This window comes from Pinus tabuliformis, chromosome 2_2 (assembly GCF_031772625.1).
Source record: "Pinus tabuliformis cultivar Carrire ecotype Pingquan chromosome 2_2, CPIR1, whole genome shotgun sequence".
Taxonomy (NCBI): Eukaryota; Viridiplantae; Streptophyta; class Pinopsida; order Pinales; family Pinaceae; genus Pinus; species Pinus tabuliformis.
In genome coordinates, this window is record NC_142300.1 from 581,510,898 (window position 1) to 581,799,255 (window position 288,358).

At 38.7% G+C, this 288,358-nt stretch overlaps 3 protein-coding genes across 4 annotated transcripts; 1 reads left to right on the top strand and 2 right to left on the bottom strand.

Moving 5' to 3' along the window:
* Positions 1 to 5,483: 5,483 nt before the first annotated feature.
* On the bottom strand, positions 5,484 to 235,144 carry LOC149194006 (WD repeat-containing protein 55-like). 2 transcript variants are annotated; one of them, XM_089404994.1, is made up of 15 exons: positions 234,962 to 235,144; positions 234,793 to 234,828; positions 234,335 to 234,399; positions 234,125 to 234,212; positions 191,993 to 192,065; positions 151,447 to 151,553; positions 75,646 to 75,688; positions 75,482 to 75,538; positions 10,351 to 10,427; positions 10,208 to 10,253; positions 9,985 to 10,031; positions 9,682 to 9,755; positions 9,536 to 9,591; positions 8,988 to 9,105; positions 5,484 to 5,846 (listed from the first exon to the last, which is right to left on the bottom strand). In XM_089404994.1, the coding sequence occupies exons 1-15, from the start codon at positions 235,054 to 235,056 to the stop codon at positions 5,767 to 5,769; spliced, it is 1,062 nt and encodes a 353-aa protein (XP_089261120.1). In that variant the 5' UTR covers positions 235,057 to 235,144; the 3' UTR covers positions 5,484 to 5,766. The 2 variants fall into 2 exon arrangements, with proteins under 2 accessions (XP_089261120.1, XP_089261119.1); XM_089404993.1 differs by having other exon boundaries at positions 5,484 to 5,852.
* On the bottom strand, positions 151,713 to 168,369 carry LOC149194007 (uncharacterized). The gene is made up of 3 exons (XM_089406176.1): positions 167,607 to 168,369; positions 167,094 to 167,446; positions 151,713 to 151,793 (listed from the first exon to the last, which is right to left on the bottom strand). The coding sequence occupies exons 1-3, from the start codon at positions 168,346 to 168,348 to the stop codon at positions 151,713 to 151,715; spliced, it is 1,176 nt and encodes a 391-aa protein (XP_089262302.1). The 5' UTR covers positions 168,349 to 168,369.
* Positions 235,145 to 252,078: 16,934 nt separating the features above from the next.
* LOC149194008 (uncharacterized) lies at positions 252,079 to 252,868 on the top strand. Its single transcript, XM_089407504.1, has 2 exons — positions 252,079 to 252,090; positions 252,179 to 252,868. Exons 1-2 carry the CDS (start codon positions 252,079 to 252,081, stop codon positions 252,866 to 252,868), a joined length of 702 nt encoding a protein of 233 aa, XP_089263630.1.
* The last annotated feature ends 35,490 nt before the right edge of the window (positions 252,869 to 288,358 follow it).

The following is a 288,358-nucleotide window of genomic DNA, read 5'->3' on the forward strand; positions in this document are numbered from 1 at the left end:
GGGTTAGGTTTGTGCCCTTGTCCCCTAGACCCCTTTTGGATATCAACATTCCATTCTAGTCCTGCGGGTTCTCTTTTACTGACCATTTGGCTTTAGAGATGGTATTTCATTGGAAACCCTGATTTTGGTTGCGTGGTCCCACTCCCTTATCTACTTATATTACCCCCTTTCCACTCATTATTACCCCATTCATCATCTCTCCCACCTGGGTCCACATAGAGTTAGCTCGCCCCTTCTCCTTACCCACAACTTGGGTCATGGCCTAGAATGATGCTCGAAGGTTGATGCAGCGAAAAAGAAAGATAAAAGCATATTTTGCCACATTTAACAGGGAAATGTACCACAAAATGCAAAATATGGTCGGAACAAACACATTTGGCATGTGGGAAAAATCCAATACATGAGCTCCACCCCATCACCATGGCGATCACCATGTTTCCTACAGGTTTTATGAACCTTCTTCATCATAAAGGAACCCATGATTGTCCCAACCCTTGTAGGCAATGAACCACCCTACCTTAAAAGGGGGTATTCACTGCTATATCTTATCCATCATGCTCTTACCTCTTGAGACCCAAGCAGTTAATCAAAGAAAATCATAAAAAGACAAAAGGCATATACAGAAGGGTGGAAAAATCAAAGCCAAGGTACCTCATGTGCCACGATTTCTCACTCCTATATATTATAAACCCAAGTGTGGGCCTCCCTTTTATTAGCTACCCTTCTATCCCAACATGTGGCCCAAAGCTACCCCTTCTCATCCCCTACTTCATTCACCTATCCGTCACATGCCACCACCTTTTGAAGGATGTACCTTGAATATATGATCTCCTTTAGAAATAGAAACCACCTAATAGGATTCTTGGTTAACCACATTTGGAGTTTAAGAGACATTAGCACATCCCGAAGCCAATTATGGAAGGGCAAACCATTATAAAGTCCCCCCTGTGATCCATGATTGGTAAGCTCATTTACTCGATTTCTCTAATGACTTCTTGTACTAGAAGGCTAGGGGACACATTGCATCTTATGCAAGATTGCAGATGGTCTCCATCTTGGGTTTGGTCTCCCTATACAGGGACTTATTGGATCAATTCAACACCTTTAAGTGAAAGAAATTATTTGATCCTCTCCCCACATTGTCTAGGGTAAGAAGATCATTTGTTTCCAACTCTTTCCTCCTACCCTAGACTGGGTCCACTTGGACTCGTCTGGTCCCATCCCCTTCAAAAGACAATTCTTCAATAACCATCCAGGATACCAATTTCAATAAGGATTTTAGGGATTGGGAAACTCCTTCACAAGTCATAATCCATAAACCTAACCCTCAAATCTTCCCTTCCTTTCCTTAGAAGACATTGTACCTTGCTTAGCAGGAAAGAAAATTCCATCCTTCAAGCTCTTTTAGGAAGGGGATTATTTGGGTCACTCTTATCCGTTCAATGAGTTATCTTTCATCGATGATTCCATAATATACTGGGTCTCCTCCCATCAATATAAGTTTGTAAATAGAACGAAGCTTTAGCTGAGGTGACAGTGGGTCAAGTCTCCATTTGCTGCCTTGGACCTAGCATTTTCCCTTTAGGGATCCCCTTTAGGTCCCTTGCTAGAGCGGTAACATAAACAAATCTTTGAAGTACAAATGAGCGTACCTTTGATGCCATATCTCACAAAGTTTAGTAATGTTGTGTATAAGGGCTTGGATTGATCAACCAAGGAGACAATATAGTCCTCCAATTCGTACACCAATGACTTTAGCATATTCAAAAGAGGCATCCTTCTTCCATATTAAGACTTGTCTGTCAACTAAAGTAATTATATGTCCTTTGTTTTCAAGAGATGATATGGACAACAAGTTCTTAAAACTAGGAAAATATAAAATATTGTTAATAGATACACTACCTTCAGATTCTAGTTCAAAGGATGACATATTGATGCCCTTGACTTCATATTTGCCATTACATGCAAGCTCAACCCTTCAAATAGTCTTCTTTTCAGTCAATTCAGTGAGATGTTCATGATTTACAATCATGTGCCCAAAGGCACCACTGTCTACTAACCATATTTCATCATGTCATTCAATGGAACCTATAAGAGCAGAATAAAATGAGTATTCAGTATCAAAATCATGTTTCCTATGCCTCCTCTTTGAATATGGCTCATTTAGATCAGCAACAAAAGCATGATGCCCCCCTCCTCTTTTGATCACTATTCCTTTCATAGTCATCTCTTCAATTCTTTTGAGGTCAATGAGCATAATCATGGCCATATGCTTGACAACGAAAACATTGCACATTTGTTAGATCATTTCTAACTCTTCTATCTCGAGGGGGAGGAGGTCTTCTTTGTGAAGTGGATTCCTTTCTTGGGGTAGATCTAGAACCTTGCCTTCTACCAAAACTTCTTTGAAACTTTCCATGTAGGTTTATTCTTATTACCATTAGCATGAGCTGCAAAGGCTTCCTCATTTGGATCTTCAACGGGATATCTAAAATGGATTCTTGATTCCTCTTGAGTGCAGGGAGTGCATAGTTTGTCAAAGGATGGCGCATTTTCCCTTGCACTAATACTTGATGCAAAAAAACTCCAAGACCTAAGAAAACCACCCAAGGCAATAGCTACAAATTCTTTGTTGAAGATTTCTTCATCAATGGCCTTGATTTGATCTCTTATTCAAGTAATCCTAACGAAATATGGTGCCATCGTATCATAATTTGTCATCTTGATATTGTGAAGTTGACCCCTTAAATTGATGGATTAGTTGACATTGTTGCCCCTAGCCTTCCATGCCCTATAGTTAGTAGCTCCTTCAAGCTTGCTTTCAGTGTTCATGTAGGAATTCATGATGAAGATGACCAACCAAAACCAAAAAGATGACGAATCCCAAAAACCCTTTAAGATGCTCTCAAAGTGATCTCTCGGCTCTTTCTTTTCACCAAATCTCTGACTCCATGTTGATTTTCTATTACAGACAAGACTAGAGTAGTTTTTCACAATTGATAACTACTACTAATGATATAACCAATCCTTTCTTTACACTTCAATCATCAAGTAGCTATACATGAAAATTTTCAACCATTCAATTCATCAATAGAGCAATATAGAGATCACAATAGACAGTAAACAATAGACAAGAGACACCAAGAATTACGTTCACAGCCAGGGCAAAACCCACAAGGGGAAAACCCAACCAAATTCTTTCCTTATGAGAGAGAAATTGTGTCCATCAATAGTACATCAAGAATATTCCAAATCCAAACCTAACCTTAATAATGTCGCAGTAAAAAATCAATCAACAAGAGAGAGAAGAATCAACTTTTGGTCAACGATATAAGTTTGCACAGTGACGCTGAATTTTGGTCCTGAGGTGGCTAAACAAACAAGCTAAAATCCGGCCCTGAGGTGGCTAAACAGACAAGCTGAAATCCGGCCCTGAGGTGGCTGAACAGACAGGCCGAAATTTGATCCTGAGGTAGCCATAGAAAGTCAACGCACCAATCAAGAAACCTTGATCAAATCAATCATCACATCATGCGGTCAACATTGTTCAATGTGTCAATGTAGGAGCGAAATCACAATCAACAAGAGTCAACAAACTTTTAAAGTATTCTGCCATCCAAGATGGTCTAAACAAAAGTCAAACATATGCCAAGATGCCCAAGTCAAACACAGTGAACACAGCGATAAGAAGAGAGTCAACAAAGATCAAAAGAAGCCTTTCTGTTCTTTGCACATGTGGTGTCTCTCTAAAATTGCAGATCGAACTTGCTTGAGTTGATGATCCAAATGAGTCCAATCAACGCCCTATATATGTGTGTGTGTGTGTGTGAGGGCTAATTAGCCCAAGTGGAGTCAACTTATAGGATATGAGGGTTGACTTCTTCAAACAATAGTTTTGAATTCTCTCGATGGTTTTCCAATGAAAAATACCAACCGCGGCGATTTAAATTTCCGACACGTTGAGGGCAATATGGTGTGTGTGTGTATATACTTAATTTTTTTTAACATTATTTTAAAAGAAGATAAGAATGACTTGTTAATTTGAAGGTAGGTTTATAAACAAATTAGAGGTTGATGTTTGGAAAGGTGACCCCCTCCCCCAAGAAAAAGGTATGTTGAGAACAATATGGTGTGTGTGTATAGTTCTCTTTTTTCTTTTTTTCTTTTATATAACACAATATTTTAAAAGAAAATAAGAATGACAAGTTACTTTGTTGCGAAAATCGTCATTTTAGCGCCCCCTCCCCCACCGCCAAGAAAAACATACGTTAACGGCAATATGTTAACTGTATAGTTCTCTTTTTTCTTTTTTCTAACACAACATAGGCGTTGGAAAAGGAAGTGTGGGATGAAAGGGTATGCATTTTTTGTTCTTCCGGAAAAGTGGAAACAGAAAAACATCTCATTTTAGAATGTGAGGCCTTCAAAGACAACAGGGAAAGTTATGCAGGTACGCTAGCAGCTAGCTCTTGGGATAATCTATTTAGCGAGAGGTTTGTCGAGACGTTGGGAGCATTTATTGTGAAGCTTCATAGAAAAAGGGCCAAATACATGCAGATGAAAAAGCAATCTGTCCCATAGGTATCTTTAGCCATTAAAATAATTTCTTTCTTTCTTTCTTTCTTTTTTTGAAAAGAAAATAAAAATGACAAGCTAATTTGTAGGGAAGTTTATAAACAAATTAGAAGTTAATTTGTCTTCATTTCCACATATTAGGGATTTTAAACATTTTTTTCCCTAAAAAGATTGAATCCGCTATTTTTTCATGACCATTTTTTCATTTTGAAAAAATCGTGATCATAATTTTTTATTTTTTTATTTTTTAATGTTTTCGTAATTTTTAATTTTACCATTTTTATTTTTTTCCCTTCCAATTTTTACGATTTTTTATTTTCCGGCCCCTCGCCGATTTAATCGCGATCACTGCAACATTTAATTTTTCAAGTCATTCTATGAATCCCGCATCCTTTATGGGCACTTCAGTGGGCCCAGAGAACTTACAAAAACACCTGAAAAGCCAGATTTCATGCCAAAACACCCCCGGAACATCATACAGTATCACTAAGGGTGCTTCCACATTTTGGCAAGTTTCTGGTACTGGTACATAAAAACTACTATTAATCTTTTTTAGAACATTCCAGGAAAAAAGCGTGAGGTTGCCTAATTCATTCACATTAAACAATCCTAGGTGTAGGGATGGAGTTTCTGTTACTGGCCCAGTTCCTAAATCTTTACCCGAGTATTGTTTTCGTACCAGTAATGTGTATATGTGCTATTAAAATGAAGTTGTCCACTATTGGGTATTACAAAGTGCATTTACATCATCCTTTACAAAATTTTGGAATTTCATCTTTTCTTGCTAGGACAATTTTAGGGGCCATAATTACAGGTAGCATCAAGGGGATAGAGATACACTCCAAAAAAGAACATATGCTACTCATTCAAAATATACAATTACTTAAAAGATTAGTTACGGACATTCATAGCCTCTTAAGAAAAAGCGGTTCATTAAAAAGTATATGGTGGAAAAAATACATACATTTAGAATCGATGGATCAAAAGGGCATTTGCAAAGGCATTTCGCCCCTGTATATATAAAGGAATACCCACTCTCACTATTGCAAAATTGGGAGGAAGATATCGTTAAAATATTACATATTACAAACATATAATTGAAAACATGGGATCAATGTTTTAGAAACCAGGTCACCCGTGAGAATAAAAAATTTAAATAATAGGAATACATAAGCTTGGACACTGTCAATGTTATATATCCGCAAAAAAATCAGATGCTTGCTTTTGAGATGAAGTTTGGCCCTTCTCTGCTCTCTTCTTTCGTTTGGATCCTGCAACTACAAAAAATAGGTAAAACTGTCACTGGCGTTAAATATAAATACAAATGAACTACCATTAAAAACATCTTTTTCATATGGTATACTGACAGAAGGCCATCAAAGATTCATTCAACTTTTGGACTGCTGATAGTGCAAATTATTCCAAATAAAGAAATTTGGACTAAAATTCAAACCAAATAACTAAGCAAATTATAACAGTGAACGCATTGACAAGTTTTCTTTTTTGACAAAGGGCCCAATTGAAAAAGTCAGTTACCGATGCCACCACAAGCCATTCCAAATACGGGGAGGGGAAAAAAAATCTTATACTATGTAAACAAAATATTTAGAATTTGGGCAATTCAAGTTAAGTCAAACGTGAAACACACATTATAAGCCTCATGGTTGGGAGGAAAATGGAAAAGAAAAAAGCTTAAAACTACCAAGTTTTAGAGATTGGAAGACCAGAACTAAGGATCGATGAAAAAGATAAAACAGCGGCATGATACTAGTCACTAGAGAGCTAAGTTACTTATTAAACTCATTTGTTACATACCCCGATGAATTGTATCCGACAACTTTTGCATCAATTAAATAGGATAATTCCATAAGAGGATTTACGAATGATTGGTACCTCCAAAAGGTAGAGGTTGCTGCCTACTCGCTAGACGAATATTGAAGGAACCATTTTATACCAAAAAAATTGAAGGCAAAATATTGGAGGAAACATGAAGAAACTGGGCAACCAAATTCAGGAGTTGAGGTGCAGTTGGTAGAAGAGCAGAACAGGAAGAATAATACTTTGAAGATGCTGACATCTTTTGAGGATCTTATGCTCGACAGACAACATTGAACAAATGGGATTTTGTCTGTCAGTGGCTTCTACAATATCATCTATAAAAGCTCCATAACCATTTTCTTTAGCAACCATTTCTTTAGGAGACAATCCATCAAATTTCCATTCTTTACAATAGGAACTCTGATGCTTGCCTCTTCCCAATGTTCCACACGGGCACAACCCCCATGCTTCCCATGCTCTGGGGGTGGAGGGACAGGGAAGCCTGGGGAAATGATCCCCCACATCCCCCTTTGGTGGAAACTTGAGGAAATGCATGGAGAAACGTTTCCCTAGTGTGAGGGATATATTTCCAGAACGGGGGGCATTTGAGCACCACACCCTCTCCTAGAAGGGGAACAATTGGGTGACCCCCTTGACTTTTTGTCTAACAACTCTTTAAGATAAAACAAAGATAGGTGATAGATAAGATAAGATAAGATAATTTAATTATATTTATGTCCAACTAATGACCACAAAGTAGGTCAAAGGGACTGTTGAGTACAATGATGTCCATGAAACGTGGGAGAACTAAAAGGTCTCCTTTAAAAAATCCAATGCATGAATATAAAAAGTACAATTAAGGAACATAAAAGCTACAATGTATGGAATGCCCTGACGAAGAGAATCAGACTCATCTCTCCTAACATCCGAGGCTGATTGAAGAGCACTGAAAAAAATTCCACAAAGTTCGCTGGCCTGATGAAGGGTCAATGGGAGGTGCAGACTGTCCACCAACTCGTTGTCTGGGGAAGTTTGTGCACCGCTGAGGTCTGGAGGACCTAGTCCGTCTCCCAGGGACAGATCTGAGACGGTTTAGCTATTGAGGTCTCGTGTGGTGGGGTGAGGTCCCACGGATCCTCACTAGTCTAGAGTCTGGATATGAAACGGCATCAATCGTTCTCTTTGTGCCCCTCTCTGAAAGTAGTACCTGAAAAATGTTGTGATCCTTTGTGTGGGGTTTGGTCTGATCGGAGGTTGAAGAATATGCACTCGGAACCTGAGAGCCTCTTGCATATATAGGGCCAAACATCTCTGATCAGAATACCTGAAAAAGTCTACGAGGCTCTGAGAGTCTCTGAACAAGCAATGGAACCTTCCTCTGATCTCGTAGTAGATAGGGCATCCAAAAATGAAAGGCACCTCGGTCTCTACTTCCTCTAAATGACATGCCTGACAGATACTCTTTGGTCTATCAATCTAGTGGTTCGTCTCTACCCAAAAGTCTATAAGAACCTACTCTGAATTGGCCTAGAGGAATGCGAAGAGTATGCATCCAGTGGTGAAACGTATATTGGGGTCGAATAATGAGCCCATCTCTCAACTCCAAGAAGTGCTCAGCGTAGAAGGCCATCTTTGGGTGCAACCCTTCTGGCCAAGTGACCTGGACAACCTACCTGTAGATGTCCTCCCTGATGATCTTGTTCAACTCTTGTCATCGGGAGGATCCAAGGAATATCGGAAAGGAGGGAGACAATCCAACTGAATGCCCACTGATTCTAAGAGATCTGAATCTCTTGTAAGCCAACATCTAGCCCAGCCCGAGGGTGTAGAACGAGCAATAGTCTCAGAAGATACTAATGGTAATTACTGGTAATATTAAATTCTTAAAGTGAAAGGATACTTCAATTTTTAACATTATCATTAATTTTTTTAAGATGTTTGAGAGTGGTTTCAATCTCATTGGACTTCTTATGGAGAAAGTAGAATTTCATATCCCATTCAGAATTCAGCAATCTCAACAGTTTTCAAGATTCTAGGATTGGCAGGATTATAGTGTTTCCACTGGACTGCATAATGATGAATTTGCATGAGATGAATTGTTATTGTTTGGATTTTATCATTATTATTATTATTATTTTAATTTTAGAGACAGGGACCCTGATATCCCCATCCCCCCTGAATTTCCCTAAAATTTGGGGGTGCTTCCACCCCTTTGTGCCTCTCCCTACTCTCACATTGCCCAGTCCCCAAAACGTGGTGGAAAATAGCCTCTTCCTCTCAGTCTGGTGCCATTTTCCACTCCAGCATATCTTGTGTTTATTCTAATCTGTATGTGCACTTATGAAATCCTACGAAAATCACTTCAAAAACACTAGCACACACAAAGAAAGAGTGAACAGCTCCAGGGTAATAACCATATTGTAAAGTTCAGAAGACTAATGTACGCAATTAAGTAAACAATCAAGAGTTAAACTATTTAGAACATAAACATATGAAACCTGTCTGTAATGCCATCTAAATACAATGTTTTGATACACGTTCAATACTACCACATTATGAGAGTTAAGTTCTTGGGGACTGCTTGTTTTTCATACCTCTTGATCTTTTTTCAGTATCAACATCCAAATCCATGTCTACATTTTCGTCATTCACAGCTTCTTGCTTGTTAGTTTCAGGCTCATCATCTTCATGAAGATAATGTATGTCCCAGAGCTATATCAGACAAAAAACGCATACCATAAGTTCTTAAATTACAGAAGTTCAAACAACTCATATGCTAGAGATTTTATGGAAGAAGTACTGCCCAGAATAATGGTAATCAGGAACCAGGTCTCCCGAGGATGGGAAGAAAGGAAAGAAAAATGAACCAAGATGACAGACATAATCTAACCCAGTAGCATATCAAGAAAATAACAAAGAGATTTCATATCATAAATGTGAATAAGCTAGCCAAAGGCAGTAGATGTGAGAATAAGAACGTCTGGCAGGTGATTGGTAATCCTCCAATTGATAAAAATAATAGAAGGCTCATCTACATTAGTTTTCAATAGGCAGTGCCTAAAGCCAGAAAAAGGTAAAACGACACTCTCTAGATAAAAGCAAAGGGTTGAGTTTAACATTTATATTAATCTTTTCCACCAACCTTTAGGATCTGATCATGTGAAGCACTGCCAAGAACATTCCGATCATGTGAAAATGCTGCCATTGTCTCAAAAAATAGAAACAAATCAGGCCATTTTGCCAATTTGAATTCACCAAAATAAGAATGAAAAAGTTCATAGATCATACCAAGGCGCTCAATAGGATAACTGCTGTGCTCTCCTATAACACCAATCATTTTGTTGGGAAGAATGGAGACAACCCTGCTAAGAAAAACCTTCTTAGTATTGCAAAGAAAAGAATACTACAGGAGGCAGTTAACACAATTCTTGTTCCACTGAAAATTATTATATCCAAGGCAAAATAAGTTTCTGAAAGACACTATGTACTACCAGAAACGCTAGAATAGGCAGTCCAAAACAGTAGTGAAGATGAAAACAGAACGTGAAGTGGAAAAACCATAAGATGCTACTACCCTCAAACGTGACAAACCTGATGATTCCATCACTTGATCCAGTTAACACTGTGTCTTCATCTAACTGCCAAATAAAGGCATTCAAAAGGTTATTTGATGGTTTCATAAACAAGAAAAGCCGTAGCAGACAGTTAATGTGAGAAGGAACTGGGTAACATGTTTAGCAATGCGATAACGAAAGAATTGCATATTAAATTTGACATACGCTAACGTCAATTTCATCTTCCAGAAGAATCTCACCTTTAGCAAAGCATCAACTGAGTGTGGATGTCCAACAAAGCGGTCACTGCACACCACAGACAAGTATCATCACATGTCAATAATAAGAAAACTCGTGAAAGTTAATACAATTCATAAATGGAATATCTAATTTCTGAACTGACCTGCAGTCCTTAAAATAACCCCATGAATAAAGCAACAGAACTCCTTCCTGTGAACCACATACTACCTTCTTCCCATTCTGCAATTCAGGATGATTATGTATCATTGGAATGAGGGAAATAAAATTTAGAAATGTACTAGTAAGAATGAAAATGTACTGTATCTTTATCTTTAACATATCATATGCATCACGAGTAGAACATGCACAACAATTATAAGGAATTTTAAATTTCTCTCCTAATCTTTCAAGATGATCTAAAATAGGTCATCAAGTCCATGACAAACAAACTATCAGTGCTTCTCATTAACAGTCAAAAAAACATTCGTTAATCACATATAAATGTGTGTTAATGCATTCTTCTTCCCTGACAAGCTATGTCCTTTTGGCTTCTGTAACAATGCAAAGTAACCCTAAAAATACATGTAACATAGCTTATAAGGTAATCTAAAGTTCTAGTTTCCAAAAACTAGAGGATAATGTTTAAGCCATAACTATGAAGCTCCAGAGAACTTTCACTGAAACAATACTCTCAATTTGTATGTATGTTTGAAAAGTCCATACAACTGTTGTAAGTTTCTCTTATCAATCCTTGTTAATCATGATCGAAACCACATTTTTCTAAAGCACTTCCACCAAAATTCTATTCCATGTTCATTTTGTCCGCATGCACTTATACAATAAGGACCTGACATGCAATGGGCAATCATAATCTGTTAAATGATTGATTCCACAATTCAAGAAGTGGCCACCTCTGACTCTGTGTAATCTCAATCAGGATCCATATCTCATTATAATATTCTTCACAGAAATTCTGCAGTGCTTCTAGCTGAGATGGTGGGTGTGCATAAGCATCCACCCACTTCATTAGGTATTCAGTCATACCTATAATATATTGATGTCATCCTTTTCTGTTCAACTACTTAAAGAGGCCAACAAAATCCATAACTCGTTGCTCAATAACTCTGTAGCAATATTGGGAGTAGTGAGTTAAAGTCCTTTTTATTGGGTTTTCCCATTTGCTGACACCTATCACAAGTGTATGAACAATCTCTTATATCCTTAAAAGAGCCTTGGCCAGCATAGTCCTACCAACAATACTCTTATGGCCATCCCTTCAAGCCTTAGGTAAACTCCTACTAGTCTGACCGTCATGGACTTCTTTCAGCATTCTTTGCATCTTAAGACACAATGCGGCCTAATTCTACAGAGCATTCCTTCAATTTTCCAAAAATTCCCTTGTGGATGTTGATTTTTCAAGTGCAATATAAACAAGCACAGATTCCTGAAACTGATAATTACTTCTAATGATATTGATATTGTCTTCAGCACTTCCAGTTTATCATCAAGCAATTATACTTTAGAAATTCAACCATAAAAAACAGTAGGACAATAGAGATCACAATGGAACAATGATGCACAAAGACACAACAAGATTTACCCTGGGAAAAACCCAGGAGCCCTTTACTTAGATGAGATACTTCAATTCAACAAGAGATACATCCGATGTACCCAGTCAAAATAAAAATCGAACTGACCAGCAACAAAGCCCTGGTCAATCTACCGTTAAGCCAAGCCAAACTGCAGCCCAAAAGAATTCGGTCAACTCTGTTCCACTTGGACGAAATTCGGCCCTGTTCTGCCTCAGAATTTCGGCCTGCTGCCAACGAAACTGCCCCAGAAGATATAACAAAGAACCAACAATGAAAAAAAAAACTGGCCTCTTTCCACACACGAGGTCAAATAGAGAAAGATAAAGAGCTCGGTCAAATGCTGGAAGGTTTTGGTCAACTTTGGCCCTCTTGCCTTGTGTCTTCTTCACATAGATGAGCAGATGATCTTCTTCTTGTGTGATCCGAATTGTCTTCAGGAGGAGGACGAGTGGGCTATATATATAGGCATTTCAAAAAGCTCGAATGGGTCTCTCTCATTACTAGGCCGACTTGATAAAAATGAGGAGCCGGCTTAACATTTTTGGGGCAAAATTTGAAAATTTGAAATTTGGATTTTCCCTCTTTTAGAGCTGACTTGGATCCCACATTTATATTTATCATTTCTCATATAGTTGGAGGGATAAAAATTTAATTATGAAGACTGACCATAGTTATAGAATTTAACACTCCCTCTTAGCTAGGGAGGTATTCATAATAACTTCTTCATATATTCTCTTGTTGAAAAATCTCTCTAAGAAAAGGGTTGAAACAACTGAGCATTCAGCATTAGAATCATTATAAGCATCATCTAGTCACCATAATTCTGGTCAGAACCTCTGAACCATGGTATATAGACTAGTCCTGGTTCACCATAATCCTGGTCAGCACCTCTAACCCATGGTGAAACCCTAGGAACACACTCAACCAATCTGGGGAGTAATCTAGGCCAGATGCTAAAGCCTCCCACTCAACCCTACTAGGGAGTAATTTTGGGTCTAATACTAAAAGCACTCACTCAACCCTACTAGGTATTAATTTTGGGCTTAATGCTAGAGCCACCCACTCAACCCTACTGGGGAGTAATTTTGGGCCTCAATCCTTTCTGGACCATTCTCCCTAACCACATTACATGGCAACCTAATCACACATGCAACCTAGGGAGAAAGCCTATCCCTAATGCTACAACATCAACACTCCCTCACTGAGGGAGGCATTCTCAACTATTCCAAGCTTGTCCCTGAAGTATACAAACTTCACTCTAGACCATAGTTTTAAAAACCGGAACCGGTGACTGAACCGGTCCACCTCATAAACCGGGTTTCAAACTGGAACCGGTCAAACTGGGATTAGTTAGATCTCAAAGGTTTTAAAAAAACACATGAAATAATTATATTTTAATGAAAAAAACTATTTTTAAGATTTTAAAATCATGATTCCAAACCAATAGACACAAAATATGCAAAGTTTGCTCATATATATACCATGTAAAGTTGAATATATCAAAATGGCACCAAGTGCAATACATATCAGCAATAAAATATATAATCAATGAGGCTCTAAATGGCCTCTAGAGTGCAAAAACAAAGCCTACAAACTACGGGGCCACTAGCCTACTACAAGTCTACATATCTGATATTAGTGATCAGCATTATCACTTGAAACTTCTCATGAGTCATCATGATCAAACTCAGTTGGTTGAGTCTCGACTCCCAAACTTTGCAACTGCTTGAGTCACAAACTTCTCTATTGGTTCAGTGACTTGAGTTTCAAACTTTTGAAGGTATTCTGTGCTAATATGCCCTATTACTTCATTTGGTGCTCCACATGGCTTTACATGGCCTCCTATCCCAGCCAAGTGTTGCTTGACCCTATTAATACCCCCTCCTTCAATAGATTTTTGGCAATATTTGCAAATCATTTTTCCATCAATCATATCACAATGAATCCATGCAGAGTATCCTTGGCTTTTGGAGGCACGATGACTACTACTTAGCTCAAACTCTTTGTTGTTCCACTACTCTAGCAAAACCTCAACACTCTCCAAGCTCCCAATCAAACTCACAAAAACTCCAAATCAGATGTATGAGGCAAATGAGGGGGGTGAGCTCCTTTTAAAGGCTTGGAGAGAGTGCTTTTGGAGGGAAACAACCATTATTTTCCCTCCAAAACACCCTGGAACCTTCCTAAACTGTGTTTTGTGGGTCCTCTGCAGCCTTGGTAGTGAACTGGCCTGTTTAGGCCGAAACTGGCCAGTTTGACCATAAACTAGCTGGTACCGTCCTAAACCGGTTGGTTAGCACCGGTTTATGTGATTTTTGGGCGAAGAGGTGGGTTAAACCGGTTTTTCTACTAGTTTGACCCGATTGGCTAATGAACCAGATGGTTTGACCAATTTCCGGTTCAAACCGGGTGGTTTTTAAAACACTGCTCTAAACAGAGGTTGTGTGAGAATGTCAGCAATCTACTCATCTATAAATATAACCTGGAGCCTTACTGCTCCCTTCTATAATGTAATATTCCTAATGGAAGAATTAGTAGTGCATACCAAAACAGTAGCTTGGAACAACAAAATATACAAAACCACGACCACAAATCAGAACACAATTTACACTAGCAAAACAAATGAATCGGCTGGTTTGACCAGTTTCCAGTTCAAACCGGGTGGTTTTTAAAACATTGCTCTAGACAAAGGTTGCGTTAGAATGTCAGCAATCTACTCATCTATAAATATTTACTAGAGCCTTACTGCTCCCTTCTATAATGTAATATTCCTAATGGAAGAATTAGCAGTGCATACAGTAGCTTGGAACAACAAAATATATAAAACCACAGCCACAAATCAGAACACAATTTACACTAGCAAAATATTATGAGCCATTATATTAATAATTTGGAACTGGGTACAAGAGTGAGATGAAATGATAGAACCTGGGCTTGCTAAGCAAGCTAAGCAAAACCTAGAAATATGTCATTGACTCAAGTGAGAAAAAGCCTCGAAAGAGAAATGCGCACAACTACTCAATGAAGGATTTGTTGTTGCCTTCCAACTAACATGACGATTTATGCTTTGAATACTCCTCGGATCAGCGTAAAAATCCACCCTTAGCCTCTTCTCCCAAAACCCACAAAAACCTGAAAAGGATTTGGCTCAAATCAAAGCAGTGAGGAAGCCCTCCAACAAGTGTGTATAGCCCAACTGGCCAACTGTTTGTACCCTTGCAAGAAATTTGTCTGCTAGAAATAACCCCCAATGCCAACTATGAGAAATCCTTCCCAAACCAGAAAATTAGCCTCCAAAAGGTCCAACTCCTTGGCACCTCAAGCTTCCCAACAATTTTACTCCAAGGCCTACACAAGCTTTTCCTATAGTGATCCACGTACTGCCAGAAAAGGGAGAATTTGGCCCTCAAAATAGCCCCAAACTATCCCTACAAAAAGCCACCAAAATCCCAGCTCGAAGATGGGAGTCACTCCTGCAAATTTGGTTCTCCAAATCACTGAAGTTGGCCCGGAACTGCCAAGTCGAATTGATTTTACGCCCAGAAAGTGTGCACAACTAGTACTATCTGCTACAAATATCACCTGTAAAAGCCCGAAATGTACTTCCAAAATTCCGAACTAGGGAGACACTTGAAGTTCTCTAAAACTGGTGTGGATTTCGCTTAAAATCCTTGTGCTCTACAACACTCTTACCCTTGTGTTGAACAACTCCAAGAGAGGTATAATTTCTGAATTGTAATAACCAATGGATGGTGTGGAAATGCCTCCCTTTTGCCTTATATACTCTTGGCCCATGTGTACCCCTTGGTGGCCCCCACTTCCCACTAATTTGCACTCTCTCTCTAAGGGGTGTGTATTGCCTCCTTTTTTAGTGTGGGGCCTATTGACCCTTGAAGATCACTTGAAGACTCCATGCCTGAGGATATGTCAGAGGCTTCATGTACCATCAGAGTTCATATATCATCATAGTTTTCTAACTCTATCTTCTTCTTCTCATCTTCTTCTACATTGTACTCAGATTTCACAAGCCTTATGGGGATGTTGTAAAATGATGCTAGTGTGATGAATTTAGTCATGTAACAGGCCTAGGTAACTTGGGACATTGTCATCAAGTTAGTTTGTTCTAGGAGGCTTTTTTCACTTAGTTAATTATCAGGTACTTTTGAGCACTTAATAATTAATTGAGTTTTCTCCTCAAAGTATAACCCCAAATTCAGAGTGAAGCTTGATGGCAAGGCCTTGAGTGAGTCCTAGTGTCTGGAGTCATTGTATATTACCATACTAGATCACTCATAAAATTTCACAGAATTTGATTGGGTCTAAGGGTCAGTTTTTTAATTTTTAAAATTCCTTGCTGGACGGAATTTTTAATATATTCTGATTATAAAATGTAATAAGTGATGTCTAAAGAAATTGTATGGGGTATGTGTGCTCAAAATTACACCTCTTTCTCTCTCAACTATGTACTAAGACACACTCTAAGAGGTAAAAAATAAGTTCTAGACCCTAAAACCCCACTTTTCCTAAGTTTAGTGGAAAATGTGGCAATAAATTAGCCCAACAATTAAATAAATGGAGAAAAATAAATATCCACACATGCTAAAATGATGTGGAAACGAGGGAGAAAATCATCTAAAAGTCAAATTTGAATTACCAAGTGACGTAGACTCCACATAAGCCACAATTCATGCAAATTGAACTTCTCAAGGAGTTGACCACGAGTTTCAGTGACATATCCCACAATTTGTGGAAGCTAGCTAGAGTTTCAAGCACAACTCTTGAGTTTGGTTGGAGTTTTGATAGAGTTCACTTGAGTGAGGTGGAGAGTGGTCTCCTACCCAATGTTGCACGAAGCGGGGACGTTTTTTGAACGCGGGGACGCAGAGGCGTCATTTTCCAAAAATCTAAGAATCAAAGCATCTACTATATATATATATATATATATTTGCATTTATATTAAAAAAACATCCAAAATACCAAATTAGTTGTAGAAGACATGAAAACATGCATATTTTTACATAAATCAAGATCTTATGGCATCCATTGTATATCAATGATTAATTATTCCATCATCAACCATCTACAATCTAGATTCCTCTTCTCTTGTCTAGCCTTTGCCTCTACTTCAATTCTATAGGGATTTTAGTCAACATTTCCTAGTTTCGATCAAACAGTTTAATCCAAGCCTTATAATATGGTAGAGAAAGCTTAACATGCCTGATCAATGATTTTGACTTGAGTGAAAGGTACATAATTGCTAAGGCCATGACAAAGGAGTTCAACAATCAATAACACCAATACTGGGGTACATATAGGGCTTGTTGCTCTTGATTAAATGCAATCACATGCCCTCATACATGATATAATCCAATGAAACGCCACAATCCCATTGATCCTGAAAATTCTTAAGTCTATTGAATTTTGAAAGGGATATGAAATTATATTTTCTCCATATGAATTCTAATGAGGTTGGAACCACTCTCAATCATCCTCGGTCATTTCATAGTAATGTTAAAAATTTAAGTAAAATGATGGAAATGAAAGATAAAGGAGACTGTCACTTTTACTTTAAGAATTTAACATTACCATTAGTAAGCATCTAGGAAACATCTAGGGAGCATCAAGGGGCACCTTGGGAGTATTCGGAAAGTGTAGTTCCTCACAGAACAGTTCGGAATTTCCAAAAACAAAAAAGCCTTCTCTCGAATCCGCTCACAATCCGCGGTTGATACATGCCCGAACCTTCACAAATCCATACCCGATCCTTTTCGGATCCACGGACTGGAAATTAAGAACCACGAATCGAGCTCCCACGAATCCAATTTTGTAAGAACCACCAAAAAAAGGAGGAATCGCGGATCCAATTTTCCGATCCGCGATTCCGCCGAAGGATCGGTGGTGGATCCGTATGGGGCGCGGATCTGCCTTTAAATTCTTTGGGGGGGGGGGGGGGGGGGGGGGAGATGGTTCCTGCAACACTGCTCCTACCACTCCCCTTTACTCTCTCACGTGTCCACAATCCTCTTCAACGTGAGCCTCTTCAAGGAATGCGTACTCCTCATTGGGGAAATTCGACTTACCACTTGTGGGATTCGATTTGCATAGTTTGGCATTGGGATTGTCACCCAGTTACCTTGGGATTCTCTCCATTTGCCTTGCAATTAGCTCCCACAGTGTTATGTATATGAGGCCTCTTACTTTGTAACCATGACACGAGTTAAGAAGACTCTGATGGATTGTACACAATTGCTTCCAATTAATAAAAAAAGACTTTGGGCTTATATTTGAGGTGTTATTCTCATCTTGTATAGTAATATCTTGATCTCTTGCTTTTTTTTCTATTTATTTCATTGTGCAATTATTTTTATTATGCTCTCAAAGTTGTGTTAATTTATAGCTATCTTACAATAACATGAGGTTGATTTACTTGCTCTAAATAGCGAATGTTTTAGTTGATGTCCAATATATCTCTAATTTTTTCTTATCATTACATGCGATTTAACGCATATGGACCTAATGTGTCTATGTGAAGTTGTGTAGAAAAAATTTATTTGGATCAAACTTCAAGCATGATGGGAAGTTCTTGGAGGAAACAACCCACTCTTAATATAATTGAAGGAGAACCCACATTTGTCGATTCTCAAAGCCTCATTCTTCGAATTCTCTTGCAGAGGATTTTTTTGGGCTTTGGGCTCATATTTCAAGCATAATCCATTTAATAATTATCTCTCAAGATGTTGTGCTCCATTGCTATAATTTCGTTATCGTAGAGCCAAGTTATTGCTAGGAAAATAGGAGAGTTACTCATACTCTTTAGCGTAGCCTTTGTAAACAATATTGTGCATACACATTTGCAATTTTCTTGATTAATTTCATAGCTAACACTTGGTTTCTCTTGCAACCCTCTCTAACTTGTTCTTGTGGCAGCTTGAAGGATTTATTATTCAAAACATTTAACAAGTTGTTTGCAGGGCTTTGGGCACTCTTTTCAAGGCTAGTTTTCAAGAGAGCCCGTGGGAATTTGAAGTTCTATTTCAACAAGCCCGAGTTCTCTTTGAGGGTTGCACCTTTCACTCTAGTACAAATTCTCTAAGGAGGCTTAGCCTCTCTTGCCTTGTGCAAATTTCTCTTCTCTTCAAATCTGATTTTTGTATGTAAAGCGAGCCTCCAAATTTTCAAATTTCAAGGCTTTTCTTTGGCCTCTTTTGTACGAAGTAACTCATCAAGGAAAGTCTATTGTTTAAGGCTTTCATTGTAAAGATTTTCCTTGAGCTTAGTTGAGGCCTTTAGGGGCTCTCATCTCTTGTAACTAAACTAATAAAAGGTTGATTTCTTTTTGTGGGAGCTTGGGAACTTTTCCCATGGTATCCCTTCTCTCCATTTAGAGAAAGAAATTTTGAGTGTGGATTGACTAGTTTCTTAATTAGTTGCTCTAATCTCGCTTGCTAATTTCATTTCATGCGTGATTGACATAGAACTCATAATCTTTTTATTTTAGCACATGCTCAAGACTAGTTTATAGTTTGTCATTTCCATTTATTCAATACTTGTGCAATCCATTTACAACATATGCAAGTTTTTCTTATTTGAGCAAAGCAAGTATTTCATTTTTTAGCAAATTTAAACTATCTTACTTTACAAGTTCATGAGAATATTGTTTCAATACTTGCATCATTCCATGTTCATATGGAATTTTAGTCATTTATGGTTATTTCTTGAAATGTCTCTTGTGCCATTTCATACGTAACAAATTTACTTTATTGCAAGCAACATATTTTGGCACTTGTGGTTTTACATCAAGCTAATCTTTTTACATTTCATTTCTATGGAATTTTATTGGTGATATTTACTTGAAGAATTTATTTCATTACACTTTCTTTGGAAACACTAATGTTCACATGCATCTCATTTAGGCATCCTTAAAGTTAATTTGCATTTTTAATTAATGTACTTCCAAGCATAAGCTTGGTTGAAAGACTTTCGAGGACCCTCTCTCTCACCCAACTTGAAGAGCATAGACCCTCTCTTATGGTTAACACAATGACCTTGTAGCCATCAGAGCCACAGTGTCTGTAGCCCCGGAGGCATTCCAGGGGAGGTATCAGTAATACAGCCTCAGTTGTCTTTTCATGGATATCTCTCCACAACTCACACTAGAGATTTGTTTCAAAATAGTTGAGAGAAAAGTTACATCTAGATAGGCATTTAACTTAAAATTTACCAAGATAATTGCAATCCACATTAGATAGGTTGCATATCATTTTAATTTACTCACCTTAGAGCACTTTAAATTTACTTGTGTTGATTTTGGGTAGCATCGGATGTGCTCACGCAATAGAATTTCGTGTTAGAAATTTTCACACGGTATCAGAGCAGAGATCGGGCAACAAGATTAGAGAATCTGCAATGAGTCGGGAGCATGATGCTGAGGCAGCAACTCAAAAGGACTCACGCAATTCTCCCGAGAAAGAGGAAAGCACGAAGAATATGGATCACGACTATTCTATGTTAGCTTCCACACTGGAAGAAGAAATCCCTTGTTTAGCAATTTCTACCTTATCTGAGGTTTGGTATATTGACAGTGGAGTCTCTGCGCACGTGATAGGAATACGAGAATGTTTTTCGAGCTATCAGGAAGAACAGATGAACTTCTAAATCACCATGGGAAATAAGTCAAAATGTACCCCCATAGGGAGAGGTACTATAGTCTTTCAAACAAAAGCAGGGTATTAGCTTCGAGCGACCAATATGCTGCATGTGCTAGGATTGGGGTTGAACTTACTCTCTGTATCTCAATTACAAAACAAGGGCTATGATGTTTTCTTCATTGGGAAGAAAGTATATGTCAAACGTCCGAGTTGGAAAAAGAAGGCCCAAATTGGAGTCAAAAGTAACAGATGTATAAGTTACAGCTAGAATCTCCAATGGCACTGATAGGCAGTAGTGGGGAAAAAGATTTGAATGAACTATGGCACAGGAGGATGGGACACTTACACCATGGGGCTCTAAGAATTCTCGGAAGAACCGTCACAGGAGTTCCAGAGTTGAGTACCAAACAAGACGATGTATGCAGAGGGTGTGCACTAGGCAAGTACGCCAAAGCAGCTTATTCCAGAAGTAACAGTAGGGATAAGAGTGTTCTGGGATTGATACACTCAGATATTTGCGGACCCATGTCCACAAAAGCTCTTAGTGGTGTCGAATACTTCGTCACCTTCATTGATGACCATTCCAGGAAGACTTGGATCTACTTTCTAAAAACCAGGGATGAGGTTTTTGATCGATTCAAAGAGTTTAAGGCTCTGGTTGAGAATCTAATAGGAAAGAGGACAAAAGTGTTGTGCTCAGACAATGGCGGAGAATATGTTGATAAAGACTTCACTAATTTATGCACAAGGGAAGGCATCAGAAGAGAATGGACAGCTCCTTATAATTCGGAGCATAATGGAGTAACAGAAAGAAAGAACACGACTATTGTTGAAGCAGCAAGGTCAATGTTGTATGATCAGGGTATGCCCAAATTTCTATGGGCAGAAGCATGCAGCACAGCAGTGTATGTCCAGAACAGGACTCCTTACAGGGGCATTAAGTAAGATTTATCTAGAAAGTGTCTTCACCTGTAAGAAGCCTGAGGTGAGACATTTCAGAATATTTGGGAGTTTGGCATACCTCCATATACCCGAAGAAAAGAGGAAGAAATTGGATCAATATGTAGAAAAAAGGATATCTTGTGGGATATAGCGAGAATGTTAAGGCATATAGAGTCTATCTTCCGAGAAATAGGAAGATCGTAGTTCGACGGGATGTAAAGTTCATGGAGGACAGAGCTTTCAGGAAATCCCTAGAAATGCCTTCCGAAGAACAGTCAAAAGATGATCCATTGGTCCAGCCACTTCGACCAACAGAAACCAGCACTAATATTTCTCCTAAAGACAAAATTCCAGAGGTATCACAACAGGTGGAGTCTCAGGAAGAGGAGGAACGAATAGATCTACCCACTACCAGTGAAAGAACGAGTCGGGAACTTCGACAGATACTATGGGATGCAGAGGATTTTGTTGGAGCTCCTAGGAACGAGAAAAGGGAGCATAGACAACGAGATAGGTACCAAGTCTTGGTGGCTCAGGTTGGAGAACCCTCTAGTTTTCAAGAGGTTGTTCAGCATCAAATATGGGTAGATGCTTTGGTGGAGGAATACAATTCCATAATGGTCAATGATGTCTGGGAAGTGGTAGGTTGTCGATTCAAGATGGATCTACAACGTCAAATATGCTGCAGATGGCAATGTGGAAAAATACAAAGCCTGGTTCGTGGCTAAGGGGTATGCTCAAAAGGAAGGGATAGAGTACGAAGAAACCTTCGCCCCAGTAGCCATGTATACTTCTATTAGATCCGTGATATCCCTTGCAGCACAGATGGGGTGGGAGATTCACCAGATGGACGTCAAGACTACGTTCTTGAACGGGGTGATAGAAGAAGAAGTATAAATTGAACAACCAGAGGGTTTTGAGACACATGAGAAGAAATATCATGTATGCAGGTTGAAGAAAGCCTTGTATGGACTTACACAAGTGCCTAGAGCATGGTACGGTCGAATTGATGGTTACTTGCAGAAGATAGGATTCGTCCAGAGTGACGCAGATCCAAACCTCTATTATCTTATTGTAGGGAATGAGCCTCTAATGCTAGTGTTATATGTGGATGATCATTTTCTAGTAGGTTCATCCAAGCTCATCAAAGATTGCAAGGAAAACCTAGCTGCAAAATTTGACATGAAGGATTTGGGGCAGATGCATTATTTTTTGAGGTTGGAAGTTTGGCAACAAAAGGATGGAATTTTCCTTGGGCAAGGGAGATATGCTACAAAAATTCTGAAAAGGTTCAGAATGCAGGATTGTAGACCTATGGCTACTCCAATGATTACCAACTAGAAGAAGATTGATGCATCTGAAGATAAAGAAGTCGATCCCACCTTGTACACGCAGCTCATAGGATCCCTAATGTATCTAGTCAATACCAAGCCAAACATTTGTTATGTTGTCAACACCCTCAGTCAGTTCATGGTGGAACCAAAGAGGGCGCACTGGGCAGTAGCCAAGCATGTTCTCCGATATATACGACGAACAGTCGAGCATGGACTAATGTACACCTGAGGCAATGACCTCAGGTTGAGTGGGTTCACTGACGCGGATTGGGCTGGGAGTTCAGTAGATCGAAAAAGTACCACTGGGAACTGTTTCAACATTGGATCAGGAATTACCTCCTGATGTAGAAGGAAACAGAAATCTGTAGCTCTGAGCTCAGGTGAAGCTGAATATATGGCAACTAGTACAGCATCGTGTGAAGCCATATGGCTTAGGAAGTTGCTTGTGAATCTATTCAGGAGAAGGATGGAAGCGACCAATATTTTGTGTGATAATTAGATTTTCATCAAGTTCCCTGAGAATCCAATTTTTCATGATCGGTCGAAGCACATTGACATCAGGTGTCACTTTATCAGACACTGCGTCCAATGAGGGGTAGTACAGTTACGACACACCCCAACAGAAGAACAGGTGAAAGACATTCTCACTAAGGCTCTAGGAAGAACAAAGTTTGTTTATTTTAGGGAGAAGATGGGGATGATTGAGAATTTGTTTCAGCAGCAAAAGCGGATAGTACAAGGAGTTGCAGTGCAGCAGTTAGCAGTAGTAGTGTTATTGTTAGCATGATGTAACATATTCAGAGGGAGTTGCAGTACAGATGTAGCAGTAACAGTGGCAGTGTCATGGGCAGCAATACAGGTTGTAGCAACGCAGTAGATGAGGGGCAGCAAGCTGAGCATCAGCAGCGCAGAGGACCGATGTCATGGATCAGTGTGATACTTCTGTTGGGAAGTATTGCTAGAGCATATACCTCGCTAAGAGGGAGTGTTGATTTTGGATAGCATCAAATGTGCTCTAGATCTGAAATTTTGTGGAGGGGCTAGAACACATGAGATTTCCAAGACCCAGAAATCATTTGGAGAAATTCCACCCGGATTGTATTTTATTAAAATAATTAATATTTTTAATGGGGTTCCTAAGTCTAAACTTAGGAAAATAAAAATATTAATGAGTATTAATGAAAGTATGGGTGAGAAGCTTCTAAGAGACTAGGATCAAGTCTAATTTAATCTTAGTCATTGATTAGGGACTTAATCTCGATTGTTGATTCATCAACAGGAAAAGTATAAGAGAAGACTTGAGAGTCATTAGGAGACACACCAGGCAAATATTCAGTAACCCGAGGGAAATCGATTCTCAAGGAGAAGGAGTTCGATTTCAGAGGGAGATTCGTAGGGCGAAGGAAGAGGAGGGCATCAGCATCAATCAGACACTGAGGAGGAGGTGACGCAGAGCATCAGAGGGATAGCACAAAAGGAAGATCAAAGAGAGCGCAGCAAGGGACGCAGTCCTCACGCAGAAGTGACGCAGGGGTGACACAGTGAAGGCCGAAGGGTCTCTGGGGTATCAAAATTTCTCCAAAGCAAGGGGAAAAATTGTCTCAGGTGTTTCTCTCAGAGGTGTCTCTATATTCTGTAAAATCATTCCTTGTAAAGAGATTGTTGTTGAAGAATAATAAATAAACTCTCATTTGTTGCATCGGTTTTCCCGCATTAGGTTTTTCCGAGGACAATTGTCCAAAAATCACTGTGTTGATGTGATTGATTCATGTGCTTGTATATCACTATTATTTTCCCTATGCTATTATGTGAAAACTGCAGTAAAATTTATTTTGATATTTACTTAAGGGTTTTGTAAATAACTTATTTAAGTAGGAGAAATAAATCAATTACTGCAGTAGAATTTCGTGTTAGAAATTTTCACAATTTGCAACTTTATTGGTTTCATGTACTTGTCATGATGGATGGTCTCCTTATTTCTCGATGTAATTATCTCCTGTTATTGAGTACTTCCTTTAGAAAGTGCAACATCTATCTACATTTTGCAAGTAATACCTTTTTGAATCTATTAAATCTCATTTACAAGCATTTTCTATCTTTCAAATAGTACTATCCTTATTTTGCAAGTAGTATGGATCTTTCATTTGTAATCTTTACTTTACTTGTTAAGTTGCTATCTCATGTACTTGATGTTTAGCTCATGATTATGGGATGATATTGTCTTTACTTGAGCATCTCTTCATAAGTACACTATTTCCATCTTGCAAGTGATATTTCATTTATTGCTCTAACATTTTTTCTTTTGCAGGATTGCTTGTCATCATATTTACATTTGAGCAAATACTTTTTATTTACTTTGAGCAAATCATTTGTTTAAGCATCGTGTATGCTATTTATCTTTGGAATGAATTATTTGATATTGCTCATATATATTCACTTGCTTGTTCATATCTTGGAATCAATCTACCTTTGATAAGCATTCCTCTAACCTTAATCTCCTAGAAACTCACATTTTCTTTAATCAACTTTCTTAGGGACCACCCCCCTTAGCTTTAACTAAGAGAGAGCTTTAACAGAGAGAGTTGTGAATAGGTGATAGCCCCTTCTCTTAGTTTGCCACCAAGTCACACCTTGTGGGGTTGAGGATTTTTCCCACTAACCTAGGTGTGCAAGGCAGCAACATTTTTTGGTGTCGTTGTTGGGGACAAGTCCTCTTATACCTGGAAATCGACTAACTTTTGGTTTTTGCTTATTGGGCTTTTAGAGTTAGATTCATGCTCAAGTGTCGACTCCACTTGGTTCAAACTCTGCAAGAGTTTCTACTAGGAGCAATCAAAGTGTCTACATAGCCTCGTTCTTGAGCCTGAAAGGGTTTTTAGAGTGAGATTAATAAGCTCTTTCATAGTAGACTTCTTGCTAATTTGGGAAAGAGGTTATTTCTAATAACCATTTGCTTTTTCAAGGACAAGTACAACAATACATCATGAATAATCTTTTTAGTGCTTGTAACTTTACTAACATTAATGGATATCCACACAATATCCCTAACAAGGCTATTGAGAAGTTGCCTTCTTTTCAACATGTTAAGAACTTCAATGTTTGCATTACTAAGTGGTGTAACACTGCTAACCATGAGGATGTAAAGATGAGACTCTTTGTCCTCTCCTTAGAAGAGGATGCTCTTGATTGGTTCATTGAGCGTCCTCCTAACTCTTATGACTCATCACAAGTTATCATTAGTGCCTTTATGGATAAGTATGGAGAGAAGAAAGAAGATAGGCACTTGATCAATGCCATTAGCCATATCAAGAAGAATGAGAATGAAACTGTGGAGGAGTTTAACAAGAGATTTAATGACTTGGTAAAAAGTATGCCTCAAGATGTTAAGCCTCTTGAAAAGTTCTTATTGTGCTCTTATTTGGATGTTTTTGGTGTTGACACATCCTATGAGCTGAGAAGAAAGAAGCCTGGAAATCTAAATGCAACTCAAACTGAAGCCTTAAACATGGAGAAGGCTAGAAATGAATCAGGAAAGTCAGAAATTCCTGGTTTTAGTAGAGGGCCATCGAAGTCTCATGACTCCAAAGGGAAGGCCAAGGAAGAAAGTACCCATGATCCTATGAAAGAGTTAACCCAACTCATCAAAACCATGGAAATTAATCACACTAATCAAATGAATGCCATCCAAAATAGGTTGGTGGCCATGGAAAGGAATCAAGTTGGGAGATTTCAAAATAGAGGAAATGAGAAATGGCAAAAGAGAGGACCTCCCAATGAACATAGGCCACCAAATCCACTTGAGTCTACTTATTCAATGATTCAATTCCTTATTGTAGACCTTGTGAAGAGATGCATAATGAAGCTTCTTGTCCTTATGTGAAAAGGATTATAGGAGGAATGGTTGGGACAAGTGAGCAAATAAATTTGGTTAGCAAGGAGCATCATTTGTCCATGGAGAATTGGATGGAAGTGGTGGAGAGTGGCGTGTCACCGCTCAAACTAGCAGTGGATCCCTAAAGGGTAAATGCTACACCAAGGGCAACAAATGGAGACTTAGCCCACTATTATCTCAGCTAAGACTCCCTTCTATTTACGGACTTTCACTGATGGGAGGAGACCTAGTATATTATGGAGTCACTGATGAAGAATAAATCAATGAATGGATGTGGAGTGACCCAAATAATCCCTTTCCAAAAGAGGTTGAATGATAGAGCTAGATTGATTTCTAAGCAAGGCACAGTGTCTTCTAGGAGAAGGAAGGGAGGATTTGAGGGTTAGATTTATGAGATATGACTTATAAAGGAGCTTCCCATTCCCTAAAATCCCTGTTGAAATTGGTATCCCAGATGATTCTTGAAGAATTTTCCTTCCGAAGGAACAGGACCACACGGGACCAAGTGGACCCAATCTAAGTTAGGAGGAAAGAATTTAGCAACCAAAGATGTCCTTAGCCTAGATAAGGTATGGGAAAGGATATTCACTTAAAGGTGATGAATTGATCCAATAAGGTACTAGCCTTGGGGATGCTAGGGCAAACCTTGATCTCGAAGCTAAGGCTTGGCTTTTCTCACAAATCCACCGTCGAAATCGCCTCAAATTTGGAGGTGGTCTTGAGGAAACACTAGCACAGTAGGGGCTAGGAGATCGAACATTTTGGAGGGCTAGTTCACCGAGAAAATGATGCCCTAGGTGACCCAACTTGGCTAGACATGGGAAAAGGTGAAAGAAGTTGGTTTTAAGGTGACCAACTTTTGGTAGATCAGTGCCTTAGTCTTGGGAGAATGGAAGCTATGATGAATATGAATGAGGACCTTTGGTTCTTGGTCAAGGAGGCCTCAAGAATACTTTGCTAGTCTTTTAGGTCAAAGAGATGCAATCTCGCAACTTCTATACTTCGATGTGCAAAAGGTGATGGCTTATCAAGATAAATTCGTTGATAGAATTGCCCCTAGGAGATTTCATTCCCATTACATGGCCCATACATTGAGAGATGCTATAATAGAGACAAAATTCCACAATTTAAGCAATAAATGCATGCAGCAATTAGCCCTAAAAATAGCGAAAATCCCAGTCCAATGTATATAACAAAGTAAAACAAGAATAACATTAAAAACATGTACTTACATGTAATAGAATATATCCAACCATCCATAATTTGACAAGAGAGAAGCTCCAAGATAAGATAGACCAAATCCACACATCAAAATTCATCCATAAAGCTCCAATTCATCCTCTAAGAAAAAATGTGAAATTCTCAAGAGAGAGAAAAGATCCAATCCAAAGTGATGATGAGAGAATGAACTCATCTCACTTGTATTTATACACTAATGAGGAGTTCAAATTAGCCTCCTTGGCCTACATCAATGTTATCAGAACTAAACCGATGATCGAACCGAAAAAACTTGTGGACTAGGAACCAGTCGGAACTGGACCAAAACCGGTAAAATTTTAAATAAAAACATATATATTCATGTGCATCCATATGAATCCAAACCATTTATACACAAATATGCAAAAGTTCTCATTTACATAGCATGTAAGGATGCACATAACCAAACTATCATAGAGTGCAATCCATCTCTGAACTAAAAATAAATCAACAAATAGGTTCCAGATGGCCTTTAGCATGAAAAAAAAAATCATGCTACAACAAATGCTTACATATCATCAAAATCATTGCCTATATTGGGGTCTTCATCATCAATATAACCATTTAGACATTAAAATAAGATAGAAAAAATGTTGCATGTCATGTCAAGATTTTGTTTGAATGATGGGTACATTTTTAGTAGAGTCATGATAGAGGAGTTTGACAACCAATGCCACTAACATCAAAGTACATAGAGGGCTTGGTGATCTTTATTAAATATTAGTTTCATACCCTTGTACATGATAAAATCCAATGGAAACATTGCACTCCCCCCAATTCTGAAATCCTGAAAAACTTTAAGTCTGCTGGCTTTTGAGTGAAACCTAAAATTCTACATTCTCTATATGCAATCTAATAAGGTTGGAACCAATGTTGCACGAAGCGGGAGCGAAGCGGAAGCGCAGAGCGCGGAAGCGTCATTTTCCAAAAATCTAGGAAGCGAAGCGTCCGCGGAAGCGTCTGCTATATATATATATATTTTTATATTTTTTTGCATTTATACTCAAAACAAACATCCCAAATACCAAATTAATTGTAGAAGACATGAAAACATGCATATTTTTGCATAAATCAAGATAGATATGGCATCCATGATTCCATTGTAGTTACTAGTATGTACAACAATCATCTATATTCTAACTATTACAAACATACATCAAATTTTTAAGCATATTATAAAACATAAAACATTTAAGCATATTATAAAACATAAAACATAGAGCATATTATGATTTATCTAGCAAGTGAGCAACTGTCAACATTTGTCATGTCCAAAATTCAAATAATAATGTTTACAAAATATGTCACTTGGTCACCGCCAAGCCAAAAAGGTTCAAAATTCAAATTCACAAGTCTACAAGTCTAATGAGTAATCTATGACAAAAAGAAGTAGATTGTGAATATATCTACTAATCTCTCCTCCTTCCACCACGAATAGAACGTGATGGCGGGCCTCCACGTGGTGGCAATGAAGAAGATGGTCCCTGTGTAAGTCGTGGCACTGGAACTGATGAAGAAGAACCCCCTGCCGTTGGTGTTGAACCATGGAACCTAGAAACCAAGGGACCAGATGGGGGTGGGGGTGGTGGCATATCAAGACCCGTGTCATCATCCTAGAATCGCTCAAAAAATTCATGCAAAAAAAAAAAACACTAGTTAACAAAAAAATTAAAAACATGAATTAGAGAAATGCTTTATAAGGGAAAATTGGAAAATTCATACCACAATGGACATACCTGGATAAGAGCCTCCTCTATTTGCTCTAGTCGCAACACTCCATCCTCCAAATTGGTCTCCTCTGGATTCTTGTCCCAAGTCAACAAGTCTTTATTAGACTTTGCATCTTCACAGTAATGGGACAACAATCGCAAGTTGTAATGAACATAAACCAAGCTCTCTGCCCGGTCTAAATTCAACCTGTTCCTTTTAACACTGTGGATGAAAGAATAAGAGCTCCAACACCTCTCTGCAGAAGAAGTGTTTACCACCTGTGATAGCACCCGCAATGCCAAACTCTGTAGAAGTGGAGTAGGCCCTCCATGCATGTTCCACCACTCAAGAGCAGAAAAATGCTCTCGATCTTGAATTGCATGCATGCTCCCAAATGGACCAGTGTTGCTCGTATAGTTGCTCACCTGTCTCCGTACCAATGCAGCCTCCTCATTATCAGGGATTAATCTACTCAATGCAGCCATATATTTTTCGTGAACCTCTCTATCTTGGTGTGGTTTTTTCCTGCTTCCCCCCCCAGGTGCTGGTGTTGAAAGCCATGATGGATGATAGTATTTAGGTGTCAAAACATATGCTAATGCATGCAATGGAACATTTAGCATTTCCCATCGGTTTTCCACCTCTGCACGAATATAATTGTACAAGGTGGTATCTCTAGGCTCAACAATGTCTTTAATCTGCCCCAACATGCTATCCATTTGCTCATACACCTCCCCAATTACTGGTCGATCTGAATCTGCAAACTTGATCATGTAATAAATTGGTTTGGTGAATTGCAAAACATATTTAACCTGTGACCAAAAGTAACTGTCAAGAACAGTGTCCTTGACTTCATTAGCACCATCTGTGTCAGTGTTAATTTCATCCCATGTTTCAGCACACACCAGATTAGTTAAAGCTTGTCTCACCCTCACTAGCCGCCTAAAGGTGAGGTAATAACTAGCAAATCTTGTCTTTGCAATTTTAAGCAATTGCAACTTGGAGTAAGTGCCATAGAAGTAGTTTACCCTTGTATGCCCTGTGATGAATTTAATGCGCTGCTTCCCTTTCCTGTAAACCTCAGCAATCCACCCACAATCTTTGTGTTTCACAATATCATGCATCAAAAGGTTCAATGTGTGAACCAGGCACCCAGACCAAAAGATGTGTGGATGAGTACGCTCAATAATTTTTCCTGCTGCCTTACAATTCGCTGCATTATCTGTGATCACTTGAACCACATTATTCGGACCAACATCTTTGATTGATGTCAAGAGGAGATCTGCAATGTTTTGTGCAGTTGCACTGATGGAGGAGGAGTCATGACATGCAATAAATACTGCACCACTAGAAGAAACACCAAGAACATTTATCAAATGTTGGTTTCTAATATTTGTCCACCCATCTGATACAATGGATACCCCAGAATCCACCCACTCATGTGTAAAACGTGTCAAAGCTCTTTGAACCTTAGCTTTTTCTCTTTCTAATAACACTGTTCTAGCTTTCTCATAGTTGGGGGCCTTGTATCCTTTTGGGGCTTCAATGATGGCCTTTACCATGTCATGCCAATAGGGAGAGCGAAGCACATTGAATGGTACACCGCAAGCACAAAGAAAACGGACTATCTTTCCATCCACATCATCCCTCCCAGCAACATTAAGGAAATCCCCTATTGTTCTTCTACCTCCAGAGGTTGCAGAAGTACCATGAGGAGATGGGCAACTACCAAATTTAGAGGTTGAACTTGATTCAGAATGAGTTTTTTGTTTCTTGTTTTTTTGTTGTGCAGCCATCTCTATTTGGATGTATTTTGTTCTTTGTTCAGCTGAAATTTTTGGGCAAATTTGTACCCCCACAGAACCCTTTTTTTCATCACTGTCCAGCACCCCACAAAGATGCCTCCTCAGACGGGTATATGAACCACAATATGGTCTTCCTCCATGACAATCATGAGGGCACATCCATTTGTAAGATCCACCACCCTTTCCCCCATCAAGTTTGGTCACATAGTTCCACAAGGGTGTTGATGTACCTTTCCCATCTTGTGCTTCAGTGTCCCCTTCAAGTTCATCCCCTTCCTCTTCAAACCCTTCCTCCTCATCATACATTGGGTCACCAAGTTCATCCCCTTCCTCTTCCCCTCTATTCCTCACCTTTGCCATCATTAAAACCAAGAGTGGAATGATACATAGAAGCCAAAAGAACACCATCTTGGAATATGGATATAGGTGGTGGACAACCTGTAAATAAAGGAGCAAGTAGAAACAATGGGAAAGAGTAGGAGAGGGAGGAGAAAAATACAATTTTTTTTTCAAAAAAACAAGGGAGTTTGGGGTTTGAACTTACCTCTTTAGCTCTTGTAGATGAAGTCCTCCAAGCTCTTGCTCCAAGCTCCTCCTCCTTCTCCTAGCTCCTCCTTCTTCACTCCTCCAAGCTCTCCTCTCTTCTCCTCTCCTTTCCTCTCTTCTCTTCTCCTCTCCTCTCTTCTCTTCTCCAACTCTCATAAACTCAAAGTGAGAAAATGAGAAGAGAATGGGGGCTTTATTCTTTTCTAAACTCACCCTAAACTAACCCTAACCTCACCCTAACCCACCCCCTCATGCTAACTTAAGTGAACTTTTTAAAAAAATTAAAAAAAAAAACCGAGTTATATGCTGCCCGCGCGGAGTTTACTGGAAGCGCGCTTCCGGGCCTCGTGAAGCGTGCGCTTCCGGGCCTGAAGCGTTGCGCTTCCGGAGGCCCGAAGCGCCCTCCGAAGCGCGGATCCGGGCCAACGCTTCATGAATTCCAGGAATCGTTTTTAAAAAAAGGAATCGCGCTTCAGAAATTTGGAATCGCGCTTCGGGGAGAGGTTCCGGAACGCTTCCGTACGGGACGCGATTCCGGCCTCGGATCCGAAGGGGGGGGGGGGGGCGATTCCTGCAACACTGGTTGGAACCACTCTCAAATATCTCCTTTATCTTTCATTTTCATCATTTTAGTGACATTCTCCTTTATCTTTCATTTTCATCCTTTTACTTTAAGAATTTAACATTACCAGGGATTGCATATCAACACTAGGCCCATAGCCTTGATTATTAGGCTGAGAGCTATAGGCTTGAATATTAGGCTAGCCTCGGGGAGAATTAGAGGTGAGTCAAACAACTGAACAAAAAATAAATAAAAATAAAAAATAAAAAAAGACATTTTTTATGTTGCCCTGCATAGGTACATGGAACTAGTCTTGAACCGGCCGAATCGGTGAAATAGGCCGGTTCGGACCGATTTTGGGCCAAAAACGGCCAGACCGACCAGTGGTTTCACTCTGGTTCTGATAACACTGGCCTACATAAGCCCTAAAAATAAAAGAGAAGCAATCTCGCAGCTTTTATACTTCGATGTGCAAAAAATGGCAGCTTATCAAGTTAAATTCATTGATAGAATTACCCACAGGAGATTTCATTCACATTACATGGTCCATACATTGAGAGATGCTATAATAGAGACAAAATTCCACAATTTAAGCAATAAATGCATGCAACAATTAGCCCTAAAAATAGTGAAAATCTCAGTCCAATGTATATGACAAAGTAAAACAAGAATAACATTAAAAGCATGTACTTACATGTAATAGAATATATCCAACCATCCACAATTTGACAAAAGAGAAACTCCCAGATAAGATAGACCAAATCCACACATCAAAATTCATCCATAAAGCTCTAATTAATTAATTCTCTAAGAAAAAGTGTGAAATTTTCAAGAGAAAGAAAAGATCCAATCCAAAGTGATGATGAGAGAATGAATTCATCTCACTTGTATTTATACACTAATGAGGAGTTCGAATTAGCCTCCTTGACCTACATAAGCCTTAAAAATAAAATAATGTTCTAATAATCTAACTTTTGGTGACAAGCCCACCAAACTAAGAGACCTAATGAGGTCCATGGGTACCGTAATGAAGAGTAGGACTCTCAAAAGGTGATGGACAAGGGGTTGGCCCATTGTTCTCCAAACAATAAACATGTGGTGCTCCTGATGGGTGTGGGGCACAACAATAACCGAATGGGTTTCCAAATGAGTTGAAGATGTATGTAGATCGTCTGCAAGGGTTTTAATGGTGGCGTAGGGGATGCCACATCATCCTACAAGTCTTGGGTCAACTATCAAGTGCATGATACATTTGTGGAGCTAATTGGGCAAAGATGAACTAGATGTATCTTCCTCGTCCAATGAGAGTATCTCGAGCATCTCTGACTATCCTCGGGGATCCATGGAGTGTTGTCTACTGCTGTGGAGGCCCATGGCTCTCAACACACATCCTACATGTGCCAATGTAGCGCTCTAGAGGATTAGGACCCCATATAGGGAGACCAAACCAAAGATAGAGACCATCTACAATCCTGCATAAGATCAAATGCATCCCCTAGCCTTCCAGTACAAGTCATTAGAGAAATAGAGTAAATGAGCTTACCAATCATGGACCACAGGTGGGGACTTCATAATGGTCTACCCTTCCATAATGAGCTTCGGGGTGTGCTAATGTCTCGTAACTCCTAATGGGGTTAATCAAGTATCCTATTAGGTGGTTTCTATTTCTAAAGAGGATAATATGTTCAAGGTACATCCTTCAAAAGGTGGTGGCATGTGACAGATAGGTGAATGAAGTGGGGGTGAGAAGGGGCAACCATGGGCCACATGTTGGGGTACAAGGGTAGCTACTAAAAGGGAAGCCCACATTTGGATTTATAATGTATAGGAGGGAGCAATCGTGGTACATGAGGTGCCCTGACCTTGATTTTTCCACCCTTCTTTATATGTCTTTTGTCTTTTTATGATTTTCTTTGATTAACTGCTCGGGGCTCAACGGGTAAGAGCATGGTGTATAAGATATAGCAGTGAATACCCCCTTTTAAAGTAGGGTGGTTCATTGCCCACCAAGGGTTGAGACAATCATGGGTTCCTATATGATGAAGAAGGCTCATAGAACATGTAGGAACTAGGGTGATGGCCATGATGATGGGATAGAGCTCATGTATTGGTTTTTCCTCACATGCTAAATGTGTTTGTCTCGACAATCTTTTTCATTTTGTGGTACATTTTCCTATTGAATGTGGCCAAACATGTTTTTATCCATTGTTTTAAGCTCCGACCAAAAAAAAATTCAACTCGGCAGAAGATTCAGTTCGGTCGGCCGAGTTATGACTGACCCAGCCGAGTTATAGCATGACTCGGCCAAGTCAGTGATAACTCGGCCGACTCGGCTGGATACGTAACTACTCAGCTGGGTCAGTTCATGCGGCTAGTAAACCCCAAAAATAGCATTTTTTATATATTTTTTTTAATTTTTAAGATTTCGCTGAGTGTTGGGGACTCCAAGTTGTTTTAAAAATTGGTTAAGTGCTATTTGGGGTCCATTCCCCTCTCCCAAACCCTATTTAACCCACTCAAATGCTCTCATTCTCTCACAGCCATCTCATGCATTTGAGTGAGAACTTCAGTGAGAGTTTGTGAGTAGTTGTTGCGTTTGTTTTTGAAGCAGCAGTGAGGAGTCTTGGGCAAGCATTGTAGTTGGAGTGAGGAGCTTCTTGGGCAGCCATTTGGAGCAACATTGAGGAGTTGATTTCTTAGAGCAAACTTGAGGAGGCAGTTTGTCCCTGGAGGTATTTTTTTTCACTTGTACAACTCTGTTTTTGCTTATTAAATTTTAGGTGCATATCTAAAAATCCTAAAGGGTATTTTTTGTGAAAGAAATGAACATTGAATCAATGTTTTTTTTTTTCCATTTTCAGATTGTTTGCTTTCATTTCCTAGTCAAAAAATGGCACCTAGAGTGAAAGATGTTACTTGGGCATATGTTGAAATGGTTGATAGTCAAATGCATTGCAAATTTTGCCAAAAGAAAATTAAGGAAGGTCCTGGGGGCATTAATAGGCTGAAACAACACTTGGCGGGGATTAGAGGCCAAATTACTCCATGTACCTCACCAGAAATTAGGGAGATTAGGAAGGAATTGTTAGCCAGCTTTGAGGGCTAGGCAAAAAGAGTTAGAGGCTGAAATTGGTAGAAAGAGGGAGATACAAAAAATGATGGCTACCAACCCCCATTATGATTTTGAGGGTTCTTCCTCTATCCCTCATACTGATGCATCCAACCCTTTCCAATATGTTCCTCCCTCTTTTGGTTTTGTTCAAGATAAGGGAAAGGGTAGAATGTAAAAGGGTGATATGACTATAAAAAGTTATTTCACTCCCTCCTCTCCATCAGATGCACATGGTCCTCAAGCTAGTAAAAGTCAAATGCAGCCCACTTTAGATGACCATTGGAAGAAAGAATTGAGGGAGACTGCTTGTGATTACATAGCTAGATGGTGGTATGATGCTGATATCCCCTTCAATGCTTCCCGTTCACCATATTATGAGCCTATGTTTGATGCCATACATGTTGCTGGAAAAGGCTTCAAAAGCCCTACTATGCATGAGCTAAGGGGGTATCATTTGCAGAAAGAAATTGCCTCCATTAATGAGTATTTGAAAGATTTCAAGGACTCATGGGCAAAAACAGGATGTACCATCATGTAAGATGGATGGACTGATTAAAGAAATCGTACCATCATAAACTATCTTATCTTCTGCCCACGGGGAACCATGTTTTTAAAATCAGTTGATGCATCTGATAAGGTAAAAGATGGGCAATTGTTGTTTCAACTATTGAATCAGGTTGTTGAGGAGGTGGGGGTGGCTAATGTTGTTCAAGTCATCACAGATAATGCCTCTAACTATGTTCTTGCTGGTAAACTGTTAGAGGAAAAACACAAGACCATCTTTTGGACCCCATGTGCTGCACATTGCATTGACCTCATGCTTGAGGATATTGGAAAATTAGATTGGGTCAAAAACACTGTAGATCATGCCAAAAGCATAACAAAATTTATCTACAATCATTCATGGATTTTGAGCCTCATGAGGAAACACACTAGGGGCAGGGATATTATTAGGCCTGCCATCACTAGATTTGTTGCTCATTTTTTGACATTGCAATCTATGCTTTTCCAAAATAGAAACTTGCAAAAGATGTTTTCCAGTGATGAATGGAATCAAAGCAATTGGTCTCACAAACTGGAAGGCAAAGAATTGAAAAAGAAAGTTCATGAAGAAACTTTTTGGAGAAAGGCAGCAGAGATTGTGAAGCTTGCTGAGCCACTGGTTAAGGTGTTGCAGTTGGTGGATGGGGAAAGATTGGCTATGGGCTTCACTTATGAGGCTATGGATCAAGCAAAGGAGCAAATAAAGGGAGCATACAAGGATAGAGTGGCTAAGTATGGGCCCATTTGGGCAATCATTGATGAAAGATGGAACTGGGTATTTTTCGAACCCACGATATCATTATAAAGTTGAGTCAGGAGCTTTGAGGGGGGAGGTCAGAGATGGACTGATTGACTGCATTGATCGCATGATCCCATTGGAGTCTGATCAGCTGGAGATACACCGACAGGTCACGACCTTCAACAATACCTCGGATACCTTTGGGAAGAACCTAGCAAAGATTGCAATAGAAGCAAATGAGCCAGGTAAACAAAAATTTCAATTTTCAAATTCTTAATAATTTTACCTTTTTTTAAATTTTGTTAAATCATTTATAATTTGAAAGTTAGATATAATTTGTAATTTTGTTGAGCTAACTCATTACACTCCTATGTTTTTTGCAGCACAATGGTGGGAGGCTTTTGGTGGCCATCGTCCTGAATTGCAGAAGTTTGCAATTCGTATTTTGAGTCAAACTTGCAATGCTACTGGGTGTGAGCACAATTGGTCTGTCTTTGAAAGGATTCACACAAAGAAGAGAAACCGTTTGGATCAAAAACGGTTAAATGATCTAGTCTATGTCTAATACAACCTCCGGCTCAAACGAAACCAATTGCTGAACAAAAGACCTGATTCAAATCCCATTGTGTTGGAAGACATTTATCCAACATCAGAGTAGGTAGTGGAGAGTCATCCAGCAGAGTTTGATCATGATGAGGATCTTGATTTAGATTTAAATAAGGAGGCATCACTCGGACATGATGTTCAGATGAATGCAAATCCCGATCCACCTGTACTGCCAGCCTCAGCTTCACAGCCAGCAAGGACTCCAGTTGCAAGTGCTTCCTCTGCTCAGCCACGACAGAAGCGTAGCCGCATATCTTCTCTATCTCAGCTTGCATCTATTGCACAGCCTGCTAGTGCTACCACTTCTACAGTTGCAGTTGGAGATGATGATGAGGAGGAGGAGCCATGGGGACCCTGTCTGACTCTAATGATGATCCAGAGATTGATCCACATGATCTTCGCTCCTCTGGCAGTAGCTACTAGCCAGTGGTACTGGAGTCTAGTCACAGTTTACTTTTGTTGTAGAGGCCATTTCTAGCCTCCTTGGTTATGTGTTTTTTGTTTTGAATCTTTCATCATGTATGTATTGCCATTGGACAGTGCACTAGGTGCCATTTCGATATAATGGATATATTCATGAACCTACTTTGATCATATGTTGTCTTCCATCTATATTATAATGTTGTGTGTTTGGAAACATGAATGAAAATCTTTAAAATTATGTTTTTTTATAAAAAAAATAAATAAATATTTAATGTATTTTTTACAACGACCGAGTCATTGAAATCGAGCCGGCCGAGTCGAAGTCCGAGTCAAGTTTTAAAACATTGCTTTTATCTTTATCTTTCTTTTTAGCTGCATCAACCTCTAGGGCATCATTTCAGGGCTGCCCCAAGGTGTGGGCAAGGGGAAGGGGCGAGCTAAACATATGTGGACCCAATGGAGGAATGTGGACCCAGGTGGGAAAATTGATGGATGGGGTACTCATGAGTGGAAAGGGGGTAATATAAGCGGATAAGGGAAGAAAATCGGGTTTTCTTGTGAAATACCATCCCTAAAGCCAAATGGTTAGTAAAAGAGATCCCACGGGACTAGAATCCAAGGTTAATATCCAAAAGGGGTCTAGGGGACCAAAGCACAAGCCTAACCCATTCTTTCCGTTGAATCCCTTCATTAATCCATGCCCATAAGTGTCCATGATAAGCAAACTACAATACTCAATTACCAAATGACAAGGCATACCTTTATTTTCGGGAGGCCCACCTTCAAACATACGATCATGGAAGATGGGCAAGGGACCACATGGTTGGCTCAGGTGGCGGAGAAATGGAACAATGAGCTAGCTGGTGGCTGCAAGGGGTTGTTGATTGTCGATTGAGGACCATCTTGGAGAAAAAAATCTCGTAAGGATATCTCCCACCAAATGGTGGGTAGCATAGCCAAAAGGTAAATAGGAAGTCTTCATCTTCCAATAGTGTGAATAACTTTGGTGAAATGGATAGGATCACGGAATTATATGGAGAGAAACCTTCATCAAATCAGATCTTAGAGATAGCCAAAGATAGAGGTTTGACTTACCAAAGAAAGGGCAAGGAACAAGAGAAAAATCAAAATGCCCCTAAGACTTTCACTCCACGTACATCTGGGTTAAATATTGACTTGGGAGGTTGGATAAATAATGCAAAGATTTTAGTACCTGCGACTGAAATCCTAAAGATTCCCTCCCAAAAGTCTAAGTTGTCAAAAGCCATTGACGCACCTCATAGAAAGGAAATGTCAAATTTGTCTCCGGATGGATTTGAAGATGCTCCCATTATTTTGCAAAGTAGTGATATGTGTAGAGGTAACAAGGACCATCAACCTTTCTTTATTACATTATTGGTCAATGGCTTACTTTCGCATAATTATATGTTTGATTATGAGGCATCATCTTGTGCCATGACCAAGAAGATTATGCATCAATTAAACTTGAGGATTTCTAGACCTTACCACAACATTTGTCCCATGGATTCTTAGATTATTGAAGTTTTTGGTTTGATAAAGGATCTTCAAGTCCACTTGGCAGTGCACCCTAATATTATGATCACCATGGATATTGTGGCAATTAATGTGCCTGATGCTTGGGGTATGTTTTTGTCTAGAAAGTGGGGAGCTGATATAGTGGGTAGTTTGCAAATGGATCTAAGTTATGGTACCGTCCCTAATAGTGAAGGCATCATGGTTAGATTGGATAGGGAGTTGGAGAGAGTATAATGCGGAGAATCCCAAGAAGCCTTATAATGAGATTGTGTATGAATTTGATGATTTGGGAAATTATGCTATCTTGGTTAACTCTATTGTTCCTTTGGAGAAGGAAGTGGAGAATATGAAGGATTGGATTTGGCACATGAATTTTGATGGTGCCCATTCAAAATTTGGTAAGGGTATGGGAATTGTCCTTACCTCACCCCTTGGTCATATATTCAACTTTGCCTATAGATTGGAATTTGATGCAATTAACAATGTAGAAAAATATGAAGCCTTGTTGTTAGGTCTTGAATTGGCAAAGAACTTTAAAAATAAATTGCTTAGTATTGAGAGGGGCTCTTATTTAATCATTCTTCAAGTAAAGAATCAATTTGCTTGTAAGTATGATAGATTAAAGAAGTATCGCAATGTTGTTTAGGACAATATGGAGTATTTTGATGCATTCGCTCTTCAAGCGATTCCAAGGGAGGGAAATAAACAAGCTGATGAGCTGGCAATCGCTACATCCACTTTACAGCTTGTGCAAAACTTGATGGATGATAAGGTGAAGATGGAAGTAATTTTTAGACCATCAGTTCCTAACAATATTGAGCATTGGCAAATATTTAATGATGAAAGCCAAGTAATTCGATTTTTGAATAATATGGAGGAATTCTCAGATTTCAAGGTTGGCTACAAAGAGGAAGGTTGTAACTATACAGAGTGCAAAGAAGTATCAAATCCCACTCCTAGGGATCGTGTAGCCATGGAGAAGATGTTTGATAGGCATGATGCTATGAAGAGGAAAGAGGAAAAGAAAATTGACCGAGGGGAATTCATTGAAGTAAACATTGGTACCCCTCAAGACCCAAAGATTATTAAGATAGGAAAGGGTACCACTAAGGAAGAAAGGAAAAAAATTGGTAAATTTACTTCAAGAATATAGGGATGTTTTGGCCTTCTCCTATGATGAGTTGAAAGGATATAGGGAAGATGTTATGGAACATACTATCCCTCTTAAGGATGAGAAAGCCAAGCCCTTTAGGCAAAAACTTGGGCAAATAGATCCTAAGTTAGCCCCCTTGGTGCAAAAGGAGTTGCAAAAGATGCTTCAAGCTGAAATCATAGCTCACACTAGGCACTCCACATGGTGCTCAAACTTGGTTATTGTGAGAAAGAAGAATGGATCAATCAGGCTATTTGTAGACTTTCAAAATCTCAATTTAGCTTGTGAAAAGGACAATTACCCTTTGCCTAACATGGAAATTTTATTGCAAAGGGTAATAAGATCAGTAATGATGTTCTTGTTGGATGGATTTTCATGATACAACCAAGTTATGGTGAAAAAGGAGGATAGACATAAAACTACATTCACCACACCATGGGGTACTTTTGAATATTTAAGGATGCCTTTTGGGCTAACTAATGTTGGAGCAACTTTTCAAAGGGCTATGGACTATGCTTTCAAGGGCCTAATTGGGAAATTTATTAAGATTTATCAAAATGACCTAATGGTTTTTTCTAAAGATGGAGTTTCTCATGTGGGTCATCTAAGGCAAATTTTTAATAGGTGTAGAGAATATGGAATCTCCCTAAATCCTGCTAAGTCTGTTTTTGGAGTGACTAAAGGGAAGTTGCTTGGTCACATCATCTCCAAGGATGGGATCAAGATTGATCTTGAGAGAGTTGATGCAATTCAAAAGATCCCTTTGCCTCACAACATTAAGACCCTTCAATCCTTTCTAGGAAAGATCAAATTTCTTAGAAGGTTCATTCCAAAGTATGTTGAAATAGCTAAACCTATCCAGTCCCTCTTAAAGAATGATGCTAAGTTTATTTGGGGAAATGAGGGTAGAAATGCTTTTTTGGATGTTAAGGATTCCATTGCTAAAGAACATGTTCTTGTTAGCCCTAATTATTCCAAGGAGTTTTTTATTTTCTCTTTTGCATCCGAGGATACTATTGCAAATGTGTTGCTTCATAAGAAATAAGAGGGATACGAGTAGCCTATTGCTTTTATGAGTAGATCCCTCCAAGGGTCTAAGCTAAAATATAGCACCATGGAGAAGCAGTCTTATGCCTTGGTCAAGTCCCTTAAGCAATTCAGAACATATGTGGGGTATTCTAGAGTGATTGCTTTTGTCCCCCACTCTATTGTAAAAGATATTTTAACCCAAATTGATTGCTTAGGAACGAGGGCTAGGTGGGTCTCTAATATTCAAGAATATGATTTAGACATTAGACCTGCCACGTTGGTGAAGGGCCAAGGGTTGGCCCAAATCTTGACTGAGGGGAATGAGAGGGTGTTAGGATTGATTTGTCAAAATGATTTGAACTCAACTTCATCAGAACTTCAAAAGTTAAGTCAACTAGAATGGTATAGTGACATTATTTACTATTTGCAAAATTTGTCATGTCCTAGCCATTTAGTTGGCCATAAAAGAAGAGCATTGAGATTGAAGGCAACTAAGTATTGCATTATGAAGGATGATCTAGGTTGGAGAAATCCAGAAGGGGTGATACTTAGATGAGTTGACGAAGTTGAGTCCAAAAAGCTTCTTACTAAGTTTCACTCAGGAATTTGTGGACAGCATTACATTGTGAAAACCAATGTTTTAAAACTCTGACTCAGCCGAGGGTCGACTCCGACTCCGACTCGGTATTGACTTGGTCAGCTCGATTTAAATGACTCGGTCGTTGTAAAAAAATACATTAAATATTTATTTTTTATAAAAACACATAAATTTAAAGATTTTCATTCATGTTTCCAAACACACAGCATTAGAATATAGATAGAAGACAACATATGATCAAAGTAGGCTCATGAATATATCCATTATATTAAAATGGCACCCAGTGGACTGTCTAATACATACACGATGATGATATAGAGGTCAAAACAAAACACATAACCAAGGAGGCTAGAAATGGCCTCTACAACAAAAGTTTGTGACCAGTACTATTGGCTACTGCTAGAGTTGCCAACATCATCTGGCTCAGTGTTACTTGGGAGCGGGAGCGAAAGCGGGGAGCAGGAGCGAGAGCGACATTTTCGGAAGCTCCCGGTTTGGGAGCGAATCCCGAAGGAGTTCGACAACCAATGTCACTAACATCAAGGTACATAGAGGGATTGGTGCTCTTGATTAAATACGAATTCCATACCCTAATACATGACAAAATTCAATGGAAACATTGCAATCCCCCAATCCTGAAATCCTGAAAAAGCGATAAGTCTGTTGGATTTTGAATGAAATCTAAAATTCTACTTTCTCCATATGAAATCCAATGAGCTCGGAACCACTCTCAAACATCCTGAGTCATTTCATGGTAATGTTAGCCGGACGGATCTTAAAACAATGGCGAAAACTACCACCCATAAAATCTTGAGAGTTGGTTATTACTGTCCTAAGTGGCCTTCCATCTTTTCTGATGTGCACAAGTATGTGATAGGGTGTCAAGCGTGCCAGCTATTCACTGGGAAGCAAAACTTAGCTTCTTTGCCCCTACAGCGATTGGTCATGGAGGCTCCCTTTCAACATTGGGGGCTTGATTTTATAGGAAAGTTCAATGAAAATTCAAGTAATGGCTACTCATTGATTATAACCACCAGCGATTATTTTACCAAATGGGTAGAAGTCATCCCTACAAAACACGCCACCAACAAAGTAGTGATGGACTTTCTTGAAGACAAAATTATCACTCGTTTTGGTGTCCCAGCCAAGATCACAATTGACAATGTCAAAGCTTTTAGCTCTTCCCAATTCTCAAAGTACGGTATCGCCTTATCCCAATCATCAAACTACTATCCTCGGGGTAATGGTTTAGTCGAATCTAGCAACAAAAATTTGATCACCATCATCAAGAAGATAGTAGCAGATAACAAAAGGGCTTAGGATAGAAAGATTAAATATGTGTTGTGGGCTGATGGGATCACAAAGAAGAGTTCAACTTGAAGAAGTACCTTTAAGTTAGTTTATGGCTTGGATGTCACCCTTCCTGTGCACTTAAGGCTCCCATCTTACTAGCTTCTACAAAATTTTACATCTGAGAAAGATGTTGTGCAGAATAGAATTAACCAAATTGTAGAATTAGATGAAACCAGAAGGAAAACCTTTCAACATAGTTGCAAAAATCAATCGAAGGTTAAAAGAAGTTTTGACAAATCATCTAGAAATAGGAGTTTTTCTAACGGTGATATGGCTTTATTGTGGGACCCCAGGAATGAAAATTCAGGCAATCATGATAAGTTTGATAGTTTAGGTCTTAGGCCATATATCAACAAAGAAGCAGATGGATAGAATTCCTACCATCTGAGCAGCTTGGACAAAGAACCACTTGAGCTACCTGTCAACGGCCAAATGCTCAAAATGTTCTACAAAGAAAATATCTAATGCCATGGGGCATCTTTGTACTGTATTTCTAACTTTATTCTTTGTCATTTTGTTGTTGTTAAGTTGTTTCATTTCTTGAATAAATTTACATTTTATGTTATTAAGTAGCTTTTAGCATTTGATTTTATATGATGATATTTTGGATGGATGTTGTTGATATATGCTTTTGTTTGTGGATGCAAATTCTAGGTCTTGCATGCTATCACTTCCTATCTAGAACGCATCCCCATGTGGAGTCAAATGTTGACCCTTGAAGATCACTTGAAGACTCCAGGCTTGAGGATATGTCAAAAGCTTCATATACCATCAGATTTTTTTAACTCTATCTTCTTCTTCTCATCTTCTTTTATATTATACTAAGATTCTACAAGATGTTGTAAAGTGACGCTAGTTTGATGAATTGAGTCATGTACCAAGCCTAGGTAACTTCGGACATTATCATCAAGTGAGTTTACTGGGAGGTTTTTTTTCACTTGGTTAATTATTAGGTACTTTCGAGCATTTAATAATTAACTGAGTTTTTCCTCCAAGCATAACTCCAAAGTCGAATTGTGGTTTGTGGCAAGGCCTTGGGTGAGTCCTAATGTCTATAGAATCATTCTATATTACCATACTAGATCACTCGTAAAATTTCGCAAAATTTGATCAAGTCTAAGGGTTAGTTTTTAATTTTTAAAATTTCTCGCTATACGGAAATTTTAATAAATTCTGATTATAAAATATAATAAGTGATGCCTAGAAAAGTTGTATGGGGTATGTGTGCTCAAAATTACACCTCTCACCATCAACTTTCTATTAAGTCACACTTTGAGGGGTAAAAAATAAGTTCTAAACCCTCAAAACCCACTTTTCCTAAGTTTAGTGGAAAATGTGGCAATAACTTAGCCCAACAATTAAATAAACGGAGAAAAATAAATATCCACACATGCAAAAATGAGGTGTAAATGAGGTGGAAATGAGGTGGAAATTCATCTAAAGAACAAAGTTGAGTTACCAAATCATGTGGAATCCACATAAGCCACAAATCAAGCAAGTTGAACTTCTCAAGGAGTTGGCCACGAGTTTCAGTGACATATACAATGATTTGTGTTAGCTAGCTCGCGTTCCAAGCTCAAGTCTTGAGTTTGGCTAGAGTTTTGATAGAGTTCACTTGAGTGAGGCGGAGAGTGGTCTCCTACCACTCCACTTTACTCTCCCACATGTCCACAATCCTCTTCTACGTGAGCCTATTCAAGGAATGCATACTCCTCATTGTGGAAATTCGACTTGCCACTTGTGGGATTCAATTTGCATGGATTGGCATTGGGATCGTCACCCATTTTCCTTTAGCTTAGCTCCCACACTCTGATTTATATGAGCTTTGGGCTCTTACTTTGTAATCTTGAGACGAGCTAAGGAGACTTTGCTGGATTGTACACAATTGTTTCCAATTAATAAAAAAAAGACTTTGGGGTTATATTTGAGGTGTTATTCTCATCTTGTATGGTAATATCTTGATCTCTTGCTTTCATTTTTCTACTTATTTCATTGTGCAATTATTTCCATTATGCTCTCCAAGTTGTGTTAATGTATAGCTATCTTACATTAGCATGAGGTTGATTAATTTGTTCTGAATATAGAATGTTTTAGTTGATGTCCAATATATCTCTAAATTTTTCTCATCATTACATGTGATTTAACCCATATGGATCTAATGTGTCTATGTGAAGTTGTGTAGAAAAATTTTATTTGGATCAAGCTTCAAGCATGAGGGAAAGTTCTCGGAGGAACCAACCCACTCTTGAAATACTTGAAGGAGAACCCACATTTGTCGATTCCCAAAGCCTCATCTTTCGAATTATCTTGCGGGGATTTTTTTGGGCTTTGGGCTCATATTTCAAGCATAATCAATTTAATATTTATCTCTCAAAATATTGTGTTCCATTGTATAATTTTGTTATCTTAGAGCCAGGTTATTGCTAAGCAAAGAAGAGAGTTTACTCATAATCTTTAGCTTAGGCTTTGTAAACAATATTATACATTTATATTTGCAATTTTCTTCATTAATTTCATAGTTGACACTTGGTTTCTCTTGCAGCCCTCTTTAACGTGTTCTTGTGGAAGCTTGCGGCATTTATTATTCAAAACATTTAACAAGTTGTTTGCTAGACCTTGGGCACTCTTTTCAAGACTAGTTTTCAAGGAATGCCATAAGCATTTGAAGCTCTACTTCAACAAGGCCAAGTAATCTCTGAGGGTCATACCTTTCCCTCTAGGTCGAGTTCTCCAAAGAGACTTAACCTCTCTTGCCTTGTGCAAATTTCTCCTTTTCAAATCTAATTTTAGTATGTAAAGCAAGCCTCCAAATTTTCGGATTTCAAGGCCTTTCTTTGGCCTCTTTTGTACCAAGTAACTCATCAAGGAAAATTTTATTGTTTAAGGCTTTCATTGTGGAGATTTTCCTTGAGCTTAGTTGAAACCTTTATGGGCTCTCTATTAGAATATTTCTATTTCTATTTAATGCTCATTCTTTTAGCTGTTGCTATTTTTATTCTTTTAGCAGTTTCTTAGATGAAACTGATTGTTTCCTTAGTCTACATAGAAACCTGATGTTTCTATTATTGTAAATATCTCTGTATTATCATTGAGCTGTTTGCTCATTCCAAATTAATTCATTCAATATTCTTTTATGGTATCAAAGCACAGGGATTTTTTTTTCGAAATAATTTTTCATAGTTTGAAAAATTCAGTAGTTCATTTCGAAACTGTTCTCAGGGTCTGTAGATTTCTTGATCAGCGATCCTCTTCGTATCCTAATCTCTTGAGTTCCTTCATTCCTTTCTAAGGTCGAGCCCTCTGTAAGCCAGGTAGCCTTCACTGAGTCTTAGCCTCGGCTTTGCTCACTGTGATAAAAGCTTACAGTCGTCAATCTCGATACAGAAAGGGATTCTTCTCCTGCATTATCATTTTATGAGGAATTAACTTTGTGGCGGTGCTCGGAATCGTGAAATTGCCTTGAAATTAGAATCCGGCATTTCGAATCTGGGGGCAGCAATCTATTTGTCGGCTGAACAGTTTATTTGTTTGAAGCCGTGTTTATTTCGTGGCCCTTGAACAGTTCATTTCATATCAGTGTTCGCTGCGAGGAGTGGCCTGGCTTGGTTCCTCGTTTTCACGGTGAATTCTCATTTATCGTCTCAGCTGAGGGTTCCGAAACATATCAAGTTACAGTCATATCAATCTATTGATTGTCTCCTCCACCAGATTGAGAGCCTGAATCAGAACCGGAAGCGATAGTGGAATCCAAAGCCGAAGCTAAAGTTAAATTGTTTTTTTTGCTCACGTATTTTGGCTCAGTATCGGAATCCCGTCGCTGGTATCGGAATCCTGTCGCTGGTTCCATTCCAGGCATTACAGTTAGACCTCGCATTTCTGTTCTTCCTGTTCGAATTCCGTCCGGCCCCGCTTGCACCACGTGACGGTATTTTTCAGATTATAGTGACGGCATTTTCACGTGACGGTGATTCATTATGATCGATACACAGTAAAACTTGTTCAGGCTTCCGCAAGGGTCATTCTGAGCTCCGTTTTGGCTGTGTTTGCTTAGCGAATACACATTGAAGAACGACTACAGACCTGCATACGACACCTCAATATCTTCGACCTGTGCTTAAAAGTGCAGAGATTCTGTTGGTATTCTTTTCAGAACGGCTACAAACAATTCGGTTGTCTGAAGACTTAATCTTGTGGATTTTTATGACTCAACTTTGTGGAGGACTCGATTTAGAGCAATCCGTGCAGACTTATAACCATTGCAAGCAGTTGGAGATCTATATTACGGTCCTGTAGAATCTCATTGAAGACTGACCTGACTCAAGATTTGGTACAGATCTGAGTTATTTTCTTGTGCAAGTCTATTTCTTTCAAAACAGAATTTGTTAAGGTTTGGTACAGTCATCTTGAAAGAGGAATTTTTAGCAGGCAGCTACATTTTTTTGTGTCAGACTTCTGTATTGTCTTTGGGAAAATGGCCACGCTCACCAATCTGATGTTAGAAGGAAATCAACGCTTTAATGGCAGCAACTATAACATTTGGAAACAAAGAATGCTGACCATTTTTGAATACAGGCGTCTTGATCAGCTCATTTTGGGCAAAGAGCCTCGTCCCGGTACAGCTGGTACCGATCAAGATAAATTTGATGATCGAAATCGAGAGGCTGTTATGCTTCTCAAGCTCTCTGTCGCTGATGATCAGTTACCACAGATTCCTTCTGGCAAGACCGCTGCCGAAATCTGGCAACAGTTGAAAGAACTGCACGAGACATCTGACAAAAGCAGAGCATTTTTTCTCAAAAATCAGTTGTTCTCCATCATGATGGATGAACATATGTCTTTACAGGAACATCTCAACAAAATTAAAGACATTCGAGATCAGCTCGAAGCCATTGGTCGGACCATGGAGGAAGAAGATATGGTAGTCATTACTCTGAAAAGTCTACCGAAATCTTATGAACACTTCATAGAAACTCTCAACATTACGACCACAAATGTTGATCTGAAGTTTCCAGATTTATGTACCAAACTTCTGCAGCAGGATCGGTGGAAACAGCAGTTTGGTAGTGGTGCTTCATCAGTGCCCTCGGAAAATGCATTTGCTGCAAAATACCAGTCCTCTCAGTCCTTTCAGCAGAAAGGCTATTCTCAGCCTTTTGATCCTGCTAGGAAGAAAAGTGTGCAGTGTAATTACTGTCACAGGTTCGGCCACATGAAGAAAGATTGCCGACAGAGTATTGCTTCTGAACAGAAGAAACAGGGAGGGCCACATCAGACAGCAAATGTTGCAGAACATTCAGAGCAGACAGATTCTGCCTTTTACGCCTTTATGGCTAAAAGGTCTTCAGAACATGTTCCTTCCTCTGCATGGTACATTGATTCTGGTGCATCACGCCACTTCTCTCATAGGCGTGACTGGTTTATTGACTTTTCACCTTTCAGTGATTCCGTGGTATTTGGTGGAGGTGAAAAGTACACTGTAGCTGGCAGGGGTACAGTTCAAATTCAGTCTGGTGGCCACACACTCATATTTCTGAATGTATACTATGTTCCCGGTATGGAGATTAATCTGCTATCTGTCAGCCAGATTATGAGGAATTCTCCTCAGCTTGATGTTGTGTTCAGTGCACACAAGTGCTCCATCATTGACAGGGAGACCAGTCTAACAGTTGCTGTTGGCCTAGAGGACCATGGTCTATACAGGCTACTTGACACCGGTGACTCTCCAGAAGTGGCTCTAGCAGCACGTGTCTCTCCCATCAGCACTCTATGGCATCAGCGATATGGGCATCTAAATATGCAGTATCTCTCTCAGCTCTCTCGGGAGGGACTTGTGTCAAGATTACCTGATATTCAGACTCAGCAGTTGGGGGTATGCAGCGCCTGTCAAGCGGGAAAGCAACATCGGTCTTCATTCAAAAATGGAGAATCTTGGCGCGCATCTAAGGTACTTCAGTTACTTCATGCTGATATTTGTGGTCCTATGAATACAGCTTCTATCACTGCTTGCAAATATTTTTTACTTATTGTAGATGACTTCAGTAGAAAGATGTGGGTGTATTTTTTAAAAAATAAATCTGATGCTCTCAGTACCTTTCAGAAGTTTAAAACCTTAGTTGAAAAAGAATCTGGTTGTAATATCATGACCCTTAGGACCGACAATGGGGGGGAATTTTGTTCCTCAGCTTTTGCCAACTTCTGTGATATTCATGGCATCAAACGTCAATTAACCACCCCTTACACTCCCCAGCAGAACAGTGTTGTCGAGCGTCGCAACCGCACGGTTGTTGAAATGGCTCGTTCCATGTTACAACACAGGAGTGTCCCAAACAAATTCTGGGCTGAAGCAGTATTTACTGCTGTTTACCTTCTTAACCGATCACCTACTCAAGCTGTTAAAGGGAAAACTCCTGAAGAAGTTTGGTCTGGTCGTAAGCCTAAGATCAGTCACCTCAAAGTATTTGGCTCAGTTGCATATGTTTGGATTCCACCTGCTAAGCGCTCTAAGTTGGATTCCAAAAGCCAGAAACTCATGATGACAGGTTACAGTGATCATCACAAGGCCTATAGGCTGATAGATATAGCCACTGGTCGTCTTAGCTTCAGTCGAGATGTAGTATTTGATGAAGACAGAGGATTCTTTCAGTTTTCTTCTTCTGAGCAGCGTTCTGAGGATCAGCCTCACAGTGTTCTTCTTCCGGTCGGTCCACCTGATGGGAGGGATGATGTCGCATCCGTATTTGATAATACTCTATCTGAGCTTCCTCCAGCAACTAACCCTCCTCTTGCTGCCCCTATTGCTCTTGAGTCTTCTCCACCTCCTCCTGATATTGGTTCCTCTACTCCTGATATTGGTTCTTCTACTCTTCGGCCTAAATGGTGGGCTAAAACCATTGGTGATCTCCGGGATGATGAGCTCCTTGAAGGTAGAACTTCTAGACATAAGAACAGACAACAGTCTACAATCAATTTTGCTCTTATGGCTAACCTACACAGTATTTTTGAGCCTCAAACCTATTCAGAGGCTAAGGGTACATCTGAGTGGGAACAGGCTATGGAAGCCGAATACCAGAGTCTTCAGAAGAATCACACCTGGACACTTTCTGATCTTCCTGCCGAAAAAAAGCCCATAGGCTGCAAATGGGTGTATAAAGTGAAATACAAAGCTGATGGAACCATAGACAAGTATAGAGCTCGTCTTGTGGCTCGAGGGTTCTCACAGAAGGAAGGCATCGACTATGAGGAGACTTTTGCTCCTACAACCAAAATGAGTACCATAAGGCTTGTCCTTGCCCTAGCAGCTCAGTTCAATTGGAAAGTTCATCAGATGGATGTAAAGAGTGCTTTCCTAAATGGTGATCTCCAAGAAGAAGTCTACATGACGCAGCCTCCAGGATTCAAGGTTGCTGGTCAAGAACAGAAAGTGTGTCGGTTAGCTAAAGCAATCTATGGATTGAAACAAGCTCCTCGGGCTTGGTACATGAAAATTGATCAGTATCTGACAGATCAGGGTTTTCAGCGGAGCCCATCTGATGCAAATCTGTATATCAAGCATACTGGTGATGATATCTTGTTTGTGGTTGTCTATGTGGATGACCTTATCATTACTGGCAGCTCTGCACATTTGATCCATGGGATCAAACAAGATCTATGCAGCACTTTTGAGATGACAGACTTGGGACTTCTTCACTATTGTCTGGGGGTTGAAGTTTGGCAGACTGAAAATCAGATCTTTCTCTCTCAGTCCAAGTATGCCAAAAATCTTGTGGAAAGGTTCAGAATGCAAGATTGCAAACCGGCCACGACTCCTATGGAACCAGGGCTCAAACTTTCAGCACAGTCACCCTTTCCCCTTGTGGATGAAACTTTATTCAGGCAATTAGTGGGCAGTCTCATCTATCTTACTGCTACCAGACCCGACATCAGTTTTGCAGTAAGCTACATTTCCCGCTTCATGTCAGCTCCTAAAGCCGATCATTGGATAGCAGCAAAGCGGGTGCTACGATATGTGCGTGGTACTTCTGATTATGGTCTCTTATATACTCGCAGTTCCAATCCTATTCTCAGTGGCTACACTGACTCTGACTGGGCAGGTTCGGTTGATGACCGTAAATCTACAGCTGGGTATGTGTTTAGTCTAGGATCTGGTGCTGTTACTTGGACTAGTAAGAAGCAACAGGCAGTGGCTCTCTCCTCAACAGAAGCAGAGTATCGGGGAGCAGTTAAGGCATCCTGTGAGGCAGTTTGGCTTCGACGTATGCTTGCAGATATGCATGTTTTCCAGACCGGGCCTACTTCTTTATTTTGTGATAATCAGGGAGTGCTCAAACTTGCCAAGAATCCAGTCTTTCATGAACGAACAAAGCATGTGGAAACTCATTGCCACTACATTCGCCAGCTGGTTGAAGACGGCTCAGTTCAGTTGCAATATGTTCCCACAACAGAGCAGCCCACTGACATTTTCACCAAGCCTCTTGGTCCTCATAAATTTGTAAAATTCCGAGGGTCTATTGGTGTTGTAAATAGATTGAGCATTAAGGGAGTGTATTAGAATATTTCTATTTCTATTTAATGCTCATTCTTTTAGCTGTAGCTATTTTTATTCTTTTAGCAGTTTCTTAGATGAAACTGATTGTTTCCTTAGTCTACATAGAAACCTGATGTTTCTATTATTGTAAATATCTTTGTATTATCATTGAGCTGTTTGCTCATTCCAAATTAATTCATTCAATATTCTTTTACTCTCATCTCTTGTAACTAAACTAATAAAAGGTTGATTTCTTTTTGTGGGCGCTTGGAAACTATTCCCATGGTATTCCTTCTCTCCATTTAGAGGAACAAACTTTGAGTGTGGATTGACTAGTTTCTTAGTTGCTCTAATCTCACTTGCTAATTTCATTTCATGCGTGATTGACATAGCACTCGTAATCTTCTTATTTCAGCGCATGCTCAAGACTAGTTTATAGTTTTTCATTTCCATTTTATTCAATACATGTGTGCAATCCATTTACAATATATGAAAGTCTTTCTTATCTGAGCAAGCATCTCATTTTTGGGCAAATCTAAACCATCTTCCTTTACAAGTTCATGAAAATATTGCTTCATTACTTGTATCAATCCATGTTCTTATGGCATTTTAGCCATTGACGGTTATTTCTTGAAATATCACTTATGCAATTTCATTTGGAGCAAATTTACTTTATTGCAAGCAACATATTTTGGAACTTATGGTTTTACATCAAGCCAATCGTTTCACATTTCATTTCCATGGAAAGCTATTAGTGATGTTTACTTGAAGATTTTCTCTTATTACATTTTCTTTGAAAACACTAATGTTCACATGCATCTCATTTAGGCATCCTTAGTGTTAATTTGCATTTTTAAATAATGTACCTCCAAGCATAAGCTTGGTTTAAATACTTTTTAGGACCCTCTCTCACTCAACTTGAGGAACATAGACCCTCTTTTGTGTTGGCATTATGATACATATGTTGTACTTGATGGCAACCCACTCATCTCAGATAATAAATTATAGTGTAGAGAAAAGTTCACGCACTTTTATGCAGAGAAAAGTTTATTTCATGTAGAGAAAAAGTTCACGCACTTTCATGCAAGGAAAAGCGCGTATATGTTGGAGAACTTACCTTTGGTCCATGGTAGTTAGTCCTTGGTATTTGAACCTATGAGAAAAAGCGCGTATATGTTGGAGAACTTACCTTTGGTCCATGGTAGTTAGTCCTTGGTATTTGAACCTATGAGGAAAAGCGCGTATATGTTGGAGAACTTACCTTTGGTCCATGGTAGTTAGTCCTTGGTATTTGAACCTATGAGGAAAAGCGCGTATATGTTGGAGAACTTACCTTTGGTCCATGGTAGTTAGTCCTTGGTATTTGAACCTATGGTTTTTGATACTTCGTCAAAAGTGTTGATCTCACGTACTTTCATGGTTGGTTCATGGTATTAGTCCAACAGTTTTTTGATCCTATGGTTTTGGCCCGTGGTATTGTGAAAGGCCTAAGCCTATATAAAACAAAGGAGATCACTTGGCTAATTCATCCTTGCAATTGAATATCTTAAGATCTGAAATATTGGGTTATTGTTTTGAAAGTTTGATCTATGAAAGTGAAGTTGAAAGCAAATCTGTGAAGGGTGATCTCTCGAGCGCTGCAGCGCCACAAAAGGCGCAGTGCGGAGGCGCCACAGAAGGCACAGTGCGGAGACGCCACAGAAGGCACAGTGCGGAGACGCCACAGAGGCGCCACAGAAGGCGCAGTGCAGAGACGCCACAGAAGGCGCAGTGCGGAGGCGCCACAGAAGGCGCAGTGCGGAGGCGCCAGAAGGCGCAGTGCACAGAAGGCACAGTGCGGAGGCGCCACAGAAGGCGCAGTGCAGAGGCGCCACAGAAGGCGCAGTGCGGAGACGCCACAGAGGCGCCATAGAAAGCGCAGTGCGGAGGCGCCACAGAAGGCGCAGGTGCGCGGCGCCACAGTGCGGTGGTCGGCGCCACAGAAGGCGCAGGTGCGGAGGTAGTACAGATATCCGCAGATCTATACCAGTGAAGTTGCGATCCCTGCTTAAAATTTGTTTTAACTGCCTTTGACTATTCTGCAGGGTTTTGGGTGCATAACTGATGTTTGCTTACTGGTATTGAGTTCAGATAACAGCATGATTAATGACTTATCTTTATGTACTAGATCTGGTTGATAACTCTCATAATATCATTGTATATGTATGGATCTGGTGATTGGGTGATTCAGAAGGTTGTTTGATTATGAGCTTCAATGTTGTTGTTGGGTCCAGTATGAAAATTGGATGAAAAGTGGCCTTTCAGATTATGTGTTGTGCTTCAGTGTATCCAGTCTGAAAATTGATGAAACGTGGTACCTGGAGGAGAGAAGATTGTAGGCCAGCGCCTATGTACTAGTATCTAAGCTAGTACAAAAGCTAAGGGAGATCTTTGGAGCATTGTAGCAGGTAGCAGCCTGCGTACTAGTAAATGGATCGGCTAGTACAAGAGCAAAGGGGGTTGTAGCTCCCGTACTGGTATAAGACTGCACCAGTACAAATATTGTAAAAAGATTTTCTTATTAAGAAGAAGATTGAGATGACCTACAGCAGGTGGTTTTTCTCCCGCATTGGGTTTCCACCTTATATCATGGTGTTCATGTGTGTGCCTTATGTGTGATGATCTATTCTCTATTACGGCATCTGTTATCTGATAATATGGTTGATAATGTTCTAATGCACTCATTGAAGATCAATTAACTTAATCATAAGAAGTTGTGGAAGTAGCATATATGAATCTGATTATGGAAATGAAAAAGTTTTATTAATGTGATAATACTGATTCACGCCCCTCTCAGTATTATTTCCAACATTTTGTGGTTAACACAATGACCTTGCAGTCATCAGAGCTACAGTCTCTGCAGCACTGAAGGCATCGAATGGTTGGATATTTCAGAGGAGGTATCGTTAATATAGCCTCAACTATTTTTTCCAAGGTGTCCCTCCACTACTCACACTAGAAACTTGTTTCAAAATGGTTGAGAGAAAGATTACATCTAGATAGGCATTTAACTTAAAATTTACCAAAATAATTGCATTTTACATTAGATAGGTTGCATATCATTCTAATTTACTCACCTTAGAGCACTTTGAATTGACTTGCAACTTTATTTGTTTCATGTACTTGTCATGATGGATGGCCTCATTATTTCTTGATGTAATTATCTCTTATTATTGAGTATTTCCTTTAGCAAATGCAACATCTATCTACATTTTGCAAGTAATACCTTTTTGGATCTATTAAATCTCATTTGCAAGCATTTTCTATCTTTCAAATAGAACTATCCTTATTTTGCAAGTAGTGTGGATCTTTCATTTGCAATCTTTACTTTACTTGCTAAGTTGCATTTTCATGTACTTTATGTTTAGCTCATGATTATGGGATGATATTGTCTTTACTTGAGCATCTCTTCATAAGTACACTATTTTCATCTTGCAAGTGATATTTCATTTATTGCTCTAACAATTTTTCTTTTGCGGGATTGCCTGTTATCATATTTCCATTTGAGCATATACTTTTAATTTACTTTGAGCAAATCATTTGTTTATGCATCAGTCTATGTTATTTATCTTTGGAATGAATAATTGGATATTGCTCATGTATATTCACTTGCTTGTACATATCTTAGAATCAATCTACCTTTGATAAGCTTTCCTCTAACCTTAATCTCCTAGAAACTCACATTTCCTTTGATCAACCTTCTTAGCAACCACCCCCCTTAGCTTTGACTAGCAGAGAGCTTTAACAAAGAGAGTTGAAAATAGGTGACAGCCCCTTCTCTTAGGTTGCCACCAAGTCATACCTTGTGGGGTTGAGGATTTTTCCCACACTAACCTAGATGTGATATCAAGGCGGCAACAGGACCCATTTACCCACATCACCTAAGTCCAAAATTGCCAAAAGTTACCTCCAACGCCAACATTACAAAAATTTGCGACACTTATGGAATTAGGGATATCACATATACCATGTCACGGATCTAATGGCACTTGAACTCAATGTGCTTTGACCTATCAAGGAAAAATGGATTTTTAGAAAGCTCTACCTAGCTTTGATTATCACATGTATCATAGTCAATACTTCCACCTAATCAAACAATCCAACAAGTAGTTTTTGAAGCCATACTGCTTCACAATTCGCCAAACAAGTTGCAATGTACTCAACCTCTGCATTACTGAGTGCGACAGATGTTTGCAACCTGCTCATCCAAGAAATCATAGTGCAACTTGTTACCACTTAAACCAACAGGGGACCTAAAAGGGGGGCTCCTAAGAGGGCAACTACTAGGTCAAGGGAAATGGTGGAGGCTTAGCCCATTGTCACCTCAGCTAAGTCTCCCTGCTCTTTACGGAATTTCACCGACGGGAGGAGTCTCGGTAGTGTATGGATCACTTTGTAAGATATATATCAATGGATAGGTGAGGAGTGATCCTTAAAACCCTTTCCCAAGGATGGAGTCAAAAATGGATCTTACTTGCTCTTTAAGCAAGGGACTTGATCCACCAGGGGTAAGGGGGGAGGATTGGAGAGTTGAGAAAGAAAAAATAGGCTTAAAAAGTTCCCAAATCCCGATAATCCTTAGAACCTTGGATTCCCAAGTGGTCTTTGACAAATAGTCTTTATTGAGAAGCAGGATCACACGAGGCCAAGTGGACCCAGCCCAGGTTTGGGGATGGAATATAGAAACCAATGATGTTCCTAGCCTACAAAAGGTGAGGGGAAAGGACCAAACAAGAATATTCACTTTAAAAGGTTGAATTCCTACTAAGGTCTAGCCTTGGGGATACCTAGGAAAAATTTGGTCCTAAAGCTAGGGCTTGGGATTCCCAAAGGTTCCACCGTTAGAATGGCCTCAAATTTGGAGGAGAGGGAGGGGACCCACCAGTGCAGTAGCCTAAGGAAGATCGAAATTTTTCCTTGGCCCACTTGTCAAGAAATTGATGCCCTAGGTGACCTAATGGTGCTAGACTTAAGAAAAGGGGAAAAGTGGTAAAATGATTGTTGAGATGATCACCTTTTCATGTAACCAATGCCTAATCCACTTGGGGATATGGAGTCAAGGATGTTAATGAGTAAGGACTTGGATTCTTGATCAAGGAGGCCTAGAAAGTGAACTTCATCCAATGTAGATAGTAAGAAAAGAAAAGCGACATTCAAGCATTTAAACTTTAAATCAAATAATGCAAGCTTCTCGAGATTAAATAATCTCTAGTACATTCCATTCATATAACATTGGCCCATACATTTGATAACTAAAACATAGCTCAATTCCACATTACAATAATGCAGCAACTAGCCCTAATTTTAGCCGTATACGACAACAAGAATAACGATAAAAAGCACTTACAACGTTATAGAGTATATCCATCTCCGGCAAATATCCTCAAAGGAAAAAGTGAAAAAATTCTCTAAGGCTAGAGAAATCCCAAATGAATGTATCTAACATCAATATATAGCCTCCTAATGAATTCGAATTAGCCTATTGGTTCCCTAAAGATAAAATAATGTGCAAATAATAACTCCTAATGGTGACAAGCCCACCATACTAGCTCATAATGTAAAAATAAGCCTCATAAGGGGCCAAATAGTGATGTATGCATGTCATAGGGCCCTCCAGAGGCTCAATAATATCTTGAAGTGCCATATTGAGGAATAATTCTTCGGAATATGATAGACAAGGGGGTGGCCCCTTATTCTCTAAGTAGTAGACCTGTGGTGCTCCTAGTGGGTCTGGGGGCATATCAATGACCACATGGGTCTCCATATGAATCAGAGATGTCTGTAGATCCCCTGCAATGGTCCAGGTGGTGAAATGAATCTTTCCATGACATCGTACAAGTGTTGGGACACCAGCCAAGAATGTGGGGCTACTGTGGGGGCCTGCTGGGCATAGTGTAACAATCATGTCACCATCATCCAAAAGTGGATCGCTATTAATCTCTGAACATCCATGAAGATTTGACGAGTGTTGCCTGTTGTTGTGGAGGCCCATGTCTCTCTATGCACACCCTAATGTGCACCTATGGGGATCAGGATCCCATATAGGGAAGCCAAACCTAAATGGAAACCACCTGCAATCCTGCATAAGATCCAATGCGTTCCTAGGCTTCCAGTTCAATCAATCATTAGAATAATCAGGTAAAGGAGCTTATAAACCATGGATAACAGCATGGGCACTTCTTAATGTCATGCCCTTCCGTAGTGGTCTTTGGCATGTACTAGTGTCTCCAAACTCCAAAGGGGGTTAGCCAACAACTTTATTAGGTGGTTTCAACCCTTAGAGGGGATAGTATGTCCAAGGTTGTACCTTCTAATAGGGGTGGCAAGTGATAAATAGGTGAAATGGAATAGGGAATGTGGGGGGAAGCCGTGGGCCACATAATGGGACATAGGGGTAGCTAGATAAGGGGAAGCCCACACCTGAATATAAACAAGACAACCAAAGATCCTCAAATGCTCGACCTCTGGTTTCTCACCTATGAACAGTTCTTCAAGAGTCTTATCCCCCAATATTCAATGTGGACTTCTATTTTGAACATAAATTGATGTCATAGATGCTTCTCCCCATAAGAACATAGGTAAATATTGGTCATGAATCATCCCCTTAGAAGCTTCCACGATGGATCTGTTCTTTCTTTCAGCAACCCCATTTTGTTGGGGATTGCAAGGGACTTTCAACTCCCTCTTAAATCCAGCTTCCTTGCAGAAGACAATGAGTTCCTTGGAAGTGTACTCTCCTCCATTATCTGACCTCAAATTGTTGATCTTATTTCCTGTCAATTTTTCTACCTGAGCCTTGAATTATTGAAACTTGTTGAAGACCTCGTCCTTAGTCTTCATGAAATAAATCAATTTCTTTCGGAAGAAGTCATCAATAAAGATCACATAGTATAAGAAGCCACCCGAAGATGGTTTTGTCATAGGTCCAGGTACATTTGAATGTATTAGATCCAAGCCTCCCTTTGACCTACTACCACTACTTGAAAAGGGTCCCTTGACATTCTTGCCAAGTGCACAACCTACGCATATTCCTTCATGTTCTATCTGAAGTTCTTGAACACCTATAACCATCCTCTTTAATGTTGGAAAGGCTTTGTAATATATGTGAGAAACTTCTATGCCACAATTCACACAAATCAATGTGATGATGCACTAATGCTTGAGCTGGTCATCCCAAGAGTCTATACAAGCCTCCTCTAACGCCAATCACTCTAGCGGAATCTATACTTGATCCCTTGTGTCATATAAGGACTTGACCATCAACGAAAGTAACTCCATGTCCTGTATCTTCTAGAGATGAGGTAGAAATCAAATTCCTTTTCAAACCAGGCACATACAATACATCATTTAAATGAATATTTTCACTAAATTCCAATTGGAAGGAAGTTGACCCAACGCATTTGACTGCGTATGTGTTGTTATCTCCAAGTTCCACTCTTTGTGTTGATTTCTTCTCTCCCAGATTTGTGAAACTATCACGATCTCCAGCCATATGTCTGGATGCACCGCTATCTACCAACCATATGTCAATATTATCTGCATCAAAACCTGGAAGGGCGGAAAAAAAGAAATAATTTGTCTTTCCTGGACCTTCATTCTTGGGTTTCTTCGGATGTTCATCATCACTAGTGTCTGTTGTTGAAGCATGTTGCTTTCTTTTTCTCTTTTTATCATTTATTTTGGCATGACATTAGTTTTCATCAGTGAAGCATGACCTGTATTAGACTTGCGAGTACCCGCGGGTCTTGGCGGGTTCTATACCGAGTCGGGTCACTCACATAGTACCCGCATTTAAGACTCGGACTTGACAGGTATCTTATAGAACCCGTCTACCCATATAAGACCCGCAAGTATTGTATAAGACACTAATCGGACCCCTATAGAACCCATCGAACCTCAAAAGGCACATTTTGTTCAATTTTTTTTTATTTTTTCTTTTTTCTTTTTTCGAAATGAGGTGGAGGGAAAGGGAAATTGGAGGGAAGAAAATGCTTTATAAGCACCTCTCTCCCTTCCATTTGTTATTCACTTGTCATTTGAGTGTTTGGCTAATTTGTATGAGTGTTGAGTGACTCCATTGCACTGTGAAGGAGCTCTTGGAGGAGGCTAAAGGAGGCTTCAATGGATCAAACTCAGCTTCAAGTAGGCTTCATGAACCTTGTTTGAATGTTTTCCATGTAATTTTTTTGTATTCAATTTAGTCTTTTTTTTTGTTTTGAAAATTTTTTTATGTTTCCAATTTTTTTTTTATGTTTGGGCCTGTGGTTGAGTTTCTCAGCCACACAGGGCCATTGTGTGGCTGAGAAACTCAGCCACAAGGCCAGTGCACTAAGGAGGCAATCCTGCGGGCTGAGGAGGACTGCCTCCTCAATCCGCAAGCCCTGTGGCACTACCTCCTCAGCCCGTAGGCCCTATGGCTGAGTTTCTCAGCCACATAGCAGCCCTGTGTGGTTGAGTTTCTCAGCCACACAGCGGCCTTGTGTGGCTGAGAAACTCAACCACAAGGCCAAAAACATTTGCAAATTAAAAGAAACAAAAAAAAAAAAATCAAAACCAAAACCAAAAAAAAATATTAATAAAAAAAATTCTCCCAGATTTTGTCACCATGCCACCAAAGGGTTCTAGAAAGTCTTGTGATCTGGCATGGGCACATGGTCAACGAATCATTGTCGGTAACGACCACCATGTCAAGTGCAATTATTGCAATGCCACACATGTAGTAGGCATAAACAGGCTAAAATACCACCTAGCCAGAATTCCTGGGAATGGTGTGGGATGTTGTTAAAATTGCCCTAATGAAATCACTACTGAAATGGCAGTTGTTTTAGAATCCATTAAAGAAGAAATTTCTAAGAGCGCAAAAAGGAAGGATGAGATTGTTGGGATAGGTAGATCTTCATCTCAGAGTGAAACACATATTCAAAGTCCAGGTATTGGTAACTCATCTTCAAGTGTTGTGGCAAACAAGAGTATAACCTCTTCTTTCTTTAGTTCTCATACAACTCCAAGATCTCAAACAACCATGGATAGTTTTAATGAAAATAAGAGGAAGGAGGCAGTTATGGCAATGAGGAGGTTTTGGTACCATCGCAGTCTTTCATTCAACTATGCAAAGTCTTATTTTTATCAGCCCATGCTGGATGCCATTGCAAGTGTTGGCCCTAGATACAAAGCCCCATCTTATAATGCACTTCGGGGGAAAGAGCTAGATGAGGAGCTTGAGTGTGTCAAGGAACAATTGGAAAGCATTAAGAGCTCATGCAAATTTACAGGTTGTACAATTATGTTTGATGGGTGGACAGATCAGAGGGGTAGAACAATAATAAATTTTGTTGTAACTTGCCCTTCCTAAAATCCATTGATGCATCTGCAAATGTAAAAGATGCACATTTGATTTTTTCATTGTTGGTTGAAATGGTGGAGGAATTTGGGGTTACAAATGTTGTCCAAGTAATCACGGACAATGCAGCAAATTATGTGGCAGTTGGAAGGTTTCTTTGTGCCAAATATCTCACCATTTTTTGGACTCCTTGCGCTGCCCATCGCATAGACTTGATGCTAGAGGAGATTGGGAAGTTGGAGTGGGTGCAAGATGTTGTGCAAGAATACAAGAAAATTGCAAAGTATATTTATAATCATTTGGGTGTTGAACCTTATGAGAGAATTCACACAGGGTGAGCTTAGTCGCCCAGCTATCACATGGTTTGCTACAACCTTTCTTTCCCTCCAAAGCCTTTTGTATGAGTACCAAGCATTGAGAAGAATGTTTTGTAGCTAGCAATGGGTATTTTGGAAAGATAGCACAAAACCAAATGCATTGTCTGTGACAGCATCTGTCATTGGTGATAGTTTGTGGGACAAAGTCACCGAGATTGTCAACTTCACTGAGCCCCTTGTGAAAGTCTTGAGATTGATGGATGGAGAGAAACATGCAATGGGATATATTTGTAAGGGCATGGATAGGGCCAAAGAGGCCATCAAGACTTTCTATAAGGGAAATGAATCTAAATATCTCCCTATATGGCAAATTATTGATTCCAGGTGGGACGGGCAACTACATTCACCATTGCATGCAGCAGGAGCATATCTCAATCCAAGCTTATTCTATAATGAGGGGTCTAGCATTCAAAGAGATCTTGAGGTGATGAGACGTGTCGTGATACACCTTGACAAGATGTTCCTGAATCAAGATATTCAGGACAAAATCAACATCTAACGAGATATGTACAAGGAAGCATCTGGCATGTTTGGATTCAGCTCAAGCCAACGTCTCAAGGACAAGAGAATGCCTTGTAAGTGCAAATTGTTAGCACTTAGCTTGTAATTTTGCTAGTTCTCTTTTATATCTTTGGCATTGCAAACTGATAATATTTGTTGTTATTTTTTATAGCTCATTGGTGGATAGATTGTGGCACTGAGGCACCACAATTGCAAGAATTCACCATCAGAGTTATGAGTCAACCCTGCAGTGCTTCTTCTTGTGAGTGCAATTGGTTAGTGTTTGAGCACATCGACAGCAAAAAGAGAAACAAATTGGAGCATGAGAGGTTGGAGAAGTTGGTTTTCATCTACTACAACCTTCGAATGCTCACAAAACAAGTGCAACCAAAGGATACAGATCCAATTTTATTGGATACTATTGATTTAGATTCTGATTGGGTTGTGGAGGAGGAGTCCCCTTATTTGAGTTGGCTTGATGAAGAGACTGGGGATCTCTCTAGTTTGTCATCTCAAATGTAGACACCAAATACACCTGCCTCATAGTTGCTTCAGCCTTCCAATGTTAGCACTAGTTCCACGAGGGCTTATTGTAGGCATTGTCGTCCATGAGTGATGAGACTCAAGATTGTTATGAACTTATGAGACAATCATTTATCATTTATGACATGTATTTGAATTTTGAACTTGCTAACATTTTTTATTTTAATTGTGGAATCACGAGTCCTTTTCTTATTTAGTATCTAAATGTTTTGCTTACAAAAATCAAATATGTTATGTTGTACTTTTATAGATATGAGATGATGTTATGAATTATTGCATATATTGTGGTTTTTATAACTTATAAGGATTGGAATTGTCATTAATTTCTTTTTTGTGCTTAAAATTTAAAATATTTTAAAGTTTTTTTGTATTTTGACGAGTCTTATACAAGTCTTATAAGGGTCGTTCCCAAGTCTTATACCAGTCGACGAGTCAATATTGTGACGAGTCTTATACGAGTACAAGTCATGCAACATTGGTTTTTATAATGGCCAAACTTGTGACAACGATAGCATTGAATCTTAGACATATTTTTCTTTTCTTAGGGAACAAGTCTTCTACCTGTACTTCTTCTTTGGAAACCAAACTTCTTTTTTCCCTCCATTCTTGGACTGAGCTGCAAATGCTTGTGAGTCATTATCTTGAGATCTTCGAATCTTTCCCTTCAATATAAGTCTAGATTCTTCTTGAGTACAAGAGGTCCATAGTTCCTCAAAACATGGAATATTGTTTTTGCCACAAGTACTAGATGTAAATGAGTCCTATGATTCAGGAAACCCATTAATTGTTGTAGTCACTAATTATGTTCCAGAGATATTTTCCCCTATAGATTGGAGTTGATCTCTTAAATGAGTTATCCTCATGAACTAGGAAGCCACAACGTCTGTTCTAATTCTTTCAATGTCACAAAGCTGATACCATAAGGACATTTTCTGACTAATGTCGTTGATAGTATATAACCCTACTAGGGCATGGTACACTTGCTTTGAAGTTTCTAACTTTGAAACAAATGGAATTAAGTGATTTTTTACGGAATCAATAAGAATCATCCTTGCCTTGACTTCAGCCTTTATGTGCTTAGCTTTTCCTTCATCGTCTTGAGGTTCAACAACTTTGCCTTTTATATAATTCTCGTCTTCCATGCCTTGAAGTTTGTTACACCATCCAGCCTTGTTTCCTTCCTTACAGGAGGGAGCCATTTGCTCAATGTTCTTGGACATAGATAATACTTCAGAAAAGTCAGTCTTCTACTTTGGAAAGAGAGAGTCTTCAAGGAGTGATCTCAATATCTTGTCTTCACCAAAGCTCTGAAACCATGTTGATATTTCAAGTGCAATATAAACAAGCATAGATTCCTAAAACTGATAATTGCTTCTAATGATATTGATATTATCTTCAGCATTTCCATTTTATCATTCAGCAATTATACTTCAAAAATTCAACCATAGCAAACAATAGCACAATAGAGATCACAATGGAGCACAAAGACACAACAAGATTTACCCTAGGAAAACCCTCTTTTAGGGAAAAACCCAACAACCCTTTTCTTAGATGATATAATTCAATTCAACAAGAGACACATCTGATGTTTCCAATCAAAATCAAAATCAAACTGATCAACAACAAAGCCTTAGTCAAACCTAGTCAATCTGTCTTCAAGCCAAGCCAAATTGTTGCCCAAAAGAATTTGGTCAACTCTAATCCACTAGGACAAAATGAAGTCTTTTATATTGCCTTGGAATTTCAGTTTGCTGCCATCGAAACTGCCCCAAGAAAAAAAATGGTCTCTTTCCACATGTACGAGGTCAAACAAAGAAAGATAAAGAGCTCAGTCAAATACTGGAAGGTTCTAGTCAACTTCAGCCTTCTTGTCTTGTGTCTTCTTCACATAGATGAGCATATGATCTTCTTGCGTGATCTGAATTGTCTTGAGGAGAAGGATGAGTGGGCTATACATATAGGCATTTCAAGAGCCTGAATGGGTGTCTCCCATTACTAGGCTGACTTGATCTAAGGAGGAGCCAACTTAACATTTTTGGAGGCAATTTTTTGAAATTTAAAAATTTAGATTTTCCCTCTTTTAGAGCCGACTTGGATACCACATTTATATTTATCATTTCTCATATATTTGGAGGGCTAAAAATTCAATTATGAAGACCAACCATAGCTAAACAAATTTAACACTCCCTCTTAGCTAGGGAGGTATTCACAATAACTTCTTCAAATGTTCTCTTGTTGAAAAATCTCTCTAAGAAAATGGTTGAAACAACTCAGCATCCAGCATCAGCATCATCATAGTCACCATAATTATGGTTAGCACTTCTAACCCATGGTGTATAGAGTAGCCCTAGTTCAACATAATTCTGGTCAACACCTCTGATCCCTAGTGAAACCCTCGGCACACATTCAACCCATTTGTGGAGTAATCTAGGCTAGACGCTAAAGGCTCCCACAGCCCTACGGAGGAGTAATTTTGAGCTTAATGTTAAAAGCACACACTCAACCCTACGGGGGATTAATTTTGGGCCTAATTCTAGAGGCACCCACTCAACCCTACTAGGGAGTAATTTTGGCCTCAATCATTTCCAAACCATTCTCCCTAACCACATTACATGGTAACTTGATCACATCTGTGACCCGGGGAGAATGTTTGTCGTCGATGCTGCAACATCAACACTCTCTCATTGCAGGAGGCATTCTCAACTACTCCAAGCTTGTCCCTGAAGTATACAAACTTCGCTCTGGATAAAGGTTGCGTGAGAATGTCAAAAATTTGCTCATTTGTAAAGATGTACTAGAGCCTTGTTGCTTCCATTTCGTACCATGTCACGAATGTAATGGTACTTGATCTCAATGTGCTTCGACCTGTCATGGAAAACTGGATTTTCAGAAAGCTTCACACAGCTTTGATTATCACAAGGTATCACAGTCAATACTTGCACTTGATCAAACAATCCAACGAGTACTTTTTGAAGCCATACTACTTCACAACTCGCCAAATAAGCTACAATGTACTCTGCCTTTGCGGTATTGAGTGTGATAGATGTTTGCTTCCTGATCATCCAAGAAATCATAGTGGAGCCCATACTGAAGCAACATCCTGATGTACTCATGTCTTTTGCACTCCCAGCCCAATTGGAGTCTGTATATCCCTGCGATTGTACTTTACCATTTGAGACATATCTCAAACCATAACTAGTAGTGCCATGCAAATATCTCATCGCATGCTTTGCTGCAATCCACTTCTCATGTTTTGGTTCAACCTGGGACTAGCTCAAAGTGTTCACTTTGAAGCAAATGTCTGGCCTAGTATTAATCAATCACATCAAGAAACCAATCAACCATCGATACATGGATGGATCCACTAGATCTGACTCAGAATCTCTTAACTTCTTTAGGTTAGTCACCGTGGGAGTGGCCATGGACTTGCAGTCCATCATCCCAAATCATTGAAGGATTGTAACAATATACTTCCCTTGACTATGGAAGATTTCTAAAGGATTGTAACAATATACTTCCCAAACATCATTCTTCATGATGGATTGATATTCCTCCATCATTGCATCTTTCCAAACTTGTTGGTTCATAATTGGATGACTTAGAGTCCATAAGGTGGCTCATTAGAGTTGCATATCTAGAATACTTCTTAGGTCTCTTGCTTTCCCTGAAAATCCCACGGGGAGTTGCATGTCCCTCAACTTCCTGCAATGTATTTCGAAGCCAATTTGGCCTCTTCTTAGTTTATGGAATAATAACTCGGTCCATTGGGCCCTTCTGGTTCTTCTTACTGGTCTATGGGATGATCGATAGGTACAGAAGGACCCACATCCTTGGAAGCTTCATGTTCCTCATTATCATCAGAATCACTATGAGCTTCTTAGGACTTTCGGTAAGCTACATTTTCATCAAAGGTAACGTACTGGTTGACTTCCGCCTGTCAATGTCCTCGAACATAGATTCTATAGGCCTTTGATGACTCACTCCTCCATATTTGTCCTCTTCTACTTGGGAACATGAATATAAACAAGACAAACAAATATCCTCAAATGCCCGACCTCTAGTTTCTCACGTGTGAACGCTTCTTTAGTCTTATCCCCCAATATTTAGTGAGGACTTCTATTTTGACCATAAACTATTGTCATAGATGCTTCTCCCCATAAGAACATAGGTAAATCTTGGTCATGAATCATCACATTAGAAGCTCCCAGGACAGATCTGTTCTTTCTTTCAGCAACCCCATTTTGTTGGGGATTGTAAGGGACTATCAACTCCCTCATAAATCCAGCTTCCTTGTAGAAGACAATCAATTCCTTAGAAGTGTACTCTCCTCCGTTATATGACCTCATAATCTTGATCTTCTATCCTGTCAAGTTTTCTACCTAAGCCTTGAATTCTTGAAACTTGTTGAAGATCTCATCCTTGGTGTTCATGAAATAAAATTGTCACCATCAATAAAGATGACATAGTATAAGAAGCCACCTAGAAATGGTGTTGTCGTAGGTCCACATACATCACAGTGTATTAGATCCAAGATTCCCTTGGACCTACTGTCACTACTTGGAAAGGTTCCCTTCACATTCTTGCCAAGTGCACAACTTTTGCATATTCCTTCATGTTCTATCTAAAGTTATGGAATACCTATAACCATCTTCCTTAACGTTGGCAAGGCTTTGTAATGTATGTGAGCAAAACTTCTATGCCATGATTCACACAAATCAATGTCATTATGCACTAATGCTTGAGTCAGTCGTCCCAAGGGTCTATTTTAGCAGAATCTATAATTGAGCCCTTGTGTCATACAAGGACTTGGCCATCAATAAAAGAAACTCTATATCCCTTAACTTCTAGAGATGACGTAGAAATCAAATTGCTTTTCAAACCAGGCACATACAATACATCACTTAAATGAATATTTTCAACAGATTCCAATTGGAAGGAAGTTGACCCAACGCCTTTGACTGCATATTTGTTGTTATCTCCAAGTTCCACTCTTTGTGTTATTTTCTTCACCAACTTTGTGAAACGGTCACAATCTCCAATCATATGTCTGGAGGCCCCACTATCTACCAACATGTCATTGTTATCTACAACATAACCTACAAGGGCAGAGAAAAAGAAATAATATGTGTTTCCTAAACCTTCATTCTTGGGTTTCTTTGTATGTTCATCATCACTAGTGTTTGTTGTTGAAGCATGCTACTTTCCTTTTCTCTTATTATCATTTATTCTTTCATGACATTGGTTTCTATAATGGCCAAACTTGTGGCAACCATAGCATTGAATCTTGGACATATCTTTCTTTTCTTAACGAGTAAGTCTTCTACCTGTACTTCTTCTTTGGAAACCAAACTTATTTGTTCCCTCCACCATGCTTGGATTGAGTTGCAAATGCTTGGGAGTCATTATCTTGAGATCATTGAATATTTCCCTTTGGTATATAAGTCTAGACTCCTCTTGAGTATAAGAGGTCCACAGTTCTTCAAAACTTGGAAAATCCTTTCTGCCACAAATACTAGATGCAAATGACTCCCATAATTGAGGAAGCCCATTAATAGCTATAGTCACTAATTTTGTTCGAGAGATAATTTCCCCAATGGATTGGAGTTGATCTCTTAAATGAGCTATCCTCATGAAGTAGGAAGCCACAGTGTGTGTTCTTGTTCTAGTCATTGAATTGTCACGAAGCCCTTAAGGACATGTTTTGACCGATGTTGTCAATAGTATATAACCTTACTAGGGAATCATACACTTTCTTTTAATTTTCTAACTCTAAAACAAATGGAATTAAGTTATCTTTGATGAAATCAATAAGAATCCTCTTTGCCTTGACTTCGGCATTTTTGTGCTTAGCTTTTCTTTCATCATTTTGAGGTTCAACAGCTTTTCCTTTTACATATTGTAAGGCATGATTCTCTTCAAGAATGAGATCAATTCTCGTCTTCCATGGCTTGAAGTTTGTTGCACCATCCAGCTTGTTTCCTTCCTTACAAGAGGGAAACATTTGCTCAAAGTTTTTGGACATTGATAATACTTGAGAAAAGTAATCCTTCTACTTCAGAGAGTGAGAGTCTTTAGGGGGTGATCGCAGTGTCCTATCTTCACCAAAGCTCTAAAACCATGTTGATTTTTCAAGTGCAATATAAACAAGCACAAATTCCTGAAACTGACAATTACTTCTAATGATATCGATATTATCTTCAGCACTTCCAGTTTATCATTAAGCAATTGTACTTCATAAATTCAACCATAGAAAACAGTAGGACAGTAGAGATCGCAATGGAACAATGTTGCACAAAGACACGACAAGATTTACCCTAGGAAACCCATCTTCTAGGGAAAAACCTAGCAACCCTTTTCTTGGATGAGATAATTCAATTCAACAAGAGATACATCTGATGTTTCCAGTCAAAATAAAAATCAAACTGACTAGCGACAAAGCCCTGGTCAAGCTTGCTCAATCTGCTGTCAAGCCAAGCCAAATTGTTGCCCAAAAGAATTCAGTCAACTCTGATCCACTAGGACGAAATTCAGCCTTTCATTCTACCTTAGAATTTCGGCGTTTTATTCTGCCTCAAAATTTCAGCCTTCTGTTCTTCCTCAGAATCTAGGCCTGCTACCAACAAAACTGCCCCAAAAAATTAGAAAGAAATAATAATAAATAAATAAAATAAAGTTAAAAATTGGCTTCTTTCCACACATGTGAGGTCAGACAGATAATGGTAAAGAGCTCGGTCAAATGCTGGAAGGTTCTGGCCAGCTCCGACCTTCTTGTCTTGTGTCTTCTTCACATAGACGAACAGATGATCTTCTTCTTCTGTGATTTGAATTGTGTCTTTAGGAGGAGGATGAGTGGCCTATATATATAGGCATTTCAAGAGCCCGAATGGGTGTCTCTCATCACTGGGCCAACTTGATCTAAGGAATCGACTTAACATTTTTGGAGGCAAAATTTTGAAATTTAGAAATTTGGATTTTCCCTCTTTTAGAGCCGACTTGGATCCCACATATTTATCATTTCTCATATAGTTGGAGGGCTAAAAATTTAATTATAAAGACTGACCATACCTACAAAAATTCAACAGTTACAAAAATTCAACAGTGGAGAGATACTTCACAATCCCTTTATACAACTCTGCTACTACTGACTATTAAATTTCTAATATCATCCCAAATTTATTTTCTGTCACCAATTATTTATTCCCAGATATTTATTTTATTACCCAAATAATTTTTGAATTGCTAACAAATAAAATCACTAGGAGTTTTAAATTCCGGAAATTAATATGCAGCGGAAAAATAAAATAGAGAGATCAATTACATTACAACAAATGTACACCCATAACAATTCTCCTCCATTCAATAATCTCAGGAAAACATGGGTTTTGACCCACAAAGAAAATACATAGATGGAACATGTAACTTGACCCCATTAGGAATAATTTGGCCCAAGGAATTTCAGCCCTAAAGAAATCAACCCCTAAAGAAATTTGGCCTGGAGAATCCATCCTACATCTCACCAGCAATTCAGCCCTAGATAAATCGGCCTCTCCAATTCGCAGTCCCCTTCACGCTTCAGCAATTTGGCCTCCCTCGATCTCCAAATCTCGGCATTCTAGAAATATTCCCAAATCACCTTGCAATCTTCCTCTTTCTCCACAATCCACAATCTAGATGATCCTCTCACTCTGGAGAAAATTGCTCTCTCCCTCTTTGAGAAAATTGCTTTCTCAAAATGCAGTAACTGCATCTTGTCTTGTGTCTTCACCTCTCCCTTAGGCTTCTCTTTACAATCTTCATCAAGCCAAATCACTAACCCTAATCTTTAAGTGATTGACAATAGAGATTAGATCTCACCTCACTTGAAATCAACGATTGAGATCATATCTAAGTCACTTAAATAATTAAATTATTATTCTTAGTACTTTGGTTGAATAGTCCACAATAATTAGTTGACTTGAATTATTTTACTTTTCCTAAGACTTAGGAAAGAAGTCATAAAACACTTACTCCACCATACAAGCACCTAAAAAGATAATTAACCATCTCCTACATGCTAAGACAGCAAGCCCGCATAGAAGACCTTCCAAAGCTACCACAAGCTTCAACACTAACACCCTGAAGAGATTGGCATTTGGAAGCTCATCATGTACATCATTTTGTAATGCCTATATTTCTATTTTGAAAGGTCTTTAACCACCACACACTATCATCATGATTTAATAACCATGCAGAAACCGAACTCCTGCAACAATAAGTGACACTAGCAGACCCTATATACAAAACTATTCATTTATTAAACAAAATAATGCCTTGATGCCTATATAAAAAGTATTGGATATCAAAACATGTAGAAATACCACAGACAATGCCCAAGCCTTCACCCAATCTTATACTATAATTTTGGTGTCCTGCTCACATAGTATATTGTGTGGTCTGATTAGATTGGGCCCTCCTGCATGAGTGTGCAACATGCACCCAATTGCAAACAATTTTTCTCCAATCTGAAAATGTCTTCAATAGCTTGTTATTTTTCTTCTTCTTATTAAATGAAACATCTTTCTTTGTCAATACATTCAAGGGGTGTCTAATCCTAGCATAAGTTCTTACCAAATTATTTGTTGAATCCTACTTTCCCTGAAAGGCTTTGGCATCATTCATGTTCTCAAAAGGGTGCTATATTGAAAACAACCCTAATTCTTGTCAAAGATTGGCCTATCCCATGGAGCTCATCGCATGCCTGGAACATGTCCTCCACGAGGCCAACAATTTTTGCAATAATTTGACATGGCCATGATTTTACTAGTCATGCTCCATGATTTCCTAGTTTCACTAGACATGGCCATGATTTCCTAGTTTCACTAGACATGGCCATGATTTTACAAGTCATGCTCCTTGTGCTCACAAATTTTTCAAGGCACACATTTCAAATATTGGATATCCCGAGAGAGCACATCCTTTTAATCTTTGAAGAAACTTATTTGATGACTATGTCAAATCTAGGGTCAATTACTCCTAGTGTAAAGTTCATAAACTCACTCTATATCCCCAAAATTGACATTAGACTGTATTAGTGCCTTGTATTTGGAAATTTATATGTTGGTGATTATTTCAAGATAGATTCCTCTTCCCAGATTTCTATAATATTAAGTCAGAAACTGCATCCCTTTGTCCTATATTCATTTGAAGTTTGTATGTTGTTGCTTTCCTCCATATTTTCAGATGCCCTGTTACCACTTTTCTCTTCCTGAACTCCTTCACTTTGGCAAGTTTTCATCTCTTTTTGAATTGTGTAAACGTCTTTGTATCCAGTTAGTCTACCATCACCAACTACACTCTGCACGATGAATTCCCCATAGACCATCCTTGACTGAGGTCATTTCTCCTATTAATGACTAGTGATTTAATCTGGTAGCAAAGAGTCTAACCAAGCTCCTCTTTTGCTAAAAAATGTATCCCTTAAATAATGGCCTCAAATGTTTCATATTCAAATGTCAATACAAGCCTTCCTATGTGCATATAGGCCATGCTCATCACCTCAATGGATTGATTTTAACATCTTGATGTAATCGTAGGTCATCATATGAATGTTGTTTTCTTCATAATTTCTTCATTCATATTGTTTGCAAATATCCTCATAGGTGGTCCACTATAATTCCTTATCCACATTTTCCCAACAAGACATCTCATCAAGTTGTCCTCCTCCCGGTTGTCCTAATCAAGTTGTGTTTATCTTCCAGGTAAGATGCTTTGCCAATCCACCCTCACCCCTTTCATCATTTGTTCACCCTCTTCCTTGAAAGACATCCTAGCATGATATCCATCACTTGCACAAGTCATCCATGTAGTAAATTCTTCATTGTTCTCATCCTAGGGTGTCTTTACAACTTTCTCCTCATCCAAAGAGGACGCTTCTATATTCCCTGAATGATCATTCTAGCCATCACCTGATTTTTTAAATATTATCATATACTGGAAAACTATGTTGGCACAAACATCTCGTATTATTATATTTTCCAATATAGAAGAACACTTTCTGACTTTGCCTCATCTTTGGAGAATTTATGACTTAAATATACCCCATCCATTGCACTGGAAAGGTCTTTCATGGTTTTCAACTTGGCTTCATCAATCTTATTTGGATCTTTTATACTTATGATTGGTGAAGCTATTCCTTCATTAATCATGTGTTTGCTCAACCAACTGATAGAAATTTGCTATCTTGCATTGATGGAGGGGTGTTCCCTACTGGTTAGGTGTAAGTTGTCCTAAGACCTTAGATAACAACTCCACATGGGCCTCTCTACTGAGGGTTGCGTAGCCTCCCAAGATTTGACAAATCTAGGGGCTAGAATTGTGCTGCTCTTAGCAAGCTTTTTGGTGCCCCATTCCACTAGAAGCAATTAGAAGAACGATGTAATCTTTTGAGTGGTTTCTAGTTGAATGGGGGCTTGGAGGATGTGAGATCCACGCCTGAGTACCTATTCCAAGTATAATGCCAAACACTGCTAGTCTAGATATCAAAAAAAGTGGAAAGGGAGTTATGACACTGCCTAAATAGGAAGTGGGACTAACCACGTATCTCATAGTATCCAAGGAATTTGTACAAAGAACTCCTCTATCCATGTCTCTTGTTGTGGCAACAATCCACCCTTCCATGGAATATGATGCTCGACTTCCACCCAAAGTTAACGAGAGCTTACACTAAACTAGCCTAAGGGGATCTTGAGTCCATGCATCCAATGTCAAAGTGTGCAAGGGGACCGCACTATGAGGTCATCTCTAATCTATAGGAAGTGCTTGGCATAAAAGGGTATCTTGGGTCTTAAGCCCTCAAAGGGTGCCCTCTAAGTGTGTCCTGAAGTATTTCCTATAAATATCCTCCCTAGTAATCCCATTCATCTTTTGCTTGTTAGGGAGGAGGTGGCGAGAGCATCCAAACTTCAAAGACCCCCTGAACGGGAGAAGGCTAGCTATTGATATGCCAATTGATTAAATTAAGAATACAATCCACTATTAATTTGTGATATATGTTGAACTTCAAGGATGAAGCACTTCCCCGACCATTAGGGGAAATTTGAAGTCTAAAATGGGCCTCCTACTGAAAATAATAAAATAAAGATTAACGAATTTTTAAGGGGAAGGAAAGAAAGATACTTTTTTTACTCGTATTTTTGACTTATCTACTCATAGGTTTACTCAAACGTCAAGTGTCAGCGCTAATTCCGCATCCAACAAGTCCCTGCACCTGACATTTGAGTAACCTTATAAGGAGATAAGTCGAAAATACGATTAAAAAAATAGTTTTCTTCTTTTTCCTCCCAAAATATTTACCCCTAGTATTGACATGATCATCTTGAATCCTATTGGTTATTTACAATTGATTTTGACAGTACATTTTTTGTTTTAAGGTCCATTTTTACCTCAAAATTCCCCTAATTCAGGAGTATGTAATGAATCATATTAAACATGAATATGCATGTATGTCAAATTCTTTACATTCTTTACATTCCATGTCCATGTCCATTAGCATAAGTTGAATTCTTTACATTCCATAAATATGATAGTCTTTGACTGCATATCATATCATATTTTAATTTTAATTATTTTGTCCTTTGAACATTATATTTATTGTCTTTTTGTCTTGTTTTATTTGGATGCTCCTGTAATGAACCATGTGGTTCAATACAAATTTTGACACCATGCAACATTACGGTGCACATACATATTTACACAATCAATAGTGGAGAGAGAGAATAAATACAAAGGTTTTAAAATGAATGTTGCAACTATACATTTATCTCATAAATCACAATAGGTAACATATTTATCTCAAACGTAGTTGGTTAGGTGGTTTTAACCGTCTGACCCCTAATTACAACACCTAAAATTACATTGAGCTGTATATTCTTTGCTCTTTGGTTAAGATTGAGACACAAACTAAACCCTCTGGAGTCTACACACAGCTGCACTTTAAAGGATGTTTACATGAAAACTACCAATAAGTCTATGATACAAACCACTAGAGAGCCTTGTATTTCAAAAAAATTGCAAAAAATTTGAGTGAATGAAAGCTGATAGCTTTCTTACAGTGCCAACACATTTACAGAACAGGTTTTTGGACTCTGTATATAAGAAACAAGGAAATGGCAAGCTGGATCTCCCAACTGAAGTGGTAGAATAGAATTCAGACTCCATCAAGACTTACGTACAATAGATCATCTTGCAATTTTCATAATCAGGAACCAATAAACTTTAAAGGAAAATGGCATTTTTTGCAGTCAGATTCTAGCAGATTGGCAAATTTAATCCAAAAGGCTCCATCTGCGCATAGTAATCAAATTCTTCTGTACTTATATGGTTTATCACATTGTTCCCCTTTTCAATTGTATTAACTATTGATTTTAATGTCAAGATGATCCCGCGCACGGGGCTTTGGATTGACGGTGAATGGGTGTACTGTTAAGACACTCCTTGCGATAGGTCACTGGTTCAAATCCCCGTGGGTGCTTAGGTAGTATTATATAGAAAAAAAAATGTCAAGATGATCCCAAATGTAACTCCAAAATTAAAAATCAAGGTTCAAGAACTACCTTCATCAAGGCCACTGAAAGCAGTTCATCTTCTGAAAATTCAGATCGGGCATGGACCTAGGGTACAAAGAATTTAATTAAATGGTATCACTACAAAAATGAACATGAATTCTTACCAATTAAAGGCATTAAACTGGATACAATCTTTCTAGTCTATCACATACCTTATTTTTACGAAGATTGCAAACAGAAAGGGTCCCATCACCACTGCCAGCCCCATAGACGAAGTAAGCAAATGGAGTAAACAAAAGTAAAAATAACCTTGTACAATAACCAACATGTTTCTATATCTCATCTTCAGCAAGAGAAAACATGTGTGAGTTAAGTGTGATTCATCAGTATACTAATACCAAAAATGATAATATCTTAAAATCAATATTTGCATCAATATTTCTGAATTCTAAATAACAGAATTAAATACATCAGAAGTGTGTGAAACACTCATGGAAAATTGGGGTTCAGTTTGTAAATTGACTACTGTAATTATTTCACTGAAAAATACATTAAGACTTGACAAGACAAATGAGATAAGCACATGAGGTCACAGCAGTCTTGCAACTTCATCAGACGTGCCAGCCAATACTGCAACATTCACCAGACAAAATGTAGAGCAGTTCCCTGGCCCCAAATCTTTGTTATTAATATTCATGTATAATAGACTATTTAATCTTGTTAGATATCAATGAAATATAATTACTCTCCATTAATTCATACTTGTTCAGAAAGCCATAACATGCTGGGTACTTCCCAGAAACATATTGTTCATATCCAACTTCATTGCAGCTACATATTTACATTTGCATTCTTCCCTGTCAACTTTTGGTGTAGTTCATCTCCCGCTTCCATGATATAAATTGTGTGACCTTGGTTTGAGTTTGTTGATATTTAGTTTCTTATTCCATATGAGAGTTCTGTTTAGAAATTAAAGTCGTGAAAAAGTTTAGTTATCGACATATCTGTCATCACCCCCTTTCCAATGACTGTTTAAGACTCACATCCTACGAAGTTTTAGGTATTTTGTAATTCAGGCATTTTTAATGCTTTAACATCTCTACTTGTACGTAGGCATTCTTCATGTGATCAGTCATTTTACATTCTTAAGCCTAAAGATTGTTTTAGGTCAAAGGCTTCCTTCTAGATACAAGTGGATCTTAGCATAAAGAAGTCCACCTCCCAGTTCAGATATCTTCAATGTGGCTTGCTAATTTCCTCTAGGTAGTTCAATGTTCATCATTTCTATAAAAAAGGGGACGTGTGCCTTGATTTATATATGCAAAACTCTTATTATTCCTCAATGTGTGATGCCATCCTTTTAGGTTACTTTAATGCAAATTTGGCAACCTGACAACATCAATTCATGAACTCACTAAGGATGAGCTTTGCCTCCATGAATTATAATTAGAGAATTTTGGGTTGCAGAGAAGTTCAGAGGACAGGCAATTTCCTGTTACAGAATATGGCAGATACCTCATCCAACTAGGTGAGTTCCAGTTTTCTTATACTCAATAAAACTCCATGCTTTGAAAACATCAACAAGTACACTACGCTTTCCAAACACCCAACAAGTCCACTTACTTCCCTTGCTATAGGGGAGCCAGCATGGTTGATTGTGTCCTAGATATAACGATCTTGATAATACAGGTGTTCCACATCTCTCACCCCCTCCTTCACTTCCTCCAAGTACTTCTACTTCCATCATTCATACAAATGGGGACCTGTACCTTGATTTATAATTGGAGAACTCTTATTATTCCTCATTGGGTGTTAGCATCCTTTTTAACGACTTCAATGCCCATATGGGTAGCCACCAAATACCAATTCATCACCTCACTAAGGATGAGCTTTGCATCCATGAGCAATAATTATAGGATTTTGGGATTTTGTATTGCAAAGATATTCAAAGGATGGGTAGTTTCCAATTACAACATCTAGAAGACACCTCATCCAATTGGGAGAGTCCCGTGATCTTCTTATACTTGATGGAATCCCACACTTCCCAAACTTTAGCAAGTACTATTGGTTCCCCCAAAATGAGGGAGCTAGCATGGTTGATTATGTCTTGCTCATCAGGACATCGACTATTCATATTTGGATGTTCTACATATCTCAAACTGCTATGAATAAACTGTATATAAATAACATAAATATAAATAATGATAATAATTGTAATAATGATTAGTTAATTACTAATTAATACTGAAGAGGCATGTCTAAATGAGACATGACCTAGTATATAAGCAGGCCCCTCACTCTCATTTGTATCATTATTCTTATTCATACGTTTTAATATATTTTCTCGTATCCTCGGAGATCTACATATTCCAAGTCTTCTGGAGTATTTAACCTGAAAAACGAACTTTGTTCGTTCCATTTGGTATCAAAGCAGTTTGATCCTCTGGTTGCTCAACCGCTACACAGATTTGTGTTCTCCATCCAAGCCTTTGGCCATCAACCTCCCATCAACCTTGTTGTTGTGTAATTGAAGCGTTTCGCTCAGAGTTTGGAATTTCTCTCTTTCGCCAATTTCGTCATCCAGGGCTTTGGCCATTAAACAAAAAATAAAAATAAAGAAAAAAAGAAGATAGTCAAAGAAAAAAAAAATATACATATAAAGATTAAAAAAATTAAAGAAAAATATCATATAAAAATATGCTATTAAATAAAAAGATATATATATATAGTCCTGTGTAAATTTTGAAGGAGAACATTCATATATATAAAAAGGTTCTACATCATTGACAAAAAGTGCATGATAAAGTTAAAAGGGAATCTTTCCAAATATCTAACTATACGTAAAAGAAGGAAGAGTAGATAATATTATCTTGATTCTTCATTAAGTGGTTTACAAGCTCGTGGTTTTAGCAACCCATGGTAATTACACATGGTATTTTCAAGGTAAAAGAAAAACAAAAGGAATACAAAATCTTTTTATGTGAATGGTAAGTTTTACTTTTTACGTGGAGAAAATTAGCTGAGTGAAAAACACATAAGTGAACATATATTTTATATTATACCCCAAAGAGGTGAGGTGAATAGCCACGTTTCACTAGGGTCGTAACTTTTCAAAAAAAAAAAATATATATATATATATATAAAGATAAGTATTATATTATAAAGGGGTATTTTAAAGAAAAGTTCAAGTCATAAAATTATTGAAAATATATATAAGTACAAAGCGGGTATTATTATAAAAGGTTACTTGAAAGATCCATATATTAAAGTTTATAAAGGGTTAAATCTAGAACTATAAAGAGACATAACAATAACAAGTTATAACACAGGAAGAGTACTTTCTAAAAGCATTATAATAAATATAAGGTGTAGTTTATTTAAATAGTGGAGCTATGTTAACTTTTTCTAAAGTGGGAAAAAAATATATAATTCAGAAAAATAAAAGTTAAAGGGGTTACTTTTAAAAACCCTAGGCTCATCCGAAGAAGAAAAGATGGAGTCTAATTCGAAAACAAAAGAAGGAATATTCTCCTATAAAGGTATTCCAATCGTAGATTTTAGATTAATTATATTAAAAGGGTGTATCCAAAGGAAAGAGATTAGTATCGTTCTTAATCCAAATATCAAGGATAATTACATTAATATTAATTTGGCAAATCAACTATTAATTCTAAAGCCAAATATAGGCAAAGGAGGTGGTCTTTATGGCAGAAAAGAATATGAAATTAATGATGTACAAGTGACAATTGATCATTATGAGTACATATGTGAATTTTGTGTCATAACTATGCTTAACAAAGAGGTTGACATAATTCTCAGTCGACCTTGTTTCAACGAATTAGGTACGTTCATTCTAAACACAGAAAACAAATTCTTGATGTTCCCTTACAAGAATAAGATGGTCGTGTTCCAAGACATGACAACGAAATCAGAACTGATAATGCCTTCATCAAAAGATCTTAAGTATATTGTGAAACTAATGTTTCAAGAGAATCCAGAAATAGTATCAAAGAAGCAAAAAGAGCTTGAAGAAGTCATATCCAACAAAAATAAGGAAAATTCATGTTTGAAGGAGCATAATCAGAAACTCCTTACACAAGTGAGGAAATGTAAAGCTAAGAAACACTAGTTAGAACAAAAAAAGGAAATTTTTGAAAAGAAACTCAACAAATGTCTATCAGGGAAAGAAGAGGAAAGTTTATGCTTAAAGAACCTCAACCAAAGGTTATTAGAACAAATCAAGTGTTTAAAAGAAGAGAAACTTGAAGACCAAAATAAAGTTGATTCAGAAAATGAGGAACTCTTATGTCTCAGAAGCCATAATGAAAGTCTACTCACTCAGATTCAGAAACTTAAAGATGATAAGAAATCATTGAAAAACAAATTAGAAGAACTTATCACGAAAAAAATGTCGAAGTCTTCAGCCCAAGTGCAAGAAATAGGAACAAATACCGATCCATTCAATATCACAACTCAAGAAGAGGACAAACTAGTTGAAGTAAAGATGTACTCAGAAATTGCAGTTCCAGCAACAAAAGATTCAAGTGAAGATCCAGAAGTCAACCATCAACTTTCATAACTAAAGGAAATCAAGCACTTCAAATAAATCAAAAAAACGACACAAACAAAATGAGAGAAAATCAAATCACTAGAATTCCTTATCGACACCTGAATCACGAAAGTAGACAACTCACTCAAGTTACGTATTTAGAACAAAGACACCAAATTGATGTTCTGAAGAATACTAATGTCAGTGCAATCCACTCAAGTGATAACAGTGCATCACAAATTTCCAATAATAGAAAGATTTCACAAAAGATTAATTTAGGATGGTGAAATCCTTCCTCCGTGCGACAATTTTATATATCACTCCAAGGATCATATCAATTTGTATCGACGAAGATGACAATCTCGAGATGTGAAAACATCTGTAATAGTAAAAGAGATCAAGCCCTTTCATCAACAAGCTTTGAGGACAAAGCTTTTTGAAGAGGAAGGCAATGTTATGAATAAAATGTATATAGATAACATATATATCTATATATATATATATATATATATAATGGCAATAATTGTAATAATGATTTGTTAATTACTAATTAGTACTGAAGAGGCATGTCTAAATGAGACATGACCTTCCACGAAAAGGCACCTGACTAGTATATAAGCAGGCCCCTCACTCTCATTTGTATCATCATTCTTATTCATACATTTTAATATATATTATTGTATCCTCAATGAAGATCTACATATTCCAAGTCTTCTGGAGTATTTAACCTGAAGAACGAACTTTGTTCGTTCCACAAACCCTCCCTGTTTTCCTCCACTTATTTTGATTTTCATCATTTATACAATTGAGGAGTGTGGCTTGAATAATATATGGAGATCTCTTAATATTCCTCACTAGGGGATGTCGTCCTTCTATTTGACTTTAATACCGATATGGGGACAAGCAATAACCATGAGTTGCATGATATGGGGAAACTAGTATGCGTTTCCAAAAAGGAAACACACTAGAAACATGACCCCCAAAAATTTTGAAATAGGGAAACGTTATATAAACATGGAAATAAATCATTATGAATAAATGGGTAAGAACATTTAAATGACGAGCAATGTTCCACGATCACTTACATTGAGATCCACATAATTAGTATCACCATTTGCCTCTACCTCAATCCTCCAGAGACATTAATCAACACCACCCAATTTTGTTGAAACCACCTCATGCCAAACTTTAAAATATGTTACAAAAAGCTTAACATGCCTAATCAATGATTTTGGATTGAGTAAACAGTACATTTTGTTGAATTTTCTACAAGAGCACAATAGAATACTATTTTCTACTAGATAATTACTACCTCATGATTCTTCACACAGTATTATTATGCCATTGATATAATTGAGCAATTACTCTTCAGAAAATATCAACAATAAATGCAGTGGAAACAGTAAAGATCAAAGAAAGACAGCAATGCACAAAGAGACAACAAATTTACCCTGGGAAACCCAACATTAGGAGAAAACCCAGCAACTTTTCCTCTAGGAGAAATCATTCTTCTGCAAGGTTTACAAATCCAATTTGTTTGGAAATCTATGAAAAAATCCAAGTCAAAATTCTAGTCAAACCTTGTTAAATTCCAGCAAGTCAATGCTGGGCAAACCAGACAAAATACACAGAAGTCAATGCTGGTAAAATAGTCAAACTTCGGCCCTGCGGTCAACTCTGGTCAACGTTCAAACTGATTACTCAATCAAACTATCGTCAACTCGGCCTCTTTATGCCACACATGCGGCTGCTCTAGAAGAGAGAAGACGTTCAATGATTGATGATGAAAATGAAGTGTCACATCATGTATATATACTAGTCAAATGGGGGTGCATTAGCCCAAGGGACACCCTTTCATGTGGTTGGGCCGACTTGATGCCCCTAAAATAAATTTATTTTGATTTTTCTTCAACACTGACTTAGGCATGTAAGAAAACCTCCCGCTACTACAAAAAATCAACAAGTTTTTGCAAAGGCCACCATAGAGGAGTGCAACAATCAAAATCACAAACACCAAGGTAGATAAAGGGCTTGGTTCTCTTGATTAACTACCAATTCCATATCCTCATACATGATAGAATCTAATGAAAATGCTACAATCCTAACAATCTTGAAATCTTGAACACTATTCGGACTGCTGAATTTTGAAGGGGATATGTAATTATACATTCTCCATATGAAGTTCAATGTCGTTGGAACCACTCTCAAAAATCTCGAAGCAATTAATGGTAATGTTAAAAATTTATGTGAAATTTACTTTAAGAATTTAACATTACCATTAATTGACAACATTTTGGTGCAAACTGAGTGAAACCCTCTTTTGAAGAAAAAATTATTTACTTAGATCAGTCCTAAGCATCCTTCAAATCTGCCTCTCCTAGCAGCTCATTAGTCCTTCAATGACTGCACTTAGGGCTCCCAAGATCATCTACTTGCTGCCCTCCAAACAACCTTAAGATGACCTTCAACTTCTGTCCTAAACTAGGACAACCATCCACAAGAAAAACACGTCAATTCAAGAGGATAACATACCTTGTTCTACAACCTTTTGTTGCTCCTCTTGACCTTGGCACCTATGCAACTTCTGATGATGAATTTGTTGTTTGGATGTTCCAACCATTGTCCAATACTTCGACCCAATCATGCACCCTTTCTTCCTAGAAGATGTTCTGCACTAGCCCTCCAAACACTACAAATCAGTCTTGCAATTTCCTGAGGTATGCGGCTTTGCGTAGGGCATCATTATACCTGCAATATACAATAGAAAAACCCACAAAAAGGAACCTTCCTCGTGTGCAAATGTCACAAGGAAATTCGGCCTTATTTTGGGAGGCCTACTAGGTAACTCGACCCCCAAAACTGTTTGTTGATTTGGGGTAGCATCGGATGTGCTCTAGCCATGAAATTTGGTGGAGAGGTTGGGGCACGTAAGATCTCCAATACCCAGAAAGGGTTTGGGCAGATTCTAAACAGTTCAGGAGATATTAAAATAATTAATATTTTTAATGGAGACCCTAAGTCTAAACTTAGGGAAAATAAAATATTAATGCGTATTACTATGAAACTGTGTTAGAATGGTCCAAAAGACATGGATCAAGCCAGATCTAATCTTAATCGTTGATTAGGGACTTAATCTCAGTAGTTGATTTGTCAATGAGGAAAGTATAAGAGGAGGCTTGAGGGTCACTTGCAGGATACACTGAGGGAGACTAGTCAGTTCAATTTCTGGAGCGGGGTTTGCTGAGAAATTGAACCAGTGGTCTGGAGAGCAGTTAGGAAGCAGCGAGTACAAAACAAAGAGATGGGAGATCATCGCAGAGGCAGACGTAGAGCCAGAGGAAGCCACGCAGAGGCAGCAGAGGCTGCGTAGAGCCAAAAGGGCATGCGTCATCCACGCATAGGCTGCAGGAGTGACGCAAAAGGTCAGAGAGGCGGCACAGAGCCTCAATAGGCTGACAGAGAGGGTTTCAGGCTGATGCAAAGGTCAGTAGGACCTACACTGGGTTAAAAAGAAGTGCTGGAAATTTGTCTATCTGTGGGTAAGCCAGTTTGGCACCGTGTTGTACTAGAAAATTGCTAAATATTAAAATCCAACCTTGCTGCACCGGTTTTCCCACATTGGGTTTTTCCAGGGACATTAGTCCAAAATAATTGTGTCAATGTGTGCATATGTTTGTTTCTATATTACGGTGCGATATTTGCAGCAATATTTATTTTAATGTTTGTTGAAGTAATTTCGTGAATAACTTATGATGAAATAAGTAGGAAAAGTAAATCAGTTGCTATAGTGATAGAATTTTCACATGGTATCAGAGGAAGTAATCAGAGACAGAAAGGGAAAATCAGTTATGGGTCGAGACCACGATGTAGAGGCATCCACCTTAGGGGACTCACGCAGAGTTTCAGAAGATTGCACAAGAGAGAGAGATTTCGATTTCTCTCTGTCGGCTTCCAGGTTGGAGAAGAAGTGGCATGCATGACAAGTGTTGCATCATCAGAAGTATAGTATATAGATAGTGGAGCCTCATGGCATATGACGAGAATCAGGGAGTGTTTCTCAGAATATCGAGAAGAGAAGATGAACTTTCAGATCACCATGGTGAACAAGGAAAAGTGTACTCCAGTAGGAAAGGGTAGCATAATTTTTCAGACAGAATCGGGAGAGCGGTTTCGTGCCACAAATGTGTTGCATGTACCAGGATTGGGGATGAACTTACTTTCCATGTCACAACTACAAGGCAAGGGCTATGACGTCTATTTCATCAAGGAAAGGTATACGTCAAACACCTAAGCTGGAAAAAGAAAGTGCAAATCGAGATCAAAAGTAATCGGTTGTATAAATTACAACTAGAATCTTCGATGGCACTAATAGGCAGTCATGGGGACAAAGACTTGAACGAACTATGGCACAGAAGGATGGGTCACTTGCACCATGGATCTCTGAGAATTCTCAAGAGCACTGTAACAGGAGTTTCGAATCTGAGTACGGAATGAGATGATGTATGCAGGGGATGCACTCTAGGAAAGTATACCAAGGCGGCATTTCCTAGGAGCAACCACAGGGCCAATAGTGTACTAGGATTGATACACTCAGATATCTGCAGACCTATGTCCGTCAAAGCTCTCAGCAGTGTCAAGTATTTCCTTACCTTCATTCATGACCACTCGAGGAAAACTTGGATTTATTTTCTGAAAACCAAGGATGAGGTTTTCTGTCGATTCAAGGAGTTCAAGGCTCTAGTGGAGAATCTCACTAATAAGAAAATAAAAGTCTTGCGCTCAAATAATGGTGGAGAGTATGCCGATAAGGACTTCATTGATTATTGCGCTAAGGAGGGCATTAGAAGAGAGTGGACAACTCCCTACAATCCGGAGCAAAATGGGGTGGCAGAAAGGAAAAACAAGACTATTGTAGAAGCAGCTAGGGCCATGCTGTAAGATTAGGATATGCCAAAATTCCTGTGGGCAGAAGCATGCAACACAGCTGTCTACATTCAAAACAGGACTCCTCATCGGGCATTGGGCAAGATTACTCCAAAGAAAGTCTTCACTAGGAAGACACCTGAAGTCAGTCATTTCAGGATATTTGGGAGTTTAGCATATTATCGCATACCCGAAGAAACGAGGAAGAAGCTGGATCAGACTGCAGAAAAGGGGTATCTGGTGGGATATAGCGAGAACGCTAAGGCATACAGAATCTATCTTCCAGGGAGCAGGAAGGTATTAGTATGACGAGATGTAAAGTTCATGGAGGACAAAGCTTTCAGAACATCTCATGAAATGCCTTCCGAGAAGCAGTCGAAAGAGGATCCATTGGTCATGCCTCTTCAACCAACGGAAGTGAAGAATTCTTCCTCAGGTCAAGAAGATTCTCAAGATGAGGAGGAGGAGCGAACAGAAGCACCTGTTGGCAGAGGAAGAACCAACAAGGAACTTCGTCAGATTCTGCGTGATGCAAAGAACTTCATCGGAGAGCCAAGGAACAGTAAGAGGGAGCGAAAACAGCCAGACAGGTATCAAGCGTTAGTAGCTCAGGATGGGGAGCCTGCCAGTTTCAAGGAGGCAGCTCAGCATCAGGTTTGGCTAGATGCGATGGTGGAGGAGTGTAACTCCATAATGGTAAAAGATGTCTGGGAGGTGGTGTCAAGGCCTCAAGACAGATATTTGGTAGGTTCAAGATGGATCTACAAGATCAAATATGTTGCAGACGACAATGTTGAAAAATACAAGGCCAGGTTTGTGGCTAAGGGGTATGCTCAAAAGGAAGGGATTGACTATGAGTAAACCTTCGCCCTGGTAGCCAAGTATACATCTATTAGGACTGTGACATCTCTTGCAGCCCAGATGGGATAGGAGATCCATCAAATGGACGTCAAGATGGCATTTCTGAATGGGGTAATAGAAGAAGAGGCATACATTGAACAACCAGAAGGCTTTGAAACTCATGAGAAGAAGTCTCATGTAGGCAGACTGAAGAAAGCCTTGTATGGGCTGAAACAGGCACCAAGAGCGTGGTATGGTCGAATAGATGGCTACTTGCAGAAGATGGGGTTTGTCAAGAGTGACGCGGATCCAAATCTCTACTATCTAGTCGTACAAAACACGCCACTTATCTTAGTATTATATATGGATGATCTCTTCCTGACAAGATCATCTAGACTCATTGAGGATTGCAAGAAGAATCTAGCCACAGAGTTTGATATGAAGGATCTGGGACGAATGTATTATTTCCTAGGGTTGGAAGTTTGGCCGCAGAAAGGCGAAATCTTCCTTGGGCAAGGGAGGTATGCTACAGAGATCCTGAAATGGTTCGGTATGGGAGACTCTAGACCTATGGCTACGCCAATGGTCACCAACTGGAAGAAGATTGATGCATCAAAAAACAAGGATGTCGATCCCACCCTATACCGACAACTCATAGGGTCCCTGATGTATTTGGTCAATACCAGGCCAAATATTTGCTACGTTGTCAACACCCTCAGTCAGTACATGGTGGAACCAAGGAGGGCACACTGGGCAGTGGTCAAACACGTTCTCAGGTATTTACAGGGAACAGTTGATTATGGGCTCTTATACACCAAGGGGAAGGATATCAGGTTGAGTGGATTTACTGATGCAGACTGGGCAGGTAGTTCAATGGATCGAAAAAGTGCCTCTGGGTACTATTTCAACATTGGATCAGGAATGACCTGCTGGTGCAGTAGGAAACAAAAGTTTGTGGCTCTAAGCTCGTCTGAGGTTGAATATATGGCAGCAAGCACAGCTTCGTGTGAGGCCATATGGCTTAGAAAACTGCTGGTAAACCTATTCAGAAGAAATATGGAGGTGACCAGGATCATGTGTGATAATCAGAGTTGCATCAAACTCTCTGAAAATCCAGTATTCCATGATAGGTCAAAGCATATTGATATCCGATGTCACTTTGTCAGAGACTGTGCCCAACAAGGAGCTGTACAGTTGAGCTACACTCATACAGGAGAACAAATGGCAAATATCCTCACCAAGGCCTTTGGAAAGTCAAAATTTGACTACTACAGGGAAAAGATGGGGATGGTAAAGAACCCCTTTCAAAAGTAGTGTGTTAGCAGCACGAATGAAGAGGGAGTTGCAGTGCGGATGCAGTGTTGGGAGAAAGGACTAGCAGCAGCACAAATGTAGAGGGAGTTGCAGTGCGGATGCAGTGTTGGGAGAAAGGACCAATAGTAGCACGGATGCAGAGGGAGCTGTCGTACAGATGTAGCAGTGGCAGTAGCAGAGTCATAGGCAGCAGAACAGGATGCAGCAGTGCAAAGGATGTTGGGCAAGGAGGCTTAACATCAGCATAGGGACCGATGTCGGATGATCAAGGTGATACTCAGTGAGGAGTATTACTAGAGCACAGTGCTCGCTAAGAGGGAGTGTTGATTTGGGGTAGCATCAGATGTGTTCTAGCCATGAAATTTGGTGGAGAGGTTGGGGCACATGAGATCTCCAATACCCAGAAAGGGTTTGGGCAGATTCTAAACAGTTCAGGAGAAATTAAAATAATTGATATTTTTAATGGAGAGGGAAAATAAAATATTAATGTGTATTAATATGAAACTGTGTTAGAATGGTCAAAAAGACATGGATCAAGCCAGATCTAATCTTAGTCGTTGATTAGGGACTTAATCTTAGTCGTTGATTAGGGACTTAATCTCAGTCGTTGATTTGTCAACAAGGAAAGTGTAAGAGAATGCTTGAGGGTCACTTGGAGGATACACTGAGGGAGACCAATCAGTTCAATTTCTGGAGCAAGGTTTGCTGAGAAATTGAACCAGTGGTCTGGAGAGCAGTCAGGAGGCAGCAAGTATGGAACAGAGAGACGAGAGATCAGCGCAGAGGCAGAAGAGGCAGACACAGAGCCAAAGGAAGCCACGCAGAGCCAGAAGGGCCTGCGTCATCCACGCAGAGGCTGCAAGAGTGACGTAGAAGGTCATAGAGACTGCGCAGAGCCTCAGTAGACTGACGCAAAGGGTTTTAGGATGACGCAGAGGGTTTTAGGCTGACGCAGAGGGTTTCAAGCTGACGTAGAGGGTTTCAGGCTGACGCAAAGGTCAGTAGGGCCTACACTGGGTTCAGAAGAAGTGCTGGAAATTTGTCTATCTGTGGGTAAGCCAATTTGGCACCCTGTTGTACTAGAAAATGTTGAATAATAAAATCCTCCCTTGCTGCACCGGTTTTCCCAAATTAGGTTTTTCCGAGGACATTAGTCCAAAATAATTGTGTCAATGTGTGCATATGTTTGTTTCCATATTACTGTGTGATATCTACAGCAGTATTTATTTTAATGTTTATTGAAGTAATTTCATGAATAACTTATGATGAAATACGTAGGAAAAGTAAATCAGTTGCTGCAATGATAGAATTTTCACACCAGCCTGCACTTTACACAGAAAAATTGCGAACCTTACTGTGAGAATCCTCCTTTTCTAGCTCAAAACCAGCCTCTTGTACCTCGGCCTAATGTCTTATGCTCCTATCCTATATCTATTTCCTCTTCACTACCCTGTCCCTACTCAACCTTGGCCCAAACTATTGGAAAAAGAAACTATGTTAGGTCTTCAATAATGTACTTGAGTCATTATGTAATGTACTTGTCAAAAGAATAAAGAAAAGAACTATTATTATTATTATTATTATTATTATTATTGTGACTTAATAAAACATGGGTTTCATGCTTGGGTCACCATGTTTTAGGTCAAAGTCCCCATTGAGGACTTCTAGGATTTATTCTGAGTCTATACAATTATTGTACATTTGAAGAGACCCTTCTTGGGCTTTTGAATCATGTAAAAAGGTTAAGTATTGAGTCAAATATGAATTATGTAACCTCCACACCATGTTGGCCTAAGAGAATATCAGGTCAGCCTAAGGACACATTCAACCCCTCAAGAAGCATGTAAAAGGAAGCACACTGAATTCATTTAGAGAATCATTCTCTCATTAAGTTCGAACTCTCTTGCTACTGGGCAGAAGTGCAAAGTTCTCTTGTAGCTGGGAAAAGGTGGAAAGTCTGTTGTCAGGAAGCCGAAGTAGATGCAAGTTTGGGCGAGTCTAAGGAGACAAAGCAAATCGAAATTTCGGTGCTGGTCTCTCTTTGTTTCATGCTCTGGATTGGGAGATCAAAGTCTTCCAAGTTGGACTACTGCCGGAAGCTGTTAGTTGTCGAGAGTTGCTACCCTAGTCGAAGTTGTTGGAAAGAGGTCGAAATTTTGGGAGGCTGACTTGGTGTGGAGGGAAAGCTTAGTCAAGGTCTAGGGTGAAGAGCCTCAAAAAATACAAAAGAAGAATTATCTTGACTAGGTTTTCCCCTCGAGGGGGGCTTTTCCCTGGCATGTGCCTACATCTTGTGTCTATTGTTTTATGTACTACTGCTTTTGGTAATTGCTTGATGAACTAAAGAAGGAAGATATAAAGAATCGTAATAATAAGAAATATCACAAGTAATTATCAAGATCAAGAAAATCTCCACTGTCTTTCTAATTTTCTAACATGGTATCAAAGGTTTGGTGAAGAAAGAAGAAAAAGGCAAATCCATTCTTAGGCACTATCTCAGGGAAGGAGTTTATTATATTCAAGGAAGATGTCTAACTCAATCAAGGGTGAGAACAAACTTGAAGGAGCATAAAACATCAGATCCTGGAAGAAGAGGATTGGCCTAATCCTCGAGAAGAACAAGGTGTTGGATTTGGTAAAAAGGAAATGTAAAGAAGCCTACAGAAGAAGCCAATGATGTCGACAAAGCGAAATTCAGGGATTTAAAATTAGTGGCTATAATTCTAATGGTAGAAGGGATAAAATACAATCTTGTCCCATTCATACCTAACATCGATCATGCTCAGGGGATGTATGAAGCCTAGTCGAAGATGTTCACAATTAAGAACATTGGTTAAGTAGCAAGTTTGAAGAATAAGTTGAGGACTACAAAGATGACTAAAGAAGATACTATGGCAACCTTCTTTGTGAAGATAGTTAGACTCAAGGATGATCTCCTGGCCATCAATGAAATTGTTCCAGACAACGAACTGGTGATCACTGCTCTATTAGGATTTACACCACCTTGGGTGCATTTGTTGCAGGTCTCAACAGTTTGAAGTTTTTAGGTTTCCCTCAAGCTTTGGAGGGAGCTCCCAACTACTCCCAAAGATAAGTATCTCATGTATTTCCAGTTTTGGGTTCATGTATTCGTTTAGTTTTGATTATATTGAATACTAATCACTTTTCTCTCTCTGTTGTCTTGATTAGGAAAACATCTACAAGGAGGATCTCTCAAGACAAGGTTAGTCAAGAAACAAAGGTATGCTTTGAATACATTAATTGAAAGGATTATTCATTTGATGATCTATTACTGACTCTATTATGACTAGCGGTATTGAATCTTAGTGATTCTTGTTTGGGTGATTCATCTCTTGATAAATCTACCCACCCCACTCTTATTTGTTCTTGTAGAACCCTAGACAGGTTCTAGAAAGCCCTAACCGAAGGGTATGCTAGTGTGAATGTCTGAAACCCTAAGCTGATTAGGGCTATTGTGAAATGTTAGTTGAAATCTTTATTGATGATGTCATGTTGGGATTTTGGTATGATCGGAAAATCCTAACTTGTTAGGATGGAATGATAAGGTCTAAAATCCAAGAACCTTTGAGGTTTTGGTAATGTAGGGTTTGTTGTGTTCTACACTGGAACCCTAGCTCATTAGGGTGTGGTGGAATGTGTGAACAAGAACTTTACATTGTCTTAGAAATGTTTTCTTGGTATGTGTGTGTTTGTTGGATCAAACCCTAGTATAATCGAAATGATTGTGTCTAACTCTTATTTCATATTGTTGTGAAGTTGGGTTTGAGTAACACATGATATGAAATGTATGTTTCATGGTGATAAAATCTAGGCACATACACAGATATATCCTTTTGGTGGAAGTCCTAGGTTGGTCTAGGTAAAAAGTACTTATGTTATTGGACATATGATATGCTTATTTATGGTTATGAATTCCTAGATATGTGTGCTGACCTAGTCATTGATGGTCATGAGTCTTAGGATTTAATGGAAGTCCCTGTCTGAGATTCTAGGATAATGATATCTAGAAATCTAGGGTGTTGTAGCTAAACCCTAGTGAAGTTTAAATTATCTAGTATGTGTGATATAACAATCTGAAATATGTTTAGATGATTGTTGGAAAATAAAAATCTAGGGTTTTGCAATTAAATCCTAGTAGTGACATTGTTGATTCTGAAATATAACAATCTGAGATCTATGTATTTCTAGGGTTTTGGAGTTAAACCTTAGTCAAAGTAAAATCTCTGAAATATGATGATTTGAGATTTGTATAACATTGTTGAATTTGTGAAAATGGAATTCTAGGGTTTTGGAGTTGAACCTTAGTTGAAGTAAAAATCTCTGATGAATGTTGACTATATGATAATTTGAGATTTGTGAAGAAATTGTTGAAATTTAAATTTTTGGTTGAGTATGATGATTGCTTGGAAATCTAGGGTTTGCAACTAACCTTAGTAGTAGTTGGTCATGTTAGTGATTGATTGATGGTTGATTGAAAGAATAAGGGTTGTAACTAACCCTAGTGGAAGTTGGTCAGGTTAATAACTAAGTTGTGATTGAATTTGATTGATTCTTTGAAATCTAGGATTTGTATCAATCCCTAGTGAGAATTCCAACATATGTATTTTGAAAGGTTGTTAGATACTTTGTAGATCTATATTAGTGTAAATTGTTTCTAGGGTTTGCTATATGTTGTAAGTAAGGTATGTCATACCTTTGGAAGACATATTGAAACCCTAGATGGAATGAATGTTGTTATGAAGTAGTCTAGGGTATATGATAAAGTCCCTAGCGAGATGTTAAAGAGTATGTCTCTTGTTTGTAATTAAGTTTGGGTATCTGGTATGTATAAAGTTGAAATGCTTTCGTGATTTTGATATGGCTAAAATCATGCTTCTATAGATTTGGTTGTACTTGCTATCGAAGTTGTGTAGGTACACAATCTTCAATATGGTGAAGATGTTTGTCAATATGATAAGCATGATTGGGATAATGATAACTCTAATGAAATGTTGGAAGCCACGAAAGATTCTCTAATGATAAAAAGAAAAAGTTGATCTCTCGAAGGAAATCTCCTTAAGATTAAGAGGGAGTCCGGATAAAGAGGTGCTTCCTGGTTAAGAGGTAGCCTGAATGAACGAAATCTCCCTAGGATAAGAAGATGATGGAGAATATTCCTTGCACATGAATAACTAGATCCTCTCTGATTAAGGAGTGATAGATATGGTTCTCTACTTCATGTGTCATGCACTAGACTAAGACTAACAACCGTAAGTTTTAGTGAAGGCCGTGAGTAGGAGAAGGAAATTGGTGAATGCATTTTTGAGGTGTTGCTGAAAGAAGGATAGTCGGAACCGATTGGAGAATATGTCGTTGCATGAGAAGTAGGAAAGGAAAGCAGGATTGAGGAATCTTATGTTAAATATTCGGTTGATAGTCCTACTATGAAAAGTTGAGAAGCAACATCAAGTTGTTTGGAAGACCCCGAGGTTTGTATTTGATTATGTACATGTGAAAGTATATTATTGATTGGGGTTGTCTTTGTACAGGTGAATCTCTCAAAGGTTTTGATAGCATGATGGTTACCAATCAGTTTGATTGGGAGAGATTGGACACTCTTGATCTGCTGGATCAAGGAGTGTTGAGGCTTTGCGAGTGAAGCATTGCCTGGGCAGACATCTGGCTAGCACTTAGTGCTAATGTCTGCATCCCGAAACTGGAAAGGTGGTGTTGATTATTGAGCTCTAATTTGGATACACACCTAGATTTATGGGTTGATGGTTAACAAGTAAGCCTGAGGGTACCTAAAGGAACTGAAAGCTTGAGTCCATCTTAGTCCCACCTTGATAGATTGCTTGGGTCAAGAATCTAGTCCTTGGCATTGTGGTGCCCAAACTATTGATTCACTGATTGGATAGATTGCCCTAGTCACGAATCTAGTCCATGGCATTGCGATGCCTAAAGTTCTTCATGGTTCATATAGTTTGAGATATTCCATTGTATATGTACATTATGAATACCTCCCTAGTTAAGAGGGAATGTTGGAAAAGTAACTATGTTCAGTCTTCAATAATGTACTTGAGTCATTATGTAATGTACTTGTCAAAAGAATAAAGAAAAGAACTTTTATTATTATTATTGTGACTTATTAAAGCATGGGTTTCATGCTTGGGTCACCATGTTTTAGGTCAAAGTCCCCATTGAGGACTTCTAGGATTTATTCTATGTCTACAGAATTGTTGTACATTTAAAGAAACCCTTCTGGGCTTTTGAATCATGTAAAAAGGTTAAGTATTGAGTCAAATATGAACTATGTAACCTCCACACCATGTCAGCCTAGGACCCATTCGACCCCTCAAGAAGCCTATAAAAGGAAGCACATCGAATTCATTTGGAGCATTATTCTCTCATCAAGTTCGAACTCTCTTGTTGCTCGGCAAAAGTGCGAAGTTCTCTTGTAGCTGGGAAGAGGTGGAAAGTCTTTTGCCAGGAAGCTGAAGTAAATGTGAGTTTGGGCAAGTCTAAGGAGACAAAGAAAATCGAAATTTTGGTGGTGATCTCTCTCTGTTTCATGCTCTGGATTGGGAGATCGAAATCTTCCAAGTTGGACTACTGCTGGAAGTTATCAGTTGCCGTGAATTGTTGTCCTAGTCGAAGTTGTTGGAAAGAGGTCGAAATTATGGGAGGTTGACTTGGTGTGGAGGGAAAGTTTGGTCAAGGTCTAGGGTGAAGAGTCTCAAAGAATACTATTGAAACAAAGAATTATCTTGACTGGGTTTTCCCCTCGAGGGGGGTTTTGCCCTAGCATGTGACTACATCTTGTGTCTATTGTTTATGTGCTGGTGCTTTTGGTAATTGCTTGATGAACTAAATAAGGAAGATATAAAGAATCGTAATAATAAGAAACATCACAAGTAATTATCAAGATCAAGGAAATCCTTATTGCCTTTCTGATTTTCTAACAGAAACAACCTTGAGAGAATGAGCCAAAAACCATGTCAGATCCCTCCTTTGCTAAGTCTCCTGTAGTTGCGACTATCTTAGAGGAACTCGAGCTCTTATTTCAGTCTTCACTTGAGAAAGAAGTGGTATGATTGGATGAGGAATGAGGCTCCTCCACACTCCCTTTCATACCTTTCCTTAGGGTGATGCCTAACCTTCTCAAATGGTCTCCTCAAGTCAAAGCCGACTTGAAACTTAAGACAAGTTCACCCACATAATCACATAAAACTTCTTTTCTCTCAATCCACAAGGTCTCTCTTAGTGCTACAAGTGGCCCCTTTCTCCTTTAAGGGTGCCCTACAATCTCCAAGTGCCAAATGTCCAAATCCATGCACAGTTTCACACCCACAAGCTTGTGTGCAAAGCCCACGCGCTTAGGTTCTTAGCCCACAAGTGGCTTTGTGGTGCCAATTTCTCCACACCCCTGTACCCTAGGGTTTGGAGGACCTCCCAAGCTACAAATATCAACACTCCCTCTTAGTGAGGGAGGTACTTCCAACACTAGGAAGTATTCATCATCATCACTGGCAACACTAGCCCATCTAGTATCCATCACTACAACATACTTTGTAGGATGAGTCACGTTATCTCGGTAATACCTCTGCATCATCTCATCTGAACCTGAAGATCTCAACACTTACATAGGGTTTCTCCCTTTGAAGCTAGACTCCCCTGATTTTACAAGATCTCTACTAACTCAACCTGCTACTAATCTCGTGTCCTACAAGGTCAGTCCGAGTTGCAGTCGAACACGGGCCATCATCACCGCAACACAGTCTTACAAGCACTCATCCTCCTAAATCAAACACGATATGTGCAAATCCCTCCAATCTCGGATTTGCAACATCATGATCCAAAGAAGAAACTAGCCTGCCAACATCTTGTCCATCACATAAAGCAATCTGGATCATACCAATCTCACCCATGCCAAAGGATTCCTCGAGTTTTCCCAATGATGCATGACAAGTCATAGGAAGTCCATCATCAAGAACCTACCCTACAACAAACTGTTGTTCATCAGGTTCAACACCAATCCACCAGAACTCTTAGCCAATCTCACTACCAAGCTAGTCAAGACCACATCTCCATGTCTTCAGTTCAATCCTTTGCTCCATGCTCTAGACAATCTCAGCTCCCTCTCAGTTGCTTCATTGTGCAAACTCTAATTCACTGGCCCTTCAAAGTACCTTTGATACCATGTTCATTTTCCACGACACTGGAGAATCTAGGTTAGGGACTTAGAATCTCTTACATGACCAATCCAAATGCCACAACAAACTACTTTGCACAGCAGAACAAATAGTCGTAAATCAACACAAGCACAAAATTAGACAAATTTTTACAAATTTCAATAACCCAACTTTGTTATATTAACAATTTGTAATACAATTGTCTAGGGTTCTTGTACCAGGGATAATGGCCCTCATACATACATTGATACAAGAATACAAACTAGGGCTTGTTGTCAACAAATATGACAACCAAACCACCCTGAACAAGATACACTGACCATCTAGTTGATGTAGTCAACTTCACAGTTGCCTTGGTAACCTAAACACACCTACCCAGTGATTTGGCTCCCGATCTCCAGCAATACCACCTTGCCTCTATTAATGAACAAGCTCCTTTACGTCACTAAACATGGCTCCAATCTGCCCTCTCGCTGATCATTAGTCCACCATTGACTCAAAAATTAGGATTTTCATGACCTGCCCACTTGCTGCTCCTTTGTCCTTCAAGAAGTCAACACACTTTGGGACTTCTTGCCCACTAGTTGCTCCTTAGTCCTTCAAGGACACAACTCATAGGGATTTCTTCCCTCTATTTCCTTCCTGTGTTGCCCAATGAAAACAAATTTAGGGAATGGAGGATTGTGTTGGACATTAGATAAACCAATGCTCCCCGTGTGTTTTGTGACATAGACTAACCGCCTCTCGTGGATCCTTATCTATGGCAATGTGATTGTTGAATAATACCTGCAGGTTTTGGCCTAACGGCAATTGTGATTCCCAACAAGTGGTATCAGAGCGAAGGTCACAAGTTCGATACACACCTGGCTCGCATTGGGGGGGAGATTGTTGGACATTGGATAAACCAACGCTCCCTGTGTGTTTCATGACATGGACTAACCGCCTCTCGTGGATCCTTATCTCTGGCGATGTGATCGTTGACTAATACCTGCCAGTTTTGGTCTAACGTTAATCATGATTCCCAACAAGCTGCCCACTTCTGTTGTAGATATCCTTCTCTTACAAGCAGTCTAGGGATAGTCAAATTGCTCCTCTTGACCTCCTTTTGTCCTTTAATGATCAGTCCTAAGATCCTTCAAATTTGCCTCTCCTAGTAGCTCATTACTCCTTCAACGATTGCACTTAGGGCTCCCAAGATCATCTACTTGATGCCCTCCAAACATCCTGAAGATGACATTCAACTTATGTCATAAACAAGGACAATCCACTAGCAAATCACATCAACTCAAGAGGATAACATACCTTGTTCTGCAACCTTTCGCTGCACCTTTTGACCTCAGCACCTATGCAACTTCTAATGATGAATTTACTCTTTGAAGGTTCCAACCACTGTCCAATACTTGGACCCAATCCTGCACCCTTTCTTCCTAAAAGACATTGTGCAATAGCCCTCCAAACACTACAAATCAGGCCTGCAATTTTCTAAGGTATGTGGCTCTGCTCAAGGCATCATTATCCCTGCAATATACAACAAAAAAACCCTCACAAAGGAACCATCCTCCTACGCAAATGTCACAAGGGCATTCAACCTTGTTTTAAGAGGCCTACTAGGTAACTCAACCCCGAAAACAGTCCCTTTCTTCAACCTATATTAAACACTGAAAAATCTCGAACCTTCTCACTTTGAGAATCCTCCTTTTCTAGCTCAAGAACCAGCCTCTTGTACCTCAGCCTAATGTCTTCTGCTCTTGCCCAGATATGTTTCCTCTTCGCTGCCCTGTGCATGCTCAACCTTGGCCCAAACAACCTTAAGAGAATGCACCAAAAACCATGTCAGATCCCTCCTTTGTTAAGTGTCGTATAGTTGCGATTATCACAGAGGAACTCGGGCTCTTATTTTTGTCTTCACTTCAAAAAGAAGAGTCATGATTGGATAAGGAATGAGGCTCCTCCTCACTCCCTTTTATACCTTTCCTTAGGGTGACGTCTAACCTTGTCAAATGGTCTCCTCAAGTCAAGGCCGACTTGGAACTTTATATAAATTCACCCACATAATCACATAAAAAAAAATTTCTCTCAATCCACATGGCCTCTCTTGGTTCTATAACCGGCCCATTGCTCCTTTAAGGATGCCCTACAATCTCCAAGTGCTAAGTGTCCAAATCCATGCATGTTTTCACACCCACAAGCTTGGATGCAAAGCCCACACACTTGGGTTCTTAGCCCACAAGTGCTTTTGTGGTGCCAATTCCTCCACAATCTTGTACCCTAGGGTTTAGAGTACCTTCCAAACTACAAATATCAACACTACCACTTAGCAAGGGAGTTAATTCCAACACTAGGAAGTCTCTATCATCATCATCGACGACACTAGCCCATCTGGCATCCATCATTGCAACATACTTTGTAGAATGAGCCAAGCTATCTCAGTAGTGCCTTTGCCTCATCTCTTCTAAACCTGAAGATATCAACACTTCCATAGGGTTGCTCCCTCTGAAGCTAGAGTCCCTCTGAGTCTACACGATCTCCACTGACAACCTCCTATTGATCCCGTGTCCTATAAGGTCTATCTGAGCTACAGTCGAACACAGAACATCATCACCGTAGCCCAGTTCTGCAAGCACTCATCCTCCTAGATCAAACACGATACGTGCACATCCCTCCAATCTTGTATATGCAACATCATGATCCAAAGAGGAAACTAACCTGCCAACATCCTGTCCATCACATGAAACAAACTAGATCATACCAATCTCGTCCATGCCAAAGCAATCCTCAAGTTGTCCCAACAGTCCATGACAAGTCATAGGAAATCCATGATCAAGAACTTGCCCTACAACAAATTGTTGTTCACCAGGTACAGCACCAATTCACTAAAACTCCTAGCCAATCTCACTCCAAGCCAATCAAGACCACATCTCCATGTCTTTAGTTGAATCCCCTGCTCCATGCGCTAGACAACTCAACTCCCACCGAGTTGCTTCGTTGTGCACACTTTGATTCACTAGCCCTTCAAAGTATCTTTGATACCATGTTGATTTTCCATGGCACTAGAGAATCTAGATTAGGATCTTAGAATCTCTGACACTACCAATCCAAACACCACAACAAACTACTTTGCAGAGCAGAACAAATAGCAGTAAATCAAAACATGCACAAAAATAGACAACTTTTTACAATTTTCAATAACCCAACTTTGTTATATTAACAAAATATAACACAACTGTCTAGGGCTCCCGTACCAGGGATAATGATCCTCATACATCCATTGATACAAGAATACAAACTAGGGCTTGTTGTCAGCAACTATGACAACCAAACTTCCCTGAACAAGATACACTAACCGTCTAGCTGATGTAGTCTACTTCACAACTGCCTTGGTCATACCCTAAACACACCTGCCTGGTCCTTTAGCCCTCGATATGCAGCAACACCACCCTGCCTCTATCAATGAACCATCTCCTTTAGGTCACTGAACACAGCTCCAATTTGCCCTCTAGCTGATCATTAGTCCACCAATAACTCAACACTTAAGGGTCTTCATCACCTGCCCACTTGCTACTTCTTTGTCCTTCAAGAAGTCAACACACTTTGGGACTTTTTTCCGACTAGTTGTTCCCTACTCCTTCAAGGACACAACTCTTAGAGAATTCTTCCCTCTATTGCCATCGTGTGTTGCCAAATGAAGACAAACATAGGGCATGGAGGGCTGCCCACTTCTCCTATAGATGTTCTTCTCTTACAAGCAACCTAGATCTAGTCAAACTGCTCCCTTTGAACTCCTCCTTTTGTCCTTCAAAGATCAGTCATCATGTAATGTACTTGTCAAAATAATAAAGAAAAGAATTTTTATTATTATTATTGTAACTTTTAGGTCAAAACCCCCATTAAGGACTTCGAGGATTTATTTTGAGTTAATAGAGTCATTGTACTCTAAAAGAGACCCATCTTGGGCTTTTGAATCATGTAAAAAGCTTAGGTATTGAGTCAAATATAATTTATGTATCCTCCACACCATGTTGTCCTAGAAGAAGATCAAGTCGGCCTAAGGACCCTATTCGACCTCACATGGAGCCTATAAATACAAGCACATCGAATTCATTTGGAGCATCACTCTCTCACAAGAAGTTTGATATCTCTTGTAGCTGGGAAAAGTGTGAAGTCTGTTGCCAGGAAGCCGAAGTGAATGCGAGTTTGGGGAAGTCTAAGGAGAAAGGAAAAATCGAAATTTTGGTGCCTCTCTCTCTCTCTGTTTCATGCTCTAGATTGGGAGATTGAAGTCTTCCAAGTTTCACTGTTGCCAGAAGTTGCCAATTGTCGAAAGTTATTGCCTAGTCGAAGTTGCTGGAAAGGGGTCGAAATTCTAAGACGCTGACTTGGTGTGGAGGGAAGGTCTGGTCTTTGTCTAGGGTGAAGAGTCTCAAAACAATACTATTGAAAGGAAGAATTTCTTGATTGGGTTTTCCCCTTAAGGGGGGTTTTGCCCTGGCATAGTGTTGGAATTTCTAAGTCTAACTGTTAGAAATCCTTCATGTACTTTTTGATTTATTTCTTCCTACTTATTCTGTTAATTAACAAGTTATTTACCATGTAAACACTGAAAATAAATACAAGTACATGCTCAACACATACAAATCATCAACTGAAGGAAAAACAAGCACACAAGTGACACCGTTATTTTTGGACTAATGTCCCTCGAAAAACCCAATGCGGCAAAAACCGGTGCAACTATCTGAGCGTTTTATTATTAAGCAGTTTCAAAATACACTCTAGGTGCCAGAAATGGCTCACCCAACAGAGAATGCTCTTGGCAATAGTACCTCTCTCCGGAGATAGATATTCCGGCTAAAAACCCCAGATGAACAATCCCACAGCGATCAGCTCCAATCTACCCCACGAAATCTCCTAGCATCTGCCTCTAAGGACTACATCAGCCTCTTTGGCCCAGCGTCAACCCAACTAGCCCTGCATCAGCCTCTACAGCCTCTGCGTCAGCCTCTGGAACCTCTGCGTCACAGCTCCTAGTTGCCTCTACATGGCCTTTAGCTGACTCTGCGTCCCTCTCTCTCCGTCTTCTGCGTTGATTCTCCCGGTACCCTCTCTGCCTCTCTGCTTCTGTATTGACAGCCCCTCAGCTGCAACTTTGATCACTCCTTCAATTTCCTCAGCAAGCCCTGCCCCAGAAAATTGAATTCTTGATCAACTCGTTGTGTTCTCCCAGTGACCCTCAAGCCTTCTCTTATACTTTTCTTGTTGACAATTCAACGGCCGAGATTAAGTCCCTAATCAATGGCTAAGATTAGATCTGGCTTGATCCATGACTTTTGGACCATTCTAACTCAGTTTATATTAATTCACATTAATATTTTATTTTCCCTAAGTTTAGACTTAGGGACTCCATTAAAAATATTAATTATTTTAATATCTCCCAAACTGGTTAGATTCTGCCCAAACCATTTCTGAGTATTGGAGATCTCATGTGCTTTAGCCTCTCCACCAATTTTCGTGGCTAGAGCACATCCAATGCTACCCCAAATCAACACGCCCTCTTAGCGAGGACTGTGCTCTAGTAATACTCTTCACTGAACATCACCTTGATCATCTAGCATCGGTCCTTGTGCTGATGTTAGGCCTGCTGCCCAACATCCTCTGCACTATTGCATCATGTACTGCTATCCATAGCCCTGCCACTGCCACTATTGCATCTGTACAGCAGCTCCCTCTGCATCTGTGCTGCTGCCCATGTCCATGCCACTACCAGTGCTGCATCTGCACTATAATCCCTCTCATCATGCTACATCATGTTGCCCATAGCAATGCCACTGCTAACTGTTGCACTGCAACTGAGTTACTGAGAAGTAAGTAATTGATCTCCCAACTCTAACATCTCCGTCAATTCTGCTACTCCTCTTCGGGGCTCCCATAGCAAGGTATAATCCAAGAGGTTGGGTACCTCGAGGATCCTGCCCCTCATTGCCTATAGTTCATCTAACTACAGCTCGATGTCTCCCCACTTCCTCTCACGAGGTGCATGAACACTCATGGCACAGTCGTCATCTGTCTCCACTTCTTTCTCCGCCCATGTTGGCGCATCCTTGGTCTCAGAAGCCTCTCCCTTGCTCTTCTTCCTCGGACACTGGCTCGCATAATGACCCAGTTCCCCACAGTGGAAGCATTTGACCTTGGAGAGGTCCTTCTTCTTTCGTTTCTCCTGCTTTCCCTCAGATGCTAGGGCAGCATCCTCCTCTTCCTCCTTAATTCTAACCCCCTTGTTGCTACTTCCTGCCTTGGTTAGCCTTCTGATCTCTTCCTGACGAAGAGCCGCTCACAGTTCCTCCCAATCTGGAAGGGTCGATCTGCCCAGTATGCTTTGGACAAATACCTCCCAGTCCTCTGAGACTGCGTTCAATGCGGTCCTCACCATTAATTCCTGATCTGGCGTGGCCCCTATGGAAGTCAGCTGATCCCGGATCTCCTTCAATCGACCGAGGAAGATGTCGATCTGTTCTCCTTTCTGCATCTGATATGACCGCAGCTGATTTTCTAGTAGCATCTTCCTCTGCACGAAAGTATGCTGATACAATTTCGTCAGGGCCTCCCACATCGCATTTGTCGTGTCATTTTCGGCAATATGTGGTACTACATGGTCCTTGACCCCATCAAGGATGATGCTCTTGGCCCTCGCCATTGCCTCCTCGTACTTATCATTCTCAGCCAGGTCAACTAGGATCGCTATCGTTTTCAAGGTGAAGTCCTTGAGACAATTCTTGTCTAGAACGGACAAGATCATGGCCTTCCAAACTACGAAGTTTGAGGCTCCGTCTAGTCTGTCCTAATCTCTTACCCTGTTCACTTCCATCTCGTTGCTCCTCTTTCGAGTCTCTCTACTTCCCTCCTAGAAGTTCTCGGTGTGACTCCCTCTGAGCCTCGATTTCCCTCCTCAAAACCCCTCTGCCAATGTCGAGATGCCCCCACTCCGATCGATATTGCAACTGCACCATTGATCGGGATTTCATGGCTAGAAATCCTCGGTAGCAACTCCCTCCTCCTTGGTCTTGCCCTGTTAGGTACAGTTCTGACCACAGTACCCCACCGGCTTCACTCTGCAACTTCTCCACCGCCTCCTATGCCCCAACAACCTGAAGGGTAGAGCCTCTAAACTCTACACAATCCCGGCACCAGCAAAATCCACACCTCCTGGCCACGAGCGTCAATCCTTCCTGACTGAGAAAGATGACCAAGCACTGCGTAGGTCAGGTCTGCTCCTTTCTACCACTGCACTGATCCTTCTCCCGGCTCAAACTTGATGATGCAGGCACTGCGTCACCCCTTCCTTGCTACTTTTCCGCTAGGAACAACTTCTATCACTCGAGGCAGTTGTTTTTGCTGCTCTGCTCGGCTGATGTCTTCAGTTCTCCCGTGATCTACAACCACGCTCTGATACCATGTTGGAATTTCTAAGTCTAACTGTTAGAAATCCTTCATGTACTTTCTAATTTATTTCTTCCTACTTGTTTTGTTAATTAACAAGTTATTTACCATGTAAATACTGAAAATAAATACAAGTACATGCTCAACACATACAGATCATCAACTGAAGGAAAAACAAGCACACAAGTGACACCATTATTTTTGGACTAATGTCCTCGAAAAACCCAATGCAGCGAAAACCGGTGCAGCTATCTGAGGGTTTTATTATTAAGCAGTTTCAAAATACACTCTAGGTGCCAGAAATGGCTCACCCAACAAAGAATGCTCTTGGTAGTAGTACCTCTCTCCAGAGACAAATATTCCAGCTAAAAACCCCGGATGAACAATCCCACAGCGCTCAGCTCCAATCTACCCCACGAAATCTCCCAGTGTCTGCCGCTAGGGAATGCGTCAGCCTCTCTGGCCCAGCATCAGCCCAACTAGCCCTGCATCAACCTCTGGAGCCTCTGCGTCAGCCTCTGGAGTCTCTGTGTCACCCACTCTGGCTCTTCTTAGGCACTGCGCAGTTCCTGGTTGCCTCTGCATGGCTTATGGCTACCTTGCGTGGCCTCTAGCTGGCTCTACGTCCCTCTCTCTCCAACTTCTATGATGATGCTCCCAGTACCCTCTCTGCCTCTCTGCTTCTGTATTCACTGCCCCTTAGCTGCAACTCTGATCACTCCTTCAATTTCTTTAGCAAGCCCTGCCCCAGAAAATCGAATTCTTGATCAACTCGGTGTGTTCTCCAAGTGACCCTCAAGCCTCCTCTTATACTTTTCTCGTTGACAATTCAACAGCCGAAATTAAGTCCCTAATCAATGGCTAAGATTAGATTTGGCTTGATCCATGACTTTCGAACCATTCTAACTCAGTTTTATATTAATTCACACTAATATTTTATTTTCCTTAAGTTTAGACTTAGGGACTCCATTAAAAATATTAATTATTTTAATATCTCCCAAACTGGTTAGATTTTGCCCAGACCATTTCTGGGTATTGGAGATCTCATGTGCTTTAGCCTCTCCACCAATTTTCGTGGCTAGAGCACATCCGATGCTACCCCAAATCAACACATAGTGCCTACATCTGGTCTCTCTTGTTTTATGTGTTGTTGCTTTGGTAATTGCTTGATGAACTAAAAGAAAGAAGATATAAAGAATCGCAATATTAAGAATCACAAGTAATTATCAAGAATAAGAAAATCTTTCTGCCTTTCTGGTTTTCTAACACCTAGCAGTGCATTAGTCCTTCAATGACTACACTTAGGGATCCCAAGATCATCTACTTGCTACCCTCCAAACAGCCTTAACATGACCTTCAACTGTTGTCCTAAACTAGGACAACCATCCACTAGAAAATCACATCAACTCAAGAGGATAACATACATTGTTCTACAACCTTCTGCTACTCCTCTTGACCTCGGCCCTTGTGCAGCCTCTGATAATTTATTTGCTCTTTGGATGTTCCAACCGTTGTCCAATACTTGGGCCCAACCCTTTCTTCCTAGAAGATGTCCTGCACTAGCCCTCCAAACACTAAAAATCAAGCCTACAATTTTATGAGGTATGCAGCTCTGCTTAGTGCATCATTATACCTGCAATAGAAAAACCCTCACAAAGGAACCTTCCTCCTGCGCAAATGTCACAAGGAGATTCGGCCTTATTTTGGGAGGCCTACTAGGTAACTCAACCCCCAAAACAATCCCTTTCTCCAGCCTGCACTTTACACAGATAAATCTCGGACCTTCTTACTATGAGAATCCTCCTTTTCTAGCTCAGAACCAACGTCCTATACCTCGACCTAATGTCTTATGCTCCCGCCCAAATCTGATTCCTCTTCATTGCCCCATCCCTACTCAACCTTGGCCCAAACAACCTTGAGAGAATGCACCAAAAACCAGGTTAGATCCCTCCTTTGCTAGGTCTCCTATAGCTGCGGCTATCTCAAAGGAACTTGGGCTCTTATTTCAGTCTTCACTTGAGAAATAAGTACTATGATTGGATAAGGAATGAGGCTCCTCCTCGCCCCATTTTATACATTTCCTTAGGGTGACGTCTAACCTTCTCAAATGGTCTCAAGTCAAGGCGAACTTGAAACTTAAGACAAATTCACCCGCATAATCACACAAAAAACATTTTCTCTCAATCCACAAGGCCTCTCTTGGTGCTACAAGCAACCCCTTACTCCTTTAAGGGTACCCTACAATCTCCAAGTGCCAAGTGTCCAAATCCATGCACGATTTCACACCCACAAGCTTGGGTGAAAAGCCCACACACTTGTTTGCAAAGCCCACAAGTGACTCTATGGTGCCAATTCCTCCACAACCATGTACCCTAGGGTTTGGAGTATCTCCCAAGCTACAAATCTCAACAGGACATACTCTGAGGAACCTAGCTGGAGTAGGTGCCTCGGAGAAGCGGTTTTGTGGTGTCCTATTGAATGCCTCCCAACATTGTGCTCTGATCTAGTGGAGAGAGAGAGCTTACTTGTCAAGGCCTTGGTATTTTGACAATGCTAGTTATGATTATGTTATTGACGATGCTTATCAATCTAGATCCTTTCTTATAGAATATTTCAACTTAAGAATATCCCGATGAGTCATTATGAATAGCTCCCTAGTTAAGGAGTGATGAACTTGTAACTAGGTTCAATCTTCATAATGTATATTTTATCATTATGATTTTGTAAAGAGTCGAAAAGAAATTATTTGAGTCAAAAGAAAATTATTTTATCATGTCCCATTTGGAGATTTAAAAGAAAGAAAATATAATTTTTAAAAAGCATGTTTTGTGTCTCCAAGTTAACCAAGTCGACCCTCTAGAAGATAAGTCACCTCAATCTTTAGAGGCACCTTTTCGGATGAGGAACAACTATATATTGGTAGCAATACTCCACCATTTAGCATGCATTTTCGCACTTCATCTGTGGTGAATTTCGGATATGTCTAAGGCATTATTCTTCAATGGATTGTGAGTTCCCGAACTTACATTCTCTTGTAGTTATGTGAATTATCTATGGGACTACATCTTTGTGGTATGCGAGCTATATGTGGCACTACATCTCTGTGGTATGCAAGCTATTTGTGGCACATCTCTGTGACTTCATGTGGACAATTGTTGGTTGATGGAACGTTGACTTGGCACATGAGTAATTGGTCTACTAGTCAGTTTGTCTGTAACTTGGATATCTCTCATCTTGAACTGATTTTATAAGGAAAGAATTGTTGGGTTTTCCCCTTTGTGGGTTTTGCCTTGGTCATTGACCAAAATTTTGGTGTCTCTTGTCTCATTTTGATCTCTATTTTGAATGGTTGAACATAAGCATGATTCCCTGATGAATAAGTAAAGACTAAAAGAAAATGATTTTTTCACAAATAATTATCAAGATCAGAAGTTCTAGCTTACACTTGAATTTCAACACAGTCGCAAGACGAAATTCGGCCCTCTTGTGCACACTTTGATTGTGAGCAAACATTGAATTTTTCTCTCAATTGAATGGTTTTGACTTGGCATTTAATGAAGTCAAAGGTTGGCATTTTGACTGAATTATTCTGATGTACAATTGATGAATTGAATTCTCTCTCATAAGGAAAGATTACTGGGTTTTCCCACTTGTGAGGTTTTGTCCCAAGAAATTTTGGTGTCTTCTTGTTTCATTGTTATTGTGATCTCTATTGCTATATTGAAGTTAATGGTTGAAATTTTCATGTATAACTACTTAATGATTGAAATGCTCTAAAGAAGTCAAATTGTATCATTGGAAGTAGTTATCAATTTTAAAATTGCTCTAGTCTTGTTTGCTACTAGAACATCAACAATGTAAGCCTTCTAGTTTACTTCAATGGACATATAGGGGGCAACCAAATACTAATTCATGACCTCACTAAGGATAAGCATTGTGGTTGTGAGTCTTAATCGAAGACTTTGGGTTTCAAATATGTTTAAAGGAGGGATAGTTTCCAAGTACAACATATGGAAGACACCTCATCTAGTTGGGTGAGTCTCATGATCTTCCTATACTAAGTGGAAACCCATAACTACCAAACTCAAACAAGTACAGTTGCTTTCCCCAAAATAAGGGAGCTAGCTTGGTTAATAATCTCTTGACCATTAGGACATTGATTACTCAAATTTGGGTGTCCTACATCTCTCATACCTTCCCCACTTTCCTCCAAGTACTTTTACTTTCATCATTAATACAAATGGTGATCATACTTTTATTTATATCTACAGATTTCTTAATATCCTCCATTGGGTGATATCATCCTTATATGTGACTTTTATGCCTTTGTGGCAACCTACCATATACCAGATCCATGTCATCAAGAAGGATGGGCTTTTCCTACATGAGTTGTAATAAAAGAATGATGGGCTTCAGATATGTTCAAAGGATGGGCAATTTGTACTTACAACATTTAGGTGACACATCCTCCAATTGGGTGAGCCCTATGTTCTTCTTATACTTAATGGAATCTTCTACTTTCCAAACTCTAACGGGTACACTTGCTTCCCCCATAGTAGGGGATCTAGTGTTGTTGCTTATGTCATGACCATTAGGACAATAATTACACATATTTAACTAGTATCGTAATAGATTGCCTCCCTCTATTTTGATACTCTCTCAATGCCCTTCGTTGAATCCTACCAAATAGGAACATTAGAAAGACCAGCTTTAAACAAAATATTTTAGTTTTTTCTTTCAATAGGAGTTGAATAGGATTATTAGAGAAGACATCATCAAACAATATATTCAGGTTACTTGGTTCAACCATCTAGGAGGGCTAAGCCCAAAGATAGTATTATGTGCAGAACATCTCTTAGAGTTGATAGATGGCCTTATTGTTCAGCCGCCTACACACATTGACATTGGTTGCATGCTTTCAAAATACCCCTTGGGCAATTACAAGTTGCTTTTCAATGTCTTTCTATTGAACCCAACCACCATATCACTTGAGGGGATCGGATTTGCCAACTTTGACATCTTTACGAGATTGAAACAAAGGAACACTACAAATTTAAGTGCCTTATCTACTATGAGATCAAAGGAGGGATTTTCTATCTTTCTAGGGACTCTCTATCCACTTTCTTCTACTTCACAAACTAGAAATACCTAACACTATACATGGAGGAGGCCCATGGAATTACATCTCTATCTCATTCTACCCACCATAGCCTAGACAAGACCTCAAATGATTGATTATAACTTTCTTTCTAAAGCTTCCAATAGACAGAGATACCAAAAGACTATATCAGCCAATCTATGAGACTCAGCCACCATATCACTTGAGGAGATAGGACTTTCCAACTTTGAAATCTTCATGATAGTGAAACAAAGGAACACTACAAATTTCACTGCCCTGTCTACTATGAGATCAAAGGATGGTTTTTCTATCTTTCTAGGGACTCGATATCCACTTTTCTACTTCGCAAACTAGAAATACCTAACACTATACATGGAGGAGGCCCATGGAATTACATATCTCTCACTCTACCCACCCTAACCTAAACAAGACCTCAAATGACTGATTACAACTTTCTTTCTAAAGCTTCCAATAGATAGAGGTACCAAAAGACTATATGAGTCGTCAAATCTATGAGACCCCAACAAGCCTTCTATGCTTGACCTAAAGACCCTTCTAAACATGTTGCCTAAAATCTTGAGAAGGCTCATATGGCATAAGCAATCAAGATACCTTCACCAAATCTTCGCTAGGGTTGCAGCACCCCAACATGAAGACATATCTTAAACTAGATCTTCTTGTTCTTCTAATATCTTCAAACTTTAACCAATCATCTATCAAAATTTTCTTCCCTACAGGCTTGGATGTTAGGAAAAATAGCATTAGAGGAGGTTGACCACCATAAGGCAAGCCATCCCCCTTCATAAAGTTGGTTTTTTTCTTCAACACTCCATGGTACTTTCACATACCTACACAATTGCTTTGTTTACCCACTCCATGCTCCTAAGCTTTAGACTTCAGACCCTTTACGACATAGGCTAGTTTTGACTATATCATGATTTTGTAGGAGTGGCCTTTGCACTCCTACTTTATATCTCACATTATTGTACCTAATATGTTGAAATTTCCCTTGCACCCTAGGTTAAGTTTATGGCTATACTAGCACATAAACAACTAGCAGTACTCAACAATGAACAACTTTGCACAATGAAATATACAGCAGTGAAATCAATCAATAATGCACAAGATATATGGCCCAAAACATTCCTTATTAATCCATCAATAAGAAAATAATACAGCTCCTGTACCATGGATCTTGGCCCTCTAGAAACCCTGATACAAATGCTATAATACAACAAAATACAATCTGTCCTTTGACTGTTACAACTAGGGTTGAGGCCTTATCCTTCAGACCCTCATCTGCCCATCAAAAACAAAGACAAAACAACGTGACTTATTTGTTGGTTGATCCTCCTTAGCAATCATCCCTTTCAATCCACTTTGTCCACAGAAGATCAACTCCTTTAGATCACTATCCACTTGTTGCTCACAGGTAGGCTTATCCTTTAGCCTATTGTATTATGCTAGTGATGTTTCCTTGTTGTTAGGTCCTTCCCTTACCTAACAGACTTCTTCTCTTCAGCCCTCCTTTTTTGTTTTCCACCTCCTTAGTCTATTGCAACTCAGCATGTTATTCAGCTGCCTGCGACCTCCGTCCTGAGGCCCTGTGGCCTCCTCACTGCAATGTCGAGCCACTTGCCTGAGGCCCTAATTAAGGCCCTTTCTTGGAAGCCTCGACCTCCCTCATAATGACCTCGTCCAAGTTTGTTTTCCCTCTATTCAACCCCAACCCAAACCTCTTCTGGCCCTAACAACCCATGTTGGTCAGTTCGTTGTTATGGCCTAAACTAGGGCACAAACCAGCCCTAAACAGACCCCTTCTTGTTGCCTTAACTAGACTATAACCAACCCTTAACACTTGAATAGAATCTTGGTCTCTTGCATCCACCAAACAAAACCCTCAGCCTCAGTAGGACAGACAAACCTCAGCCTTCTTACTCTTGAACAAAACTCCACTTGACTTCCTTCAAACACAGAACAGACCAGACATCCTCCTTGGTTGCAGTTATCTTAGGGCAAATGTTTTCCACAAGTTATGTCCATCCAACTTGTGATTTGACCTTTCCATCGTCTTCATATTTATAGCTCTCCAATCGGTGCCTTAAGAGCCCTCTTTCTCCATTAAGAGTTTGTTAAAATTGGCAACCAGGGCAAAACTTCATGTGGGTCATCTTATTCATGGCTAATAATATTTTTATTAGATTCCTCTCGTCGAGAGGTGTAGGATTGATATAAAGATCATCCAATTCCGATAAGTATTCATGGAGATATGAATTTATTTTGATTATGGAATTATTATCAAGCCGACCTACAACTCATGTAGGCTCAGAAGCCCAACAGTCGCATCTATTCACCCACCAACGTTGTGTATAAATATAAGAGGACTTTTCCTCATTTAGACTCACTCATCTCATCACATCTCTCTCTACTGCGCAGATATGAGTCTCTTCTCTACTGCGCTGAAATGGGTCTCTCTCTCTCACACATGTGAAGCCGGAAGCTGTTGAATTTGAAGCTTCAACTGCAGAAGTAAAGATTGACTTGCGTGGCCTAGAAGATCTCCTCTTTGGAACTGCGTTGTAGGTTCATATGAACCTCCTTTGAAAGCCGCAACTTTTGGTGGTGGAATGAAGTCAATCCGACGAACGGTTTGCAACATATCGACTGCCCTAGTTTGAAGCCGGAAATTGCTGAAACTGAAGCTGCAACTGCAGAATTAAAGATTGACTTGCGTGGCCTAGAAGATCTCCTCATCTGAACTGCGTTGTAGGTTCATCTGAACCTCCTCTGGAAGCCGAAACTTTTGGTGGTGGAATGAAGTCAATCCGACGGTCGGTTTGTGAGATATGGTCTGCCCTAGTTTGATAATGAAGCCGCTAATGTTGATGCTACTGATCTAGGGTTTGCTACTGCTGATATGAATCAGATTTATTGTACTATTTCTCTCTGCTGAATTATTGAAGATAAAAGAAGATTTGATCAAAGGGTTTCCCCACACATTGTGGGGTTTGTCCCTGGCTAGCCGCCACATCTTGTGTCTCTTGTCTTGGCTTGTTTTCTGTCGATCGTTTAATGTTCTATCTGCACTTTACTTGATGTACATGTGATTATTAATCGGTGGAATATAATAAGAAAAAGAAGTAAACTGTTATAAGCATAGAACATACCATAACTTAACATGGTATCAGAGCTAAGGTGAAGACAAAGCCCGAGCAAGAGCAAGAGTAATCATTGAAGAGAAGATTGGCAAGGCTATCCTAAAAGAACTATGGGGTCCTCAACACTCTTTCCTGCCAAAGACAAGCTCCGTGAGAAAGCTGACTATCACGGATGGAAGATGTCTATCGATCTAACCCTTGAAGATCAAGGAGTGCTGGACCATGTAAGAGGCAATATTGTTGAGCCTTCATCAAATGCATCTGCTGCTGCCTGGAACAAATGGAAAAATGGAGAAGTCAAAACAAAGAAGATCATCCGGGACTCTATCGACAAGCGCTTGGTGGCCTACATCTCTGAACTGGACACCTCCAAGGAAATCTATGATAGACTGGTGAGTTTATTTAAAGTTAATGATGCAAATCAAGTTTTGTTTCTTAGAAATAAGCTGAGGGAAATCAAGAAGGGTAAAGATGAAAGTATGCAAGCATACTTCTTAAGAATCACTGAGATCAAGAACGATCTCCTATCTATTGGGGAAACCATTACTGACAGAGAAATGGCACTCACAACTCTCGGAGGATTACCATCTGAATGGTATGTGTTCAGGACTACTCTTCTGAACAATAATGTAATTCCTAGTTTCGAGGAATTAATGGCTAGATGCATTCAAGAAGAAACAAGGGAAGAAGTGCAAGAAATGCCCATGCCTAAAGGTCCTCCTGCTGCCTTTTCTTCTCATGCAAAGAAAAGAAATAATTTCGGGACTAAATCAAAAGGAAAGGTTGGACCTAAGGCTAGAAGAAAATGACGATGTTACATTTGCGATAAAGCAAGTCACTATGTATGAGATCATGATCATCATGAGGAATGAGATCATGGACATAAAGGGCAACATGAGATCATGGACATATAGAATAGCATGATGATGATGCACACTAGTTTGAGCAGCATTATGATGGATAAAATCATGGACATGGGCAGCATGATGATAATCATGATTAGAGAAGCATGGTACAGTATGCAGTGATGCAACTCGAAATCCCTCTGATGGCAATCAAAGGAATGACAAATTCAACAGCAAAGGTAAGAGGAGAGCTGGGAATCAAGGAAGAGGACAAGCATTCAAGAAGGCTAGAAATTCTAGGCTGTATTAAATGCACCTGACCTCAAAAGGAACCTAGTGTCCATCTTGGCAATGGAAGACAGAGGCTACAAGGTAACCTTCAGCAATGGCAAGGTATGTATATGGAAAAATAATGTTAAAGATGCCTTTACTCTTGGGTTTAGTGTTGATTCATTATATCAGGTCGATGGAAGTCCGCTAGGTGTCATGTCTTGTGACACAACTCTTTAGTCCGAACTTTGGCATCGGAGGTTTGCCCATCTTCATTACAAAGCTCTACCCGATGTAATACAAATGGTAACAGGGATGCCCGAATTCCAAGTAGAGAAAGAAGGTGTATGTCTGGGATGTGCCAAAGGAAAGCTCAAAAGGGGACCATTCCCCTCAAGCCAAAGCAAGACCTCCGATATATTACAATTGGTTTACTCAGGCATACCTGAGGTTGGCATTAAGAGGAAGACTACTACACCACATACTCCTGAGCAGAATGGTGTGGTGGGAAGGAAGAACCACACGATGATGGAAGTTGTCCGGGCCATGCTACATGATCAAAGACTTCCAAAGTTTCTATGGGCTGAAGCTGCAAACACTGCCGTATATGTACAAAATCGATGCCCTCATCAAGCATTGGGTTCCAAGACTCCTGAAAAAAAATTCACCAGTAAGAAACCTGATGTTTCTCATTTTAAAATTTTTGGAAGCCCTGTATACTTTCATGTGCCGAAAGAGAAAAGAAATAAATTGGGAGCATCTGGAAAGAAGGGAATTTTCATGGGCTATGGTGAAAATACTAAAGGCTATAGAATCTATGTAGCCGGTCAAAGGGAAGTCATAATTAGTCATGATGTCACCTTTGACGAAGATATGGCTCTCAGCAAGGTGATCAATCTTCCAACTTTGAGGAGCTCTCAAGAAGCCAACACCAGGGAACCGAAAGAAAAGGATGATGAATCAATGCCTGATGTAGAAGAACCCATGGATCCGATTGATCCTCCTCCAAGTGAGCCTTCCTCTTCTAGGAAGAGGCCTTCATGGCTTAAGGGGTTACTTGATGATGCTGAAGGACATGCTGCACCCTGAGGAACCTTCCATCAAAGTAAGAAACTTAATAGGTATCAAGGATACCTGACCATCATGAGCACGATCATACAAAATGAGCCTTCATCATTCTCAGATGCCATCAAGCATCAAGTATGGAAGGATGCTATGACCGAAGAATATGAGTCTATCATAAAGAATGATGTTTGGGAAGTAGTTCCCAGACCCTAGGACAAGACTGTTGTTACCTCCAAATGGCTTTACAAGATAAAGCATGCAGCAAGTGGAAGTACAAAAAAGTATAAGGCTCGTTTTGTTGCTCGAGGTTTCTCCCAAAAGGAAGGTATAGACTTTGATGAGATATTTGCACCTGTTGCCAGATATACGACCATCCGCTTGATCATAGCCCCTGTGGCTTCACAAGGATGGAACCTACATCAGATGGATGTTAAGACCGCGTTCTTGCATGGTTCTATCAAAGAAGAGGTCTATGTGGAGCAACCCGAAGGATTTGAGATTTATGATCGAAAATCTCATGTATGCAGGTTGAGGAAAGCTCTCTATGGGCTGAAGCAAGCACCCCGAGCATGGTATGAGAGGATCGATAGCTACTTGATGAAGCTGGGATTCACTAGGAGTGAAGTTGATCCTAACCTTTACTTTAAGGTTGAAGATGACAAGCCTCTCATACTGGAGTTGCATGTGGATGACCTCTTTCTAACAGGTGCAAACCCTCTCATTCACAAATGTAAGAGGGAGATGGCTTCTGAATTTGAAATGAAGGACCAAGGACTTGAAGTGTGGCAGAAGCCAAGGGAAATTTTCCTATCTCAAGGAAAATATGTGGTAAATATATTGGAAAGATTCGGTATGATGGACTGCAAGCCTGTGACTACCTCGAGGATCTTAACTTTTAGAAGTTATATGGTAGTGATGTCAGACCAGACTTGGGAAATGCCTTTGAGTTTCAAAAACTCATTCGCATTGATGTTCTTGGTGAACCTCCGTCCGAACATATGTTTTGCAGTTAGCATTGTGAGCTCATATTTGGTTGAGCCTCACTGGATTGATGCCAGGAATCTTCTGAGATGTCTTCAGGACACAATCTCTCATGGATTAAGATACACTGCCAGAGATGTGAGACTACTTGGATATACTGATGTTGATTGGGCAGGTAGTGTGGTGGACCATAAGAGCACTTCCGGGTACTGTTTCACCTTGGGATCTGCTTCGATATCCTGGATGAGCAGGAAGCAAAAGTCGGTGGCTTTGAGCACTGCTGAAGCAGGATATATTGTTGCTAGCATAACCTCGTGTGAGGCAGTGTGGTTGCGAAAGCTCTTCAGTGAGCTGTTTGGATTTACATTGGATACCACTGTGATTCTCTGTAACAACCAGTGGTGGGATTCAATTATTGAGGAATCCCGTATTCGTCAATTGCTCCAGTAGATAGACATCATCTGGGATATGGTAAGTCGATGAGCAAGGAAGCTCCATCACATTAAGATGATGTACAGGTTGATACACCTTGTCAAAGCCCCGAGGAAAGATCTAATCTGTGATTTTCCCAAACGACTTGGAGTCGGCAAGAAACCCTTGTACAAGGGTCCTGCATGTTGCATACATTGAGCTCTGGGAGCTCTGAGCGCTTGCGGTTCCTACTGGAGCAACATATGACCACAGGGTGACTCACCCTCCCCTGGTGGTGCACACTGGAACAAGATGATTTGCTCTCTTGTTGGACAAGATGATTCACTCTCTTGTGGAACAGGATGATTCGCTCTCCTGTGTAGCAGGATTGATGTGTTCTCCTGTGAGGCCTGGATTGATGTGTTCTCCATGGCAGCCTGGATTGATGTGTTCTCCATGGCAATTGTAGCAGGATTGATGTGTTCTCCTGTGAGGCCTGGATTGATGTGTTCTCCATGGCAGCCTGGATTGATGTGTTCTCCATGGCAATTGTAGCAGGATTGATGTGTTCTCCTGTGAGGCCTGGATTGATGTGTTCTCCATGGCAATTGTAGCAGGATTGATGTGTTCTCCTGTGACGACAGGATTGATTAGTCCTCAATTCTGACCACAAAAACGTCTGCAACAAGGTCTGCATCAGATCTCCAAGATGGTCGAAATTCGTCCTACAACTCAGCCATAGACTTCACACTTACGCCACAAAAACTTCAAACTATGCCACAAAAATCATCCAAACTCGGCCTCCTTTGATCACTAGAGCGAGGGCAATATAAAAGAATCTCTTCCTTTTGTTTTCGGCCTTGTAGTCCTCGTCTTTCTTCGCTTAGAACAAAGATAGACGAGCTGATTTGAAGTGCACTTGGGAGGAGGTCGAATGGGTTATTTATAGCCTTCAAATCATGTGAATGGGTGTCTCTCATGGGCAGGTCGACATGTCTCTTGGAGGGCCGACTTGGTCACTTGTGGAGGCAAATACAAATTTCAAATTTTCATTTTTCCTGCTTTGAATAAGGTCATGAAGAACATGCCTTATAAAATTTCTCTTGAATATAAAAACAAATAAATATTTTCTTTTCTTGCAAGCATGAAGAACATGCTTCAAATAGTTTTTTCTTTTACAAGTATAATTTATATTTTTTTCATCATTACAAGGACAAATGATACATTATGAACACTGACCATAGCTATAAAATTCAACATGATCGAGTTGGTTTTTTTATAGGAGCTACTGCCATCTTTGGTTGAGCTAGCCATCAACTCTAATTAGAGTTGTCACTATCTCTAATTGAGCAAATTGTCACTTGCGATCCAGCAACCTACTAATCAAGTTAGCACCTAATTAAGTTGCATGTTTGAGCCATCATCTGATTTGATTGAGTAGTGAATTTGGGCATGGGATTAAGGATCATTGTTGAAGTACAAGTTCAATCCTTGAGAGTAGCTCAATTTTGCTAGATTGTGAGGCTTCAAAAGCCTAGGCATTAGGTTTTCTAGGACATATCCAAAATAGTTGACGAAACTTGTCCTAACGATGAGTCTTGTTGTAGACTTGAAACGTTGACACTAAAATTGCTACTGTGGTTAATATTCTGAATACTCATTCTCAAAGTAATTAAATGTGTAGGTTTAATTTTCTTGCAAACCTAGCACTTGGCAATTCATTGACCTAACAGATTACAGATCTAATGAACGAAAGCAAAACTAGGTTCTTAACTTAATTAGCAGAAGCATCCCATAAGGGGCAACTCAATTGCCAAGGGTCGTGAAAATGAAGTGTTATGTACCAAGAGATTTGAGGTTCAAATCCCCCAAACTTACCCATGTTTGCGGAAGCGGCATACATAGGTACCTAAAATCGGAATCTGTTGAAAAGTAACTAGGTTCGGTCTTCATAATGACATGTGTAATTGTGATTTTATGTAATTAATGAAAAGAAGAAAAATAAATTTATTATTGTAATGCTTGTCTCATGGGTTTCACGAGCAAGGGATTTTATTTTTAGTATGACTCCCATTGTGAGTCCTTAGGATTGGTCATAAAGTCAAATTGAATAATATCATGTATGAAGGACCCTTCTTGGCATATTATATATTTAAATAAGTTAGAAAGCCCTCCAAGACCAAGACAAAGTCTCCTCCTCAAGTCTGCTTCAAAAATAAATAATATAAACCCTCCAAAGGACATGTCAGCTCACATACACTCATGTCGGCTAATTACAGAGGCAAACAACTATAAATAGGAGTGCTCGGCCTCATTTCAGAGGCATATTTTATGTGATCACAGTCTGAAGTGCGAAGGTCATTCAGGGAGTCGAGTTACCAACGAGGAAGGAAGAAAGAGCAGCGAGAAATTTTGTATTGATTTGGGACTATTTTGTAAGCCATCTTACCTCCACACACACGAAATTGCAGACCTGTATATTGCAACAATGAAGGTCGAGGAAAGGTGAAAGTCCATGGAAGCAGTAAAGGCCGAGAAGAGGAGAAGTATATTGCAGCAGTGAAGGCCGAAATCTGTTGCAGCAGTGGTGCAGTCCTCCTAGGGAGCTGAAGTGGAAGAAGGCTGAAAGTCTAAAGCAAGCCAAGGTTGAAGAAGAAGTCGAGAAGGAGGAAGGAATAGAAGGTGGACTATCATTGACAAAGGATCTTTGTGTCTTGGACTTGGAGAGGCAAATAGGTCAAGGGTCTTGGTCTTGGTATTCGTCAAATGGAATCTCTACAACAAGAAGAATTTGTTCGGGTTTTCCTCTCAAAGAGTGAGAGTTTTTGGCTCTGGCTAATAGCCTATATTTTGTGTCTCTTGTTTCTTTATGGTTTATGCATTGGTAGTTGTTTGATGAAGAAGAACACTAATAACCTACGTAAAGGAAGAGATCCTAATCTAAAGAAGTAAAATGCACTCACAAGCAGTTACTAATAGAAGAGAAATCACATAATTACTATGCCCTAGATTTCTCAACATGGAATCAAAGATAAGGTGACCAAGTCAAAGAAGGGCATCTTATAAAGGGACACTCAAGGATCAAATCTCAAGGAAGGCATCAAAGTGAAGATCATCTTGAAGCATCATAACCCTAGATCAATGAAGTCTACAAAGAAGTATTGAAATCATCATCAAGAAGGAAAAGGCCAAAGACCCACATCTACTCAAGTTGAAAGGATCTATAAATCCAGTTGAAATGTTTTGAAGTCTATTCATCCAAAGGAAGCTAAAGGAGTTGTCATCAAGACTCTAAGGTGATCTCTCTCAAGCAAGATCCCTACAATTGAAGACATCATTATCATTAAAATATCCAAGGGATCTCCCTCTCTATGAGATCAAGGATCATTATTGAAGAAAACTTTCATCACCAAAAGGAAGTTTTCTATCCTCTATATCATCATCAACATCAAGGAAGCAGCAAGAAGAAGGAGCATTCTATCAAGTAAATATATTTGTCAAAATGTCTTTTTGCAAGGAAAGCGACAAATTGTTGGGGCTTCAAACTATCTTGCATGGAAGAAAAGGACAGATCTGAATCTCATTGAAAATGAGGTTATGGAACATGTCAAAGGTTTTATCACTAAACCAAGAGAGGAAGATACTCAAACTCTCGCCAAGTATATGAAAGGGGAAGTTAGGGCTCAAAGGATTCTCATAGAATCCATCAAGGATCCCCTCATCCCATATGTATCTAAACTCGAAACTTAAAAAAAACTCTATGACAAACTAGTAGAGTCGTATTTTGTAAGCACTACTAGAGAAGTCATCTCATTAAGGCAAGAACTCTACAAGCTGAGGATGTCAAAGGAAGATGGAATAGCCTCATACTTTGTGAGGATATCTGAGATCTGGGATCAACTACAAGAGCTGGGAGAAGTCATGACTGATAGTGAAATGAATACAGTGGTATTAAATGCACTACCGGAGGAATGGGGTCAGTTATTCAAGTATTTATGGGAAGAAAGAAGCTACTCCATTCCAGGATCTATGGTCACTATCCAAGATTGAAGAATCTAGACTAAAGGCCAAATCTGATGTGGGAGCAAGTGAGCAAAACCAAGCTTACGCTACAATGACAAGAAGAAAGGAAAAGTTTGGAAAGTTTGGTTCTTGGAAAAAGAAAAGGGACATGTTTAAAATTCAATGCTATGGGTGTCAGGAATATGGGCACTACAAAAGAGATTGTCCTAAGCTCAAGAAGGACAACGAAAGAGGAAGAGAAGAATCCCATATCGCCAAAAAGTAGAGGAAGCTGAAAAGAAAAAGTCCAAGAAAGAGGAAGTAAGAGATCTCTATTACTGAGATAGTCTTTCTCACCTAAGCTCTTCTCGAATTCCTAAGTCTTTTGTTATAAGATATGGCTTTCATGATTCACTAAATGGAATGCATTAAGGCATCATAGAAGCATTGAAAGCAAGAGCTCGAGACATCATCATAGAGAAGCACAAAAGAGGATTTAGAAGTCAAGGATATAGCTCTTGGGAATCTCACTGGGAACATAAGTGACAAGGTCATCTAGTACAAGGTTCATCATACATCTGTAGAAAGGAAACATTTGTTGATGGGGATACTTTAGATCATCAAGATTCTTTGATGGAATCTTCACTGAAAAGTTCACCGACCATGAGGAAAAGCAAGGGTTTCATCAAGAATTCCAAACTTGTGGAAATCATGGGATGATTGTATGATGACATAAAAGTGAAGCAGATCAAGGGATTGAAGATCTTTCAATCAAGGATGTTGTTGCAGCAAGTCTGGATGACCCAAAGGAAAAATGAGGTATGTATGTTTACATTTGATATTATCAAAGTCATGTCATATGGTTGCAGGTAACATGGATCAATGTTTTATCCTGAGAGCATAATCAAAAGGAAGGATCTCCTCCCTCGAAAGAAAACAAGAATGCATGAGTCATACATTCACTACATGAAATCAACATTATGTGTCCTTATATGAAGTATGAGGTGGTTGACAACAATTCAGGAACTCTAATTGGAAGCCCCTGGGAATGTAATGTGTGAAGAAAGGAAGGAAGAGATCATGGAATATGCAACCATGGTAAAGGCAATCAACATCCAAAAGACAAGATGATTTGACTAGGATATCTCCATGGAAGATATGAAAACTCTGATGGAGTCTGGAAGAGAAAGAGACCCTTGAAAATATATATCTTTGGGAGATGTGTCGATATGTATGCAAGATGTTGATGCGGACTAGAAGATGTCATGATGAAAAACCATCACAAAGGTAATGTTGATTTTAATGTTCATTCCTTTATTTTTGAATATCTAGATGGGTTTATGCAAGGCTGCGAAGGGAAGATCTATGGATATCTTCCACCATTAATGCACATATAGTAGGATGAAAGATCCTTAAGTAAACATGGCATGAAGAAAGCGGCATGGCATGAAGGAAGGCCAGATATGGAATGATGGACCACTTTCTGATGATGACATGGTTGACTGATGGATGAAAGTGATGGATGGTTTGTGCCCTGTGTAGAAGTCTCAAACATGAAGACTCCTAGATAACGAAAAGAAGTTCATCACATTGTGAAAAGGAGTTCTTCAAGCAATTGGTTGTCCCATCATCTCCACCTGAGGAGTTGTTGTAAGTCCCAAATTAAGAGGGAGCCTGAAAACAAGTTTCTTACTAGGAAGAAACTTCGAAATTCTTAAGCCAAGAGGGAGCTTAGGTACATTCCTTCTATAGGAATGAGTACATTCCTTTATTGGAATAGATATGTCCTCCCTAATTAAAAGGGAGAGATAGACACATCATTCTTGTATTCACTTGGGAAGACAAAATGGAGGATTGAGTAAGCATCTGGCATCTAATGCTCTTTGAGGATGTATTACGGCATCCAAGATAAGAGTAGTCGTTGAGGACCGATATTCTTTGAGGACTGGGAATCCAAGATAAGAATAGTCCTGGTGGAACACACCCTGAGAACCCAGGTGGGGTATGTTCTGAGAAAGACAATGATGAGGGTGTCTATACATCATTGGTCTCGCCATCATTGTGCTCTGATCTTGTGGAGAGATAGAGTTGTTAGTCAAGGCCTTGCTATGTGACAATGCGAGTTGATATGATGTTATACAGATGGGTTACCAATCTGACTCTTCTTATGAGAAATTTTTTAGATTGAGAATGACCAAGTACCATTATGAATACCTCCCTAGTTAAGAAAGAGTGTTGAAAAGTAACTAGGTTCAGTTTTCATAATGACATGTGTAATTGTGATATTATGTAATTAATGAAAAGAAGAAAAATAAAATCATTATTGTAATGCTTGTATCATGGGTTTCATGAGCAAGGAATTTTATTTTTAGTATGACTCCCATTGTGAGTCCGTAGGATTGGTCATAAAGTCAATTTGGGTCAATGTCATGTATGAAGGACCCTTCACTTGGGAAGATAGAATGGAGGATTGGGTAAGCATCTGGCATCTAATGCTCTTTGAAGATGTATTAGGGCATCCAAGATAAGGGTGGTCGTCGAGGACTGATATTCTTTGAGGATTTGGAAGCCAAGATAAGAATAGTCCTAGTGGAACACACCCTGAGAACCAGGGTGGGGTATGTTCTAAAAAAGACAATGATGAGGGTGTCTATACATCATTGTCTCGCCAGCGTTGTGCTTTGATCTCGTGGAAAGATAGAGTTGTTAGTCAAGGCCTTGCTATGTGATAATGCTAGTTGATATGATGTTATACAGACGGGTTACCAATCTGACTCTTCTTATGAGAAATTCTTTAGATTGAGAATGACCAAGTACCATTATGAATACCTCCCTAGTTAAGAAAGTGTGTTGAAAAGTAACTAGGTTCGATCTTCATAATGACATGTGTAATTGTGATTTTATGTACTTAATGAAAAGAAGAAAAATAAAATTATTATTGTAATGCTTGTATCATGGGTTTCATAAGCAAGGAATTTTATTTTTAGTATGACTCCCATTGTGAGTCCTTAGGATTGGTCATCAAGTCAAATTGAGTCAATGTCATGCATGAAGGACCCTTCTTAGGCATATTATATATTTATATAAGTCCTTAAATAAGTTAGAAATCCCTCCAAGACCAAGACAAAGTCTCCTCCTCAAGTCGGCTTCAAAAAGAAACAATATAAACCCTCCAAAGGACATGTCGGTTCACATACAGTCATGTTGGTTAAATATAGAGGCAAACAACTATAAATAGGAGTGCTTGGCCTCATTTCAAGGGGATATTTTATGTGATCACAGTCTGAATTGTGAAGGTCATTCAAGGAGTCGAGTTACCAGCGATGACGGAAAAAAAGAGCAGCGAGAAAATTTGCATTGATTTGGGATTGTTTTGTAGGCCATCTTACCTCCACACACACGAAATTGCAGACCCGTATATAGAAGCAGTGAAGGCCAAGGAAAGGTGAAAGTCTATGGAAGCAGTAATCGCTGAGAAGAGGAGAAGTATATTGCAGTAGTGAAGGACGAAATCTATTGTAGAAGTGGTGTAGTTCTCCTAGGGAGTTGAAGTGGAAGAAGGTTGAAAGTCTAAAGCAAGTCAAGGTTGAAGAAGAAGTCGAGAAGGAGGAAGGAACAAAAGGTGGATTGTCGTTAACAAAGGAGCTTCGTGTCAGTCTTGGAGAGGCAAATAGGTCAAGGGTCTTGGTCATGGCATTCGTCAAATGAAATCTCTATAAGAAGAAGAATTTTTTCAGGTTTTCCTCTCAAAGATCGAGAGGTTTTGGCCCTAGTTGATAGCCTATATTTTGTGTCTCTTGTCTCTTTATGGTTTATGTATTGGTAGTTGTTAGATGAAGAAGAACACTAATAACCTAGGTAAAAGAATATCCTAATCTAAAGAAGTAAAAGGCACTCACAAGCAATTACTAATAGAAGAGAAATCACATAATTACTATGCCATAGATTTCTCAACAGAATCGACCCTGTGTAACGTGAGTACGAAACCAACCCAGTTTTCGATTACTCTTGTCACACAAAAAAAAATAGCAAAAGCAAAAAAAACATTAGCCAATCTCAATCACAATGACACAAACAGAGTATGCTCAATCAATATCTCTTCATTAAAAAACTCAGAACTTACTTGGGCTCCCATCCTACGATAATGGCCCAACTAAGAAAATACAAATTACAATACACCTTGGATCCGATCCAGCGAATCCGCCCCTAGATCAGTGCTCAATCTCCTTAGTTGATCTGGATCTCCAAGCTCTCCTTTCTGCACTTACTTCGACCAGCCACACTAGAGCATCACACTCCTCACTGAGATGCCTCTCTCAACCTTGTGTTGTTGTATGTTGTGTCTTAGCCTTCCTTATATAACTTTACATTGAGCTAAATCCCTAACCCTAACATCCAAAGTGATTAACGACCGAGATTAGATCCCGCCTCACTTGAGATCAAGTGCTGAAATTAAAACATAAGCACTAAAGTAAATATTCCACTTTTCCTAAGTTTAATTTAGCTCAATTAGCCAACATAATAATTATGTGCTTTCTTAAGTCAAAACTTAAGAAAAGTTACAAATGCAACTTTTTCACACTAAAGCAAAGGTCTAAGGAGATATTGGCTTACTTCTGCATAGTTAAACATTTAGGCATGCGTAGAAGTACATGCCCAAGCTACAAACATCAACAACCTATTGCACGCTTGTGAAGTTGTTGTTCACAACATGGCCTAGACAATAATAATGCCACTCCCCACTGAAGGCGCCATCTCATCCCTTTCAATGCTTTCTTCACCTTCCTTGCCCTCTTCCCTTCCTTCAACACCTTACACTCCTCAATTGCAATTACCCCCATATTATATATCCTTTGTGTCCCCTTCATTATCATTGGCTCACCAAAATCCTACCAAGACACAAGAAATGCGCACAACTACTCATGGTGTGAGTGTCCAAATAGTACAACAAACAAGAACAAAGATGGGAGACCGAAGAGTGACAAACTAGTTTAGTTAAATGATGGGTTCTCTGGAAACAGAATGGAAACTGCAAGGATTAGTGAAGAGATTGGAACAACTGGAAATCATGAACAATAAACTGCAAGCAAAAGTATACATCCTTTCCAATAGGGTTTTAGAGGTAGAGTAAAAAATCTTTTCCCTTAAACAGACAGTCCAAAATACTAGAAATCAAGAAATATCAAACCCCCAAATGACTCCCTTCATGATAAAATCATATAATTCAAAAACACACATGAAGAAATCAAATCCCAACAAGTATAATTCAAATTGGAAACCAAAAATATCTTAATTATTAGGTCCAGGTTTTTCATGGAAGAGACAAGGTGAGATGGAGGAAGTCATAACAACTCAATCTAAAAGTTCAAGGATCCCCCCTCCCCATCACATACCTTGTGCAATCAAGGACCTCTTTTCTCCAAGGCACCTTGAGAAACCCAAAATTTAGCCCTCTTCCTTAGATTTCAAACCCTAGGAGATGAGTTGTGAGCTCTCAAAGCTAGATGAATACACTTCTCACTTCCCCATAAAATATTCTTAGTCACGAACCTTACTTACACCTAGGTTGCAAAAATTAAAAATCTCAAGATCAGGGGATAGAGATTCAAAAAGCATGGAAATGAGCAATCATCCAAGATCTCAATGCAATGATTCAAGACTCTCCTCCCCTATGTTACCAGAAATGCTACGGGAGCATTCGTTTCCGAAAAAAAAGCGAACAATACAAGACAGAAATTAAAAAAAATCAAATTAAATCAAATTAAAAAAGAAATAAATTAAACAACAACAACAACAACAAAAACCGAAACGGTACGGAAAACGCCGTTTTGTATGGTCGTTTTCGTTTTTCAATACAGAAACCGGTTTCTCCAGAAACGAATTGTTTTTTGACACCGTTTTCTGAGAAACGTTGTTCTGGTTCCTTTGTAATGCTGATCTCATTTTTGTAATGCTGGTCTCATTTCAATTGGACGTTGAGCAGAATAAAAAAGGCAAGATTGGTTTTCCTAGAAATGTTGCTAATGTTGGTTTTAATGTAACGTTGAGCCCAATCTAAAAAAAATTGAAGGTTGGTTTTGTGGATAGTTTTTAGAGGCGGTTTCATGGTCTATTGTACTTAGTCTAAAATTTCTTAAACAAAATTGTCTATTTACGGATTTTGTTTGTTAAAATTATATTATTGGGATGTGTTGTCTATTGTTATGTTATGTTTTTTTAATGTTCTAATTATTTTTTCTTAATTTTTGTGTTAGTTTATTTAAAAGTGTATGTAGTGTAGAGTTTTTTATATAGTTTTATTGTATTTAATATTTAAAAATTGTCTTTTTATACAAAACTATAAATTTAAATGTACAAGGTTACATTATATATTATTTTTATTATTATAAAGATTAATTGTTATTATAATGAGTTAACGATAAAGTTTGATGGTAATTTTTTTTAGGTTTTGTCTAGTTGTAGGGTTTTCAACCCTCCTTTTTTTCTATGCAAAATGTCAGTGGAGGGAGTAACACTTATTCCTATAGTAAGATAGTTGAAGGTAGTAATAGTTCTAAACAACCCTCTACTTTTGGCTCAATTCCCCAATCCCAATGGAGCTCAATTTAATCTTCACCATCCTATTACCCACTAGGGAAACTACATCCTAGTAGTTGCTTACCAAATACTACAATATAGCCCAAATTTGAGGTCCGCTCAAATAATATGGGAGAATATACACATGATATGCGAGATCATGTACTCATCGGGAAATTTCTAGGGATATGGCCTTCAAAAAAATCCCACTCTCACTAGGTCCAAATCAAGTGGAAATGGAAAGGTCAAATCAAGCTTGAGTTCAATGCCAAAGGTTTCTTCACTATTAGAGGATCAAACATGGGTATTTGAGAATGAACTATGTAAGCAACACAAGCTTTGTTTCTCACTATGAATATTCTAGAATGGTCTATGTGAGCAACGAAAGCCTATGAGAAACTACGTATGAACCACATTATTGGAGAGTGTGGATGATGTGTGCTTTGTTTTATGTTTTTCACATTTTTCTTGTTTTTTTCTCTCTCCTCGTTTCTTGAATGCGAAAGCACCAAACTTCGTTTCTCGTCCCGTTGTCGTTTCTCGTTTCGTTTCTGGTTGCTTTTTTCTAGTAACATAGCTCCTCCCTAGTGTATTCCTCCATTTTTGTCTTCACTTAGGAAGACAGAATGGAGGATTGGGTAAGCATCTGGCATCTTATGCTCTTTAAGGATGTATTAGGGCATCCAAAATAAGAGTAGTCGTTGAAGACCGATATTCTTTGAGGACTGGGAAACCAAGATAAGAATAGTATTGTTGGAACACACCCTGAGAACCCAGCTTGGGTATGTTCTGAGAGAGACAAGGATGAGGGTGTCTATACATCATTGGTCTCGCTAGCATTGTGCTCTGATCTTGTGGAGAGATAGATTTGTTAGTCAAGGCCTTGCTATGTGACAATGCTGGTTGATATGATGCTATACAGATGGGTTATCAATCTGACTCTTCTTATGAGAAATTCTTCAGATTGAGAATAACCAAGTACCATTATGAATACCTCCCCAGCTAAGAGGGAGTGTTGAAAAGTAACTAGGTTCGGTCTTCATAATGACGTGTAATTGTGATTTTATGTAATTAATGAAAAGAAGAAAAACAAAATTATTATTATTATGCTTATCTCATGGGTTTCATGAGCAAGGAATTTTATTTTTTGTATGACTCCCATTGTGAGTGCTTAGGATTGGTCATAAAGTCAAATTGAGTCAATGTCATGTATGAAGGACCCTTCCTCGACATATTATATATTTATATAAGTCCTTAAATAAGTTAGAAAGCCCTCCAAGACCAAGACAAAGTCTCCTCCTCAAGTCGGCTTCAAAAAGAAACAATATAAACCCTCCCATTGTCACACAAAATGTCTAGGCACCGCGACAACACTCAAAGTAAGGGTTGTCACTCTTGATCCTTACTCACTCCGTTTAGGCTCTCTCCTAGGCAAGTCAAGGGGGGTAGTCCCTAAGGTAAATGGATGAAAAATCCGGTGGAACACGGGCTCTAGGAGATTTTAGTGATGAACAACTTGATGAATTTAAAGCAAATCTCGGTCAATTACGAAAGATGGATTAAGATAAGACACAATTACAAGAAATAAATGACTACAGACCACTGCGTTTTATATTGAATTAACCATGGACTAAGTAATAACAAGTCATCCAAAGAAAACTTATAGATGTGGCAAAGTGACGATCATGAACAATTAATGTAAATGTCCAAAACTTTAACATGCAAGAGATTCCAAATTTAAAATGATATTCATTAACTACCCAGATCTAGATTCAATTAATTTTCTCCAACAGTCAATATGATTTAAAACGTTTATCGCACCTTGACCATAGAAAAATTAGTTTACATGAAAAGAAACCAAAAATACTTACTATGAAAAAAAAGCAAGGAACTTTAAATAAACAGTTTAATTATTCCTTAGACGAAGTAAAATAAATCAAAAGAGTTAATAAAATAAAAAAAATTAATGAGCCATAGGCCACATTAAAAATTTTAACGTGAATGCATGAATCCCTCTAATTTAATTCAACTCCTTAGTCACAGAATTTTAAAATTTTTAGATTTTTTAATTTTAAAAACAAAAACAAAAAAAAAAAAGATTTTTAATTTTTTATGATTTTTTAATTTTAATTTTTTTTTTAGAATTTTTATTTTTTATGATTGTTTAATAATTTTTTAATTTTTAGGATTTTTTATTTTTGATTTGTTTTATAGAATTAAAAAAAATGAAATGAAATTGATTAAAAGAAACTTAAAAAATAAAAGTCACAATAAAATTGAATTAAATCTTGATGATTCTAACTAAAGTTTTATTTAAATGAAAATAAAAAAAAGAAAAGCACTAACCTAAACCCTAACCGGAATATACAAATGAACTAAAAAAAATAAACTAACGCATACATAAAATTCGAGAGTTTTTCTGTTGTGTTCATCTGCAGGGGTGGAGCTCGACGACGTTGAAGGAGATAGCAGAAATGGACAGCGGCAGACAGCGAAAGAGAATGCGGGTGAAGTATGGCTCGAAGAGCTGGATCGAGGCAGCGTTTGAAAGCCGCGGACAGAGCGAGGAGATATGGAATAGCTGCGTGAGGGAAAATGCTGCTTTGATCTTATATTTGCAGGTCCGAAATGCGGCTAGAAGGGAGCTGGACAAGAGGAATGGCAGCGCGAATTTGCTAAGAGTGCACTGTCAGAAATGGTTGCGAACAAGTTTAGGATCGGAGGGAAGCTAAGGAATGAGGATTGTGTGGAAGAATGAGGAGGGACGGAGGAGGAGACCGAGGGTAATGAGCGCTGCTCAACGAACAATGGACAGAATGGCGGCTATGGGGAGCCAGATAAGGCTTATCTAAGAGCTTGAGCAAAGAAATGTGGATCTGTTGCAGGGTTTAGGCAGCAGGAATGCTAGAGATGCGGGCTTGTTTGTCATGCAGGTCAATGGCAAGGAGCTGGACAGAAGAAGCTAAGGGTTTAGGCTAGTGTTTTTACAATTGGGCAGCATATGGAGGTGGAATAACTACGGACAGGATGGAAAAATGCAAAACGTGAGGGTTTTAATTGAGGAATAACGAAGCAGAAGGATGAAGGTAAAGAGCTGAATGGAGGACGCGAGTAAATTGAGGGTTGTAAAAAAAATTCAAAATGGCACAGTGAAACCCAAAAACCAGGCAACAAATCAAAGAAATTAGACAAATGGTAGCCCAGAAACCCTTTAAATCCACCAGAACTTCTTTAAGAATTTTTCAGAAATCTTAATTTAAAATTTTGAATCAACTTGTTTCAGATTTAACCCTAAAACCCTCACGAAATTTCCAGATCTGAATTTAAATTTAAACCCTTGGACTGCAAAATGTCTGAATAATATCCCTGGAAAACGATTTTAATGAACCCCAAAGATCCAGATCTTACCCTCCAGGGCCTAGATCTGGACTCTACACAGTTTTCTCCTTCAAATCTGTAGCTGCAAGACAACAAGAAACACCCAAACGATATATACAATGACCCAAAAAACTAAAACCCAAAAAACCCAAGTCAAAAAACTGAAAATAATTACAGATCTATGTACATGAATGGCAAATCTATCAGATCTAGGGAGTGTGAGTCCAACTCTGCTCCCAGATTTGATAATCTGAGGCTCTCAACAGCCAGATCTATCAATTTAGCACATAAAAAAATAGAAATTTTAAAGTTTAAAGGAGGCGTTGAGCTCAAAACCCTTCATGCATCACCAGTAAAAATATCTTATGATAAGCTCGGGATCAAATTAAACTGAGCACTTCAGAAAACACAAATCGGGAGTTGGCTTGTCCAACTAAGAACTTCCTTGAATGCTCGATGATCTAAAAGCAAGACTTCCCTACAAAACTCAATTCAACCATCAACATAAAGCGAGAAATGATAATAAAATTCAGATAAATAGAAATATGTGTTATTATATTCAAAACTTAAATTATCATTTAAACCCCAGCGACTGCACAAGATACCTGTACTCAAATCACTCCTCAGAAGCTATTATCAATGGCTAAAAAAAATTTACAAATGAAAAATGATACATCTTACAGTATTTCCATGAAGAGTAAGACTGGCAAAAATTAACCCCAAAGTCTTCCTTTATTATCTGGAAAAGTTTACACAAGAGCTTTTCGCTTAGCACACGATCAAAAGATCGGATGAATTGACTGACAAATGACCTCCTATTTAAAGATAAATCCTCCAACAGCTAGTTCAAGTGATCCTCGTCAAAGCAATCTCGATCATCGATGAGGATTAAAATTTCTTTTAATCTCATCTGTCGAAATTTTAAATTCTTGAGGAAATTCGAATTTTTCAATTAAATGCATTTTAATTAACTCAAAAATAAAAATTTTGAGTTAATTTCCTCAAAAATTTGACTTTGACTTGAACCCCAAGGACCAAAAGCTTAAAATTTAGCAAAATTATTAATTTGCCTTAGTCCTGGGACTTTTTAAATTTTGATTTTTAAGGACCAACGGATTTTGCTTTCGAAGAATTTAAAATCAAAGAAGCCATTGAAATAGAGAAAAGGAAGAACAACTTGAACCGAGACGATGGATTAAAACTAAGCAACACCTGGAAACCTTTACTGAAAATCTTAAAGAATCAATAATTAACTCATATCCCTTTTAATAATTTAATCCCTCCTCTCTCATTAAAAAATTAATAAAATCAAAATCAAAACAACAAGGAAACATTATCTAACATCCTCCTTAAACAATAAAACAAAAACAAATATAAACATATAAATAAATAATTGGTTATTTCATAACTAATCATTTGATAATATTAAAATAAACTAAAATCATAATTTATTAATTATAATATTATAGTAACATATGAATTTAAATTAAGCATATAGTCGTAATAACTCAAATTAAAACAATTAGAAATTAACAATAGGAATTATATATAAAATTATAGGGAATTAATTAAACAAATTAATTAATTAATTAGGGAATTAATCAAACAAATTAATTAATTAATTAACAAATTAATTAAATAATTAATAACTAATAAATTAATTAATAATAATAATAATAAAATAAATAAATAATAAAAATAAAAATCTGAATATTAACAAACTAATTGGATAATGGCCGACCTAATTTCCTAGATTAATTTTTTCATATCCTATATATATACACTAAAATATAGCTCATGGATACATCATTAATATCTTTAGAATATCTATTGACGCATCCCCTGATGATGGACTCACTTGGTAGTCCGAAACGTTGGGTTCATAAAACTCTATAACAGGTCATTCCTCCTCTATCTAAGAATTTAAATTTACCTAGGACCTAAAATTAATTAAATTTCAGGCATAGGATTTTAATTAATTTTTGGCCAGAAAATTTAATTAATTAACCTATGAAGGGATAAATTATTTTTCCAACCCTCAACGCACTTTACATCACAATTTTCATATTTTTTACGTCTCAAGGGGGAAAACTCATTTGTGATAGACCCTCACAGACCACCCATTTCTGTGACACAAATATAACCCAGCAGACCAAGCAATTTGTAATAAAATAATCTAACCAAATAGTTAGGATTATTCCCAAATCACTTTTACATAGACTCTATCTAGAACACTAGGACTCACCTAAGATCCCAGTCACAAAATCCATTCCGGCTTTGGGGTAAGGTTGAAGGAAAACTCTGTTGACCATCTGAGAATGGATCGGTGAGACAAAAAATCTCCCGGAATGTAGAGTCACCAAAAAAGTAGGTTTTCCTAAGCAATTACATACATGACACAGATCTACTGAGATTATTTACATTTTACACATGCAAAAAAGGTTTACAATATAACATGATGATGATATTTGAACGGCACGGACAAGTCGATCATGCACTATCCCTTTTGCGAAAAAAGGGGGTGTACTGCTATGGGTCGTTGACACGTAGGGGTCAACACCTCCAAAGGACATGTCGGCTCACATACACTCATGTCGACGAATTACAGAGGCAAACAACTATAAATAAGAGTGCTCGGCCTCATTTCAGAGACATATTTTCTCTGATCACAATCTGAAGTGCGAAGGCAATGTTACTTGGGAGCGGGAGTGGGAGCAGGGAGCAGGAGCGAAAACGGGAGCGGGAGCGACCATTTTCAGAAGCTCCCGGTTTGGGAGCGAATCCGGGAGCGATTTTTTAAAAATATATATATTTTTTATATTTTTTAATTTTGATACATATATGTCAACAAAAACATGTAGAATGATGAAATAGACATAAAAAACATAAAAAAAAACATAAATTGATCATTGAACCATATCACATCAATCATCTAGAAATTATAATCGTCATCAACCATGTCCACAAGTTAGTAAAATACATATTACAACTGCAACATATTGAGTCTTATAAATCATGATTCATCAAATTCAATATTAAAGTTTCAACTTCAAGCTTTCAGAATTGAAAATTCAATAACATTTATCATCATTGATCACCAAAGTTGTACTTGTAAGCTAAGTTTAACCATTACAAGAAGTAATATCGAAGATATTTCTAAGTCCTAACTTCTAACTGTTAACATGATATGAAATGTTAAAAATTTATAAAATGAAACATGAATAATGAGATGAAATGAAACAACTTTAGTCTTTCACAAAGCATCATATTCATAATTCACAATCATTACCAATGAGTTATAATTGCCAAGGCCCAACTTCAAACTTCAAATTTTCATTGTCACAGTGATATAATGTTTACAAAAAATATCATAATGATATGAAAGAGTCAAGAGTCAAGAGTCAAGAACTCAAAACTCAACAGTTATGAAAACTAAAGTCTAATAGAAACTAAAAAAGACAAGTAAACTGTAAATCTACATGTGGCCCTTGCCACGAGAATCTCCAGGAGTATAAGCAGGTCGTGGTGGTCTTCTAGGAGTCTCCCGCACAGACCGACGACCAGAACTAGAACCTCCACGCGAGGGTGTAGATGGAGGTGGCGACAGCAAAGGAACAAGACTCGGACCTCGAGCACTGCTACTGGATGGTGGAGGTGGAGGTGGAGGTGGCATGGCTGCTGCTTCATTTTCATCCCTTACAAGTTCCTCTTCTAGTTCTTCAATATGTACAATGCCATCCTCCAAATTGTCATCCTCTAGGTGATTGTCCCAAATTTTATATGTGGGATCCTCATTAGCCCGATCACAGTAATGACTCAACAACCTCAAGTTGTAGTGCACATAAACCAAGCTTTCTGCTCGGTTTTCGTTGAGTCTGTTTCTTTTCACATTATGTATATAACTGTAGGTGCTCCAACACCTCTCTGCAGAAGAAGAATTTACAACCTGTGAAAGAACTTTTTTTGCCAATTTTGGCAAAAGTCCGTGGCCGCCATATGTTTCCCACCATGTGAGAGAATCAAATTTATCTTTGTCGTCCATTGCATGGAAGTTACCATACAAACCAGTGCCACTGAAGTATCTGCCTATTTCAAGGCGCACAGCTGCACATTCCTCCCTGTCAGGCACCAACTTTTCTAATGCTTCCAGATATCCTTTAGTTACCTCTTGATCTAAATGGGGTTTGGTCCTAACCCCACCCCCTGCTGCAGATTGGCCCAACCAAGATGTAGAGTAGTATTTTGGCGTAAGGATATACGCCAAGCAATGTAGTGGAAGGTTAAGCCTATTCCACCGTTCACACAAACAATCATGAATCAGTTTGTACAAGTTGGGATCTCTATTATGAACAATGTCTTTTATTTCCCCCAACATGGTATCCATTTGCTCATACACCTCGCCAATCACTGGTTTGTCTGTATCTGCAAACCGAATCATGTGATAAATTGGCTTGGTGAAATCCAATACCTGCCTCACAGTTGTCCAAAACTGCCCATCAAGAGCGGCCTCCTCCACCATTTCAAAACTTGCCATGTCAGCTACATTTGTAGCCCTTTCCTTTAACACCTGCCAATGTGGACTTGATACCATGCTAGCTAATGCCTCTCTTACCTTCAAAAGGCGTCTGAAGGTGAGGTAATAGCTACCAAATCTAGTCCTCGCAATCTTCAGCAACTCCAATCTCGAGTGACTGCGGAAAAGGCCATGGGTATTGCTATGATTTGTAATAAATTTTATCATTTGTTTTCCTTTCTTGTACAAATTACCAATCCATTGGTATTGTTCATTTTTGTTTTTGACAATATCATGCAACAGAAGGTTCAATGTGTGAACCAAACATCCAGACCAAAATATGTTCGAGTATTTATCCTCAATAATTGCTCCCGCTGCCTTACAATTAGGAGCATTATCAGTGATGACTTGGATGACATTGTATGGGCCAATACACTCAATTGTTTCAAGTAATGCTTCTGCAATGTTGATAGCAGTCTTGAACTTGTCTGAGTAATCATGTGCAGCTAGAAAGATGGGACCACTAACAGACACAGCAAGAACACTTATCAATGGCTTGCCTTTTACATTTGTCCATCCATCAGATACAATAGACACCCCATTGTCAGTCCAAGAACTTGTCATTTTATTCAAAGAATGTGATATTTTTGCTTTTTCATGATCAAGGCCAACAGTTCTTGCCTTGTCATACCCAGGGCTCTTGTATCCTTTAGGGGCATCATTTATGGCAGAAACCATTTCGTGCCAATAAGGTGAGCGTAGAACATTGAATGGTATCCCACATGCATAGAGGAACCTGTAAACTTTTGAATCCACATCATTCCTACAGCCCTCATCAAGGAAATCTGATATGGTTCTACGCCTTAAAGATGATGACCCTGTGCCTCCATGTCCATATCCACTGCCTTGGGAGGATGCTGAAGGAGTTCTTTGTGATTGTGAGCTTGGTTCAAAGAAACCCCTTGATCTTTTTGTTCTGTATTGGGCTTCCTCCTCATCCTTTATGTATTTGGCTCTATCTGTTGTTGACACCGCTGCACAAGTTTTGATTCCTATTTGTTTCTCTCCATCCCATGGCCTTTTCCCGCAGAGGTGTCTTCTAGCACGGGTGTATGAACCTGTGTAATCAGTGTTGCAATGAGGGCAATGAAATTTAGTGGTTCCACCCCCTCTCTGTTTCAGCCCTGTGAACATATTTCCACAATGGAGTTTGGTCTTGTTTAGTTTTTTGAGGGTCATGTTCACCCTCCTCCACCTCCTCCTCACTGGGGTTTTCACCCATTTGACTTTCTCCGGCTTCTTCATCCCCCTCTTCAGTTTGGGGCCCCCTCCGTTTCCTACTCTCCAGCACCATAATAACCATAAAAGGGACCAGGAAGAGGAAAATGCCAATAAATATCGCCAGGTCCATGGTGTTTGATGTTTGTAGGGTTTTGATTCTTGAATCTGCAAATTAATTTAATTTATTGGGATTAATTAATTTAATTTAAATACATGATTTTTAAACAGTTAAACTCAAACAACTAAATTAAATCGACTAAATTTACTACCTAACCAGCTAAACTAACTAGATTACTAAGTTACTTACCTCTACAGGCTTGCTCCTCGCTCCTTGGCACTTGCTCCTCGCTCCTCAGCACTTGCTCTTCGCTCCAATGCTCTTGCTCCAGCTCCAAACCTTGCTCAATGAAGTTATAATGAATGGTTTTTGGCCCATTGGGCTTATAAAACAAAAGAAAAATTCTAAATTTTTTTATTTTTTCGGGTCCGGCGGATTTTTTTTCCGCCGAACCGCTCCCGGCCCGGCTCGAATCGCTCCCGGAGCGATTTTTAATGTCCGAGAGCGATCAGGGAGCGATCGCTCCCGGCATTAAAAATCGCTCCGAGAACGCGGGAGCGATCACTCCCTGTGTCGCTCCCTAACAGACCAGGGAGCGCAAATTTTTTTTTCGGGGAGCGCGCTCCCGAGCCGCTCCCGCCTGGAGCGCGCTTCGGGAGCGGGTTCGAAGGGGGGGGGGGCGCTCCCCCGCAACATGGTGCGAAGGTCATTCAGTGAGCCGAGTTACCGGTGAGGAAGGAAAAAAGAACAGTGAGGAAATTTGTATTGATTTGGGACTATTCTTAGGCCATCTGACCTCCACACACACGAAATTGTAGACCCGCATATTGCAACAATGAAGGTTGAGGAAAGGTGAAAGTCTATGGAAGCAGTAAAGGCCGAGAAGAGAAGTATATAGCAGCAATGAAGGCCGAAATCTGTTGTAGCAGTGGTGCAGTTCTCCTAGGGAGTTGAAGTGGAATAAGGTTGAAAGTCTAAAGCAAGCCAAGATTGAAGAAGTCAAGAAGGAGGAAGGAACAGAAGGTGAACTATCGTTAACAAAGGAGCTTTGTGTCAGTCTTGGAGAGGCAAATAGGTCAAGGGTCTTGGTCATGGTATTCGTCAAATGGAATCTCTATAAGAAGAAGAATTTGTTCAGGTTTTCCTCTCAAAGAGTGAGAGGTTTTGGCCCTCGTTGACAGCCTATATTTTGTGTCTCTTGTCTCTTTATGGTTTATGCATTGGTAGTTGTTTGATGAAGAACACTAATAACCTAAGTAAAAGAATATCCTAATCTAAAGAAGTAAAAAGCACTCACAAGCAATGACTAATAGAAGAGAAATCACATAATTACTATGCCATAGATTTTTCAACAAAATCGACCATGTGTCACGTGAGTACTTAACCAACCCAGTTTTCGATTACTCTCCTCACAAAAAAAAATAGCAAAAGCAAAAAAAACATTAGCCAATCTCAATCACAATGACACAAACAGAGTATGCTCAATCAATAGCTCTTCATTAAAAAACTCAGAACTTACTTGGGCTCCCATCCTAGGATAATGGTCCAACTAAGAAAATACAAATTACAATACACCTTGGATCTGATCCAGCAAATCCACCCCTAGATCAGTTCTCAATCTCCTTAGTTGATATGGATCTCCAAGCTCTCCTTTTTGCACTTACTTCGACTAGCCACACTAGAGCATCACACTCCTCACTGAGATGCCTCTCTCGACCTTATGTTGTTGTATGTTGTGTCTTAGCCTTACTTATATAACTTTACATTGAGCTAAATCCCTAACCCTAACATCCAAAGTGATTAACGACCGAGATTAGATCTCGCCTCACTTGAGATCAAGCGCTGAAATTAATACATAAGCACTAAAGTAAATATGCCACTTTTCCTAAGTTTACTTTAGCTCAATTAGCCAACATAATAATTATGTGCTTTCCTAAGTCAAAACTTAGGAAAAGTTACAAATGCAACTTTTTCACACTAAAGCAAAGTGTCTAAGGAGATACTGGCTTACTTCTGCATAGTTAAACATTTAGGCATGTGTAGAAGTACATGCCCAAGCTACAAACATCAACCACTCCCTTTTATTCTCCTCACTAGGAGTCGACCCCCCCGCCCCCCGCACCCCCAAAGGCCTCTCAAACTACCATCATGTATGATAATAGGGATGTCGATACCTATTCTACCCATCTCTACTAGAAAGTCTCCACCCCCTCTTCCCTTCTCTTTTTGGCTCTTTGAATCAACACTTTATCACTACCTCTATAATACCACTAGAGCCCCTTCTCACTCCCCCAAACCTAGGTCCAACCCAATGAACTAATGGTACAATAAAGAATGCAAATCATACCATTCTCAGGTCTACCATGCCCTCTTACATCATCTTATTGCTTATCCCAAACCTTTGAAATACTATTGTTATCTCCTCCAATGAAAGAAACATCCATTTCTTGTACTATGAGACAAAATCACAAAACACCCTTCCTTGCTCTTCCAAAAACTTTTGGCCCAACTTCTTCCCTCACCATTCCAATCCACCCCTCCATCTTGACACCTAGTCCATATTCACCCATAACACCACTCTATATAATGTCCCCAAACAACTCCTTGTCTTGGTCACCTCCCCCACGCTCCCTCGCCCCACCAATCTTCTTGTCACGTGTTCTGGAACTTAGATATTTTGCAGGCAATATGGGGCATGAACACCAACAAAGTAGTAGATGAGGGTTTCCAAGCAGAGTTCCTCAATCATGGCATTTTATCGTTGGTCCAATATATCTCTAATCTATTTAACCATGTGGTTTGCATTGGATCCCCCCCACCCCTCACATGGTTCCACTATACCATTCAACTAATCCACAAATCATGGTCCAATGTTGATCTAAACAACTATTGGACTATCACAATGCGTCACCACTTTCTCTAAGCTATGTGCCATGGCCCTTTATCGAAGATTGTCAAAGATACTTGACAAGGGACATCCTCATGCCAAGGCCTAGGTAGGTTTCCAAATGCAAAAATAATATTAGATCATCGACCACATTCTCATCCTTAGAGCAATCATAGAGGAAGAAAGATACCAGTCTTTGAAAATCCACTGTCTTTTTGTTGACTTTGGAAAGGTGTTTGACTCATTCCCCACAAAGGCCTTGTTCTTTGTACTAAAAAACATTGACATCTTGGAGACTCTCCTCAATCTTATTATCCATCTCTATCAATTTGTATCGGTGCATCTTTGCACAAGGCATGGTTTGCTAGAGTTTATCAAAAGTACCATTTGGGTGAAGCAGAGATGTCCTCTTTCACACATTTTGTTCAAGATATTCAAAAATGAGCTAGAATCCTTTCACCAAGAGCATATCCAACCAGAGGATGGTTTCCTCCAACATGCCTTGATATCCATCCTACTCTTTGTCGACAATGTGGTCCTCCTAGCTTCGACTCTAAAGGGCCTCTAAAGATGACAAGGCACCTTGGCCAAGTTCTATGATCGTCCACAGCTAACTATCAAACTTCTAAAAGCAAGGTTATGATCTTCAATGACTTTAAACTTTCCTATTGGTATTCTAATTCTACTTTTGAGATGAGGAGAACGAGATCACTATTACATACACTTGGGTGTTTGAACTCTGGGCCTTGACTTAATTTGAAACTAACTCTCCAAACTTGGATTAAAAATGGATATTGTTCCCTAGCCATTATCACGCTACAATGTTTTTAGAACCACTTTCCCAAAATTCAGTCCAAGATGGAACATTTGGACAATATTATCTAGCCCATGGTTTTGTATAGCTCCAAGGTTTGTGGATTGAATCTACAAGAGGAAGAGGTCAAGATAGATATGTCTTAGGTTTTACTGCTCCACCCCAATGCTGCACAAATTGGGGGTGTTTTTTGGAAGCGAAGCATCACAAGCATTATTTTCCAAAATTTCTCGAAAGCGAAGTGTCCCGGAAGCATATATATATATATATATATATATATATATATATATATATATATATATCAAAAAAACATCCAGAATTCCAAATTAGTTGCAAAATATATCAAACCATCCATATTGTACACAAATCAAGATACAAATGGCATCCATAGTACATTAATGATCAATTATTCAAGCATCAACCATCTAGAATCTAGATTCCTCTCCTCTTTTCTAGCCTTTGCCTCTACTTTGATTCTACAAGGATTGTTACCACAAAATCTAGCAGGTCTTGGAGAGGGAAACCCTAAAATACAAGAACTAGACAAAGTGCTAACAATGGGGTAGAGGCCCAATGTCACCTCAGCTAAAGAGCAGGGGGTTTTCACTGAGGTGACATTAGGCCTCTACCCCATTATTAGCACTTTTTCTAGCTCTTGTCTTGTAGGGTTTCCCTCTTCAAGACTTGCTAGATTTTGTGGTAACAATGATATTAGTCCACATTGCCCAATTTTGATCAAACTGCCTAATCCAAGCCTTATAATATGGTAGAAAAAGCTTAACATGCCTGATCAATGATTTTGACTTGAGTGAAGGGTACATTTTTGCTACGGCCATGGCAAAGAGTTCAAGAATCAACACCACCAACATCGAGGTACATATAGGGCTTGGTGCTCTTGATTAAATGCCAATAGCATACCCTCATACATGATATAATCTAATGAAATGCCAGAATCCAATTGACCCTGAAATCCTGAAAATTGTTAGGTCTATTGAATTTTGAATGGGATATGAAATTATATTTTCTCCATATGAAGTTCGGTGAGGTTGGAATCACTCTCAAACATCCTAAGTCATTTCATGGTAATGTTAAAAATTTAAGTAAAGGGATGAAATTGAAAGATAAATGAGAATGCTACTTTTACTTTAAGAATTTAACATTACCATTAGGGAGCATCTAGGGGGCATCAAGAGAGCACCTTGGGAGTGTCCGGGAAGCATGGTTCCTCACATAGCGGTTCGAAGATTTAAAAAAAATGTCCCACAGAACCATGCAAGTGGTTTTTGAAACCGCACTTTAGGTTCGCGAAACCGTGGTTTGGAACCATCACATTTCCAAAAGTCCAAGAATTGTGGATTTTGGGTGGAACTACAATTCCGCACAGGATGTGAATCTAGCTTTTGAACCAAGAGGGGGGGATGGTTACTACAACACTACTCCACCCCATTATTTGTTGCAAGAATTATATTACAAAGAACATCTTCCAAGTCGAGTATATTTCCACCTTCTCCAAGTTGAGGCCATTTTTGCTTTTGTTCAATTCTTCATCAACTCCAGAGCTTCGTTGATAGTCTTAAATACTTGTAACTTGTTTATTGCTCCTTGGTGGCCTTGTCCATCACCTCTATTAGGTCCTTTTGACAAGTCCATTGTTGGTTTTCCAAGGTTATGCGACTATCGTTGTCAATAGTTATCTTGATGGATAGGCTCCTCTCGTTTAGATACTCCTTGAATGCCCCTAGCCTCTCTTGCCAAACAAACAGGAGCTAAACAAGATCATTAAGGAGACCATTGATAGACAGTACATTCAAGTAACTTAGGTAATCCACCAATGGGCTCAAGCCCAAGATGGCATTCTATGCAAAGCAATTCATGGAGATAAGAGATGGCCTTTGTGATTAACCAATCTGGTTCAAATCACAGATTCCCAATTTATTTGGAACATAATAAAGGAATCCACAATGACAATAAATAATATATAAAAATGTATGAGAACGAATATGAATGAGATAAAATACAATAAAGACCCCGACCCTGATATAGATACCTAAGCAGAGATTCCTTTTCACTAGAAGGCAAGTCCTTTCGATTAGACACATTGTTTCATTTATAAGGTCTTTTCATTGACTAATATCGAGGCCCCACCCAAGTTCGAAACTCAATTAACCCACCTAGCATGGCTTGGGGTGGTCGTGTTGGGCTCAAGAGTATAGGGGCAATTCTTGTTGAGAAATCTAGGGCATTAGCATTAGGTGATTTCTCTTTGATTAGTGACTATTTTTTAATGCATTTTACTTCTTTAGATTAGGATCTTCTTCATGTTAGATTATTATTGTTCTTCTTCATCAAACAGTAACCAATGCATGAACATAAATAGACAAGAGACACATCATGTAGGCTATGAGCCAGGGCCAAAACCTCTCACTCTTTGAGAGGAAAACCCACACAAATTCTTCTTATAGAGATTCCAATTAACGAATACCAAGACCAAGACCCTTGACCTATTAGCCACTCCACGACCAAGACACAAGTCCTCTTGACTATCAACCTTCTGCTCGTCTTCTTGATTCCTCTTCCACTTCTTAACATTTAGACTACGTCACTTGAGACCTTCACGAGAACTTGTCACTTTGTAGGAGCACCGAGACTTCATGAATTTTAATCATGTCCAAACTTTGACATCATCGAGACTGTGACTTGAACGAGGTTAGTACTGGATCCTTCTTCCTGTGGCAGCACCGAGACTTCTTCATCTAAACAGAAATTGCACCGAAACATACTCATCTCATATCAGCGAACAGTAAATTCTCCTCAACACCGAAACAGTGTCACTGCAGTCTCCCATATGAAGTACAGAGGTATCCGAACTTGTCTTCTGCACTAGGCCACCCGAATAGAGATATCTGAATTGTTCACTGTCTTTGTCCTCCGAAATCACAGAGAGAGACCACCAAACTTCTGACTGTAGTTTTCTTCATGATATGGAAACTTGACTACTTCAGGAACATCGAACTGTGCTCTATACAGAGACCAATCTTCTTCTTCGTTGTCACTTTGATCTCTACTTAAGAGGGATTTGAATTCCCTTCCCCACAGAACTGTAGTCATGTAACCTTGTAGCCTTCACCGAAACAGAGGTAACCCGAGTCACTTTTTCTGCTACCGAAAAACTTAGAGATATGTGAAGTTCTGGACTGTGGTTAAGCGAAGGGCCTAGCCTCCCGTATATAGTGATTCGTCCATATACTCAAGCCGACATGAGCATTCAAATGGGTGGGTCTCCTTAATGTGAGCCGACATGAGTTTGTCACCAATATAGAAGCCGACATTAAGAGAAGAGGATTGTGCTTGTTTTTGGAGGGCTTTCTAGACACTTAATTGACTCATATACATTTTACACATGGTCAAGAAGAGCTCTTCATACATGACATTAATTCTTTGACCTTAATGACAAACCCTAAGTCTCTCAATGGGAGCCATTTAAAATAAAATTCACTTGCTCATGAAACCCATGAAGGAAGGGTTACAAAAATAATTTTATTTTCTTCATTACATCATTTAGAAAAGTCACAATTACATGTCATTATGAAGACCGAACCTAGTTACACTTTTCAACAATTCCTTCAACTTGACCATGGGCCTCCTTGGTGACAAGCAACAGGTCTACCGACTCTCCTAATACAAAAAAAAAAAGTCTTTTCAATTTTTAATATACTTACGTTTATTACATTGCCCTCCCCTTAGGAATGCTTGTCCTCAAAGCATATTTAAGTTAGGGCTTCACTTTTTTTCTTTGGCTTCTAATGACTTCACATGGTTCTCAGTTCTCGATGTTGTCACTATGGTAACCAAACCTAGCTCATTAATTAAATACCCAAAATATTTGGAATACAATAAAGAAATCCATTTTAAGATATATATATATATATATATATAGGGCTCTCATTTGTACATCATATCGATTTTCTCATACATTATTCTTTATATATAAATATAAATATGATATGATGTACAAATGAGAGCCTTATATATATATATAACCAGGAGCGAGTGCCCTTCCATGAGGAGTCACGTTGCTTAGAAGATACATGACCTTCATTATTACTAGTTATTAACTTATTACTTATTAATTATTGTTAAATAATATTTATACTTTTATATTCATTACATTGACTTCCCCTTTAGAAATGCTTTGTACTAAAAGGCATCCTCCACCTCATAAAGGGATGCTTTATCCTAAAAAACCCGTCTGAATGCATCTTCCTCCCTTGTGAGATTTCACCATCCATGTGAGGAGGGAATCTGTGGGAAGGCCCACCATTCATCCACTCATGGTTGTAGTATTTTGGGTTCAATGAGTGAGCCAAACAATGTAAAGGTGTGCAATTCTTGTCCCATCTGCTAACAAGAATATCCTATATAATGGTGAAGAAGGCCTCTAATGATGTCTCATACTCAATGCTCCTCACAGACTCAATCATGGAATCCCATCCCTCGGAAACCTCTCCTAGGATGGGTTGGTCTATATCTGCAAATCAAAACAAAAAAATGATAAGGTCCATGATCTGAATAAGTAGATCTACCCTCTCCCACCAAGCATCATCTAACAATGTATCCTTCACTCTTTTAGGGGCTACTTGATATGTTTTTCTCCAAAAAGACCAAAACTCTGAAATAACCATGGCCCCAAGAGTGGTCTTGACCTCCCTCAACCTCTTCAACATGATGAATGAAGAGGCAAACCGTGTATCCGCAATCTTCAACAATGATAGGTTGTTGTACTCCTTGTAGATAGTGAGGGAATTTGTATGATTTTGTACAAAGCTACAAATATGTCGTGCCTCCTCAATAATGTTACCAATCCAAAGTACATCAGAAGCAATAGATTTCAGTGCTAAGTTCAACGAATGGACAATGCAAGGTGTCCAAAACACTTGTGGATATTAGCTTCCACAATCATGCCAGCAGCCTTGCAAACAGGTGCATTATCTATAATGATTTGCACACAAGAATCAACACCTACATCTTCAATAACTTTAATAAACAACTCACCCATAAATTGTGTGTCCTTGTATTATCCAAGTGCATCCGCTGCTTTCAAGAAAACTGGACCATTCAAGGAAGACACCATGAAGTTGATGAGCGGGTCCCATGTTGGATTTGTCCATCCATCAGAAACAATGCTAACGCCAGATGTTGGCCATGATACTTTAATAGGCTCAAGCATTTTTTCCACCTCTTTTTTTGCCTTCATCAACAATGTGGTTCTAAGCTTTTCTCACCCAGGAGGCTCATACTCGGATGGATCCCCTTGAGTTAGAGCTCGACACATCTCAATAAATAGAGGTGAGCGTGCAACATTAAAGGATATGGAGTTTTGATAGAAAAAAAAGGCAATGGTGAGATCAAGCTCTTCCCATTTCTCCTTCTGAAAAATCTTGTCCATTGGACCAAGTGAAATTGCATATATTTTTGTTGCTTGTCCCCCACCAGAACTCTCAAATGGGAATTTGTTGCTGCTTTTCCTTAAGAATGGAAGGGGGTCATCATTCTTGGTTTTTTTTTTTTTTTTTTATTTTGCAGCCACATTTGCCATACCAACATTGGACTCTCTTTCCATTTCTTTCCTCTTTGGTAAACACACCTTTGTACAAAAACCAATTCAACAACCTTGTAAAGCCAACAAATGACCTTTCACACATAAATATGTGCTCGTTAAAGTATTGTGGCAATAGTTGCATTTCCAACTCACACTACCTCCTCCCTTCACCTTGTTGCTTGGCCCTTGCTCTCTTGTGACATATTTTCACAAGGGATATTTGTTACATTGAGGACGAAGTCTTCCCTCAACATTTGAAGTTGTTGTTGCAGCCCCACTTGCAATAAAGGGAACACTTGTAGACCCTGATGAAATTGGGAGAGGAGGGGCATTTCCAATGGGAACATTCTTCCCCTTCCTTTGCCCCTTCCCTATCGCCCTTGATTGATCCATGAATGTTGTAAAAAAATAAACAAAAAATGCACAAAATTGTAAAATAAATGCACATGCAAACTGCTGTAATAAAAATGCAAAAAAAGAGAGAAAATGCACTTACCTGTTGCTTGAATCTCCTTGAAAATGCTCCCACACCCTTTGCTCCTTGCTCCCAAACACCCACAGCAAACTAAACAAGTGATTGTGCAAATAGAAAGGCAAAAACTGCCTTTATAGTGCCGCGCAGCATCCTCTTTTCCGGATCCGAATCCAAAAATCGGGATTCGTCGTGTCAGATCGGGATACGATCCGAATTCGATCATGTCCCGATCGGACACGACGAATCCCGATTTTCGGATTTGAATCTGCCCGAATCGTGTCCGATTCGCCGGATTCGGGACATGACGGGCCTGGGGGACGAATCCGGTTTCATAGCTTATCAATGTTACACTTCTTAGTTTGTGTAAGCAGATTTTGATTATGATTCCAAAGACATGAAAGTTCTTCAACTTCTAACTTGTCGACATGTTTCATGTTCGGATTGTCAAATTCTTCACTTTTTAACTTCCTAATTTCTTCCAAAAACTTTTCATTAAGGTGGTTTAATCAAGAATTCTCTTCATCCTTAGCTGATAGGTTCTTTTAGAATTCTTTCTCAGTATCTTCCTTTTCTTGTTCTAATTCTTTATTATACTGCTTTGTGTCCTTTGTTTTCCTAACCTACACAAGTAATTTTTTACTCTTGTCCCTTAAGTGAGTAACCCAATATTCGTTTCAATCATTAACTAACAAAAATAACAAAGACAATAGCAACACACATAAATGTTTGCAATACACAAAACATTTAAAATTGGAAAGCCCTCAAGGGAATAAACTTTACATATTAAGAAGCTCAATTCATTACTGGTTACTAATCTATCTTCACTTTAGTTACCAGAAAACACTCAAGTTCTTGGAGCTACATTAGCATTGTTCAAGGCGGGTTTGGAGATTTTTAGTTCTTCAGACAAAACCATCTATCTTCCCAAACTCCACCACTAACCTTTATAAATGATTTGTCCTCTGAAGCCAGTTGGCTCCCAATTTAATGTCCCCTATGGATTAATTGCCCAAGGGAGGATGAAGTAGCCTATCTAACCTCATAGGCTATAGTCATGGATAAAGGGGGAAACCCACTATCCAATGTGTTTGGGGCAACACTGGATAAGTTTTGGGGTAGCTGGGGCAAAAAGCCCAAATTGGAGGCTACACTTGTAACCCCTCACATTAGATTAAGGAACAAAGACCCCCATGAGGAATCTATAAATAAAGGAGAGTTAGAATCATTTTATGATCATCATTGTGGATTAGATTATTTCTGTTTTGTGAGCCTGAGGCTCTGAGGGTGTTAAGGCCCCTTCTTTGATTAGTTTCAATGGTGATTTCCCCACCCTACCTAATCCTCTCTCTTTGATTAGTTTCGGTGGTGAGAGATTCCACTCTAGCTAGTCACCTTCTTTCTGTCTTGATACAGTGTATTCTTTTGGAGCAACTCGGTTCTGTTGTGGCTAGCAAGGAAAGTTTTCTGTGGTTATTTTATTGGTCAACAAGCTCTGCTTCAAGAACAGCGGTAGTCTATTCCTGAGGAAACACTCCCGAATTCCCCTGAAGTTGATAGAAGAGATTTCAAGGCAAACCAACAAGGCAGCAAAGAGTATCCCACCACATCAGCCAGGGCAGCTAAAGACAGTAGGACACTTCCATGGCCAGCTATCTATCCTAAGGCCAATTCAAGGTTGCGGCCTAGCAATTAGGGTACTGTCTGCGGTCAGCTTACCCTCCTGAAGATGGTTCGGACAGAAAACAATCTAATGAACCGTCCTGAGGCAGCTCCAGGCAGCGATATTATCTGAGGTCTCTGTTCCAGTCAGGAAGGCCAATTGAAGGACAGCCAGACCAAATTGGATCCTTGTTCAAGATTGTAAGGCTCTCTGAGGTCCCTGTCTCAGACAGCGAGGTAGATCAGAAGGTAGCCAGATCATTTGAAGACCTCTGTTCAGGACCGTGAGGCTCCATGAGGACACTATTCCAGTCAGCAAGGCCTATTGAAATTTGAAAGTCTTTTACCTTGGATCAGTTGCATCCACAGACATTGGAGGAAGCAGGTTTTAGTCTTTGGGGTTCCACTTGGCTGCAAAGGGACCTGAGGCAACACAGCATGAATCAGGGCAGCAAGGGGGTCTCAATACCAACTTGAGAAGCGTCAAAGTCACAGTGGAAGACCATATTAGATCAGCAACCCACTGAAGCATAAAGTCTGATTGAGCTACTTCTGAGAACAGTTTGTAAGTGAATAACAAAGATAGTTGGACTGAACAGGGTTTAATTACTGTCACAACTACGTTACCAGTGTCTAAATTGAAGGGATTGATACTGTTAGGGTGTAACAGCCCTAGTAAACAGTTGTTAAAGTCGAACTAGTGTAAGCTACTAAAGTTCTTATAGTGCCTATGTATCTTGTTGATATTGCTTATCTGTCCACTTTTGCATTTTAATTGACATTGGGAAAGTTGTGAATAATACTATGCTAATAGTGCAATATATTCCATGTTTTGAAACCCTAAGGGCAAAAATCCCCTTGGAACATTACACCCGAATGGTTTAGATCATGGTTCTTAGCAACTCAACTCTCAAAGGCTCTCGACTTGGCTCTATCGTAACTTGGCACACTTACATATCTGAACCAAAATAAATATACATTAAGGTAAGACATTGAGTCTCCAAAAAGAATAATACAACAACATATCATTAAAACATGTATCCATCAACATCAGCACACTAAAATTTGAACCTCTTGTAGTATTTAGGTGGCTAACCTTCTTACAACCACATGATCCTCATGCATTTTCTTGTTTTTTATATGCGAGAATTCAGCTCCATGTTTGGGTCTTCAATCCCCCAAAGCCACAAGTTGTAGAAGACCAAGATTGCACTCATTTATTTCATATGGTGTTGAAACACTGAAAAACTAAGTCTGCCGAAACTGGAAAAACATCTCAGTTTCTACTTTCTCTATGGCTCCTAGCAGTCTGACACCACCAAGCATCTCCTTAAAATGAGGGTCCCACTTTTAACTTTTAAAAGTTTAAAATTTGAGTTAATGAAATCAAATAGTATGGTCAAAAGTAAATTGTAAATATAAGGTCATGAAAATAGATTAAAATTATAGCATAAATTTTACAAGGCATGAAAATAAATTATAAGGTAAATATCAACATTAACTTTAGAAATTTAATAATAAAGATAAATAGAAAATTGTCAATTGGGTCTAGCTTTGGTAGTTAAGATGAGAAATCGTTGTCCTCCCACACCCAAGTTCAAAACTTGCTGTCAAGGCACCAGCAATCTCACTTGCCCTCTCCACTCTTGTTGGCCGATTGGGACTAGAAAGATACTAGCACTCTCACTCTCACTTAGTTACTTCGGGGCAGGATGAGATGTTCCAAGCATTTTGTTTATTTGATCTAGCTTGGGTGGTCAAAACTTGTGAAAATTGCATCCTCCTCACTTAGGTTCAAATCCCACTTGTGACATGTTTGCCCCTCGTGGACTTATTGGAGCTAGCAAACCACCAGCAATCTCACTCTCGCATAATTGCTTCAGGGTGGGAAGAGATGCCAAACAGATTTTTAAGGCCTGTGGGCTACCTCAAGTAGTTGAGTGCTTTGAGCTTTGTTACCCACCATTTTGTGCGTGATATCCCTAGAGAAATTTTTTCCTCCAAGATGGTCCTCAGCCGGCAGCCCCTTGCAGCCACTAGCTAGCTCATTGTGCCATTTCTCCACCACCTAAGCCAACCATGTGGTCCCTTGCCCATCTGCCATGATCGTATGTTTGAAGGTGGGCCTCCCGAACCTAAAGGTATGCCTTGTCATTTGGTAATTGAGTATTGTAGTTTGCTTATCATGGACACTTTTGGGCATGGATTAATGGGGGGATTCAGCGGAAAGAATAGGTTAGGTTTGTGCTCTTGTCCCCTAGACCCCTTTTCAATATTAACCTTGGATTCTAGTCACGTGGGATCTCTTTTACTAACCATTTGGCTTTAGGGATGGTATTTCACAAGAAAACCCGATTTTGGTTTCGCGGTCCCACTCCCTTATCTGCTTATACTACGCCCTTTCCATGCATTATTACCCCATCCATAATTTCTCCCACTTGGGTTCACATATGGTTAGCTCGCCCCCTCCCCTTGCCCACACCTTGGGTCAAGCCTAGAGGTTGATGCAGCTAAAAAGAAAGACAAAGCATGTTTGGCCACTTTCAACATGAAAATGTACCACAAAATGCAAAAGATGGCCGGGAAAAACTCATCTAGCACGTGGGCAAAAGCCAATACATGAGCTCTACCCCATCATCATCATGGCCATCACCCTAGTTCCTACAAGTTCTATGAGCCTTCTTCATCATATAGGAGCCCATGATTGTCCCAACCCCTGGTGGACAATAAATCGTCCGACCTTAAAAGGGGTTATTCACTGCTATATCTTATGCATCATGTTCTTACCCCTTGAGCCCCGAGCAATTAATCAAAGAAAATCATAGAAATGCAAAAGGCATATAAAGAAGGGTGGAAAAATCAAAGTCGGAGCACTTCATGTACCACGATTGCTCCCTCCTATATATTATAAACCCCAAGTGTCGGCTTCCCTTTTATTAACTACCCTTGTACCCTAGCATGTGGCCCAGGGTTGCCCCTTCTCATCCTCTGTTTCATTCACCTATCTGTCACATGCCATCACCTTTTGAAGGATGTACCTTGAACATATTATCCCCTTTAGAAGTAGAAAGCACCTAATAGGATATTTGGTTAACCCCATTTGGAGTTAGGAGACATTGACACATCCCGAAGCCCATTATGAAATCCCCACCTATGGTCCATGGTTGGTAAGCCCAGTTACTCTATTTCTTTATTGACTTGTTGTACTAGAAGGCTAGGGGACGCATTGGATCTTATGCAAGATTGCATATGGTCTCCATCTTGGGTTTGGTCTCCCTATACGGGGTCCTATCCTCTAGAGGGCTACATTGGCACATGTAGGGTGTGTGTTGAGAGCCATGAGCCTCCACAGTAGTAGACAACACTCCATGGATCCTCAAGGATGGTCAGAGATGCTCGAGATACTCCCATTGGATGAGGAAGGTGCACTGGGTTCACCTTTGCCCAGTCAGCCCCACAAAAGCACCATGCACTTGGCAGCTGACCCAAGACTTGCAGACGTTCTACAAGCATCTTCGACCCATTTGGAGACCCATGAGGTTATTATTGTGCCCCCACACCCATTGGGAGCACCACAGGTTTATTGTTTGAGAGAACAAGAGGCCAACCCCTTATTCATCACTTTTGAGGGTCCTACTCTTCATTATGGCACCCATGGACCTCATCAGACCTCTTAGAGGGCTCTACGACATGTATTATTCATCATTTGACCTCTTAAGAGGCATATTCTTTCATTTGTGAGCTAGTTTGGTGGGTTTGTCGCCAAAAGTTAGAATATTAGCACATTATTTTATTTTGGGGCTTATGTAGGTCAAGGAGACTAATTCGAACTCTTCATTAGAGTATAAATACAAGTGAGATGAGTTCATTTTCTCATCATCACTTTGGATTGGATGTCTTCTCTCTCTTGAGAACTTCGCACTTTTTCTTGAAGGATGAATTGAGCTTTGTGGATGAATTTTGATGTGTAGATATGGCTTATCTTATCTTGAAGCTTCTCTATTGTCAAATTGTGGATGGTTGGATATGTTCTATTACATGTAAGTACATGTTTTTAATTCTATTCTTGTTTTACTTTGTCATAAACATTGGATTGGGATTTTCGCTATTTTTAGGGCTAATTGTTACATGCATTTACTGCTTAAATTGTGGAATTTTGTCTCTACATAGCATCTCTCAATGTATGGGCCATGTAACTTGAATGAAATCTCCTAGGGGTAATTCTATCAACGAATTTCATCTTGATAAGCCATCGCCTTTTGCACATTGAGGTATAAAAGCTGCAAGATTGCTTCGCCTCCTTAACTAACAACCAAAGGTCTTCATTCATATTTATCGTAGACTCCATTCTCCCAAGACTAAGGCACTGATCTACCAAGAGGTCGTCAACTAAATCAATTCTTTTTTACCTTTTCCTAGGTCTAGCCAAGTTGGGTCACATAGGGCATCATTTTCCCGACAAGATAGCCCTCCAAAAAGTTCAATCTCCTAGCCTCTCTTGCGTTGGTGTCTCCCCAAGGCCTCCTCCAATTTTGAAGTCATTCCAACGATGGAGTTGTGAAGAAAGCCAAGCCCTAGCTCTGAGATCAAATTTTGCCCTAATATCCCCAAGGCTAGTGCCTCATAGTATCAATTCAACACCTTTAAGTGAATATTCTTTCTTTGATCCTTTCCCCCTCCTTGTCTAGGTTAAGAACATCATTGGTTGCTAAACTCTTACCTCCTAACCTAGGTTGGGTCCACTTGGTCCCGTGTGGTCCCGTTCCTTTGAAAAGACAATTCTTCAAGAATCATCCGGGATACCAATTTCAATAAGGATTTTAGGGATTAGAAAACTCTTTCACAAATCATATTCCCTAAACCTAACCCTCAAATCCTCCCATGCTTCTCCTATAAGACATTGTACCTTGCTTAGAAAGCAAGCAAGCTCTATCCTTCAAACTCTTCTAGAAAGGTATCATTTGGATCACTCCACATCCACTCGTTGATTGATCGTTGACTCCATAATATACCAAGTCTCCTCGCATCGGTGAAACTTCGTAAATAGTAAGGAGCCTTAGCTGAGGTGACAGTGGGCTAAGTCTCCATTTGTTGCCATTGGTCTAGAATTTTCCCTTTAGGGATCCCCTTTAGGTCCCCTGCTAGTTTTAGAGGTAACAAGCTTCATGCAAGAGGTCTCAAGGTTGATTTCCCGCATGCCTCACTTGATGGCCCTACTGCATCAAGCACTGTTATCAGCACTGGCAGGTTTACACTGAGTAGCATCCGCAAAACATAGATACATGCCCAACAGTTCCGATTTGTTGAGTTTAATATTGGATTATCATCTCCATCCTTTTTTTCTTTTCTTAGGAGGGAGACCCATGCTGGTATGGGACCAGCCAGTTCCAGTTCAGTTCTACCAGTTTTGACACCAGTGCCAGTACTATGGTGGTTTATCCCTATATTGGGATTTTATTTCATGATAATAATACTCTACTCTATTCAACACCTAAGCCAGGGAATTAATTTGTAATGGATTGTTTTGTCAGGTCCAATAGCATGGCAGAAAGCTAAAACTGCTCTGTATCAGGTTTCATCAAGTTGCAAACAGCAAACAGCGACATCCATAGTTTACATCAACTTCAGGAACTATTACCATTAGAGAAAATAACAAGTCAAACAAAATAATACCTTGTTCCAATTAGCTGCATGGTATCAGGAACAAACTCCATATCTGAAATATAGTCTTCATGAGCCTTAAACTTGTTGCAACAGGAATTCTGTCGTGTATCCCAAACCTGCAACAAGATGACAACTGTAAGAAGCCCTACAAAAGCAAAAGCAACAACAGATAAATACTCAGAATATTTTAAACCATTCAAAGTCTTATTTACAAAACAAAACACAAATAATAAAGAATGCCATTTGGAACTTCAATCTCAACTCGTTGGTCAGTGTTATGTGGAGCTGGAACTACGGCATCCATTTATGTTATCAAGTACTATGTTGTCTAAGAATATCAATATATTAAAATAAGACTGCAAGTGCAAACAAATTAAATAGATGCAATTACGATAAATAGGCAATAGTAGCTAGGAATATATTGGGTAAAATAAAATAAAATAAAATAACCCTAATTTCTAAACAGTGACAGGGAGAGAGATCAAATCACTAGTTAAAATAAAGTAAAGCAATCACAACAAGGTCCAACCCCACTTGAACATATGCATGCAACCTGACAAATGATCATCAAAATGGCATCGAAGAGTATTACATTATTATTTACGTTGTCATTAAATAATCACTGTCAAAAAGGGATTCATTGAGAACATTCAGCTAAGTCATGAATTTAGAGAGTCAATGTAATTAGGATTAATTAAATTGTTGACAAACCCCTAAACATCAACCCCCATTGCGCCAAGACAGGAGGGATAATTGAAAATTCTGAGAAAAGAATGATTGAGGTTTATTGTAAACATCTAGAGTTGGTTATGAATGAAAGCAGATCAAATGGGTAATTCTAGCCCTAATTTCTCTAACAAAGGAATAAAGGACATTAAACAAGAACGAATGTCCCTTATAAATCCCGTTAAAGGTTAATGGAAAAATGCTACCCTTATGCTAGGCAACAAGGTGGAGCCAACAAAAAATTTAGCTGATAAGTTTAGCTTTTCAAAATAAGATATGACCAAAGGACTGAAAACAATCAAGCAAATTGTATTACACTCCATGCAGAGTAAATGATAATTAGAAAGTTGATAAACAGGGTGTTGGAGCATTCTTTAGGTATGCTTGTAAACTAGGGAGTTGGAGCGTCCTCCCAGTTGCAGTTGGTAAACAGGGCATAGAAGCGTCCTACAGGTTGCAGCCTGTAAATCAGGGGGTTGGAGCCTCCTTCAGTTGGATTTGAAAACTTGGACTCTATTTGGACTGGATGAATTTTGGCTGTTGTGGATGGTCCTGCTTCATGCAGCGCGATTGAAGTTGGATATGTAGTTGATTTGTGAAACTAGTTGCTAATCTATCTTATCTTCTGTTGATGAGCAAGTTCTTGATATTTGCTTTAGTAAGAAGCTACTTGTTGTTTGTCGGATTCTTCCATGATTGTTGATGTTTGCTTCTGTGAGAAGCCCCATCTAAAGCTGAATGAATAGTTGGATGTGCTAAAATGTTTGATAAAGCGTTGAAATCTGCCATAGCTACTTTTCTATTGTTATGTTGGTTGTTGATGATTATGTGAAAAGATTGGAATATCTGAGAATCTCATTGGAGAGGAGGCATTGATTATATAGCATCCTCAATCTTCCTTAGGCTATGCACCGGGAGACCTGTGGATTGGTCGGGAAGATTGTCACTCCCTTAGGTTGTGTGCCGGAGACATATGGATTGGTCGGGGAGATTGATCTTGAGTTCCCCTCCTTAGGTTATGGATGGGAGACCTAGGCTTTGGTCGAAAAGAATGTTTCCTCCTTTAGGCCGAGGCCAAGAGACCTATGGATTGGTCAGGGAGATTGATCTTGAGTTTCCTCCCTTATGTTAGTGTATGTCAATCTTGCCAGTCACCAGTGATCAAACGTACTCTTTCAAATTTTTCGTTAGGGTCCTAGGTCAAATTTTGATAGTTTCAAATGAGTTTTCAAATAAAAATTTGGTCACTAGTTAGTGTGTCTAGGTATGTTACTACTCCTTTCATTTCATGGTCAAATTGTCATCTGAATCATGCCATCACTCGTTGTGATGAGTCATCAGTGAAGTGTCTTGATCACCATCTCAATCATCATCTCATGGTCAGTCATGTTTCAAGGTCCAAATCATCAGTTTCATACTCCATTAGATGTCATCATTAGGTCAAGTCATCAAAAAGGTCAAAAAGTCATGACACCATCTAGGTCATCATTGTAGGAGTAGTAATAGGGAAAAATATTCTATAATGATCTCTAAAGTGCATTTTATTAAGATGTAATTATGTATAATAAGGTTTGAAGTTGCAGTACACTAGCATTTCATATCATTTTGTGAAAAGATAAGGTTGGGCCACATCACCACCTAAGAGAAAATCAACCCCCGACCTATAAGAAGACCAAAGGAGCAAACAATTTGCTCATTCCACCCTCATAAGACATCACTCCACCAGCAAGAAGCATTTCCACCCTCTGAAAATAAATTTCTTGCCAACAAAGTGCCAAATTTCCTCTCTCGCTGTGCTTTTGTTAGCTGCGTTGTGCTTTTCTCCAAAGTGCTACATTTTTCTCAAGGGAGAAAAACCTACCTTTTCAAGGGGTTTCTTCATCAACAACAGATTCCAACACATCAATAACAAGTGGGACTCATTTGCCCATCCTCTACCTTTCTTTTGCTTCTGTTCATTCTTGAAAGCTCAGAAAATTACCCTCTCCTAGGGTTCGCTATGCTTTTGGTCGCATATTGTTTTTAATTCATTTGTTGTGAAAACCCCTAAATTGCATGCTCAAACACCCTCCCTCACCCTCCATACACCTTCCTTGAAACTTCCCTTCACCCATTTCCCTCATTTCCTTCATTTCCCTACAAACCCTAGCCTACACTACACTTTCCTAGGCTAGGACTGTGTTTTTCATTTCTATGCCCATTCCCCTCAATCATTTCCCAAATTTTCACCTCCCTAACATCTATCCCTACCCCCCAAAATTTCCCCAAGAATTTAAACACTCCCAAACCTCTTCATCTCCCTCCATTCACAAAACTGCCCCAAATCCCCTGTTTTCCTAACACTAAATCATAATTCCCCTTCCTAGTGAGTTAGGGTTTCATAATGGATCCAAAGACCACAACCACTTATCAGAGGAAGCATAAAGGAGATCAAATTATCAGGTATGAGCCCACCAAAGTCCAAGAAATCATGGCTTCATCTTTCATTAGGAAAGCCTTTGAGGATATGGGTTGTCTAGGTTTTTGTGAAAAGATTCAAGAGGTAGGCTGCCATGCCAAGTTGGCAAGCCTCTTTGCCACTAATTTCAGGAGGGACAAAACCACCATAGCAGGGATAGACTTCATGGTATCAACAGAGGTGATTGGCATCATTTTTAGAGTTTTGTGATCATTTGCTAGGGTTTACATTGCACACAGGGACAGTTCTACTTCAAAATTAGTTTCTGAAGTAAGGAAGATGAATTTGACAAAAGTGAAAGAGGTTTTTGTCAATAATAGACCAAGGAACAAAAACCTCCTTCAGTTTATACACAGGTGTTATGATTTGGGAGAAATGCCCAAAATACAATTGCTACAGGAGAGTTGCTGCACTTCTGGAGTAGTCTTGGGAGATTGAATTTTTAGGTGTCTTGGAGCAGGTGTTTGCAGTGCTTGATGACTCTATTGTGTAGCAGACATCCTCAGCTTTCCAACCATACCACTTGCAGCCCAAAACTCCTCTGGGAAGGCCTCCAAATCACCAAACTTTTCACTGCGCTTTTGCAATTTTTAGTGCCCAACGTCAAACTTGGATTCTGAACAAATGGGAACATATTTTTGAAAACTGGAGGTTTTTGTTCATAACATACCAAATAACAAAAACCTCTCTCAGTTTTGTAAAAGGTTTTATGGTTAGAGAGATATCGCTCCATCTTTGAGCCCTATTTTTGCAGAAAACCAAAATATTTTGGAAATTTCTCAAAGCCAAAAGCGCAACGCCCTGGCGCTGCGCTTTTCCTTGGGGCCTCCAAATGACAAAAACTTTGCATGCTTAGATAGCTTATCACTTGCACATGTCAGCTATGCCACTTGGGTGCCATGTCAACTTTCTCGTTGGAAGAAAATTCCAAAAAACCACTTTCTGCCATTGTTTTCACCCTGGCGCTGCACTTTTAGAGTGACCTTGGGAGAATCCATTTTTCTCAGCCTTGGAGAGGCCATTTTGCATGCTTAAGGACTCTATGGACAACTAGACATCCTAAGCTTTCCAATGATGCCTTCAGATCATAATTTGGAGTACTAGAAGTCACTCAAAATTTTCGTCCAAATTGCTGTTGCGCTTTTCCCAGAAAGACAAGAATTTGGATTTTCTCCAGTCAAAGTCAAAGATGTTGGTCAAATTACTCCTCCAGGGTAATCATGTGATGTAATTAAATGTAAATGAGGTGGACAATGTAAATTTCATGTAGATTCATGCTTACTTATGTTTGTAAAGTCAAAATGAATCAGTTGGTCTAATTAGGGAGTTTGTTTTTAACTTCCCTAGGTTTAGGTTTGGTTAGAGATAATCATGTAAATTGTTCCTATCATGAGGGATTCGACCCCTGAGAGGGGGAAAGAGTTGTTTTGGTCTATATCTACCCAAATCAAACTCAAGGGAAGGGTTGGATGTTGTTTAGTCAAGGCTTTGTGGAGCTAGAGTACTTGTGATTATTTGCAGGAGTAATATACAGGAGTTGCAGTTATTATAGTGGGATTCATGTGGCATGTTCATTAGCAATGTTTTTTCTTTTGTTATCATCAATATGAATGTATTGTCCTCTCTACTTCCATCTTAATGCTTTCTTGTGATTGTTTCATAAGTATTAAACAAAATTCATATGTTTATGCTCTGTTTTGATGAAACTCTCATATTTTTGTTACATTTTCCTCTGATAAATGAATTCATGAAACTCATGCTCATTTTGAAACCTTACTTTTCTACCCTATACACAATGACAAATCAAGAATGCTAACTGAGCCTGCCTACCTTGCCCCATTATATCTCTGCAAACTCATCTTTTGGAAACCCTAACCTAGCCCCCTAGACCTAGATCATCATCCAACAAAACCCTAAAATCAAAAACCCCAAATTGAGTTGAACTATCTAGCCTAAAATCCATTCTTGCACCAGTCAAATCCTTGGTTGTGACCATAGAGAGAGCCCTCTCTGGTTTGGTAGGGCTAGCTACCAAACTAAAAGATTGGTTTCAGGTTAACTCCATCAGTCTCGTTTCTCAGCCTCAGGACACTTAGGAGTACTAACACCTTAGGCCATGAACCGGGAGACCTTGTTTGTGGTAACGAAGATGTATCTTGTGTATATGATTAAGATAGGGATTCTTCCCTTAGGTTGTGGGCTACAAGACCTTGTTTATGGTCAGGGAGATGTACCCTGTGCATATGATTGGTTTTGCCTCATTGAGAGATTGGATGTTATGTATCTTTCCTTATGATGTGACTAATGATCTCTCCCTTAGGCTGTGACCATGAGACCTATGGATTGGTCAGGGAGATTGATTTTGATAGGGAGAGAGACTTGTACTTATGATCTCTCCCTTAGGTTTTGGCCTAGGAGACCTATGGACTAGTCGGGGAGATTGATCTTCAAAGAGAGAATGAAAAGTACCTCCCTGGCTAAGATGGAATGTTGGATATATAGTAGCCATGGTCGGTATTTTCATCATGGAAGAAATGTAAAAATTTAAATTTAAAATTTGCCTCCTAAAATATTCAAGTCAGCCTCCCTCTTGTTAAGGTCGCTTGGGCCCCATAGAGGCATTTTTTCAACCCTTTGTGAAGTCTATATATATGTAGGGCATTCCTCCTCATTGGAGCAATTCGTATCCCACATGTTTATGTCTATTCCAGCGAATCTTGTGGAAGGAAAGCACGCTGAAAATATGAAGAAGGGATTGGTTCTTGGCTTGGCACTTGATGTGGTTCTTGGTTTCTAGTTTGGCCAATATCTTGATGTTATTACTTCTAATGTATTGATGAATCTTGAACTCTCTCTCTCTCTCGTAAGGAAAGATTTATGGGATTTCCCCTTGTGGGTTTTTCCCTGGCCTCTGGCCTAAATCTCTATGTCATTTGTCTCATTGTCTCATGATTATTTTACTACTCTTTCATGTTTGAATGGTTGATAATTTTCTTTTGTATAACCGCTTAATGATATCAATTGAATATTATGTAGAACTAATACTAACAGATCATTGGAAGTGGTTATTTGTTAAAGAAATATTAATTCTAGTTGTTTGCCCTAGGAAATCAACATTTCTAAGCTTGTTGGTGAACAAAATCATTGGAATAAGGTCGAAACAGAGGTTGAGTTGCTCTTCTCAGACTTCAGCAAAATAATTCTTGGGTTGCATTGCCTGATTGATTTTCCATTGGAAGGGACGTGTGGTTTCAACATTTTTGGCAAGAAATTCATTTGGAGCTCATTGAAGGTTGTCCATCTCAAAACACTAAGTAAAGCTCCTCTTACGAATTCTTGCAATAAAAAATATTATTAGAGTTGAAATATTTTTTTTTGGGTTTTGGACATTTTATTCTATTGTTGGTGTTTCCTATTATGAAATTGTGTGGATTTATTGAATTTTGTGATAAAATTCTCACGTCCTAATTTTTTAAATTAAAACCTGTGAATTTCTTACCCCGTGGAACAAGAGAACATCAAATTTTCATGGGGACTAGGAGAAGCCACTAATAATAAGGTGGAATTCCATGCACTCTAGGAAGGATTAGATATTGCAATTAGCAAAGGCATAAGAAATCTCATCATCCTTGGAGACTCATTGTTAGTTATAAGAATGATTGTAAAAATTCAGTCTTCTTTCAACCAAGTGAGACCCTTTATAACAAAAAGAATATTGATGCAAATGAAAAAATTGAGGTTGTCACCTTTTACCATGTCCTGCGACACCTCAACGGAGAGGCGGACAGGTTGGCGAATCGTGGATCAGAGTTGGAGGTTGGGACATTAGAATTAAATGAAGTTGACATTGGTTTTGCTCCTCTGTCGTAGGCAGAAGTGCCTAACCATGAAAATATGACCCAGCACTAATATCGCTAGCAAAAAACCCAATCCAAGGCAAAAAATCCAAAGCATTCAAGACAAGTGTGGTAATTTGCCAGGAAAGAGCCCAACTGGAGATACTAATTCGGAGCATGGCAGCGCATGGAGATTGATCTAGGCATCCAAGTGTGATGAGAACAGAATGGCGGGTAATTGGAAGGTGTGCTTCATAAGCTCGGCGGCACATTTGAATCGAGCCAACGTTCATATCCTCCATCGATCTTTGGCATCCCATATGCAAGGGGAATTAAATCACCATCTTGGGAAGGACAGCGGAATGAAAGGCAAAATCAGCGGCAAGGAAGTGAATTTAATGGAGAAATGTGGGAGTACATGGCGAGGTCTAGCAGAAGAAATCCTATTTAATCACCCTCGACCGAGCAATTGGGCAAACCATCTGTAAATCGGGCGAATTTCATACTCTCGTTCCCTGTCAAAGTGTTTGGCAATGGCTCCAGCAGGTGAACAACCACCAGACTCAGCGAAGTAATGATGGAGGAAAGCGGTGGAATTCTTGTTTAAATTACTCATGGGTAGACTCAACTTGTTGACACGCCGAATTAAGATGCTAGAGGAAGACAAGGCGACAAATTCGAAGTGGATGGAGGCTCGTCTGAAGAGTCTGGAAGTGAGGGTGGAGAAGAAGATAATTAAAATGGAAGTTGACTTAATGAAGAGTGGCTTGGAATTGGTGTGCGGCAGTTTGTTTGAGGAAATATTGGTTTGGTTTCCAACCACCAATCCCTCGGAGCAGCAAAGGAATCCAGCCAGATGGACAAAGGAAACAAAGGCAAGCAAGGAGAAGCGAGCCTGCAGTGAGGCAGCCAAACCATCCAACACAACCTAAACATGTTCTTCTATGTACTACAAATATGTATTTTTGCTTCGGCAATTTTGTAAAGATTATGGGAAATTTCAATGTAGGATTATAGACCATAGGAATAGTAGAGACAAGAAAAATTTACCTTAGATATACTAGCATGAAGAATCAATAGACACAATTGAAGCCAGTTTTGCTCATTTTGATGTAAATGGTTCTGGCCATGCAAACCAGACTATTTAATGGAAAGTACTCGTTTCATTTTAAAAAATATATAGTCATTTTTTATTGCACCGAGAGACGCTCTCAGGCTAGTAATGTAATATAAATATTTTAATTCGGTCAAAATAAAATTAAAATTAAAATATGTTAGAGATGTGTAACTTAATATAACATAATGCAATGTAAAAAATTTAACTTAGTGAAAATAAAATAAAAATAACCCTATAAAAATAAAATAATAATAGAAATAAAAATGACCCATGGTTTTCATGTGGAATATAACCTATTTAAGGGGGGAATTAAACTAGCCTAGATCCATCTTAGTTTAATGTCAGATTTAGATACACCAGCGTAGATCTATCTTAACCCCGGATCTACCAAGCACCGAGAGAGATCAAATCCCTTTTCACTCTAAAAGAGGTTTGCATCTCAAGAAATTTGATCCCTATCGGCGCTTGGTAGATCCGGAGTTAAGATTGATCTAGGCTGGTACAGATCCCATTAAGTTGGAAGATATTGATCCAACTTAAGAATAGATGGAGGAGACTCAACCAGCCATTAAGTTAGACTGGGGGTTGACCCTAATGCAAATCTATCAGTCAAACCAGAGGCTAAAGCAAGCGAACCACCACACATGTCACGTCGTGAGGGAAGCAGTAGTCATGCAGCGCAACAAACTCATGCTTCTAATTCTACTAGAACTAATGTTGTTGCTATTGTTAGTACTGCTAGTAAGGTTGGGGAGGAATTTGAATTCTCACACTCTAAGCCAAATGATGTTTGCATAGCTCTTGGTGATGATCTCATGTCTAGTAGTGGTGATGAGTTTGATGAGTGATCATGTTGATAAATGATTTGTAATAGACCAGTGGCCTAGTAGATTGAGTTGTAGCATTGCTTTTGAACTCTAAGGGGGCAATGATTATGTATTTTGTTGATAATATGTATTTCACTCAGTGCCATTTTGATATATGCACACTTACATGGTTTATCGATGGGAAACAATTGCATATTTTGTCTCTAATGGTTTGGGATCATGATTTGAGTTCTTAAAAATATTTTTTTATTAAAAGTTAATTATTTTATGTATATTTTTCATTTTAGTTCATTGAATCTGGTTCAATCCAATTTGATCTAGCTCCAGTTCCAATCCCAATTTGATAGGTGGCCTAATTCAAAACCTAGTTCTAGATTTTAAAACTATGCTTCTCAGATAGAGTTTCTACGTTGGAATTAGACGAGTTTACTAGGTTCTTGTGGATTCAACTTAGTGGATTTACCTCTCTCCCAAGAGACATTTATGAGGCAGTTTGTTCCTTCCTCTCTATGTCATCTCAATTTGCTATTTATAATGACTCAGATGGAGACACTTACACAAACCTATATGCTAGCATCATTCAATACACGATGAACGCAAATGTCGTCTTACCAGGTGATTTTAGTTCCCGAACATGTGCTTTTGAGATCCCTCTCCATGATCGCTTAGAGGATGTGTTTACTATCCAACAAACAGACCCTAAATCATTAGTATTCCAATGGACATCAAATGATGTATCATGGCCTCTTACAAGTTATGGTAGGCACCTACTACAATTGGATGAATCCCATGAGATATTGATTCTTAACAGCCTTCCTTGCTTTATCGAGTCTTGTTTTTTCACCTATCGACCCTACGCGGAAGTAGAAAGCATTATCAATTATGTCCTATCTAGTCCCACTCTTCTCGCCTTTATCCACCACCTTTTAGTGACCTCCATTGCTTTAGTCAATCGTACTCTTTTAGCTTTATCCCATCAGGTTAACACCTCCAATCCTGGACCTCACCCCCCCCTGACCCACCTCGAACTACCCTTTTCTTTGATCATGGTGATCCCAACATCTTTACTTCCAATATCCAGTAGAGGCCCTCACCCAAGTCCACTTTCTCAAACCTCATTTCAACAAATGCCAAGTACACTTGTCATTATTCTACCATTTGGGAAGCTACTCTTCAGTATCATCTCTATCATACCAAATCCACCTTGCCCCCTTGAAGACTAGATATCATCCTATGAACAACTGTTATGACAATGATTGCATACTCCTCCATTGCCAAGCTTGTCATGCCTTTTCTCATACCCACCAATTTTATCCTCATCTCAAAACTTCCTACCGTTGTTTGCTTCAACATAAGAAACACATCTTCATCTCTCACCAGAGGCATGAGTTTAGGGCTTCCCTTATTTGCTCCTCAAAAAATTTGGCGTGCCTTCTTCCCTTACCACTTCCTTCAACCCATACTTCCTCCCTGCATGATGTCCCTGGACAACCCACCATCAAGGTTATCTCACCCCAGCCTTCTTGCCAATTATTCTCCTACAAGGATATTAGAGAGGTTGTTTGGATGATGAGTACAAGTAAAGAAGTGTACAAGGGAGAATTCCAAGCAAAGTTTTTCAAACAAGTTCTTCACGCTATGGATAACCACCTAGCCAACTTGTTCAACCACGTAGTGAGCACAAGTTTTCCACGGTCATGGTCATATCACATTATCCACATGATTCACCAAATTGGGTTCTATTATCGATCCCAACAACTAAATGAAGATCATGGTAGACCACACATTCTCTAAACTTTATGCTACAACCCTCCACCTGACGCTTTCAGGGGACCTTGGGAGGAGGCAACTCAAAGCCAAATGAAAATCTAGATTCTAACCTAAGTACTAAACCATTGACCACATCCTTACACTTCAGGGCATTATTGAGGAGGCACAACATCACTCTTCAAAGATCTATTGCTACTTTGTCGGATTTTGAAAAGATTTCAACTCTATCCCCACGAGGTTTTGTTGTAGAGACTCAAAGACGTTGTTGTCTCTAATACCTTGTTGATATCTATCTTGTGAATTTATGAGTCAAAACTTGGTCGTTTTTTAACAACACATGGATTACAATATTTTATCAAGAGTACCATTGGGGTCAAATAGGGCTATCCCCTGTATCCCACATTGTTTAGGATCTACATTAATGAGAGAGTCATTTTTTACATAAACATATTCAGGAGGGAGATGGATGCCTTCTCCACCATGTCTTGATATCTATCCTACTTTTTGTCGATGATGCAATCCTTCTATCCTCATCCCAAGAGTGTTTGCAGAGACAGTCGGATACCCTATACCACTTTTATGACCTTCAACAATAGACAATCAACCTAGTTAAAACCAAGGTCATGATCTTTAATGGATCAAAGAAGACACTCTTTGATCACCATTTCTTTTTCAGAGGAGAGGAAATTGAGAACACTCATACAAACATCTACTTCGGGGTACTCTTCACAAGACTTCCTTTCAATCTATGCCATGCATTCTAACCCCGAGTCAATAAAGGCTATGGTTCCCTTGCCCTTATTAGGAAAGAGGGTTTCCATAACCACTTTTAGTACATAGCATCCAAGCTATCACTCTCAAATACTCTGGTTTCGCCCACTGTCCTATATGGCTCTGAGGTGTGGGTTCCTAGGTGACTACGGTCAAATTGGTCTTCAGTACAGAGTATATATCACCCTTCTTTGCCACATCATCAGGTGCAAGTAGCTAATCCCTTTGTCCATCATCCTTGCAGAGTTTGGAGCTTATCCCCCCTTTTGCCTTCCCTTTTTCCTTGAGACAATGTTTGGCCTCATCTTACTCTTGCACCACATTCAGAGTTTCCTTAATACAACAAAGGAATAGCACTAATACCCTTACTTGGATTACTATTCATCAAAATCCATTACATCCATGAGTTCACTAGCCCATTCTTGATGTCGATATGTTGGTGTCTCATATCATCTAGCATTTGTCAGCGTTATGATGGATTGCCTCCACCCTTTGAGGTATTCCCTAGACGCATCTAGTTACCTTCTACCTACATGACAAGAGCTAAACATGATCATTAGAGAGGATATCTACACGTAGTTTGCGAGGGTCACTTGGATCAACCCTCGGGATGGGTTATGTCCAAAGATGGCCTTATATCCCGAGCACTTCATGGTTATGAGAGACTAACTTATTATTCGACCCCTTTATACATCTTACCACTAGATACACGCTCTTTAAATAATCCTGGACCAGTTTAGAGTTGTTTCTCATAGATTAACCACTAGGTAAGCCACTCAAACAAAATTTGCCAACTGTACCATCCCCAAGAGGTAGAGATTGAGGAGCACTTCATCTTTTGTTGCCCAACTTATTACAAGATCCAAGGACGGTTCCACTATCTTTTCTACAAGATGTAGACACCTACTAGATTCTTTAATTACCTCGACAAAAGATGTTTGGCCTTATATATGAGAGGGGTTCTTCATCTCCACAATTCCATCCTTCAACCACACCACTCTAAAGATTGACATCTACTCGACGGATTACTTCATTTCTATGGTGCTCCCAAAACAGGGCAGCAAGCAGCAAATGGAGATAGATGATTCCAAATTGTGAAAATTCGAGAACCCCCTACTACAGCAACTGATTAAGTTTCTGCTATTTGTTAATTACTGAACAAATTATTCACAGTTTCCTACAGCAAACACCGAAACTAATACACAGTAGCCTTCACCATTTAAATAAAATGCAGAAACAAGAAACTGAGCAAGAAAGAAATACACAACACATCTACAAGGTTATTTATGGACAAATGTCCCCGGAAAACACCCAATGTGGGAAAACCGGTGCAGCAACTGAGGGTTTTATTAAGCAGTCGTTTTTCTAAATACAATCTCTGGATGCCTTGTTGGCTATCCAATACAGAGAATATCACTGACAGCAAAATAGTGAGAACTACCTCACATTATCACAGGTGATCCCGACTGATCCAGCCACAAAATGGCTTGCCCAGTGTTACTTGGGAGCGGGAGCGAAAGCGGAGAGCGGGAGCGGGAGCGAAAGCGGGGAGCGGGAGCGGGAGCGAAAGCGGGGAGCGGGAGCGGGAGTGAAAGCGGGGAGCAGGAGCGAAAACAGGTGTGGGAGCGACATTTTCAGAAGCTCACGGTTTGGGAGCGAAACCCGAAGCGTTTTTTATATAATATATATATTTTTTATATTTTGATACTTATATGTCAACAAAAACATGTAGAATGATGAATTAGATATAAAAAACATAAAAAAAGCATAGATTGAAGTTTGAACCATATAACGACAATCACCTAGAAGTTATAATCTTCATCAACCACGTCCACAAGTTAGTAACATACAACACACTGAGTCACTGCGTGTTAAGTTATGGTATGTTCTAGGCTTAGACCAGTTTACTTATCTTTCTTATTATTATCCACAGATTAACAATCACATGTACATTAAGTAAAGTGTAGATAGAACATTTAAACGATCAACAGAAAACAAGCCAAGACAAGAGACACAAGATGTGGCGGCTAGCCAGGACCAAACCCCAATATGGGGAAACCCTTTGATCAAATCTTCTTTTATCTTCAATAATTCAGCAGAGAGAAATAGTACAAAGATCTAATTTATATCAGCAGCAGCAAACCCTGGATCAAACTTGTCAAGTCTCCACCGGTGAGTCGTTCATCGTGCACCAGTCCAAGACTCGCCGCACACCAGTCCAAGACTTCGTCGTGTACCAGTCCAAGACTTCGCCGCGCATCAGTCCAAGACTTTGCCGTGCACTAGTCCAAGACTTCGTCACGCATCAGTCCAAGACTTCGCCATGCACTAGTCCAAGACTTCGAACGACCTGTTTCGGCTCGGGTGAGAGAGAGAGCCTTTCTGCGCAGGAGAGAGAAGAGACTCTTTTTCTGCACAGGAGAGAGAGAGATATGATGAGAAGTGAGTGACCAAATGAGGAGGAGTCATCCTGTATTTATATCCAAACGTTGAAGGTGAATAGATGTGTCTGTTGGGCGTCTGAGCCTACATAAGTTGCTGGCCGACTTTGATAATTTGTCAATAATCAAAATAAATTCATATCTCCATAAATACTTATCGGAATCGGATGATCTTTAGATCAATCCTACACCTCTCGACGAGAGGAATCTAAGAAAAATATTATCAGCCATGAATAAGGTGACCCACATGGAGTTTGGCCCTAGTTGCCAATTTTAACACTCCCTCTCAACTAGGGAGAACTCCATCTACAATTTGTCTGACAGTCGCTACAATTCATCCATCAAATGCATTGCCTTGTACAGCGTGACCCCTACTCTGCTCTGCTCTGCTTTGTTCTGTTCTATTCTGTTCTGTTCTGCTCTGCTCGAACTATGAAGAAGAAGTGATCGAGGATATCTCATGCCATCCTCCACTGACCTGAAGTCAATCTGGAGTGTGTACCACTTTCACTGGTCCCAGACCAGTCCTCTACTGACCCGAAGTCAGTTTCAGAGGGTGTACCACTCTCACTGGTCCCAGACCAGTATCATTGATCCCAGATCAATGGAGGTCATCCTAGCATAGGGAGTACGGTAGATACAACGATGCGTCCATCAATAGAACTACTATGGTCCCTATCCTCATTTCCCTGCTCATTGATCAGATGAGAGGTACTTCCCATGAGTCCGAGACTACATGGGTAGGATGCCTTGACAAGAGAACTAATCATCCTGTCCACAGGAGAACGAATCATCCTGTCCAGTGGATGCCACGGAGAACTAATCATCCTAGCCTACAGGAGAACGAATCATCCTGTTCCACAATCGCCATGGAGAACGAATCATCCTGGCCCACAAGAGAACTAATCATCCTGTTCCATAGTCGCCACGGGGTGTCAGGGGAAGGTTGAACCTTTTACCCTATACAAAGTGCACCAATAGGGGATGGTGAGTTACCCTGTGGTCATATGTTGCTCCAAGAAGTACCAATGTTTTACAACTCGGACTCGGACTCGGACTCGGACTCGGCCGAGGATCGACTCGGACTCGGACTCGGACTCGGTAATGACTCGGCCGGCTCGATTTCAATGACTCAGTCGTTGTAAAAAATACATTAAATATTTATTTTTTTTATAAAAAAACATAATTTTAAATATTTTAAACATAATTTTAAAGATTTTCATTCAAGTTTCCAAACACACAACATTATAATATACATGGAAGACAACATATGATCAAAGTAGGCTCATGAACCAATCCATTATATCAAAATGGTACGGTGTACCCAATGGCAATAGTAAAACTAAATACATAGTCAACTGTAGTCTGTCATACATGATCAAAGACTCAAGAGTCAAAACAAAATACAAATAACCAAGGAGGCTAGTAGCTACTGCCAGAGGAGCCAAGATCATCTCGACCAATCTCTGGATCATCATCATCAGAGTCAGACAAGGGGCCCCATGGCTCCTCATCATCATCATCGTCTCCAACTGCAACTGTAGAAGTGGTGCCAGTACCACTAGGCTGTGCAGCAGATGCAAGCTGAGATAGAGTACAAATGCGGCTGCGCTTCTGTCGTGGCTGAGCAGAGGAAGCACCTACAACTGGAGTCCTACTAGCTGGCTGTGTGACTGAGGCTGGTGGATTGGGATCTGCATTCAACTGAACATGCTGCAATGGATCTCCAACATCAAGTGATTCAAGATCCTCATCAGGATCAAACTCTGGTAGACGACTCTCCACTACCCAATCTGATGTTGGGTCAATGTCTTCCAACACAATGGGATCTGAATCAGGTCTTTTGTTCAGCAATTGGTTCCGTCTGAGCCGAAGGTTGTATTGGACAAAAACTAGATCATTCAACCGTTTTTGCTCCAAACGGTTTCTCTTCTTTGTGTGAATCCTCTCAAATACAGACCAATTGCGCTCACACCCAGATGCACTGCAAGTTTGACTCAAAATACGAATTGCAAACCTTTGCAATTCAGGGCACTGGCCACCAAAGGCCTCCCACCATTGTGCTGCAAAAAACATAGGAGTGTAATGAATTATGAGTTAGATGAAGGCTGAAGCTCAACAAAATTACAAATTATATCTAACTTTCAAATTATAAATGATTTAACAAACTTTAATAAAAAAAGTAAAACCATTAAGAAATTGAAAATTGAAATTTTTGTTTACCTGGCTCATCTGCTTCTCTTGCAATCTTTGCTAGGTTCTTCCCAAAGGTACCTGTTGCATTGCTGAAGGATGTGACCTGCTGATGTATCAGCAGCTGATCAGACTCCGATGGGACCATGCGCTCAATGCAATCAACCAGTCCATCTCTGACCTCCCCCCTCAAAGCTCCTGACTCCTTAGCTTTATAATGATACCGTGGGTTCAAAAAATACCCAGCTGCATGTATAGGGCGATGGAGTTGATTGTTCCATCTTTCATCAATGATTGCCCAAATGGGCCCATACTTTGCCACTCTATCCTTGTATGCTGTCTTTATTTGCTCCTTTGCTTGATCCATAGCCTCATAAATGAAGCCCATAGCCAACCTTTCCCCATCCACCAACCGCAACACCTTAACTAGTGGCTCAGCAAGCTTCACAATCTCTGCTGCCTTTCTCCAAAAAGTTTCATCATGGACTTTCCTTTTCAATTCTCTGCCTTCTGGTTTGTTAGACCAACTGCTTTGATTCCATTCATCACTGGAAAACATCTTTTGCAAGTTTCTATGTTGGGAAAGCATAGATTGCAATGTCAAAAAATGTGTAGCAAATCTAGTGATGGCAGGCCTAATGATATCCTTGCCTCCAGTGTGTTTCCTCATGAGACTCAAAACCAGTGTATGATTGTAGATAAATTTTGTTATGCTTTTGGCATTATCTACAGTGTTTCTGACCCAATCTAATTTTCCAATATCCTCAAGCATGAGGTCTATGCAATGTGCAGCGCATGGGATCCAAAAGATGGTCTTGTGTTTTTCCTCTAACAGTCTACCAGCAAGAACATAGTTAGAGGCATTGTCTGTGATGATTTGAACAACATTAGCCACCCCCACATCCTGAATAACCTCATCCAATAGCTGAAACAACAAGTGGCCATCTTTTACCTTATCAGATGCATCAACTGATTTTAAAAACATGGTTCCCTGTGGGCAGAAGGCAAGAAAGTTTATGATGGTACGGTTTCTTTGATCAGTCCATCCATCTGACATGATGGTACACCCTGTTCTTGCCCATGATTCCTTGAAATCTTGCAAATACTCATTAATTGATTGAATTTCTTTCTGCAAACGAAACCCCCTTAGCTCTTGCATAGTAGGGCCTTTGAAGCCTTTTCCAGCAGCATGTATGGCCTCAAACATAGGCTCATAATATGGTGAACGAGCAGCATTAAAGGGGATATCAGCATCATACCACCATCTAGCTATGTAGTCACAAGCAGTCTCCCTCAATTCTTTCTTCCAATGGTCATCTAAAGTGGGCTGAGCAAGACCTTTACTATTACCAACTTCAGGACCATGTGCATCTGATGGAGAGGAGCCTGAGTGAATGAAAAAACTTTTGATAGTCCCATCACCCTTCATTCTACCCTTTCCCTTATCTTGAACAGAAGCAAAAGAGGGAGGAACATAACGGAAAGGGTTTGATGCATCAGTTTGAGGGATAGAGGAAGAACCCTCAAACTCATAGTGGGGGTTGGCAGCCATCATTCTTTGTATCTCCCTCTTCCTCCCAATTTCAGCCTATATCTCTTTTTGCCTAGTCTTTTCTGCATTAAATTTTTCAAAGCTTTCCAACAAATTCTTTCTAATTTCCCCAATTTCCTCAGATTTACATGCAGTAATATTTCCTTTAATCCCTGCCAAGTGTTGTTTCAGCCTATTAATCCCCCCAGGACCTGACTTAATTTTCCTATGGCAAAACTTGCAACACATCTCACTATCAACCATTTCAACATATGCCCAAGCAGGATCTTTTGCTCTAGGTGCCATTTTTTGACTAGGAAAACAATCTGAAAATGAAAAAAAAAAAAAAAAAATTGATTCAATGTTCATTTATTTGACTAAAAACACTCTCTAAGCTATCTTGATATGCACCTAAAATTTACTAAGTAAAAACAGATTTATAGAGGTGGAAAAAAATACCTCCAGGCACAAACTGCCTCCTCAAGCTTGCTCCAAAAATCAGCTCCTCAATGCTGCTCCAAATGGCTGCCCAAGAAGCTCCTCACTCCAGCTACAATGCTCCTCCAAGACTCCTCACTGCTGCTCCAAAACAAGCTCAAGAACTGCTCACTAACTCTCAAAGAAGACTCTCACTCAAATGCATAAGACTGCTGTGAGTGAAATGAGAGCATTTGGCTGTCTTAAATAGAGTTTGGGAGGGGGAAATGGACCCCAAAAGCATTTAACAAATTACAATAACCATTTAGAATCCACAAACCCTAACTAACTTTACCAAAGATCAGCAAAAAATTGATTTTTTTAAAAAAAAAAACGCTGCCCAGCCGTCTTTCCATGACTCGGCCGAGTCAATACGGACCCGGCCGGGTTGACCGAGTCAGCTATGACTCGGCCGGGTCATTGGATGACCCGGCCGAGTCATAGCTGACTCGGTCAGCCGAGCCGGGTCAAGGGCCGGGTCAATAAAATCGGCAATGAAACGGTCAGAAACGGTCGTTTCCGTTTCGGTTCGGCCGTTTCGTAAAACACTGAGAAGTACCCCATGCCCCACTGGAGCTCCCAGAGCTCAGTACATCATACTTGACCCTCAAAAGAGCATCTCAAAACGACTCCAAGTTGTTCTCGAAAAGTCAGAAATTGACCTTTCCTAGGGGCTTTGTCAAAATGTCGGCGACCTATTCATCTGTACTGATATGTTGGAGCCTTATAGCTCCCTGCTGCACCATGTCACAAATATAATGGTACCTGATATCGATATGCTTGGAGCGATCATGGAATACGGGATTCTCTAATAAACGAATCCCGCTCTGGTTGTCACATAGGATCACGGTGGTATCCAATGTAAATCCAAACAGCTCACTGAAGAGCTTTCGTAACTAGACTGCCTCACATAGGGAATGCTAGCAGCAATGTACTCTGCCTCGACAGTGCTCAAAGCCACAGACTTCTGCTCCCTGCTCATCCAGGATATCGAAGCAGATCCCAAGGAGAAACAGCACCCGGAAGTGCTCTTATGGTCCACCACAATGCTTGCCCAATCAGCATCAGCATATCCAAGTAGTCTCACATTTCCGTCAGTCACTCTTAGCCCATAAGTAATTGTGCCACAAAGATATCTCAGCAGATTCTTGACACCAATCCAATGTATGTGGTGAGGTTCAACCATGTGTTGACTCAACGTGTTGATTGCAAAGCATATATCTGGACTGGAGTTCACTAGGAACATCAATGCTCCGACGAGTTGACGATACTCGGTGGTATTTCGTAAAACAGGTCCAGTAGCACTACCGCTTAACTTCTTGAAGTCAAGCTCCATCGGGGTGGTTACGGGCTTGCAATCCACCATGCCGAATCTCTCCAATATCTTCACCACATATTTTCCTTGAGATAGGAAAATCTCCCCTGGTTTCTACCAGACTTCCAGTCCTAGGAAATAGTGCATAAGTCCTAGGTCTTTCATCTCGAACTCAGAAGCCAGCTCCCAGCTCCCTCTTACATTCGTGAATGAGAGGGTCTGCACCTGTTAGAAAGAGGTCGTCAACATATAGCACCAGCATGAGAGGATTTTCATCTATAACCTTAAAGTAAAGATTGGGGTCGGCTTCACTCCTAGTGAATCCCAGCTTCATCAAGTAGCTATCGATCCTCTCATACCATGCTCGGGGTGCTTGCTTTAGCCCATAGAGGGCCTTCTTCAACCTGCACACATGAGATTCTCGATCATGAATCTCAAATCCTTCGGGTTGCTCCACATAGACCTCTTCTTTGATCAAACCATGTAAGAATGCAGTCTTGACATCCATCTGATGTAGGTTCCATCCTTGCGAAGCAGCAAGGGCTATGATCGAGCAGATGGTGGTATATCGGGCAACAGGTGCAAATATCTCGTCATATTCTATACCTTCCTTCTGGGAGAAGCCACAAGCGACAAAACGAGCCTTATACTTTTCCGCACTTCCATCAACTACATGCTTTATCTTGTAAAGCCATTTTGAAGTGACAATTGTCTTGTCCTGGGGTCTGGGGACTACATCCCAGACATCATTCTTCATAATAGACTCATATTCTTCGGTCATAGCATCCTTCCATACTTGATGCTTGACGGCATCTGTGAATGATGAAGGCTCATTTTGGATGGTCGTGCTCATGATGGTCAGGAATCCCTGATACCTATTCGGTTCCCTACTTTCACTAAAGGTTCCTCGGGGTGTTGTGTGTCCTTCAGCATCATCAAGTGTCCCCCTAAGCCATGAAGGCCTCTTCCTTGAAGAGGAGGGCTCAAGCAGAGGAGGATCAATAGGATCCAAGGGTTCTTCCACATCGGGCATTGTCTCCTCTTCTTTTTCTTTCGGTTCCCTAGTGTCAGCTTCTTGAGTGCTCCTCAAAGTAGGAAGATTGTCCACCTTGCTAAGGGCCATATCTTCGTCAAAGGTGACATCATGACTAATCTCGACTTCCCTTTGACCAGCTACATAGATTCTATAGCCCTTAGTATTTTCACTATAACCCACAAAGATTCCTTTCTTTCCAGATGCACCCAATTTATTCCTTTTCTCTTTCGGCACATGAAAATATATCGGGCTTCCAAAAATTCTAAAATGAGATACGTCAGGTTTCTTACCGGTGAACATTTCTTCAGGAGTTTTGGAACCCAATGCTTGATGAGGGCATCGGTTTTGTACATATACAGCGGTGTTCGCAGCTTCGGCCCATAGAAACTTCAGAAGTCTTTGATCATGGAGCATAGCACAGACAGCGTCCACAATCATACGGTTCTTCCTTTCTGCCACACCATTCTGCTCAGAAGTATAGGGTGTAGTGGTCTCCCTCTTAATGCCAGTCTCTTTGCAAAAGTCATGAAACTCATTGGATTCATATTCAGTCCCATTATCAGTCCTTAGGATCTTGATCTTATTTTCGGTTTGATTCTCAATCAAGGCTTTGAAGTGTTGAAATGAGGAGAACACTTTATCCTTCTTTTTCAAGAAATATATCCAAGTCTTGCGAGAATAGTCATCTGTAAAATTGAGGTAATATAAATATCCTCCCAAAGAGTTCACAGGCATCATACCGGATATGTCTGAGTGAACCAACTGCAATATATTGGAGGTCTTGCTTTGGCTTGAGGGGAATGGTCCCCTTTTGAGCTTCCCTTCGACACATCCTGGACATACACCTTCTTGCTCTAATCTGAACTCGGGCATCCCAGTTACCATTTTTCTTACATCAGGTAGAGCTTTATAATGAAGGTGAGCAAACCTCCAATGCCATAATTCGGACTGAAGAGATGTGTCACAAGTCATGACACCCAACGGACTTCCTCCGACCTGATATAATGAATCAACTCAAAACCCAAGAGTAAAAGCATCTTTAAAGTTCTTTTTCCATACACGTACCTTGCCCATAGATTGCTCGAGTTCTGACTGCTATTAGTCTCTACGATGACCCTCTAAAGCCTCTGTGTTGTTGCTGACTTCTGCTCTATGCCAATTGCACTGCTGCCAACTCTACTCTGCGCTGCTTAGTCTCTGGCGCTCCTAGCCACTACAACTGTCTCTCCAACACTCCTCTACACCAACTGACACTGGTCCATCCTGCTACCACTGATCTGGGCTCCCGTAGCAAGGTATTGATCCGAGAGGTAGACTCCTCAAGGATCCTACCCAACTACAGTTCTTTCGAACTACAATTCGATATCACCCCACCTCCCTCTTGGAGGTATCTGCGTTGTCATGGCAAACTCCTCCTCCTCGATCTTTGCGGATGCAGCATTCATATCATTCTTCTCATCCTTGTCCTTCTTCCTGACACTGTGTAGCGTAGCGACCGAATTCACCACACCAGAAGCATTTAATCTTCGAGACATCCTTCTTCTGCCTTCATTGCTCCTGCTGCCCCTTGGATGCAAGAGCTGCATTCTCATCCTCCTCCTTGGGCTTCGACCCACTGTTGTTGTTGTCGTTAAGTTTACACTTGACCAAGTCCCTCCTCAACTCTTCCTGCTGAAGAGCGGCCCACATTCCTTCCCAGTCTGGCAAAGTCTCCCTACCCAGGATGCTCTGGACAAACACTTGCCATTCCTCTAAAACTGAATTCAGGACCAGTCTTACCATCTCGGAAGATTGAGGTGTTGACCCCACAGCGGCCAACTCATCACAAGTTTCCTGAAGCTTTGCAAGGAACGGATCAATGTGTTCCCCCTTCCACATATGCATGGATCTCATCTTCTACTCCATGTACATCTTTCGCTTCTTAGAAGATCCATGACATGGCGTCGACAAGGCACCCACATCTCCTTGGCAGTCCCTTTGCCAGAGATGTGACAGACTACACGATCTTTCACTCTGTCGAGGATCATCAGCTTGGCCTTCGCCATCTCTCCCTTGTACTTTTGGAGCGAATCTAGATCCGTGGGCACAACTACCACACTGTCGACGTAGGTCTTGAGAAAATGTTCATCCAAAAGGCAGGACATCCTTGCCTTTCAAATTACATAGTTGGATGCACCATCCAACCGATCATGATCTCGTAACCCACTGGTTGCCATCTCTACCTACGAAAGTGTCGAATTACCTCCTCTCTCCTTTGTGCTGCTACTGGGCTAGCCTACGCACTCCATGTTGGAGTCAGTAGATCTGTTGCTCCCTGTTGTTGCTTAGCTAATGAGAAATCGGACTTCTTACTTGAAAGTCCTCTTAGGAAGAATTCCCTCTAGTGTCTCTCTTCTTCCTTCTGACGACTTTCTGCCTAGCAACTACATGCAGAAACTGCGTCTCACCAGAAGCCTACTCTATGCTGAAGCTACCGCTATGTTGCTCCCTCTGCCGCTGACAAATTTCGATCTAGAAATCGTACCTCTCTATCGACTCACTCAGAGAGAGATTTTCAACAAAAATCTTTCCCTCCTGGCCTGAACTACGCAATCCCTCTGGGGATTCAATTTGCTACCTATGCAGCACTTCAACTTCCCTTCTTCTCTTCAGCGTTGGGCCCTCTTCCGACTCTGCTCTCTTGCTTCACCTGCACCTCTGATACCATGTGAAAATTCGAGAACCCCCGAATCCCTACTGCAGCAACTGATTAAGTTTCTCCTATTTGTTAATTACTGAACAAATTATTCATTGTTTCCTACAACAAACACTGAAACTAATACACTACAACCTTCACCATTTAAATAAAATGTTGAAACAAGAACCTAAGCAAGAAAGAAATACACAACACATCTACACAGTTATTTTTGGACAAATGTCCCGAAAAAAACCCAGTGTGGGAAAACTGGTGCAGCAGCTGAGGTTTTATTATTAAGCAGTACTTTTTCTTAATACAATCTCTGGATGCCTTTCTGGCTATCCAATACAGAGAATATCACTTAGAGAAGAATAGTCAAAAATACCTCACACTATCACAAGCAATCCCGACTAATCTAGCCACAGAATGACTTGCCCCTTACTGCCTCTACGCAGCCACTGTGTTAGCCCAGCGTCACTGCGTCACTCCTTCTGTTGATTGATTTGCCTCCCATGAAATTTGATTCTGACCTCCCGAATTCGGCTTCAAAAGTCAATCCCTCCAGCGAAGTATGGATCTCCTCAAGGATTTGAGCTGCTACGCATGTCAACCTACGCTGGCCAGCTTAGCCCCTGCGTTGCCTCTCCCAGATCTCTCTCTGCCTTCTCTACAGAGTATTCTCGGATCAGGAGAAATCTCCAATCGGAACTATCCCTGCCCCTCACTGCAAGAAATCACTTTGAATTCCTTTCCCGGCAACTATTGTGCTTCAGAAATTCAATCTTTTGATCACTACTCAATGTGTCTTCCACATTCCCATCAAAGTCCTTATAATCCTCCAATTGAGAACCAACGACCAAGATTAAATTTTAATCAATGGCTCAGATCATTTGGACTCGATCTCTGTCTTCTTCTAGAAGTTTCACCCACAGTTAGATTAATACCCTTTAATTATTTTAATTTCCTAAGTTTAGACTTAGGGACCCATTAAAAATAATTAATTGTTTTAATAAAACTATCTCCGGGTAAATGATTTTTGGGTATTGTGGAATACATGTGTCTAAGCCTCCCTGCAAATTTTAAGACTTCGAGCAAATGTGATGCTACCAGAAATCAACACAGATCAGTGAGGACACAAGGCTCTATTCTCATCTTAGTGAGATCCCAACGACGCTACCAAACCATACCTCATTCCAAGAGACAATATAGTCGCCAATCAAGATATTCCATGCTTCAATGATGGGCCCTTCCTTCCAATCAGTTGCACAGTATTCACTCAAGCTCCTCACCCCATTATTCTTCTAGCCAAACATCTATGTTGAGTTTTCCTCATTCTAGCTCGGATGTTAGGAGAGAGAGCTCTAGTGGTCCACGATCACCTCTTACAATGGCTATTATAGGCTAATGAGCCACTCATCTTGTACATCCTTCTCCTGGACTACCTCTTCATTCTTTGGAGTTGACCTTATAGGGTTTTAGATTAGAATGCTCTTTCACTTCTTGATTTTTGTCTTATATAAGAGCCACTTTAGTGCTCCTGCTTTGTATCAACATCATTGTACCTGAAACAATCCCATTAACCTAATTTCGTGATCATCCGTTGGCCAATAATATATTTATCTTATTTTATCTTGCACATATTGTTATATGTTAATAAAAATATAAAAAAAAAAATTGTTTAATTCTTCCCTATATATTTGCCCAAATGGAATTGTGTTTGCCTATGTCTAGGTTTGCATATGAGTATATCTACACACATTAATATAATAATGGAAGTCTTCCAGTCCTAGTGATAGAGGAAATTTTAAACTTGTCAAAATATCATAACCACAAAACTAATATCTTGTTTAACATAGTACATGGTATCACAAAACCTGCAAGAGAAAATCAATTCTAAAGACAACTATCTAAATACTCACAATACCACCATTCAGATATAATATTCAAGGTAATGATAAGTTTGTTTATTTAGGGCAATTTCTGATATGAGTTGATGGATTTCTATGACAATTTATAAGGCTTAAAAAATCGATATTGGCCAATGGAGGAACCCCAAATACTACAAAAGAAAAAAAAGCTATGGCTGTTGCAAAACTTGCATAAAAGATGAGGTATTGCAGCAATAAGATAAATTATAACATCCACAGATAAAACAGCCCTTTAACAAGTAATTATCAATGAAAATTAGGGTTGAAATAATGAATTAAACTAGACTTTTATTAACTAACTAAATCTGAAAATTAAAATGCATATAACATCCCTAAAATGCAACATGTCTATCCCTATAAGGGCTGTAAAATAAATCAGCAACACAAAATATGATGATAAGATCAATTTTTAAGTTTTTAACCATGCAAATACACAATAACCTTAGGCATCTAACCTAACTATGGCTGAATCAAGTGTGGAACAAATCATCATCAATGTCCTACATCAGACCATATCTATGTAAGCATCATCATCACGGAGGGGCTCCACACAACCAAGTTTGACACACCAACACATGTACGAGAATCATTGCGACATTAAAAGTAAGTCAGGTCCAATGTAAAGGCCATTAGGTAGATCACATTAGGTATCTTCTTTGAACTTTCACATTAGCTTACGACTTTATGCAATTTGCCAAGTTTAGGTATCAAAGGATCATCATAAAACCCTATTAGGTGTGCCAATATCCAGGTAAAGGAATATTTTCCAAGAAACCCATCAAGGTGTAAGTATAAATGACAACAGTATGAAGTGGGGTTTACTTCATGGTAATGGTATCTTTGACATGCAAGGTTACATAAGATATTCATCCTTATGAGCACCTTTGTAGAGGGAGCACTTATGCATTGAGTTACCTTGTCCTGGACATTGTCTCTTACTACCCCTTTTCTTGTCTTTTTCTTATGTTCTTTAGTTTTTCTACTTTGCAAGCCCCTTTTCTTGTATATGCATTTCATTGCATAAGGTCCGAGATAATTTATCTTAGTCCTTTGATTATGCATTTCATTACATAGGACTTGGGCAATGGCCTCATAGAAAGGATGTAGAGCTCAAGCTTGTTTGACTTTTGAATTAAAATTAATATCCTTTTATTTTTTTCTTTTGCGTTTTGAAATTCATAATATGCTCTCCTTTTTTATGCAGTTGCGTCAACCTGAGGCATCCAAGCCCCTTCTTCTCATGGGATTATGAAGCAAAAACCTTTTTTGGGATACATGTAACAGCCAACCCAAAGGAAAGGATAATGGAAAAGGGAATCGATGGAATATGACAAGTATGGAAAGACGTGGGAATGTTACCCTTATCAACGTCCTCCAATAGTACCCCTCTTCCCAAGAGTAGCAGCGCTTGGCTAGGAAATTGATGATGGCCACCAAGGTGAAACAAGGCAAAAGGCGTAGCTTCCAAGCATCATGATTTTGTTTAATTTGGCAACTAGGGCCAAACATCACTTTGGATAGCTCTTATGAGGCAACGGATATTTTTCTTGGATTCCTCTTTCCGAGAGGTGTAGGATTGATCTAAAGATCATCCCATTCTGACATGTACAAATGAAGTTATGAATTTATTTTGATTATGGACAAATTGCCAAGGTCAGTCGGCCATCAAATTAGCCTCCTCCAACCTTCAACGTTGCATATAAATACAAGGTGTCTCCTCATTTTGGCATCTCATCTCATTCATCTTTCTCTCTCTCATCTTGATTGGGTATGGATTTCTGGGCCTCTCTCTCTCCCCTTGTGCGAAAGGAACACTGTCTTTTCTCGCTGCTGCGTTGACCAAATTTGACCGAAATTTCAGGAGGCTGACTTTGACCAGTGTTGACCCTGTTTGACTTCGGTTTTGCGAGGGAGACTTCTATTTGGACAGGCCGTTGTTCTAGGCACAAAAATCAAGGCAGATTGACCCCCTGCGTTGACCAACATTCACTGCCCTAATTCAGGTTGTTGCGTTGACCAGATTTGACCAAAATTTCAGGAGGCTGACTTTGACCATTGTTGACCCTATTTGACTTCGATTTGTGATGGAGACTTCTATTTGGGCAGGCTGCTGTTATGGGCACAAAAACCAAGGCAGTTTGACCCCTGCATTGACCAACATTGACTACCCTAATTCAAGTTGCTACATTGACTTTTGTTGACCAGATTTGACTGGTTATTTTCGAACTATTTTGGGCTACATTATCTTGCTTTCAGAGGCTGAGTTGACCAAGCTTGACCGAGTTGTTTTGGAGGTCAATTTCAACCCTGTTGACCATCATTGACTTTCTGGTTAGGGCTCTATGTTTCTGTTGTTTTCACAAATCAGTTTGGGCAAATTAATATTGTAAATTGTATTCGCTCTCTCTACTGAACTTTTGAAGAATTATAAGAAGAATTGATCAAGGGTTTCACCACATTGGGGTTTGTCCCTAGCTAGTGCCATATTTTGTGTCCTCTTGTGTTGGCTTGTCTTCTACTGTTATTGTTTATGTTCTATCTGCATTTTACTATCATGTTGATGTGATTGCTATACTAGATATGATATTGGGCTAATAAAGAAAATTGAAGTAAAATTGCTCTAAGCATAGAACATACCATTGTTATCCTAAAACTAACATGGTATCAAAGCTGAGGAGAAGACAAAGCCCAAGCAAGAGTGAAGAGCAATCACTAATCAAGAACAAGTCTCAATGGCCTCCACATCCTACTTCAAGTCTGATGATAAGCTTCATGATAAGTCTGATTATCATGCATGGAAGATGTCTCTTGATTTGACTTTAGAAGAGCAAGATATCATGGATTATGTGCAGGGAAAGATTTTGGAACCTCCTTCAAATGCACCGGCTGCTGCTAAGACAAAGTACAAGAAGGGTGAAGTCAAAGCCAAGAAGATCATCAGGGATTCAAAAATGGAAGGAAGGGAAGATGCTTCGTTTGCAACAAGTTTGGTCACTATGCCAAGGAGTGTCCAAATAGAAGGGACACATCTCATGATGATGATAACAATCATTCTAGGGGCAACAACAACAATCAAGGGTATGGTAGGTTCAACAACAAAGCGAAAAGGAATGCTTCCGCTACTCAACTTGGAAATGATCGAGCTTCTAAAAGAACAAGAAACTCCAAGTATGATGAGTCTAATGTTGTAAATTCTAAGCAAAAGGAATTTTATCTTATATCTGCCCTCTCTACTGCCTCTCCTCCGGATACTTTGGGAAATTGGTTGATTGATAGTGGTGCCTCAAGGCACTTCACTGGGTACAAGGAAGCTCTTTCAAATCTGATAGAGCAAGATACAAATTTGGAAATTATCCTTGGAGACAATGACACCTATCCTGTGAAGGCAGTTGGGAATGTTACCCTTCAATTGAATCAAGGTAACATCGTTCATCTTCAAGAAGTACTATATGTACCTGATCTAAAGAAGAATCTAGTGTCTATATCAGTGATGAAAAACAAAGGATTCAAGGTGGCATTCATCAATGGAAAGGTATGTGTGTGGCAGTGTTACTTGGGAGTGGGAGTGAAAACAGATGCAGGAGCGACATTTTCAAAAGCTCCTGGTTTGGGAGCGAATCCCGGAGCGTTTTTTATATAATATATAATTTTTTTATATTTTTTATATTTTGATACATATATGTCAACAAAAACATGTAGAATAATGAATTAGATATAAAAAAACATAAAAAAACATAGATTGAACCATATAACAACAATCATCTAGAAGTTATAATCTTCATCAACCACATCCACAAGTTAGTAACATAGTAACATACAACATATTTGTTAAATTGGCAACTAGGGCCAAACTCCATGTGGGTTGGCTTATTTATGGCAGCTGATATTTTTATTGGATCCCTCTCGTCGAGAGGTGTAGGATTGATCCTAAGATCATCCGATTCCGATAAGTATTTATGGAGATATGAATTTATTTTGATTATGTAATTATCATCAAGCTGACCAGCTCTTATGTAGGCTCCAGAAGCCCAAACGTCATGTCTATTCAACCCATGTGTTTTTGGTATAAATAGTTGAGGATTTGATGTCATTTACACACATTCTTGAGTGATCTCCTCCTCTCCACGTCTTGGGTTTTTGGAGAAGGAGTGAGACACCAAGAGTAATATGTTGGCCTTATGGTGATGCCCTAGCCGCAAGTCGATCTATGTAGCTAACAGAGTCACCTATACGTTGTCAAACGGAGATATCTCATACGCTGGAAAGGAAGACCTTATACGCAGTTATGGAGACCCAGCCGTAGTCATAAAGGATCTCAACGCAGTAATTGAAGCTATCTTACACGTTGTTCTTGAAGACTTCTTGTACGCTGTTCACAAGTCTTCTCATATGCTGTTCTGCTCCTGGAAACATATATACACACACAGTGAATCTGGTAGCGTGGTTACACAAGGCACGCAGTGAATCTAGTTGCAGGGTTATACATGGAAACATATATACGCAGTCTATATATGGAACCGCTACAAATACCCTAAGCCGTAGACGCTGGATATTCATACGCATAATATAAATGCTGGATGCTGGGCAAACGCTGGACAGTCTTACATATACGCTGGACAGTTTTATATACAGTTTGTAAACGCTGGACAGTTTTATAAATGTGTTTGTAAACGCTGGACAACCTTAACATACGCAGCAATCATTATAGTGATGTACGTAGTGATAAATACGTTGTCCAGAAGTTGAATATAATACGCTGTCAAGAAGTTGAGTATGGAAGCACCTAATGCGTTGTTCAGAAGTTTAATATGGATGCACATAATACACTGTCCAGAAGTTGAATATAATACGCTGTCCAGAAGTTGAATATGGATGCACCTATTACACTGTCCAGAAGTTTTATGTGGAGGCCCTAATACGCTGACCTGTAGACTTATACTCAGGCCCTCATACGTAGCCTAATGCAGTCCATCTTCGCTGGCCTAAGGAGGCCCTAACCACAGATAATATGCACTCCCAGAATAGTCACTATCACAGCTAATCGAAGCCTGTTGACAGCAAGAAGGAAAGTTCGAATCACTATAGGTAAGAGCACTGTCATAGAGACAGGACTGTTTGTATATTCTTTTGTGACTGCATGAAGTTGTTCTCTTCTTGTAGGAGAACCAAGTTAGAGGAGCTAAGGGATAGATCTGTTGGGATCTTGTTGGAAGGACAAGAAGCAAGGGTTATGTTGCCTGGAAGCCACAGAAAGACTGTGTGTTAGGCCGCAAGCCATAACACCACAGTCTAGGATTGTGTATGAGTTTGAGGACTTGTACATATGCCCAAATCAACAGCATATCCAGAGTAGTGTTTGTTTGAAGGACTGTTTCAATAGTGCTTGGTACCCTAACCAGTCATCATGATGACAGCAGCAAAATATGTACAGCATGATGATGGAGGGCAGTAAAGTTGTGTACATCAACTCAGCAATAGAACAGTATGATGCAGCTTGGACAGCATGAAGCTCGGCGAGATCATGGGCAGCACAGTGATCATGAGCAGCATGAAGATGCATTATGCAACATGATGATGCTACATTGTAAGGTGTAGCAGATGAACAAAATGGATAGGTGAAGTCATCACCTAGGAGATTCAGTTGAAGTAGAATGTCTTCAACTGATCTCATCATTATAGGAAATTATCTATGCTCAGATCCAGATAAGTCAAAGTGTTGACTTTTGTTGTAAATGTATTATCTCTCTCTCTCTCTCTTTCTCTGCTGAACTTTGAAGATAAAAGAAGATTTGATCAAAGGGTTTCCCCACACATTGTGGGATTTGTCCCTGGCTTGCGCCATATCTTGTGTCCTCTTGTCTTGGCTTGTCTTCTGCATATTATATTTATGTTCTATCTGCAGTTTATCGTAATGCTGATGTGATTGCTAACTGTGAAAATTTAAATAAATTGCTTTAGCATAGAACATACCAAAAACTAACAATATTGAGTCTCATGATTCATCAATCTTAAAGTTTCAAGCTTTCAAAATTCAATATATAACATTTATCATCATTGATCACCAAAGTTGTACTTGTAAGCTAAGTGTAACCATTACAACAAATAATATCTAACATGAAATGAAATGTTATAAAATGAAATGAAATGAAACAACTTTCAACTTTCATGAACCATCATATTCATAATTCATTACTAATAAGTTATAATTGCCAACTTCAAACTTAAATTGTCATATATTGTTTAAAAAAATATCATAATAAATATGAAAGAGTCAATAGTTATAAAAACTACTAGAAACTAGAAAAGACAAGTAAATCTATTATCTATTTCTTATGCTTGGGCCTCTTGCCACCACAAGAAATGTCTAATTTTTTAGTCTTGTTGGAAAATCAGGGTCTTTGTCATTAATATCACCCTCTAAGCATTAATATCCAGAGGTATCTTTGTCATTACCTCTGTATCTGTATAGGGATCTTTGTCATTAATATCACCCTCTAAGCATTAACATAAGATAGAAAAAGCATAGCATGTCAAGTCAAGATTTTGTTTGAGTGATGTGTACATTTTTAGGAGGGTCATAATAGAGGAGTTTGACAACCAATGTCACTAACATCAAGGTACATAGAGGGATTGGTGCTCTTGATTAAATGCGAGTTCCATACCCTAATACATGACAAAATTCAATGGAAACATTGCAATCCCCCAATCCTGAAATCCTGAAAACTAATAAGTCTGCTGGATTTTGAATGAAATCTAAAATTCTACTTTCTCCATATGAAATCCAGTGAGGTCGGAACCACTCTCAAACATCCCGAGTCATTTCATGATAATGTTAAAAATTTAAGTAAAAGGATGAAAATGAAGAATAAGGAGAATGTCACTTTTACTTTAAGAATTTAACATTACCATGAATAGCATATCAATACTAGGGCCATAGGCTTGATCATTAAGCTGCCCCACTGAAAACTTATTTGTTTCTTTGAAAAAAATTGCATTTCGAACATTACTGCAAAAAAAATTTGCAAAAAAGGCTAAATGCTCCCGAAAAGGCAGGGAGCGAAATTTTTTCTAGGGAGCACGCTCCCGAAATCGCTCCCTTTTCGGGAGCGCGCTCCCAACCCGCTCCTATGTCGCTCCCACCCAGAGCGCGGATTGGGAGCAGGATTGAGGGGGGATGGGGCGCTTTCGGGAGCGATTTCGGGAGCGCGCTCCCAACCCGCTCCCTTGTCGCTCCCACCCGGAGCGCGGATTGGGAGCAGGATCGAGGGGGGATGAGGCGCTCCCCCGCAACACTGGTGTGTGGAAAAGAAATTTCAAATAAGCATTTACTCTTGTATTCAGGGTTGACAATTTATATCAAGTTGGAGGAAGTCCATTGGGAGCCATGTCTTGCAACACATCTCTTCAATCTGAACTATGGCATCGGAGGTTTGCTCATCTACATTATAAGGCTCTACCTGATGCAAGGAAGATGGTGATAGGTATCCCACATTTAAAGTAGAACATGAAGGTGTTTGTTAGGGGTGTGCCGAAGGAAAGCATACAAGGGGACCATTCCCCTCAAGTGATAGCAAGACTACTAGCATATTGCAATTGATTCATTTTGATCTATCTGGTGCAATGCCCGTGGACTCATTGGGAGGATACTTATATTACGCAACCTTTATAGGTGATTTCTCTCGCAAGACTTGGATATCTTTCTTGAAGAAGGACGAAATATTCTCATAGTTCTTTGCCTTCAAAGCCTTGGTGGAAAATCAAACAGGGAAGAAGATCAAGATATTGAGGACCAATAATGGAACCGAGTATGAGTCAAATGAATTCGAATATTATTGTAGAGAAGTTGCCATTAAGAGGGAGACTACTACCGCATATACTCCTAAGCAAAATGGTGTTGTTGAAAGGAGGAACTGTTCTATCGTAGAAGCCACTCGTGCCATGCTTCATGATCAAACCCTCCCGAAGTTCTTATGGGCCGAAGCTGCAAGCACTGTCGCATATGTTCAAAAGAGATGCCCTCGTCAAGTGTTGGACTCCAAAATAACCGAAGAAGTTTTCACCGGTAAGAAACCTGATGTTTCTCACTTTAGATTTTTTGGTAGCCCCGTATATTTTCATGTGCCGAAAGAAAAGAGAAGCAAATTGGATGCTTCTAGGAAGAAAGGAACATTTGTGGGCTACAGTGAAACTTCTAAGGCATATAGAATCTATGTGCCTGGTCAAAGAGAAGTGGAGATAAGTCATGATGTCACTTTCGATGAGGATGCTGCCCTTGGGAAGACTAGCAACCTTCCTATTCCAAGGAAGGACAAAGAAGCCGATGGAGGAAATCAAGGAGATTCACAGGATGAGTCGATGCTCGATGTTGAAGAACCAATGGATCCCATTAATCCTCCTCATGAGCCCTCCTCCTCCAAAAGGAGACCGTCATGGCTAAAGGAAACTCTCGAAGATGCCAAGAGACATGTTGCACCGAGGGGGACATTTCGTGAAAGCAAGAAGCCTAATAGGTACCAGGGTACTTAACTGCTATGAGCACCATTACTCAGTCTGAACCTTGCTCATTCGAAGACGACATGAAGCAACAAGTATGGAAGGATGCTATGAACGAAGAGTACGAGTCAATTATGAAGAATGATGTCTGGGATGTGGTCCCTAGACCCCAGGACAAATCTGTTGTCACCTCTAAATGGCTCTACAAGATCAAGCATGGAGCTGATGGAAACGCTGAAAAGTTCAAGGCCAGATTCGTTGCTCGAGGCTTCTCTCAAAAGGAAGGTGTAGATTATGATGAGATATTTGCAACCGTTGCTCGCTACACCACCATCTGTTCGATTATAGCCCTTGTTGCCTCACAAGGATGGAATCTACACTAGATGGATGTCAAGATTGCCCTCTTGCATGGTTCACTTAAAGAGGAAGTCTATGTGGAACAAACTGAGGGGTTTGAAGTTCAAGGTCGTCAGACACATGTATGCAGGTTGAAGAAAGCCCTATATGGATTGAAGCAAGAACCCCGAACTTGGTATGAGAGGATTGATATCGATCTAATGAAGCTAGGATTTACAAGAAGTGAAGTTGATCCAAACCTTTACTTTAAGGTTGAAAATGATAGACCTCTCATCTTGGTACTCTATGTGGACGATCTCTTTCTGACAGGTGCAGACCCTCTTATTCATCAATGTAAGAGGGATTTGGCTTCCAAATTCGAGATGAAGGACCTAGGAATGATGCATTACTTCCTAGGGTTTGAGGTCTGGCAAAAGCCAAGTGATATTTTCCTTTCTCAAGGAAAATATATTGTGAAGATACTTGAAAGATTTGGGATGGTGGACTGCAAATTCGTGACTACTCCGATGGAATTTAACTTCAAGGAGTTATGTGGAAGTGTTGTCGAGCCCGATTTGGTAAATCCTTCTGAGTATCATCAACTCATAGGGGCCATGATGTTCCTGGTGAACTCCCATCTAGACATATGTTTTGCAGTGAACACATTGAGTTAGTTTATGGTCGAGCCTCATCATATACATTGGATTGCTGCCAAGAATCTCTCGAGATATCTTCGGGGCACAATCACTTATGGACTGAGATACATTGTCGGGAATGTGAGGCTCCTTGGTTACTCTGATGCAGACTGGGCTAGCAGTGTGGTGGATCGTAAAAGCACATTTGGATGTTGCTTCTCTCTAGGTTCTACTTCAATATCATGGATGAGCAAGAAGCAGGAATTAAGTTGCCTTGAGCACCGCTAAGGCTGAATCTAAGTTGCACGAAACGGGGAAACGGGTACGAGTTTTTGAAACGGGAAGCGATACGAAACGCGACCTCCCCAAATTTTGGAAACGGGGAAACGCGAATATACATATATATATATATATATATATTTGAAAATATATATATATGTGTGTGTGTGTGTGTGCAATCATAAAGCATAAATGATACATTATAATTTATTACACTTAAACATTAAGATTTAATTTACATCACATTTACTCATGAATGATCACATAAGGAAAATAAAAATATCGGAATATCCAAAAGCAACCTTTATTATATATCCAAATCTCAAAATCAGCCTTTATTTAGACTAATATATGAGGCTGCAAGTACAATAAAAACTATAAGGCTGCAAGAGAGAGATCCAAATCAGGATTTTCTGCATCCACATCCCATTCTTTAGAAGGACCACTGTTGTATTGGGAGTCTCCTCCTACATAGTCGAACGACCTTAGTGCTCTTGATTAAATACACGTTTCATACCCTAGTACCCTACATGATCTTGATTATTGGGAGTTTCCCTTGCATAGAGGGCTTGGTTCTCTTGATTAAATACAAGTTCCATACCCTAGTACATGATAAAATCCAATGGAAACATTGCAATCCCTCCAATCCTGAAAAACAAATAAGTCTGCTGGATTTTGAGTGAGATCTAAAATTCTACTTTCTCCATATGAAAACCAATGAGGGCGAAACCACTCTCAAACATCCTGAGTCATTTCATGGTAATGTTAAAAATTTAAGTAAAAGGATGAAAATGAAAAATAAAGGAGAATATCACTTTCACTTTAAGAATTTAACATTACCATGAACTGCATATCCCTCAAACTCCCTGATGAACTGCATATCAACACTAGGGCAAAAATTCACTTTTATAACTTTAGACATGCATCTAGAAGCAACAATTAGTCACTAACATACCCTAAAAGTAAATTAAAAAACAAATTAAAAAAAAAAAAATCAAAAAAACACAAGTTAATGAGGAAACGTGGGTCGTACGGCCGTGAAACGCGTTTCCGGCTGTACTGGCCACGTTTCCATTTCGGGAAACGTGGCAGTACAGCCGAAAATGCGTTTCACGACCGTACCAAACGCGTTTCCGCGTTTCGTACCCGTTTCCATACAGAAACGGACCTCTATACCACGTTTCCTGCAACATAGGGCTGAATAAATTGCTGCTAGTTTGGCCTCCTGTGAAGCTGTTTAGTTGAGGAAGTTCTTTGGTGAGTTGTTTGGACATGTGCTAGATACCACCGTGATCTTTTGGGACAATCAGAGTGGGATTCATCTTTTGGAGAACCTCATGTTTCATGACCGCTCCAAGCATATTGATATCAGGTACCACTTTCTCCGAGATATGGTACAACGGGGAGCAATAAGGCTCCAACACATTGGGAATGATGATCAAGTCGCCGATATTCTTATGAAGCCCCTAGGGAAGATCAAATTCTTAACCTTCCATGAAAAACTTGGAGTCGTGGAGAGACCCTCTTATGAGGGTCCCGTATGAGATAGATGTTGAGCTCTAGGAGCTCCAGGGGGCTTAGGGTACTTCTTGGAGCGATGAGCGACCATAAGGTGACTCACCCTCCCCTCGTGGTGCTTTGTGTATAGGGTGAATGGATTACCTTCCCCTGTGATACTCCATGGTGGCCTATGCATAGGCTATGTGGTTCACCCTCCCCTATGCCATATGAGCAGAATAAATGGTTCACCTTCTCCTGTCAGCGCATCCTACCCATGCAATCTGGGACTCATGGGAAGTACCTCTCATCTGGATAATGAGTAGGGAAATGAGTATAGGGACCATAGTACTACCGATGGACACATCGTGTACTACCTTACTCCCTATGCTAGGATGTTCATATTGATCTGGGATCAATGGAAACTGAGTACGGGTCAATTAAGAGTGGTATGACACTCTCTGTTGTTGGAGACTGACTACGGGTCAGTGGAGAATGGTATGATACATTCTCGATCATTTCTTATTTCTTCATAGTTCAGCAGAGCAGAGCGATGCAGTGACAACGATGGTACAAATTGTCAGACAGTGTGGCAGGTGATGTTCTCCCTAGTTGAGAGGGAGTGTTAAGTTTGGCAACTAGGGCCAAATATCACTTTGGACGGCTCTTATGAGGCAGCTAATATTTTTCTTGGATTCCTCTTTTCGAGAGGGGTAGGATTGATCTAAAGATCATTCCATTCTGACATGTACAAATGAAGTTATGAATTTATTTTGATTATGGACAAATTGTCAAGGTCGGCTAGCCATCAAATTAGCCTCCTCCAGCCTTCAATGTTGCATATAAATACAAGGTGCCTCCTCCTCATTTTGGCATCTCATCTCATTCATCTTTCTCTCTCTCATCTTGATTGGGTACGGATTTATAGGCCTCTCTCTCTCCACACGTGCGAAAGGAACATTGTTTTTTCTAGCTGCTGCGTTGACCAAATTTGACCGAAATTTCAGGACACTGACTTTGACCAATGTTGACTCTGTTTGACTTCGGTTTTGTGAGGGAGTCTTTTGTTTGGCAGGCCGTTGTTCTGGCCACAAAAATCGAAGCAGTTTGACCCCTGCGTTAACCAACGTTGATTGCCCTAATTCAGGTTGTTGTGTTGACTTTTGTTGACCAGATTTGACTAGTTATTTTTGGATTGTTTTGGGCTGCATTATCTTGTTGTTGGAGGCCGAGTTGACGAAGGTTGACCGAGTTGTTTTGGAGGTCAATTTCAGCCTTGTTGACCAGCGTTGACTTTCTGGTTAGGACTTTTTGTTTTTATTGTTTTGAATGATCAGTTTGGGCAAGTGAATATTGTAAATTATATATTCTCTCTGCTAAGCTTTTGAAGAATTATAAGAAGAATTGATCAAGGGTTTCCCCACATTGGGTTTTGTCCCTCGTTGGCAATGTTTTAAAACTCCGACTCGGTTGAGGGTCGACTCCGACTCCGACTCCAACTCGGTATCGACTCGGCCGACTCAATTTAAATGACTCGGTCGCTATAAAAAATACATTTATATTTATTTTTTTTATAAAAAAAAACATAATTTTAAAGATTTTCATTCATGTTTCCAAACACACAGCATTATAATATAGATGGAAGACAACATATGATCAAAGTAGGCTCATGAATATATCCATTTTATCAAAATGGTACCCAGTGCACTGTCCAATAAATACACGATGATGATATAGAGATCAAAACAAAAACACATAACCAAGGAGGCTAGAAATAGCCTCTACAACAAAAGTCTGTGACCAGTACTACTAGCTACTGCTAGAATTGCCAACATCATCTGGCTCAGTCTTACTTGGGAGCGGGAGCGAGAGCGAAAACGGGAGCGGGAGCGACATTTTCAGAAGCTCCCGGTTTGGGTGCGAATCCCGGAGGAGCTCGACAACCAATGTCACTAACATCAAGGTACACAGAGGGATTGGTGCTCTTGATTAAATACGAGTTCCATACCCTAATACATGACAAAATTCAATGGAAACATTGCAATCCCCCAATCCTGAAATCCTGAAAAAACTAATAAGTCTGCTGGATTTTGAATGAAATCTAAAATTCTACTTTCTCCATATGAAATCCAACGAGGCCAGAACCACTCTCAAACATCCTGAGTCATTTCATGGTAATGTTAAAAATTTAAGTAAAAAGATGAAAATGAAGATTAAGGAGAATGTCACTTTTACTTCTTAACATTACCATGAATAGCATATCAACACTAGGGATTAGAGTGGGTTAAATAGGGTTTGGGAGAGGGGAATGGACCCCAACTAGCACTTAACCAATTTTTAAAACAACTTGGAGTCCCCAACACTCAGCAAAATCTTTAAAATATAAAAAAACGTTGTTTTTGGGGTTTATCGGCCGCATGAATTGACCCGGCCGAGTAGTTACGGATCCGGCCAAGTTGGCTGAGTTATGACTGACTCGGCTGAGTCATGCTATAACTCGGTCGGGTCAGTCATAACTCGGCCGACCGAACCGTTTTTTCTACCGAGTTGAAATTTTTTTCTCGGCTCGGACCAACTCGATCGAGTCGGTTCCCAGCCGGCCGGATCTTAAAACAATGCTCGTTGGTGCCATATCTTGTGTCCTCTTGTGTTGGCTTGTCTTCTACTGTTATTGTTTATGTTCTATCTGCATTTTACTGTCATGTTGATGTGATTGCTATACTGGATATGATATTGGGCTAATAAAGAAAATTGAAGTAAAATTTCTCTAAGCATAGAACATACCATTGCTATCCTGTGATTAATAGATTCACGATTTGATTCAACCCATGATCCATACTTTCATGCCAAATACATTGAACGTACACACTTAAAATGAAACAATGGACACAAGTACCTCATGTGTGTCAAGGACCATTATCAATAAATGAATGAGCTAAGCAAGATATATGAGGAATCTTTTGGCTACTGTTTGTGGAGAATTTTGAATTCCATCACCAAGACCACTATTTGTTAATGTCGATCATAAGAAAAAAACCTCCTATAGTTACCCCTAGAAGTGATGGGGCAATAATACACAACCTATAATTTTAATTGATATTAGTTGAATTTCAATAATGGATGGTATTCATGTACTTGTTTTGGAAAAAATCCATCTACCAATGCCCAAACAAGCATCACATGCACTAATTCTAACGAAATGGGTCTCAAATAATCATTACAAGTAAATGACAAACTAATGTGTTTTTTAATTTACAAAGCTCCAATCAAAATAATCTCCATATCGAGGGAGACTACTTTATAAATTTCCATATTTCTAGCTTTCTATAGATTAGTTTATGCCTTCTAAATTGATATTTGTACATACCACAACAAAAGGTAGGATGTCAATCCCCATGATCTATGGTACAGGGCATGATTTTTTTTAAAGTCATTTTACAATTCTTGATTGACCTACAACAATATTTCTTTCTCTTTGATCAAGAGAAGTTGCTTTGTCAATGGGAGCTTGGTTTGATGGCAAGGTATGGTGTTTCATACCCCCACCAAGGCTCAAATCCCCTAGAGACATGTTTTGAGATGTGTGTACCATCTTGCATGTGCAAGCAAGTGGTTGGACCCAAGTGCAAGCCCTGGGCGACTACGGCAAAAACACATATCTCAAACTTGCAGCTTCTTTGTGGATGGGATCTTTCTAAGTGTTGTAAAATGCATACATTACATTGTAACAACCCTAGACTAGGGAGGGGGAGCTTATCACATGGTGATGATAGAAAGAGTCTTGTCAAAAGAAATAAATAAATGATAATAATTATAAGAAGAAAAAGAAACAAGTGTGGAAGGGATCTTTCTAGAGTGTTGTAAAATGCCTACATCACATTGTAACAATCCTACACTAGAGAGGGGTGTGCTTGTCGAATGGTGATAACAGAAAGCAAAAATCAAGTGGCTCAAGTTCACAAAAACACAACAATTTTAAAATATTTATTTATTCCAAGGACAGAACTGGGGTTCTAAGTTTGCTTATAGTTTACCTTTTATGTCTAATCATTGAGCCTGCTTAAATGAAAATAGAGTAAATTGAACTAACACAAAATATAGAAAATAAATACAACACTTGTAAATGCATGCTATCTCTAGAGAGAAAATATCGCATTCTACAGATCACAAAAGAAAAATTCATTTTCGTGAACCAAACAAATTGTACCATACCTTAATGGTTCCATCCTCATCTCCAGATGCAACAGTTGTCTCTGTTAAATTGATTAAGCGATTTATTGCAGCCCTTCAAAATCAACAAGCACAATTGTAACATCTTTCTAAAAGACTTAGAGAACAAAGACTAGACATGAGATGAAATGAACTTATCACAAAAGCACATATATCTATATTTTCTAATCCATGTTTCAAAAATTGGTGAACAAACCAAACAGCAACAAATGATATTCAAAATTTTACAGACAAAATTACAGCATTTAATGGAAAGAATAAGAAATAAACCAAAACTAACCTAAACGGCAAGATATAAAAAGCTATTATATGGGCTAACATACAAATGGAGAAAGAAACTTCAGAGTCTGAAATGTGAGAAATTTAAGATGAAACAATTTTTTATGTGATGGAATGAGACAGAAAGGAAAAAATTAGCTTCTTGAGAATTAATACATCAAAATATCAAAAAATGACCCCCACAAATATTAATATGTTGAGCAGTTGCAACAGGTCAGGACCATGCATTACTAGGCAAACTACCAAAGACAAGGCAATGACAACGAGCTGCCACCCCCTGCAGCCATGGTAACACCCAATGTCTTTTGTCAACAGGCTATTCAATCTTTGTTGTAATAGTATCTTAAATGCATGTCCGTGGCAGTTTATTGTATGGGCTTGCCTTTCAGAGCCGTAGTTTTCAATAATATAATTTCGGTCTGATAATGCCTTCACACCAATATTGACTAAATGAGGATCTCAACTTCGGGTGTAAATTTGTGATAGCCAAACCTGGCTCACATTTAATAATCCAGGATACTTGGAATATAAAGTAATCGATTGAGGATAGAAAATAATATATTGTATAAAAATATGGATGAATGATATGTTCAGTTACAAATGAGGGTCCCATATAAATACTAGGTAAGGTAGCATGCCCTTTCATGAATAGTCATGTCCTAACTAACAAACATGTCCTCCTTTCATAATCATTAATTATGCTTATTATTATTATGTTCATAACATTGCCTTCCCCTTCTGAAATGCTTTGTCCTCAAGAGTCAAAGCATATTGATAAAAAAGCTTGATATCTTTGTGTCTCGTAATGTCTTTACGTCTTCCCAATTCTTGCAACTAGCATCTTCAAATGATAAAAGACGATATAAGCTTCTAATTATGGTACAGAATTGTCGGATTGTGAAACAATCTAACCATCCCAAATCAATCTTTTGTGGAACTTTGCACTTGTAAGCTTCCAAAAATAAACTGTTATCATAAAATTTAATTGTGCTAACATCGATGTTCCTTGGAATGTAAATCAATTGTTTCTATCCTGTGCGATATGGGTTCGCTAATTGGTTGAGATGTCCACTCTTATGATTTGGGTGTTGATAAGAAATTCTTGTGACCTAATTTTCTTTTAATGTACTTGTAGAATTTTTTTAGTTATTTTTGGCATATGATCTTCCTTGCATACTGATATTGTTGGTTTGATTACTAGATCTTCTCTTGGAATTTTTGTCATTTGAACTATAGCATCCAAGTATATCTTTACTTCAATTGGATTCAGATTTCACTGAGCTGTGAGGTTAACTGGATTCGTATCTGTTCCCTTTTCTTCAACTTGAATTTCCACATCTAAAGATTTTGATACTTCCTTCTCGATAAATTGGTGTACTTTGTTTTAACGACTTCTTGTCCTTTTTTGATCTTCTTAATTTGCATAAAGTAATTTTTCACTGTGGTCCTTGAGGCGAGAAATCTCTTCATTTTTGCCTATGATAAATTTTTCAGCTTCTTTTTGCATATTTCGCATTGACTTTTGGTTTTCTTAAAGAATTATTTTTAAGATATCTTTTGTCTTCTGGTGTTATTAAATCCGGCTCCAGAGTAACATCCTGTACTGTTATTGTTTTTCTTTTTATAGGAAAATGCCAAAAACTTCTTCATATTTAAGATGAAGGACCCTCGTGATTCCGTACAGGTTGAACCCAATAATGTCACCATGATCACTCCATAGGTATCTAACAGAGAAATGTGATATAAATATATAACCCCCAATGTCCGACTGTAAATTGATTGTCATATTGTTTTGTGTCCCGATGGTCTAATTTTTCAATTATATTTGACTCAGGGATCGCCAACGGGCTAGAAAATTTAGGGATTTAATAATTATTATTTTCAGTGGGAGTAATAGAAATAATCATTATATTTTCTTGCAAGAGCCCCCTTAATTCTAAATAGAACTGAAGCATAGCGACATGAATTTTTTGAAGATCTCCTTTCTCCTCAGAGATAGACTCCATTTGTTTATCCTGAGTAACAGATTCCATTTTGCTTTTCTTCAAAATACCATCATATTTTTAATCAAAACTAGCACTTTATTATTTAGGTATTATTTTTATAATACCTTTTTTAATTAATAACAAAATGTTTCTAAAATTCCACTTGTAATTTTCTTTGAGATTCTTCTTTGCTTCACCACCTATTACTCTTTTAATAATTCCACTATATATATATATAGAGAGAGATTCATTCTATGTGGTTCAAGTACCTAGAAATTGGTGATCGCTACGTCCACGGAATAATTGTATCAGGCAGATCTACCTGAAAGGATCACTTCCTGTCAGCTCAACCACGGAGTTTGACCTCGGGAGTTTCAAGAGAATTGAACCCATGACCTCTCAATAGCAGAGGTGTTTTAACGATGAGGAATCTACCAACTGAGCTAACCCTCAGAGCTATATATATATATATTACACCTTTTAATCATAATTTACGAATTATTTTTATAATCCTTTAATATTATTTCCTTAGTATAGCTCCTTTTTATTCTAACAATTAATTTCGAATGATTTTTTTGTTCTAGGTGTACAATTGTACAAAAGCGACCATACGGACTGGTGTGGCCAAATCTCCCAATATAAAGTTAAATTCATACAGAGTCTCAATCAATTAAGAACACAAATCCATAAATTCAAACATAGGGTTGTGTTTTGATGGGGAAATGTTTGCACGACAGCCTGATCCGATTAGTGGATGTACAAGCACTGTACAATTCGCTGACAACGATGTCGGATGTGTGCGGTATAGCTAACTACTGGGCAGAATTGCAAATATGACACCCTGCGGAATTAATGGCTTGCCGGAGTTAATTTGTGCAGCAGTTGCCCGATTTTGAAGGTGGCTACTTCCTTGAAAGTGGCGGATCCAATTAAAATGCCCTCTGTATTTCTCTAGGGAACAATCCACAACAAAAATTTCTTTTCCTAGTTTATTTTTGTTCCCTGTAATTTCAGACATAAATAACTGTTGGCAGTGATCACGCTTCAAATTGCAGTGGGATATTTTTCTTCAATTTGCAATTGTTTAAATATGGAATCTTGGATTCTATAACTTGAATTAACCAGTATCTAGATAATATTTTCCCTATTAATTTCTGGTTTCTGCAAAAAATTGCAGTAGATTGGTTTATCTGGTTTTAAAAATGGGCAAAACCAGACGACAGTCATTGGCCAGACTTTTCTGAGAAACTCCAAAAATTTGTTTCACCAAAAGCCAGGTGAAAAAAAATGTTGTCAAGGACAAGAAAAATAAAAATTGACCAAGGATTTGGTGGCCAACAGCCCTGATCGGAGAACGAAACTCTGATACCAAATGTGATAGCCAAACCTGGCCCGAAGTTAGATAATCCAGAAGAATTGGAATATAAAGTAATCCATTGAGGATAGAATATAATGTATTGAATAAAGTATGAATGGATGATATGTTAAGTCACAAATGAGTTCCCCACATAAATATTAGGCGGGATGCCTTTTCATGAATAGTCATGTCCCAACTAACAGACATATCCTTTCATAATTCCTAATTATACTTATTAATTTATTATGATTATTATTATTACGTTCATAACAAAATTTCATCTACCTCAATTTTCACTCCTTGGTGGAAGCCTATCCGCTGCCTTTCTTTTGTTATATGCTGCATATATTGTTAAGTAAAAGAAAATAGAAGCATATTTCAAAAAAATTATATGTTGTAGAGTTAGAGCATAGCTACAAGGCAAAAGCTGGAATCTGTATGTTGTTTCTTCCAGGTTGAATGCAAATTAAGAGTTGAGTGATCCTATATATCAAAAATAGGATAGCCCATGCAAAGTTACTGGAGCACACATTGGTCAACTATACAGACAAAAAAAGGTGTCTGAAATTTCTATTTATATCAGCTAAATCATACAGAAATCACCATGGGTCCCTCTTTCACATTCCAATTTATTTTGGGGGCTGGGTAATTCCCAAAGCACCACAGGAATGTGGCCATTGAACAGCAATTGCTACCATTTTACAAACTGTTGTCAAATGAAAACCTATGGAAGTGCTTTAGCTAAAACGGTCAGGCCATTCAGAACTCTCTAAGATGAACAAGATTACATAGCTCACAACAAAAGCAATCTAATATATTCACTGACTTGAGGACAGGAAAAGCACTCATGTCTCAAGTTATGAAACGACTTACGAGTCTATTGTTGATTAACATAGGCAAATTTAGTGACAGAAGTGTACTCCTGCAATACCAATAAAATGTGTAACTCCCAAATAAGAGTAGACCTACAAGTTTTCTGTAGCACTGATATAAACCCATTCGATCAACATATGATTTATATCTTCCTTTTGTTCTCAAATATATAGAGTAATTTACAAAATTCATTTGAAGTTAGCTGCAGGGTTATATGTCATATGGGAAAGCTAAATATATAAAATAGATGAAAATTGGTGCTCATGTTACCACATTAATCATACAAAATGTAGTATCAGAACGTATGTTGCCCTCCACCATTTTTACATTTATGATTTTTGTTTCACCCTTAAATAAATTTATTATGAAGTATAAACATTGAATATTTCTAGTTGAAATTTTTGTTTGGAAATGAAAAATCTTTAACTGCATTGAGATTCAAGTTATAAATTGTGTTTAAAACATGTACTACTTTCTGCCTCTGAATGAAAAATGCAATTTGATAGATAAATGATATAATTTATATGAAAATGCGCTCCACATTTTCAAAACCATTCCCACAGTTTCCTGAGAAGTATACCCCAATTATCTGCAATGCATAATGGGATAGTCATTAGTATTGTTTACACAAATTTAACATCAATTTAATTCAAACATTAAATTCCTGCCAATGGTGGCTTGTTTGGTCAGTGAAAGCAGGTTGGTATTATCACACCAAGTGAGGTTCAGGTCTATACAATGACATGTTTGTGCTTGGGCCAGGTGCAAGCAGTGTTAACAAAACCAGAGCAGTCATCAAAACAGTCAACCCCAGAACTGAAACCAGACAAAACCTGGACAACAAAACTGGTCAACCAAAAAATACAAAAAATATTCAGATTTTGGATATATATATGTGTGTGTGTGTGTGTGTGTGTGTGTGTGTGTGTGTTGTTTTTCCATGATGCTGGTGTCTAGGATAGAATCTTAAATCAATGACGCTACCAATCCAAGTATCACAAGTCTACTTCACACAGCGGAACATAAACAGCAGTAAATCTACTAGTGCACAAAATATACACATCTTTTTACACAGTATGTACAATAACCCAACTTCATTATATTAATCCAACTGAAATATACAACAGTCTAGGGCTCCCGTACTAGGGATAATGGCCCTCAAATATCCCCTAGTACAAGAATACAAAATACAAGATACACTGACAATCTAACTGATGTAGTGCACGATCACAGCTTCTTTGTCATATCCTGCACACTGCGGGTCCTTTGCTTCCGTTCTGCAGCAATGCCTCTATCAATGCACCAACTCCTTTAGGCCACTAAACTCGGTCTCCACAATTGGCCCTCTAGCTGATCATAAGTCCATCTATCGTCAACACATGGGTTTTCACGGTCACTATCTGCTCCTTCGTCCTTCAAGGCAACAACACTTTGAGACTTCTGCCCACTGCTGCTCCTCAGCTCTTTTGGGACTTGTCTACCTGCACTGCTCCAATGGAAACTAACATAGAGCAGGAGGGCTGCCACCTGTCATCATCAAATGTCACTTCTACAACAATGAACACGAGCTGTCAAGCTGCTCCCCTGGCTGGCCAAACCTGAGCTCCAACAACTGCCACTCCTAGCAGCCCTTAGAGTCCATCCTAAGGTCTGCACTTAGGGCTGCGACTCAAGCACTTTCATGCTGCCCTCAAGCAGTCCTCAAATGCCAAATACCATCCAAACAACTTGTCCTCTTCTAGGACCTCATCCACCTAGCAACAATTTCAACATAAAATCAACAACAATACCTCAAATCTGGTGTCACATTGTTGTAGGTTAGGCTGACTGGTTAGGGCAAGATGACAGTCCACATCAGCCCACTCAAACTCCTCCAAACTGCCTCCTAACAGCTGTGGCTGCCTTTCTCTTGAGTGCTGCTTCTATGTGATTGAGTTCTGGGCTGTTTCTAGCCCTCCAAACAGACCTGTGGCTCCTCACAAATGTGATCTAGGACTGCGGCCCTTCTCAAATTGCATACCCAGACCTGCAGCACCCTTTAAATGGAACAAACAGCCACCAAACATTACTCAAAACAGCCCAGACTTGTCACTTGAGGCTGCAGCCTACCTCTGTTCCCATTCAGACCTGCCAAGGCACTTCAAGAAGACCACAAACAGACCCCAAACTCACTCGGCCTCCTCCCTCTAGAGCTGTAGCTACCTCAGAAGTTGATTTACTATGAAATGTTGCACTTAATATGTGTCAAATGAGCTCAAACGCACCTTGTATTTATACTAAACACAAGGGCTCCATGTGGTGTGCTCCAACATGTCTTGTGACACACAAAATAACCAATCCGACATGACTTTTGTGTCACAAAAGCCCACCAGAAACTTTAAAAATTAATATCTCAAGATAGACAACTGAGATTTTGTTGATTTTCGCTGCCCCTTTCTCCTCTAAGGGTCCTCTAACACTTCCAAGTGTCATCATCAAAATGCCTCATGGTTCCACACCCACCAGCTTGGGTGCAAAGCCCACATCTTGGGTTCCAAGCCCACAAAGTGTTTTTGTAGCGCTCCAAACCCCAAACCCTAGGGCTTGGAGTACCTCCCAAGCTACTAAATCTCAACACTCCCTCTTAGCGAGGGAGGTACTTCCAAGATTAAGAAGTAGCTCGTCATCATCACTTTCATTGCTCTCAACGCTCCCCCAACTCCTGGTGCCCACAACTACAGCAATCCCTGTAGCATAGACTATGCCTATCTTGGAAGTGTCATTATCACTGGAATCATTCGGCTTCTTGTTCTCCTGAAATGTCTTCCAGTCGCTCCATGATTCCTTTTTGGCAGCGGTAGAAGGAACCTTGCTCTCCAGTGACCACTCGCTCTTCGTGGGTTGCAAAGTCTCCCTCTGAACCTACAAACTCCTAGAAATCGATTCCCTCAGAGTCGCTAGAAGCTGAACCTACTTCTCTAGAACCTGCACCTGCTCCTCTTAAGCATGTGCCTGCACCTACTTCTCTGGAACCTCCACCTACGAAGCTAGAGCCTCTGGGCCTGAGTCTTACCTTCCCATATTGGAACAAAACCTCAAACCACTTCTACTCAATCGCTAAGACAGGCATCACGTTATATCTAAGTCTTGATACAAACAGCACATCTTGAACTTGCATCACCTGTCTTGACTCAATCTTGAATGGCACAACTCTCGATCCTCTGATCTCTTTCTGACTCTTGTCGCCCAACACCATGTGCAACTTCAAGTCTAGCTAAGTCCCACTCAGCTAAAGTCTCGAACACCTCCTATGACCCTGTCATATGCTTCAACACTCCATTGTCCATGTACCATGCAGCCTTGTCGATGGTACCCTGCAAGAAATGAGAGATCAAAGCAAAGTACTCCTTCTCCAACCTCCTAGAGAGATCATCTATCTCGGTAGAAGTGGCAACACCCGCAACCTACTTCCCTTTCTTTTTCTTGTCATCTCCCTTCTTCTTCAATCGAACATCTCATCGAAAAACGTCCCATCTCACCACAATTGAAACACTTGATCTTACTCAAGTCCTTCTTCTGCTTACCCTTCATTCATGCTGCAAGGGCCATGTCATCATTAGAGGCCCTCTTCTTCAAGTGAAGATCCTCGTCTCACAACTCTTCCTGATTGAAGTCGTCCCACAGCCTATTCTAGTCTGGCAATTTGTCCCTAGCAACAATCCCCTTGATGAACGACTTCCACTCTGGAGTAAGCCCTTTCAAGGCAATCCTCGCCATCTTGGAATCTGCAATGGTCACACCAATGGCAGCAAGCTCATCTCGAACCTGAGACAACCTCGTTAGATATGAAATCACCCCTTCACCCTGTATCATCTTATCCTCCAACGCTCGGTTCTCGTTCTAATTCTAGAACAAATTCTGAAGAGCTACCCACATCTCATGTGCAATGTTTTTCTTGGACAAATGAGATATTAAGGAGTTCTTCACACCATTTAGGATGATCAACCTTGCCTTCGTATCCAGCTCCTCGTACACTTCCATCTCCTTAGGGTCAATTGGCTTCTTGATTGCTTTCTCAGTGAATTCCCAGATCCTATTGACCTGCTAGACCAACTTGATCCTTTCCTTCCATGGACCATAGTTGGACAGCCCTTCCAACCCATCGTCATACTGGAGACCACCCGGCAACTTTGACATTCTAGTGAGCCCTTCACCTACAATGTCACCAACTCCCTCTTAAGTTGTACTTTGTTGTACACACTCTAATTCATTGTCCCTTCAAAGTAGCTCAGATACCATCTTGTTTTTCAACGATTATGGTGTCTAGGAAAGAATCTTAAATCACTCACGTTATCAAATCTTAAATCACTCATGTTACCAAACCAAGTATCACAACAAGTCTACTTTGCACAGCGGAATATAAACTATAGTAAATCTACGACTGCACAAAATATACACAACTTTTTACACAATATGTACAATAACCCAACTTCGTTATATTAATCCAACTAAATAATACAACAGTCTAGGGCTCCCATACCAGGGATAACGACCCTCAAATATCCACTAGTACAAGAATATAAAATACAAGATACATTGATGATCTAACTGATTTAGTGCACGATCACAGCTTCTTTGTTGTATCCTGTACATTGTAGGTCCTTCGCTTTAATTCTGCAGCACTATCTTTATCAATGCACCAACTCCTTTAGGCCACTGAACTTGGTCTCCACAATCTACCCCCGAGCTAATCATAAGTCCATCTATCATCAACACATAGGGTTTTCACACTCACTAGTTGCTCGTTCGTCCTTCAAGGCAACAACACTTCGAGACTTCTGCCCACTGCAGCTCCTCAGCGCTTTTGGGACTTGTCTTCCCACTATAGTCTTCATTGTCCCTTCAAAGTAGCTCAGATACCATCTTTTTTTTCCACGATTATGGTGTCTTGGAAAGAATCTTAAATCAGTGACGTTACCAAATCTTAAATCACTCATGTTACCAAACCAAGTATCACAAAACATCTACTTTGCACAGTGGAATATAAACAACAGTAAATCTATGAGTGCACAAAATATACACAACTTTTTACACAATATGTATAATAACCCAACTTCGTTATATTAATCCAACTGAATAATACAACAGTCTAGGGCTCCCATACCAGGGATAATGGCCCTCAAATATAGACTAGTACAAGAATACAAAATACAAGATACACTGACGATCTAGCTGATGTAGTGCACGATCACAGCGTCTTTGTTGTATCATGTACATTGTAGGTCCTTCTCTTTCATTCTGCAGTAATGCCTCTATCAATGCACCAACTCCTTTACGCCACTGAACTTGGTCTCCACAATCTACCCCCGAGCTAATCATTAGTCCATCTATCATCAACACGTTGGATTTTCACACTCACTAGCTGCTCCTTTGTCCTTCAAGGCTACAACACTTCAAGACTTCTGCCCAGTGCTGCTCCTCAGCGCTTTTGGGACTTGTCTTCCCACTATAGTCTTCCTGCATTGCTCCAATGAAGACTAATATAAGGCAACAGGGTTGCCATCTATCATCATTGGATGTCGCTTCTCCAACAAAGAACACAGGTTGTCAAACTGCTCCTCTGGTTGGCCAAACCTAAGCTCCAACAACGGCCACTCCTAGCAACACTTAGAGTCCATCCTAAGTTCTACACTTAGGGCTGCAACTTGAGCACTTTCACACTGCCCCTCCATCAGTCCTCAAATGCCCAATACCATCCAAACAGCTTGTCCTCTTCTAGGACCTCATCCACCTAGCAACAATTTCAACATAAAATCAATAACAAAATACCTCAAATCTAGTGTCACACTATTGTAGTTTAGGTTAACTGGTTAGGGCAAGATAACAGTCCACATCAACCCACTCAAACTCCTCCAAACTGCCTCCTAAAAGTTGTGGTTGCCTTCCTCTTGAGTGTTGCTTCTATGTGCTTGAGTTTTCGGTTGTTTCTAGCCCTCCAAACAAACCTGCGGCTCCTCATAAATGTGATCTAGGGCTGCAGACCTCTTCAAATTGCATACCCAAACCTGCGGCACCCTTAAAATGGAACAAACAACCACCAACCATTACTCAAAACAACCCAAACTTGTCACTTAAGGTTGCGGCCCACCTCCTCTCCCATTCGAACCTGCTATGACACTTCAAAAAGACCACAAACAATCCCCAAACTCACTCAGCCCCCTTCTCCTAGAGCTGCAGCTACCTCAGAAGTCGTTTTACTATGAAATGTTGCACTTAGGATGTGTCAAATGAGCTCAAACAAACCTTGTATTTATACTAAACACAAGGGCTCCATGTGGTGTGCTCCAACAAGTCTTGTGACACACAAAATAACCAAGCCGACCTAACTTTTGTGTCACAAAAACCCACCAACAACTTCAAAAATTAATATCTCAAGATAGACAACTCGGATTTCGATGATTTTCACTACCCCTTTCTCCTCTAAGGGTCCTCTAACACCTTCAAGTGTCAAATCATCGAAATGCCTCGTAGTTCCACACCCACCAGCTTGGGTGCAAAGCCCACATCTTGGGTTCCAAGCTCACAAAGTGCTTTTGTGGCACTCCAACCTCCAAACCCCGAACCCTAGAGCTTGGATTACCTACCAATCTACCAAATCTCAACATATATATACACTCATCCACATCCATGTGAATCCAAACCATTATAGACAAAATATGCAAAGCTTCACATGTATATAACAAGTTACAGTGCATGTAACCAAAATAGTGTGGAGTGCAATCCATATTTAAAACAATATACATCAACAAAGGCACTCTAAATAGCCTATAGAGTCCTCAAATAAGCATAGTACTAATTAATACTATAGTCTGAACTCTAGCCTCTACAATCTAATCATATGAGGGAATCTTCTGAATTCTCATCATCCACATCCTTCACATGACTAGACTCAAAAATGGGATTTTGACATGATGCCCCTGGCATCCAACAATGTTTAGATCCCCTAATCTACAAAATTGGGTCCAAGTCCATCCAAGATAAGTCTTCATTACCAAATGTTGGTATCCGAGACTTTATTGATTTTTTTTATTTCAATTTAAATGATCCCCATTGATTATTGTATGGTTCCATACAAAAACAGTGGTTTTTCCATTTATGGTTGGTTCAATACAAAGTTGGCCATTACCTGTTCTAATCCTTCCACTGAACTGGTACAACTCCAAAACCTGTCCAATTCCGATAGCATCTATGCAACTTTGGTAATATAGACACCCCTCACTTGTGGCTTCTTGGTTGAACAAGACTTCCATAGCATGGTAAGACATTTTTGTCCCAGGTTTAAATCTAAGATAGCACAAGCATCCATTGATGGCCAATGGGACTATTAAAAGGTACAAAGATGAGTGTCAAACTCAAAATGGATATCATCAACCCTAGAAAGCCCAAAAGAATCTGCATGTTTAATACAAGATGTTTATCCTGGACCACATGGATTGACATAAAATATCTATGATGCTTTTTGATCAACTATTTTTGGACATACTGCACATTTTGTTTTTAATCGTAAAAATGTTTGATGCAGTGTCATTAGCTCTAATCACTTGAAGTTGATAAAGGGAGCTACGCTACTTGCCTTCCTAGTTTTGTATGTTGATTATTGATCCAACTGTAATAATTGTCCTCATACTTGAATTGTAACAAACCAGACTAAGTATCACTAGAGTTTCCAATTCAATTCATCCCCCACACAGCTAATGGTCCCACACCTCCTCCCTCTTAATGTCCTAAATCACCCATCCCTTCAAGTCTCCCCACCCTCTTGTCTTACTTCACTCTAACTACAATCTAAGGAGCCATCCATAAGCTTAACACTAGCAAAATATGCCAAACTCGAATATCTTCTGTCCAAATACTCAAACATGAGATCAAACCTCTACTGTACTAGTGGGCCACCCATTTCAATGAAGTGTTTGTTCTAGATTTACCCCTTTTTGATCTCGGCATATCATTCACCTTATACACAAGTCTTGCGACACCTTAGACCTCAATATCCACAAGACCAACATGATAAACCATACCTTTGCAAAACTTTATCTCACAACCCTTGATCTTAACCTATACCACTAATTTGAAGGCATGGGTGAGGACTAGAACCCAGGTTGGCTTTAGGACAAATGACCAGAGAATGGATCACATATTCACTCTACAAGATATCATCGAGGAGGCTATACAAACGTTGTTAAAGGTTCTTTGTTGCTTTTACGCTTTTGGAAGGCCTTAAATACTATATGTGTGTGGGCACTTGTTCATGAAGCAACTTCATATCCTAGAGATACTCAATCTCCTAGTGTCTATAGTACTAAGGCTTTACAAGATTGTTGTGGGCTGATTTCACACATCTCACGGATTCTCCAATAGAATCAAGGATACTAGTGGATCAAATAGTGGTATCCTTCCCCCACTCTCTTCATGGTCTCCATTGGTGAACTAGAATAGCCCATCAAGGAGTCCACACATGGGGGGGGATGGTTATCTACTTCCTCGAGTCCTTATCTCACACCTATTTGCAAATGACATGATATTGTTAGCCTTCACTCCCAAGGGGTTACAAAGGTATGTTGTAAGCATTGGGTTAGTTCATTGTACTTTGGCGTTTGATAATGAATATCGAGAAAGTAAGAATGTGGTTCTCAATACAACAAAGGCCCCTTAAAGATATCATTTTTCCTTCCAAGAATAGCATGTGGAGATCACCAGCAATTACATTTATCAAGGGATTCTCTTCATAGGTCCCAGCAATAGCATGAAGCTCTTAACCCAACCACAGGATGGTAAAGGGTTTACCTCACTAGCTCTATCGAAAAGACAATGTTTTCAAATTCATTTCCACCACATTCCATCAAAGATGAAGATATTCAAAGCCTTCATTAGCCCCACTATCTCATATGAATCTTAGACTTGGGGACCCAAGCTCAGTCACACAAAGTGGCCTTGCATCTAGATGGTCCAAACTATCATACTCCAACATCTTATTTAGTGCAAACAAACTATAACCCATTCACCATGAGAAGCCCATCAGGGTCATCACCTATATCCATAAAGTATGATAAATGGCTAGCTCCTACTTGGGGTAAGAGAGATACCCATGCCCAATACTACTATTTAGAAAGAGGCATCTGTTGATCAAGTGAGTTGGCATCCTTGTTGGTCCAGTATCATTTCTTAAGGATATGGTATAATTGACTAGCTCCCACTCTCCCTACTCGATCTCTCTTGAAACCGCTCCCCACCTCAACCCCCAAAAGAAAGAAATTATTGCTACAATCAAGGGAGGTAATTGAAGGAGCTTCACATGGGTGGTCTTTTGGTCTAAGTCGTCTGGGCCTTTAATTTACAAGTTGAAACTAAAGATAGTGAGATAGTTGAAGCTTCGTGTAGATCATCGCAACCTTATTGTTCGATCGCTTAGTTCCATCTAATACATCGGTTGTGCTTCCAACTCAACTAAATTCTAATGTGCTCAAACCAATGGACGATTAAGAAAAATCGCCATCTTCCCATAGCGAACATGATCTACAAACTTTGTTCTCTTATTGAGGATAAGACTAAGGAGCACTTTATCCTAAGATATCTTGTGATTGTCTACTAAGAGATTAGAGGAAGATTTAATTGTCTTTACAAGGATTCAAATTAGTGCTTATCAAGATTCTTCCTATACTCTTATTAGCAATACCTTAACTTATACATGAGGGAGTCCTTCACTCTTGAGCAATGTCTACTTAGAGCTTATATGTCACACCCAATGTCATTAGAACTAGGCCACAACCGAAGGAATTGCCCAATCTGATTGATTTGGAGGGAAAAATGGTCCAACTGACTGCTCGAAACCATTTTAGGCCAATTTGGTACAAAATCAAATTTTCCCACCTAACTAATCAATTTTGCACAACACTATACAGTGCACCTAAGGACCCACAGAACTCGAAGTTTTATTTAAAAATCATTTTTTTGTGGAGTATCACTTCTACAAGGAGGTATCAATTCCTTCAGCGCTAGGGTAATCAAGTCGAAATCCCAGTATAGAGTTTACTCACTTTGAGCCTAAGGATGATGATGGTAAGGATAAGGAATATGAGGATTCTAATGATAGTCGTTAGCAATACTATGTTCATTTTTGGACTCTAGAGGCCATTTAGAGCCTGTTTGTTGATGTATTTTGGTTAGAGATGTATTGCACTAAGGTTATTTTGGTTATATGCACTTTTACTTGTGACATAAATGAGAAACATTGCATATGTGTATAAATGGTTTGGATTCATATTGATACACATGAATATATATGGGTTTTTTTTAATATTTCTTATATATTTTTGGTTGATTGATTCTTTGGTCACGTCTTTTGGGTTCTGATCCAATTCACATTTTTGGGGTCAACCAAAAGCATTGACTTAGTATCTATTTAATACATTTTGATTTTGATGACATAACAAGAAAACTGCAATTTAGGGTTCTAACTTCTAAGTTTGAAACTTTTATTTTATGTAATATGTGTATTGAAAATTCTAATTTCTTGTGTGGTTGATCGTCTATAGTTCTAGGATCTACCCTATTTTGTATTGTCCATTGACATTCCCACCTATTGTATTAAAAACTTGGTATATATGTAATACATTTTGATTTTGATGATGTCGAGTGACATAATTAGAAAACTACAATTTATAGTTCTAACATCTTGTAGAAAATTTAAGGTTAATGTAGCCCACCTCAGTTTCAGTTTGTTTTGCATAGAAGTTTAATGCCCAACCCCATAATTCATTACATATATAACTTGAATGCTAATTGCAAGAGAAACACTGCTAATCTGCCACTACTTCACTTTTTACACTTTCCACTGATAAGAAAAATTTAGCAAGCACACACATAAAATGAACACTTGGTTTTGGTCAATCTCTAACCCTGGAAAAACCCAGAAGGGGAAAACTAGTCTAGAAGAGAATTTGTATTGCTTAACTCAGAGAATTAATACACAGCATTAAATATACTTCAAGTACTTATTTCTCCCTTGAAGTTTGCACACAATCCTCCTAGAACCTCGTGCCACAATTCTAGAAATTTGTATCACAGTTCTGGACCTCTGAATGCCTTGAAACTTGTCCCACAATCAACGCCTTGACCCTCAAACTACATGCCACTTCAACAATCACTTCAGCAATCTTTACTCTTAGAAATGATGCCACTGTACATGTTGAAATATGTAACTAGGTTCAGTCTTCATAATGACATGTGTAATCATGATTTTATGTATTTAATGAAATGAAAAAAATAAATTTATTATTATTGATCTTGAGACATGGGTTTCATGCTCAAGGAAAATTAATTTTTAGGTTAAGCTCCCATTGTGAGCTCTTAGTATTGATCATTGAGTCATAAAGTCAATTGAGTCTTGGTCGTGTATTGAAGACCCATTTGTGGTTGTTACAAATTGTAAAAGAGAATTTGTTTGTCATTATAAGAGACATAAACCCTCCAAGACCTCGTCACAAGTACACAATCATGTCGACCTTCCAAAGAATCTATAGATCGTTCTAGAAGGAGATGTCCGCTTAGACACAAGCACAAGTCGGCTTATTTTGCATAGACAAATCACTATATAAAGGAGGGCTCAGCCTCACTTGCAAAGACATCCATTCAAGCATCTGAAAATACAAGAAGAAGTGCAAGAAACACTAGAACATAAGCCTCTCATCTAGCGAAGAAATGAGAAGAAATCGAAGTGTTTTTGGGTCTGTTTTGGATAAATATCTCTCACACGTGCATGGAGGGTTGGTACTACCTGTTGCAAAAGAAGCTGAGCTATCACAGTCATCCTAGAAGCCCTAATCAAAGTGGAAATCAAGTCATCCTTCAAGCTGAATTGTTGAAGAAAGAGACACTATCGAAGTGAGAAGGAAATCAAGGGATAAATCGTTGTTTATCCCTCACACGTGCTACAACTACGGTTTCTAAAAAGGCCGAAAATTGCAGCCTTGTGACAATAGGCCGAAATTTGAAGAGAAATCGAAATATGTGGTGAAACAATCAGTTTGACTAGCATTAACTTGAGGAAGAAGAATTGTTTCAAGGAAGCTTTATGACTTGGTCTTGGAGAGGTTCTTAGGTCAAAGGTCTTGTTCTCGGAATTACTCAATCAAAGATTCTATAAGAAGAACAATTTGGTGGGTTTTCCTCTTAAGCTTGGTGAGGTTTCGGCCCTGGCTGATAGCCTATATCTTGTGTCCTTTGTCTCATTCTTCTTTATGATTTGGTAGTTGTTTGACGAAAAAGAACACATAACATTAATCAAGTAAAGAAGAACCTAATTAAGAAAAGTAAAAAGTCGTCACAAGCAGTTATTATTAGAGAAATCATTTCATTTCTCTGCCCTAGATTTCTCAACACGGTATTGGAGCTAAGGTGACAAATCAAGGAAGGGCAACTCAATAAGGTACACTAAAGCACTCGAGGACCGAAGTTCTAGAAAGGTATAAAGGGCATCAAAGGTATCAAGGTAGCAGAGTTGGAGACATCAAAAGGGATATATGATAAGCTAGTAGATCTATTTTCTGAAAGCATGTCAAGAAAAAATCAAATCACTAAGCTTTGAACTATACAAATTGAAACCATCAAAAGATGAAGGGATATCTACATGTCTCACAAAAGCATCTCAAACAAGGAAACAACTTCAAGATCTAGGAGAGACGATATCTGATAAAGAAATGATCACCATTGTTCTAAATGCACTAACCTATGAACAAGGTAACTTTGTATCAAATGCCTGTAAGGAAGAAGAAAGTTATCCCATTCAATAATTTGTGGTCTCTATGCAAGATAGAAGAAAATAGGTTGAAGGCAAAAAGTGATGAAGGATCAAGTGAGCAAGTTCAAACATTTGCTACCATGACTAGAAGAAAAGGGAAGTTTGGGAAGCTTAGTCCTCGGAAAAAGAAGAACAAGTCAAAGGTTCAAAGCTATGGTTGTCATGTATATGGGCACTACAAGAGAGATTGTCCAAAACTCAAGAAGGACAACAAGAAAAGAGGAAGGGAAGAAGCCCATGTCACTGAAGAAGCGGAGGAAGCTAAAAGGAAGAAATCCAAGAAAGAGAAAGTAAAAGATCTCTACTATGATTGAGATAGTCTTTCTCGGCTAGTTCTTTTCAAATTTTTGTTCTCAAGTTTTCTGTTGTAAAGTATAAGCTATCATGGTAAGAAACATTACAAGCATGATAGGATGTGTCATGTTAGGAGATGGCATCAATAAAGCATGCGATTGAAGCAAGAGCTCGTGACATCATCACAAAAAGCTTGAAAGATAGCTGAAGCAAAAATCTATAGCAATAGAAGGAAGTAGCTCTCGATAACCTCATTGGAAGCATAAGTAGTACTTGTGGATAGAAGAAAGTCATCTAGTACAAAGCTCATCATACATCATTCAAAAGGAGCATTTGCAGGATGAGAATGATCAAAATCCTCCGTTGGAATCTTCATTGGAAGGTTCACCTACAAGAAGAAGCAAGTGTCTCGCCAGGAATTCAAACTTGTATGGGATTCATGGGATGATGATATGATGTCAAAAGAAGTGAAGCAAGTCAAGGGATTGAAGTTCTTTCAATCAAGAAAACTGCCAAAGAAAGTCTAGATGACCAAAAGAAAGAGATGAGATATGTATGCTTGTATTTGATAAAATAGAGTCATGTCATTTGGTTGCAGATATAATGAATGAGTGCTCTACCTCAAGAGCATGATCAAAAGACAGGATCTCCTCTTTTGAAAGGATGTATGAAGGCATGGTTCACACATTGACTAGATGAAATCAACATAATATGTCCTCATATGAAATATGAGGTGGTTGATAAAGTTGAAGGAACTATGATTGGAAGTTCCTAGGAGGAAATGTATGAATAAAGAAAGGAAGAGATTATGAAAAATGCAACTATGAAGACGGCAATCAACATCCAATGACTAAAAGATTTGGTTATGATATCTCCATATGTAGATCTTAATAAAGTCTGAAAAAGAAAGAGACCCTTGACGTTGTATATCTTTTTGGAGATGTGTCAAAATATGTGCAGGATGCTAATGCAAAGGTATTTTTTATTCAATGTTCATTTTCTATTTTTGAACAATATCTGGATGGGCTAATGCAGAGCTATCAAAGGAAGAGTTGCAAATGTCATCTACAACTGACACTCATGTGGTAGGATGAAAGACCCTGAAGGAAACATGATGCAAAGAAGGTAGCAAGGTATGAAGGAAACGTTAGATACAGACTAATGGATCACTTTCCAATGAAAGAAAGGATGACATGAATGACATGATTCATGAACTTTCATCTTGAAGGAAACATGATGCAAAGAAGGTAGCAAGGTATGAAGGAAAGGCCAAATACAGACTAATGGATCACTTTCTAATGAAAGATAGGATGACACGAATGACATGATTCATGAAAGTGATGGATGGTCGATGCCCTACGAAGAAGTCTCAAAAAGATGAAGACTCCTGAATAAAGAAGAAGTTCATGACATCGTAAGGAGGAGCTCTTCAAGCAGTTAGTTGCCCCATGATCTCCACCTAAAGAGTTGTTGGAAGCAAGTCCCTGGTCAAGAGGGAGCTTGGTCAAGTCCCTGATTAGGAGGGATCTTGGGCACATTTCTTTTATGGAAATGGGTACATTCCTTCACTGGAATGGGCATAGCCTCCCTGATTGAGAGGAAGAGATAGACACATCATTCTTGTCTTCACATGGGAATATAGAATGGAGGATTGGGTAAGCATCTGGCATCCGATACTCTTTAAGGATGTGGTAAGGCATGCAAGTTAAGAGTAGTCGTAAAGGACTGATATTCTTTGAGGATTGGGAATCCTAGATAAGAACAATCCTGGTGGAACATACTCTGAGAGAACCTGGGTTGGGTATGTCCCGAGAGAAACAATAATGAAGGTGTTTATAAATCATTGGTCTCGCCAGCATTGCGCTCTAATCTTGTGGAGAGATAGAGTTGTTAGTCAAGGCCTTGATATGTAACAATGTTGGATGATATGATGTTATACAGATGGGTTACCAACCCGACTCTTCTTAAGAGAATTCTTCAGATTGAGAATGTCCAAGTACCTTGTATGGATTATGAATACCTTCATAGTTAAGAGGAAGTGTTGAAATATGTAACTAGGTTTGGTCTTCATGATGACGTGTAATCGTGATTTTATGTATTTAATGAAATGAGAAAGATAAATTTATTATTATTGATCTTGAGACATGGGTTTCATGATCAAAGAAAAAAAAATTAGGTCAAGCTCCCATTGTGAGCTCTTAGGATTGATCATTGAGTCATAAAGTCAATTGAGTCATGGTCATGTATTGAAGACCCATTTGGGGATGTTACATATTGTAAAAGAGAATTTATTTGAGTCATTATAAGAGACATAAACCCTCCAAGACCTAGTCACAAGTACAAAATCATGTCAACCTTCCAAAGAAGCTATAGATCGTTCTAGAAGGAGATATCAGCCTAGACACAAGCACAAGTCGGCTTATTTTGCATGAATAGATCACTATATAAAGGAGGACTCGGCCTCACTTGCAAAGACATTCATTCAAGCATCTGAAAATACAAGAAGTGCGAGAAACACTAGAACAAAAGCCCCTCATCTAGCGAAGAAAGGAGAAGAAGAAGCCAAAGTGTTTTTCGGTCTATTTTGGGTAAATATCTCTCACACGTGTGAGGAGGATTGGTATTACCTGTTGCAGAAGAAGTCGAGCTATCACAGTGATCCTAGAAGCCCTAATCAAAGAGGAAATCAAGTCATCCTTCAAGTCGAATTGCTAAAGAAAGAGACATTATCCAAGCGAGAAGGAAATCAAGGGATAAATCATTGTTTATCCCTCACACATTAGGGTTTCTGAAAAGGCCGAAAATTGTAGGCCTATGACAATAGGCCGAAATTTGTGGTGAAACAATCAGTTTGACTAGCATTGACTTGAGGAAGAAGAATTGTTTCAAGGAAGCTTTGTGACCTGGTCTTGGAGAGGTTCTTAGGTCAAGGGTCTTGGTCTTGGAATTACTCAATCAAAGATTCTATAAGAAGAAGAAATTGGTGGGCTTTCCTCTCAAGCTTGCAAAGGTTTTGGCCCTGGTTGATAGCCTATATCTTGTGTCCTTTGTGTCATTGTTCTTTATGATTTGGTAGTTGTTTGATGAAAAAGAACACATAATAATAATCAAGTCAAGAACCTAATTATGAAAAGTAAAAAGTCTTCACAAGCAATTATTATTACTAGAGAAATCAACTCATCTCTCTACCCTAGATTTCTCAACAGTACATAATTTCAAACCCCGAGATTTATGCCTCTGCTCAGCAATTTATATCCTTGATTTCAAGGCTACCATATGAGTAATCTCTCCTCAAATTGCGTACCACAATTCAGACATTTAATGCTCTATCTGTCTTGAATTTTTACACCCTCAAACAACACATTAACTCTTGAAAATACATGCCTCAAACCCTTGATACTAGAGCTTGTACTTCCCTTGATTTCTACGTTGAATATACACTTCAACCCTTGATTTTCGAGCCTATCTGTTTGCCTTCACTGCATGGAAACTTGTGTTGGAACTCAACCTTTATCTTGGGTTGTGTGCTTCTCTCCAATCAGAGAAACTACATTGGAAACCTCTGCCTATTCTTTCTCAAAATTCGTGCCTCTCTTCTAGCTTGTAACTTAGCCTATTGATGGTCTAAACCTCCCCGATTTGTGTGTTGTGGAATCTCTCCAAGTTGTTGTAGGTCTCTCCTGCAAATGGCTATCTCAGCCCCTTTTTCCTTCAGTAAAATCTCCTCCTCTTCTCCTCAACAGAAGTTATTTCAGCCTCCTTACTCTCTCAAACTCTTTGTGAAGTTATCACTGCCTCCTCTTGAAGTTATCTCATCCCCCTCTAGAAGCTATCTCAGCCTCCTTGTTATCTCAACCTCCTTGTGAAGTTATCTTTGCCTCCTCTTGAAGCTATCTCAGCCTCCTCTAGAAGCTATCTCAGCCTCCTTGTTATATCAACATCCTCCTCTCCTCTCCTCCAACCCTACACTTGAAGAATGAATGAGCTCTCCCTTGACTTTTCCCTTTTTTAGTCTCTCATAAGGAGGAGAAACCCTATCCCTAAGATCAAGGGTCGAGATTAGAACTCAGTTCTCCTTGATCAAGGGTCGAGATTAGAACTCAGTTCTCCTTGATCAAGGTTAGATATCTAAGCTCCCATTAACCCCCTTTTCATGTCTTCCCCTTCATTAATGAGCCTCCCTAGTCACTTTATAACTTTAAGTTGTAACATTACTTTTTCTCATAAATTCATGTTAAAAACATAAAGTAACCTTAATATAATAAAGTACTAAGTACTTTTTGAACTCTATAAAGTGACTAAAAGTCACATGACTTTAATAACTCATAAAGTCACTTACTAAAAAGGTGTCTCATGTGTTTTCCTAGGCTAAAGGCAAAAAGCACTAGGAAACACCTCCTTGGTACCCTTTTTTTTCTCAACATTCCCTCTTACCAAGGAAGGTGTTTCTCATCACTCTAAAAGTTGATGATCCTCCTGATCCCTGTACACCTCCTCAAGATCTTGAATCTTGTAGTGCACTCCCCTGCTCAAGAGTCTGCTACTCTACAACACTAGTGGCTAGACTTGCCACTAAAGCAAACTTTGTATCAAACATGGTGGAAAACTCATCCACCTCAGCTGACGTTGCAACACCGTTCTTACTTTCCTTCTTATTGGGACACAAAGGCATAGTGACCCCTCTTATTACACGCAAAGCATCTCTCTTTACTTGTGTCCTTCTCGAACTCCTATTCTCCCTTCTGCAAGTTCCTGTGGCAGCTTTCTATAATGTAAGCTTTTTGTGGCACTATAATTTTGTGACAATAAAGACAATACATCTTTTGTGGATTTGAACTACTATGGGAGCAAGGTTGTCACCAATTACTGATGCATGTATCTCTGTGGTACTTGTCCTCTGTAGAAAATTGTGAACATTGTATGCTAGTCATGTACAATGATTTGAATTTGAAAGACGAAGTTGAGATCTATCTTTGGGCTAGTAAGAAGGCTTTAAGGAGAATCAACCCTCAGCGTACGAAATTTCTATGGCATCTGAGTATACTTCACTGGCTGAAGTCACTATCCATGTTACCTGTGTATGGAGAAAATATTTGAAGTCTAATACTTGATATATGATCTCTAGTTTGAACTCTTTTGAAAGACTTAAATGTTATTTTCTTTTGTGACATGAAATCTGGGGCATATGAAGAAAATTTGTTTGGGAGAATGCAATCAATACAAAAAGTTTTTGTTGCACTTCTATAAGGTTGAAGGCAGCTCAACTCATTTGGAAATCATCCATTTTTTACATCCAAAAAGACCATCATCTCTATAATCAATACAATTATGTGGCACTATGATTATATACCTAAGGGATGAAGTGTGTTGTAGTTAAAGGAACCAAAACCTTATGGATCATCACTAAGGCATGTAAATGTATGAATGATGAAGACATACAAAGCAACATCTTTCAATGACATTCATGGCAACATACTTGAGTTTATTATGAGACCATTGCTACCACAATGGATGAGGTATCTAGAGGATCGAAGTATGACAACTTGTGTCCAGAAAAATGACATCTTGAAGTACATAAGGCGTCTCTCAAAACGAATCTTTCCAGGATCCATCTCTACGACCAATATTCTAGTTTTGAGACTGAAACATTGGAAGTTCTATGGATGAACTGTGATTTGAAGCTTATCTTTGTAACACCAGCACATGAAGCAATCAGGTTACTCGAATCTCCTTCCTATACATAAGAGAAGAATGAATAACATCAATGAAGCTAACCTATTTGAAAAGAACCAAGACAAAGCAAACAGCTTGACGAAATGTTTGTGCTTGAAAGAGTTGAGGCACCTATATTGAAGACAAGTCAAAGGATTGAATCCTTGCAAAGAAAAAGGTAAGGTTGCAGAGGTATGTATAATTTTTGTGTGTATCTATGTTGTTTATATTAAGTTCACTAGGTCATGGTGATGATCACTTGAAAGATAGAAAAAGGGTTTGCATAAATATATATTAGAAACCATGACATATAAGAGATTGTTGATAATAGTTCATTGCATATGAAGACTAAGTCTTGTGAGCAAGAAATGAAATAGATAAAAGGCATGTCAATAGTATCATTAGGGTTTTGCAGCGTACTTGTAGAAGTTTTGCAATTCTTGAAAAACAGGTCTTGGTGACTATGGAGGATCTAGGGTTCGTAAACCCTAGCTAAGATTTGGGTTAGAAAAACCCTAGAAATAGAAACCCTAACAAATTGTTTTCGTTGTAAAAAGAAAACCTAGGTCTTGAGAATGACAAGTATGACATCATGCTGATGTGAGGACAAGGTTTGATGAAAAAGGTCCAAGATTAAGAGGGAGCTGACTCTCCTCAAAAGGATAAGTATTTACTTTCTTTAATTATTATTGTCGTCTACCTTTTTCTTCTTTCATAGTCCTCTAACGAAGATTGCAGTTCAAGACAAGATCTATCTAAGCTTGACTAACAGATGTAAGATTTGGAAGAACGTAGCAAAGCTCGAAGACAAGAAGAGAGAATGCATCAAAAGAAGTCATTTAGATGGCAGCAAGAAAGCACAATTTAAAAGGGAAGAAGATTACCTGTCTCAACTAGAAAGAGGAAGTTGTTAGATCCTGATCAGTTACAATATTACTTGAAGTTTGGAAGAAAATCCAGAGGAGTTTATGATCAAAAGAAAAGATGACAGATCAATGATAAAACCCTTTGACAAGAAGAAGAAGAGTTTTGATATCATTGTATCAGCAGTTGATTGATTCGATCCAGGAACACAGTATTGACAGAACTTGTATATGAAGGAAGTATTGTTGACCTCAGAGGGAGCTAGCAGCAAAATTGACATGAAAGATTTTGCATCATGACTAGAGGTCATTCTGATTGATTTGGCAACTATAATAATGCTTGGGATATGATATGACTTCCAAAAAGAATATACGGAAGCATGCACTATAGAGGCAGGAAAGGCAACAAATTGATACAAGAAGTCATGAAACAGATTGTTGATCACTTGATGATATGATGAGTTCAATTGGAAAGAGGGAGCTATAATTGGTTCTACTTTGACTGGTTTGACAGGCACTATTGGTGATCATTGGAAGATGTTATAATTTCTTGAAAAAGGGCATGAAGGCAGAACCCTATCACGAAGAAAGAATATATGAAGGCTTGTGTGATCAACGATGAAGAAGTTTGGCTCCATAAGATGTTTGACAAACTACTTGATGACATGTTAGAGCTACGTGAAGATTGACAAAGGTCCAGGAAGGTCGAAGCTCATTATGATGTGATGCGAGATAGAAAGCCCTGCAACTACAACTAGATCTCCACAGAGGAACAAATAGTTGATGAATGAAACAAGTTGAGGCTTGTGGTTATGCCTCCCTGGTTGAGAGGAAGTAAGGATCCCCTCCATGGTTGAGATAAGGTGATGGTGGACAATGTATTCTCCATGTGTCACACACTATGGCCAGGACTAATAGTGGTAAGCCTAGTGAAGGGACTAGTAGGCAGAATGGAGGATTGTATAAGCATCTGGGACCGATACTCCTTGAAAATTGGGAATCCAAGATAGGAGTAGTCCTAAAGACCAACAGTCTTTGAGGATAGGGCAAGGTATCCAAGATAAGAGTAGTCCTAAGGAGGACTGATATTCTTTGAGGATTGGGAATCCAAGATAAGAATAGTCCTGTAAGGACATACCTGGTGAACATCCGAATGGGGTATGTGCCTTGAGAGGCGGTGGTGGTGTCCAAATATATGCCTCCCAACATTGTGCTCTAATCTAGTGGAGAGTTAGAGCTTGTCAATCAAGGCCTTGCTATTTTGTAATTGACAATGTTGGTTATGATGATGATGCTTGATGATGCTTATCAATCTGAACTCTTCTTATGAGAATATTTCAATTTGAGAGTATCCTTGTATCCTGTTGTGTAATTATGAATACCTCCCTAGTTAAGAGGGAGTGTTGAAAAGTGTAACTAGGTTCAATCTTCATAATTATCATTATACTTGTATCAATATGTATTTCTTGTAAAAGCAAAAAGAAGAAAATGAAATTATTATTATTATTATTTTCTAGTCAAAGCATGTACTTCATGCTTCTAGTGTTTGTTGAGTCAAAATCAAAATTTGTCATGAGTCAAAGTCCCATTTGGACTATTTGTAAGAAAAGAAAAATCTTTTATTTTGAGTCAAAAGAGTCAATTTTGTCACCACAAGACCAAGTCGGCCCTCCAGATGGACAAGTTGGCCATCCCATAAGATGTGTCTCTTGACTCTCTTCATATGGTCGAACAATTATATATTGGAAACTGTGCTCCACATTTTGGTAACCCATCACTCGATTTATGTGCAAGAGAGAAAAAAAATCAGCGAAGTTTAAGGAGAGGAAGAAGGTAAAAGGAGATAGAAAAATAAATTGATTTTTGCCCTAATTTCTGTTCACACGTGCGAGTTTCTCCTGCAGTTTTCTGTGGTGAAGAGGGAGTGTTGAAAAGTGTAACTATGTTCAATCTTCATAATTATAATTATACTTGTATCAATATGTATTTCTTGTAAAAGCAAAAAAAAAAGAAAATGAAATTATTATTATTATTATTATTATTATTTTCTAGTCAAAGCATGTACTTCATGCTTCTAGGGTTTGTTGAGTCAAAAATAAAATTTGTCATGAGTCAAAGTACCATTTGGACTATTTGTAAGAAAAGAAAATTCTTTTATTTTGAGTCAAAAGAGTCAATTTTGTCACCACAAGACCAAGTCGGCCATCCCATAAGATGTGTCTCTTCATATGGTCGAACAACTATATATTGGAAACTGTGCTCCACATTTTGGCAACCCATCACTCGATTTCTGTGCAAGAGAAAGAAGAAAAATCAGCGAAGTCTAAGGAGAGGAAGAAGGTAAAAGGAGATAGAAAAATGAATTGATTTTTGCCCTAATTTCTGTTCACACGTGCAAGTTTCTCCTGCAGTTTTCTGAGGTTGTTACAAGGTCGAAACTTCAGGGCCTGAGATTTCAGGGAGGCCAAATTTTCAGGGATGGACCAGAATTCAAAGAATTGACCAGCGTTGACTTTTGTTGACTTTGTTTTGATAAATTGGAGGAGGGCTGACTTGGGTCTCTGTGGCAGTTTTGGTCTTGGTCTTAGGTCTTGGATATCTCACTTTGATCTAATTCTATAAGAAGAGAATTTTTCTTGGGTTTTCCCCCTTGTGGGGTTTTTGCCCTGGCTTGGAGCCTACATCTTTGTGTTCTTTGTCTCTTGTGATCTTCATGTTTTGTACTTTTGGTAATTGCTTGATGAAGAAGAAGAACATAAAATTTAATAAAGCCAACAAAAATTCACAAGTAATTATCATGACAGAGAAATCAACCCTAATCTACAAGCCTATTGATTTCTCAACAAGCATATCCTCCACCCTCCAACCAATAGCCATCTAACCCTCTCAACCAACTCAACTTCCAAACACTGAAACAATGGAGCAACCAACCTCCCTCTCTGCCACAGATCTCTGGTATAAAGGTTGGTTTTAAGCTTGTTGTTCATTGTTTATCAACCCACCCAGGTTGCATTGGCAGCTATGATACCATGTAGAAAATTTAAGGTTGTTGTAGCGCACCCCGGTTTCAGTTTGTTTTGCATAGAAGTTTAATGCCCAACCCCATAGTTCATTGCAAATATAACTTGAATGCAAATTATAAGAGAAACACTGCTAGGTTACCACTACTTCACTTTTTACACTTTCAGCTGATAAGAAAAAATTAGCAAGCACACACATAAAATGAACACTTGGTTTTGGTCAATCTCTGACCCTGGAAAAATCCACAAGGAGAAAGCAGTCTAGAAGAGGATTTTTATTGCTTATCTCAGAGAATTAATACACAGCAATAACTATACTTTAAGTACTTACCTCTCCTTGAAATTTGTGCATAGTCTGCTTAGAACCTTATGCCAAGTTCTGGAAATTTATGCCACATTTCTAGACCTCTGACTGCCTTGAAACTCATCCCACAGTCAGCTCCTTGACCCTTGAATTGTGTGCCACTTCAGCAATCTCTACTCTTAGAAATTATGCCACTGTACAGACTTTCAGACCCCAATATTTATGCCTCTGCTCAGCAATTTATACCATTGAATTTAACGTTGCCATATGAGGAATCTCTCCTCAAACTGTGTACCACAGGTTAGACATTTAATGCTGTCTGCCTTGAATTTTATACCGTTAGACAGCACTTTAACTCCTAAAAATACGTGCATCAGACCCTTGAGACTCAGGCCTGTACTTCCCTTGATTTCTACGCTGAATATACACTTCAGACCCTTGAGACTCAGGCCTGTACTTCCCTTGATTTCTACGCTGAATATACACTTCAGCCCCTTGATTTTTAGGTCAGTTTTTCTGCCTTCACTACGTGAAAACCTTCGCATAGTCTAACGAGGCGGAGGAATTGCCCGGAAAGTTACAGAAATTCCGGTCATATTTAGAGAAAATTCGGCAAGGATTTTTGTAAATCCAAGTTATAGTTGTTAAACTTCAAAATTTTAGGTGTCCTAGACGTTTTTTATGGTGCTGAATCCATTTCCACCATCAAAAACACGATTCAAACACTGCCTCTACCAGATTTTTTGAAATTTTTTTGCCCGGATTCCGGCTACTTTTGTCCGTCCGGGCAATTCCTCCACCTCATTAGACGACTCCGAAAACTTGCGTTGGAACTCAGCCTTTATCTTGGGTTGTGTGCTTCAATCCAAGCCTGGAAACTGTGCTAGAAACCTCTGCCTATTCTTTCTCAGAATTCGTGCCTCTTCCAGCTTGTAACTCAACCTGCTAATGGTCTAAACCTCCTCGATATGTGCGTTGTGGAATCTCTCCAAGTTGCTGTAGGTCTCTCCTGCAAATGGCTATCTCGTCCCCTTTCTCCTTCAGCAAAATCTCCTCCTTTTCTCCTCAACACAACCTATCTCAGCCTCCTTGCTATCTCTACCTCCTTGTGAAGCTATCTCCGCCTCCTCTTGAAGCTATCTCGGCCTCCTCCTCTCCTCTTCTCCAACCCTACACTTAAAGAATGAATGAGCTCTCCCTTTTCTTTTCCCTTTTTAGTCTCTCATAATAAGGAGAAACCCTATCACTAAGATCAAGGGTTGAAATTAAATCTCAGCTCTCCTTGAACAAGGGTAGAGATCTAATCTCCCATTGACCCCCTTTTCATGTCTCCCCTTTCGTTAAAGAGCCTCCCTAGTCACCTTATAATTTTAAGTTGTACAACATACTTTTCTCATAAAGTCACTTTAAAAACATAAAGTAGCTTTAATATAATAAAGTACTAAGTACTTTTTGAACTTTATAAAGTGACTAAAAGTAACATGACTTTAATAACTCATATAGTCACTTACTAAAAACGTGTTTCATGTGTTTTCATAGGCCAAAGGCAAAAAGCACTAGGAAATACCTCCTTGGTATCCTTTTTTTCTCAACACTTCTAAGTTCTAAACTTTTATTTTGTGACGTGTATTTCATAATCTAATTTCTTGTGTATTTGATCATCAATACCATTGTTACAATAAGTAGTTGTACCAATATTTTGTACATGTTCTAGTTTCTAGAAAATTTGGATCTTTATGTCAATATTTCAATTTTGTATTTGGAACTTTTTAAATATATATATAGCATGTACTCTATGTTTTGTTTCAGTGTCGACATTGTTGAGTTTTGTAGCTCGGAAGGTACTTCTAGCCTTGCGTCTTGACTAAAAGGACATTGATTTGGCTATTTAGGAGCTTGCATGCGACATACGGACTGTGCAAGTGAGTTGCACGCATGCAGATGTGTTCCATGTGACATGCATGAGATGTGCATGTAAAGAAAGCTAAAGCTAGGATAGTTAACTAAAGTAAAGTCGGTTATCTTCAATTAACTTGACGAGCTACTTTTGGTCGTCAAACTTAGCTTAGGAAAGTTATAAATAGAGCCTAAGTGTTGATGCTAAGACACAATAGCGACACAAAATTGAGAGAGGCTTCTCAATGAGCATGTGTTGGGTCCGAGAGAGTGTAGTGAGGCTAGTGATAAGTATTGTAATTTGTAATTTCTTTGTTGGACCATTATCCCAGGACGGCAGCCCAAGTAAGTTTCATGATAAATCTATTAATGAAGAACTGTTGATTGGGCATAAATATGTTTATGTGCATGTGATTCAGATCGAGTAATTTTTGCTTATGTTAAATATTTTGGTTAGGAACTTAGCCATGCATTCATTCAGTTAATAATTGTTGCAAACTGAATACCGGGTGCTGGGTTCGGAAAAGTTTAACATGGTATCAGAGCCCCAACTCTGAATCGAATTCGGAATTACAAGTGTTGGGTTCGTGGTAAAATCTAACATGGTATCAAAGCACAATGGGCATAGCTTCCAAGGAATTGAGTTGTGGAGTCAAGCAACCCAACAGCTCGGGGCAACACTTAAGGCGCAAGTGTGTCGAGGCAGCGCTAGAACACAAAGGGAGTCGCAATGACACAAGCCAACAGGCAATGTTTTAAAAAACGGACTCGGGTTCGAAAACGGCAAAGGGTTGGCTCCAACTCCAACTCCGACTCGGTATCGACTTGGCCGGTTTGATTTCAATGACTTGATCGTTGTAAAAAATACATTAAATATTTATTTATTTTATGAAAAAACATAATTTTAAGGATTTTCATTCATGTTTCCAAACACAAAGCATTAGAATATAGAGAGAAGACAACATATGATCAAATTAGGCTCATGAATATATCCATTATATCAAAATGGCACCCAATGCACTGTCTAATACATACATGATATAGAGATCAAAACAAAAACACATAACCAAGGAGGCTCTAAATGGCCTCTACAACAAAAGTAAATTGTAAAACATCACTAGTCACCAGTACTACTGGCTACTGCTAAAGAAGCCAACATCATTTGGCTCAGACTCTGAATCAGAGTCAGAGATGGAAACCCATGGCTCCTCCTCCTCGTCACCATCTCCAACTGCAATTGTAGAAGTAGTAGCACTAGCAGGCGCAACAGCTGCACGCTGAGATAGACGAGATATGCGCTTCCGTCGTGGCTTAGTAGAGGAAGTGCCTGCAACTGGAGGACTTGGGGCTAGGCCTGGTACAAGTGGATCTGCATTCAACTAAACATTATGTTCAACTAATGCCTCCATATGTAAATCCAAATCAAGACCAATATCCTCATCAGAATCAAACTCTGTTGGATGACTCTCCACTACCCAATCTAATGTTGGATCAATATCTTCCAACACAATGGGATCCATATCAGGGCTTTTGTTCAGCAATTGGTTTTGTCTTAGTCGAAGGTTGTATTGGACATAGACTAGATCATTTAATCGTTTTTGTTCCAAACGGTTTCTCTTCTTCGTGTGAATCCTCTCAAAGACAAACCAATTGCGCTCACACCCAGTAGCACTGCAAGTTTGACTCAAAATACGGATTGCAAACTTTTGCAATTGAGGACAATGGCTACCAAAAGCCTCCCACCATTGTGTTGTAAAAAACATAGTAGTGTAATGAGTTAGCTCAACAAATTATATCCAACTTTCAAATTATAAACAATTTAACAAAATAAGAATTTGAAAATTGAAATTTTTGTTTATCTGGCTCATCTGCTTCCCTTGCAATCTTTGTTAGGTTCTTGCCAAAGGTACCCGTGGCTCTGCTCAAACAAGTGATTTGTCAGTGTATCTCCAGCTGATCACTCTCCTTAGAGATCATGCGGTCAATGCAATCAATCAATCCATCTCTAACCTCCCCAGTCAAAACATCTACCTCCAGAGCTTTATAATGATATCTTCGCTTCAAAAAATACCCAGTTGCATGTATAGGGTGACGGAGTTGATTGTTCCATCTTTCATCAATGATTGCCCAAATGGGCCCATACTTAGCCACTCTATCCTTGTATACTGCCTTTATTTGCTCCTTTGCTTGATCCATAGCCTCATAAGTGAAGCCCATAGCCAATCTTTCCCATCCACCAACGACAACACCTTAACCAGTGGCTCAACAACCTTCACAACCTCTGTTGCCTTTTTCCAAAATATTTCTTCATTAACTTTCTTTTTCACATCTTTGCCATCCTGTTTGCAAGACCATTGGCATTCATTCCATTCATCACTGGAAAACACCCTTTGCAAATTTCTATGTTAGGAAAGCATAGATTGCAATGTCAAAAAATGAGTTGCAAATCTAGTGATGGCAGGCCTAATAATATCCCTGCCCCCTGTGTGTTTCCTCGTCAGGCTCAAAATCCATGAGTGATTGTAAATATATTTTGTTATGCTTTGGCATGCTCTATAGTGTTCTTGACCCAATCTATTTTGCCAATATCCTCAAGCATGAGGTCTATGCAATGTGCAGCACATGGGGTCCAAAAGATGGTTTTGTGTTTTTCCTCTAACATTTTACCAGCAAGAACATAGTTAGAGGCATTATCTATGATGATTTGAACAACATTAGCCACCCCCACCTCTTCAACAACCTCATCCAAAAGCTGAAACAACAAGTGTGCATCTTTCACCCTATCAGATGCATCAACTGATTTTAGAAACATGGTTCCCTATGGGCAAAAGATAAGAAAGTTTATGATGGTACAGTTCCTTTGATCAGTCCATCCATCTAACATGATGGTACATCCTGTTTTTGCCCATGAGCTTTTGAAATCTTTCAAATATTCATCAATGGAGGATATTTCTTTTTGCAAAAGAGATCCCCTTAGCTCATGTAAAGTAGGGCCATTTGAAGCCCCTTTCCAGCAGCAAATATGGCATCAAACATAAGTTCATAGTATGGTGAACGAGAAGCATTGAAGGGGATATCAAAATCATACCACCATCTAGCTATGTAATCACAGGCAGTCTCTCTCAATTCTTTCTTCCAATGGCTTGAGGACCATGTGCATCTGATGGAAAGTAGGGTGTGAAATAAATTTTTATATCACCCCTCTTTTTCATTTTATCCTTACCCTTTTCTTGCATAGACTCCAAATAGGGAGGAACATAGCGAAAGGGGTTGGATGCATTAGTGCAAGGGATAGATGAAGAGCCCTCATAATCAAAATTGGGGTTGGAAGCCATCATTTGTTGTATACTCCTCTTCCTCCCAATTTCAGCCTATATTTCTTTATTCCTAGCTTTTTCTTGCTCAAACTTCTCAAAGTTTCCTAGCAACTCCTTCCTGATCTCCCCAATTTGTTCTAATGGTGCTTCACATGGAGTAATTTGGCCTCTAATACCAGCCAAGTGTTGTTTCACCCTATGAGTGCCCCCCTCCACCCTCCTTAATTTTTCTATGACAAAATTTGCAATGCATTTGATTATCAATCATTTCAGCTTATGCCCAAGCAGCATCTTTCACTCTAGGAGCCATTTTTTGACTTGGAAATGAAAGGGAAAATCTAAAAATGAAAACAAAAAAAATAACATTGCTTCAATGTTCATTTCTTTTACAAAAAAGACTTCAATTTCCAAATTTGCACAACAAGCAAAAACAAATTTTAGAAGTGAAAAAAAAATACCTCTAGGCACAAACCGTCTCCTCAATGTTGCTCCAACAAACTAACTCCTCAATGCTGCTCCAATGGCTGCCCAGGAAGCTCCTCACTGTTGCTCCAATGATTGCCCAACACTCTCACTGTTGCTCCAAAAATAAACTCCACAACTCTTCACAAACTCCTCACAAATTCTCACACAAATGCAATGAGATACTATGAGGAAATGGGAGGGGGTTGGGTAGCTTTTATAGGCTTGGGAGAGGTAAATGAACCTCAAACAAACCTAAAACCCAATTAGAATGCAGTAAGGGGTCCATTTTTCCCCCAAAAAAGCCAAATTGGGCGTGCATCGATGTGACTCGCTGAACCAGTCAGGTTTTCTCAGGCTCGACCGAGCCAGCCGGTTTGGTTTGCTACCGAGTCAGTGACTGGCTCGGTTGGTTCATTAACAAACCGCCCGTCGGTCCGTTTTCTCTACCGTGCCGAATTAGCCGGGGATCCAGCTTAGTTGGCTCCGCTGAGTCAGAGTCAGCTCGGTCGTTTTTTAAAACAGAAACAAAAAGTAAATCGACAAAAGAACCAAATTGGGCCAAACATGGGGTAAGCCACCAAACACAGTCGTCGAGTAGTGTAGGTAATCGTTGGACCCGCCGCAACCGACGATCGCCATAGCTAGTTCATGTAAGATGGGATCCACATGAGTGGACTACGAATGAGTCATGGAGTGCCACATGGTCAAGGATTTAGCTCAGTGCAAGCAAGAGCAAGGAGCCGCATGAAGGTTCGGGTCATAGTTGAGCCAACAAATTGTTGAGGAAAGAGTCAACAAACAACGTGCAACCGAACAAGGGTGCACAAACAACAATGATGACTGACACGAGTTGTGAAAGACGTAGTCCTGAGACAGTCAAGTCGAGACATAGGAAACTGTCGGGGCAACCAGCCGACCCTAACACACATGTAGAGGTGGTAGGGATCAGGTTGTTTGTGGCAGGCATTGCTACCATCCGCAAGTGAGCCAAGAGTGAGTCGGAGTCGACCAACAAGGAATTGGAACACGTTGCATGGATGGGCCTACCTATCGTTGATGTGTAGAGATTGGGCACGACGTTCAAGACAATGAGTGGATGACTGAGCCAAGGATTCATATTTACATGAAGTTTCCAACTCACAAGCAGCGAACTCAAGGGGCCACAAAGGCATGAAGACAACCAACACACAGCAGATCACAACCACCAAAAGTTAATGGACTTAGTCATTGCAGGGTTGTGGTGCTATGTGAGACAGTTGAGCCAATACAACGTGTTTGCAATGTAGTCGGGCTATGGATGGGCTAGTCGCAAAGGAGCGGCAGGGTCTAATGTGTTGAAAAATGTAACTAATGTCGGTCTTCATAATTGTATTTGAGTCATTATGTAAGGTATTTGTCAAAAGAAAGAAAAATGAATTTTATTATAAACGAAATTGACTTATTAAAGCATGGATTTCATGCTTGGGTCAACGGTTCTTAGCTCAAAGCCTCCATTGTAGGTTTCTAGGGTTTATGTCAAGTGTCTTTGTCCATGTCAATATGTAAATGACCCTTCTTGGGCTTTATCTATCAAAGAAGAAATTTATTTTTATGTAAACTAGGTATTTTAGGCCTCCTCCACCAAGTCGGCCTCAAGAAGGACCAGTCAACCTCATCAAGGGAATTCGACCTCACAGAGTCACTATATAAAGGCAACAACTCAACCTCATTTGAAGCACATCAACAAGTTCGATCTGCAGTTGTTGGAGAAAGAAAAAGTTGTGAAATTCAAGAAAGAGGAAAGAAACCCTAGTGAAAAAGAAGGACGTCTTTGTCAAGCAAAAGAAGTCAAAATTCTCTCTCTTTATCTCACACATGCAAAGTTGTTGGGTTGCTAGAAGGGTTGAAATTGCAGTACTATAGCTAGGCTGAAATTTTGGAGTTGCTAGGGACAGAAATTTTGGGTTGTTGTTGGGCTGTAGTTGTTGGACAAGAAGAGACTACTCAAGTTTGTTGAATCATCTTGGAAGGCTGACTTGGTGGAGAAGGAAGGTCTTTTGGTCAGATCTAAGGTCTTGGTCTATCTCAATTTGATTAGTGGAAGAGTTTGACTGGATTTTCCCCTAGAGAGGGGTTTTAGCCTTGGCTAAGTGCCTACATCTGATATCGTTATCTTCATGTTTTTGATTTGACGATTGCCTGATGAAAATAAGATAAAAGAAGAACATAAAGAAGATAATAAGAATACAAGAATAACACAAGTAATTATCAACATAAGAAAATCTTTCTACCTTTCTGATTTTCTAACATGGTATCAGAGCTAAGGTGAAGAAGGAAAAGGCAACTTGAAGATCTATTGAAGAAAAGGGGATCAAAGGAAGGTCATTAAGGAAAAGGATTATATAAGAAGAGAAGCCTACTATCTATAGAGAATATGTCAACTACAATGAAGGTAGAAAACAAGCTAGAAGGAGCCTCTAATTATAGGGCATGGAAAAAGAGGATAGATCTTATCCTCACTAAGCATAAAGTTTTGGATCTCATTTAAGGAAAAATCAAGAAACCTACAAATGATGTAGGAAAGGAGAAGTTCAAAGAAACTGAAATCTTGGCCATGAATTTGATAGTAGATGGAGTAAAGGACAACCTAATCCCATACATATCCAACATAGACTCTACTCAAGAAATGTATGAAGCTCTCTCCAAATTATTCACCATCAAGAACATTGGTCAGATAGCTAGCCTCAAGAATGAATTAAGGACAATAAAGATGACAAGAGATGATATTGTGTCATCATATTTTATAAGGATATCTAGAATAAAAGATGAACTCGAAGCAATAGATTAAGTTGTACCAGTAAAAGAAATCGTGATTGTTGCTCTTCTAAGTCTACCAAAATCTTTAAGTGCTTTTGCATTAGGAATTAGCAGTTGGAAAGATACTCCAACTTTTGAACAAATGTGGAATGCATGCAGTCAAGAAGAAGCTTGAATATCATTAGTAACCAACAAGAAGGAGAATGAAGAAGACAACACCTCTAATGCCTATCATAAGAAGAAGGGAACATTCAAGAAGTTCAAAGGACCAAAGAAGAAGGTTAATCTATCAAAGATTGAGTGCTACAATTGTCACAAAATGGGACATTACAAAAGTCAATGTCCTAAAAATCCAAGAAACAAAAAGAGAGATAGAGAACAAGCAAATTTTACCGTGAAGCTCCACCTAAGAAGAACAAGATTGAAGAATTGTAAGTCAAAGACTTATACTATTAAATCTTCTCTTACATATTCCTCTTAGTCTTCTATTTTAAGTTTTGTAATATTTTCTTTTATGTTTTGATTTCTAGAGTCTATAGGTCTAATATATCTTGTTAGAACATTTTTGGATTGTTTAAAGTGTAGGTATCCCTCAAAGGACTAGATTAAGAGGGAGCCTCCACCATTTTACCAAAAGATAAGTTTCTTGTTCCTTGTTTCCTCTTTTATGTTTGGTTTCCTCCTCATATCATGATTTGTTTGTATCGTATGCTAATAACCTTTTATATTTTCCTTGATTAGAAAAGTTTGTTGAACACTCGGAGGTTATGGAGGAGACTTCAAAGGAAAGACTTGAATCATGGCAAAGATATGGAGCCCCTTCAGAATAACAAGGTTTGTTAAATAATAACTCAAGGTATGTCATAAATTTTGTTGCAAAGTTTTCTTCATGCAAACGATATGATCATTTTTCTTTTGAAATTTGCGTTATATTACTAACTCTCTTATGTGTAGGGTTTTGAATCATAAAGATTCTTATTAGGGTGATTAATCATTAGATTGAATCTACCCTCGTTATATTATATCTTGTTGTTTGATCATTTTGGTGAAACCCTAACCTTTAGGGTTCACTGTAAAACCGTAGCCTCTTAATGTTAAGGGTATGTCAATGTTGATTATGAAACCCTAGTCTTCTTAGGGTTTGTTGATAAAGTCAAGAACATATGATGAAATCCTATTCTTTTGAAGTTTAGGATTTTGGTAATGTCATGGTAAAAAAGCTAGTCCTTTAAAGTTTACTGTTAATGTCTAGGTTATACAATGAAACCCTAGATTTTTGGGGTTTGGTGAATTAGGGTTTAGAAACAAAATCCTTGTAATAACTAAAATAAGACCCTAAAAATGAAACCCTAGGAGTATATTCTTTTGTGTGATTGAAACCCTAATCTGGTCAAAATTGTTGTATATCTAACTTTGATGTATTGATGTTTGTGTCTTAGGTTTACCTAGTAGGTATGGATATTGATATGAGATGCTAGTGCATTATAATGAAACCCTAGATATGTATATGCAAGAATGTTAGTTAATGAAATATAGGGTATATAACAAAACCCTAGTAGTGATTGATATTCTAGGGCATGATGATATTGTTTTCGATTATTGATATGATTTAGCTTTGATGATAAAATCTAGGGTTTGCAACAAACCCTAGTAGAGCCTGACATGTAAATTCTAAAAGCATATTGTTTAAACCTTAGATGTATAGTACTATGATTGGATTGTTATCTAAGGCTTTGTGTCTCGAAGATGGAGTCTAGGGTTTATGACAAAACCCTAGCAAGATATTGAAGTATATTATGGTAAAAGATGTGACCCTTGCTGATTATGAACCTAACTAAGTTTAGGTATTTGATGTCTAAAGCCTAAATGTTTTGATGCTTCCATTGTAATGACATGAGTTTGATATAGTTGACTTCATGCTTCTATATGCTTGTATTTGGTTGTACTTTCTATTGAAATTTTGCAAGTACATAATCTTCAAGTTGTTGAAGATGTTCATAATTGAAGATGATAATAATGATGAACATGATGAAGGAAGCTATAAGAATGATGATCGTCAAGATGACCTTGATGACATGAGAAAGAATGAAGTATATCTGATGCTATTGTTCTCTTTAAGTTGAGAGGGAGCATGGTTAAAAGAAAGGGTACATCTCCCCAGTTGAGAGGGAGGGCATATTATGACAGTCATACTGAATACCTTAAAGAAAGAATGGAATTGGAGAATGAATGAAAGTACTATAAATAGATTTGCAAACAAAATACTTGTGACGTACTGAGTTTGTATTTGGTGCTACTGAATAAGTGAAAGAGGAAAACTTCTAACAAAATTGTATCTGGATAACTTGATGATGATATAAGTAGCATCAAGATAATTGAGGACCCCAAAACTTTGTCTTTTTAATTGTGTATATATATTTCAAAGTTTATTACTGATTGGGGTTTTTATTATGCATGATCTCTCCGTAAAAAGATTGAACATTTGAAGCATGCTTGGAGTGGTGGATAAATATATGTGTGTGTGAGAGAGAGATTTAAATAATAAGGAGAGATGAAGCATCTTGTGGCAACAAGATGCTTGGGAGGACATCTGGTTGGCCTATGTGTTGATCCTGAAGTAGGGAGGGTGGCATTGGTCATGGAGCTCCGACCTTGGATACACACCTAGATCCTGGGTTGGTGTTAAAGCTTAAAATCCCGATGGTACCTAAAGTGGCTAAAGCTTGAGTACACCTTAGTCCCACCAAATTAGAGTACCCTGGTCAGGTATCTAATATGTAGTGTTGTGTGTGTTGTGACTCTTCATAGAATATATCATTTTGAGATCTTCCATGTAACTCTGTATATATGTAATTATGAATACCTCCCTAGTTAAGAGGGAGTGTTGAAACATGTAACTAGTGTCGGCCTTCATAATTTTATTTGAGTCATGATGTAATGCATTTGTCAAAAGAATGAAAAAATATTTTTATTATAAAAGAAATTGACTTATGAAAGCATGGGTTTCATGATTGGGTCAATGGTTCTTAGGTCAAAGCCTCTATTGTAGGCTTTTAGGGTTTATGTCAAGTGTCATTGTCCATGTCAATATGTAAAAGCCCCTTCTTGGTCTTATCTATGAAAGAAGGAATTTATCTTTATGTAAATTAGGTCTTCTAGGCCTCCTCCACCAAGTCGGGAATTCGACCTCACAGATTAACTACATAAAGGCAGCAACTCGACCTCATTTGAAACACATCACCAACAAGTTCGATTTGCAGTTGTTGGAGAAAGAAAAAGGTGTGAAATTCAAGGAAGAGGACTGAAACCCTATTGAAGAAGAAGGAAGTCTTTGACAAGCATAAGAAGTCGAAATTCTCTCTCTTTATCTCACATGTACGAAGTTGTTGGATTGTTGGAAGGGTTGAAATTGCACTATTGTAGCTGGGTCGAAATTCTAGAGTTACTAGGGGCTGAAATTTTGGCTTGTTGCTAGGTTGCAGTTGCTAGACAAGAAGAGACTACTCAAGTTTGCTTAATCATCTTCGAAGGCTGACTTGGTGGAGGAGGAAGGTCTTTTGGTCAGGTCTAAGGTCTTGGTCTATCTCAATTTGATCAGTGGAAGAGTTTGACTGCATTTTCCCCTAGAGAGGGGTTTTAGCCCTGGCTGAGTGACTACAACTAGTGTCATTGATCTTCATGTTTTTTATTTGATGATTGCTTGATGAAAATAAGATAAAAGAAAAACATAAAGAAGATAAAAAGAATACAAGAATAACACAAGTAATTATCAACATAAAAAAATATTTCTGCCTTTCTAATTTTCTAACACAATGCAGGTGGTTCCATAGATATCACCTATAGAGGATCGTGCTGCAAGCAATGTGCCATGTTGGGCATGATCAAGTAGCTACAAGTCATAGTAGCCAACAAGGAGTCGTTCGGCAAGGGATTGGCAATGACATGTTGTAAGTGACAGCAAGGTTGTTGTAAGTGTCAGCAAGGTTCAGCGGATAGAGCAAGTACAAAAGTCAGTACTAGTAACCAACAAGATTGGCGGAGGTCAACCATCAGAGGGAGATTGTACTAATCGAGGGATTGGCAGCAGACTTTGTGGGTGTCTCAAAGGACTGACGCAGACCCACAACCATGCTAGAAGGACTTAGCACAAGATCGAGGCTAGTGGACACTAAAGCGTCCAATCACATGATGGGGATAAGGTCAGTGTTCCGCTATTTCAGAGACAGGCTCAGACTGCATTGTGTTTAGTGGGACTAGGACCATGAATGCAATGAAGGGGGTTGGATGTGTCAGATTCTAGCTAGAGTCGGGAGGATTTCTAGAGGTGACAAGGATGTTATTTGTTCCAGGGTTGATGGTACACATGCTCTCAATATCAACCTTAAAGGATGTTGGATATAGAATTTTGTTCTAAGATGGACATGTGCTTCTATATTCAAAGGAAGAGAACTTGGGTGCGGCTATAGTGCTTGGCATCAAACAGGGGCAATTATACAGGTTACTGGGACAACCTGTGGCTATATCCAAGGGGATCTTAGATACAAGACCAGTGTCAGTTGTTGAGAGGGAACAGATGGCGAGGAAGAATGATTCTTCAGGTGCTGCTAGGAGCCTCAGCTGGTATGATATGACATTGTTAGATGCTCAAGAGAAGGATCCTAGGAGCACAACTAGAAGGAATGGATCTTTAAATCAGTCTCTGAAGCAAGTAGCAAAGGAGTCTTCTAATTCAGTGGGAGTAGCTACAACAGTGGATGACGTGGTGGTGTTGGAGACAGATCCAGGTGGAGGAGGTTCTTCCAGAAGTACCTCCCTCGCTAAGAGGGAGTGTTGAATTTTGTAGCTCGAAAGTTACTTCTAACCTTGTGTCTTGACTAAAAGGACCTTGATTTGCCTCTTTAGGAGCTTGCATGCAACATGCATGTGTGCAAGTGAGTTGCACACATGCGGATGTGTTGCATGTGACATGCATGAGATGTGCATGTAAAACAAGCTAAATTGATTTGCCTCTTTAGGAGCTTGCATGCAACATACAGAGTGTGCAAGTGAGTTGCACACATGCGGATGTGTTGCATGTGACATGCATAAGATGTGCATGTAAAACAAGCTAAATTTATGACTTGTACTTGAGTTAAAGTAAAGGAAGCTAAAGATAAGATAGTTAACTAAAGTAAAGTCACTAATCTTTAGTTAACTTGATGAGCTAATTTTGGCCATCAATCTTAGCTTAGTAAAGTTATAAATTGAGTCTAAGTGTTGAGACTAAGACAAAAAAGCAACACAAGATTGAGAGAGGCTTCTCAGTGAGCGTGTGTTGCATCCGAGATGGTGTAGTGAGGTTGGTGATCAATTTTGTAATATGTATTTTCTTAGTTGGGCCATTATCTGAGGACGGGAGCCTAAGAAAATTCTGTGATTAATTTATTAATGAAGAACTATTGATTGGGCAGAAATTTGTTGATGTGTATGTGATTCAGATTGAGTAATTTTTGCTTCCACTAAATATTTTGGTTAGGAACTTAGTCATGTATTCGTTCAGATAATAATTTCTACAAACCAAATACAAGGTCCTAGGTTCGGGAAAGTCAAATAGACATGTCTCGTGTTGGATATTATATACTCCCGTGTCTTTATGTCATGTGACTTAATGTGTAGGGTTTTTTTCTTCTTCCTAACTTTAGGTTTTTCCACTAAACTATTGGGAGATGCCTTTTTCCCTCCCCTTCACACTATTTTGGTATGTCTTACATTCCAATCCCATTGACCTATTCTAGTTATCATTCCAATCCCATTGACCTATTCTAGTTATCATTGGGAATTAAGATATTTTCATCTCATTTCCTCTCTCTCTCATGCACACCCACCCAATATGGCAGTCATTCACGCTAAAACATCCAATATTGGATCTAAACGGTACCATTTTGAATTTACAAGCACACTCATGCTACACGGCATTTAATTTTGATAATTTAAACATGTTAAGAAAAGTGCCTTGAAAAACAAAACCCAAAATATGATATCTTTATCAGTATTCAAAGTGAATCAAAAAGCTGAATATACAATCTTCCAAAGATCAGAGGTATAACCACGCATGCATGAAGCGAGAAAGCAATATTACCCGTGAGCATTGTCAAGTCTGGCTACTGGATGTCCAGTTTCAACATTTGTGGCAAGAATTGAGCAGTCTGGAGACGCCGTTAACACAGCTGAATATGCACGAACAAGAAATCAGGTACGAAATATAAAAGGCTCCAAAAAGTCCACTCTATGTAATTGGGAACATCTTTTAAGCAGGGTTATTGAGGATAATTAAGCAATATATACTTACAACTACCAGCATTAATAAATCGAGCAGCTCGACAGGACTCGGTATGAGCAGTCACAGTCCATAATCTACGACACACAACCCAAAAAAAGATCCGTCAAAGCTTGATGACCAGATTCCCGAACATGGATAGTATGCAGTCTGTGTAGGGGAATCTTCCTTTGACATAACATTAGTATAAATGTGTGTGCCTGAATGAGGATTCCATGTGAAAGTAGTCATAACCAAGGATTGACAGACATGAACCAGACAACCCATTCGGCATTTGAAACTATCCAAACTCTCTTTACAGATATAGATATTTAATGAAGTCCAATAATTCAGAAAGAAACTAACCAGCACCCAAAATGACTCCATTGCAACTATTTAGAGAGAGTTGAAATAACGTTTCTTCAGGACTCCAGAAAACAGACAAACAATTTCTACTGAAATTGAAAATCGTTATAAGGGCATAGCATTACCTTTCGGGCTCTGATGAAATGTCTACATAACGAAACCTGCAATTTCGAAAACCCAACGTTAACAAAATAGCATGAACTTGAAAAAAAAACACACATGACCATTTGTTAGGTAGTAATAAAACAAACTAAATGTACGAAATTTGAAGAAAAGCTCAAATTGAGCACTCACAACTGGAGGCGGCCTGTAATAAGTGCCACTGCAACAATAGGAGCAGAAGGATGGAAATCCAAATCAAAGGGTTGATCCTCCAGTTCAATATCCATCTGTATCTGTCTCTGTCCCTCCCTTCCTGGTGCGAGCACCTCTGTCTCTATCCCTCCCTTCCTCTTCTCTACGTATTAAAAACCCTTTCCGCTGTCAGCTTTTCAGTCTTACTTACTAAAAAGCCACCTTTTTATATCAAACCTCGCTCCATTGAGTGAGATACAAGCCATCCCTAGCTAGTTCGGTGGGAGAGCCAAAACGGAGGTCATTAAGGATGGAAGGGTAGAGCGAGAGATACCACTGCCTTCGTCCTTTCAGTCACTTCTCACAGTACTAATCACGCTATTGTGTTCATTGAGGATTAATTATATTAAAACCTAAAATGTTTTCCATGGCTAAAGTTTACGTTATACCTTCATAAACGTGAAGATGAAATAATTCCAAGCGCAATATCATAATTCCAAACACAATATCAATGACATTTTGAACACTAGGTTGCAGAGGGGGCTAGGATGAGAAAAGCCTCTAAAATAATTGGTTTAAATATAAATCCAAACAAATCCAGCAAAAGTAATTCTATAAATTCTGTGAATGAGAATAATTAAACTTCTAATAATCATATATTTAAGTAATTTTAGACATTCTCATTCACAGAATAATTAAACTTTTAATAATCATATATTTAAGTAATTTTAGACATTCTCCGAAGAAGAATAGTTAAACTTTTAATAACCATATATTTATGACATGATTTATTTTTTTGAGAAGAATCTTCGGCGAAAATTACATAGAGATATTTTTGTCGACGCGTTTCAAACCAACCAGTCCTAACGATGAACCACACTGGTTGGTTCAAAACGCGTCGACAAAAATATCTCTATGTGATTTTCGCCGAAGACAAAATTGATATGGATCACAGAAGCCTAAATTCAATGATTTATTATATAAACAAGTCAGGTTATGTTCATCATAAATAAGACCATGGAATTAAGCCAACTTCTAATAACCATATATTTATGACATGACTTATTATATAAAGAAGTCAGGTTAGGTTGACTATAAATAAGACCATGGAATTAAGCCAGAAAATGGACAAAGCCTCATTTAATTAATTAAAGCTTTGGGAAGAAAATGTACCTGGGTTGTCAAAAAGCAACTAAGTATTGATGACCATGAGAACTTTGACTTGTGATTCGGGATTGGTGACAAATACTGCACTCTTCAAAGTGAAAGCCCCCGTCAAAACATTAAAATAAGGAAGATTTAACATTTCATTAATGAATTCGAATTTGTCTTTCGTGAACAAAAACCTAAATATTGAGTTGTCTCCATTACACCATTAAACTAGCAGAAGAGTCAGTACACATCTCATCATCAATCTTGAAATGAATGTAAATTGTGATATAACAAGAGCTTCAACATAATGAATACTCTCTGAAATTGCTATATATATGTAAGCCATGTAACAAGGGCTTGAATTCACATAATATTTTGAAAATATACTTCATATTCTCTTTATTGTATCAATTAGTTAATCGATTTTAGATACCATTATAGTTTATAGAAGTGGTTATAGTTAGGGATTTTCCATTTATCATGAAGAACTTACTCGCTTTTAAAATATGTTGTTATAAATTCTCCTAATCTAGAACTTCTCATTTAAGAAAATATTTTATTTTCTTTAATAGTTTTTTTATCTATAGAATGTTTACCTCGTATAGATTACATACTTACTAATAAATGTATCAATGTATTTGGAATACATCTCTACCAAACACTTTAAATGAACCTTCCCCTTAACGTTAAATATCAAAAAGTTAATTAACATTTTGTAAGTTCAATTTTATATTTATTTTTAATCTTATTTTAAAATTATATTTTAATTTATCATTATTTTTTTTAAATCATCATTTTTCCTTATTTGATATTAAAACAATAGGATAATGACAAATGGGATCTTAAAAAAATTTAAAAAGTCTTTCGAATTTTTTACAATTTTATTTTTATGTTTAAAAATTATCATAAACATTTCAAGATCAATATAATTTTATTGATTCTTCAAAATATGTTAAAAATATTTTTAAAATATTTTCTTTTTGTTGATTGTCTAAAAAGTATTCAAAATTTTCCATTAACATTATAGTTTTTTTTAGTTAAAAAATTAAGAATGTTAGTAGCATTACACATATTTTAAAATCTAGATTTAATTTTAACTCTATCTTTGATTTTCCATCTTTTTAGATTCACAAAAGTGACAAACATATTTATCTAAATATGTTTTGGGAATTAATTTATATTTTATCATGTTTAATTTCTTTTTTTTCCTCTTTACATTAATTAAGACAAAGAGTTACTTTTGATTTTAGAAATTTAGGTTGATCTCATCATTATAATATCTTAGTTTTATTTTTCTTCATAATTCTTTATCACCCCACAACTTTTCATTAAATATTATGTCATCTTAGCTTGAGCAAAAGTGACTTTGAATAAAGTGAAAAATAATTTTAAAAAACCTCTTACTTTCATAGTATTTATCCTATTCATATATATAATATACATAATCATATGAGCTCTGAAGGAACAGACTCGGATAAAGAACAACCAGTGTACACAGAGGAAAACCACCTAGTGAACACGCAGGAATACTCACAGGCCATCATTGTCCCCCCTTTCGACTCACAGGGTTAGCGTAGGGTGGAGAAGAAGAAGGACAGAAAAGTATAGGCCTTGATGTAATTGTAACTTTTTTTATATTTTTTATGAGTGTACTTGTCCTATTCATGGACAGCTATCTGCATATGCTCTAAACATCTACAAAATGTAATTTATTTCAATATGAATATAAATTACGACTTTTTCTACGGGGAAAAAAAATATATATATACATAATCATATCCATAAAATTTATTAAATAAAAATATTTAAAATGTTAATTTTTTATATTAATTAAAAATAATTATTATTTTTTTCCAACCTATCACTTAAATATAATTTACAAAATTTGTAAATAAGTATTTTATAAAATTATTTTATTAATTAAAAATAAATTTAAAGTAAGAACTATATCTTAGCGAATAACAACATCTTTTAATTATAATTTTTATATTTTAGTTTTTGTTATTTTAATTCTTATATTTTAGTTTTTTGAAAGAGTTAATATTTAATGTGAGTAATCATTATTTATAAGTGTGATAGGACATAGTTTCAGTGTTCTCAAATATTATAGATTTAAATAGTTCAAGTTATTTGTAACTATGATGCTAAGATTAAGGTTATTTGGAACAAAATTTCCATGATAACTTTGGACATTAACACTGTTTGTTTTTATGTTTAAGATAAGAGATATTTTTGGAACAAAATTCTCATTATAACCTTGGGACATTGATACTATTTGTTTTAAGGAGAATTCCACCTCGATAGCAAACACACAACTAATAAACCTCTAAAGTTTAGTTTTTTTTTCTTTTTTCTTTTGGTTGAAGTAGTTCTATTAAATGCAAGGAGAGAATAACAATAAGGTTGAGATAATTTTCATTATTTTATTAATGGATTTTTATTTTATTTTTTTGAAAATTTATAGTACATTAAAGTTGTAACTAAAATTAAATGATGGTGAAAACACAAAATTAAATTAGTTATCACCATTCAACATTAATAACCTAGTGTGATTGTTGTAAAATTTCCTCTCCATCCATCCATAATCTTCCATTCACATGCATGGATGGTGTTGGTGATGAAAACCTTGAATTCTATGAAACATTTATCAATTGCAGTCTTTCTTTTATTGTCTTTTACTTTAATCATGTATATAGTACAAATTAATAATAGAAATAACATATTTAACAATAACATATATTTTAATTTAACTGTATTTAAACTAAGCAAGAATAGCTACTTTGTAGTCCTTATTCAAATGTAGGAGCTAGTTCACACCTTTCGAAGCTTAATAATTAAACTAAGCCGCAGGGAACACTAGTTATGCGACCTTGTTATTTACGTTGTCATTAGATAATCACTGTCAAAAAGGGATTCATTGAGAACATTCAACTAAGTCATGGATTTAGAGAGGCAATGTAATTAGGATTAATTAAACTGTTGACAAACCCCTAAACATGAATCTCTATTGCGCCAAGACATGAGAGATAATTGAAAATTCTGAGAAACAAACGATTGAGATTTATTGTAAACATCTAGAGTTAGTTATGAATGAAAGCAGACCAAACGATAATTCTAGCCCTAATTTCTCTCACAAAGGAATAAAGGACATTAAACAAGAATGAATGTCCCTTATAAATCCCATTAAAGGTTAATGGAAAAATGCTACCCTTATGCTAGGCAACAAGGTGGAGCCAACAAAAAAATTAGCTCATAAGTTTAGTTTTTTAAAATAAGATATGACCAACAGAATGAAAACAATAAAGAAAATTGTATTACACTCCATGCATAGGAAATGATAATTAGAAAGTTGATAAATAGGGTGTTGGAGCATTCTTTAGGTAGCTTGTAAACTAGGGAGTTGGAGCGTCCTCCCAGTTGCAGTTGGTAAACGGGGTGTAGAAGCACCCTACAAGTTGGAGCCTATAAATCAGGGGGTTGTAGCCTCCTTTAGTTGGAGCTAAAAACTTGGACTCTATTTGGATTGAATGAATTTTGGGTGTTGTGGATGGTCCTGCTTCATGTAGCGCGATTGAAGTTGGATATGTAGTTGATTTGTGAAACTAGTCACTAATCTGTATTATCTTTTGTTGATGAGCAGGTTCTTGATATTTGCTTTTGCAAGAAGCTACTTGTTGTTTGTTGGATTCTTCCATGATTGTTGATGTTTTCTTATGTGAGAAGCCCCACCTGACGCTGAATGAATAGCTGGATGTGCTAAAATGTTTGATAAAGCGCTGAAATTGGCCATGGCTACTTTTCTACTCTTATGCTCGTTGTTGATGATTATGTGAGAAGACTGGAATATCTGAGAATCTCATTGGAGAGGGAGCATTGATTATATAGCATCCTCAATCTTCCTTAGGCTATGCGTTGGGAGACCTGTGGATTGGTCGGGAAGATTGTCACTCCCTTAAGCTGTGTGTCGGATACCTATGGATTGGTCGGGGAGATTGATCTTAAGTTCCCTTCCTTAGGTTGTGGTCGGGAGACCTATGCTTTGGTCGAAAAGGATGTTTCCTTCTTTAGGCTAAGGCTAGGAGACCTATGGCTTGGTCAACGAGATTGATCTTGAGTTTCCTCCCTTAGATCGTGAACTGGGAGACCTTGTTTGTGGTTACGAAGATGTATCATGTGTATATGATTGAGATAGGGATTCTTCCCTTAGGTTGTGGGCTATGAGACCTTGTTTGTGGTCAAGGAGATGTACCTTATGCATATGATGGGTTTTGGCCTCATTAAGAGATTGGATGCTATGTGTCTTTCCTTATGATGTGACTAATGATCCCTCCCTTGGGTTGTGACCAGGAGACCTATGGATTGGTCGAGGAAATTGATTTTAATAGGGAGAGAGACTTGTACTTATGATCTCTCCCTTAAGCTATGGCCCCGGAGACCTATGGATTAGTCAGGGAGATTAATCTTCAGAGAGAGAATGTAAAGTACCCCCCTGGCTAAGAGGGAATGTTGGAAATATAGTAGCCATGGTCGATATTTTCATCATGGAAGAAATGTAAAAAATAAAATTTAAAATTTACCTCCTAAAATATTCAATTTGGACTCCCTCTTGTTAAGGTCAATTGGGCCCCATAGAGGCATTTATTTGACCCTTTGTGAAGTCTATATATATGTAAGGCATTTCTCCTCATTGGAGCAATTCGTATCGCACATGTTTATGTATGTTCCAGCGAATCTTGTGGAAGGAAAGCACGCCGAAAATATGAAGAAGGGATTGGTTCTTGGCTTGGCACTTGATGTGGTTCATGGTTTTGGGTTTGGCTATTATCTTGATGTTATTACTTCTAATGTATTAATGAATCTTGAACTCTCTCTCTCACATAAGAAAAGATTTATGGGATTTCTCCTTGTGGGTTTTGTCGTGGCCTCAGGCCTAAATCTCTGTGTTATTTGTCTCATTGTCTCATGATTATTTTACTACTCTTTCATGTTTGAATGGTTGATAATTTTCTTTTGTATAACTGCTTAATGATATCAATTGAATATTATGTGGAGCTAATACTAACAGATGATTAGAAGTGGTTATCTATTGAAGAAATATTAATTCTAGTTGTCTGCCCTAGAAAATCAACATTTCTAAGCTTGTTGGTGAACAAAATCACTGGAATAAGGAAGGTCGAATCAAAGGCTAAGTTTCTCTTCTCAGACTTCAGCGAAATAATTCTTGGGCTGCATTGCCTGACTAATTTTCCATTGGAAGGGACGTGTGGTTTCAACATTTTTGGCAGGCAAATCATTTGGAGCTCATTGAAGGTTGTCCATCTCAAAACACTAAGTAAAGATCCTCCTACGAATTCTTGCAATAAAAATCATATTAGAGTTGCAATATTTATTTTTGGGTTGGCACATTTTTATTCTATTGTTGGTGTTTCTTACTGTGAAATTGTGTGGATTTATGGAATTTTGTGATAAAATTCTCAGACCCTAATCTTTTAAATTAAAACCCATTAATTTCTTTTAAATTAAAACCCATTAATTTCTTGCCCTATGGAACAAGAGAACATCATATTTGCATGGTGACTAGGAGAAGCCACTAATAATAAGGCATAATTCCACGCACTCTATGAAGGATTGGATATTGCAATTAGCAAAGGCATAAGGAATCTCATCATCCTTGGAGACTCATTGTTAGTTATAAGAATGATGGTAAAAATGCAGTCTTCTTTCAACCAAGTGAGAGCCTCTATGGCAAAAAGAATATTGATGCAAATGAAAAAATTGGAGGTTGTCACCTTTTATCATGTCCCGTGACACCTCAACGGAGAGGCAAATAGGTTGTCGAATCGTGGATCAGAGTTGGAGGTTGGGACTTTAGAATTAAATGAAGTTGACGTTGGTTTTGCTCCTCTATCGTAAGCATAAGTGCCCGACCATGAAAGAATGAGCCAGCACTAATATCGCTAGCAGAAAACCCAATCCAAGGCAAAGAATCCAAAGCATGCAAGACATGTGGGGTAATCTGCCAAGGAAGAGCCTAGATGGAGATATTAATTCGGAGCGTGGAAGCCCATGGAGATTGATCTGGGCATCGAGGTGTGATGAGAACATAATGATGGGTAATTGGAAGGTGTGCTTCGTAAGCTCGACGGTACATTTAAATCAATCCAACATTCATATCCTCCATCGATCTTTGGCAGCCCGTCTACAAGGAGAATTAAATCGCCATCTTGGGAAGGAAAACGTAATGAAAGGCAGAATCAACAGCGAGGAAGTGAATTTAATGGAGAAATGTGGGAGTAGATGGCAAGGTCTGGCAGAAGAAACCTATTTAATCACCCTCGATAGAGCAATTGGCAAACCTTGTGTAAACCGAGTGAATTTCTTGCTCTCTTTCCCTGTCAAAGTGTTTAGAAACGGCTCCACCGGGTGAACAAGCACTAGACTCAGCGAAGTAACGATGGAGGAAAGAAGTGGAATTCTTGTTTAAATTACTCATCGGTAAACTCAACTTATTGACACGCTAAATTGAGATGTTGGAGGAAGGCAAGGCGACAAATTCAAAGTGGATGGAGGCTCGTCTGAAGAGTTTGGAAGCGAGGGTGGAGAAGAAGATAATTAACATGGAAATTGACTTGATGAAGAGTGGCTCAGAATTGGTGTGGGGCAGTTTGTTTGAGGAAATATTGGTCTGGTTACCAACCACTGATCCCTCGGAGCAGCAAAGGAATCCAGCTAGATGTGCAGAGGAAACAAAGGCAAGCAAGGGGAAGCGACCCTGTAGCGACAAAGCCAGACCATCCAACACAACCTAAACATGTTATTCTATGTACTACAAATATGTATTTTTCTTAGGCAATTTTGTAAAGATTATGGAAATTTCAATGTAGGATTATAGCCCATAGGAATAGTAGAGGCAAGAAAGTTTTACTTTGGATATACTGCATGTAGAATCAACATACACAATTGAAGCCAGAATTGCTTATTTTGATGTAAATGGTTTTGGCCATGCAAACCAAGTGTTGCTTATTTTGATGTAAATGGTTCTGGCTATGCAAACCAGGATATATAATGGAAAGTATATGTTTCATTTAAAAATAAATAAATAAATAAGTAAATAACCATTTTGTATTGCACTCTCAGGCGAGTAATGTAATATAAATATTTTAATTCAGTCAAAATAAAATTAAAATTAAAATATGGTAGATCTATTTAACCCCACATCTACCAAGTGCTGAGAGGGATCAAATCTCTTTTCACTCTAAAATAGGTTTGCATCTTTAGAAATTTGATCCCTATCGGCGCTTGATAGATTCAGAGTTAAGATTAATCTAGGCTGGTACATATCCCATTAAGTTGGAAAATATTGATCCAAATTAATAATAGATGGAGTAGACTCAACCAACCATTAAATTGGATTGGTGGTTTGACCCTAATGCAAATGTATCAGTCAAACCAGGCACTAAAGCAAGTGAACCACCAAGCATGTCACGTGGTGAGGGAAGCAGTAATCATGCAACTCAACAAACTCATGCTTCTAATTCTACCAGAACTAATGTTGTTGTTGCTGTTAGTATTGCTACTAAGGTTGGAGAGGAATTTGACTCCTCACACTCTGAGCCAAATGATGTTTATGTAGTTCTTGGTGATGATCTCGTGTCTAGTAGTGGTGATGAGTTTGATGAGTGATCATGTTGATCAATGATTTGTAATAGACCAGTGGCCTAGTAGACTGAGTTGTAGCATTGTTTTTGAACTCTAAGGGGGCAATGATTATGTGTTTTGTTAATGATATGTATTTCACTCAGTGCCTTTTTGATATATGCACACTTAAATGGTTTATCGATGGCAACAATTTGCATATTTTGTCTCTAATGGTTTGGGATCATGGTTTGAAATCTTAAAAATATTTTTGTATTCAAAGTTAATTATTTTATGTATTTTTTTCAATTTTAGTTCTTTGAATTTGGTTCAATCCAATTTGATCTAGCTCGAGTTCCAATCCCAATTTGATAGGTGGCCTAATTCAAAAACTAGTTCTAGATTTTAAAATTATGCTTTAGAGATAGGGTTTCTACGATGGAATCAGACGAGTTTTCTAGGTTCTTGTTGATTCAACTTAGTGGATTTACCTCTCTCCCAAGAGACATTTATGTGGTAGTTTGTTCCTTCCCCTCTATGTCATCTCAAATTGCTATTTATAATTATTCAGATGGAGACCCTTACATGAACCTATATGCTAGCATCATTCAATACATAATGAAGGCAAATGTCATCTTACAAGGTGATTTTAGTGCCTGAACATGTGCTTTTGAGATCCCTCTCAATGATCGCTTAGAGGATGTGTTTACTATCCAACAAACAGACCCTAAATCAGCAGTATTCCAGCGGACATCAAATGATGTATCATGGCCTCTTACAAGTTATGGTAGACACCTATTGCAACTGGACAGATCCCATGAGATATTGATTCTTAACAACCTTCCATGATTTATCGAGTCTTGTTTTTTCACCTATCGACCCTACATTGAAGTAGAAAGAATTATAAATTATGTCCTATCCAGTCCCACTCTTCTCGCCTTTATCCAACACCTTTTAGTGACCTCCATCGCTTTAGTCGATTGTGATTTTTTATCTTTATCCCGTCAAGTTAACACCTCCAACCCTGGACCTCACCCCCCTGACCCACCTCGGACTACCCTTTTCTTTGATCATGGTGATCCCAACATTCTTTACTTCCCATCCAAGAGAGGCCCTCACCTAAGTCCACTTTCTCAAACCTCATTTCAACAAATGTCAAGTACACTTGTCATTATTTTTCCATTTGGGAAGCTACTCTTCAATATCATCTCTATCATACCAAATCCACCTTGCCCCCCTAAAGACTAGATCTCGTCTTATGAACAAGTGCTATGAAAATGATTGCATACTACTCCATTGCCAAGCTCGTGATGCCTTTTCTCATACCCACCAATTTTATCCTCATCCCAAAACTTCTTATCGTTGTTTTGCTTCAACATAAGAAACACCTCTTCATCTCTCAACAAAGGCACGAGTTGAGGGCTTCCCTTATTTGCTCCTCAAAAAAATTTGGCATGCCTTCATCCCTTGCCACTCCTCTTCCTTCTACCCATACTTCCTTCCTACATGATGTCCCTGGACAACCCACCATCAAGGTAATCTCCCCTCGGCCTTCTTGCCAATTATTCTCCTACAAGGATATTAGAGAGGTTGTTTGGATGATGATTACAAGTAAAGAAGTGAACAACGGAGGATTCCAAGCAAAGCTTTTCAAACAAGGGCTTCATGCTATGGATAACCACCTAGCCAACTTGATTAACCACGTAGTTTGCACAAGTTTTCCACGGTTATGGTCACATCAGATTATCCACATGATTCACCAAATCAGGTTCTAGTATTGATCCCAACAACTACAGGAAGATCATGTTATACCACACATTCTCTAAACTTTATGCTACAACCCTCCACCTAACATTTTCAGGGGAGCTTGGGAAGAGGCAACTCAAAGCCAGATGAAAATCTAGATTGTATCCTAAGCACTAAATCTTTGACCACATCCTTACACTTCGGGCCATTATTGAGGAGGCACAACATCAGTCTTCAAATATTTATTGCTACTTTATCAAAGTTTGAAAATATTTCAACTTCATCCCCACGAGGCTTTGTTCTAGAGACTCAAAGACATTGTTGTCTCTAATACCTTGTTGATATCTATCTTGTGCATTTAAGAGTCAATACTTGGCCATATTTGAACAACACATGGATTACAATATTTTATCAAGAGTACTATTGAGGTCAAATAGGGTTATCCCCTATACCCCACATTGTTTATGATCTACATTGATGAGCTAGAGTCATTTTTTACATAAACACATTCAAGAGGGAGATGGATGCCTGCTCCACTATGTCTTGATATCTATCCTACTTTCTGTCGATGATGCAATCCTTCTATCCTCATCCCCCGATGTTTTCAGAGACAGTTGGATGCCCTATACCACTTTTATGACCTTCGACAATAGATAATCAACCTAGCTAAAACCAAGGTCATGATCTTTAACGGATCAAAGAAGACACTCTTTTATCACTATTTCTTTTTCAGAGGAGATGAAATTGAGAACACTCGTACAAACACCTACTTGGGGGTACTCTTCATAGGACTTCGATTTAGTCTATGCCATGCATTCCAAACCCGAGTTAGTAAACACTATGGTTCTTGTAGAGTCTCATGAGTGTTTTGTTTTTGACACCATTTCCATCCATTTTCCTCTTTTCATCATTGTTATTAACTCAAATAAATAGTAAAACTATAGATTTTGACATGGTAAGGTACTCAGATGTCTTATTTTTCATATTTATTAATGTGCCTTATTATTAAGTTAAAATATTGTAATAGCTACGGAATTAACATGATTCTGCAGTTGTTTCATGATTCTGCAGTTATCTCCATGGTTTGTCGGGTTCCAGTACACCAGCCAAGCAAAGAAGCACATGGGCAGATGAGGATTGATCTCCTCATGGATCTCCTCCTATTCGCCTAAGCCAAATCATCAAGGAAATCGCCCAGTTGCGCAGTGAAAGAAGAAGGCCAGTACGTGGATAAACAGAGCAACGCGAGTTCAAATAGATCACAACTCTCTAATTTGATTTCCAAATAGAAAATCATCGAGAAATGTTAAATTCTTCGTTATAAGATTAACATTTAGATTAGGATTGTTTTTAAGTTTTTAAGGAATTAAAGTCTCAATCCATTGAGCCCGAATGATATATAACTCTATAAACAGAAAGCGAGAGATGCATATGTAATCTTTAATTGACAGTTTAAAGTTTCATAACTTTGTTCCTTTTTTTATTGAAGAAGCATTCTCATCAATATCATGCACAATTAGCTTTTGAATTAATGTCTTAAAACCCGTTGTTTTGTTGAGGGCCCCTGCAGATAGTCGAGGTTCACTCTTTTATTTTTAGTTTAGTTCATTTTGTTTTTGTTATTTCCAGAATTGCATTATCGTAACTTCAATTTCTTTGTACGATCCCCGAGTGTGGAGACTTGGAGCGATGGTGCGCCCATGAAGACCTAGTTTTCTGCCTGTGCTTTGGCGCCTCTGTTCTGCGCCCTTAGTCCCCCTACCCTGCGACCCCGCAGCCCTCTATCTTGTTGCGTTTGTTCCTGAGCTTCTTAGTTGAGAGACTGCACTTCTGTGTGGCTCGTCTGCTACTGGGAGGGGTTTGAGCTAGGGTTCGCCCACATGGAGGTCCCAGGCTCGCCCCAGGCAGGACCCCTCCCCCCCCCCCCCCTCCACCTTCATTTGCCGAAGCCTTCTCTCGACTCTTGGTCGGTTTGCCGCAGAAGAAAAAGAGTGAAGCAACCAAGTTTGTCAAGAGGCTCGAGGATATTCTTGAAATCTCCCTGCCGCCAGAGACCCTGATCCAAGTTGCCCTGTCCTTGGCTGAGCGGGCACTTGTTGGCTAGTTCACCGAACTAAAGCCTTCTCCTAAGTCCACTGAGAACTAGGTCAACAAGAACTGGGCTCCATTGATCAAGAATAGCATCACTTCTTATTTCTTAGGACGAGGGTTTTTCCTCTTTGAATTCACCTCTAAGGATGACAAGGATCTGATCTTCCAGAATGGCCCCTATTTCATGGGCCCCCAGAGTCTTTATCTCAACAAATGGACGCCGAATTTCGACCCTGCAGTCGACGTTCCCACGGCTGTCCTGGTGTGGGTCAGGCTTCCAAACCTTCCAGTGCATTGCTGGAACTGGGACTCGCTGAAACACATCGGCAACACCCTCGGGAAATTCATAAATAGGGCAAACAACAAAGATCAATATGACTGTGCTCAAATCTGCGTAGAAGTAGATCTAGAGGTGGGACTTCAGGAAGCCATCAAAATCAAAGTAGGAAGCTGGACTCATTTGCAGAAGCTAGATTATGAGCAGTTTCCCTTGAAATGCCGAAAATGCCATGTCTACGGTCACTTCGCCAGAGGATGTCCATCTAATGCTGAATCAGATAAGGGTAAAGAAGAAGGTTGGAACCAGGTCAAGCAAGCTAAGAAAACCCAAAAGAATGTTGGTCCAAACGAAAGAGGCCCCCAGCAGGCCCCTCCTTAGCAACCCCCTTCCAGAATGGAGCAAGAAAATAAATTTGCCCCTCTAAGCTCGCAAATAGAGGAAACACGAGAAGCAGATATCCAAAAATCATCCCCCCTCGCAAAAGGTACCCCCTCTTCTCCCAAGGTAGCAAGCCTTGCCGAGAGCTCCAAAGGAAACACTGTAGAAGTCGAGGAAGTTGAGCAAGAATTTGACGGATCAGAAGAAGAAGGCAAAATAGGAGAATCCCAAGCTTTGGTAAGGAGATCCACAAGAGGATGCAAAACAGATCAGGAAAAAAGAGAGTAGTAAACTTTCAAAGATAAGCTCTAAGGCAGCTAGCCAACTCTCAAAAAGCTATTAGCATCAAAACCAAAGATGGTGAGAAACCAACCCCAAGGCTCCAAGGGAGCCAACCAGAAATACAAATGATGAAGATTGTTTCCTGGAATTGTAGAGGTATGGGGAGTAGAATCAAAGAAGAAGCCATCAGAAGTTTAATAATGACAGAAGCTCCTAACATACTCCTCATCCAGGAGACCAAATTGGAGGACTTCGTCTTCCTTCAGGTAAGTAAGAAACTCTGGAATAAATGTGAGGCGAAAGCAATCTTAGCCCGAGGGGCTTCCGGTGGGTTGGGCACTCTCTGGAATGCAAGCAAATTCTCAGTCATTTTTAAGACCCTCAATACTCACTGGTTATTCTTAAAATTGCAGCACTTAGACTCAAAAGAGATTTTTAGTCTCTTCAATGTGTATGTCCCTGTGAACGTTGGGGAAAAAAAGGCCTGTTGGGAATCCATAAGAAACCAAGCAGACCTCGTTAATCTTGAGAATACCATCATTGCCAGAAATCTTAATCTCACTCTCTTGTCATCTGATAAGAGAGGAGGTAGCATTGTTCACGATTTGACAAGGGAATGGGCAGAGGACCTTCTGCAGGACTGGGATCTGCTAGACATTAAGCCAATTTCTGGCAAGTACACTAGGACTAATAAAATAATTGCACTCGGTCACATCACTGCCGGGTTGGACAGATTCTTTCTTCAAAGCTCTTTTCTTCTACTTGGATTAGAGGCTAGAGTCCACATTCTCCCGTGCAGCACTTCTGATCATAAACCCATGAAGCTGGAACTCGTGTCTCAGCTTGATCTCAGTCATATTCCGTTCAGATTTAGCCTGCTCTGGGCTAAGGAATTTGACTTCATGCAATTAGTTAAGGGCATCTGGTTGCAGCAGGTCAAAGGCTCCCCCTTTTTCATCTGGGAGGAGAAGCTTAGAAGAGTGAAAAGGGCTTTGAAAAGCTGGGCCAAATATCTGCCCAATCCAGCCAACGAAAGGAAAAAAATTCAACGCACACTGGAAATTCACCATCTCCAGGCTGAAAAAGCTGACATGACAAAAGAGATTCTAGATAAAGAAGCCCAACTCCAGCAAAACTATCACAAGGCTTGTCTGGCTGAGGAAGAATACTAGAGGCTTAAGTCACGTAGCCTCTGGCTTAAAGCAGGGGACAGGAACTCTTCCTTCTTTCACAAACAAGCTCAGGTAAGGAAATGTACCAACTCCATCTCCAAAATCAAAGATGGCATTACCATCCACAAGGATAATACAAACATCGAAAAAACAGCCTCCTTTCATTTTAAAAGTCTGTATAGTGAAGATATAAATCTGGACCAAAACTCTGATATGATGGATGTGGTCCCCTCCTTGATTATTGTTGAAATGAACCATCTCCTCGAAGCTAAAGTCACCAAGAATGAAGTCAAGGATGCCCTCTTTGCCATGGACCCAAACAAAGCCCCTGGGCCGGATGGATTCTCAGCCAGATTCCTCCAAATTTGCTGGTCGATTGTGGAAAAGGATCTTTACAAAATGGTTCTAAAGTCCCAAGTTTGCTAGAAAATCAGAGGCAGCACGAACTCCACTTTTCTTGCTCTCATCCCCAAAGAGAAAGGAGCCAACTCCTTCAACAGGTTTCACCTGATTTCGCTTTGTAATATTGGTTACAAATTGATTACCAAAGTTATCGTTAATAGATTGAAGCTCATCCTCCCCAAAATCATTCCAGAAATCCAAGGAGGCTTCATTCAAGGTAGACAGATTGTGGACAATTTCATTCTGGTCCAAGAGGCAATCCACTCAAGTTTGAGCTGTAATGAAAAAGGTATGGTTGTCAAACTTGATTTAGCAAATGCATTTGATCAAGTTAGGAATAGTTTTCTGCTGAAAGTCTTACATAAGCTTGGATTTGGTCAGAAATTTATAAACTAGACTCGGGCTTGCATCTCGGAGCCTTGGATTGCCTCGTTAGTAAATGGCAGAGCTGCTGATTTTTTCAAAGCCACGAGAGGGCTCAGGCAGGGGTACCCTCTCTCATCACTTCTATTTGTTCTTCAAGCCTCAATCCTCAGTTTTTATTTAGACAAAAAAATGATGGATCAGGAAATCACTGGCCTTTGTATAGCAAGAGGCGTTAAAAACATAAATCATGCCCTCTTTGCGGATGACACCTTGTTATTGGGAGCTGCTTCTGTGCTCATGGCCTTCAGATTTAAAGGAGTTCTGGATGATTTTTTTATGGTCTTGGGAAGCAGTCTAAACTATGGCAAATGTCATATCTATTGCTGGAACACCATTCCTAGCTTGCTCAACTCCATTTCCAGAACCTTTGGTTTCACAGCTTCCTCAAATTGGACTTCCTTCAAGTACTTGGGCCTCCTTGTTTTTATCAAAAGAGCCTACAACAGAGATTGGCTCCCCCAATTGGAGAAATTCAAGATCAAATTGCTTGCCTGGGGCTTTTCCTGGCTTAACATTGTTGGTAAGTCTGTTCTCATAAAATTTGTTCTTAACAGCCTTCCCTTATTTCAGTTTTCTGTCCTTCTTGCTCCCACTGGCATTCTCAGAAAAATGGAGGAGATCACTTGAATTTTTTTTTGGAAGGGGGGTAAGCAGAATGAGAAAAAGATTCCGCTAGTCAACTGGGAATCCATCTCCAAACCTCTATTGGAAGGAGGCTTGAATTTCAAAAATCTTGGCATCCATAATATTGTAATGGGAGCTAAATTAATCTGGAGAATTATTGCTCCTAACCCTGGCTAGGTGCAATTAGCTCTTTGGAAAAAATATTTCAAAGGCTAGCACTCCCGTTGCCTAGATCACCCTCAGACGCATCCAAATACGCCCTTTCTGAAGCTCTGTATGCCCTCTCATCAATGCTCATACCTACTGGATTCCGGTAATGGAAAAAGGATCAACCTCTAGATAGACAGGATAATGAATAATGAGCCGCTGGGAGACTGTAGCTCACTCCAAGCGCTGCGCAGATGGATGAATGAGACAGGAATGCATTCCGTGTGGGACATTTTCGTCTGGCAGGATTCACACTGGGCTAGCTGGAATCTTCAAACGCCCCCATAATTGTTTATGGAGTGCGAGATCCTGTTATCCAAGCTCCACGGCTTGGCTCCAATGCTGGCACGAAATCACCACTCAAGAGAATGGGGTGCGTAGGTTGGTGGATACACAGTAGCTCATGGTTACGCCAAGCTGTGTGAACGCCCTCATGTGGCCACGAACCCAAAACCGTGGAAAGGTATATGGCATAATCCCTCCTTGCCAAAAATCGACTTCTTCAATTGGCTGCAATGCCACTCCAAAATTTTAACTGATGATAATCTTCAGAAGCGAGGTTTCCATGACCCTTCAAGGTGCAACCTTTGTAAGGAAAACCAGGAAAGCGTAACTCACCTGATGCTAGAATGCACTTTCACTATGCATATTTGGATCGAGTTGCTGGGATCTTTGAGCTCCAGCTTCGCTTTGCCTTCCTCCATTCCCGATCTTTTTGCCAAATGGCTGCAAAGGTATCCTGGTCCCCTTCCAAAAAATAAAACTATCAGAGCTGCTTGGTCTATTCTCCCTAAAATTATCTATTGGTAGGTTTGGCTTCAGAAAAATAAAAGGATCTTCAGAAACCACGAACAGGATGCCAAGCTCGTGGTAGTTAAGATTAAACGCCAATTAAAAGAGTGCCTGAGAGAGTATAAAGACGATTTAAGCCTAAGCCAGCAAGATATAAATTGGGGCTCATCTCTTGATCTTCAATTCCAAAAAATTGCAAATAGTATTTCCCTTCCCAAAGATTGGCAAATAAGAGTTACAGCAAAAGAGTTTCAGGGATGGATTACAAATCAACCGAGACACTCTCTATTTTTTGATGGGGCTACAAAGGGCAATCCTGGAAGAGTTGGCGCTGGAGGTGTCATATTGAATCCAGATGGCATAAGGATGCATAGTTTCGCCTGGGATCTGGGCATTGCTTCTAGCATTCAAGTTGAGGCTTTGGCTCTTTTCCAAGGGCTTAAGCTTTTGAAAGTGCTGAACATCAAGGAGGCTAATGTAATTAGGGATTCTCAGGTTATCATTAACACTATGGTGACACATGCTAAGCCAACGGACCTAAGGCTTGCAAGGCTAATTTTCAGAATAATAGATCTCGGAGACTCATTTCAGAAATTGAATTTATATCATGTGTTGAGAGCTAATAACAAGGAGGCGGACATTGAAGCCAACAAAGCAGCCCTTCTTACGGCTGGAGCTTTGCTCAGAGGCGGTCAGGAAACATGGGAACCAATTCCTTAATTTAGAGAGCTGTTATGTTTTACTACCTATTGTTAAATCAGTATGTATGTATCCATAAACTTGGGAAAATATCTGAAATTGACCACATAGTAGCAACTAAAAAGAGATATGAGCTAAGCATAAATAACACGGCCTTGCAAGGTTGTGCGGTACTTGAGGAATTAGGCTCTCCTTTTGTAATCCGCTTTTTGGCATTAAGGCCAAGTATCTATTATATCCACTATCCGTTTCTAAAAAAAAAAAAAAAAACTTCAATTTCTTTGTAATTACTTGTTTACAATCTTTCATTTGTTGTCTATCAATTTCAAATCATCTGTATGCTTTCTAAAATAGGACTATGTACATAATTCTCTTCTTTTCATAAGCAAATATGTTTGATTAGATCGCATTCCTTCTGCTTTTGTTTTTTATTATTATTTCAAGTAAGTTTGTTAATTGCAGTGCGTAGATCTTAACACAAATTGCTCTACAAATTTATTCTTGAATAGAAGTGATTCTTTGTAGCGCAGAAATAATTGTCTTTCTAGAACATAAGTAGTTTAGTTTGTTTTGTTTTTATCACCTTGCGTAGTAACTCTTTTGAAACTAACAATAGTTAGTTAAATATGATCATGATAGATATTCTTTCTTTCCTTTTTTTTAAGAGTTGATTGTAGGAATTTAATTGTAAATCTTCAGTTTTCATTAGGAACATAGGAACAAAGAAAATCCTTAAAACAAACACGATCATCATCTTAATAAACTCAAAAAGGCTTCTAGCATATATAGTGCACTTGCACTTCACAAGTTTACAAACTCCGATCGATAATTTATGTAAGCAATTTAAGAACATTGAATTGACTAAACATTTTGGCGTCGTTGTCGGGGAAGTGTAAATAGAAGTCTTGATTTCTTTTAAATAATAATAATAATAATAAAAACATGATATGCATAGGGAAAGAGACTATAGGGGTAGATTTGTAGGTAGAGGAAAGAGCTTAATTCCAACAACATCACTTACTCCACCACGACCTCGTAGTGCCACACCACCCACACAAACTCGAATTCCATCCATAGCAGGCCAACATAGACTTCCTGAGGTATTAAGATCCGAAATCCAACCTAGAGATTCACCAACTTCATCAACAGAAGCCATAATTGAAGAAGATCCCATATCCCCAACAACAGGAATAATTTTCCTATCTTCAACTGGAGAACAACTTTTAGCTCAAGAGTTGGAAGTTCCTACTATGGAAGAGGAAGAATAAACCTACTTCAAACCATTAATAGAAGAATCAGAAGAACTAGAGGAAGTTGAAAACCCAATCTTAGAACCAGAACCAAAATCCTATATTAGTTCTAAAGAATCTACAATGGCTGGAGAAGGGGAAGGAGAGGTACATAATTTGAATGGTGAACAACCAAGGATTGGAGGTGGAAGACAAGGTGGAGGAAGAGGAGGTGGAAGAGATGGAGGAAGAGGAAGAGGAGAGAATATAAATCCAGAACCTTTTGGATTTCCAATCCTTGATGAAGATACAACTGTAACAATGAAAAATATCTCACCCTCTATCCTTCCAAACTTTCATGGATTAAGGAGTGAAGATCCTGAGACATTTCTCTTTGAATTTGAAGTCTTGTGTAGATCATATGATTATCTACATGATGCTCAAAAGTTGAAATTATTCCCTGCAACCCTTAAAGATGCAACATTAAAATGGTTTATGGGTTTAGGAATAAACTCCATAAGAACATGGGAACAAATGAAAACTTCATTCTTAGAGAAATATAAGGATTATTGTATGCCCCATAACATTAAAGATGAAGTCTTTAAAATGACACAAAAAGAAGATGAAAATCTTGAAGATTTCATTGAAAGATTTGCTTACAATGTAAAAAGGGCAAAAATGAATAATCTAGATGAGGAAACTTTGAAAGCTCTCTTATTGAAATCAATTAGAGATGAGTGGATTGATCTTCTCAATCTAATGGGTAAGGGAGACATTTCTCAATTATCACTAGGAGAAATTTGTGAGTTGTGCATACACATTTCAAGAGGAAAAGCAAGAACGGGGAAAAATCTAAGAGATCCTCTTCTATCAAGGATTAATAAATTTGTAGCTAGGACAGTAAGTAGAGCATAATTAGGAAATTTGCTTGAAAACTTTAAAACATATATTTTAGGGAGTCTTAGTGAAAAAATTGACACCCTTAAAATTCAAAACAAGCAAAAAGCTGAAAATGCCACATTGTCCATTTTTTGTATTAAGTGTAGAAGGAAACATGCCTTGAGAGAATGTCCTCTTGATTTAAAAAGTATAGAAACTTGTGTTATTTGTGCGGAAAATCATGATACAAAAGAATGTCCCTCAATACCAGGTCTTAAAGTTGTTTATCAAGAAGAAGGAGTACCAAATCAGGTAGACCCTCTCTGTTTTATTGCTAAAATACCTTGGCAGAATCCACAACCAAATATAGCTCAAGGTTTTAATCCTCAACCATTTGCACAATATTCACAAAGTAATTGGACTGCCCCAATGCCTTGGAAATCTTGGCCACAACCTTGGTCACAAGGATGGCAAAATCCTTATGGAAAATTCCCTCAATATCCTCAATTTCCACAATTTCAACAATCATATCCTACTTTTCCTCCACAATATTATCCTCAGCATGTTCAACAAACTCAACCTCACAATGTGAATCCACAACTTTCATTACCATTTCCTCAAAGACCAAATCAATTGCTTGCCCAACCACTCCCAAATCCAAATAATAATAAAAATTGTTATGCAACTAGTTCACAAAAAATTCACAACCTGTTTACAATATGGAAGGACAAAATTTTCAAACTTACATGATAATTCCACTAAGATCTAAATAATGTTCGACTTAGATCTAGTAGAATATTAGAAAAAAAGTCCCCCTAAGTTGTTATTCAAGAAAGTGAAAAAGAAAAGATCCATGAAGAAGAAAAGTATCTTAATAATAAAAAAGAAGAAACTCAAAAACAAGTTACTCCAACACATTCAAATAACTCAACTTCTATTATGGAACTACCTTCAGTATTTGTTTCCCTGAAAGATAAAAATTGATGAAGGGGTAGATAAACAAATTTTATTACCTGATTACTACATGTTAGATGAACTGAATAATGTTTTCATAAAAATTCCTTTGCTTCAAGCCATTAAGGAAATACCAATTTTCGCAAAAACAATTAGGGACTTGAGCATAAAAAGACCTGGAAGAAAGAGAAAAGAAATCAAAAGAATCCAACTTGTTGGAAAAATTGTAGATATCATGATGGGTAAAACAACAATTCAAAAATATCTTGATCCAGGAAGTCCCATTGTGAAAACACACATCAATGGTATAGAGATCCCAAATACATTGATTGATCTAGGAGCAACCATAAATATCATGAGTAAACAAACTATGAATCAATTAAAACTTTCTAATCTTCAATATACACCTACACTATTACAATTGGCAGATAGATCTGTAATCAAACTTGATGGTGTATTAGAAGACATATATGTATCCTTAGATTCTTAGTAATACCCTGTTGATTTTATGATTTTAACACCCAAGAATAACTTAGGAGGACATCCATTGATTATAGGAAGACCATGGCTAGCTATAGTCGATGCTTTCATAAGTACTAGATTTGGTGATATGTTTATTTTTTATGGGAGTACAACAAAGAAATTCACATTGTATCTACCAGCATAAACAACAGTAGAGGTTGAAAATGAAGAATGGATAGATGATGACTTCGATATAAGACTAATCTTTGCTACTTCACAATTAGATGAAGAAGATCAAATTTTAAATCTAATGGAAAATAATGAATCTTCATCATATTGTGAATGTAGTCAAAGTTTTCAAGAGCAATGAAATATTGAATATTTATCATCTCGTCAACTATCCTTGCTCTCTATGGAAAAATTTGACAATTCTACAATTGAAATATTTTGAGGAAAAACTTTGAATATCAACAATAATTTGGAAGAATTTCAAAGGAAAGAATTAATCAAGATGTTATAAGAACATTCATTTGCTTATGCATGGGAATATACTGACATGAAAGGAATTGATCCTAATACTTGTAAACATCATATCTACATTGAAGAAAATGCCAATCTAGTTCGACAACCTCAAAGAAGAATGAATCCAAATTTAGGGGAGATTGTTAAGGAAGAGCTACAAAAACTGTTGAATGTCAATTTTATTTATCCTATATCAGACAGTGAGTGGGTTTCACCCTTAGTAATTGTCCCTAAAAATAATGGAAAATGGAGAGTGTGTATTGACTATAGGAAATTGAATAAAGCCACTTTAAAAGGTCACTTTCCAGTTCCTTTCATAGATCAAGTTTTAGATACATTGGCAGGAAAGAAATATTTTTCATTTCTAGATGGTTTTAGTGGGTATAACCAAATCCAAGTAGCCCGAGAGGACCAAGATAAAACCACCTTTACCTGCCCATGGGGAACTTATGCTTATCACATACTTCCCTTTGGATTATGTAATGCTCCTGCAACATTCCAAATAGCAGTATTAGACATTTTTTTTTTTTGATATAATTCATGATTGTGTGAATATATATGGAAGATTTTACAGATTATGGAAATTGTTTTGAAAAAGCTCTTAAAAATTTGGAAAAAGTTCTCATTAGATGTAAAGAGGAAAATCTCTCATTAAGCCATGAAAAATGTTTTATGATGTTTACTAAGGGAATTGTTCTAGGACACCATATTTCAGGAAATGGAATTAGAGTGGACACATCTAAAGTAGAAGTTATTTCCAAATTATCAATTCCAACTTGTCAACGAGATGTTAGAAGTTTTCTTGGTTTCACTGGTTATTATAGAAGATTTATAGAAAACTTTACAAAAATTGCATCTCCACTTTTCAAGCTACTCACAAAACACTGTGAATTCAATTGGAATTCTGATTGCCAAAAGGCCTTTGAGTCATTAAAAGATAAAATCTTTGAAGCACCCATTCTTAGAGGACCAAATCGGAAATTACCTTTTCATATTTCGGCTGATGCTTCAAATACAGCTTTAGGAGCTATACTAGGACAAAAAGAATTAACTCCATATGCCATTTATTATACCAATAAAAATTTGACTCCTGTAGAGTTAAATTATATTGTCATAAAAATATAGTTTTTACTGTTGTTCATGCCATCAATAAATTTAGACATTATATTACTAGATATGAAACTTTTGTACATACTGATCATTCTGCAATTATATACTTAATGAATAAATCAATCACTAATGGCAGAATCACTAGATGGTTATTGTTGCTGCAAGAGTTTAACATTACTATTTTGGATCAGCCTGGAAAACAAAACACAGTTGTTGAATTTTTATCAAGGATTCAAAATTATAACAATGACATGCCTATAGAAGATAATTTTCCTGATGAATATCTTTTTGCAGTATCTAGTAAATCTCCATGGTTTTTAGATATTACTAACTATTTGGCTACAGGAAAATTACCATCATACTCGTCTCCCCGGGAAAAAAGGAAGGTAATTCAAATTAGTGCATCCTATGCATGGATAAATGAAGGATTGTATAAAAAGGTCCAGATCTGATCATCTGAAGGTGTGTGTGACAAGATGAAGTGCTAGAGATATTGAAAGCTTTTCGTGATGAGCCATGTGGAGGACACTTCGCTGACAAAAGAACTTCTTACAAAGTCCTTCTCTTAGGATACTATTGGACTTCCCCTTTTAAGGTTGCCCAAGAGTATGTTAAGAGATGTGATAGTTGTCAAAGGATGGGGAAACTTGTTCCTTCTGATGAAATGCCTCTACAACCTCAGGTACTTATCGAGCCTTTTGAAAAATGGGCTTTGGATTTTGTTTGTCCAATGAATCCACCTTCGAGACAAAAAAAAGTACATTCTTGTTTACACTGATTATGTTACAAAATGGGTAGAACCTAAAGCACTTCTTTCTGCTGCTGAAAATGTTGTAGTCTCATTTGTTTTTGAGGATATCTTTACTCATTTTGGTGTTCCAAGATAAATTGTAATAGATCAAGGTCCTCAATTCACATCTAAGATGGTACATAAGATAATGGAGGAATACAAAATCAAACATCGAAAGTCTACTCCATATCATCCTCAAGCAAATGGACAGTTTGAGTCCACCAGTAAAGTCATTGAAGCAATTCTAACCAAAATTGTGCATCTGCATAGAAGAGATTGGGCAGAAAAGCTTCCAGAAGCTTTATGGGCATACCGTACCACATGGAGAAATACTACAAGACATACTCCTTATGAGCTTGTCTATGGAAAATAAGTCCTATTTCCTATTGAGTTTCAAGTCAAAGCTTTCAAGGAAACAGTGAAATTGGGTCTTGATCTTTCAAAAGAACAAAAACAAAGAATGGAACAACTGAATGAACTTGATGAGATAAGACAAGATGTAATCCAAAGAACCAGTCTAGTTCAACAACAGATATCCAGATGGCATGACAAATATATCAAAGAGAGAAAATTCCAACCAGCAGATTGGGCATCACTATTTGATTCAAAGTTCAAAGATTTCCAAGGGAAATTTCAAACTCATTGGCTTGGGCCTTATGAGATTGAAATAGTATTTGACAATGGTGCAGTTAGGATCATAACTATTGATGAAGAAATGATCAATTTTCTTGTGAATGGTCATCGAATGAGAATCTATCATAAGCCATTGACCAAGGAAGAATTTATCAAATATTTGCAAGATAATATTGATTTAAAGTTGGTGAAGAAGGATTTCCCTTCTTCTCCTCCAACTTGATCTCCAAAACTCTTTTTCTTTCTAAAAAATAATAAAATATATATATTATATATAAAAACATGAAAACCAACAATTGTTGGCATGTTTATACAAAAAATCTAAGGTGAAAATCAATTTTTGACACCTTAAATTTTCTTCACATTTGTTCCAAACCCATTTTCTTTATGTCCCACTCCTTTTTTTTTCAAAAATAAAATAGCTACAGAATTATTGAGTTTTTACAGCTCTAACAGATTTCTGCAGCCAATTTGACTAATATTTCTGATGGAATAATTGGAAGAGTGATTGAATCCCTTCACTGCAAGGCACCTGAAGACAATACAAGGGACAACAACCAAAGGTTAGAAAGCAATAATCCAAAGGTATACAACTCTTTAACTTGATAATAGGGATCACAAACATTAATTATATGAATTATATAAACATCGTACTACCAAATTCAAAATCATTATTAGTAAGAGTTGATAGTATCGTGTCATATCGAATCTAATCTACCATTCACTCCTTACCATTATACCTACACTCCAACCCACATCCCGATTTTATTGATCTGATCGCCTAAATCATGCTCATTCATGCTCTCGACGGTTAGATTATATCGCACTTCTTCGTACCCTTATCACTTACACTCCCATCATTCACATTCTCGTCCTCATTACTCTGAAACCCTCATACCTTGCCAAACAAACAATCTTGAGACAAAGCTTCTCAACTGTGGGAGTTATAGTTAGAATATAACTAGCAGGAAGAAATTTTTTAGAAGGATATCCATAGAAAAGAGAATTGTTGCAGAAAGTGTAGTGGCTAGAGTTAGTGGATAAATTGATGGTTTCCATAAAGAAGTAACCAAATCCTTCGCTAGAGCCTTTGATGGGGTGGAAGTCAAGATAGTGGACATAAAATTTACAGTGACAGAATCCTTTGTTGCCAAAGCTACTGTATTGCCTTGAATTGGAGAAAAATGGTTTAAAAACAGAGGTACAGAGAGAGAAAACTGGAAGGTTTTTCTGAATAACACTAGCATGGACACCACCATTTTCAAGAAGGGCATTCTGAGCACAACATTGAAAAGTAAGTGAAGAAATTTATTTTTGATAATTCAAAAATTTATTACTTGCGAAGGGAGGTTTGGATGTATGTTTTTCTATTATATCCGATTGCTGATGAGTTTTATTGAGGATAATGAAATAAATATTCCATATTTCTTACTTAATGTTCTAAGAAAGATGTCAGGGAATGTCCAAAGGAAAATTTAGTTTATAGAGAACACCATGTATCACCATGGTCTTGTTAAAATCCTTGTTGAATTTCATCTTAAAAATATGGGTGATAGTTGGGAAAACTTTTTAGTGAGGAACCATTTTAAGGAAGATAACCAAGAACAATCGAGTAGAATAAAAGCCAAGAGAGGGAGAAAAAAGAAAAATTGAAGAACTGGTGGGACAAGTACAAGTGAACAATAACAAGGCTAAGAGAGGGAGAAAAAGAAAAACTGAAGGACCAGTAGAACAAGGACAACAACAGTCACAGGAGCAGTCAGAGGATGACATTCCTCTTGCAAAAATTTTAGAGAATATGAACAAGAAAGATGTTAGAAGAAAGAAAGCCAACCAAAAGACAAAGAGTACACCCAAAATAAAGAAGCCTAACATAGAAAGAAGGAAAGCAAAAATTCAAATGCCTCCTGTGACAAGCTTAAGAAGAAGTACCATACTCAATCCAACAACAAAAGAACGACCTATAAAAAGTATGGAGCATATTGACTTAGAAGCAGAGGAAAATTCAAAGTTTTCTCCACCAATGTTTATCACACCTCCTCAGAGTCTAGGCCTAAGAACACCTAAAATTGATCCTGTACAACAGGAGATTTATGATTATATTGAGTCCCTGGAGAAAAGAGATGCGACAAAAACATCAGCTTCAAATCAAGAAGAATTCCAGTCTAGTAAACCACAAGAACCTCCAGTAATAAATTTTTTAAAACAAGAAATTTTCGAGCTGGAGACACTAAACATGTACATTTAGAAGGAGAATCAAACCCTAAAGGTGCAGCGTGAAATCCAAATGGCTAAGAGTGAAAATCTCCTTTTACACCTAAGTCTCTGGAATAAGAAAAATAAGAAGCTGAATCAGAAAAAGAGAGCTCTAGAGAGGCAAGTCATAAACATGAAGTACAAGATTCTCATGAAAAAGCCAAGGATGGTAGTGGATGGAAAGTAAGGGAAAAAGATGAAGTTGTATGTAGTTGCAGAGGTCTTAAAAGAAATGCAACAATTAAACAAGAGACATCAGTTTTGTGTTTTGCATGAGGACATGCAAAGACCTCATCATGGGGGAATGTAGAGTCTCATGGTTGTTTTGTTTTTACACCATTTCCATCCATTTTCCCTCTTTTCATCATTGCTATGAACTCAAATAAGCAATAAAACTATATATTTTGACATGGTAAGGTACTCATACGTCTTATTTTTCATATTTATTAATGTGCCTTATTATTTAGTTAAAAGATTGTAATAGCTACTAAATTAACACGATTATGTAGTTATTTCATGATTCCGCAACCATCTTCATGGTTTGTCGAGTTCCAGTGTGCTAACCAAGCAAAGAGGTACATGGGCAGATGAGGATTGATCTCCTCATGGATCTTTTCCTATTCACCGAGCCAAATCATCAAGGAAATCACCTAGTGGCGCAGTCAAAGAAGCAGGTCAATACGTGGATAAATAGAGCAGCGAGAGTTCAAATAGATCATGACTCTCCAATTTGCTTTCCAAATAGCAAATCGCTGAGAAATGTTAAATTCTCCGTTATAAGATTAACATTTAGATTAGGATTGTTTTTAAGTTTTTAAGGCATGAAAGTCTCAATCTGTTGAGCACGAACATTATATATATAACTATGTAAACAGAAAGTCGGAGATGCATATGTAATCTTTAATTGACAGTTTAAAGTTTCATAACTCTGTTCCTTTTTAATTGAAGAAACATTCTCATCAATATCATGCGTAGTTAGCTATTGAATTAAAGTCTTAAAACCTGCTGTTTTGTGGAGGCCCTTGCAGGCAGTCGAGGTTCATTCTTTTATTTTCAGTTCAGTTCATTTTGTTTTTGTTATTTTCGGAATTGCATTATCACAACTTCAATTTCTTTGTAGTTACAGTCTTTCATTTGTTGTCTGTCGATTTTGAATCATCTGTATGCTTTCTAAAATAGAACTATGTACATAATTCTCTTCTTTTCATAAGCAAATATGTTTTATTAGATCTCATTCCTTCTATTTTTTTTAAAGTAAGATTGTTAACTGCAGTGCGTAGATCTTAACATAGATTGCTTTATAAATTTATTCTTGAATAGAAGTGATTCTTTGTAGAGAAGAAATAATTGTCTTTCTAGAACATAAGTAGTTTAGGTAGTTTTGTTTTTATCACCTTGCATAGTAACTCTTTTGAAACTAACAATAGTTAGTTAAATAGGATCATGATAACTATTCTTTCCTTTTTTTTAAGAGTTGATTGTAGGAATTTAATTGTAAATCTTTAGTTTTCATTAGGAACGTAGGAATGAAGAAAATCCTTAAACAAACACGATCATCATCTTAATGAACTCAAAAAGGCTTATAGCATATATAGTGCACTTGCACTTCACAAGTTTACAAACTCCGGTCGATAGCTTATGTAAGCAATTTAAGAACCTTGAATTGACTAAACAGTTCCCTTGCCCTTATTAGGAAAGAGGGTTTCCATAACCAATTTTAGTACATAGCATCCAAGTTATCACTCTCAAATACTCTGATTTGGGCCACTGTCCTATATGGCTCTAAGGCGTGGGGTCCTAGGTTACTAGGGTTAAATTGGTCTTCAACAAAGAGTATATATCACCCTTCTTTGCCACATCATCCCCCCTTATCCCCCCTTTTGCCTTCCCTTTTTCCTTGAGAGAATGTTTGGCCTTATCTTACTCTTGCACCAGATTCAGAGTTTCCTTAATACAACAAAGGAACAACTCTAATACCCTTACTTGGATTACTATTCATCAAAATCCATTACATCCATGAGTTTGCTATCCCATTATTGATGTTGATATGTTGGTGTCTCAGATCATTTAGCATTTGTTTGCATTATGATGGGTTGCTTCCCCCCTTTGAGGTATTCCTTAGACGCATTTGGTTATCTTCTACCTACATGACAAGAGCTAGACGTGATCATCAGAGAGGACATCTACACGTACTTTGCGAGGGTCACTTGGATCAACCCTCAGGATGGGTTATGACCAAAGATGGCCTTCTATGTCGAGCACTTCATGGTTATGAGAGTTGGACTTATTATTCGAGCCCTTTATACATATTGCCACTAGATACACACTCTTTAAATACTCCTGGACCAGTTTAGAGTTGTGTCTCATATATTAACCACTAGGTAAGCCACTCAAACAAAATTTGTCAACAGTGCCAACCTTAAGAGGTAGAGATTGAGGAGTACTTCATCTTTTGTTTCCCAACTTATTACAAGATCCAAGGATGGTTCCATTGTCTTTTCTACGAGATGTAGACACCTACTCGATTCTTTAGGTACCCCAACAAAAGATGTTTGGCCTTATATATGCAAGGGGTTCTTCATCTCCACAATTCCATCCTTCAACCACACCACTCTATAGATTGACATCTACTCGACATATTACTTCATTTTTATGGTGCTCCCAAAACAGGGCAACAAGTGACAAATGGAGATAGATGATTCCAGATTGTGAAAATTCAAGAACCCCTAAATCCCTACTGCAACAACTGATTAAGTTTCTCCTATTTGTTAATTACTGAACAAATTATTCATTGTTTCCTACAACAAACACCGAAACTAATACATTGCATCCTTCACCATTTAAATAAAATGTGGAAACAAGAAATTGAGCAAGAAACAAATACACAACACATCTACACAATTATTTTTGGACAAATGTCCCTGAAAAAAACCCCAACGTGGGAAAACCGATGCAGCAGTTGAGGGTTTTATTATTAAGCAATAGTTTTTTTTTCTGAATACAATCTCTGGATGCCTTACTGGCTATCCAATACATAAAATATCACTGAAAGAAGAATAGTGAGAAATACCTCACACTATCACAGGTGATCCCCACTGATCCAGTCGCAGAATGGCTTGCCCCTTGTTGCCTATGTGCTGCCTCTGCATAGTCAGTGCGTCAGCCCAACGTCACTTCTTCTATTGATCAATTTTCCTACCAGGAAATCTGATTCTTACCTCTTGGTCTCACACCCTGTCTTTCGGCTTCAGAAATCGATCCCCCCAGCAAAATACGAATCTTCTCAAGGCTCTGCATTGCCTTTGCGTCAGCTACGCTGGCCAGCTTACCCTCTGTGTTGCCTCTCTTGGATCTCTCTCTACCTTCTCTACTGAGTATTCCTGGATAAGGAGAAATCTCCAACCGAAACTATCCTTGCCCCTCACTGCAAGAAATAACTTCGAATTCCCGACAATTACTGTGCTTCAGAAATTCGATCTTCTGATCTCTACTCGATGTGTCTTCCAAGTGCCCATCGAAGTCCTTCTTATAATCCTCCATTTGAGAACCAACGACTAGGATTAGATTCTAATCAATGGCTCAGATCAGTTGGAGACAATCTCCATCTTCTTCTAGAAGTTTCACCCACAGTTAGATTAATACCCTTTAATTATTTTAATTTCCTAAGTTTAGACTTAGGGACCCATTAAAAATAATTTATTATTTTAATAAAATTGTCTCCGGGTGCAATCTCCCAAAACAATTTCTGGGTATTGTGGAATACATGTGTTTAAGCCTCCCTAAAATTTTTGAGACTTAGAGCACATCCGATGCTACCAGAAATCAACATAGATTAGTGAGGCAACAAGGCTCTATTCTCATCTTAGTGAGATCCGAACCACGCTACCAAACTAGACCTCATTTCAACAGACAATATAGTCACCAATCAAGATATTCCATGCCTCTACGATGGGCCCTTCCTTCCAGACAGTTGCGTAGTATTCACTCAAGCTCCTCACCCCATTATTCCTCTAGCCAAACATCTATGTTGAGTTTTCCTCATTCTACCTCGATGTTAGGAGAGAGAGTTCTAGTGGTCCAAGATCACCTCTTACAACAACTATTATAGGCTAGTGAGCCACTCATCTTATACATCCTTCTCCTAGACTACCTCCTCATTCTTTGGAGTTGGCCTTCTAGAGTTTTAGATTAGAATGCTCTTTCACTTCTTGATTTTTGTCTTATATAAGAGCCACTTTAGTGCTCCTGCTTTGTACAACATCATTGTACTTGAGACAATTCCATTAACCTAATTTTGTGATCATCCATTGGGCATTAATATATTTATCTTATTTTATCTTTCACATATTGTTATCTTTTAATAAAAAATATAAGCATTTTTTTTTATCAAAAAAGAAATAAAGAATTGTTTAATTCTTCCCTATATATTTGCCCAAATGGAATTGTGTTTGTCTATGTCTGGGTTTGCATATGAGAATATCTACACACATTAATATAACAATAAAAGTCTTCCAGTGCTAGTGAACTGTAGAAGGGGGCATATAGTGGTAGAGGAAATTTTAAACTTGTCAAAATATCATAACCACAAAACTGATATCTTGTTTAACATAGTACATGTTATCACAAAACCTACAAGAGAAAATCAATTTTAAAGACGCATATATAACTACTCACAATATCACCATTGAGATATAATATTCAAGGTATTGATAAGTTTGTTTATATAGGGAAATTTCTGATATGAGTGGATGGAGTTCTATGACAATTTATAAGGCTTAAAAAATCGATATTGGCCAATGGAGGAACCCCAAACACTACAAAAGAAAAAAAAAGTTATGGCTATTGCAAAACTTGCAAAAAGATGAGGAATTGTAACAATGAGATAAATTATAATATCCACACAAAAAAAAACCCTTCAACAAGTAATTATCAATGAAAATTTGGGTTGAAATAATGAATTAAACTAGATTTTTATTAACTAACTAAAACTAAAAATTAAAATGCATATAACACCCCTAAAATGCAACATGTCTATCCCTATAAGGGCTGTAAAATAAATCAACAATGCAAAATATGATGATAAGATCAATTTTTAAGTTTTTAACCATGCAAATACACAATAACCCTAGACATCTAACCTAACTATGGTTGAATCAAGTGTGAAAGAAATCATCATCAATGTCCTCTATAGGACCATATCTATGTAAGCATCATTATCACGAAGAGGCTCCACACAACCAAGTGTGACCCACCAACATATGTACGAGAATCATTGCGATATAAAAAGTAAGTCGGGTCCAATTTAAAGGCCATTAGGTACATCACATTAGGTATCTTCTTCGAACTTCACATTAGCTTATAACGTCATGCAATTTGCCAAGTTTAGGTATCAAAGGATCATCATAAAACCCAATTAGGTGTGCCAATATGCAGGTAAAGGAATGTTTTCCAAGAAACCCATGTAAGTATAAATGACAACAATATGGAGTGGGGTTTACTTCATGGGAATGGTATCTTTGACATGCAAAGTTACATAAGATATTCATCCTTATGAGCACCTTTTTAAAGGGAGCACTTATGCATTGAGTTACCTTGTCCTTGACATTGTCTCTTACTACCCTCTTCTTGTCTTTTCCTTATGTTCTTTAGTTTTTTTGCTTTGCAAGCCCCTTTTTCTTGTATATGCATTTCATTGCATATGACTTGGGAAACAGCCTCATAGAAAGGAAGTAGAGCTCAAGCTTGTTTGACTTTTGAATTATCATTAATATCCTTTTATTTTTTCTTTTGCGTTTTGAAATTCATATTATGCTCTCTTTTTTTATGCAGTTGCATTAAACTGAGGCATCCAAGCCCCTTTTTCTCATGGGATTATGAAGCAAAAACCTTTTTTGGGAAACATGGAACAACCAACCCAAAGAAAGGATATGGAAAGGGGAATTGATGGAGCATGACAAGTATGGAAATACATGGGAATGTTACCCTTATCAAGGTCCCCCAATAGTATCCATCTTCCCAAGAGTAGCAACACTTGGGTAGGAAATTGATGATGGTCACCAAGGTGAAACAAGGCAAAAGGCATAGCTTCCAAGCATCATGATTCAATATTTGATTCAACCCATGATCCATACTTTCATGCCAAACACATTGAACATAAACACTTAAAATGAAACAACGGACACAAGTACCTCATGTGTGTTAGGGACCATTATCAATAAATGAGTGAGCTAAGCATGATATGTGAGGCATATTTTGGCTACTCTTTGTGGAGAATCTTGAATGTCATCACTGGGACCAATATTTGTTAATGTGGATCATAGGAAAAAAAACCTCCTATAGTTTCCCTCCTAAGTGACGGGGCAATAATACACAACCTATAATTTTAGTTGATATTAGTTGAATTTCAATAATGGATGGAATTCATGTACTTGTTTTGGGAAAAATCCATCTCCCAATGCCCTTACAAGCGTCACATCCACCAATTATAATGAAATGGGTCTCAAATAATCATTACAAATAAATGAAAAACTAATGTGTTTTTTAATTTACAAAGCTCCAACCAAAATCATCTCCATATCGAGGGAGACTACTTTATAAATTTCCATATTTTTAGCTTTCTATAGATTAGTTTATGCCTTATAAACTGATATTTTTACATACCACAACAAAAGTTAGGATGTTAATCCCCATGATCTATGGTACAGGCTATGATTTTTTGTAATGTCAATTTACAATTCTTGATTCACCTACAACAATATTTATTTGTCTCTTTGATGAAGAGAAAGTTGCTCTGTCAATTGGAGCTTGGTTTGATGGTAAAATAGGGTGTTTCATATCCCCACCAAGGCTCAAATCCCCTAGAGACATGTTTTGCGATGTGTGTACCATATTGCATGCACAAGCAAGTGGTTGGACTCAAGTCATGGGCAACTTCCTTGTGGATGGGATCTTTCTAAGTGTTGTAAAATGCATACATTACATTGTAACAACCCTAGACTAGGGAGGGTGTGCTTGTCACATGGTGATAATGGAAAGAATCTTGTCAAAAGAAAAAAATAAATGATAATAATTATAAAAAGAAAAAGAAACAAGTGTGGAAGGGATATTTCTATAGTGTTGTAAAATGCATACATCACATTTTTTTATCCTATACTAGGGAGGGATGTGCTTGTCACATGGTGATAACATAAAGCAAAAATCAAGTGGCTCAAGTTCACTAAAACACAACAATTTTAAAATCTTTATTTATTCTAAGGATAGAACTAGGGTTCTAACTGTGCTTATAGTTTACCGTTTATGTCTATTCATTGAGCCTGCTTAAATGAAAATAGACTAATTAAACAAACACAAAATATAGAAAATAAATACAACACTTGTAAGTGCATGCTATCTCGAGAGAGAAAATATCGCATTCTACAGTTAACAAAAGAAAAATTCATTTTCGTGAACCAAACAAATTGTACCATATCTTAATGGTTCCATCCTCATCTCCAGACGCAATAGTTGTCTCTATCAAATTGATTAAGCGATTTATTGCAGCCCTTCAAAATCAACAAGCACAATTGTAACATCTTTCTAAAAGAATTATAGAATTAAGACTAGACATGAGATGAAATGAACTTATCACAAAAGCACATATATCTATATTTTCTAATCCATGTTTCCAAAATTGGTGAACAAACCAAACAACAACAAATGATATTCAAAATTTTACAAACAAAATTACAACATTTAATGGAATAATAAGAAATAATCCAAAACTAACCTAAAAGGAAAGATAAAAAAAGCTAGTATATGGGCTATCAGACAAATGGAGAAAGAAACTTCAGAGTCTGAAATGTGAGAAATTTAAGATGAAACAATTTTATGCGATAGAATGAGACAGTAAGAAAATAATTAGCTTCTTGAGAATTAATACATTAAAATATCAAAAAATGACCCCTGCAAAGATTAATATGTTGAGCAGCTGCAATAGGTTGGGGCCATGCATTACTAGGTAAATTACCAAAGATAAGGCAATGATGACAAGTTGCCACCCCCTGTAGCCATGGTAACACCCAATGTCTTGAGTCAACAAGCTATTCAATATTGGTTTTAATAGTATCTTAAATGCATGTCCATGGAAGTTTATTGTATGGGCTTCCCTTTCAGAGCCTTAGTTTTCAATAATATAATTTCGGTCTGATAATGCCTTCACACCGATATTGACTAAATGAGGATCTCAACTTCAGGTGTAAATTTGTGATAACCAAACCTGACTCACATTTAATAAACCAGAATACTTGGAATATATTGTAATCGATTGAGGATATAAATAATATATTGAATAGAAGTATGGATGAATGATATGTTCAATTACAAATGAGGGCCCCATATAAATACTAGGTAGGATGCCCTTTCATGAATAGTCATGTCCTAACTAACAAACATGTCCTCCTTTCATAATCATTAATTATACTTATTATTATTATGTTCATAACATTATCTTCCCCTTTTGAAATGCTTTGTCCTCGAGAGTCAAAGCATATTGATGAAAAGGCTTGATATCTTTTTGTCTCGTAATGTCTTTACGTCTTCCCCAATTCTTGGAATAGCATCTTTGAATGATACAAGACGATATAAGCTTCTAATTATGGTACATAATTGTCGGATTGTGAAATTATCTAACCATCCCAATTCAATTTTTTGTGGAACTTTGCACTTACAAGCTTCCAAAGATGATTTGTTATCATAAAACTTAATTGTGATAACATTGATATTCCTTGGAACGTAAATCAATTGTTTCTGTCCTGAGTGATATGGATTTGCTAATTGGTTGAGATGTCTACTCTTATGATTTGGGCGGCGATAAGAAATTCTTGTGACCTAATTTTCTTTTAATGTACTTGTAGAATTTTCTTTAGTTATTTTTGGCATATGATCTTCTTTGCATGGTGATATTGTTGGTTTGATTACTGGATCTTCTCTTGGAATTTTTGTCATTTGAACTATAACATCCAATTGTATCTTTACTTCAATTGGATTCGGTTTTGACTGAGCTGAGGTTAACTGGATCCGTATTTGTTCCCTTTTCTTCAACTTGAATTTCCACATCTAGAGATTTTGATACTTCCTTCTCGATAAATTGTTGTACTTTGTTTTAATGACTTCTTGTCTTTCTTAATCTTCTTAATTTGCGTAAGTAATTTTGCACTGTGGTCCTTGAAGGGAGAAATCTCTTCCTTTTTGTCTATGATAATTTTTTCAACTTCTTTTTGCATATTTCGAATTGACTTTGGCTTTCTTAAAGAATTATTTTTGAGAAATCTTTTATCTTCTGGTGTTACTAAATCTGACTCCAGAGTAACATCCTGTACTGTTATTTTTTTATATTTTTTGTAGGAAAATGCCAAAAAATTCTTCTTCATATTTAAGATGAAGGACCCTCATGATTCCATACAGGTTGAACCCAATAATGTCACCATGATCACTCCATAGGTATCTAAGAGAGAAATGTGATATAAAATATAATCCCCAATGCCTGACTGTAAATTGATTATGTCATATTGTTTTGTGTCCCAATAGTCTAAATTTTTAATTATACTTGACTGAGGAATCACCAACGGGCTAGCAAATTTAGGGCTTTTATAATTGTTATTTTCAGCAGGAGTGATAAAATAATCATTATATTTTCTTACAAGAGTCCTGTTAATTCTAAATAGAACTGAAGCATATCAATATGATTTTTTTGAAAATCTTCCTTTCTCCTAAGTGATATGCTCCATTTCTTTATCCCGAGTAACATATTCCATTTTGATTTTCTTCAAAATACCATCATATTTTTAATCAAAACTAGCACTTTATTATTTAGGTATTAATTTTATAATACTTTTTTTTAATTAATAACAAAATGTTTCTAAAATTCCACCTATAATTTTCTTTGAGATTCTTCTTTGCTTCACCACTTATTACTCTTTTAATAATTCCACACACACACACACAGATATATATATATATATATATATATATATATATATATATATATATATATATATATATATATATATACACATATATATACTATGTGGTTCACAGTACCTCAAAATGTTTCTAAAATTCCACCTATAATTTTCTTTGAGATTCTTCTTTGCTTCACCACTTATTACTCTTTTAATAATTCCACACACACACACACAGATACATACATACATATATATATATATATACATATATATACTATGTGGTTCACAGTACCTGGAGATTAGTGATCGCTACGTCCACGGAATAATTGTACCAGGAAGATCTACCCGAAAGGATCACTTCAGATACATACATATATACATACATACATATATATATATATATATATATCTATATATATATATATATATATATATATATATATATATATATATATATATATATATATATATATATATATATATATACATATATATACTATGTGGTTCACAGTACCTGGAGATTAGTGATCGCTACGTCCACGGAATAATTGTACCAGGAAGATCTACCCGAAAGGATCACTTCCTGTCAGCTCAACCACAAAGTTTGACCTTGAGAGTTTCAAGAGAATTGAACCCGTGATCTCTCAATAGCGGATGTTTTTTAACGACGAGGAATCGGCCAACCGAGATAACCCTCATATATATATATATATCTATATATATATATATATATATATATATATATATATATATATATATATATATATATATATATATATATATATATAATACACTTTTTAATTATAATTTACGAATTATTTTTATAATCCTTTAATATTATTTCCATAGTATAGCTCCTTTTTATTCTAATAATTAATTTCGAATGATTTTTTCCTTCTAAGTGTACAATTGTACAAAAGCAATTGTACGGACTAGTGTGGACAAATCTCCCAATGTAAAGTTAAAATCATATAGAGTCGCAATCAATTAAGAACACAAATCCATAAATTCAAACATACGGTTATGTTTTGATGGGGAAATGTTTGCACGACGAGCTGATATGATTAGTGGATGTACAAGTTGTTGAAGAAAATGTAACTAGGTTCAGTCTTCATGACATTGTATTTATGATTTTTGTAAACAAGAAAATGAATTTATTATTATTCCTTGTTGCATGGGTTTCATGAGCAAGAGGTCTATTTATTTCGCAGCTCCCATTGAGAGCCTTAGGATGTATTAGTAAGAGTCAAAGTCATGAAAATCTCTTCTTGAGAATATATGTAATATATATGAGTCTACCTAGTGTCTAGATTGGCCCTCCAAGACAAGCACTATCCTCTTGAAGAATGCAACATGCAAAACTATGTAAAACACAGTCATGCTGGCCTGCAAATGAATTAAATAAGCTAAAGAAGTCATGTTGGCTTGCAAATAGAGGCACATCGGTTCACTCTGACATGTCGGCTAATTATGGAGGACAAACAACTATAAATACTCTGCTGAGGTCACCACAGGAAACACAGAAACTCAGACTTTTCTGCAACTTCAGATGAGGACAGAGGTATAAGACTTCAGATGGGTACAAGATCTCAGACATCTCTGTGATCTCAGTGATAATGACAAAAAGTAACTACAAGTTCTCCTCCTCGACACAAATCTCAGTGCAAGGTAATTATAGTCTCCATAAATCACAGTCTCCTTCTCAATACTGATCTCGATGAAGGATGAAATCACAGTCATAGTTTTGGTAATGAAGGTGAATTCAGATCCCACTGTAGCACATACATTCTCGACATTCTAGATAGTCACAATCTCAAAATGATGGTGAATTCATAGTTATATATTCTTGGCATTTTAGACACAATCAAGATCTTAGTGACGTAGCAATAATGGTTTCATTCTTAATGAAGACAAGGTCATGATCAAGTTCTCGGTGCAGCTCACATCCAAGTAGAAAGACCTTGTTGACATGATGATGAAGCAGCAATGGTGCAACTAAGGATCTCTATGGCACTATGATGATGATCTCGATGAAGCAATACTAATGATGATGATCTCTACAGTAAGAAGAGGATTGGTCTCTTGGTCTTGGAGTGGCCTAGTAGGTCAAGGGTCATGGTCTTGGTATTTGTCAATAGGAATCTCTATAAGAAGAATTTTGTGCAGGTTTTCCTCTCTAGGAGGGAGAGGTTTTGGCCCTGGAAGAAAGCCAACATCATGTGTTCTTGTCTCTTTGTTTTGATATCTATTTGATGAAGTAAGAAATACACACACTAATGATATCAAGAAAATATTGTGCTATTAAGATAAAGATAAAATACCTCACAAATGGTTATCATGCTAAGAAGAATCTCATTAACTCTCACTACCATAGATTTTTCAACATGGTATTGGAGCTAAGGTGTTGAATTCAAAGGAAGGGTAGAAAAAGGAGACATTCAAGGATCAGCTTGAAGAAGGGCATCAAAGCAAGTTGAACGACTTCTTCAAAATTGAAGGACTAGACTACAACAACAGTCCACAACAACAAGGGTTTTTGTCAAGGAGACAATCTATAACAACAAGGATTTTTGTAAAGGAGACAGTCTATAACAACAAGACAATTCAGGATAATTTGGGTGTCAGGATCAAGTAATTTCAGTCAAAGTAAAGTATCAATGCCAGTTCTCAGAACTCGAATGGCAGTCAAAAGAAGAAAACACAGTACCTTCCTCAATTTTGGTGCTAGCTATAAATTGGGTGTCATTACAATCTCTGTCATACTACAAAGATATCAATAACTTATAGTCTGGAGCAGTTTCAGCGTTTGGTGTTGGACATTGCTAGAAGGTCTCAAAGGATATCTTTGAAAAGGGTATTTCAGTTGTTCATGCTAGTCAATTCAAGCAAGGATCTACAAGATTCTACACCAGCAAGGAGCATCAGAACAAGACCACAAGGATATACAATAAAATCACACAAACTCAAAGATCACCCGGAGGAAGCATCAGTGCATCTTCAACATGATCAAGGTGAAGATTTTATCTTCACATGTCAAGTAATGAATTTCATTAATCAATTTTGTAAAATGACATCATAATTGCAAGGAGATCTATAGGTTGTATGACTCACCAAAAGTCCTTGCATGGAATAAGGAGGATTGTGAATGTCATAAGAGAAGTCAGTAACATCTCAAGGTCTCCTTTGAATTCATGAGAGGGAACTCTTAAGGTTCTCTATTTCCTATGTAGCAAGAAAGGAGACATAAAAGAGATATATGAAATGCTAGAAGATATACTCTCTGAAATGAAGTGAAGAAGGTCATGTCATTTAGACCTGATCGAAGGTATCAAAAGAATGAAGGAATTTCTTTATAAGATCTCAATTTGGAGATCTGGGAAAGATGATAATAAGATAATCATCATTGTTCTAACTGATGGGCAAGGTAACAAATGTCCATGAGCAAGAAATTTACCTCATTCAACAATTCTTGGTCTCTACGCTAGATAGAGAAAGACAAGTTGATGGAAAAAATATTGAAGGATAAAGTACTAAAAAATGTACAGAAAGGAAAGAGAAGTTTGATCCTCAAACAAGACATAATAGTATAGCTAAGATTATGGAAGCTCATATCACCATATAGATGGAGGAAGCTGAAGAAAAGGGCCAAGGAAAGAGGGAGTAACAGATCTCTACTATGATTGAAATGGTATCCCTCACAAAAGGGTCGTACATAAGCTTTTGTTATAGATATGACAACAATAATAAGATGCATCGTGGCATCATGGAAACATTAGAAACAAGAGCTCGTGACATCACCATGGGAATCATGAAGGATAAAACCCATGGCAATCAAACATGAAGGATATAGCTCTTGGGAACCTCATTGGATATTAAAGGAAAGGAAGAAGTCATCCAGGGCAAGGCTCATCATACAAAAAGGAAGCATCTTCTAGATGGGGATATGCAAGATCCTGAAGATTCTCTGATGGAATCCTCATCAAAGGGTTCACTAATCTAGAGAGGAAGCAAGTATTTCATCATGAACTCCAACTTATGGAATTTATGGGATGATGGTGTGATGACATGAAGCAGATCAAGGGATTGAAGACCTTTTCAATCAAGAAAGCAGTTGGAAGAAGCCTAGATGACCTAAAGGTAAAATGAGGTATTTATGTTTGTATTTAATATTGTAATGTCATGCCATATGGTTGCAGGTAACATGGATCACTTCTATCTTGAGAAGCATGACCAAGGAAAAAGAATCTCCTCCTCTGAAAGGATGCAGGAAGACATAAATCACACTAGATGAAATCAACATAATATGTCCTCATATGAAGTATGAGGTGGTTGACTACAATTAAGAAACTCTGATTGAAATATCCTGGGAATGGAATGTGTGAGGAAGGAAGAGATCGTGAGATATGCAACCATGATGAAAGCAATCAACATCCAAAGGACCAAGAAGGCTTGAATAGGAAATCTCCTGGAAAAGATATGAAGACTCTAATGAAAGTCTGAAAAGATGAAGACCCTTGACAATGGATATCTTTGGGAGATGTGTCAACATATGCAGGACGTTGATACCTACAAGAAGATGTCATGATGAAAAGCCATCTCGAAAGGTACAATTTGATTTAATGTTATGATTTCTTGAATAATATCTGGATGAGTTCATGCAGGGCTTCTGCAAGAAGAATTGTGAGTACAAGTACAACTAGCATTCATGTGGTGGATGGAAACTCCTGAAGGAAACATGATGAGGAAGAAGTAGTCATATGATGAAGTTTCCAGATATGAAGAAGGCTACTCTGCATGAAGAAACGAATGACACGACGAACCAAGAAGGAAAGTGATCGATGGATGATGCCCTACAAGGAAGAAGCTCAACTAAATTTCATGACATCAAGGAAAGAAGTTGATCAAGCAACTGAAGGACCCACGAAGAAGAAGTTGATGATGAAAAAGGAGATTCCCTTGCTAAGAGGGAACTTTGATAGGTACCTGATCAAGAGGGAGCTTGGATTGGGTCACCCTTGATTAAAAAGGAGTGACATATGTGTTTTTCTATTTCATGTGTCATGCACTAGACTAGGACTAACAGTCCTAAGTCTTAGTGAAGGGCATGAAGAGAAATGTAGACACATGATGTATCCTCCCTAGCTGAGAGGGAGAGATAGACACAAAATTCTTGTCTTCATGTGGGAAGAAAGAATGGAGGATTGGGTAATCATCTGGCATCCGATGCTCTTTGAGGATGTGTAGGGCATCTAAGATAAGAGTAGGTAGGAGGACCGATATTGTTTGAGGGCTGGGAACCCAAGATAATAATACTCCTAGAAGGTCATACTCAGTGAACACCCGAGTGGCTATGTATCTTGAGAGACAATGATGAAGGTGTCTATAGTCATTGGTTACACCAACATTGTGCTCTAATCTGAAGAGAGATAGAGCTGTCAGTCAAGGCCTTGTTGGGGAAACAACGTTGGTTACTATGATGCTATACGGATGGGTTTCCAATCCGATTATTTTTATGAGAAATTATTTAGATTGAGAATGACCAAGTACCATCATGAATATCTCCCTACTTAAGAGGGGGTACTAAAGAAAGTGTAACTAGGTTCAGTATTCATGACATTGTATTTATGATTTTTGTAAACAATAAAATGAATTTATTATTATTCCTTGCTGCATGGGTTTCATGAGAAAGAAGTCTATTTATTTAGTGTCTCCCATTGAGAGCCTTAGGATTTGTTAGTAAGAGTCAAATTCATGAAAAGCTCTTCTTGAGCATATATGTAATATATATGAGTCTACCTAGTGTCTAGATTAGCCCTCCAAGACAAGCACAATCCTCTTGAAGAATGCAACAAGCAAAACGATGTAAAACACAGTCATGTCAACCTGCAAATGAATTAAATAAGCTAAATAAGTCATGTCGGCTTGAAAATAGAGACACATCGGTTCACTCTGACATGTCGGCTAATTATGGAGGACAAACAACTATAAATACCCCACTGGGGTCACCACAGGAAACATAGAAACTTAGACTTCTCTGCAACTTCGGATGAGGACAGAGGTATGGGACTTCGAATGGGTACAGGATCTCAGACATCTCTGTGATCTTGGTGGTAATGACAACAAATAACTATAGGTTCTCCTCCTCGACACAAATCTCAGTGCAAGGAAATTATAGTCTCCATAATCACAGTCTCCTCCTCGGTACTGATCTCAATGAAGGACGAAATCATAGTCATAGTTTCGGTAATGAAGGTGACCTTGGATCTCACTATAGCACATACATTCTTGGAATTCTACACAATCAAAATCTCGACGTGATGGTGACTTCACGGTTAAACATTCTCGACATTCTAGACACAATCAAGATCTCAGTGAGGTAGCTATCATGGTCTCATTCTTAATGAAGACCAGGTCATGATCAAGTTCTCGATGGAGCTTACATCCAAGTAGAAAGGCCTTGTTGACATGATGATGAAGCAGGAAATGGTGCAACTAAGGACCTCTATGGTACTATGATGATGATCTCGATGAAGCAGTAATGATGATAATGATCTCTACAGTAAGAAGAGGATTGGTGTCTTGGTCTTGGAATGGCCTAGTAGGTCAAGGGCCATGGTCTTGGTATTCGTCAATTCTGTTATCACTCAGAAGTTTTTCCTAGAAGTTATAAAAAGAAGGAAGTATCTGAGGTAACCACAAACTAATCTTTTAGGCTTAGGCTCTAGCCAACCTAAGTCCAGAGAGGACTCTCTATTTATAATTTAGCTGTGTTTTTATGGGATTTTAGGCTAGTTCTTAGTGTTCATGGGGTTTTGATTTTGGATTGAAGGTAGGGTGGTGGAATTCTTGGAGCAGATGGATAGAGCTAGGTCTTCAAGCCATTGGGCTATGGAGTCAATAAATGGATAGCATAACTGGACCATATCATTAAAGGGAATGTTCACAAGGCAGGCTAGCAAAGCAAAAGGCAAATCTTTAGGCCTAATGGGTGAAGTGATTCTAACTAGGGTGAAAGGGCACTTAAGAATCCTTGGACCAGGATTAGAATGAAGAACAGAGGGTCATCATGAACAAAGGGAAATTAAGAATCCTTTGCTATAGACCAGAGAAGAACTACGGAAGCTAAGGAGCAGTTAATAATTCCCTAGCTAAGATAGTTTAGCAGAAAAAATTTAGAATGTAAAACAGTCAAGACAGAGTGCATTCAAGCAATTTCTGAAATATCATTCCTTGTTATACATTTCGATTTAGAGAAACAAGTAAGATTATGAAAAAACATAAGAAAAAACAACAGTGAACATGAGAGAATACTTATTTGTATTTGCTTTACACAAGAATCCTGTAAAATATCTGATCTTTATTCCTTGATCCAGCAAGCCAATCCAGTCATTGATACAATAAAACTCTGATTTGAGAGAAAAAGTCTATAGAAATGTCTTGGAATCCACCCTACATACTTCGAAATGTGAAGCATGTATACAAAAATAATTACAAAATATCTCATAAAAATTTGAGATTTAATCTAGGGAATAAAATATCTTCATGCATGAAGATTGAGACAGATGTAGAACTGCTTCTTGTTGTCCCTTTTATTGTGGTGTTGCTGGCTGTTTCTGTTGAGTTTTGAGCTCTTTAAGCTGGCTAATAGTTGTGGTATTTCTACGCTGGAATCTTCTTTACTTTGATCTTTCACTGATACTCTTTGACTCTGTTACTCTTTGACCCTGCTAATCTGTCTTTTACTTGTTTCACCTGGCTGCATTCAGATTTATTGTAGTAACTTTATGATGTAAAACTTATCATAGTAAATCTGTCATTTTTTCCCACCATTTTGCCTCAGGAAACTTTATTTTTACCATTCTTCTGTAGATTTCATCTGCCTCTGTGTATTTTGCAAAATTGGGCTTGGTGAGAAACAAATGTTTCACCTCATGTTCTAGGAAAAACAGGTTCTCCAATGTATCATATAATGCTTTTCCTGTAGGCAAAGCTTTAATAGCCGAAGAGCTAGCTTGTTCCTTGGCCAATTTCCTGAGTCTATCACTATAGTCCAACTGGGTCATGAGTTTGTCATTGATGACCATGGACTGGGAAGACCTTTGTCCCTTAAAATCTGAAACTTAGCCATGAACCTATCAATGGCTACTTGCATGTTGTGGCACTTCTCTTCTAAGTTGTGCATGAGGTTTCTTTTGGAAAGAACCTTCCTAATCTCCAGAATGGCTTCAGTCTTGTCTTTTGTGTTAAGCTCTTGGAGCTCATATTTGTTCTTGCTATTTAGGAAGTGGATGAGTCGATTTGCATCCTCAGGTTTGTCTCCTAATTCTTCTCTTACTTTCTGGATAGCTTCAGTGGCTATCTTCACTAATTCTGTCTGCTCAAATATAACTTGGATTGATGGCCAAATATCATTGACAAAGTCAATGATATTGGCCCAGAGCATCTCTTTAGTCTGTCCTAGTGGCTTCTGCAGTGTCAAATCTTTCTCCAGGACTTTGATTTTCTCACCCATCCTTTGGGCCTTCTGTGTCTCTTCTCTTTGCTGAATTTGGGAAAGTTTACAGTCAGTTTCCAAACTTGCCACTTTCTCCTTTAACTTTTTGAGCTCTGTAGCCTGGATGGACATCTCCTCCATGGCTTTTACTGTTCTGTTGCTTTCTTAGTTGATGTAACTTCTGCTATAGTGGACTCAATTGTAATTGGCAGTGTTGTGGCAGGTGGAGCTGTAGGTGCCAATGATGCTGCCAATGTGGAAGGAACTGCTATTGATATTGTGGGGATGACAGTTCTAGAAGTTGTGGCCAAGTCACTTTGCTTCGACTGAATTAAAGTGTCCAACTCCTTCTCTGTCTCCTTAAGTTGATCATTTAGTTTCAGGACCAAGTCCATGAGCTCTTCATGTCCTTGTTATGCTTCTAGGACTTCCTGTGTCTATGGGTGATGTAGTTGGGGTATCTTTAGCTGCTTCTTGAGTGCAGCTATGTCATCATTTTTCTTCTTGATCAGCTGCTCTGCAACTTTTACATCTTTGGGATCGTGTCCCAATTCAATCACTAAGTCCTCTAAGGACTTGATTCTATTATCTTTAGCCTATGAGGAGGCTTTCTCCAACTGAAATTGGGCTGATATATTGTTCAGGGAGTTCTGTAATTGGTGGGTAGCAATAGCCTTCCCTGTTAATGTGGAGTATATCATCTCCCCTGTTTGCTTGTGCAGTTCAATCTGGTCAATGGGATGAATATCCCTTGCCAGTACTTCGAAATCCACTTTCTTAAAATCTGTTGCTGCCATTGGCTGCTGAGTGGTTGGCTTGATGAAGGTCATCTACATTTTCCCCTCTTTGACATAAAAGGCTGACATAAGCCTTGTTTGATTGGTAGGGGTCGTTTTCAGATACTGTGCATAGGTTTGGGATTTCAGCCTCTCATTTCTAGCCTTTATTTCTTTGTATCTCTCCTTTATATCTTGGTCTTTATCTGTTGGCATTATGAAAGAGGATACCTCAATACTTTGTTGCCTTTCCAACATCTGAGTGTGTGATGTGGAAGGTTCTAGGATGCCTCCAGATGGAGTGGCAAGCCTGATCATATCTCTTTCTATGCTTGTAACCTCAGCTGTCTCCTCTGTATATTCATGTTCAGAGACAGGATTCACTCTCTGTCTTTTAGCTTGGCTTGTTTCTGCATAAGCTTGTGAAGTTGCTCTTGTTGAAGTGGTGGCCCCTTCCCTATTTCTCTTTAGATTTTGCTCCTTATTTAGAGGAGTCTGTACAACTGGGGGGTGCTCATAGTTGTCTTTGGTTTATCTGGTATGTCTGATTTTTCTGGTATGTCTGTTTGATCTGGCACCTCTGATAGGTCTGGTTCTTTTGATGATTCTGTCCTGGTTAAGTAGTCTGGCCTATCTGATTGTTCTTGCCTATCTGGCTGTTCTAGCACCTGTAAGAAAGAATCCTCATCAAGTTGTTTTTCCAGATCAATTAATGTGTTTTCCGCAGCATCTTCTGCATTATCCCTTTCCTCTAAAGTGTTTTCCAACTATTGCAATTAGTTGGCATACTTTTCTATCTCAGGGAAGCAGTGATGGATATAAGGGGCCATCTTGTTCTTCTGCCTTATTTTGAAGATGAAGTCCAAGGGATCATATCTCCATATGAAGCTCTGTTTCAGTTTTAATCTCTGAAGGATTAGGTCTGCTTCCTTTCCAACTTCTTTACTATTACAAATAAAGGGACCCAATTGGTCTTTGATTTTGAGCTGGGCTTTCTTTTTGGCTTTAACAAAGTTTACCTCATCTAAATTTATTATTTTGCTGTAGTACTCCAGGGAAAATAACCTCATTGGGAGGTGTTTAGGTAGTTTGTATGGCGCCAGCTCACGGCCATAAATCTTGATTTCAGTGTGGTTTTGGTATAGGTACCAATCTCCCACCAGACGATTGATGTTTAGATGAAGGACTCTCTTGATTTCATGACTGATTCTTGGTGGAGGGGTTTCAATGAGCATGGTCATCACAAGGTGGACAAAGGAATCAATGAATTCATTGTATGAATAGGGGGAGGGATGTTAGTGAATCAATGGGGTCCAGAATATAACTGATCTTGGTTGGCCTTTGGTGTCAAGCTTCTGGAGAGTAAAGGGGAACTTATTTTCTTGGTAGTATAGAAAAAGGTGATACAAAACAGAGGAGTACTTAAAAACTCTCATTACTCATTCTAAGGAACTGTTCATGCATCCTGTCAGCTATGAACTGAGCGTAGTCATATATGACAACAGGAAATTGTCCTGGAGTGTATATGGACATGAAGGCTAAAATAATCTCATCAATATATTCACTAGTGGTATAACCCAGGACTCTAGATATCATATCCACGATACTTCTTGCCCCATGGAGAAAATAAAGCTGCTACATACGGAGGGGGTTCTTTGGGGGTATACTTCTCTTCTACGATGAAGGTTTGGATTATTTGAGCCAATCTTGCAGGGCTGAGTTTAGGATATAAGTCCAACAGGTCTCCAATGGAGAGGTGAGTCAAGTTTTGGCCAGGCTGGAGTTGTAGCATCTCATTTATAGATTCAGCGGTGATGGTGAAAAGAATGGCCTAGCTAGGGGAAATGACTATTCTTTGACTGGGGACATAGTTGGCATGGAAATAATGTACAATTTCTAGGTAAATGTGGACTTTGGGGAACTGGTACTTTGGCAAATTGGACTCCCACATACCAATTTCATCCACTTGGTTCAAGTGTCTATCCCTACTTTGGTAGTATACTTTGAGCGGGGATTCATGGACAATGGTGTCCTTTATTTGGAAATCCCTATTAGCCAGGGGAAGGTGGTCTAGATCCAGATGAGGAGTGGAAATAGGTCTAACATCCATGGCAATTGGGGTGACCATTCTCAGTTCTTGTGGATTTGAGTATGGAGGAGGTGATTTTCAGTTTTTTAGGGCAATGGTGGTTCAATACAAAGTAGGTTTGAGTTGCTAGAGTTTCTTTAATTATTTTTTACCTTAACTAAGAAAACTCAGTAACTGATTCTGAAATTGATAGGGTTTTCCAATGAATTATGACTTAAATACCTGGAATTGAGGAGAACTGGTTCTGAACAAGGTGATTGGCAATTGCGAATGGTCGAAAAGGCTCTAAGTAGGCTGGAAAGAAAAATGGGTGCTCTGTGGCGTCTTTAGGGTGCAATTGGACATAGGTTGACAACTTCAATGTTCGCAGGTGCGTGCATGGAGGTTTATAGTTGAAAAAATGATAAAAACAAATGATTTGGGGATTTTTGGCTTGATGCACGAAAGTCAATTTTGGCAGTTATGGGTGAACAATGGTCATTTTGTTGTGTAGCGGGGTGAATAGTAACTATTTTATCGCGTAGAGGGCAGGTGGTAAATGGTTTCCATCGCACCGCTCTTGGGCGCTTGGTGGTATTGGGGGGAGGTTGCCCGATTCCACACATTGAACGACACGTAGCATCGGGGGCCCGACGGAAACCAACTTTCGGATGTCGGGTCTGCCCGATATGGATAAGGGTCGTCGGATGTGAAGGAAGATGATCGCACGGTGATCGGGCGGGGAAGTTGCACAGAGGCTAACGGGGGGGCCCGACAGGTGATTAAGTGTGGCGGTATTTTGAGTTAATGACGGATTAAGGCAGGGTTAAGGTGTCAGGGTCATTAGCAGAGGTACTAATTGGGTTTTTGTCTAACTTAATCGCAGATCGATTAGTTAGTAGGTTTTTAGGGTTTGGGTGAAATTATAGTTTATATTTAAACTAAGGGTAGGGTTAATTTATATGTAGGAGTTAAATATATACGGTGAAACAAGTTTTTATCGGGATTTAAGAAATAAAATTAGTAATTAATAAAATGAGCGGTAAGGGGCACAATACCCTAAGTAAATGATTTTTCACGTTTTAATGCTTTTCCCATATTAACATAAATACTTAGGATAAGGTGTTTTTGTGGGTTTTTGATATGAAAATGATTTATGTGGGGGGATAAATACTTTTCCTAGGTAAAAGTATTTTAACCTTAGGAAAGGAGTATCATTAGGGAAAATGAATGAACTGATGGGGGAATGACTTTTTGTTGGGGGAATATGGTACTTATTATCCATAAATCATTGAGCCGAGGGTCCGGTCCCTCCAAAAGTCAGAGAAATGCTCTAAGCCTCTTTGACTTAGGGTTTTCAAGTACTTAGAACTTTATAATGGGAAATTAGTAAAGGAAAGGGGTAAAATGAATGGGGGAAGTTAATTAACTGCCTTTGTAAATCATTTGCATGCTTGCTTGTTCATTGATATCTGGGACTTTTATGATGTGAATGATAAATATGCTTTTGTCTAATCAATCATCATACTTCTACAACCTTTATTTTACTTACCCATCTACTCATCCTACCATTTTCACTTCTCTTTATTAGGGTGCATTTGAGCTAGCAAACCCTTATCAAACATTTTTTTCTTTCTCTTTGCAATAATAAACTAACTAAATCTAACCTTATTACATCCAAGGGCTCAGATTAAATAGTTGAGCTCCTTTTATTTACTCTACCTATCTAATGATCTGCCAAGATTCAACAGTTTGGTCAGATTTTATTCTCTAACTATCAACATGAAATTTAAAGCATGGCATAATCAAGATTAAATAGTTTGATTACCATGGATTGTGGCATGAATAACAAGCTGCACACAATCATTATTATGCATAAAAGTAAATAGTAGTGGCATTTTGGCTTGCTCACTTTCATGGTCTTTTTCCTTTTTTTTTGGGTTCATATTTTTCACTTTTTTGGACCTTTTCTTATTCTTTTTGTCCTTTGATTATTCTTTTACGACATACCCTCTTTACATTTTTTAATCTTCGATATGGAAAACATTTGCAGAAAGCAAAGGTATGTACATATTACAGGTTTTAATCACAATCATTAAAAAATTATGACTCCTATTGGTATAGGAATCTAACAGTGGCTCCACTTGGGGATGGCATTTCCTGGTGAAATGTCAAGAACTTTGTAGACCAATGGCCTTCTGAACTACTGTGATGTTACCTTGCAACTTTTCCTTTTCATGTTTTTGCATTATTGCTATTTATGACAGTAAGACTTTTAAAGATTAGGGCCTTCTCTTCGAGATTCAACTTCAAAAATCACCATCCAAACAACTCTAGACTTTTGAAAAATAAAGTATGTACAAATGATCAGTGAAATCAGTAACTAGGTTATGTAGTGTTTGAGCATTCGACCATTAACTGGTCCTCCTTTTTCTTCTGTACCATCCATTTCTCTGAGGAAGAAAGCATTATTACCCCTGAAAGCATAAATGATATATGGGCCTTTCCATTGGAAATCAAATTTCCCATGTTTACCTTTATCCTCTCTTCTTGAATCCCATTTTAGAACTTTGTCCCCTAGGTAAAAATCTTCTGCCTTAGTCCTTTTATCAAAAGTCTTTTTGATCCTTTCCTGCACAACCTGAGATCTGATGTACACTTCTTCCCTGGTTTGCTGCATGTGAATTGTTTGATTGATACTTCCTTGAATGTCATTTGGTTCAACCTGAAATTCTTGGAGCAGCTTCATTACTGGTGTCCCTAAGGAAGATGGGAAAACAACTTCCATTCCATAAACTAATTGATAAGGACTAGTACCAATGGATTTTTTTTGTGGTTAGCCTATCTACCCATAAGGCATTTACTAGCTTTTTGTTCCATGTTTTCTTGTTATCCTCTAACAATTTTTTGAGGATATTTACCAGACTTTTGTTTGAGGACTCTGCTAGTCCATTTCCTTGAGGGTAATAAGCTGTGGAGTGGCCCAGGGTTATATGATACTTATTACAGAAATCAATAATTCTTCTAGATTTGAAAGCTGCTACATTATCAGTGATGATTTTGGTTGGGCACCTGAATCTTGATAGGATGTTAGCCTCAAGGAAGGTTATTATAATAATGTCAGTGGCTTGCCTTGATTGTATGGCTTCTATTCATTTAGTGAAATAGTCTGTAGCAGTGAGGATCCATCTGTGTTGGGTAGAGGAAGGTGGGTGGATTTCACCAATGAAGTCAAGACCCCATTGTTGAAAAGGTGCTTCAGCAGAGATTGGTTTTAGGGGCAGGGTAGAAGCTTTTTCTTTCCTTCAAAAATATGACATTTATGACACGAGGTTACAAATTTCTTTACATCAGAAAACAGAGTAGGCCAATAGAAACCGGCTCTAACAATCTTGTCAGTAGTGGTTTTCCAGTAAAGGTGTCCTCCACACTCACATGCATGAAACTCTTGTAACACTTTGTCAGATTCTTCTTTTAATAAACAATTGAGAAGAATACGCTCATGATTCCTCCAAAACAAAGCATTATCTACTATGCAAAATTTTAAGGACTTCATTTTTAAAAACCTGCTTTTGGTCCTGGATAATTCAGGAGGAGCTTGTAGATTTTATAAAACATATATGATGTCAGCATACCATGGTGATTCAATAAAGTTCCGGCTGACTGGTGGAGTCGCCATCTCCTCTTCATTATCCATTTCTGCAATAAAATTAATATCTAAGGCCTAACAGTTCGATTCATCCATGAGCTTGGCTAAGCCTTGGCCTTTGATTAACTTTGTTGGTTTGATTTCTATGTCATATTCTAATATGGTAGCGATCCATTTCCCTCTATTTCCATCTGCACCATCCTGAGTTAAGATATCCTTGACTACTGAATTAGGGTCATAGGCTATTATATGAGAATATAAGATGTAAACTTTGAAATCTTTAATAGCTTTGACCAAAGCAAAGGCTTGCATTTCCATTATATAGTATTTTAAGGGGGCATATCTCATGAATTTGCTAAAAAAGGAAATAGGTTGTTCATAACCCTGATCATTCTTCTGTAGTAGGACTGCAACAATTGTGTGTTCTGAGGCGAAGGAAAATATAATGAAATCTCTATCAAACTTTGGACTGATCAAAACTGGCGTTTTTGTTAAGGCTAGCTTAATATCTTCAAAGGATTTCTTAACCTCAATGGTCCATTTTATGGTCGAATCTTTTTTCAACATATTGCTTAATGATCTAATTAATTCTTCTAAGTTAGAAATAAATCTCCTAAGAAAGTTGATTTTTCCTAAAAAGGCTTGTAATTCCCTAATGCTCCTAGGATGTTGTATCTGTAAGATGGCTTCAATTCTTGTAGGATCTATTCAGATACCATCTTTTGAGATTATATGGCCTAATAACTTTCCCTCTTCTAACCCAAATAAAGATTTTTTGGGATTCAAAGAAATTCCATACTTCCTACATTTGATGAAAACCTGCCTTAGATGATCTAAGTGTTGTTTATCAGATTTTGAGAATACAGTGATGTCATCTAAATATATTACTAGGAAGTCATGAATTTCCTTAGCAAAATCTATGTCCATGGCTCTTTGGAAAGTGGCCCCTGCATTCATCAATCCAAAAGGCATCTTCACATACATGAATGTGCCCCAAGAAGTAGTAAACGCAGTTTTAGCTTGGTCGTCTGGGTGAACTAAAATCTTATTGTAACCAAAAAACCCATCCAATAATGAGATTTTGGTTAACCATACTACCCTTTGTAATATATTATTCATTTTAGGGAGAGGGTAATTTTCTTTGAGTGAAACTTTATTAAGATTTCTGAGATCAACACAAAGTCTGATCTCACGAGTTTTTTTCCTTGTGGGCACCAAATTTGAAACTCAATCAGAGAATCTAATTGGTGCTATTATCTTGGCTTCATACATCCTTCAGATTTCCTTTTCAATAGAAGGCAATAGGATGGGATTGATCCTCCTAAGCTTCTGCCTGAAAGGTTTCTGGTTTTCTTTTATGGGGATAGTGTGTTGTATGATGTTGGTGTCATAGGACTCGAGGTCCTCATAACTCCAAGAAAAGACATCTTGGAATTTCTTTAATAATTCAAGGTATTTCACTTTTTCGGTAGGAGGTAAGGACTTTGAAAGTTTGATCAATTTTGGATTTTCCTTAGTGCCTATATTACACTCCTCAATATCAGATTTTAAGGGTTCCATCTTTGGTTTTCTAGGGACATCATTTGAATCAAACAAGTCTTCCAAAGGGGTTAATCCTTTGGGCAAAAAGTTGTCTTTGAGATTAATGATTTCAGAGTCTTCGTTAATTATCTCATCAATTTCAACTTGCTTTAGGTTTTCTACATCTAATTTTGCAAATTTAGTGGGATGAAATATATTTATCTTTT

Coding starts and splice junctions, on each gene's coding strand:
- LOC149194007 (XM_089406176.1), bottom strand. CDS start 168,348: ATGCTTGAGGATATTGGAAAATTAGATTGGGTCAGAAACACTGTAGAT. Junction 167,447..167,606: donor AAGAGAAGCAGATGAGCCAG/GTAAACAAAAAT, acceptor TGTTTTTTGCAG/CACAATGGTGGGAGGCCTTT. Junction 151,794..167,093: donor TTGGAGATCCATTGCAGCAT/GTTCAGTTGAAT, acceptor TTGCACTTGCAG/TCTTATTTTAATATATTGAT.
- LOC149194006 (XM_089404993.1), bottom strand. CDS start 235,056: ATGGATATTGAACTGGAGGATCAACCCTTTGATTTGGATTTCCATCCT. Junction 10,254..10,350: donor GGTTATTTTAAGGACTGCAG/GTCAGTTCAGAA, acceptor TGTGGTGTGCAG/TGACCGCTTTGTTGGACATC. Junction 9,756..9,984: donor TCAAGTGATGGAATCATCAG/GTTTGTCACGTT, acceptor TTTTCTTAGCAG/GGTTGTCTCCATTCTTCCCA.